Source organism: Ochotona princeps, chromosome 1, assembly GCF_030435755.1.
Source record: "Ochotona princeps isolate mOchPri1 chromosome 1, mOchPri1.hap1, whole genome shotgun sequence".
NCBI lineage: Eukaryota > Metazoa > Chordata > Mammalia > Lagomorpha > Ochotonidae > Ochotona > Ochotona princeps.
In genome coordinates, this window is record NC_080832.1 from 164,020,545 (window position 1) to 164,307,371 (window position 286,827).

At 51.4% G+C, this 286,827-nt stretch overlaps 2 protein-coding genes across 3 annotated transcripts; one reads left to right on the plus strand and one right to left on the minus strand.

Moving 5' to 3' along the window:
* Nucleotides 1–6,412: 6,412 nt before the first annotated feature.
* Nucleotides 6,413–18,823, plus strand: PSMG4 (proteasome assembly chaperone 4). The gene is made up of 3 exons (XM_004596483.3): nt 6,413–6,652; nt 11,774–11,849; nt 18,684–18,823. Exons 1-3 carry the CDS (start codon nt 6,488–6,490, stop codon nt 18,803–18,805), a joined length of 363 nt encoding a protein of 120 aa, XP_004596540.1. The 5' UTR covers nt 6,413–6,487; the 3' UTR covers nt 18,806–18,823.
* A 5,476-nt stretch (nt 18,824–24,299) lies between these two features.
* Nucleotides 24,300–172,373, minus strand: SLC22A23 (solute carrier family 22 member 23). 2 transcript variants are annotated; one of them, XM_058668357.1, is made up of 10 exons: nt 171,601–172,373; nt 136,452–136,555; nt 130,920–131,074; nt 62,010–62,178; nt 45,291–45,418; nt 37,037–37,139; nt 35,345–35,577; nt 34,282–34,314; nt 33,244–33,367; nt 24,300–24,808 (listed from the first exon to the last, which is right to left on the minus strand). In XM_058668357.1, the coding sequence occupies exons 1-10, from the start codon at nt 172,264–172,266 to the stop codon at nt 24,451–24,453; spliced, it is 2,073 nt and encodes a 690-aa protein (XP_058524340.1). In that variant the 5' UTR covers nt 172,267–172,373; the 3' UTR covers nt 24,300–24,450. The 2 variants fall into 2 exon arrangements, with proteins under 2 accessions (XP_058524340.1, XP_058524343.1); XM_058668360.1 differs by lacking the exon at nt 136,452–136,555 and having other exon boundaries at nt 171,601–171,734.
* Between the last annotated feature and the right edge of the window lie 114,454 nt (nt 172,374–286,827).

The window sequence follows — 286,827 nt, forward strand, 5'->3', positions numbered from 1 at the left end:
GTGGCCTGCTGCAGAATTACACCCACCTGCTGAGGGCAGGGCGGAACCGGAAGGATAGTGTTACCATGGTGCCTCCATAACTGATGGACGGGGTCGTTTAGCTTAGCAAGGCTGCTGAGAACGGATCCCAGCCAGTCTTCTCCGGTTACAGCTCAGGTAACAGGGACCAAGAATAGAGCCAGCGAGTTAATTAGTATAGGAGCCAGGACTAGAGTCTCAGGCTGGGACTGGGGCCCCCTGGGGGTTCTCCAGCTCTCTCCAACCACTACTCAACATTTGCTTTCTGCCCAGCGCCCGCAGGTCCCAGGTAGTGTACTGCGCCGAGGAGACCAGCTGTTGCTACCCTTGAAGCTTCCTGAGCTGGGAAGGTGGTTGGAAAGCTGCAATGAGCCTGCTTGGAGCTGGGAGGGCTTCCCTAAGGCATGGTGTTGGAGTTATTTTGCAACCAGAAGGTTTTCAGACAGGTGTGAAGAGGGCAGGGGCAGACACAGGGGTCTGTATGGTGAATGGGGACGCCGGGCTACCTAGCAGAGGTCAGTGTCATTTGTATGTAGTCTGGAGGTGTGGACGTGAAGTAGGCAGGTGCTAGGTGAGGGGTCTTGCATTGTCTCCCAGGGCATTTATTTAGGCCAAAAGTTGCTGAAGAATGTTTTAATACAATAAGCATGTTGCATGCCGAGGTTTACTGGTTCGACAGATCGGAAGCCAGACCAGCAGTCCAGCCAGAGATGGACAAGGTCTGGGCCAGGACAGTGACATAACAGTGGTTGGTGCTGCTGCAGTGTGGGGTGGGCGCTGTGCAGCCCATGCCTCTGCCCCACCACCTCCTTTGCCGACTCCAGCTGGCTCATGCGATGTCATGTGGAACCCCAGGTGGGAGCTCTGGGAGGATGGAGGTGTCTGAAGCCAGGGATGCGAGTCTGCTTCCTTCAGAGCCAAGTTCTAAGCCCAGCAACACTGGCGTGTGGTCATTTCTCCTCTTCAGGAATGTTGCCCTGCGTGGGCCATGTCCCAGCTTCTGCTGCCATGGCACAGGGAGTCTGCTGGGCACAGCAGCATGACCCATTGGGCTGAGCGCCTACCTGCATGTCTGCCTTCACAGGCTCCTGTGCCAGCCCCGGGGTAGTGGGAGCCAGAGAGCGCCATGAGCTGGCCAAGTCCATCTCTCCATCCACACAAGAGGGGTCTTTACAGCCACCTGCAAAATGGGTGTCAAGCAAACACAGTGCATGGGCCTCAGCTTTTTTTTTTTGTCACTGAAGTAAACTCCTTTTTAAATTGCGTTTTTCCCCACAAACATTTTGAAGGTCACTTGTAGCAGCTTAATTCCTCTTCGGGGGCGACCCACTTTGCCAGGAGATCATTTGGGGGCAGTTAATCGTCTTCATGCTTTCAAGACAATTTTTGGCGCAGGTGTCTTTCCTAACAACTCCTTGTGTCTCACAGTCCGTCTTCCTGGAGGACGCAGAGCAGCCATACTCCCGCCTGTGAGAGTCTGTATTCACTCCTGACATTTCCACGGCTCAGATGACCCGGCCGCTGCCCGGGCCAGGCTGCGCTACGCCTGCTTGGCTTGGGCAGGCTTCCTTTCTTCCTCAGCTACTCCCTGGAGGTTCTCGCCCTGGGCTGTTGGCGTGAACTGAAAATAGAGCACTGGGAAGCAGAGGCGACAGCGAGCCTTGCACTCCTGGGACAAGCTACTGATCTTGCCGGCCTACATGTTTCATAAGGCAGAAGGCACAGGCTCGGAGAGCCCTGGGAAAATGTGTGGGTGAATGCGTTACTCCTCCCACACATTCACCACACACTTTCTGCAGGGCTGCTTAGATTGGAAAAGGAAAAAAATGTGTGTGGGGTGTGTAGGATCCTTGGCCATGTGCCATGCCCTGAGACCTTATCATATTACTCTAGCAAAGATGCCACATCTGAGGGTTGGGCGTGCACATGGGAATCCTCCCCCGATCAGCCTCTTCTGGCTGGTCGTTGGGGGCTGGGGAGTGTGACCTAGCCGGGCTGCTTTGGAGCGGTTGAGGCCATCTTGACTTGTGCCTGGAGGGCCTGGCGGGCTGGGCACACAAATGGGACCACTCACCCCATCAGCCACTTCTGACTGGTCGGGTGGGGGAGGCATGGCCTAGTCTGCCTGCTTCAGAGCGGCTGGAACCATCTTGGCTTGGGCAGCCAGATTGTCAAATCTGCGCCGGACTCTGCCCGCTGGCCACCTGCTGACAAGCTCTGGGAACTTAGGAGTGATGAATTACTGTCTAGAGACATGCATGGATAAGGTCACCATACGTGTAGGTGAGGAATGAATCCTGAGGGACACCCAACAACACCGTCACTGTACTGGCAGGTAAGTGAGGGGACTGAGACCTGGTGGTTTGGAGGGGAGAGATTAGAAGTTCTGTATGGGTCAGACTTTTTCACCAGCCCCCGTGGGAGTCCTGAGATGGGCTTGTTAGCACAGAGTATTGCTGACTACCCCATGCCAGCCCACGTGAAAGCTAGGGCTGGGGGCCTGTCTAGCAGGGCTAGATCCCAGTACCTGACTGAGTGTTGGAACAGGGGACAGGTCACATTAGGCAGTGCCATGACACTAACCAGTACATGCGAGAACCAGGTCCTGGGGTAGATTCCGTGGCGGATAAGTGGGCCAACCCTGTGGAAATAAAATTCCCTCTGGTTAGCACAAGTGTTGGGGTGTGGTCCCGGCACAATAGCCTAGTGGTTAAAGTCCTAGCCTTGCAGGTGCCAGGATCCCATATGGGCACTGGTTCTAATCCTGGCAGCCCTGCTTCCCATCCAGCTCCCTGTCTGTGGCCTGGGAAAGCAGTTGAGGATGGCCAAAAATGTTAGGACCCTGTACCCACATGGGAGACCCGGAAGAGGCTCCTGGCTTCAGATTGGCTCAGCTCCAGTGGCTGTGGCTGTTTGGGGGGTGAATCATTGGACAGAATATCTTCTCTGTCTCTCCTCCTCTCTGTATATCTGCCTTTCCAATAATAATAATAATAATAATAATAATAATAATAATAATTTAAGAGTTGGGCTGAACTAGATGTGAACATGGAACCCACCAACACTCATAGGAACTGGGGCCGAGAATAGGCTGGGCAGGACCAGGCTGCAGCACCTAATGTGCATCCTAAAACAGGGTGTGGGGTAGTCCGGCTCCGCAACATCCTCCAGCTCATACAAAGGTCAAGATGGAAGGCCTAGCACCTGCTGACACATGTGAGATCTGGGTCAGGGAGTGGGCCGAATGGGGGAACCTGGGAGACCCCCCTACAGGGCCAAAGCTCTCACTGGTGGGCATGTGGTCCAGACCTAGGGACTGGGCGAGCTGGGCAAGTCAGCCCCACCCATTGGCAAGTGTGTAGATTGGTTTTGGAAGGGGGCTGACCAGGGGGCTGAGCAAACCTTAGCCCACTGGCGAGTGCAGAAGCCAGGCTGGAGCGCAGGTCATGCCGGGCTAGGCTGTCATATCTACTGGTTTACATGAGCCAGGGATGGCAGACTGAGCAGGGCCAGGTTACAGCACCTGCCAGTGAGATCTGGGACTGAGGGCAGGCTAGGTTAGGTCAGCCTGCAGCATTCAAAAGCAAAGGCTAAGACAGATGAGGGGCTATGCCATGCTGGGTCAACCAGTGGCACACACAAGATTTGTGGATGAGAACAGGCCTGGTTGGGGAATAAAGGAGACGCCCTGGCCAGGGTGTGATTCCCTTTGGTGAATGTGAGAGCCAGGGTGTGGGCTGAGGTCTGGTCCGGACATGGCTGTAGGATCCCTCGGCATGGGTGTGGGCTGGGTCTGGATGTGCCTGACTGGGCTGGACTCCAGCACCCACTGGTGCTTGTGAGAACCAGGGTAGGTATAGTATGGGCTAGGCCAGGTCTCTGCCCCTGCTGAGCCAAATGCGAGCTGTGTCTGGGTGCGGACTGGCTTGGCTGGGATTTAGCACCCAACAACAAGAACCGGAATGGGTGAGGGCTGGACAGGAAAGGCCACTGTTCCTGTGGGACAGGAGGTGGACTAAGTAGGGCTGGCCCATGGACCCACCAGTGTGCATGAGATCTGGCAATGGGAGAGAACCTGATGGAGGAGCTTGGGGAACTCCTCTGTCGGGACATGCTCCCTGCAGGTGAGCGCAAGAACCAAGGCTGGAGCAGCCCAGAACAGGCCAGGAAACTGTACCCACTGGCATACATTTGGTGCAAGTCAGGGGCAGACCAGGCCTGTTGGCAAATCTGAGCACCAGAATGGAATGTGGGCCAGGCCAGGTTGGGGTGCCACACCAGCTAGTACACATTAGGGCCAGGACTGGGAGCTGGCAGAGCTGGGCTAGGCTGTAGCCCCCACCAGCGTGGGCTGGAATTGGGGTGGGCTGGGCCTGGCCAGGAGTCAGGAATTCTTACGGGTCATCTGCGTGAGTGGCAGGGAGCCACATGCTCGGGCCATCTTACACTGCTGATTAGCAAAAAACTGGATCAGAAGCAGCGGAGGGACTGGATCCCAGCACTCCCACATGGGCGTCAGGTGTCTCAAGCAGCTGTGTGACGCATTGCACGGCAACACTGCCCCGGGTTCAGTGTCTTTCCACCTGCGCGTCATTCGCTCACCTCCTGTAGAGAAGCGTCTGTTGAAATCTTTTGTCAAACTGGACAGTGCGTTTCTCGCTTTTCGTTTTCTTAGCAGTCCCTTTGGAAGAGTGGGAAAATTCATCGACATCCGGTTGGCCCACTTGTTCCGCCATGGATTGTACTTGATGTTGTAGCTGTGTAGTCGCGGCTGCACCAAAGGTCACAAAAGCTTCGTTCTTCGCTTTCTTCTGGAAGTTGTCTAGTTTTAGGTTAATGATGAGCTTACTATGCGCCATCCAAGTTTGTTTTTGTGTATGGTGTGATACGTATTGGGGCTCATTAGTCATTAACAGAATGTGCTTTAAACCAGATGGGAAAAATGAACATACTGCCTTTGCTGTGTGAGAAGGCTGTGAGGTACCCGTGATCCACACCCACTGCTGCCTGAGAGGAATGGGTGACAGTACATTCTAGAACACGGTTGGCCAGGTTCTCAGATTGTTCAAACCAGTACATGATATTGTCCTTCTAGTCCTGGGTCCATATTAGCTAAAAGAAATGAAAGTATGTTTTCACAAACTCATTCGTACACATATGTTCAAAACAGCTTTACTGCAACACTCCCAAACTGCAAACAGCCTGCATGGCAGAACAGCCATCCCAAGTACTCTCCACGACAAAAAAGAATGGACGACGGCCCCGCAGGCTGAGTAAACCCCAAAGCAAGGACAAGCAAGCAAAGAAGCTGGACAAAGCTCTATACCCTGGATGACTTACAGAAACCTCCAGAAAATGAAAACTCATCTTGAGCCATAGAGAGGACAATGATTGTGTATGTGTGTGTGGTGGTGGGAGCCAGGCAGTGATTACTGAGGAGTAGAGGGGGGATCATCATGTTCTCCAGGCTGATTTTAATGATGGTTTCATGCTTACACCCTCGTCAGAACCCCAATTAGTCCAGTTCAAGTATGGCTGGCTACTATACTTTAATATAGCTATGAAAATATTGACCTGACCGTGAACTATGATAATTAAAAAGTGGACAGGGCTATAAAAACCGTGACCCTCTTGAGTTTCAGTTTCGTCAACTGGAACCCCCTAGAGCTCGCAGAAGCCGACCCCTGGGAATTCTGACTGAAATCCTCACAGGCAGTCGGCTCACGGAATCTGACCAGATGGAACCCAGGGCTGTTTTTCTAGAACATTCTCCCTGGATCCAGGAGTGGGGGCTCAGGGAAACTGATTTCAGGGGAAGGGTGAGTCGGCCACCTCAGGGCGGGCATGAAGAGCCAGCATTTCCGGGGAGCTGAAGGCTACACTTTTCTAAGCCTGTTGTCTACTCGGAGCAGGACCTGCGCCTGCCTCCATTTTGAAGCTAACAGCCTCACAGAGGTCAGGAGGTCGAGCCGCGGAGCACGCTCGCGCCCCGGGCAGGCCAGGTGGGCGGCGGGGGCCGGCTTTCTCTCCCAGGCCACGCCCACTCCACAGTACCGCCCCTCTCCGGCTCCGCCCTCCCTCCGTTCCCGCCCCTCTACCCGGCTCCGCCCTCTCTCCAGTCCCGCTCAACACCCGGCCGCTCCATCTCTCCGACCCGCTCCCTCGGAGGCCCAGTTCCGCCCCGGTCCCGCCCACTCTGCGGCACCGCCCTCTCTCTGACCCCGCCCCTCATCTTCCTGCTCCGCCCTCTCTCCGGCCCCGCCCCTGCCGCGGCCCAGCTCCTCCCGGCCCCGCCCTCTCTCCCTAGCCCCGCCCTATCTCCGGTTCCGCCCTCTCCCCGGCCCCGCCCTCTCTCCTTCCTGTTCCGCCCTCTCTCCGGCCCTGCCCCTGCCGCGGCCGCGGGCTCGGCCGCTCGGCGCTCACTCGGACTCTCGGCGCTCGCTCGCTCGGGTCTGGCGTGGCCGGCGGCATGGAGGGAGCCGCGGCCGGCGAGGTGTCGCTGCACAACTTCAGCGCGCGGCTGTGGGAGCAGCTCGTGCACTTCCACGTCATGCGGCTGACCGACTCGCTTTTCCTGTGGGTGGGCGCCGCGCCGCACCTGCGCAACCTCGCCGTGGCCATGTGTAGCCGCTACGTGAGTGTGGGCGGGGTGGCGGGAGCCTAGGGTCTCCGTGGGCCCGAGCCCCTCTGCAGCTCCCTGTGTCCGGGGCCGAGCCCCTCTGCGGCTCCCTGTGTCCCGGGCCGAGCCCCTCTGCGGCTCCCTGCGCCCGGGCCCGAGCCCCTCTGCGGCTCCCTGTGCCCGGCCCGAGCCCCTCTGCGGCTCCCTGAGCCCCAGGCCGAGCCCCTCTGCAGCTCCCTTAGGGCCGAGCCTCTCTGCGGCTCCCTGAGCCCCAGGCCGAGCCCCTCTGCAGCTCCTTTAGGGCCGAGCCCCTCTGCAGCTCCCTGTGCCCGGGCCGAGCCCCTCTGCGGCTCCCTGAGCCCCAGGCCGAGCCCCTCTGCAGCTCCCTTAGGGCCGAGCCCCTCTGCAGCTCCCTGTGCCCGGGCCTAGCCCCTCTGCAGCTCCCTTAGGGCCGAGCCCCTCTGCAGCTCCCTTAGGGCCGAACCCCTCTGCAGCTCCCTTAGGACCGAACCCCTCTGCAGCTCCCTGTGCCCTGGCCTAGCCCCTCTGCAGCTCCCTTAGGGCCGAGCCCCTCTGCAGCTCCCTGAGCCCCGGGGCCGGGGCGCCCCAGGACCCCTTATGTCTCAGGGTCCACGTGGTGAATTGGGGCTTGGCTCACACTGGCCGAGGTTTGGGGGTGACGCGTTCTGCTCCCATTTGCCCTCCCGTCCGCTCCCCTCCCCTCTCCCAGCTGGCTTTCCCAGGACCCCCACGGCAGAGCGGTCATCTCCACGGTTCTGGAAGCCGGGGCTGGGGCTGTCCCTTGTGGAGGCCCCTGGGGACCCTGTGCCTCTGTCCTCGGGGGTCGCTGCCTCTTGGGGCTTACGTCCTTGCCTCCCATGCTGCTGTGATATTTATTTCTTGTGTGTCTGTTTCCTCTAATTTTTAAAAAAAGATTTATTTATTTTACTTGTAAGTCAGAGTTTGAGAAGGGACAGAGAGAAAGGTCTTTTGTCTGCTGGTTCAGTCCCCAAATGGCTGCAGTGGTCAGAGCTGGGCCAGTGCAAAGCTGGGGAGCCTAGAGTTCCCCAAGTGGAGGATTAGCCTGATACACCACTGCACTAGCTCCCCTGTGCTTTTTATAAGATTATTGATTTGCAAAGTTAGATCAGTCCGTCTGTCTGCCTGCCTGTTTTCCATCCGCTGGTTCACTCCCAAATGACCACAGCAGCCAGGGCTGGGCCAGGCTAAAGCCAGGAGTCCAAAACTTCCTCCTGGCTGCCCACGCGGGTGCCTGTGCCCGGGCACGTGGACCGTCTTCCACTGCCTCCCCAGGGGTGTGGATGGCCAGTGGAACAGCTAACCCAAACTGGCTCTCATCTGACTGCCCTTGTGCCGGTCCCGCTGTGCTCTGCGGACACGCGCATGTTGGATGAAGTGCTCGCTCATACGCCTTTACATCGTAGTTACTTCTTTTTTTTTAATTTATTTATTAATTACATTGTATTATGTGACACAGTTTTATAGGTACTGGGATTCCCCCCACTCCTCCCCAAACCCTCCCCCCATGGTGGATTCCTCCACCTTGTTGCATTACCACAGTTCAAGTTCAGTTGAGATTCCTTCATTGCAAGCATAAACCAAGCATAGAGTCCAGCATCTTGTTGTCCAGTTACGTAGTTACTTCTACACAGCCCTGTTTCTACACTAAGATACTGGGCCTGAGTGCCAGGTACCAGAGTTAGGACCTGGCACTGACTGCCCAGGGCTGCTGTGTGTACCAGGGTTAGGACCTGGCACTGACTGCCCAGGGCTGCTGTGCGTGAGTGCCAGGTACCAGGGTTAGGACCTGGCACTGACTGCCCAGGGCTGCTGTGTGTACCAGGGTTAGGACCTGGCACTGACTGCCCAGGGCTGCTGTGTGTACCAGGGTTAGGACCTGGCGCTGCCCAGGGCTGCTGTGTGTACCAGGTACCAGGGTTGGGCGTTGACACTGCCCAGGGCTGCTGTGCGTGAGTGCCAGGTACCAGGGTTAAGACCTGGCACTGCCCAGGGCTGCTGTAAGTACCAGGGTTAGGTGTTGGCACTGCCCAGGGCTGCTGTGTGTACCAGGGCTAGGGCCTGGCGCTGCCCAGGGCTGCTGTGTGTCCCAGGTACCAGGGTTAGGACCTGGCACTGACTACCCAGGGCTGCTGTGCGTGAGTGCCAGGTACCAGGGTTAAGACCTGGCACTGCCCAGGGCTGCTATAAGTATCAGGGTTAGGTGTTGGCACTGCCCAGGGCTGCTGTGTGTACCAGGGCTAGGACCTGGCACTGCCCAGGGCTGCTGTGTGTCCCAGGTACCAGGGTTAGGACCTGGCACTGACTACCCAGGGCTGCTATGTGTGATGCCAGGTACCAGGGTTAGGCGTTGGCACTGCCCAGGGCTGCTATGTGTGATGCCAGGTACCAGGGTTAGGCGTTGGCACTGCCCAGGGCTTTGCAGGTGTCAGCCTGAGACAGCCCTTGTCATCCCTTTCCTTGGAACCACTTGATAGATGCGCTCAGAGCAGGGTCCAGACGCAGCAGGTCTGTCGGCCCTGGCGCTGCGCCCGCCCGCTCTTTGGTGCAGCACCGGGGCTTCCTGGCTGCCTGACCCACATGTGCCCCCCTATACCCCTCAGTGTTCTGTGCTGAAGAGCTAGTGATGTTTTCTGACTGTCCTTAGTGCTGACGCCCCTCAGGGAGAACCGGTGTAAGCCGGCCAGCACTGGGGAGGGTGAGGGGCCGTGGGTCTCCCTAACCCGCTCCCAGTCTTCCTGCCCACACTCAGGTCCAGCCTGCCTTTCTCTTGGCCTGTTCTGTTCTGGGTGACTTTTTCTGGAGAGGGCAGGGGTCAGGGGTCGGTGGGGTGAATTCAGACAGGTGGTCTCTGTGGAGGCTCAGTTCCAGGTTTTCTTTCTTTGGAGGAATGGATGAGTTCTGGGATGACTGGAGTGGGAAGTGAGCTGTGTGTTTGTAGCCCTGTCCCGTTTATCCTTCCTGCTCCTGTGGCTTTGGCCATAGGCCGTGAGTAAGACAGGGGGCCGGCAAAGCATGGTGGTGGGGCCGGCAATGCCGCCAGCCCTGTGCACAGCACTGCAGGGGGCTTGGCAGCAAGTGGGCAGCTTTGGCGGGCTGAGCACACGGTACAGCTCCCGGCCGCTGTGGGTCAGGTCCCAGGGTGCCTGGAAGTTCCCGCCCTGAGCTGGCTGTGGAGGAGAGGTGCAGTGGCTCGCGGCGGGGAGCAGGGCTGCTGGGGAGCAGGGCCTGAGCTGGCTGTCTCCTTCTGCAGCAGAGCTGTGTTGGGTCGTAACTGTGTGCTCTGAAGCAGGCGGGCTCTGGTGGCTTTGACACATGGAGGACAAGTGGAGGGGTTGGTGGCCCACAAGCCATCAGCTGATTCACTTCTCAGCCCTTCCCACAAAGATTGCCAGCCCCTACGGGGTGGTATGGCACCCCAGGGTCCCTGAGGGCCACTTCCTTCCCCTCCTTAGACCTGCTCCTGTGTGACAAGCCCAAGGGAAATAGGAACAGCCGGCCTGTCATGGAGAGCAGGGCCCGCAGGGCTGGGGACACCCTGCCTGCTGGAGGGCGGCTGGCTGGGTCCCTGTTTGCTCACTGGTCTGATGGGGGAGTGAACCCATTGGGACCTTTAGACACATTGGGAGTCCAGTATCCCAGAGTGATTTTGGAGGTGGAGAGCTATTAAGAAGGGTAATAACATAGGTTTGAAGTTTCCTGTTTGTTTTTGCTTTTTTGGGGGAGGGCGGGGGTGGAAAATTCAACCTGGTAAAAATTTCTTTTTTCGGTGGTTTCACTGTAAATATTGTTTACAGTTAAACAATATTATTTAATTAATTAATTAACAATACACTTAAAGGTTGAATCTGGACTGCAAAAAGGTGCATTAACCATTCAATACTTCTGTGTCTTTTCTAGTTTAAAAGCAAGTGCAGGGCCTGGTGCGGTAACCTAGTGGCTAAAGTCCTCAGCTTGCAAATGCTGGGATCCCATATGGGCACCGGTTCTAATCCCAGCAGCTCCACTTCCCATCCAGCTCCCTGCCTGTGGCCTGGGAAAGCAGTCAAGGACAGCCCAAAGCCTTGGGACCCTGCACCCATGTGGGAGACCCGGAGGAGGCTCCTGGCTTTGGATGGGCTCAGCTCTGGCTGTTGTGGCCTCTTGGGGAGTGAATCAGCAGATGGAAGATCTTCCTCTCTGTCTCTCCTCCTCTCTATATATCTGCCTTTCCAATAAAAATAAATAAATCTTTTAAAAAAAATGCAGCCAACATTTTCCTCCCTCTTGTGGTTTTCTGTTCATTCTCTTCACAAGCAGAGCTGTCCTGTGTTGCGTGTCAGGGACCGTGTGCCCTGAGGAGACAAGGCGTTTTCTTAGGTCTGTCTCTGCCAGGCAGTGGGGGTTGGCTCTGGTCCCTGTCCCCCCTGGACAGTGGTCCTTTGTGGGCACTACACCCCAGGGCCCGGAGTCCTCTCCTTGAAGCGTGCTGTTCTGGGAAGGGGCCGTTGATGTGGGTTTTCCCCATTAAGCTAGGCCTTTGGAGTGGTTGAGGGAGCTCACTCCCTGACCTCCAGAGAGCCGTGTTTGCACATCAGAATGTCGCCTCTAACACTGCTTTGCTTGTCTTCTTGTCTGAACCGAGACTGGTTGCCCATGCTCAGGGTCCTAGGGCATTGACTGACCCGGGAGCTTTGGTGCCCCGCCTCTCAGCTGCTGTGGGCGCAGGTGCCCGAGCCAAGGTGGCCCTCCTCTTGATGAGCCCCACGATCCTCTGTGGTTGGGCTGGGCCCTTGGGCGTGCTTTGCAGTTTCCAGTGCCAGAAGCTGTGAAGTAAGAGCTGGGACACTCGGCCTGCTCCGCAGTCCCTGGCTCGGCGACTTCTCCATCTTTCCCAGCAGCGTCCGCCTCCCGGGCAGCGGGCTTGGGGTAGGCTTGGCATGTCTTCTGCTTGGTTGTTGACTGATGTCAGCCCTTTCCCTCCGTAAAGTGTGTCCTTCCGGAGCCTGCCACGGCCACCCGCGAGCAGAATCAAAGCTGCCGAAGTGTGGGTGGCTGCTCCCAGGTGGAGAAGCCGCAGCAGGTGGAGAAGCCAAGCATGCTCTGTTTTCCTTGTAGGACTCCATCCCCGTGTCTACCTCCCTGCTCGGAGACGCTTCCGACACGAGTTCCACCGGCCTTGCCCAGCGCCTAGGTACGTACCCACGCTTGGACGCCGCTGTGCCCTGTGGGGCCTTCGCATGAGATTGGTCACATCTTGCTGCTTGCAAGCACAGCGCTTAGTGTGTTGGCACTCCTGTGGGGGGCACGTCTGTGCTCCTGGGGGACATCCTGGCTGGGGGGCTGACTTAGCCCCCCCTCGAGCACCGCTGCTTCCTCTTGGGAATGCCCACAGCACCTGCAGACTCCCACTGGAGTCTGGTGGGCCTGTGGAACAGGTGTCACCCTGGGCAGGAAGGACTGGCCTTCAGCCCTGGGCTGGCAGCCTTCCGAGGTGGGCAGGGGGATCGGCTGCAGCTCACCACTGCATGGGCAGTGGGAGTTGGGCGGGTGTGAGGCTGAAGGAGCTGCCCCATCCTGTGCCCCGGGCACACACTGCCGTATGGGCCCAGGTGGTGGAGGTAAGAGGAATAGCAGCCTTGCCCAGTGTCTTGTGGACAGCGGGCACAGGCTGGCCCGTGACCACCTGCAGGAAGGCAGCTCCTGGCCTCCCCAGGCGTCAGGCTTCCCAGCCACTGCAGTTCTAGAGCGGGTCCTGGGGTCCTTCTGTGTCTCGGGGTACACACCCCCAGTTTGGAGGAGCTGTGTGAAGAGGCCACTGTCCACCTGATCCCGGACAGGCAGAGTGTCCCAGTGACCCTGGGGCCTTGCACCTGCGCAGTCCAGCACACAGCCTTGGAGGAGGCAGGAGGCCGGGCTGGTGGACGCCCACCCCGTCTGTGTGCGCCTAGGGCTGGGGCCGAGAGCCGGGAGGCTGACCCGATGAGTAACTTGCTTTCTTCTTCGATTTAGGAGAGAGGCAGAGAGACAGATGCACTCAGGGGTCACGCACCGGGGCTCCCGCCACGTGGCTGGGGTCAGAGCCAGGCACAACGCCTCGTTCTCCCCCCACGGTACAGGACCCCTGCTGCGCGAGCTGGCGCTGCCTCCTAACCCCTGCTTGGGCAGGGAGCTAGAGTCCGGAGCTCGGCACAAGAGCAACTTGGCCATTTTTCTTTTCTTTTTTTTTTTAAGATTTATTTTTTTTAACTTTTTCCATTTTTTTTATTATATGTTTACATAGCTAATTAGGGTAAAAAGGTTCAAGGGCTACAGGAAAGTGGGTAAAACTATTATTTCCATATTGTTTCCTTCATGTATCTGACGTAAAGGGGGATATTGAGGGAGAAGCCCCACCCAGTTTCCCACCCACCCCAGGTCCCTGATGGTGGGGCATGCTCTGAGATTCTTGCTCAAGTGGTTTTGATAGTTCACCAGTTATGAATTGCTGCCAATCTCGCCACTCCAAATACATTGAGGTGGTTGAAGAATCCACTGACTGACATAGTCCATCTTAGAGTCTCCGTTTGCCCAGTCTTTTGCTGCCAACATATGCCTAAGGTAGTTGATTGACTTGTTCTGTCCTCTGTCTTTTCATGGTTAGGGTTCTGAGTCCGGCAGTTCGATTGGGGACATCCCCAAACAAACTTTGTCTGAGGTGTTCCCAGACCAGCAAGTACAGGGCCCAGCACAGTCCGTCGCCCTAATCAGCTGGTGGATGCACTGCTGGTTTGGTTCTGTTTCCAGCCCTGACTTCCACACAAACCAATGGGTGTTGCAGTCCAGCCTGATTCTGCCCAGCACATACTCGGCCCTCACATCAACCAGTGGAAGCTGCAGCCTAGTCGGAGCGACCCACAATAACCCCCACCAGCCCGCCCCCTACCCTGGTTTGCCACTATGTGCAGCAGACTAGTCCAGTCTGTCCCACATCCCCTTCTGCTCTCATACATGTCAGTGGGCATTGAAGCCTAGTTCCATCTAACCAGCTCCACTGTCCAGCCCACACACATGCTGTTGGGTGCTTTTCTGTGTAGCCACCCCAGCCCCTGTCCTGGTTTTCGTGCCCACCAGTGGGAGTGGTAACCCAAGAGGGAGGAGCCCACTAGTTCCCTTCTAGGTCACTCCCACTCCCGGATTATGCACTCTCCAGGTGGTTCTGTGGTTTGACTTGACAGAATTCGTCTCCAGTGCCAGCTTCTGCCAGCTGATGCTGCGGCTAAGCCCAAACAACCCTCACCCACTCTAATTTTGTTTGCACCAGTAGGAATAATCCGTCCAGCCTGGCTTTTCGCTGATCAAGAACACGTGAGGCCCACAGGTGTTATAGCCCTGCCTAGTCTGGTCTGCCCCCATCCCAGCTCACGCTCTCCAGTGGGAGTAGCTGTCCAGCAAGGGAACCCCCCTATATTCCCCCTGCCATGCTGCCCCCTCCCTCCTGGTTCTCACATGTGCTGGTTGGGTGCTGCAGTCACATCCGGTACAGGTCAGCTCACCTTGGCATTCCGTATTGTGCATTGGTTTTTGTTGTGATCGAACCTGGCTCGACCCACATTCTGTTCTGGTGCTCAGATTCACCAGTGGATGACATGAACTGATTCAGACTGGTCTGCGCTGACCCATGCCAAATGTATGCCAGTGGGAAACTTTCCATGGCCTGTCCTGGGCTGTTTCCTATCATGCTTCTTGCGCTTACCTGCAGGGACTGTGTCCTGCCAGAGGAGTTGCCCAGGCTCCTCCATCAGAACCTCTCCCAATACCAGATTTTGCACATACCGGGGGTCCATGAACCAGCCCTACTCAGTTCACCTCCTGTCCTAGCAGGAACAGTGGCTTTTGCTGACTGGCTTTCGACCTAATCTGGTTCTTACAGTTGGATGTTTCAGCCCAGCCACGGCTCGTCCATACCCACATACAGCTCACACATGGCTCAGAAGGGGCTGAGACCTAGCCTAGTCCATCCCACATCTACCCTGGTCCTGCAGAACACCAGATGGTGTTGAAGTCTGGCCTGGTTTGGTGTGTCCAGTCCCAGTCCACACTTGTGCCAAGGGAGACTATAACCGTATCCTGATCAGGACGCAGCCCCCATTCCAGCCCACGCGCTTTGGTGGGAACCTCAACTCAGCTGGGGTGTTTCTTTATTTTTAAAGATTTATTTTTTATTGCAAAGTCAGATATACAGAGAAGAAGATCTTCCATCCGATAATTCACTCCCCAAGTGACCGCAACGTCTGGTGCTGCGCCGATCTGAAGCCAGTAGCCAGGAACTTCTTCCAGGTCTCCCACGTGGGTGCAGGGTCCCAAGGCTTTTGGGCCATCCTTGACTGCTTTCCCAGGCCACAAGCATGGAACTGGATGGGAAGTGGAGCTGCTGGAATTAGAACTGGGGTCCATATGGGACCTGGCTCGTGCAAGGCGAGGACTTTAGCCACTAGGTCACTGTGCCGGGCCTTTTTTTTTTTTAAGCTAAATCAGGACTAATGGAGACTCTCAGGTGGACTGTGTCAGCCAGTGGATTCTGGAGAGATTTCATCATGCTTGGAACGGCGAGATTGGCAGCAATTCAGAACTGTTGAACTACCTAAACTACTTGAGCAGTGCCCTTGGAGCATGTCCCATGTTGGGGACCCCGGGATGGTTGAAAGACTGGGTGGGGCTTCTCCCTTTGTCTCCCCTCTTCCCCCAGTTACAGGAAAAAAAGAGAGAGAGTGTGGAAACAATGGTCTTACCCACTTTCCTGTAGCCCTTGACCTTTTGTGCCCTAATCAACTATGTAAAGATCATCAAAAATTTTAAAAATGTTTTCCTTGGTCCCAGCGTGGTAGCCTAGTGGTTAAAGTCCTCACCTTGCACGCGCCAGAATCTCATGATGGGTGCTGGTTCTAATCCCGACACCCTGCTTCCCATCCAGCTCCCTGTCTGTAGCCTGGGAAAGCAGTCAAGGATGGCCTAAAGCCTTGGGACCCTGCACCCACGTGGGAGACCCAGAAGAGGTTCCTGGCTCCTGGCTTCAGATTGGATTGGCTCAGCTCTAGGCATTGTGGCTGCTTGGGGAGTGAGTCATCAGATGGAAGATCTTCCTCTGTCTCTCCTCCTCTGCATATCTGACTTAGCAATAAAAATAAATTAAAAAAAGAATTCTTCATTTGGAAGTGTTAGGGAGAGACGCATCTTGATCCGCCGCTGCACTCCCCTCATGGCTGTGACAGCGGGGCTGGGCCGGAAGCCAGGAGCTGCTGCTTCCAAGTCCCCCACATCGGTGTCAGGAGGCCGTCGGCAGCGAGCTGGGAAGGAAGTAGAGCAGCAGGCACTGCAGCCGGCGTCCGCGTGGGATGCCAGCTTTCTGGCTAGGGCACAGCAGCAGCCCCACCCAGCCACTCTTGATTTGGGATGTGGGAGTCTTAACTGCTGGACTAGGAACCCATTCCTGGGCAGCTGTTAGATGGTAGTTTCTAACATACAGGAAAGGTGCCAGGAATGCCTGCCGAGCGCCCACTGTCCCAGCTGTTCCGCTTCTCTGTCCGCAGGATTGTTGAGCTTTCTCTGAACCATGGTGAGGGTCCGTTAAAGACGCAGAGCCCCTTTGCTGTGAGAACTCGGCTCTGTTTTTGTCAGCTCTTGAGGGGTGACACGTGTCAGAGTGCCCACTCATGTGACGGTGAGGGGAAGTGTTCATGTGAGTAGGCACAAAAGGCTGGACGTGATTGCCACGTTAGGCCCCCTGGAGGAGGATGTTGGGAGCTTGCTCGATGTGGCTCGGATGGGAAGCTTTATATCCGCGGAGTGAAGGAGGCTCGGGTGTCCGAGGCCTGCCTGTGCAGCACGCAGCGTGTCGGCCGCGGGAGTCTGCGGCGTGCGTTGGGCACTGCTGGCATCTCCGGAGAGTCTGGCACTGCTGCTCTGCCCTTGGGTGGTCCAGTTTTCCTTGCCGTGTAGAAGAGGAAGGGGAGGCGGGAGAGCGCGGGCGCGCAGGCTGTCCTGTGGGTGATGCAGCCTGGAGGGCTGGTGCTGGCCGACAGAGCCCTGCTCCCTGGAGGAACCTTGCGAAGCAGTGAGAGCAGTGGCCTTGCAGTGGGACTTTCTGTACTTCCTGTCACTGAGCACGGGCAGGCCGAGCAGGGGGTGGCAGGTGACGGGCAGGCCTTCCCCGGCCGCCTTGCTGAGCCCTGGGGTTACTGTCTTACTCTCCTTGTTCTGTGTCTGTTAAGACTGCCTCACACGCCTGTGAAGGTCTGTGATTGGGGCAGCCCTGGAGAGGCTAAGCGGATCACTGTCCGGGCACAGGGCACCCACTCTACCTGGGGAGGCCTGCTGTGCGGGCCAGCAGCTGCTACTGCCCGCCTTTCTATGGAGCAGCAGCTGCCCAGAGATGGAGCTCAGGCAGCCATCCAGGGCACCTGCGGGCTACTTCTGCCATTGTGTGCACTCGGAAGGGCAGGAACCTTCCACTGGGGCACGGCGCCAGCAGCACCTCCCGTGTGGCCTGTCCTCACCCCCAGTGGGGACTGCAGCCCACGGAGGTAGGTGTCCAGTGTGTGGACACACTGTATCCTGCTGGTCCCACTGGTGGGGGCTGGTGGAGGGACAAGGGCCAAGAGGATGGCGTCACAGCCAGGAGAGGTGGCTATGTCTGTTCTAAAGCACCTGTGACCCCCGGTGGAGCCTGGCCCTGCTGCGTCCCTTTCTGCCCGTGACCCCCTGGTGGAGCCTGGCCCCGCCTTGTCCCTGTCTGCCCGTGACCCCCGGTGGAGCCTGGCCCCGCCTTGTCCCTGTCTGCCCGTGACCCCCGGTGGAGCCTGGCCCTGCCGTGTCCCTGTCTGCCCGTGACCCCCTGGTGGAGCCTGGCCCTGCCCCGTCCCTGTCTGCCCGTGACCCCTGGTGGAGCCTGGCCCTGCCGTGTCCCTGTCTGCCCGTGACCCCTGGTGGAGCCTGGCCCTGCCCCGTCCCTGTCTGCCCGTGACCCCCTGGTGGAGCCTGGCCCTGCTCCGTCCCTGTCTGCCCGTGACCCCCGGTGGAGCCTGGCCCCGCCTTGTCCCTGTCTGCCTGTTACCCCCAGTGGAGCCTGGCCCCGCCTTGTCCCTGTCTGCCTGTGACCCCCAGTGGAGCCTGGCCCTGTCCCGTCCCTGTCTGCCCGTGACCCCTGGTGGAGCCTGACCTTGCCGCGTCCCCTGCTGCCTTTGGGGGAGGAGGGGAGGCCGTGGTCCCTCTCTGAGTCTTACCAGTTTGGCCAGTTGATTTCAGGGTACTAGTTTGTATTTCAGATTCTGCCCATGTGATTCTGACTTTGCATTTGGATTAGTGCAATCCAACAATTATTCCATAGAAAGGGGCTTTCATTTCCATGTAACATCAGTAAAGTGTGTGTGTGCCTATGACATAGGTGTGTGTGTGCCCATGTACATAGGTGTGTGTCGCATGTAATAGGTGTGTGTGCGCCCATTTACATAGGTGTGTGTTTGTGTGGCCACGTACATAGGTTGTGTGTACATAGGTGTGTGTGTCCATGTCAGTAGGGGTGTGCCTGTGTCCGTGTGTGTGTGTGTGTGTGTGCGCGCGCCTATGGCGTACCTGTGAATGCACAGAATTGCTGGCCAACTCCATGCAGGGGAGTGGCTTTAGTGGAGGGGTGGACTTGAAGGAGAATTTTAATATTTTACATGTGTACATGTGTTCATATATAAGTATGTTTCAAAAAAAGGCTAGAAAAAAAACTTCGTCACCAGAACCCTCTTGGTTTAGCAGAGTTTCTCAAATCCAAGTGTTTGGGTGCTGTGGTTGGGCTAACACTGCTGGCCCCACCCTGACTCTGATGCAGGGGGCATGGAGGGGCCTAGGAGTCGGCCTCTAACAGGTGCCTGGGGATGCTGCTGTTTGGGGAATGAGACAGAGGGGCCCATTGGCAGCAGCCCTCTCCCCAGCTGGTTGTGGGGGGACACGGCAGCTGCTGGGTCTCTGTCATAGCTGTCACTGTTTTTTCTCTTTCTAGCCAGGAAGACCAACAAACAGGTGTTTGTCAGCTATAACCTTCAGAACACAGACAGTAACTTCGCGTTGCTTGTGGAGAACAGGATCAAGGAGGAGATGGAGGCCTTCCCGGAGAAGTTCTAGCTCCACAGCCGGAGCTCATGTATGACAACCCCGGAATAAATGGACCGCCTTTCATTGTGTATCGACTTGCTCACTGTTGGTTGTGTAAGCTCGGCCCTGCCAGGTTTCCCTCGTCACCAGTGTGGCCTGAGAAGCTCTTGTCTGCTCACCTCTGGAGCAGGGAGGACAGGATAGGCGCTAACTACTTCCTCATTTGCCCCGGGGAAAGGAAAAGGAGTGAAAGTGGGGTTTGCTTGGGCTTGAGGGGTTAGTCTGACCCCAGAATCCACACTCGTCATGACCCAGTTAGGGCACTCCCATAACGTGCTGAGGCTTCAGTCCTTCCTTCTGAGCTGGTGTAGCCCTGTCCCTTTCAGCTAAGCCTGGCAGCCATGGTCTCCCTAAACCTTCCCCAGGAGCTCCCGGTGCGCTCCCTAAACCTTCCCCAGGACCACCATGCGCTCCCTAAACCTTCCCCAGGGCCACCGTGCGCTCCCTAAACCTTCCCCAGGGCCACCGTGCGCTCCCTGAACCTTCCCCAGGGCCACCGTGCGCTCCCTGAACCCTTCCCCAGGGCCACCATGCGCTCCCTGAACCCTTCCCCAGGGCCACCGTGCGCTCCCTAAACCTTCCCCAGGGCCACCGTGCGCTCCCTGAACCCTTCCCCAGGGCCACCGTGCGCTCCCTGAACCCTTCCCCAGGGCCAAACCTTCCCCAGGACCACCATGCGCTCCCTAAACCTTCCCCAGGGCCACCGTGCGCTCCCTAAACCTTCCCCAGGGCCACCGTGCGCTCCCTAAACCCTTCCCCAGGGCCACCGTGCGCTCCCTAAACCCTTCCCCAGGGCCACCGTGCGCTCCCTGAACCTTCCCCAGGGCCACCGTGCGCTCCCTGAACCCTTCCCCAGGGCCACCGTGCGCTCCCTGAACCCTTCCCCAGGGCCACCGTGCGCTCCCTAAACCTTCCCCAGGGCCACCGTGCGCTCCCTGAACCCTTCCCCAGGGCCACCGTGCGCTCCCTGAACCCTTCCCCAGGGCCACCGTGCGCTCCCTGAACCCTTCCCCAGGGCCACCGTGCGCTCCCTGAACCCTTCCCCAGGGCCACCGTGCGCTCCCTGAACCCTTCCCCAGGGCCACCGTGCGCTCCCTGAACCTTCCCCAGGGCCACCGTGCGCTCCCTGAACCCTTCCCCAGGGCCACCGTGCGCTCCCTGAACCCTTCCCCAGGGCCACCGTGCGCTCCCTAACCCTTCCCTGGGTGCTCCCTAAACCTTCCTTAGATGCTCCCTGTGCGTTCCCTAAAGCCTTCCCCAGGTGCTTCCTTGTGCTCCCTTTTGGAACCCCCTTGGGTCTTGGAGAATCCTCCAAATTTTTTGGTCCTGTTTCCTATTTGTTAAGCGAGAATCATAACTTTCTGGTTTCTTGTTAGAATTAAGCACATGGAAATTTGTTGCAAACTAAATGTACCATGGCAGCTGTGAGTTATGGCTTGAATTGTTTGTAAGGATATAGATGTTTCCGTTCACTTAACTGTCTTTTCCTCCCGATTTCTTGCTTTGTTTTTACTTGGTGTTTTTCTTTGAAGAGATACCCGAGAGGCGGAGTGTTGGGTGGACTAAGGGTGCATGGAGATCCTCCATCTGCGATTGCCTCCCACAAAGGCCAGGGGCAGGAGCTCATGCAGGATGGCAGGGACGCCAGTGCGTCTGCCAGCGACCCCTGCCTCCTGGGGAGTTAATAGGGAGCTGGACTGGAAGTTGAGGAGCCGGGTCAAAGAAGCCCTGTGCTTCTCTGATTAGGTCAGAGTAGGACCACTGACTGAGTCTTGGCAGCCTTTGCTGCCCAGCTGGACTGGCCCCATCAGTGGATGGGTCAGGGGCCTGTGACACATGTGGAGTGGCCGGGCGCAGGTGGGGCCAGTGGGCGCCCGGACTTCCAGGTGCTGCCCTCTTGTGGCCGTTGCCACGCGGAGCTCAGGGCTGACGCCAGCGACATGCTGTCGGGCAGCACTGTGGGGCACCTCTTAGGGATGCAGCCAGAAAGTGACACAGTCAGGCCTGAGGAGTTTGGTATAAATGCTTTATTAAAGAAATATTGTTTTCTTGTTAAAAAATACTACATTAGAGCAGAGAGTTCTGGGTTGTCAGTCTTTCCTGCAGAGTCACAGTGTAAGATACCCATTTCCTGACCTCTCCAGGAATCCTCAGCCTGGAGTAGCAGGACAGAGGCAAGAGCAAAGGAATTCCTCTTCATCCCGTTCTCAGGTGGCCCGAGGGCAACTCTGGATAAACAGTTTGTGTCTAATCTGATCTCTGCCTCTGGCTGCCTTAGGCCAGACTCGGAGCAGAATGAGGTCTGCCCACCCCCAGCCCATCCCTCTCCGTGGGGTGAGGACTATGCAGCATCCGTGGGCCGTGGAAGCGGGCACGACAGGGCCCCGGGGGCCGAGTAGCACGAAGCGTGTTTATCCCTCGGCCTCAGCAGTGGCGAGACACCTGCCGTCAGACACCACAGGTGAGGTAGGGAACACATTCCAGAGGAAATCTGTTTGTGGGCAACAAATGTTTTATTTCTGTACACGTACATACAAAGTTTCCCCAAAGGTACAACAGATGGGACACCATGCAGACACACGTGGCTGCAGACCACAGCTCTGGAACGCAGTGTAAGCTTGTGCCATCAAGGGACACCGCCAGGGGCGTCCCTGTCAGCAGCCAGCCACACCTACAGGGCTGACACGACCCCACGAGGGGGGCAGGCAGGTGGGCAGGGGAGGGGAGCGTCCCCACTTAGACGGAACACACCGTACTGTTCTACAACACAGCACGTGGACATGAGGCCATGTCCGCGTGGAAGGGCCTCCCCACGCTGGGTGAAGGGACAGTCGCAAGGTTGGCTTCAATGGCACTTCTAGTTCCGGGGGTCTCGTTTGGCTCTAGGAAGTAGCAGTACTTGAGGGCAGCACTTCCCTTATGAGGTTGATATTTATATATATATATGTTTGTTTGTTTTTTTGCTTCCTCCCTCTTCTCTGGCCCAACTCATTTCCCAGGCCCTGTCTTCAGGTGCCGGTGCTCTTGGAAAGCATCAACAGCTCTGCCCTGTTCGTCTGGGGGGCTAATGATTAGAGTGTTTGACAAGAGCTGCTGTGGACATCTGGAACAGAACAAATGCGTGTGCAGCTCCGTCTTAGGTGTCCACACGAGTGGGTGACTCTTATGGAAGGCGGGCCGCGTCTGCCTGACAGGCTGGCAGCGCTGTGTGGAGGGAGTGCGGCGGGGAGTCCACTCCTTCCCGTGCCGCCCGGGCCATGACAGGTGCCAGAGGAGCGTCTCCAGTGTCGGGTGGGGGTGGGGTGGGGTGCTGGACCTGGCAGGCCGGACGCTGGCCTGGGAGCACCTGCCATCTCCACGTGGCCATGGGACTCCATGTGCGGCAGAGCTGCGAGGCTTTGGTAACGTTCCCTAAAGGTGTTCCCCAGGAGCTTCTGATGTGCCCCCCTCACTGAGACAGCTGCGGCCGGATGTGGCCCTGAGAGACCTTCACCCACCCAGAGCTGCCCCCACCGCTGGGCTAGGCTTTGGTGCAGAGAGCTGACCTCTGGTCACAGGCAGCTCAGTCCTGTTGGCTGAGCCGATCTACTGTGCGGGACCAGCACTCGTGTCAGCTAAGGTGGAGATGAGAAGTGTCGGTGCTACCTGGATGTCCCCTTCCTGGGTTGCTCCAACACGACAGCCTCCACAGGTGTCTTACAGGTGTGTATGACCAGGGTGAGGCTGCTTGTGATTTCCTGGTGTGGTGCTTCTGGGGTACAGGAAGTGGACTGCAAGGTGTCCTCACAGAGGGGCGTGAACACAGTGCACCTGCCCAGTGTGGGCTCAGGGAACTCCCTGGCGCCTTCCCACCATCCCCAGCTGCTGCGTGCTGGCCTGGGGCCTGGGTAGGTACTGTACTTAGTGGAGGTGGGCTGCCAGGTGACTTTGTGGTGAGTACCATTAAAAAAAAGGGAAAACATCTCAGGTTTGGCACGCGACGGCTGAACAAGGACTGACATGGAACACGGAACAAAAGTGAGGCTTGGGAAGACAAGGTGAGTTGCACCTGGAGCAGGCGGAGTGGGGGGCCAGGCCTTCCCAGGGCTCACGTGACCCCGGCGTCAGCGGATGGGACAGTGGCTAGCTGCTGGGAGCATGAGGCCGTGTGCTCTCACAATGGCTTACAAGGCAGCAGCATCCTGATATGATGGAGAGGTGGGTCAAACAGCAAGTGGCAAGAGGAGAAAGCTGACCTCTTTCTGGCCCTTTGGGCTCTAGCTGAAGTCACATAAAGGCCCACAGAGCCCAGAGACCACCGCGCCTTTCCCTGGCGCACACAGCCTGCGGCAGAGATGTGCCTGGCACTGGGGCCAGAAGCCAGGCTGTCCCGAAGAGCTGTGCCTGAGGAGCTGTGAAGGGCTGCCTGCCCTGCAGGGCCGGCTGGTTGTTAGCAGCCCTGGGCATCCTGCATATTTCCCCTGAAGACACTAAGGAAACCTTGACTTCACTCTTTGGGGCAAATGAGGAATGAAACCCCTTCTAGCGGGGCTCAGGCTGGGTGTGGGCGTGTTATTGCTTGCTCTTGAGTTGTCCTGCAGCTCCCAAGAGGCTGGGGTCACGGGGACTCGCTGCTGCTCTGAGTGCCTGACAGCAGCAGCAATGGGTGAGGGGCGTGTGGGCCTGCTGTGGTCCCTGGCAGGAAGTCGGTGCGAGTGACAGGATCCAGCCTGGGGTCTCCACGGTGTGTGTTGGGGACGGGCATGGCGGACCGGCGTTGGGAGGCAGCCTTCCTGCTGTGGTTGGCTGTAGTTGCCTTTTCCAGTTATTTTCCTGTTGTTCTCACAAAGTCACCATGTTTTCACGTAGTAGCTGGCCAAAACAAAAACAAACAACAAAAACTGACAGTGAAGGAACTTGCCTGCTGGAGCTGAATGCAATCCTGGCAGGCAGTCTTAGAGTCCTGTGCCTCAGACCTCGGCAGCTGTGTCCTGTGGGTGGATTCCGCCAGGCACACCCCGTGTCCTGGAGCTGGGGCCACTCCTGCTGGCCACTTCTGGCTTCCCGTGGAAGGTCTGAGTGCCTCCCCAGAGAGCTTCCAGCATCAGGTACCAAAGGGCGAACAGGGAAGGACTGAGCTGGTTTCCGGGGGATCGTGAGCCGCTCTCCCCCAGCACATGGAACAGAAGCGGAAACCTTACAGACAGAAAGGACAGAATCTTCAGAAACCGCACACGGATGCTAACAAAATCCTAACGGCTATGCATCATTCTGAAACGCAGTCCTGGACACGTTCCACAGGGGCAGCGCGTCTGTCCACAGGCAGGCAGCTTGGGGAGCGCTGGCCTCCAAGGAGGGGACTGTCTACTGTGTCGGTCACTCGGGACTGTCTTCCCTTGGAGTGGCCAGTGGGGGGGGTGGGCTTCAATTTTCTGATCAGTGAGTGGAGAGAATAAAGTGCTTCTCATTAAAAAAATGACCAAAATAAATAACAAACATTTAATGGCAGAAAAATCAAGCTTTTGAAGGGTTATCTAGTTCTTCTTGGGACTGAGCGGACAGCTCTCCCGGCCCCAGCCCTGGTCAGCGACACCCCGGGGCCTCAGCTTCCCCGGCAGGGGACACTGGTACACCGGCTACATGGACTTCATGCCATTCGCCGTGGTGCCCTCGGGCAGCCCGTCGCCCACGGCGGCTGCGTCGTGAAGGCCTGAGTAGTCCTTGAGCTCGGCGTTGGTGAGCAGGAGCGGCTGCTCGCCCTTCCTGTGCGGCAGCAGCGGCTGGCGCATGTAGTGCTCGCCGTTGGAGATGGTCTCGGGCAGGTTCTGGTCCCTGCTCTCGGGCAGCAGCAGGATGCAGATGATGCAGATGAGCGTGCAGCAGGCGAAGATGATGTGGTGCAGGAAGTAGCCCTTCTGGTTGTGCAGCTCAATGATGGGTGCCGTCAGCATGCCGAAGCCGGCGCTGGCCAGCACCAGCCCCAGCCCGCCACACCTGCAGGGGAAGGCAGAGTGCACAGGAGTTAGCAGCTGGGGCAGCCTGGGGGAGGGGATGGCTTCACTGGACCACGGGCAACACACACTGTGTCCAACAGAGCATCCCAAACTTTGGCTCATCTGGACCCTCTACGTGATCCAGAGTTTTTTTTTTTACTTATTTTTGAGTGGTATATCGATAATGCTACTATGAAAGTCAAACCACCAACAACCCACGAATGAAAATGCCTAGAAATAAATATTCAAGACTTGCATGCCTAACACAGGAAAAACATTGCTGAGAAATTTCAAAATGAGAGACATTCCATATTCTTGGGTCGGAAGGCTCAGTGCTGTGAAGATGGCAGATCCTCCCAAACACCCTCCCCAGATCCAGCCTGGGCTGGGAGCTTGGGACATTGGTGAGGGTACCTGTGGCTCCTGACGCTTCCTGCTCACACAGAGCCTGGCACGGAGCAGTGGTGGCACAGCTAACTGGGCTCCTCATTCTTGCCGGAGACCTGTGTGGACTCCCGGCCCAGCACAGCTGAGTCTCTGGGGAGTTAACCGGTGGATGGTGGCACGCGTGTGCCTACCTTGCCTCTCTGCTTCTCCAAGAAATTAGGACAAAAAATCCTGGCTTAAGAAAATTATCTATCCTAAGTGTATATAGAAATGCAAAGGACTTGGCATGACGAGAGATAATTTTGAAAAAGACTAGAATTGAAAAACTTGACTGCCCAATTTCAAAACTTACTGTAACGCTGCATGAATTAAGTCCATGCGTTTACTGCTGTGCCAACAAGCCAGCGAGACAGCACAGAGAAACCTCCACGCCTGTGCTCGGCTGCTGTTTGAGGAAGGCAAATTCAGTGGAGCCCAGGGATGGCCTTTTAACAAGTGGACAATGGCACAGTAAAATATCTAACAAAAAAGTTAAAACTTCTGGAAGAATATGTTCACAAAATGTTGGCACCAAAATCCAAACCCATGGAAATAGCTAATTGATCAGCCAGGCGTCACCACTCTCCGAAATGTGCGTCGCACATACGTGAAGAAAATGTCCACAGAGCTCCCAGGACAAGTCTAGACGACCTAAACAACTCCCAAAGAAAGCCTGTTTGAAAACTGGCAGTGCCCGCAGCAACGGCTCCATGGCTAAATCCTCACCTTGTAAGTGCTGGCATCCCATGTGGGCCCCGGCTCATGTCCCGGCAGCTCCACTTCCCATCCAGCTCCCTGCTTGTGGCCTGGGAAAGCAGTCGAGGATGGCCCAAAGCCTTGGATTCTGTACACACATGGGAGACCCAGAAGAAGCTCCTGGCTCCTGGCTTTGGATTGGCTCAGCTCTAGCCGTTGCAGTCATTTGGAAAGTGAACTAGGGATGGAAAAATTTTCTCTGTCTCTCTAAATCTGATCTGCCTTTCCAATAAAAATAAATCTTTAAAAATATATGTCATTATGTATTGTATTGGGTCACCTGAATAGCTAATTAAAAAAAAAAACCACTGGCAAAGGGTTCGAGTAGACATTTCCCCAAAAGGACTGTGCCCACTGCGGCGTCCCGTGGGGCCTGACTCCACGTCACCAGATGACCCAGCTCTCATGAGAGACACAGCTTCAATGCAGTGAGATCCACTCCACAACACCCCACGTGAGACGCACAGGGCTTCAGGGATGTCTGTCAGGGCTGGCGCAGCTTCAGGCAAACCCACGCACGAAAGAGTCCAGAAGCCAGCTCCAAATTAAACATTTCTTGCTACCCAGCTGAGAGTGGCTTGTGGCTATGAGCATGACTCAACCTGGCTCCTCCACTGGGCACAGCTTCACCTTCCAGAGCCTGAGTTGGCACCTGCCGGAAGCCCTGACTTCCCAGAGCTGGCTTGGGGATGGGTGACGGAGTGGTATTGCAGAGCGCTGAGGAAGGGGCTAGCCAGCGGCAGTGGAGTCCTGCAGAACCGTGAAGAGCAGGGAGCAGACTCAAGGACCAGAAGGCTTCAGGGCTTGATAGAGGGGGCCGCGGCCACTGTGGCTTCCCCTCCCGTGGCTTTTCCACTAGTGCGTCCCCAAGCCCTGCCATGGCAGACAGAGGCCTCTGCCTCGTGCTTCCAATGAATTTGGTGTCCATGCCTCCCACTCCCAGGTAGAAGGTTCCAGTGAGACACCTGGTACCCATGCCTGCCAGGATCTGAGTCGATGTGCTCTTCCTTTGTCGCCCAAACCCGTCAAGGGCAAGGATGCCTGCCTAGAACATCGGCTGGCACACAGTGCTTGGTGAATACTGGATGCCTGTGGGTCACGCGGGTTTTGGGGCAGGAAGGTCAGTTCAAGTTAAATATAGATGGCCAGTATAAAGAAAAGGAGATCGAAACCATCTCTCAGATGAGCAGTTCGGCTGCTAAAATAGCCGTGTGATTGTTTTCCGATGGCTCTTGTCCTCTAGGGAAGCCACAGGACATGGGAGGGACACTCCAGATGCGAGGCGAGGAGATACATCTGGGGTCTCTGAGGTCAGACTTCATTTTTCTGAAACCTCCCTGGTTTCCGCCTACCCTCCCTTTGCACTAAGTATGGAGGGCACCCCTGCTCACAGGGCTGGTGATACAGAGAGGCAGAAATTGGGCCCCCAAGGGAGGGCAAATGCTTAGCACCGGACTGAAGTCTGTATAACACGAGGTAAACCGCATCGAATGAATAACATTACATTAACAAGTTGTGCCAAAAGCAGTGAAATACATTTCTGAATCATTAAGAATACACAGGTAGGAGGCAGCGCTGTGGCCTTGTGGATAAAGACACCACTTGCGATGCCAGCATCCTATATGGGCGATGGTTTATGTCCCAGCTGCTTCATTTCTGACCAAGCTCCTTGCTTATGGCTTCGGAAAGCAGCAGAGGCTGACCAAGTACTTGGGCTCCTGTACCCAGTGGGAGACCTGGAAGAAATTCCTGGCTCCTGGTTCTGGTCTGGCCCAGTCCTGGTTCTTGTGGTCAATTAGGAAGTGAACCAGTGCATGGAAGATCTTCCTCTGTCTCTCCTTGTATCTCTACCTTTTGACACGAATAAATAAATCTTTATAAGAATGCCTGTGTGTCAATAATATGCAACATGTATATGCATATGACATGAGGGTAACACAGGCACGCACCCCATAATGACACCTAGGCCAACAGGATGGGGATCCCAGGTTACAACGGAACAGAAACACAGTGACATCCTAGCCACCAAGGCCGAGGGCACTGCATTCTCCCCGTGTCTGGTGATGCTGATCTGTGCTGGCAGCTGTGTGACAGCACACCACGGGGTCGTACTCCACGTCGCTGGACCAGTTAGCATCCTTTATCACCAGTCAGAGTGGACTTAGCAAAGGCAGCGTGCTGTGGGGCAAGCCCGGGGGCAGCTCAGGTGCCTGCCAGCTCCTGACTCAGCGGACCCCGGCAGGCACTGACGGAGGCTTGAGTGGGTCCCTGGAGTGGGACCCCTCCTCAGCTCAGCCCAGCCTCAGCCACTGAAGGCCTCTGGGCGGGGCAGGAGCGGGGCGGCAAGGAGGGTGACCCAGCAGGTGCGAGCTCATTGTGCCTTTGGGAGATCCGGAAGAAGCACCTGGCTCCTGGTTTCGGATCAGCTCAGCCCTGGCCATTGTGGCCACTTACGGAGTGACCCAGTGAAAGGGAGATCTTTCTCTCTGTGTCTCCTCCATGTAAATATGACTTTTCAATAAAAATAAATAAATCCTTAAAAAAAGATTCCATGAAATTATTCAGTATTTTTAGGATCATTTTTTGGTAGCAGTTGGCATTCAGAGTTTGATTTTGTTTCTCTCTTGAATGGGATCGTGATGTACAAGGGATAGTTCCCCCAAAATGCACTTTGCTGTTCTCCAGATCGCCACTAGAGGGCAGAACAAGCCCAGCCTCCTGTTTTAGCTGCACAAGAACTTTTGCATCCACTGGCTATCTTGATTGTGCCCACAATTAACATATAAATAACTTTAGGGATTGAAAGACTGGTTTACAGGCATACTTGTCAGAAACAGCAAGGCTGGGTGAAGAATTCCAGGATCTCGGGGCACAGACATGGAAGCCGCTCACAGACATGAGGCTGGCGTCCCACGTCAGAGTGATGGTTTGCGGCTTAGCCGCTCTGCAGCCAGCTCAGTTCCCTGCTGACACGGCTGGGAAGGCCCCGGAAGGTGACCCAGTGCTCAAACGCCGCCATCCATGTGGAAGACCCGGATAGGGTTCAAGGTTCCCGGCGTGACCTGGTGCGGACCTGGCTGCTACGGCATCTGGGCAGGGACCCGTTTCATGAAATCCCTCTGCTGCTCTGCCTCTGAAGCCAGGCATGCAGCCCAAAGTGGACGCTGCCCAAAGTGGACATCGCCATCTTTTAAGCAAGAAACAAACCTCCCATTTTCCACTTCCACTTTTGCATTGCTTCATATTTTCTTTACTTTCTGTGAAAAAAAATTAAGGATGCAGCCATATTTGTACCATTTTTTTCCCACAGAAATTAAGTGGAACCATCTAATAGGTCCAGGAAGATAATAAGGTCAACTGCCATTCACCCTGGGCCAGGTCCTGCACCACCTCGGTCACCCCTGGGTGTGCTGAGGAAGCTGGGGGCACTGTGGGCTGGGTCCTGCACCACCTTGGTCGCTCCTGGGCACGCTGAGGAGGCTGGGGTACCCCAGGCCAGGTCCTGCACTGCCTCGGTGACCCCTGGGCATGCTGAGGAGGCTGGGATAGGCGTCCCAGCAAGTTCCCTGTGTAAAACGGAGCAGTGTCCACATTTCTGGGAGCTCACACCCTCCTGTGCGCTGTAAGTCACTGTGGATGCTGAGCTCAGAGGCGCCGTGCTGTGGTGCTCACGGGGCTGGTGGGGAGCAAGCCCAGTACAGACGCAGTGTCCCCTGCCCCCAACTGATGCCCCGGCTCTGCACTGGGGGGCTCTGTTGTGCAGACCCCTCAGTGAGGCTCTGCTCATTCTCTCTGTCTTCACCACCTCCTAGCAGAGTAGGTGCCATGAGATTCAAGCCAGGGAAACTCTAACGTCCGGGACCACACAGGTACGTGAGCCCTGGGATCACAGTGGGGCCCCCCTGCAGACACAGGGCGGCATCTCTGGTCCCTGAGCTACCAAATAGCAGGGTTTTTGTATGTTTGGTAAGATACATATTGTAAAAGGCGGCCAGTGGCCAGCAGGTGGCATTTTCACGACAGGCCACCTACCCCCGGTGCCTCTGCTTGAGATGACAGGAGCACACACAGAGGTCAGGACCAGTCAGGACACCTGTCTGAAGGAACAATCTAGCGGCAAGGGCTGGGGGCTCTGCAAGGGGGCAGGGGGTGGGCAGAGCTTGGAGCCCGACTGCACAGACTTGGGGTTGGGGGAAACTGGGCCACATGGTCACCACTACCAAGTTTTCCCCAGGCCTGGCCGCTTGGTGTGCGTGAGGGCTGGGGATGGATGTGGGTCTGCCCCCTAAAAAGTCACCAGCTGCTCCAGCACCCTCAGGGCACTGCTACCCGTGCCACGGGGCTGGGGGGTTGCACCCTGCGCACTGAGCCCTGTGACGGACACCCCTGAAGGTGCCTGAGGAGACCTCGGTCTGAAAGACTTCCGCAAGGCAAGACGAGCCGTCCTGCTACTTGTCTCCAGCCAGTCCAGGCATCTTAATCTTTGCAGAAGATTTATGTATCTATTTGAAAGGCGGAGTGACCGGAGCATGGGGACAGACTTCCCACCCTGTTGGTTCACTCCGCTTTTGTCCCAGTGGGCCCCTCAGATTCCTACAGAGCAGCCAGGGCTGGGCCAGGATCCTGGGGCTCCATCCGGGTCTCCCACAGAGATGGCAGGAGCCCCAGCCAGGATGCGCCAGCAGGGAGCTGGCTCAGAAGCAGGAGGCCTGGCGGAGGAGGCCCACGTGGACACCGCCCACGGCAGGGCTGCTCTCCACCCGCACGGCAGGAGGGCCAACTCGCAGACCCCAGGCCAGCTGTCTGGCTGAGCTGGGCTGTTGTCTGTGAGGTTGGGAACGCAGTGGGTGACCCTTTCTGTGCACGGTCTGGTGGCTGGGCTGAGAAGAGCTCCAGAAGCGCCACTCCTCGCAGCGACTCCAGACAGTCCCAGCCCGGCGGGGGAGAACCCTCGGGCCTCCCTCTGCTTCCTTTCATCCTCTGCACACACAAAGACTTCAAGGTCAAATCCTTGTCCTTGCCTGTCGTGCTGGCAGGCTGAGCCTCGCAACACGTGTGTTCAACTTCCATCTCTAAATCGTCCTCCTGGGAGGAAATGGATCAGGCCCTTCCTCCGGTCCAAGCACGCTCACGGAGGAAGGGAAGGCTTGCCCACTGCCAGTGGCACCCCCAGAAACGCACACCGCCACGCAGAGGCTGTGGGAGGGGAGAACCAGGGCTTCTGCTCTAGGATTCCTCTCTGCGCCTTCTTGGACACAGAGAGGACATGGGATGAGGAAAGGGCGCCCTGGGCGAGCTGCGCCTGCCCTAGGACACGTCCCCAGTGCAGGTGGGAGACCAAGTCCCCACAGTGTCCAACGCGGCCCCAGAGGCAAGGCTTGCGCTGGAAGACTGCTTCCTCGCTGCCTGTCCACTGAAAATGTGGAGGGACAGGCCCGAGGAGCGGCCTGTGCTGGCCCCATCACGGTGTGTAGCTGGGCTGCTGACTTCCGCACTGGAACCCCCAGCTGAGTGACCGTGCAGGCTCCCAAGGGCTGACGCCTTAGAAATGCTAAAAACTTGAGGGGTGGGTGTTGTAGACAGTGGGTAAGGCATCACTGGGACGCCCACATTTCATGCTGGAGTTGCCTGCGTTTGAGCCCTGCCACTGCCCCCGACCCAGCTTCCTGCTCACGTGTGCTCCACAGCCTCAAACGTTGCAGGCATTTGGGGAGTGAACCACTGAACACAATTCTCCTTCCTTCCTTCCTCCCCGCCCTCTCTCCCTGTTTTTTCCTCTCCTGCCCTTTTTCTCAGCTTCTCCTCTCCTTCTCCCAGTCTCTCTCCTTTCTTCCCTTTTCCCCTCCCTCCTCCTGTCTTGGGCTTCCAAACATTTTACAAGTAAAACTTTCAAAAAGTTTGGTACGGGGGCAGACACTGTGGTTAAGCCACCACTGCCAGTCCACGGCTGTTCCATTTCCGGTCTGGCTCCCCGCTAACCCTCCTGGGAGATTCTGGTGGAGGTTTCTGATTCTTGGCTTCCACCAGGCTCAGCTCTGGCTATCAGGGCGATTTTGGCAAAGCAAGCCAGGGATGGAAGATCTCTCTCTCTCTCTCTCTCTTTCCTCCTTTCTGTATGTAACTCTGCCTTTCAAATGAATAAGTTAAAAAACAAGATTTGGTGTGATTTAATCCAGATACACTGTTTAGGAGGTCATACATGCTAAGTACCAGGAAAATGACTGTATTGAAACACTGGGCTGCTGGACCACAGTTCCTTCCTTAGGCTCCCACCCATCGTGGTGGCAGGACAAGACATACAGCCCCACGTGCCCAGGGATGGCACCTCACTGCGGGAACCCAAGCACACCTGTCAGCTAGGACTGTGGAAGTACAAGCCCTGAGAGCCAGGCTGCCGTCTGTGCACCTCACTAGTACCACGCACAGGACTTGGAAGGAATGTGAGGCCACTGCCAAGCATTTTTAGGACATGGAATTAAATGTTGCGCACACTGGTGCAACACTTCCTTTGGAATTCATGCACAGTTTTTTCATAAGATGCATTTCTCTTAAAGTTTTCTTTTACTTGAGAGAGAGATCTTCCACCTGTGGGTTGAGTTCCCCACAGGGCTCCCTGAGACGTGGCTGTGCCAGGCTGAAGCCGGAGGCTGGGCCTTCATCTTGGTCTTCCTAGTGGGTGGATGGCAAGGGCTTGAGCACTTGGGCATCATCCATTGCTTGCTCAGGAGAATTCGCGAGCTGGACTGGAAGCAGGGCAGCTGGCACTTGAGCCCGTACTCTGAGATGGGATGCCAGCAGCCCAAGCGAGGGCTCACCTCACTGTGCCATGACTGCTGGCCCCAATGCGCGCTCCACGAGTGTTTTGAAGCCCTGCTGTATCCAGAGATTTCAGCCTTCTAGCTCCTCTGTCTGAGGCTTTCCTTTGAGTTAGAGACATCAGTGTCTTAGGCCACCAAAGAAGAGCTCCTTCCCTTCTGCTTGTGGCTAAGGTCTTTTAACAGCGCTGCCAACACCAACTGTGGCTACAGAATGGACTCAAGTGTGCCACTCAGCCCTCCCACTTCCCAGCTACTGCCCTCAAGAGCCGTCTTCTCCCTCTGCCTCCAGCGACTGAGGGTTGAGCTCTCTCAAGGGAGTCCCTGGTACCTGGGCAGCGTGTTTGGGTGACCCAGCCAGGCTGGGTAGCTGCCATGCCACATACCTTCATTCTTTAGGAGACAGTCCCACACGCATGCGCACGGCCCCGTCACGCACCTGATCACGGTGGGGGTGATCTCGGCACAGAAGAACACGCTGAGGCTCCCCACGGCGTGTGAGGCAAACATGCCCACGATGGAGAATGCAATGGAGAACTTGTCCTTGACACTGTCGCTCATTCCTACAGGGAAACGGGAAGAACAGAGCAGTGAGCTGGGCATGCTTACAGAGGGCTGACAGAGAGGGAGGCAGGCGGGCAGCAGGGAGGCCGACGGCCACACCCGGGCACCCCACTCTTCGCCCCACCCTTCCCTGCTGCCTGCTTCACAGTGTGTAGGAGGGCTGGGGGGGGGGTGATCTCCCGAGTGTCAGCACCCTCCTGCCCCGCCTCCACAGAGCCTGGGCCATTTCACCATGAGCAACACATCCGGGGGACAGGGCAGCTCTGTCAGCAGTGACCGGAGAAGCCAACGAGCTGACAGGTGCAAGGCAGCATCAGCACGGAGCACTGCGTGCCGCTGTGGGCCCATGTGCAGCCCAAGCCAGCCCCACCCAGGGCCGCATGGGAAGCAGGTGGGCACCACCCCTGCACACCCACCCCAGGGTGGGGCACTGGCCAGGCAGGTGCAGGGATAGCACGGAAAGGTAGGGCAGTGGCTCTGCTGTCCATTGTGGTCAGACAGTGCCACGAGCACGTGACACGGTGGCTTCCCCTGGCACCACAGCCCAGCCAGGTGCCCGACTCTCCAGGAGCCTTCTGCTATTTGCTCTGGCACTGGCCATGTAGCAAACTACACCAGCGTCAGGCCAGGGTTCCTCTCCCCCACCCTGCCGTGCTGAGTGCGGAGTGCTGAGGGGCAGGAGACGGCGGACAGGCATGGGGAAGCATGCAAGCCGAAGCCACGCAAAACCAGGGAAAGCATGAGTAGCTGTTTGCAGCGACAGCAAGAGGGGCGAGGGAGACAAATGTATAGTGTCCAACCTACGGCCAACTTCAGCTGCAGCTCTTGGAGGGCAAGAGGGGGAGAAAGAGAGGCAGTGAGACCACGGGTCCGCCAGTCACGAGAACGCAGGGGCGCGCGTGTCGCGGCTCACCTGAGTCCGGGTGCTGGCTGTACTTTCCAATCACTGGGCCGGCGGGCGTTGACGGCAGAGCATGGACAAGGATGAAGGAAAGGGGAAAAGGGCAGGTTAGGGGCAGAGTTGCTGTGGCGTGTTCCCATGTGACCCGTCTCTAAGCCAACCCCCCTCCAGTGGGGTGCACGCCTGACTAAGCAAAAATCTGGAAGAAGGGGCTGCAAGTCTCGCTGGCCTCTGGGAACTGGAGCCCTTTTAGACAGAGACACTCTGGGGCCAAGGGGCAGGTGTCCTGGCTTTGTTGCTGTCTTTGGGGCGCAGCAGGTCACAGGGAGGACCTGGCCAGGCACACTGGCTGCATTTCTGCCCGCTTTCAGCTCTGTGGCTTGCCACTCAGGGCTAAGGAGGGCATCTGGAATGCTCTGGAGGCTGATGGCCCCTGCCACAGGGAGCTGGGCATAGGCAGGGGACAGGTAAGGCCCCGCTGCCAGTGAGGGCAGAATCCTAGCAAGGGACAGATGCATTAGGACCTGCTCAAGGTAGGGAGAACTCCTTGTGCATTTACAGGTCGGCTGGCATGCGCCCCACAAAGGCTGCTGGGACCTGCGTATAGGAGGGGCCTTCCCCAAGTCCAGCATCTACCCTCTGCCCTCGCAGTGCCCTGAGCCTATCCCAAGGGGACGCTGCTGGGGCATGGGACAGCAGGCGGCTCAGCAGTCTTGGTCTGAACGCTGGCAGGGCTACACACCAGTGTTGGGGTGTAGGGGTGGGGGCTGCACGGATCCTCTGGTTTTGCCTTTGCGGAGAAGATCCTGTGGCCCCAAGGAGAGCTTCATAGGGGGACGCCCTCCCCTTAAACAAGCTTATGCCCATTAGTGGAACAGCAGCCTCCAGGACTGGCAAGCCTGGGGGTGGGTCTCAGGAGGGTGGGATGACTGTACAGCTGGGGCAAAGGAGGAGGGAGGTCTAGTACTCCTTTGGAGGCAGCCTTGTCCTGCCCCAAAGCAGTTCCCTCAAGCTGCCCATCTCAGGCCCCGGCTATGCCACAAGCCTCACCCAGCCCCTTCCCCAGCGCACTCACGGTTGAGGAGCCCGAGCTGTAGGAGTGAGGCCAGGGCCGTGAGGATCATGAAGAGTAGCAGCCCTCCCCGGCGCCCCAGGAACCTGACCACCAGGCACATGGCCAGGCAGGATGCCAGCGCAATGCTGGCCATGGTGTAGTAGTCGGCGTAGAAGTTCTCCAGCAGCGGCACCTTCACCTCGTGGCCCATCATGCTCCTGGCAAAGCAGTGGTGGATGCCAAAGCCCGTGAGCCTGCGGAGAGACGCAACACCGGGAGGTGCGTGGGTGGCTGTGACGGTGCCGCCCCTGGAGCTCTCTGGCCTGGTGCAGGGATGGGGGGTTGCAAGAGAATTTCCGAGTATGCTGGCACCAAACGTGAAACTGTGATGGAACATGTACAACTCACATCATCTCGGCATGGCACCATCAGAGTCACGGCCATGCCCGTTTGCCAGATCAGAGAGGACCTCTAAGAGTGCCCGTCTGCCTGGGTGTCTGCCACTTGTTTGGGTCACTAGGGTTCTGGGATCTGGGAGATTTATCCAGAGAACTGCCCCCCCATGTCACCCAGCCCTGCCGCTCTCCACCTAATGTATTTCTGGAGAAGCTGGGCTGCAGGCAGACAGCTGGCCTGTAGGGGACTCAGTCCCAACTTAGAGTTCACGCCGAGTCGTTCCTGCATGGGGCGTAAGTGCCTGGTGGGAAAACGTGTGTCCACCCTGCTCAGCAGGCACGAACACGGGTGCTCCTGGGAACCCAGGGGGCTGAGAGAAAGGGCGGGATTCCTCATACAGAGGCCCCAGCTGGAAGGTGGTTCAGCTCAGGTGGTCTCCTGGGCTCTAGGTCTGCTGAGGGCTCAGGGCAATCTTTCACCTCTGTGATCTGGGACAGCCTAGAGGGCGGCAGAGTGGCTGTGTCCAGGGCTAACAAGGACCTCACGCAGCCCGGGCAGTGTGAGGCTGTGGGCTGAGGCTGGTCCCTTGGTGGCCCAGGTCTCAGTACTGCCATCAGCAGGGATGCGGTTTGCAACAGGCAGAGACTGTCCTATGCTGGCAGCAGAGGGAGCTGAGCCTGGCACCCTGACACAGAGAATTGATGAAGAAGAGCTCCCTGACCCTGCCCTGACACCTCGCATGAACAGGTGGAAAACCCCTGCGTGACCTCCGACCCTGAGCACTCTAGCAAAGCCAGCATGGCGACAGCAATGGCCTTCCAGATATCCACTGAGCTGAGAAGGTACAGGTGCACTGGGGCCATGGCAGGCTGTGGGTGGAGCAGCATGGGAGGGGGGCTCCTAGAAAGCATCTGGGCTCACACTGGGTCATCCCCATCACCTACAGGGTGTGTGTGTGTGTGTGTGCGTGCGTATAGGGTCAGCTGCAGGCCACCCCTTTCGTCTCAAATCTCTCTGAGACAGGACTCGGAAAGCCTCACATGTCGTCCTAGAAGGAGGCACATCGTGGGTGGACTGGTTCCCTGGCCGGGTGCTAAGGGAGCTCCCATCACAGGCTCCACCCCAACAGGGGCCAAGGCAGCATCTTCAAGCTCCTGTCATCTGTCAGACCCATTGCCAGGAGGCTCCGCTTGGGGGTGCCATGCTCCCTGAGACCCCTAAGCAGAGAGCAGGCGAGGGGCTCGGTCCGGCTTGGGCTGGGGACAAGACCCCCGCCTCTGCACTTCCTCCCACACAGCCCCCGAGGCTGGAACTCACGAGTTCACACACAGGACCACGATGTTCTTCCACAGGTTCCGGGTGCCCACCACCTTCACGATGCACACCTTCTTGGGCCTCCGGGACAGCTCCTTCTCCAGCTCTGCAAGGAAGAGATGCCGTGAGTCCTGGGACTGGGATGGGGTAGGATGTGGTTGGGAGGGGTCAGCGTGTGCACCGTGGCAGCTCCAGCCCAAGTCCGCATTTCAGCACCACGGAAAAAGGATGTGGGCAGAAAGTCATTTTATTTGCTTTAAGCCCGGGGACAGGGTGCAGGCTTTCGGGACCTTGAGTTCACAAGGCTAGAACTTTGTAGCTCACATTTCTCCGGGAGCCCGTGGGGCCAGTGTGTGCTGCCAATGGCAGTCCCCATGGCTGCTCTGGCAGGGAATCTTGGGTGCATGAGTGCCATGAGCTCGAGTGGGGCACTCAGTTCAGGATAGCACTGAGTGGTGACACTGCAGGCTCCTTGAGGCATCCAGCGGCTGTCAGACAAGTCACACCAACAGCCCTGGTCTTTCCAGGGGCTGCGCTGTCTGTGCCACCTGCAGCTGCACCTGGGAAAGCCATGTGCTCACTGGTCCCCTAACTAGGTGGGGCTTCACTGGCTGCAACCGTGGCTGCTTCCCTCACACTGCCCCAGAGCACATGGCACTATGAACAGCAGTAAAGCAACAGGAATGCACACACACACACACACACACACACACGTGTGTGCGCACTGGTGAGGGTAACAAAATGGAATGATAGGGCCGTGAGTTCACTGGAATGCACAGTACTCTGGAATCAAGGCAGAATTTTTTTCATATATCCTGAAAGAGTTTTTGCACCACAAGGAACTCACGCAAAAAAGGATTTATTTATTTGAAAGGCACAGTGGCAGAGAGAGAGATAGATATTGAACCTGTTGATTCATCCAAGTGGCTACAATGGGCCAGGGCTGGGCCGGGCTGAAGCCAAGGGCCTGGCACTCCATCTGTGTCTCCCATGTGGGTCTCAGTGGCCCAAGCACTTGGACCACGTCCTGCTGCCTTCCCAGGCACATTAGCAGGGAGCTGATTCGAAAGCAGAGCTGCCGGGACTTGAACTGGAACCCATGTAGAATGCAGGCAGTGGTTTCACTCACTGTGCTATAAGGCTGGTCCCTTTTACCGCTTTCTGAAACCTCCTCACGTGCATGCTTTACTTAATGGTCAAATATTTTCAAGTTGAGCAAGACAGACTCAAGGGATGTGACCAACAATGCCCGCTATGGCATTGACACATGACATGGGAGTGGGGAGGTCATGGAACGCACAGTTAACTGAGACACTGTTACAGGGGAGAAGTGATGGCCAGGGGCAGGCCTGGACCCTGCTTAACCACAGCCCCAAAGTGGCCGGAACACTCCAGAAACAGCTCTATACTAGCAGGGTGCCGAGGCCAGTGCCTTAATCTTGACCCTTGTACAGTGTGGAAATTAGATGTTAGCAACGGTGGAAACAGAATGTATGGATGGGAATATGGTGATTCTGTGCTGTGCTGGCCACTTCCTCTTTATTTATTTATTTTTATTTCAAAGTCAGATATACAGACAGGAGAGACAGAGAGGAAGATCTTCCGTCCGATGATTCACTCCCCAAGTGAGCGCAACATCAGGTGCTGTGCCGATCCGAAGCCGGGAACCCGGAACCTCTTCCAGGTCTCCCACACGGGTGCAGGGTCTCAAATCTTTGGGGCCCGTCCTCGACTGCTTTCCCAGGCCACATGCAGGGAGCTGGATGGGAAGTGGGGCTGCTAGGATCAGAACCGGCGCCCATATGGGATCCCGGTGTGTTCAAGGTGAGGAGTTTAGCTGCCAGGCAACCACGCTGGGCCCACATGACTGTATTTTTTAAAGAGCCTGGCCATTTTATGTGTTTCAAAGATAATCTTAGACCCAGTGAAAACATCAGAAACCAGCCACAACAGCCACACTTTCTCACCAGGGAGAGCATCTGGGAAGAAAACTGAAGTGTCTAATAGCATGATATTTCAAGTTCTTTCTGAACGTGCCCACACCTAGCTGCTAATACATTATTGAACCGTACACATGAGACTACTGTAATGACATTGTTCCCTGAATTGTTTGTCTCTGTTAAAGTATGAGACCCTGGAGCCCAGTCAGTAGAATCGGCCATCATCCACAGGCATAATCACGTTACTCCAACTGGAATTAGATAAAACTTTCCAGGCTCCTGGATATGTTGTTAGAGTTTCTGCTACTCGCACTGCCAAGCCCACCATCTGGGACAAGTGTCCACAGCCTTTCACTGTGAGGACTCTGGGCTGACTCCCTGAGGCCCTAAAGGGCAGGGTGTCTGAGCCACTGGATGACCAGTCCACCACCAGTCCCAGGCACCCTGAAGCCCGCTCGGACCTGGCTTGATACCCAACACCATCTGGCCTCTGTGTGGTCCGGACCCCAAGTTGGGATGCAGTGATGCTCTGACCAGCCTCAACAAAGGCTGTGTCCCCACGCACCTGCAGTTTCACTTTCCCTATGGTCAACCGCAGTCCACATGGGAAAGCCTAAAAATATTGTGTTAGAATATATTGCTGCAATTACTATTGTATGCATATTTTATCATGGACCTGCGTGTGCAGGGAAAAAACCTAGTATGTATGGCGTTTGAGTCTATCCATGGCTTTGTTTCTTCTGGGGTCTTGGAAAGGTTCCCCCTGGGACCCAGTTTGTCATCTGTGAAGTGAGAAAACGCGCTACTTTTGACACGAGCTATACAAATGCATGGGGTCCCTCTAGGCCTGCACTGGGCCGACGGCACACCTGTTAGCTTGTCACCACCAGTCAGGGAGGGCAAAGGGTCCTGCAGCGCCCTGAAGGAGGGCACGGCTTCCCCGTCTGGAGAGCGGGTGTGAGTGGCATCTACCCCAGGCTTCTGAGCACGGCACAGGGAGCAGGCCGTGTGGGGTGTCTGCCTCGGGAGGCACAGGGCACTTGAGCCGGCTTGGTGGGGAGCTGGACCACCTTCACTTTGATCCCCGTAGGCAGTACTAACGCGTGAGCAACAGGGAAACTGGTGACATACTCTCAGTGAGACACAAACCAAGGCCAGACAAGAGAGGAACAGGAGACAAGGTGGAGGAGAAAGAACAGAGGTGGGGAAGCCATGGCCACCAGCACAAGACTCTTCAGAAAATGGGTAAACTGGGGACCAGCACTGTGCCAGAGTGGGCTGAGCCTCTACATGTGGCACTAACTGGTTTGAGTCCCGACTGTTCCACTGACCCAGCTCCCTGCTAAAGTACTTAGGAAAGCAGCAGTGCTCGGGCCTCTGAACCCCAGTGGGAGACCTGGAAGATGCTTCCGGGTCTTGGCTTCAGCCTGGTCCAGCCGTGGCCACTGTGGTCATTTGGAGAGCGAACCAGCAGATGGAAGATCTCTCTTGTCTCTGTGTGTTCGTAACTCTGCCTTCCCAATAAAGAAATCAAAGTAGGCAAATGACAAGCCACAGCAGAGCTGGTCTGGCAGTCAGGCTGTTGCTGAATAGACACGGCTATGTCCCATGAGGCCCTCCATCAGGACCAGCTAGGTCTCCATCAGGATGGGCAGGTTCTCCAACCCTGAGTGCCTTCCCAGGACATGCACAGGATGTTGGATCAGGGTGGAGCAGCTGGGACACCACAGAGCAGTCCTTCAACTGCTGTGTCGTATACCTGCTCCTCCATCTGTGTCTTTGACCATGGATTCAGTGTGGCTCATCCCTGCCATCTGGCTCCCCAAGCCAAATGCCACAGACAAGAGCAGCAGCTGCTGGGAGATGCGAGGGCCTAGGCTGTTCTGCTGGGGCAGTTGGTTGTGATCACTGTTGAGGACTGAGCTGGTTACCTGACACCCAAATGCCTGATCCACAGGCACTGCTCTGGACAGAATGAGCGAGGGCTCTGTGGCTGCCCAGGTCTGGGAGCAGGGAGAGCTGTCTACAGAGGGGAGGGAGCACACACCATGCCTGCCTCCTGTATGCAGCTTTCTCCCAAGAGGCAGCCCATCTCTCTCTCTGTCCCTCCCCAGGGGCAGTGTGATGCTCCCGTGGGGGAACAGCAGGGGTGAGAACTCTGCTGCCCAACATTCTGACGCATGTTGTCTCAGAGTCACGGTCCCAAGGCTCTGCTAGCACAAGGGGCCTGGGGTGGGTGTTTATGTAGCCTGGAGTACCTGGGTTTGCTTCCCGGCTTCGGCTCCTGACTCCAGTCTCCTGACCCTACAGATCCGGGGCGGCAGTGGTGACGCTCCAGTTACTGGAGCCAGAGCTGGGGACTGTGTTCCTGGCTCCTGTCTCCCAGCTGTGGCCTCTCTTTGGCTAGTGTAGGCATTTGGGGAGTGGACTAGTGGACGGGGCACACTTGTGGGTGCACACACACACACACACTCCTGCAGGACAGGCCCGGGAGAAGGACGAGGACACACATCCAGGTATCTGCAGTAAGTCAGCTGCACATGCCACTGAGTACATCAGACACACTCAACGGAGAAGGATGAAGATGGTCCAGAAGGAGTTAGAGCCATGGAAAGTTTTGGAAAGCCGGGTTTCCCTCCAGCATATCCAAGGTCAGGACACAATGTCAGGGGCATGAGGATGCTTCAAATGAAGTTCATGGAAAATAGATTTTAAAGCATGAATTTGGGGCCAGCACTGTGGTTTAGTAGGCTAAGACTCTGCCTGTCGCACAGGCAACCCATATAGGTGCCTGTCCTAGGTCTGAGAAAGCAGCAGAGGATGGTCCAAGCCCTTGGGCCCCTGCACCTGTGTGGGAGACCCAGAAGAAGCTCCTGGCTCCTGGCTTGGGATCAGCCAGCTCCAGCTGTTGAGGCCATTTGGGGAGTGAAGCAGCAGTTAGAAGATCTCGCTCTCCATTTCTCTATAACTGAATTTCAAGTACAATAAATCAATAAATCACATTTGAAATCCATAGTTTATGATATACTTTCCATGACATTCCCCACATTTACAGGCAAGCCCGAGACACCTGGCCCCCATGCAGAAGTGATAGAAGGGGCAGTAGGACCCATCCTGGCCCGAGAGAGCCAGTTTTGGGGGTCCTGTAAATATTCAAGGACTGCCTATGGGGAGGAAGGCTATGATACACTCTGGGAGACCAAGGCAGGCCTGGCTGGGTGGTTGGGGTGGTGGTGGGAGGCAAGGCAGGTATCAGACGCGGCCTCTGAGGAGCGGGAGGATCTGGGGGTGTCTCTTGGGAGTCTGCAGCAATGGGGTCACCATTAGCTTGTGTCTGGTCTGGCCACCAAGGGAGAAGGGACACAGGGGATGGGCAAGGCAGATGCAGGTATTGAGCTCTGGCAGAGGGACTGAGAGAGGGATGGGTGCATGGGTCCACGCCACTAGAGACCCTGGTGTAGCTGACAGCTCCGAGGGTCACAGATGGGCAGCAGGCCCTGCACGGAGCAGCCTGGACACCTCCCTCCTTGCTAAGCCACGCACCCCGGCTACCTTGCAGCCGGCACAAATCTACATGCCAGCAAAAACTCAGCAGCAAAGACACAGAGAGAAAAGAAAGGATTTAATACCTCTTGCCAAAAATAGAAGGGAAATGAATCACTATAAGGAGGACTGAGCAAACAAGCTGCTTCTCCCTCCCAGACGCTATTTTAACCTGCCAGCAGCAGCAGTGTGATGATTTAATTAGGGAAGTGCGTTCTGCTCTGAGACTTCAGAGCATTCACCTGCTAATGAATGGGCCCTAGAGGAGCCCCGGGCAAGCTCTCCGCCTGTCCACAGTGAGCAGAGGTGGCCCGGAGGAGGAGGCCGCACGCAAAGACCCATGGCCCAGCATCTCGGTCTCCTGGGCTCCCTCCTTCCCGAGAGCAGCATGGTCTGCTGGGCTCCGTGCAGTCCCATCTCAGTTTGGCTATGGGAGACCCCAGCACACGGGGACAATCTACTGCCTGCTGCCTCTGATGCTCTTAGGACCAAACAGGAGATCTGAGTTAGTACTGGCACATCACTTCAGCAAGCGACTGACACACGGGCATGGTGTTTCCTGTCTTGGATGAGAAGGGACCTCAGGCACCTTCTGCAAGCGGCAGAATCTGACACTCCGGGCAAAGCAGACCTGTGGCTGCCGCCCTCTGGTTCCAGGCAAGCGAGAGCTTTGGGGGCATCCTGAACCCTTCTTGTGCCTGGGTTGAAGTGTAGCGGGGAGCGCATCTGGGGGAGGCTGCGCAAATCCCGCCCTGCTGTTCTTCAGCTGCAACAATGGAGGTGCTTCTGCTGATGGGAGCCCAGGTGGGGACACCCCCAGAGTTCCCTGCTCCATCCATGCCTCCCAAGTACCCCTTCACCTGCAGGGTGGGGCCTCACCCCCAGAGCGGCGCTCGCAGTGCCCGCACCCCATCTCCTTCCAGCCACGTGCCTGGCTGTTTCACCGCCCTGGGCACAGTGCACAGCTAACCCTTCTATCTGCCCTTTCTCACATGCTCCGTGCAGGGCAAGGCTTGGCTTCTCCCGCAGGTCTTTGCTTAGTGCCTGCTGGGTGAATGAACAGACCCTAACCTTGAGACTTTCTGCCCAAGGGGACAGGCATAGGTGTACATTCTGTCTAGGACAAAGGGTCACAGGTTCTTTTCCCGGACAATCTTCTAACAGCACTCCACGCCAGGTCCTGAGGTGGGGACTGGCAGTTCAGGGCTTGGGACAGGCCGACCAGCAGTCTCCGGGTTAGATCTGAATACTACTTCTCTCAGTGTCTCTTCCGGAGCATGTTAGAAATGCACACACTGGGGCCCGGCGGCATGGCCCAGTGGCCAAAGTCCTCGCCTCGAACGCGCCATAATCCCATATGGGCGCCGGTTCTAATCCCGGCTGCTCCACTTCCCATCCTGCTCCCTGCTTGTGGCCTGGGAAAGCAGTCAAGCATGGCCCAAAGCCTTGGGATCCTGCACCCGTGTGGGAGACCCAGAGGAGGTTCCAGGCTCCTGGCTTCGGATCGGCGCAGCACCTGATGTTGCGCTCATTTGGGGAGTGAATCATCGGATGGAAGATCTTCCTCTCTGTCTCTCCTCCTCTCTGTGTATCTGACTTTGAAATAAAAAATAAATGTTTTTAAACAATGCACATGCCACAGCAGCAGGTTCAGTCGCCACCTGTGACACCTATATCCCATATGAGCACCGGCTGCAGTCCTGGCTGCTCCACTTCTCAAGAATCCTTGCTAACGCACTTGGGAAAGCAGCCCAAGATGGTTTCAGTGCTTGGGCCCCTGCAGCCAAGTGGGAGAGCCCGGTGGAGTTCCAGGCTCCTGGCTTCAGCCTAGCCCTGCCTGGCTGCTGCAGTCATTCAGGGGAATGAACTGGCACATGGGCAACCTCTCTATCACTGCGCATTTCAAATTAGCCAATCGGTATTCTTCTTAAAATACGTGTGCCCAGGGTTCATCCCAAATCTCCTGGGGCAGGCATGCTGGTGCCAGCGAGGGGCCCAGAAGGCTCAGCAGCAGAAATGCTTGGTGAGACTGAGACCGTAGAGTTGTGTGGCCCTGAGCCACTATACACACATAGCTTGTCCTTCCAGTTTGCACTTGTCTCACAAATAGGGCATGGCCAGGCAGACAATGCTTGGTCAGGCCTGGGCATGGTGGCACTGTGCATGCCACTGGCACCTGTGAAGCCTCTAAGCCTGGCAGGTGCCACAAGGCCACACACATTCACGAAGATCAGATGTCGAAAAGGCCCAGGGCCCAGCCCAGGTGTGATGTTTAACTGGCTAAATGCTCACCTTGCAAGCGCCTGGATCCCACAGAGGCACTATGATGTCCCAGCTTTCCCATCCAGCTCCCTGCTTGTGGCCTGGGAGAGCAGTCGAGGACGGCCCACAGCCTTGGGACCCTGCACCCGAATGTGACAGTGACCCAGTGGGTGGAAGATCTTTCTGTCTCTCCTTTCTAAATCTGATCTACGTTTCCAATAAATAAATACTTTCATTTTTAAAAGAAAAGACCCAAGGCCTTCTTTCTGGATTTGGACAGGGTATCGGACTTGAACTTGAACAAATCCAACAGCTGGAAAGTGCTGAGCACGGTGACTTGTCCATCTTTTCGGATTTTAGCTGCCACCACCTTCTGCAGGCCAAGAGGTGACAGGTGCATGAGTAGCGAAAACACCTGTTGTTCAACACAACCACTGGCTCAGGCCTTGGGGGCCCCTGGAGGGTGGCCTGCGCCCCAGTCCTCTCCTCCCTGCCCACTACGGTCCACTTACCCGGCATCACGCCCTTGATGTCGCTCTCTGGGCTCATGGAGTTCTTCTTTGTGAAGTGCAGGATCAGCCTCTTTGCAGCCTCATACTGCTGGGTTGCCATGAGCCAGCGGAGAGACTCGGGGAATATCCTTCAAAGACACAACGGGGACCTGTGAGTGTCTCCCCACTCTACAGCCAGGGCTGTGACACGCCACATGCACCCATGGGCTCCGGAGTGCTCCGCGGGGAAAGACAGAGCGCCGGAAAACACACCCAGGCTTTATTTCTGTGTGTATGCATGTGTGTTTAAGCAAGTGTAAAGCTTACGGCTTAAAATCGTGGCAGACACGAAGCAGGCTTACAAGCAGCCGTTGTGTAAATTAGGGCGTCCCTAAAGGCTGCTGCTTTTGCTGGTTTTTTTTTTTTTTTTAAATCACAAAATAGCCGGTCATCCGGCTATTTTACATTTCCAATTTTTCTCCCTGCAGCTTCTCTGGGGGTGTGAAGGCTGGAGGGCGGGCCCGGGCGGGCCCTCCCCCGGCCTTCCCCCCGAATCCTCTGTCACTGGTGACAGCCACCCTGCCACCTCAGAAGCTTTGCTCCCTTCTCTAAGTGGCAATCTTACAAGGAGCCCCAGGAAAAGGAAAACCTCACTTACGGTTTATTCTACCTGGATTCTGTCATTTGGGTTAAGGATGGCAGGTGTGAGTCGGAGAATGGAGTGACTATTTGGAGAAGGAGTTTAGCACTCTTCCTGCCCTATAAAAGTCCTCATGGTATTTTAGTCTTTGTGGGCCTACTGGTCCCCATTGGAGTGCCTCAATTCTACCCTGCTACATGGCATGGCATGGATGTGGCCACGAGCCAATCAAGCTATCACAAAGCAGGTGACAGCAGACCCCTGAGGGGGAGGGACCCAAAGTACAAGTCCTGTGAGACAGGACAGCCCAGCCTAGTGTAGCCCTCGAGGTCCCAGGGGCACGGGTGACAGCTCCAAGGAGCTGACTATGACATCTGCAATGAAATCCAGCATCAATGATGCTATAGCATGTATAATGGTGTCCACCTCTCCTTCTGCCAGCCACACGTGGGAATCTACTGTTTGAAGAGGCAAGGCCCTTGGGAATTTATAGGAAAATGTGAATTCAGACAAGTTCATTTTGCTGCCAGAAAACCCACATAAATGCATATACACAAGGGGTTTTCACCAAGTTCATGAAAAAACACATGGAGAAATGTGCCACCTCACGGGAACAAACGCTCAGCAGCTGAACCTGCGGGGCTTTGACCTTGAACTTCCCTGCCTCCACGCCTGTGCACCATGCCCCTGCTGTCTGTGGTATGGGCTGAGCAAACGGCGACTCCATGTCTCACCATCACATCACCAGTGAGGTCTACGAGTGGCCTCTCCCTCGCCCAGCTGAACAAAGGCCGTTCTGCTCTCTGCTTGTGGCTGCACCTCTGGGGTGGTGTGACCTGAAGGCTCAGCTCACTCCAGCTGTCCCTGGCAAGCACTGCACGGGCTTGGTGACGGACAGCCGTGCGAGGAGCCCCAGGGAAGCCCACGACACCGTGGCACAGATACATATCAACTACATCAAAAGTGGGCACACATTTGACAGATTTAATATCTATTTTACTGGCTTCTAACTTTTCAGTACAATTTTTGAAAAGCACACTTGAAGCAAATGCTCAGATACAGCACCGACACCAACACCATCCGTTTCATTTGGCCACACTTGATTTGGAACTTTGTAATGAGGCTCTCATGAGGATCGTTTCAAACATCCTTCTGACGTATCTGGGCTCTGTGTCTTTTTCTAGTTTCTCGAATGGGCATTCATTCCTAAATCCTTGATTCTTTTTCTGGATGCATACACTGAAGCCTTCCAAGTTCCAGTTACACATTACTGTAGCCACAGCTGCGATTTGACTGGATTCAGATTTTTCCTTCCCTGTGAGCAGCATATATAAGGGTTTGGTTCTGACAGCATAAAGCCACATGTAAATCAATCTGACAGCACAGGTATTTTTGGGGGAAAAGATTTATTGAATTTTTATTTGAAAGGCAGAGTTATAGAAAGAAGAGACAGAGAGAGAGAAAGATCTTCCATCTGCTGATTTACTCCCCAAACAGCCACAAAGGCTGGAACTGAGCCCATCCAAAGCCAGGAGCCAAGAGTTTCTATTGGGTCTCCCACACAGGTGCAGGGGCCCAAGGGCCTGAGTCATCCTCCACTCCTTTTCCATTAGCAGGAAGCTGGATTGAAAGTGAAGCAGCCAGGACTCAAACTGGCACCCATATGGGATTCTGGCACCACACGCCTGGTGGGAGTCTTGGGTGGTGGGGGAACAGGTCTGGTGGGAGCCTTGGGTGGTTGGTGGGAGCCTTGGGTGGAAGTGACAGACCCACACCAGCTTCCCGCACAACTCGGATGGTCACCAAGCCTCGCTCCTTTCGGCTCATGACATGGCAAGATGCTGATGGCACCCTCCTTATAGATGGGCAAACTGAGGCAAAGTCATCCCACGAACACTGCCTGGGATGACTCAGCTGTGCCAAGGCCCAGGTGGGATCAGAATCCCAGCACTAGAACCAGACCTGGCCCTTACACCCTCACCCTCACAGGGCACATTGAAGCAGCAAACCTAGCTGCCCAGCAGCCCTGAGTGACTGGCACACGGGAGGTGCTGATCTACTCAGCACAGAGGGTGCTCTGGGTGCACAACTTAGATGTGTGTGATGCTCTCGTGAAGCCAAACTTCCTGCCAAATACTGAAGACTCGCTGGCCTGCTGGCCTGTGAGATGAGCCCAGCAAAGGTTTTGTTTTGGTTTGGATAATGGGCGGTGTGGCCGCAAAATGAGCTTAATGAAGTCTCCCCTGGTGAACGCATAATGCAATCATGCCACGCAAATGAAAAAGCCAGCCAACAGCACAGGTCCAAGCAGGAACAGAGCGGAGCCTGGAGAAATGGACCGTCTACCACGGGAAAATGGAAAGACTACGAGGCAGCTGCAGTCGGTGGTCCTGCGCTCCCTTCCAGTGCCGGCTTGGAAGGTGACCTTGAGACAACTTCTGCCACCAACCCCAGGGGCCTGAGGGTAGAAGCCAGAGCTGTAGTCTCGGCAGGCGGCTCTGTGGCTGGGGAGCACATGCAGGTAAAAGCAGAGTGGCAAGCCGCAGGAGGCCTTGGTGCAGGAGGCACAGGGTGGGATAGGGAGCAGGAGCTCCTTGATGTGGTGGTGGCACAGGCAGCAGCCCCTATCGGAGATGGGAAAGCGGAGGTGAAGGCTGTAGCCTGGGGTGGGGGGCTGCAGGGAGGGTACGGGGGGAGGGAGCCCCGTGTTTGGAAGACGAAGAGGTCCTAAGGCTGGCTGCCAACCATGGCCGCACTGCAGTGTGACCAGGATCACTGAGCTATGTTAAGAGCAACAGTGGGAAATGCGCTGTGTTCTGTCACAGCTGGAAAGTACGTTAGAGAAGATGAAGGCTCTCCTGGACCCCGACTGGGCTAACCCCGCAGGGCACCCTCACTGCCACACGGTGGAGACAGCTGCGTCAGCAGGGGCCGGGCCAAAGCCTCAGCACTCGTCCACTGCCCTCCCAGGTGCACTAGCAGGCAGCCGGATCAGCAGCAGCCAGGACTCAACCCAGCATCTGTAGGAGATGCTGGTGTCACAGACAGTGGCTGATCCCACGACACCACAACACTGGCAACAAGCGCTGGCTCTTACAGTGTGTGTGGACAGATACATGGGACCCTTCTTCCCCCAGGGTCAAAACATTTTCAAAATTCCTGCTGCGGTCCTCAGAAACAGAACAGTAAACTTCCTTTGGGACTCGGGAGAGGAGCTTACTCTGGTCCTTACTTAGTTCCAACTTTCGCTCCCCACCCTCTCTGGCAATGACCATCAGGGTCGCTCCGCAGCCGTTCCCCCCCTCCCCAAAAATTAGATCAGATAGATAGAGACCAATAAGGAAAGCTTAGAACAGACAGGAAACCGCTTGGAATCCCATATACCTTCCTAGGAAGGACACAAAGATTAGTTACTTCTCACTAAGGTTTTGAAGATTTCTCTGCACACCCCTCCTAAAACTGTTTTGCTCCTCAACTGTTAATATATGGCATGTTTGAGTTATAAGCCTGTTTGGACTAGCCTAAAATTCATGAAGTTCAGTAGAAATCACACTTGAACACTATAAGCTGCTAAATATAAAAATGAAAATAGACACGAGACAGCTGAATAGTACTCTATAACTATTTTAAGGTGTATAGCAGCCAGTTGTGTATAAACTATAATTGAGATGTCAATGAAGTAGTCACAGGATGTGGTTAAGAACTTGCATTTTCCAACATATTGGTCACTCAGTACCATGTCAATTAACTTCACGGTGTTGTAAATTGATGCTGAAGTTGTGTTGTGGCTTTTCATTGGAGGGGATGATATTCTACCAGCTCTACTTTCAGACCAGGGATGGTCTCCCCATTAAACTGTTGAATTTATCTGGACAATAAGATGCTGGACTTTCTGCATGGTCCATGCCTGCAATGAAGGAATCATGACTGGATATGAACCATACTACTGCAACAAGGTGGAGGAGTTCAATATGTGGGGGAGGGCTTTTTGGAGGGGTTGGGGGAATCCCAGAGCCTATAAAACTGTGTCAGAAATGAAATACAAAAAAAAAAAAAAAAAAAAAAAAGAAAGCGAGAGAAAGATCCAGTGCTAAGTAACACTGTGAGAAGAAAGTTCAGGCCTAAATCTGAGTGATAAAGAAAATCCACAGTGAACAGGTAGGTATATTTCAGAATACATCCAATAAAACTCAGATGTATAACTGAAAAAAATATTCCTGCTGCCCCCTTGCTTCGCCTCACTATTCGGTGGACACACCTAGCTTGTGCTTGCTGCTCAGGGCAGTCTTAGGACTCATGGGTAATGCTTTGCTTCCCAGCCACGGGTCACACTGCACCCTGGCTCGGCCTCATCCCCACACCTGCACTTCAGGGATGCGCTGCCCGCCCGAGGCCCTGTCACTTGGCATCACTGTGGCATATTCTGAGGTCGCTCATTTTCCTGTGATTTTACCTAGAAACAAACTCCATCTCTGGCCAATGGGAGTTGGACCCAGATAGATTCACCTTTTGCTTTCTGAAGTTTTTTTTTTTTTTTAACAATTTATTTATTTATTTATTGGAAAGTCAGATATATACAAAGAAGGAGAGACAGAAATATGTTTCATCCACTGGTTCACTCCCCAGGTGGCTGCAATGACCAGGGCTGTGCCAATTTGAAGCCAGCAGCCAGGAGCTTCTTTCAATTTTCCCATGAGGGTTTAGGGGCCCAAAGACTTGGGCCATTCTCTGCTGTTTTCCCAGGCCATCAGCAGGGAGCTGGATGGGAAGTGGATCAGTGGGACATGAACCGGTGCCCATGTGGGATCCCAGTGCTTGGAGGTGGACGATTAGCCAGTCGAATCAACATGCAGGCTCCAAAGTCTTTTGTTTTAGGGGTAGACCCTTCTGTCTGAGATTCAACATGACATCCTTTGTGGGACAAATATGGATTGAGCAGGGTGTGGAGGTAGCACCCTCCCAAATACCTGGACCCAGGAAGCTATTATTATCAGGGAGATAAACATTTACACTGTGAGATCCCAGGCAGGTAGGAGCTTCCATCAAATGAGCCAGTCAGCACAGGGTCCGAGAGGGAGGGGGAGGAGGTACAGTGGCTCCCAGGCCGAGGGTGTGAGCAGGGTTCCAACACTGAGGGTACTTCCGTCCCGCTGAGCAGTCTGGCTGCCGACACCTCAGGCTCTCGCCGAGTGAAGAGAGGGTCGGGCCGTGGTGCAGCAAGCTAAGCAGCTGCCTACAATGCCAGCTTCCCATTAGGACTACTGGTTCGAGTCCCAGCTGCTACATTGTGCTCCAGCTCCCTGATGACGTGCCTTGTGAAGCAGTGAGGGTTGGCTCAAGTGCTTGGGCCCCTGCACTTGCGTGGGAGACCAGGATGCAGTTCGTGGCTACAGCCCGGTGTAGCCCTGTCATTGTGGCCATGAGGGAGCGAATCAGCAGATGGAAGATCTGTCTTTACTTTTCTGTCATTCTGCCTTCCTAATACATAAATATTTTTTTTAGAGGAAGCAATTTTGGAAAAATTCACTAAAGAAAACATAATAATCAAAGTTTCCAGCATTGAGGTAAACACCAGCCAAGAGAAGTTTAAAACTTGCAAAGGCTCAGATCTAGTAGGTACATTCTCGTGTGGATTTTTTCCTTTTCTTTTAGCTCTGTTTGATATTAAAAGCGTCAGGTGAGAGGTTTGGGCGCTGGGGTAGAGCAAGTGGGTGAATGTGCTGATTCTTAAAAAAAAAAAAAGCTCATAGGATTGTTTCTTAATAAAAACCCAGGCGCCACTACCCCTCTGCTATCTAGCCACGTCCTGGAGGACACCCAGCTGTGCTGTGACTACAGCAGGTCTCCCTTTGTCCTCTGTATGGTGCCAACATGCTCGGCCAAGCCGCAGGGCTTCGGGCGGATCCCCGCAGGCCCTGAGACGTGTCGGCAGCCAGCCTTGCTCCCAGTAACGGATGTTCCTCCGTTCAGGTTCGAGCAGGTGCAACTTGGACTGTCTGACACAGAGCATCCAGCACCTGTAGCCTGGGTGGGGCTCGTCTCTCTCCGTCCCTTCTCTGCCTCCTGCGCCTCTGGCTATCGAGCCACGTGAGCAGCTCCCAGGACACGAAGTGTGTAAGACACACGGGAGTATCTGACAGCTGTGTCAAAAAGCCGCACGATCAACAGGAGTTTGACCCTGCATGGCCGCCTGCTGTTTCTGCTTCTCACTGGGAAGGCACTGGTACCCCTGGGTGCACAGCCTGTCCCCACGGAGCCCAGCTGACCCTGTCCGCCCTCTCCCCCGGAAGGAGCCCCTCCCAAGCAGCTGGCTCTAACCCAGGCAGTCCACTGGTGTGACACACAGAGCCGAGGGCCAGGCCCCCCTGCTGGTCCTGCCTGGCTCCGGAAGGCAGCTGTGCTATCGTTACTCACACATACACGCCTCCCAGCTCCACTGCATCAGCTGGACCCGATGAGCGAGCGATGCTATCCTGCTCCCCACTCTGGAGCTGCCTCTCCTGACTGCTGTGGGTGGGCTCTGCCAGAGCTCCTAAGGTTCTCCCCTGGGTGACTGAGCCCCCGCGCCCACCCCCGCCCAGCCTCATTCCGCACAGGGACTCCGGCCAGCTGTTGTACAGCCGTCACCCAGCTGCTGGGACCAGACACCTGTCCCCACCTTCACCCACTCTGATTTCTGCTGCTTGCCCATGGCTCAGTCCTACGACCCGCACCAAGACACACACATGTGTGTACACGTGGACACATGCAAGTACAATACACTGACACACATGTAGCACACACATATGCATAGGTACATAAATGCACAGGGAGCCGTCATGCTGACAACTAGGGCACTGATGATTTCACAACTCTGCATACTCAGAAGCTGAAACTGGGGTGGCCTCTTTCCCAGGGACTCCCTGCCTTCAGCAGATCCCAAAACATCAACTGAGAGAACATTGGGAACTCATGTTTAATTGTTCCTCCAAATTTTATTATTAAGGTATACGCTACCGGGCCCAGCGTGGTAGCCTACTGGCTAAAGTCTTCTTGAACACTCTGGAATACCATATGGGTGATAGTTCTAATCCCGGCGGCCCCGCTTCCCATCCAGCTCCCTGCTTGTGGCCTGGGAAAGCAGTCAAGGACAGCTCAAAGCCTTGGACCCTGCACCCGTGTGGGAGACCCGGAGAAAGCTCTGGACTCCTAGCTTTGGATTGCAAAGTCAGATATACAGAGAGGAGGAGAGACAGAGAGGAGGATCGTCTGATGATTCACTCCCCAAGTGACTGCAGTGGCTGGAGCTGAGCCAATCCGAAGCCACGAACCAGGAGCTTCTTCCGGGTCTCCCTTGTGGGTGCAGGATCCCAAGATCTTGGGCCGTCCTCGACTGCTTTCCCAGGGAAAGCAGGGAGCTGGATGGGAAGCGGGGCTCTCTGGATTAAAACTGGCGCCCATATGGGATCCCAGGCGTGTTCAAGGCAAGGACCTTAACCACTATACTATTGCACCGGGCCCGGCTCTGTGTTTCAAAACAGAAATAGAGGCTACCCCTTTTGTTCCTATGTGGACTCAATTTTGTTCTCAATTTGTTCCTAATCCAGATAACTTGCAGACCAATAGGATTTGCCTTAATTTTTTTTAAATCTCCTTAATTGTTGGATAACCTGTAAAAATAATTACCGCATGTGCAGCCAAGCCCCAGAGACCACACGCTCTTTCAGGATTCACCTCTGTCCCTCTCCTTTCCCGTGTGAGGAGTTCCATCTCCCCTGGCAGGTGTGGGGACTCCTACAGCCTGCAGCTCCTCTCCTCTGGCGGAGAATGCAATAGCTGGGCTCGCTCTTGAAGTTAGACTGTTTAGATGGAGGCGAGAACTATATCCCTCAAGTGTGTGACCTGGATGAACACACACACACACATTTCAATAAGTTTCCGTATAATCAAAAGACATGCTTACTTTGGGGCATTTTGAAATCCTATTCCATAGGATAGATTTTACATAAACCTTTTGAGAACTTCTCATATCCTTGGATTTCCAAATTGCTGAGAAATCCAAATTGTGAGTAAATTTATCTTCTAAAAATATTTTCTCTTGGGTCTGGCATGATAGCCTAGTGACTGAAGTCCTCACCTTGCAAACACCGGGATGTGATATGGGTGCAAGTTTATGCTGTTCCACTTCCCTTCCAGCTCCCTGCTTGTGGCCTGGGAAAGCAGTGGAGGACGGCCCAAAGCCTTGGGACCCTGCACTCATGTGGGAGACCCGGAAGAAGCTCCTGGCTCTTAGCTTCGGATCGGCTCAGCTTCAGCCGTTGTGGCCATCTGGGGAGTGAACCGGTGGATGGAAGACCTTTCTCTTTGTTTTCCCCTTCTGTTTGTAAATCTGCCTTTCCAATAAAAAGAAATAAATCTTTTAAAAATTCTTTATTTATTTGTTTTTAAATTTTTATTGGAAATACAGATTTAGAGAAGGAGGGAGAGAGACAGACATCTTCCAATTGCTGGTCCACTCCTTAAATGACCACAGTGGCTGGGGCTGAGCTGGGCCGGTCTGAAGGTGGGGGCCAGAGCTTCTTCTGGGTCTCCCACGTGGGTGCAGGGACCCACGAACTTGGGCTCGCTCAGTGCTGGCCCTCGCCATTGGCAGGGATCGGACGTGGAGCAGCTGGTACATGAATCAGTGCCCATATAGCAATCCAGCCCCACAGGCAGAAGGTTAGCTTGCTACGTCATAACGCCAGTCCCCAAAATTTTTTAGTTCAACTTTTTCGCAATTTTAAAAAATATTTATTTATTATTTGAAAGATAGATTTACAGAAAGGAGAGAGATTTTCCATTTGCTGGTTCACTCCCCAAATGGCTGCAATGGCCAGAGCTGATTTGATCCAAAGCCAGCAGCCAAGAGTTTCTTTTGGGTCTCCCATGTGGATGCAGGGACCCAAGGACCTGAGCCATCCTCTGCCACCTTCCCAGGCTACAAGCAGTGAGTTGGATGGGAATTGGAACAGCTGGGACTTGAACCGGCATCCATATGGGGTACTAGACTGTCAGGCAGAGGATTAGCCCATTAAACTACCATGCCAGTCTTAGTTTTCTGCAAATGTTGCAGTACTCATATGAGAACATGTGGATTCTTACAGGTTATTTAAAATTTTTAAGGGAATTTTAAATTAATTAGAAAAGTTATTCGAAAGGCAGACAGGCAGAGGAAGAGACAGAAAGAGATGCTCCATTGGTTGCCTTGCTCTTCAGATGCCCACAGCCAGGGCCAGGCCAGGCTCCAGTCAGGAGCCCAATCCAGGCCTGCCAGGTAAGTGGCAGCGACCCCAGGGCTGGTGCCACCATCTCTTACCTGCTGGCATGCACGTTAGCAGGAAATTCGAATTGCATGTAGAGATGGCACCGGAACACAGGCATTCCCGTGCAGGAGGTGGGTGTCCCACATGGCATCCAGGCATGGTGCCAAGCGAACACCCCTCAGGAGCCTTCTTCAGGCTTTCATCGGAAACTCAGATTTACCAGAGGAGAGACAGAAAGATCTTCTATCTGCTCATTCACTCCCCAAGTGGTCACTACAGAGTTGAACTGATCTGAAGCCAGGAACCCAGGAGCCTCTTCTGGGTCTCCCACGTGGGTGCAGGGTCCCAAGGCTTTGGGCCATCCTCCACCACTTCCCCAGACCACAAACAGGGAGCTGGATGGGAAGTGGGGCCACCAGGATACGAACTAGCACCCATATGGAATCCCAGTGTGTGCGAGGCGAAGACTTCAGCTGCTAGGCTACCGTGCCAGGCTCCCATGAAGTCTTTTAAGATTACTTCAACAATGACAAGCAGGAGAACTCATTCATTCACTGACCGGATTTTGATTAAGTCCCTATCCTGGAAGCTGATAACCCCATGGTTTTTAAGACATAGTTTAAAAACTGTGTCACATAATACAATGTAATTAATGAATTAAAAAAAAAAAGAGATAGTTTATAAATGACCAACAGTCTACTAAGGAGAAAAAGAGGACTATCCTTCCTTGGGATGGGTATCCAGTCCAGCAGTGAAACTGCTGATCCAGATGTCCACATTCCACACGGCACCCTTGGCTGTAGCTTGGGCTCCCACTCGGGCTCCCAGCTTCCTGCTGATGCAGCCCCCGAGAGGTCGTGGAGAACGACCCAAGGGACTGGGCTCCTGTCCCTTACCATGGGGACCTAGACTGAGCTCCTGGCTCCTGGCTTCAGCTGGGCCCAGTCCTTGAACCCAAACCTAAAAACCAACGCTCAAAGTTCAGGAGACGGGATTTTGAAAAACACAAGACACTTTCTTGAGCAGCATGTCCCTATGTCAAGTTCTTGCTGCTCTTAGAGACCTGGGGTCTGCCTTGCACCGGGCATTCAGACGCACGGTGGCCTGCCATGGGGCCCAGCTGGTGGCCTCCATGCTGCTCTCGGGGGATCCACCTGTTAGGACCAGATATTGGCCCCACTTGCCAGTGATGGGGATTTGTGCAATCCATCACTTCGTACAACCTGAAGGGGAATCACACCCTTGGGAAGTGTCAAAACCCAGTACTATTCTGGTCAAGATATTCACAGTGGGTCTTTTAAAAGAGCCATGAATGAGGGCCACGGTGCATCCTGGGTTCATCAGTATCCTTTCTGATCAAACTGCACCTGCATCTGACCAAAGGCCGTTTGAACAGAAATGAGAACCTGAGCAGCAGGTGCATTCCGCTCTCCCAGGTTCCCATCCCTGGCAGCCGTCCCTTTCATCCTGGCTGTAAGGGCTCCGGTTCCCAAGGGGGAGAGGACGCTGGTACTTCTCCACAAAAAACGCTTCAGCTCACCCTCCTTCCTCTTTGGGACTCCCAGTGGGGCTTCTCATCTGTGGGGGCTTCCCAGCACCCCCCACTGCAGTGCTGACTTGCCACCTTGAAGACGGAGCAGAGGTGGCTGCTCACTGCCTTCACGCGTCTCTGATGCTCCGTGGTGCATGCCACACACACACACACACACACACACACGTCAGGGGAGTTGGAGACAAGACACATTCCAAGCTTTCCATAGGGGGTGGGACAGGGACATGCTTGGGAGCAGACACTGCCATGGGGGAGGAGGATGTCTCTGCTGTCTGTGGGTTGCAAGGTGGTGAGCAAGATAAGAGTGATCCAGGAACATGGCCACCATCCAAGTCCAAAGCTTATGTCTCCAGGGAGTAGGCACAGCTCCACTTGACTCAGGACCAAGCTTTCTGTCCCTCTAGCTGTCACCTCAAGGACCTCCACCCCCAGCTGTCACATCCAGGAAACCCCCTCCACCCCCAGCTGTCACTCCAGGGACCTTCCCACCCCCAGCTGTCACTCCAGGGGCCTCCCACCCTCAGCTATCACCTCCAGGGATCCCCACCCCCAGCTGTCACTCCAGGAACCCCCACCCCCAGCTGCCACCTCCAGGGGCCTCACCCTCAGTTGCCACCTCCAGGGACCCCCACCCCAGTTGTCTCCTCCAGGGACCCTCCCATCCCCAGCTGTCTCATCCAGGGACCCTCCTACCCCCAGCTGTCACTCCAGGAAACCCCCTCCACCCCCAGCTGTCACTCCAGGAACCTCCACCCTCAGCTGCCACCTCCAGGGGCCTCCCACCCTCAGCTATCACCTCCAGGGACCCCCCCTCAGCTGTCACTCCAGGAAACCCCACCCCCAGCTGCCACCTCCGGGGCCTCACCCTCAGTTGCCACCTCCAGGGGTCTCCCACCCCCAGCTGCCACTTCCAGGGGCCTCCCACCCTCAGCTATCACCTCCGGGGACCCCCACCCCCAGCTGTCACTCCAGGGACCCCCACCCCCAGCTGTCACTCCAGGGACCCTCCCACCCCCAGTGTCACTCCAGGGACCCCCACCCCCAGCTGTCACTCCAGGGACCCTCCCACCCCCAGTGTCACTCCAGGGACCCTTCCACCCCCAGCTGTCACTCCAGGGACCCCCTCTCTCCCACCCCCCGCTGAGGTGGTCAAGGCCACATCTGTTTCACAGAGGAACCTGATCACCAAACCCTCTAGGCACCTGCTTTGAACTTTCTTTCATTCAGCCAGCAGATGGAATATCTCTCTTATTTTGACTTCCAAATAAAATATTTTTAAATAAGATTAACTCATTTTATTTGAAAGTCAGAGTTAGACAGAGTGAGTCTTTCATCTGTTAGTTCACTTCTCAAATGGCTGCAACGGCCAGACCTGGGACTGCAGGAAGCCAGGAGCCAGGAGCTTCCTCTGGGTCTCCCACATGAGTTGAGGGGTCCAAGGACTTGAGCCGCCCTTTGGTACTTTCCCAGGCCACAGGCAGTGAGCAGAGAAGTTGGGTTGTCAGGGCTAGAACTGGTGCCCACACAGGGTGTGAGCATTGCAGATGGCAGCTTTACCTAGTATGCCACAGAGCCAGTCCCCAAAAATATGTTTTGCAAAAAAGAATATGTTTGGGGCCAGTGCAGTGTCTCAATTGGCTAATCCTCTGCCTATAAGCGCCGGGATCTCATATAGGTTCATGTCTCAGCTGCTCCACTTCCAATCCAGCTCCCCGCTGATGGCCCAGGAAGGCAGCGCAGGCTGGCTCAAAGCACTGGGACCCTACAAAACTCAGAAGAGGATCCTGGCCTCTGGCTTTGCATTGGCTCAGCTTCAGCCGTTATAGACATTTGGAGAGTGAACCAACAGAAGGAACACCTCTCTGTGTCTCTCCTTCTCTACATAAACCTGCCTTTCCAAGAAAATAAATAAATCTTTAAAAAAGGTGTGTGCATTCTAAAGTGAATCAGAGGATTCTCTGTGCTTTCTTAACTTTTTTTTTTAAATTCAAAAGAGTGACAGAGAGCGCTGTCATTTGGGGAGTGAAACAACAGACAGGATCCCCCCCTCTCTTCTGCTTTTCAAAAACTTCTTAAATAACAAATTGTGGAGGGGTGGCCATGTGGCCTAGTGAGCACGGCCCCTGCCCGTGATTCCAACATCCCATGTGGGCCCCACTTTGACACCCGGCTGCTCCACTTCTGATCCAGCCCACTGCTAATGAGCCTGGGAAAAGCTTCAGAAGATACTGCAGGTGCTTGGTCCCTCACGAGGGAGGCCTGGATGAAGCTCTAGGCTGCTGGCTTCAGCTTGGCCCGATGCTGGCTGCTGTGCCCATCTGGGATGGGAAGCAACAGATCAAAGATCTCTTTTTTTCTCCCTGTTTCTTCTGTAACTCTGACTTGCAAAGAAATAAATACTCTTTAAAAAATAAACTGGCATCACAGTTGTCCACCCGCACCTGCTGACTACGGAGCAGATGTGCAAACCCCTTTGCTGCAGGTAAGGGTGTGGACTCACAGCCTGAGCCACACCGTGCTGGCCTCTGCCATCCCCTGGAGCTCCTTTAACAGCACCCACACTCCAAAGCATGCCCCTCATCCTCCACGTGGCACCTTCTCCAGGACTTCCCCTTCCAGGTGACTGTTCTGCAGTGAGTCCCACCAGCATCCTGCTCGTCCTCCCTCCAGCACAGCATGCAAGCCTGCAGTTGGACAGCAGCTTTGCCAAGCCGCACGCCTACCAGCAGGAGCTCCTGCACCCAACAGGCACGACATAAAAGGGCCAGCCCTCTCGGCCACTTTCCTCTCCGTGTACCTGTTCCTCCCAGCACTCCAACTCTCTCCCCATCCCGACACTCGCTCCACTTGCACTTGGGTCATTAGTCTTTCCTCCCTATCTGTTTCTTTGCTGAGACCCTGGAAAATTCCAGGAAAAGGACTGGATGCCATGACTTCGTCCCACACAGGCACAGAAGCCTTGCTGTGCTTTTCACGTCACCACATGTGCCCAAGCACAAGGGTCCCACGGGCATTTCTTTGTGGGTCCAGTACCCAGAGGAGCAAAGCAAGAGTTGCAGCCAGTAATGGAATCATGACCACCTTGGACAGCATTCATGGTCAGGCCCTCTCCCTCCTGCTCTTGGCTTCATGGCAGAACTGGCTTCTCCACATCCAGGGCACTACCTGGCTCAGGGTGAGCTCTTCCTGGACCACAATGCAGAGCTGTGAGCGCTGGACCAGAACTGAGGGGGCACAGTCTTCACTCACGCACAGGTGCATATACAATGTTCACATAAATATGCACACAGGTGCTCACACAGGTAAACACAGGTGCTCACACAGGTGCTCACACAGGTGAACACAGGTACCCACACAGGTGCTCACACAGGTACCCACACAGGTGCTCACACAGGTACTCACACAGGTGAACACAGGTACTCACACAGGTACTCACACAGGTGAACACAGGTGCTCACACAGGTGAACACAGGTACCCACACAGGTGAACACAGGTACTCACACAGGTGCTCACACAGGTACTCACACAGGTAAACACAGGTGCTCACACAGGTACTCACACAGGTACTCACACAGGTAAACACAGGTGCTCACACAGGTACTCACACAGGTGAACACAGGCACTCACACAGGTGAACACAGGTACTCACACAGGTGAACACAGGTACCCACACAGGTGAACACAGGTACTCACACAGGTGCTCACACAGGTGAACACAGGTACTCACACAGGTGCTCACACAGGTACTCACACAGGTACTCACACAGGTAAACACAGGTGCTCACACAGGTACTCACACAGGTACTCACACAGGTAAACACAGGTGCTCACACAGGTACTCACACAGGTGAACACAGGCACTCACACAGGTGAACACAGGTACTCACACAGGTGAACACAGGTGCTCACACAGGTGAACACAGGTGCTCACACAGGTACTCACACAGGTACTCACACAGGTGAACACAGGTACTCACACAGGTGCTCACACAGGTGCTCACACAGGTGAACACAGGTGCTCACACAGGTACTCACACAGGTGAACATAGTTACTCACACAGGTAAACACAGGTACTCACACAGGTAAACACAGGTACTCACACAAGTATGCATTTTTGTTTGTTATAGTAAATGTCAGATCATTTTCAAAGCCAATTTTATGACAATTATTTGTGTCAAAGAATTTCCCGTTACTTGTCAATAAACCCCAGTACCTTACTAAGACTCAAGTGGAAAACACGGGTCACTCTAGCCTCACAATCCAGCCTTGCAGACCTGGTGCTGCTCCCTGAAGTCCCTCCCTGCTACCTCTCTCCTGGCAGGTGTCCTACCTGGGACATGTGGGGCAGGGAGCCAGCTGTGTCTGCCCTTCCAGGTGTGCGAAGCTCCAAAAGGCTGTGTTCCCCCACCTCCCATCCCATTCCCACACTAGCAGACAGTACAAACCCCTGTGCGTAGGGTAGTCAGGGTAGGTTGGGAGGACCTATCAAGGTGGGGGTGAGGGCTGGAGGCCAAGGGGAGGCATAAGGCAAAACTCTGGAGCCAGCACTGCTCGCTTTAGGTGCAGGATGTGACATGAACCAGCCGGGTCCAGGCTGGGGAGACTCTTGGGATGTCCCCTTATGAGACATGAGTTACTTCGGGTGAGGAGCTGTTGTCTGCACTTGGTACAAGGTAAAGCAGAGAGCAGGTGCATGCTAGAAGAACCGACGCACTGAATTCCCTGTGTAGATGCAACAGGGAGGCTTCCTGGGGTTAAGGGATGGGGACAGTCAGTGGTTGACGCCTTCCTCCTGGAGGCAGAGGCTGCCAGGCTCTGGCAGCAGGGAGCTGGGGTGGGGACAGTGTTGCTTGCAGGATGGCAGAGTTTAGCATTGGTAACAGTGGCTGGTAAGGGCCTCTCTGGCAGACAGTCTCTCCCCTCTTTCCTTCTTTTTCCCCATCCATAATTTCTGGCTCCCTGCTGCTCCTGAGGCTTTCATGACACGGTAAGAAACAGGTGGATGCTTCGGAAAATGCACCTGCACCTCACACGTCGCTCTCTCTGCGGGCGCATTCACTGTGCAGGGGACCAGTGCAGCGAAGAGGTAAGGGCAGCGTGTGTGTGTGTGTGTGTGTGTGTGGTGTTTTGGTTTCTTTTTTCTTTCCTGCTGTCCAGTTAACAGCCCTCTTGGATGCAACTGACCACATTGGTCAGAACAGACTCAGACATTTCTCAAGCTAGAATCCAAGGAGTCAGGAGCAGACGCAGGAAGATACTCACGACCAGTAGAGCAGCATGAGCAGGAAGGGGCAGGTGATGAGGGCTTGCAGCACCTGCCAGTCCCGGCACAGGGCGGCCAGGCCGGGCATGAGGAACTGGCCCGCCATGGTCACGAAGCTCGCCACCATGGTGATCATGAACCGCTTTCCCGGCGGGCACAGCTCTATTCCTGCAACACAGAACCAACACGAGAGGCGTCAGGGCGCTGCTGGGGCAACTGGGGGACAGGGGATGCCGACGTTCGTCAAGGATCACAGCTCAAGGTCACGGGCGGGTCAGTGGCAGGAGGACACGGCCACTCACAGGCACCCTGCTCAGCAACTGGAAGAGGCTGCTGTTAGCAGGGGTGGGTTTCTGGGCTCTCTTGCTATCCCTACTTCCTCTGCTCCCTGCCTGCTACTGGGCCTGCTGTGCAGTGGGGTACGTCCACGCCCTGCCTTCCCCTCTTGGGGGTGGGGAAGCTGTGCCAGGGGAACCCTCTGACCTCAGGGCAGGACACCTACTCACTGTCCCACCTGCACTGCCTGCCCTCCCTCTGTTCCTCGAGTTCCACGGGGCCTGTGTGGTGATGGTGTGGGGTAAAGCCACTGCCTCCTGCCACACCGGCATCCCATATCTGCACCAGTTTCAGTCCCAGCTGCCCCAATTGCTCATCCAGTTCCTAGATCCTGGCTTTGGCCTGGCTTAGCAATGGTTGTTGCAGCCACTTGGAGAGTGGACCGCTGGATGGAAGATTCTCTCTCTGTAACTCTTTCAAATAAAGAAACACCCCCCCTTTTTTAAGGATGACTTTCTACAAGGATGCCAAGCTGGCATTCCTGCTGCTCAAAACAACACAGAGAAGAGGATTTTCTTTCTTTTTCAGGGAAGATGAGTGATTTGTCGGAGCTACTTTTCCACTTGCTAAGTGCAGGCAGGAGATGGACTGCTATGGAAAGCTCAAGTCTACACTTGTCAAACCCAGGCAAGAACTCGGAGGCTCTGCGTAGGCCAGCATCAGTTAAGGACACACAATGCTCGCCACCCAGGGGACAATGCCAGAAGGGCACGGTGGCTTTGCGCCAGTGGGGCCCCTGGCACACCTACGGTGACTGTCACTCAGCTTTTCTCTGACCACCTATGTCTACTTTGCTGACACAGTAAGTAAGAAAACATGTGTAGGTGCAGTATGCTCCTGCACCGTGTCATCACCCTTTGCCATTTTGGTTCCTTGGAGTTCACCACAGTGCACCCAAGGTCAGGGAAAGGGGTCAGAAAGGACCCCTCGCTCTGAGTGCACATCACTCTGAGCACTGGTGCCAGCCTCCCACAGCCCTGCTCCATCCTGCCCAGCTTGCCAGTCAGCCCTTTGTTCCAGGGGCCTGGCTGCAGACACGCCCCCTCCATCCCAGCCCGGCCCTGCAGCCAGTACAATCAGCTATCAGGGCTCACTGTCCTGGCACCACAGATTTCAGAACACCAAAAGGCTTCTTTTTATTTGAAAGACAGAGTTATAAAGAGAGGAAGAAAGAGAAAGAGAGATACTGAGATCCTTCACACGTTAGTTCACTTTCCAATTGGCCACAACGACCAGAGCTGGCGGATCCGAAGCCAGGAGCCTGGAGCTTCTTCTGGGTCTCTCACGTGAGTGCAGGATCCCAAGGACTTGGGCCATACTTCACTGCTTTTCCAGGCCTTTATCGGAGAGCTGGGTTGAAAACCAAGCAGCCAGGACTTGAACCTGCACCCCTATGGGATGCCGACACTACAGGTGGAGGCTTCAGGTGTTCGTCCAGGGCGCCACCCCACTGTGCATCCGTGTTCCAAGCACACAGCCCTGCTTCCTGCAGAGCTCAGGGCTCAAGCATCCTCGATTTCACCTGCTAACTCTGCCAAAGCCCCACAGCACGGATGCTGCCAATGAGAAGCTCGGCAGCAAAAATAAAACAGTGTCGAGGGGCTGCAGAAGCAGCATGCATTCCCACTTCTCTCTGCGTGAAACTTGGATTTAACTGTGTTGCTCCGTGTCTTTGTGAAGCCCCCATCGTACGCAGAGGCAAGTGCTGGCCTTGGTGTCAGGGGCAGCGCTGTGAGGGGTGTGGGGAGGTGTCGCCGCCTTCAGCCCACACACCTGTCTGACGTCAAGTGCAGGTGTATGAGGCAGCTTCCTGGCCCTGATGACACAGGAAAAGGTGACTCGGTGGTCTGGCTTCCCAGCCTGCTCCAGGCCCCTGCCACGCACACACTCTTGCGTACACGTGTGTGAGTGTGGCTGGCACAGCTCTGCATGTGGTTATTGTAATGACACTCACGAAGGCCTGCTTTTCTTCTGACGGTGCTCTCCCTCCTCTTCCCGACCCCCCAAACCTGAAGCGTGCACCTGCCATGCCAGCCTCACCTGGGAGTGAGGAGTGCCCAGTCTCATGCCCACCTAGACCGACAGGTCTATGGACACACTCATTTCAGTGTGAACGGCCCCCCTCCTGCCCCCGACTCCCCCGCTCCCAGATGACTTCTGGGAGGCCCCGGCTGCCTTCAGACCTTGCCACTCACTGGTGGGTGGAGGAGCAGGGGCACTCCAGCAGTCAGCTGGTATTTGCACATGCCGGCCAGGCCCGGGCAAACACACTGCTCGACCCAAGGATACAGGTGTGGCTGCTTGCTGATTGTGATCTGTGTTTGCTCGACTCACCAGAAGCAGCCCCGTCCAGCATGCCTGGACCCAGCTGCGTTCCAAAGGTGGCCCTAAGGAGTTTGTCAAAAAGCAATCATCACGGAACCACAGCCATTCCCGGCATGTCAGTGGTCACATGTTCTTTCTGAATTGGGGTGGCAGCAGGTGAGGCAGAAATCAGGTTTTCTGCAGTGGGAGAAGAAAGAAGCTGTGGCCTGGCCCCCATCAGCAGGGGCTGGCACTGCAGGGGACTGTTGGGGCCACCAGGGCTTGTCCCCAGTTCTGCAAGTGGCAATGGTTAGAGCAATGACTCACATACCATGGAAACACTGGCCTTGGCTTTGAAACGGATACCAGGGGATTCCCCACTCAAGTGCCCCCTTGCCACCTGGCTGGTGAACAGCACAGGCCACCCAGGCAGGACCTGACGTTAGCTGCACCTCAGGGCTTCACCGAACCCCACATTTCACTTTTTCTCCTTTCCCTTACATTTTTTAAAAAAAACTTTATTTGAAAGGGAGAGTTGCAGAATGAGTGAGTGAGAGAGAGAGACAGAGAGAGAGAGAGAGAGGGATTCCCTCTGATTACTCACTTCTCAAATGACTGCAATGGCTGGTGCTGGGCCTGACCAAAACAAAGAGCCTGGAACTCCATCTGGGTCTTCCACGCGGACTGCAGAAGTTCAAGTACATGGGTTGACTTGCACTGCTTTCCCAGGCACATTAGCAGGGAGCTGGATTGGAACTAGAGCAGCTGGGACTCCGACAGGTGTCCACACAGAATGCTGGTATCGCTTAATCTGTGCCGCCACAACACTGGCCCCTTTGTAGAGCCAATTTCTCTGCCAGCTCCAAACTACAGTATAGTTTCACTTCCAGGATGCAAGAGTGTGCCAGCACAGGGGATCAACTACCAGCAGCAAAGATCAAACATAAACCCTCAGGCATCCAGCATGCCTTGTTAGCGCTGTGCTTGAGCTCTGGCTGTGAGCTGGAGGACCAGCATTCAGATTCTGGGGCTCTGGTGATCACAGCTCAGATATTCACCTAGGGCCTCAGTCTTAGCATCTGAGAAATGAGCTATCGTGAGTATTCAATGGCACACAGTACCTGCGCGTATCAAGGGCCATGGCTTAGATCATGAATGAGAAACAGCATAGGCTTGTGCTTGAGAGAGGAAGAGAGGCCATCTCTGCTCTCACTTCTCCACGTGTTTGTACTTCATGGAGATTTTCTCAGACTGAGGAATCATCCAATCAACGACTTCAGCAAAACTGAGGGGCTGGCAACATGGCACAATGGGCAAAACCACCAACGGCGATGCCAGCAGCATCCCATCTGGGCTTTGGTCCACATCCTGGCTGCTCCGTTTCCACCCAGTTCCCTGCTAAAGGCACCTGGGAAAGCAGCGGCACACGGCCCAAGTGGCTGGGTTCCTGCGACCCCATACAGGAGACCTGGAAGAAGCTCCTGGCTTCACCCTGGCCCAGTCCCGGCTGCCGTGGCTATCTGGGGAGTGTACCAACAGATGGCTGAGCTCTCCTTCTTCTTTTCTGTAGCTCTCGACTTTCAGATAATCTCTTTTATAAAAGCAAACTTGAACACATTCAAGGAAAGCACATCACGGTTGGGGCGAGTGGTTAGCTGGCGTTTCACACGCTGGTTAACTCCTCACGCAGGAGGTCCTGGCTTCAAGGCCCAGCTCTGGCTCACAACGCCAGCTTCCTGCTAATGCAGACTGGCAGGCAGTGGTGATGGCACCGCCCACCCTACCACCCACATTGGAGACCTGGGGGGAGCTCCTGGCTCCTGGCTGGCTTTGGCTTGGCCCTGCCCTAAGCACTGCAGACTGGATCAAAGAACTCTCCTTACATGCACCGCTGGCTATGTGGCAACCCCTGGACTGACAGCCTGCTCTCAGAGGTCTGCAGACCTTGGCAATCACCCTGGAGGAAAACCGCACCTTGCCACCCAGATCAGGGACTTCAGGTGACAGAGGAGCAAGGTCTGAGCTGGTGCAGAGCCAACGGCCGGGCTCCACAGCCGTTCCCTGCGGGTGAGCTGGATGGGACGCCTGGCCAGACTGCCGATCCAGGCACTCTAACCCTGCCCCAGTTTCACTCATGCCTCTGTAAGGGAGATGGGTCCAAGTGACAGGGACTGGGCTGGGGAATGGTAACTTAGCAAGGAAGGAAGGGTCCACTTGTGGGCAGCATAGGCCAATGCCTCAGGGTTCCCACTGCACCCCCTGCTGGCTGCCCAGGAGATTCTAACACTGACCTTCCAAGGCCCCCACAATTGTAACAAGTAATTGTTTGCAGAAAATCCTGGAATACACAATTACTGCTGCTCTGATTTCTCTGCTGGACCCTGACACGGAAGCCAGACTGTTCTGCAAACCAAGACACATGGTGTCAGAAGCTGGCTACTTGCTAGCCTTTCCCAGCATCCAATAGGGCCAACTGCCACCTCCACTCCATTCCTGCAGAAGGAATAGCTGTGTCCTGAGTGAGTGTGCACAGCCTGACCATGTGCCAGTGAGCAGATCCTGACCCTGTGTGAGTGTGCACGGCTTGACCCTGTGTGAGTGTGCACGGCTTGACCCTGTGTGAGTGTGCACGGCTTGACCCTGTGTGAGTGTGTACAGCTTTTTTTTTTTTTTTAAACAATCTTCTGCAGATCTAACCAGAACAGATTTGGGCACATGACACACACAGGCAGCCCCCAGCACGAGCGGACAGTCAGAAGAAGCATGCTGCCCAACTGGATCTAAGGACTAAACCATCAGATAGGAGTAGTGAGTCCTGCAAATAAAGAGCCAACAGTCAGCTTGTCATAAACAACTTCTCTGTTTGTTTGGGAGCAGGAAGGTTGGGGAGAGCCGGCCTTGTCTCGCAGACATCCTCCGCCCTGGGAACCAGAGGCCCAGCCCTGTCCACACAGCTCCCCAAAGCCCCACCTAGCTTCCAGCTCCCCGGCGCCTAGGCAGTGGCCACTCAGAGGCTGCGTTGCTTGGCAGCTGGGCCCACTTCAAACCGTGGCCCTCTGCAACCATGACTTAGCAGCAGAACTAGTTGGAATCTGCCCTGTATGGTCAAAGAAAGGCTTGGCAGGCGGAGCTGAAGGGCAGGCCCAAGGGGCTCCATCATGTGACTCCCATCTTACAGTGACCTCTGCCCAGGGCTCGCATAGCCTGCACACCAACTGCCAGCTGCTGGGCAGGTTGCCAGTACATGCGTGGGGGGTCTCAACTAATTGGGGATGTGCTAACATGCTGTTCAGCTCTCCAGAAGAGCCAAAAATTCAGGGGACTACCACAAGGAAAACAGAGTTCTCGTTAACGACACCTGTGCGCGGGCACCGAGAACCTCAACACGCACTGGAATGTTCTCTGGCTAACAGCAAAGGTGTCGTTTTCCTATTCACGCAGTTTTGTCCGTCTATGTGCCAGGTGATGACTTTTGGAAGCCTAATTAAAAAAATGATCTGACAAACAAGAGAGTGAGAGAAGAGTTTGAGAGGAGAGAAAGATCAAGGGAGATTTTCTATGTGCTAGTTCACTCCCCAAATGCTCTTTGTGCTCAGGGCTGGGCCAGGCTGAAGCCAGGAGCCTGGAGCTTCCACATGGGAGGCAGGGACTCAAGTGCTTAACACATGCTCTGCTGTTTCCCAGGCACACCAGCCGACTGTTAGCGTGGAGCTGGAGCAGCCACACACTCCAACGTGGGATGCAGACATCCCCAGAAGTGGCTTAATTCCCTGTGCAACAATACCCTGAAGAGCAGGACTCTATAGTCTGTTCCTGTGGGTGCTTCTTGTCAAGACTTAGAAATTCCTTGCCTGTAACAGGAGTGCTTAAAAAAGGAAAAAGCATCTGAGAAAATGGAACCAAAAGATTTTGGGGACCAGTATTGTAGCAGAGTGGATAACGCCACCATCCACTGTGTCTGCACCCCATACGAGCACTGGTTCGAGTTCCAGCCGCTCCACTTCTGATCCAGCTGCTTGATAACACACCGAAGTAAAACAAAAGATGGCCCAAGCGCTTGGGCCCCTGCCACTCACGTGTGAGACCCAGAGGAAGCTCTGGTTCTTGGGCTCGGTTTAGCCGGTGCAGCTACCTGGGACACAGAGCTTCCTGGGCTTGGTTTAGCCGGTGCAGCTACCTGGGACACAGAGCTTCCTGGGCTCGGTTTGCCGGTGCAGCTACCTGGGACACAGAGCTTCCTGGGCTCGTTTAGCCGGTGCAGCTACCTGGGACACAAACCCACAGACGGGAGCTCTTGCTTTTGTCTCTCTTTTTCTGTAACTTTTTCAAATAAAGAAAAAAACTTTTTTAAAAAGAATTTTTGTGCAACATTTTTTTTTTTGGAAATTGACACATGGTGTTTTTCATAATATGCAATTCCCACCAACTTTTAAAAAGAACTCCTTGTAGAACTTAATCAGGGGAAAAAAACCCTTTCTGTTCACATCAGCCATATTCTAGGATGGCCACTGGCATTCTTGGCTCCAAGTCCTTCAGGTGACCACTGTCCTGCAGAGCAAGAACGCACCCCTCCAGGGAGCACACACTGATGAAGGTCCCGGGAACATGCTGCAGGTGAAACCCACAGCCTCAGGTGGGGCTCCGAGCCTGGGAAAAACACCAGAATGATGTTCTCACGTCCCCACACTCTGCCACCCCATACCCTGATCTCTGCATCCAGTCCCAAGAAACAGTTCAACCCTTTGCAAACAGTCTCTACGAAGCAGCCCGCACTCCTGTGATGCACCTGCTAGAGAGAGAGGGAGCAGGTGCTTAGGAATTGCTGCGTGTTTCTGGATTCTCTAGAGAACATGTCTGCTGGAATATTCTGGAATATTCTAGCAGCACATGAGGCTGATGTCTTTGGAGGGGTGAATACGTGGGAGTGGGAGGTAGTACAAGGGGCAGTGAGTATGAAGCCAGCTCTGGTTCCTGCTACTTCTGGGCTGCTCCCCTTGGCATGAAGCCCATACCCAGGCCCACCTTGGGCTTCCAGACAGAGGGCACAGCTCATAGTCTGGTGCACTGGGCAAGGGCTGAGGGTCACCATGCTCATAGGCATCCGAGCAGGAAGCCCCCAGGAGCTCCTCACCTGAGTTCCCTATGCTCCCTGTATGGGCTGGGCCAAGCAGCCTTCCTGGGCTGCCCCCTCCCCGGCTGCTCAGCCAGCAGAAGGAAACACAATCCCTGGCCTGGGCCAGTGGAAGGGGACCTCAGTCACAACAACAGGGGGCAATCCACGTGTCTCAGCCCCGTCTGTCACCCATACACAGGCTCTCTGGATTCCTGGCCTGAGAGTACTCACTGTACCCACAGGCCGGCACTCCCCATGGTCAAGTGGAGCCAATGTAGAAGGTATCACTTTGCAGAGTGCCAACATGGGTCGTGTGCCCTGTGGCCTGGACCCTGGCTTGGCCTCAGGTCAGCCAAGGTCCCACTGGGGTCTACCAGCAACTTCTACATCAGCGCCTTGTCCTGATCACCTGCCTCTGTTCACTGCCCCTCCCTCAGCACCAGGGCCGGGCTCAGGCCAGCTTGCTGCGCAGCCATGAGAGCTCCTCACCCCTTCACAGACTTTCTGCTACTCCGACAGCTGTGCCTGGCAATGAGACCACCACTCGGTAATGACCGCCACCAGCAAGGCCATGGGGCCTAGGCGGAAGCCTGGAAAACAGACTTGGGGTCATGTGACTGTGGAATTCCTGATTATAGTAAGAAGACCTGAAATTGCCGGCCACAGAGACCTGAATAGCATCACAGGCTATGATCGGAAAAGGCAACTCTGGTCCTCACTGCTCTCAGCCGGCCCTTCCCCACCGTGGACTTTCCTCCTCTGAATCTGGGCCCTGCCAACTACTCAGAATCATCAAAAGGAACCTGAAAGCGTGGTTTTCTCCATTTAGAGAAACACAGGGCTGTTAAATATTTAAAGCCACATCCCAAGGGCTTGCCTAACTCGCACACCGACACATGTACCCTGAACACACACAACACATACACACTCCCATGCACACACATACACTCACATTCACTCCCACACTCATGTCACACATGCACCCATGCAGTCACACACGCAGAAACACGCATTCTCTCTCACACATACACATGGACATTTAAATGCCAAAATGCAGAAGTATTGAGTTAAGTAAGGATGGTACTCAGTGTGCCTGAATACTGCGCTAAGTGATGGCTCCCACTGGCTGTGGGTCAAACCCTTGCAGAGGTGTAATGTGTATTTCGAGCTCACCGAGTCTGCACATTAACCAAAACACTCCATTTACCCTGCAGAGTTCCTCACAGTCAGAGGGATGAAACAACATGTCCGAGAGGCCGTGGACTGAGGGAAATGCGCGGAGTTGGCAGCAGAGCCGCTGTGGAGGACCCCGCCTCTCTGTCCCCCAGCAGAAGCCCTGCAGCAGTGCCTTCTCCCTGCGCCCCACCATGCAGGAGCTGAAGGCTTCCTCACTTTGGCTCACTGCTGCTTGGGATGTGTGCTGGGGCAGGCTCAGGTACCCACACTCCCTTTTCTGGGGCATCTGCCATAGAAGCTGCAGCGGTCACCAGGGAGGAGGGCAGTGTGGAAGCCGGCCCCACGTCCCCTCCACCTGCAGCGCAGCAGTGTCCCAGCCTGGGGCGTGGTCTGCATGACACACCAGCCACAGAGCCCAAGAGCAGCCGTGAGTCCAGCTGCCTTGCAGATCCTCCATGTCTACCGCCTCCTGTCCTTGAGGCTACCATGAGGATGACTCCGATCAGGGGCAGGGACTGAAGGCTCTGCTTCTGTTTCTCCCGAGTGACCCCGTCTACTAAAAGCAGTGACTGATGCTTTCAGCAGCACGTGCTGAATTTGAGTTAATAACACTTCTCGTCTCCTAGGACTTCATACAAGCAGAAAAAAATCTGAGAAGAGAAATGACTTCGAGCGATCAGAGAGCATCTGGCGCATCCAGTGCAATGCTTATGTCTGGTCTGTCATGAACCTGCGAGCTCAGTGAAGCAGCCTGGGTGGTTTTAGGGTCAAGACACAGTCTAGGAGCCCTGGCATAGCAGGCTAAGCCTCCCACCTGCAGCACCGGCAGCCTGAATGGGTGCTTGTTTGAATCCTAGCTGCTCCACCTCCATTCTGGCTCCTTGTTTATGGCCTGGGAAAGCAACGGAGGATGGCTTAAGTCCTGGGCCCCAGCACCTTTGTGGGAAACCTGGGGGAAGCTCCTGGTTCCTGGTTTCAGATCACCTCAATTCTAATCACTGTGACCATATGGGAAATAAACCAGTGGATGGAAGCTCTAACTCCTTCAAATTTATATACATTTTAAAAAATAAAACAAAACAAAGCTGTTATTGACCAACCAGCTTCGGGGCACTAGATGCTTACTTGTTGCTTGTATCCCATGCAGGACTTTTGCCAAGTGTTCAGAGGGCCAGGCAGCCAAAACATCAAAGACCTAGGGCTGCAGCGAAATGCAAACTTCCTCAGCATGCTTCGGATGAAAGGTGCGCCCAGTGCAGCCAGAGTTGGGAGCTGGGCAGATAAGGCACGGCTGAGATCTGCCTGGTGAGAGGCGTGGGGCCCGCGGCACCTGGCCCACAGCCTACTCATCTTAAAGGCCCTGACACTCAATTAGGAAGTGGGACACGAGGGAGGTCACAGCAGACATGGCTGGGGTCAGGGCCACTCTGCAGCCAGGGCCCTGCCCCCAGTCAAGCTGTTCATTTGAGTCAAGGGGAGAATAAGGTCACGGAGTCAGCTGGTAGCAAAAGCAAAACATGGTTTCCGAGCCCGGGGCTCTGCTGGCCTCTCTCCCTCCCCTAGCCTGGTTACTGGTTACCTTTGGAAAGTACGAGTCATCGGGCGCACTTTCCGGTTATTTTTAAAGGGACATCACAAGAGGAGCAGACAGGCAGAGAGGGACGCCCTCACTGTACCGGATTCACCCGAAGGGCCTCAGCCAAGGCCAGCAGCTGTAAAGGTGTTTGCAAGAATCAAGTCCACGATGGGTCCACCCAGGGCAAGTGCAACAGATTGCTGCCTGGTGCTGTCTTGCCACAGCTTACTCCATAATATCTGCTTTCCTGTACATGCAGACAGGATGCAAGGGCTCCTACACCTCGGACACCTGCTTTTGGCTGGGCCCTGAACCAAGGACTTGGGGACCTGGGCCCTGGACTTCCTTCCTGTACCCGTGTTGGACATGAGGTTCAGCCTCTGGGGACAGGTCAAATGTGTAAAGTGTTACAGCATGGGTTCAGCAAATAGTGATGGATGCTATACCGATGACCTGAACTAACAGCACCCTGATCTGTTCAATTTCTCAACATCCAAGTCAAATCCTGCCATGGCCAGACTCCAGTCCATCCTGCTGCAACTCTGCTGACCCCTGCGTGGCCTTGAGACGGCCATCCAGTCTTGTCCAGCTTTGACCACCACGCAGCTGAGGGTCATGCACTTCTCCCAGAAGTCGGGGTCTCTCTACCCTGTCCAGGCGGCAGTTCCATCTGTCCCTCTGGTTCTAAGATGCCAATCCAGCTCCCTGCCAATGTACCTGGGAAAGCAGCAGCAGATGACCCAGGGTTCCTGCTACCCATCTGGGAGACCAAGAAGAAGCTCCTGGCCCAATTCCTGCAGTTGCATCCATCTGGGGAGTGAACTGGTGGATGGAAGATCTCCCTCTCTGCGTCTCTCCCTTTCTCTGCGACTCTGCCTTTCCAGCAAAGAACTGAACACTTCAATAAAAATGTGCTGTCTCAAACCTGAACCAGAAGCAGCTGCTGAAAGCCTCCCACAGTGACTCACAGATGTTCGTGGCCAGCAGGGAAGCATGTCGAGAGTCTGAACAGGTGCACCCTCACCCTCTCTGAGTGGCTGGAGGGAAGAGCCAGCAACTCCTCAGCACAGACACCTTACTCTTACCTGGTCTGCCATACCTGCGCCCAGGACACTTCCTACCTCTCCTTCCAGTGCCAGCCCACTGGCAGGACCCTATTCCTAACTCTTGGATGTGCTCCACAAACACTGCCAAGGAGGCCAAGTCCCGAGCAGCCATGAGGGGTTCTCCACACCTTGCCCCAGGCCATGTGCCCAGCCCAATTCCCTCCGACTCTCACCCGTCTCCTCACTAACTACACACTCTCAGTGAGCCGGACGGTTCCATGCCTTGTCCTGCTTGCTCCCAGCCACTCCCTGCCATCCACAGAAGCCCAGCTCAGCCACCTTCCTTCATCTCTGGAGACGCCCACACCAGCTGGACCATCCTCCTTCTGGAACCCCCTCCCCGCCTCCAAGCTTTGCAAGCACCAAACAGTACTGCAGATATGTCCACTGCTCCACGTTGTGTCCGCCGCGGTCTCCCCCAGAGCAGGAGACCCACACTTGTCCAGCAATGCACTTAGATGCTCCATTAACTCTTGAATTAGAAGGCACAATTTCCAGGGGGAGCCAACAAACTGGGTAAATTAGGAAACAATTGCTGTTTTCATTAAACTCATTTACATGAGGGCACAGGGAACGCAGCCTCCATGGAACCACCCTGCCACAGATCATGGGGGATGGAGTGTCCACAATATCCCCTTCCCTGAAGCAGAGCTGCTTACTGCCACCAAGGAGGGCTTGCCCAGGCCAGGCGCTGTGCATACAGGCGGCCTCATTCTCTGGGCAGTCACACGGGAACCGGCAAGCTTATCCGCAGATGGTACTGACTTGAATCAGCATTTTAAAACGCTCAACTAAGGGGACCCTCATCGTCTATGAGCTGTCCTGACTCATTGATCTCCCAGTTAAATTACTGTAACATCTGTCCCTAGAAGCCCAAAGACTTGCCCTCTGTCTTATCATTTCGCCAGAAACGTATCACTTTTTGCTAAGATGGTAAATAAGCTCTCAGACCTAATTACTTCTTTGGAGTTTCAAGCCCTTTTGAGACTCGGCTGCACCTGTGCAGGTTAGAATAGTAACAGCTAATGAAACGAATATACATTTGTTTCCTCTTAACCTTCTCCTCTCCCCCCTTCACCACTCAGTTTAATTTTCATGATGCTGGGCACTAAACACAAGAGGGTGGAGGAACTGAGTTTCTCCTCCCCGGTCACATCTGTAAAAACTGACTGGACACAATCATGGAGTCCAGCTCCCAACTCCAATTCCTGCTAATGCAACTCTAAAAGGCAGCAGCAGTGAGGGTCCCTGCGACCCCCGTGGGGGACCTGGAATGTCTTCCCCACTCCCAGCTCTGGCCTCAGCTTTTGAGTGCATTGAAGAGTGAAGCAGCATATCTATTTGCCTAGACAATATATATTTTATAGACAGTACCCTTACCCAGCAGGACAGCCCAGGGAAGGGAGGTTTCCAGGTGGGCTGGAATTCCCACTGTCCAAGCAACACACTGAGCAAGGCGCTTAGCAGATTCGTCACTGTATTAAGAAATGATGATAAGCATGATCTGGAAAAAATTGCTTGTGAGGGTTCAAGAACATGATGGAGAACCATCTAGCACACCCACTCGGTACCTGGACATAGGACGCCGGGGGAGTGTGCATCCAGGTCGCTGCTGCACAGCCCTGCCGGCTGACCTCGGGACCCGTCCACAGCCCCGTATGGGGCTCATCAGCTCCAGCTTGTGAGACAGACGCAAACCTCTGCACAAGTTCACTCCTGCCCAAGCTGGGGACTTTTAGCCTAAGGACAGCAACTTGCACAACCGCCTGCTGAGAGGCCCTCTCTAAGTGACACTTCGTGCAAGGGCAGAAAACGACTTTCAAGGTTTCCACGTGGGAAAGCATGAGATGATGGTCATGGCAAATGGACGAAGGGCCAGAGAAAGATTCATTTCTCACAAGGATTGATATATCCCCCATTCATTTATTTGAAAGGCAAACTTAGAGAGACAGGGGGAGGAAGGGAGGGAGGGAGGAAGCAAGAAAGATAAAGAGAGAGAGAGACTGAGATTGACTTGCCACCTGTTGGTTCACTCCCCAAATGGCCGCAACAGCCAAGGCTGGACCAGGCTGAAGCCAGGAGCCTGGGGCTGCGTCTGGGTCTCCCACATGGCTGCAGGGCCCAGGCACTGAGGCCATCCCCTGCTGCCTAGCCAGGAGCCTGGGGCTGCGTCTGGGTCTCCCACATGGCTGCAGGGCCCAGGCACTGAGGCCATCCTCTGCTGCCTAGCCAGGAGCCTGGGGCTGCGTCTGGGTCTCCCACATGGCTGCAGGGCCCAGGCACTGAGGCCATCCCCTGCTGCCTAGCCAGGAGCCTGGGGCTGCGTCTGGGTCTCCCACATGGCTGCAGGGCCCAGGCACTGAGGCCATCCCCTGCTGCCTAGCCAGGAGCCTGGGGCTGGGTCTGGGTCTCCCACATGGCTGCAGGGCCCAGGCACTGAGGCCATCCCCTGCTGCCTTTCCTAGGAGCATCAGCATCAAGACCCCTGCTCTCACACTGTGCTCCTGCTGCGACAGCTTACTGGTCAGGAGCTTTTCCTATTCCATGTAAACCGGGCTGACCACACATGAGCCTGCGACGGTACCTTTTAGTCACTTTCAGACAACTAGACACAACCCACTAAGGGTTGGGATTCTGATGTAGTATTTAAGATGTTCCTGGGGATGCTTGGCTTGCCTGGCTTCAAGTCCCAGTCCCCTTCTCCAGGGCTCTGATCCTGTTAATGCATCTCAGATGTGGCAGGGGATGGCTCACGTTCTCAGGTCCCTGTCATCCACAGGGTATATTCTGGTTGTATTCCTTGCTGCTGGCTTTTGGCCTGCTCCAGCCCTGGCTGTTTTGGACAGGTCCCTGTTGAACTTAGAATATGCACCTGCAGGGCCCAGGCGGATTCTCACACACGCTCAGAGGCCCCCCAGATGCAGCAGACAGTGTCTCCGAGGACACGGCAGCTCATACACTCACAGGGACCATGTTAAAAACAAAGGACTGAGGGGCAGGCCAATCCTCCAGCTACAGCAAGAGCATCCCAAATGGACACCCGATCACGTCCAGCTGCTCCACTTCCCATCCAGCTCCCTGCTTACGGCCTGGGACAGCAACACAGGGTGGCCCCAAGTCTTTGAGGCCCTCCACCCACATGGAAGACCCGGAAGTAGCTCCTGGCTTCAGGTCCACTCAGCTCCAGCCATTGTTGCTATTTGGGGAATGAACCATTACATGGAAGACCTCTCTCCGTATCTTCTTCTAATTCTACCTTTCCAATAACAATAAATCTTAAAACACCGCAACAAGAAAAACAACCAAAACACTGAAGAACTGAAATGTTAGAAATGCTATGCCCATGAAACATGAGTTTTGTTGCGGTCTAAGATTCCAGTCCCCAAACCTCACTCTTCAGTGGCTGTATCTCTTACAAGCTTATTTTTAGGACTCTGGGCAGGCAGGCCAGAATCACCTCCTGTGGATTGCTTTTGTTGTAATGCTCCCTTTTGTGGGATGTGGGGGAAAATCCCGCTATTCCTCAGCTTGGGACAGGGCCTCTGCGGCCTCATGGTGAGTCACTTCTATGGCACAAAGTGGCATTCATATGCAAATGTCAGCAGACAAAACCGTGGGGCAGCTGTGGGGAGCTGGGTGGTTTTCCTGGGAAAAGAGCGGCAGGGACTTCAGGGGTCACTGTCAGCTGCGGGGGACCCAGCTTGGGGTGGGGGCCCAGCCAGCCTGGGAAGCTGCCAGGGAGACTTTCCAGGCTGCGGCTCAGGCTCACTGCACCTGGCTCACTGCAGTGTTGTGTGTTAGGGAACACAGTTACCCAAGGACATGTTTCGAAAAGTTAACATTAAAAAAAAAAAAAGAGCCTTCATAAGTCCTGGACTTCCACCATACAATCAAACCCAAGAGTAAGGGCCCAGGGACTCCTGTTGGATAGAGGGGACAATCTGGTGAGACAATTGAAAAGAGAACCCAAGTTTAGCAAGCTCGGCACGCAGCACATTGCTGCTCTGTATCAAGCACTAGGGGTTTCCACTGTACAGCGTCCATGTCAAAACTCACTCTCAGTTACTGTTTTAGGATGAAACCCCATGAATTTCATATTGAACCCACAATGGTCTGTTACTTTAAGGATATAGGTCTCCTATATGGAATTCTGTTCCTTGAAAGAGCTATCCCGTGCAGCTAAAAATAAACAAATACAGACCAAGATGACTGCAGAATAGAAACGAACGCCTCATTTCACACAGGCAAGCAAACTCAAGCCCGGTACTATCCATGGAGCACGGCCCTAGGAATTCAAGTGAGGCCAGCGTGGCGCAGCCCAGCCCCCAAAGCACACCATCTTTTTCCTTCCAGGAATTCCCAGGTTCCCTGCAGCAGTGCCGTGCAGAGCGGCCTTTGGGGACCCCGGACACACAGCATTTAACAGTGAGTCCCAACAGCCGATCCTACCATCTCCTCGTGTCAGCAACACGGCTGGCATTTTCTGTTCTCTTCGAGCCACCATCTGAGAAGCAACACCTTCCCGTGAGTCTCTGAGGGACAAACTTTTCCTCTACTCTCCGAAAGTGTGCTTGGAAACCTGAGAGTTAAACCCACAGAAGGCCAACTGGGAAGAGAGGAGACGATGTGTAGGCATGTCTAGAAAAGCACACTGAAAATCCGTGCCAAAGGAGCATTAAAAGGTGTCATCCCCACCCTCTAAAAAATCTCAAATCCATGCCTGGTTTCTTCATGGTATGTGTTTTTTGATAAACTTTCTCAAGTTCCCTTTGTCTGCATAGCTTTCAATTTTTTTTTTTATACCGAAGCAAACCTTCCTTATAATTACATTTTAAAGAAATATTTATTTTTTTTTTAATTGAAAATGTACATTTACAGAGAGAAGAGACAGAGAGAAAGATCTGCCATTGGCTGGTTTATTCCCAAATGGCTGTGATGGCTGGAGATAAGCCAACCTAAAGTCATGAACCAGGAGCCACCTGTGGGTATTACACGTGGGCACAGGCCCCAAGCACCTGGGCCATCCTTCACTACCTCACTGCGTGATGAGCAGAGAGCAGGCTGGGAAGTGGAACAGCCCCGGGACACAAGCAAGTGCCCATAGGGGATGCTGGCGCTGCAAGGCTGAGGATTAGCCAATTGAGCTAGCACACCATTCCCATCCCCTCCCCATTCCTTTTAATTCAGTTTTTTGCAGAATTTTTGAAGGGGCCTCATTTATCTGAGAGAAGCCTGAAGAGTGGCTCTGGGAGAGGTCAGACATTGGGGCTTTCTAGAATGTCTAAACAGGAATCTGGGGTTCCCAGAGAGATGACAGAGCGGAGGGACATGGAGGGTCACACATGCATTAGGAGTCGATATACAGTGTTTGGGCTGGCACCGACTTCTCTCTAGGGACAAGGGCTACTCTTGGGTCTCAACAGGGGACCCCTTTAAGGGAATCTTGACAGATTAATTCTTCTGGGGGCTTTGCTTTCAGTTAAAGAGAGAGCAGACCAAACCTCTTCCTAGCAATGGGTCCCTGAGGTTCCCCCCGCCCAGCACACACAGAGCCCTCCCCACTTCACCACACCCTGCTGCGCAAAGGCCAACTCCATCCTCTTCCTCTGGGGGGGCAGGGTGAGTGGCCTGAGAGGTTTGCCTTACCAGGGGCCTTGATGCCAGATGTTCTGATGAAAAAACCCAGATTTATCCATTCAGAATCAAGCACACTAACTCTCCTGTCCCCAAAGACACACACCTATCCTCACCATTTAAACATGAAGTTCTCCTTATAGACGTCTCCCTTCCCCAAGACTAAGCACAACTCTATCGCTGTGGCCATTAAAGGAGGCCAGCCCTTGCCGAGCTCAGCTTATCAATAAGGGCTCGCCCAGTGTTTGCTGAGACTTAATTAAACACTCAGCAACCAGCCCAACGTCAAAGGACCACAGGCTGCCCATCTGCTGGCAAACGACGGCGACTGATGACCTTGGGGAATTGGCTGTGAGACCTTCCAAACGCACACTGGCATGTCCTGGAGGATGGTGCACACACACACACACACACACACACACTCTCACACACGCATACAGAAAAGGAGACGCCAGAAGGCAAAGGACAGTGGAAGCAGCAGCTTACGTTCTATAAATATTCAGAATAGTATCGCCGCCAGCAAATCTAATAGTTGATTCGTTTATTCCCAAGTTAGAAACCCCGAAGAGGACTTGTGCGAAGGGTGCATGAATTAGAGAACAGACAGCGCAGGCTCTGACAGCAGTGGGGGAGCAGCCCGATTCTGTCGTAGCGTTTTCTTCCCAAAACACATGGTCCAATATGGTAGTCACATATGGCTACTTCGATGGACAAAATCTAAATGCGTGAGGATGGAATAAAATAAAGAATTCGGCTCTTCGGTTGTCCTAGATTCAAGGGTTCTATTGGAGAGCACTCGTTTAGAATTTGACAAGATTCTGTCAAAATGAACACACTGGGCTCTTAAGACTAAATAAATACTAGGCAAGGAGGGAAAGGCAACCTGAGAGAAATGTTTTAACAATGTTGTGCTCGTCTACATAAAGCAGTAAGGAGCAGTATGGAACTCCCGCACTATCTCCTCCCTGCAAACAAACGGGCGGCCCAGAGTGCTCCCCGCGGGGCTGGCTGCTGGCTGTTCCATTATGTCCGAGCCCATGTTGGAACGGGCCCCAGGTGATCAGCTTAGCTTATTAAGGGCTGGTTTTCTTCACAGTAGAGGTGATGCACTGTGCCAATTTCACCGACAAACACATGTCTACAAGGAAGAGCTTTAGGTTGGTTAAATTTTGGCTTTGGCTGTGTTTTCTTCCCTCCCCCAAGCCTCCCTGATTTTTAATAAAGACCAAGAATCAGACACGACAGGTCTCACAGATGCCCCGCTGGACTCCCTTGACGAATCTAATACATGCTCGAATGGGAGGGTCCAAGAACCAAGTGAATCTGTGTTCTATAGTTCTTTGTTAAGTCCCACGGTCAGGAGTCTGGGCTCTGCAGAACCCAGACACTGCGCTGGGTTCTAGGTTTCCTGGGAAACGGAGACCAACTCAAGCCTGTGCGGAATTCCATGTACGAAGATGCCAAGCATGCACATTTGAACATACAGCATCATGCATATAGAGCATTCCTCGGGAGGTGGCAATGGGGAGCACGCCTTGAGGGAACTGCTTCCGGACCTTAACCCACGCCTTGGGCAGACATGAATCCCTTCAGGATCAACTTCCGGCCCAACAATTGCAGAAACGAGCACCTTGCCAATGTTCCACCCTCTGCCTCCTGGAAACGCTTCTGTGCTGGAAGCAAACGTGTAAGAAACCGCTCCTCTTGGCAGTGGGGAGCCTGGATCATGGTGAACCCTGTCATAAATAAACCTCCAACGTCAGGACATAGGAGAAACTCTGTCAGTGCAGGCTTCCTTCAGCTAAAGAAAATGACTATTATTGTCCAATCTGACTAAAGACCCATGGCTAAGTTTAACAGGTGTGTTCTTTGGTCTCAATGCAAAGGACACACCTAGCTGGGTCACAATTCCTTCTGTTCTTTCCTTTTAGCATCACTCCCACTGCACTGTGGCATGCTGGCAGACTCCTGAATCGGCATGGGGGGAGTTAGCAGGCAGAGGTGTTACAACGGCGTAGTGGATTCAAGTGGTTGCCAAACTTCCCCTTATCCATGCAAATAACTTCTGGGGGCTAGCACCATGCACAGTAAAATTAAGCCTCCACCTGCAGTGCTGATACCCCATATGGGTGCCAGTTCAAGTTCTGCCTGCTCCACAGTGAACAAAGGCCCAAGTCCTTAGGTCGCTGACCCACACGGGCGGCCCAGATGAAGCCTTGGCTCCTGCCTTCTGATTGGTCCAGCTCCAGTCACTGTGGCCATTTGGGGACTGAACCAGCAGATGGAAGATTTCTGTCTCTCCTTCTCTCTTTATAAATCTGCCTTTCAAATAAAAATAAATAAATCTTAAAAGCACTGTTTGCAAGGGAAGTGTTGGAAGCACGGCAGGACGAGAGACAGAGAAGTGGCCTTTTGTTGACACAGATGTGAAATGGTGAGATCACAAGATCCCAACCCTAGTAATACACTTCAATTATCATGGAAAGACAGTTCTACGTCCAACGATCTGGCAATCAAACTGGCTTGTCGCCGTTTGTCTCTGTTTTTTATATTCAAAACCTGTTGCTCATTCACTGAGCCACCTTCTTTTTCTGTTGGTGTCTCTGCTCTCTGTGTGTCACCCATGGAGAGCTCCTCTGGTTGGCGGTATGTACCAAGCAGTGCAGCCTGTGTCACGTGTTATCCTGCTGTTGAGTAGAAATAACTTGATTTGTGAGGCAGCGAATCAGAGAGACAGATGGAACCATTCACTGGTTCACTCTTTACATGCCCACCACGGCCCAGGCTGGGTGGGAGGCTGCAGCCAGGAGCTGGATAGTCAATCCATTTCTCCCATAAGGCTGGAAGGAACCCAAGGACTTGAGCCCTCACTGCTGCCTCCTGGGATCTGCATCAGCAGGAAGCTGGAGTCAGGAGCCAGAGAGGGGAATCAATCCTAGGAACTCTGCTATTAGGCATAGGCTCATTTATTAATGTCTTCACTGCTAGGCCCAATGCCTGTTCCATTGGCAGCTCCTGGGTGATTCAGCCTGAAACTTCTCCCCACTCGAACTCAAGACAGGCTCTCTGTCTCTTGCTAGCTTCCTGCCTTCCTTCTGTAAACATGAGCTGTGCAATGTGCAGACATCAAGAACTGGAGAAAGGAGGTTAAAGGAGACGATAATGTCTCCTTCGTCCCAGAGCCTGAAACCCAGCATAGTATGGAGGCAACAGGCAAGTACACCCCACTCCCACCCCACTGGGTCAGTGCTATGAGGACCCACCGAGGTGGCTAAGGATGAGCACGTGGAGCGAGGAGTGAGCTAGGCTGAGGGAGTGGAAGGACACACAGCTCACGGGTGCAACAAGGTCCCTGTGTGGAGACGTGGGGGCACAGCCAGGGAAAGGCAGGAGACCAGCATGGGGCCAAGGCGAAGGCCACTTCCTGAGGCTGTGGAGGCCCTGGCCTCTTAACAGCAGCAAGCGGAGCCCTTGGCCACAGCCTAGAGAGGCTCAGGTATACTGTGCGAGCCCTCTGTGCCACACCGAGGATCTGGGGTCTAATGGGCGATACAGGAGTCTCAGGGGCGGGGAAGAGTTAGAAGCCTGGCGGAAAGCATCAGATTTTTAACCTTGGTTGATGACCAGCTGGGATAATTTCCTGGGATGATTTCTGGGTCTTGGGCTGAATGAGTATCTCCTGAGCTGGGTGTTGTGGGCCCTGGGAGGTGGGGAGCACAGCACTGCATGCCCAGCTCAGCATCCAAAGTAGAGCCAACCAGCCATGACTGCTGATTCCTGGACACAGGACAGCAGGTGACCGGCATCCTTCCATCATCGGGGCTGTTACAGGTGCATGGCCAGGAACCAGTGACTGGGCTGGGGGCTCCTAGAGAATGTGGAGGGAGCATGAATGTGGTGTGTACAACCCGTGCCACTCTGCTTCCCCTCCTGCCCACTCTGGGTCTCATTTACAATGCTCATCTCGTCTACTCTCCCTCCTTCCAGTTTCCCAGCTGAACCCCAGTGCCCTCCACCTGCAGGAGGATGGGTCCTGCACCTGCAAGGGTCCTGGACCACAAGGAGACAAGCCCTGCCCAGCCAGCAGGTTAGAACTGCACAGGGCAGGGCAGGGCAGGGCATGGCTAGCCTTTGGCGTGGGAAAATCTCTCTATTTCCACTAGTTTCCTAGTCTTCCTCCTCATCCTGGAGGGGGGAGCTCATTCTTCAGTGCTCCTTCTGGAGAAGTAAACAGCTCCTCCTGGGTAAACAAGTCAGCCACAGAAGCAGGACAGGGAGGCAGAAGGAAGATGCCCCTGGACCTGCCCACCTGGGCACAGCAGCCTCAGGGCTTCTTTAGCTCATCACCCTCTCCAAGGAGTCTGCCTTCAATCCCCACCGAGCACAGGATGCAGCGGGGCCTCCCGACTGGACTGGGCTGCACGTTGCTCTCTTCCCTCCCATTCATTTGTGTAGGACAGGTGCAAAGCAGACCCCTAGGGGCCAGTCCTCTCTGTCACTGAGCCAAGGACTTTTCAGCCAGTGACTGACCCCTCCACCAAAATGCAAGGCCAAACCTGCAGGACATGGCTGGGTCTCCACCTGCCGTGCCAACACGGTCCTCCTCCAGACCCTGGCTACAGCCAGCAAGGGTTGTTTCTAATCGGATTTGAGGGCATTGTTCTCCTTCCCACGCACAGTGATGCCTCTGTTGGTTGAAGAAGACTCATTGTCCCCGAGCCTGGGGAGGTAGTGTTGGTGGCACAGCAGAGGGGAGAAGTCAAAAATCCCTGGAGCTACTGAAAAATAAGGCAGACATGACAGCAGGAGACTGCTAAAGAGTGGGGAGAGTCCCAGGCACTGGTTTCTGGACGCCATGACCACCTGCGACCCCTCTCCCTGACCGGATACAGCCCGAGTCTGTGACTGGCTCATGCTGTGATAATGGCATCATCCAGCAAAATGGCAATGGTCAGCAAAACCCAAATATTTATTTCCTGGCTTTTCTAGGACAGGGGTGACTGTACTGGCTCTGCTGATCATCCAAGTCACTGGTTGCTGGAGCTGCGATATCTCATTCTCATTGTCTAAAAAACTAATTTCTACATGTATTTGAGAGGCAGAGAGATGGGGAGAGGCAGGCTGGCAGGCAGAGTGTTCCCTTCCACGGACTCACTCGCCAGACTTCTGCAAGGAGCGGGGCCCAAGCAGGGAGCCGGAACTCAACCCTGCTCTCCACCGGGGCTGGCAGGAACCCAGGGCCTCAGCTGTGTCCTGTTGCCTCCCAGCATTTGAGTTAGCAGAAAGCTGGAGTCAGGAACCAGAGATGGGGATCGAACCCAGGTCTTCAGCCGTGGGCTGCCGGTGTGGTAAGCACTGAGCTGGGTGCTTGCTTGTATCTCAGTTTTCCTTAGGTCTTTCAGCCAAGAGTGATTTTCACTACTGTAGTGGTTTCTCCACATCAGGGAGGGAACACAGAACTTCTCAGGGGGCCGTGGGGAGACGGGCTCCCTGCCCTTCTCACTGATGTAATCCAGCATCACCCATGGGCATTTTAATGTTTAATGTCCCTTCCTTATTAAAGCATTTGATTTGTGGTGGAAGAGAAAGATTTTTTTTTTTTAAAGCAAAACCCGTCTCCCCACAAGAGTGATCTGCACTGCCTTTGGAACAAATGCCATTTCAAGAAACCAGCATCACATGAAAGGGCTGTGAAGTCTGCATAGAATTACAGAGCACAAAAGCTCACAGGCTCACGGCCTGGCCTCCCCATTAGCATGCCAGGCAGGCGGCTCTTTGTCCAGGGAAACTACACAAAGAAGCAGCTGGTGGATGCCGTGGGCTACCAAGCAGCACCACAGCTTTGCCTGGGAAGGCCCTGCCACGTAAGTGAGGGGGGTGTGAGCAGAGACAGACGTGCCCTGAGCCACTGTGCTACCTGCTCCTGCCTCTCTGGAACATTCTCTCCTGCCTGCCTCTTCCTGGCTCAGTGGAAACCCACAAGCATCGGTGTTTGCCGGCTGACACCTGCTCCCTACCCAGACTGTACCCAAGGCACCCACTCCCGCTGCTCCTCAGGCACTGCCACAGGGTCCGTGCACCTCGCACGGGCAGGATGCGAGTAGACACAGTGAGGGCTATGCATGTGGAAGGCGATATCATCGGGGGGGGGGCACTCAGGGCTCCCCTCATGGCTGTGGCAGGGCTAGGGGAGGGAGGCAGGGTGTTGGGGATGACAGCGATGATGGCCTAGCAGCCATGGTTACTCCTGGCTGAAGTCAGAGCCAAGCCTGAGCACTCCTGGCCACCCCTCCCTGGGGCTGGGCTCCTGGATCCTGGAAGGGGGGCAGCGGAGACGCGGCAGACCCAGGCCTAGCAGCTCCATGGAGCAGGATGGGAGGAGGGCAGGGGATGGAGGGAGATGTGCAGGCACTATTATCCTCCTACTTCGATGGGGAAACACGCATATACACACATACCGCCATGCATACTCAGTCACACACATACACATAGATAATAACAGATACAGTCACAGAATACACACAGACACACATGCTCATACCTGCGGTCACAGATACATACAATCACACACACATACATACATGTATAGTCCTACCACACACAGTCACACACACAAGTCACAGATGTAGTCAGACACCGGGACACACTGATGCAAGGAGTCACAGATCCAGATACACAGTCAGTGGAAAAGAGAATTGAAAAACAAACTTATTTGGGTGCACACTGTAGAATCCATGCAGGGCTTGACCACCGTTTCTATTCTCCATGACCTTTCTGAGGGACTCTCGTACCCACACAGACACACACAGTCATGCTCACAGACGGAGAGAGGCAGGGAGAGTGCAGGTGGGTGCACCCCGAGGGGGAGACCCCGTGGAGACTCCTCCAGGCTCTGATGCCCTCTGCTTGAGCAGACAGCAGCCTCAAGGGTGCACCCTAAGGGGGAGAGACCCCGTGGGAACTCCTCTAGGCTCTGATGCCCTCTGCTTGAGCAGACAGCAGCCTCAACGGTGCACCCCAAGGGGGAGAGACCCCGTGGAAACTCCTCCAGGCTCTGATGCCCTCTGCTTGTTCTTTTTCCACTCAGCGTCACAGGCTTGCTGCTAGGATTCCTGGAATAGTGGAAGGTACAATGAGAGACTCTCCCAACACATTCCCGTCGTGTCGGATGGCAGCCGCTCTGGGGCAGCCTTGGAATGATTCGTAGTGCCTGCCAGCATCGCAAAACATACAATTACAATTCTGAACGGAATGATGATAGGTTGAGCCTGAGTGGAGGGGCATTTTGTCAAGAGTGACAAGCGCCAGTGACGACGGAGGTTGGACATGGGGGAGGGCTGGATGGCACCCATGAGCTTGCTGTTCCTCACATAACCCCTGGTGGTCTGCTCTGTTCCAGCAGAACTGAGGAACAGGGTGAAAAGTCTTCCCTAAGAGTAACGGGAGGTGGAAACCAAACACAGTCACTGTGCAAATATTGACAGGACCCACAATGCACCAGGGCAGGCCAGGACTCACTGGGGCGCTGTTTGATTTAAAGCAAATACAAGTGCTACTTCCCTGTTCAGGAGAACACTCTTGTATTCTTGGAATTCTTGAAGGAAACATGGCAGAGGGCCACAGAAGGTACACGCCTGAGCTCACTACCTGGCGTCCACACTGAAACACAAAAAGCAGCTCTATCCATGAGCTTTCTACACCATGGCCAGAACCCCGGCTACGAGGCAGCCTCCAAGCCTCCCAGGAGCCAGTTCCAATGTTTGAGCGACTTCCTGAATCTCAACGCCCCTCCCCCTCCAGTCCCTGCTCAGGTCACACCCGAGGGACACCAAGAAGCCCTGGTGTTGGGCTTTGCAATACCACCTGGCTCCAAGTTGTGGGTTTACTTTCCACATGCACATCATTTCAGGAAGAGTTCAACCCACAATCAGAAGGAGAGGGCTACTGGGAGTTTTGTCCCTGAATCACCAAATCAGCGGACGGCTACTTTCCTTCCTCTTCCTCTTACCAAAGCCCCGACATGCTCCTTCCGACCCATGCATTGCCACCCAAATGTACTAACGTGATTTCTGGCTTCTGACCCCAGGGGCCACTTCTATCCACCTGTTGGACCCCAGCTCTGGTCCAAAGCAGGACAGCAACACAGAAGCCATACGCAGAGGCTTTTCCCAAGTTCCTGGCCACCAACTTTTCCTGGTCTCCTATGGGTGGTTTGTTTTGCTTTTGTGGAGATGCTGGGGAAGAAAGGGCAGTTTCTGGGGCAAGTCCCTGAGTTTTCTGATGCAGGTGCCGGAGGGACCAGTAGCCAGGTAGCTGCCTTTGGGAAACAGGTGCCTCCTTTCAGCAAGTTTGCATGGCTGCTGGAAATGTGCACAAGTCATCACAGATGTTCTCTTCTTGAGGCGGGCCAGCCCCGGTCCACAGTCACATGACAGGGTCAGGGAGGGGTCTACACACAGGCCCATCCACCCCAGAGGCAGCTGGGACATGGGACTTCCCTCAAGGCCCCTTGGTGGCTAAGTCAGAGGAGTTGAACATCCCCAAGCACTCAGTAAGTCCTTGCTGCATGGTAGTTCTGCACCGGGCCCAGTTCTAGTAGAGGTGGGCCTAGAGGGCAGGGCAACATCTCTCTACCTTCACGGTTACATACTCAAGCTTGACAGACACATGGACTCCCGAGCGGAAACAAGGTCTCTGTTTTCACAGTGGGTGCCCAGACCCAGTGCTGGGGGAAGAGGAGAGGTAGGAGGGATGGTTGCCGGTTCTCTATCAGCCCTGCCAACTCTGCAGGTTCTTCTAATCAATCAAGCCATTAGTGGGGTCTGTCATGGGCAGGGTGAACTGCCAGGCCAAGTGACTGCGTAATTGGTTACTGAATCTCACACTTCAATGTCCGATGTTGCAATGCGTCTTTGAGATTCCATTTCAAGGAAGAAGGTTGCCTCATCAGCTCCCAGGGAGAGCCCAAGGCAGGATAGGACACTGATCCGGGCGGATAGAGGGGTACAGCGACAGCCCCGCCCAGGAAAGCACCTAGCATCTGCCTGTCTTTTTACTGGAACTTTTCTTCTAAACAGGCAACAGGAAAAAGCATGCAGCTCCCATCATCAAGTTTACGAAACAAAATCCAAACAAACAGAGCCTCTGCAGGGGGCACACACTGCTCCCTTGTAAACAGTCCCCACTAACCTCCAACCTAAACAACAACAACAAAATCTCCCTGGAAATCCTGAGGAGCAGCTCCTCAAATAAGGGAAACAGAGCTGCCTTTGCACACCATCGAGGATCAGGAACCAGAATGTGCCACGAAGGTTCTTACTGCGCATAGCAAAAAGACAGGGGTACTGTCCACTGCTTCCTTGTATCTTTTTTTTTTTTTGGCAACACACACACACACACACACACACACACACACACACACACACACTTCATATTTTTAAGGTTTTCCATCCTCTGATTCATTCCCAAAATGGCTGTGACAGCCAGAGCTGAACTGATTGGAAGCTGGGAGCCAGGGTCTGGCCCGTCCTCCACTGCTTTCCCAGGCCACAAGCAGGGAGCTGGATGGGAAGTGGAGCAGCCGGGACATGGACCGATTCCCTTATGGGATGCTGGTACTGAAGGCGAAGGACAAAAATGCAGACATAGCCCAATGGAAGGGGTGACCCCAGGCAAGCTGGGGTGTGGGGGACACAGTGAGAAAGAGGGCTAGATGACATTGCTAGAGCTTTGCTTTTGAGTTCCACCAGGTGACGTCATCCAAACCCCGCCCCTCACCGTATGCAGCCTGTAGACAGACTCAAAGGCTGTGACCTGGCTGCTGGACAGACTTGGATTCGAACTCGTTGTGTAACTCTGCAAGGCTGGAGCAGGGCCACCCCCTCACCCCCCACCCCTGCCTTCCAAATCTGGGACAGCAGAGACCTTGTGCAAGGCGGGGGAACCCCACGTGGAGCTAGGCTGGAAGCTTCTCCCTTTCTCCTGGGCTTCTGGAAAGAAAGCTGACCCTAGACTTAGCCACTGTACACTGCCCTGGGAGCACCTTCAGATCCAACTACATTTGTTAAATTTAGAGTTGAACCTGCTGGCTGGGACACCACATGCGTGTGTGAGCCTGGAGTTTCCTGGCAACCTCTTCCTCCTCCTCCTCCTCCTCCTCCTCAGTCCTGGAGTGAGGATGGAATGGCTTGGCCCTTGAGGGGCGCTGCCCATGTGCCTGGATCTCAGCATCTTCCTCACAGATAGGTCACAGCCAATCCCCCAGAGCACTTGCAGACGCCTCACTTCAGACCCCCTTGGTCACATCACATGAATAAAGCTATGAAGCCTGGTCCCCATGTCCCAGACGGGAAACGGCACCTTCAAAGGATGTGGCAGTGCGTGTGCTGGCCCTGGGAGAGGCGCCTGCTCTGGACCCTGACCGCACACGGCGCCTGGCAGGCAATGGTGGCAGCATTGCGCCTGTGGCAGGCCTTCGAGCTGGGAACCTTGCCGGTCAGCCTGGACAAGCAAAACACGCCAGGAAGACAAAACAAGAGACAAGGCTGGCCCCGCATTCGTGGCTCACGTCAATTCGGGAGCCCATTCCCAGAGTTTGGGAAACGGAGCTGCGTGTCAACACCATGGAAATACCCATCAATGCTTTGTCAAACAAGCCTTCCTTGACCTTCAAGCTAAGGTCAAGTGTGCTGTAATAACCTCGGGGAGAACAACCAGCTCCAAGACCCATCACAGCTGAGGGAAAGTGTTTGCTAAGAATTAATCCTCCAGGCGGCTTCCTGGAGGTTTTTTGGGGGGCTTAGTCCCCTTATCAGTTCCCAGATGAGGAAGTGACTTCAAACAGACTGTGTGCTGCTTTCTACCCCACCCCCCGCCACATTAGCCATAGATCCTAAGTGCTCAACTCCATCTGCTATGCTCCTCTCCTCGGCTAGATGCCGCCTGAGACACTGGCACGATTGCAGACTGCTCCACTTCTGACCCAGCTTCCTGCTAGTGCCCAGAGGACAATCCCAGGGTTGTCAGTGGGAAGGCCAAATGGTGCAGCTGCCACAGGAAACTGCCTCGTGGTCCCTCAAGATGCTGAAACTACAGCTTCTCTGCCACCCGGCAAGCCCAGTTCTGGGTACTTATCCTAAAGTACTGACATCCGCCTCGTATTTCCCCGTTATTCCCCCGAGGGTCCAGCGACACATGAATGGATCAACAACATGTGCTCACAACATACAATGCACTGTTGTTCAGCTTAGAAAGGAATGGAATTCTGACACCCACTGTGACACAGATGAACTGAGGACACTGTTCATGGCTACCACGGAAGGGCGGGCGCTGTCGCTCCACTGCCATGCAGAAGTACAAAGCAGGCAAACACACGGAACACAGCCCACAAAGGTGGTTTCCAGGGTCTGTCCGCGGGGAGAAAGGGAGAATTACTTACCAGCACACACAGAGCTCCAGCAGCAGGAAGGAGCTGGGAAGATCAGCTGGCCAATGCTGACCCTGAAGCTCACGGCACCACTCTGCGCATCACAAGCAGGGGCTGGCATTGTGGGGTAGCAGATAAGGCTGCCAGCCCTACCACTGGCATTCTTCATGGGTGTCTGTGCGTTCCCTGCTAATGCTCTAATAACGGTCTAAGGGTGTGGGCCCCACCCCATTTTCCCTTCCAGTCGGGAGGCCTGGAAGCAGCTCCCGACTCCTGATTTTGGCCTGGATAAAACCTGCCCATTGCAGCCATCTGGGGAGAGAACCAGCAAATGGAAGGTCTCTCTTGTACTCTGTCTCTCTCCTCTTTCTCGGTTACGCTGACTCTCAGAGAGGCCAACAAGACGGCTGCAGCCCATCTGGGAGGGCCACATCCTCTCCTGATTCCAGTTTTCTGGTAATGAATATTCTGGGAGGCAGCAGGTGACAGCTTTGTCACTTGGGCCCCTGACATCCATCCGGGGTAGCTCCTGAGTATTTCAGGAGTGAATCACTTCATGAAGACTGTCTACTATTCAAATACTTAAAAAAAAATTAAGAGGATGGAGCTCATCTTAATCATGCTACAAATGATAAGTTAAAATGTTTTAAAAGTCCCTAGAAGGCTGGGGGAAGTTAGGCTGCCACTCGCAGTACCGGCAGCCCTCCCGCACAGGCACGAGTTTGTGGCCTGGCTGCTCTACTTCTGAACCAGCTCCCTCTTAACGCCGCTGAGAAAGCAGCAGAGGGTGGGCCAGGCGTTTGTGCCCCTGCAAACATGTTGAGGATCTGAAAGCAGCCAGACTTCTGTCTGGCTCAGCCCTGGCCATTTTGGACATTTGGGGAGTCAATCAGTGGATGGAAGATCTCTCTCTGTCTCTTTCTGTCTTTCAAGTAAGCAAAGAAATTTTCTCAAACAACTCCTCAGGAGAGTTTCTGCATCACCGACCCACAAAAACACGGGAAGGAACCACGACTTCAAAGAGAAAGCAGCAAGTCAGAGTCTGCCCAGGGGAGAGGGCGGCTGTCGGAGGCTCTGACGCTTCGGACGGAAGCCCTGTGTCCCTTGGGGCACAGTGTCCTGTGCAGCCTCTGCTTTCTGTCCTCTTGTATCATCGGAGCCACTGTCAGCCGTTTCCCCATGGCAGGTGCGCTCCCACTATGTTCAAACACAGCTCGGTCACTTAGGATGGGCTGCAGACCACACGGGCTGCCTTCAGAATCATGGATCGCCTCAAGCCAGGAAGGGTGAGAAGGCAAGGCAGGAACGGAGTAGAAGCCCATTCTCCCAGGACCATGAGAGAACAAGTCATCTCCCTGAGAGTCCACAGCTCCTGGGCAGATGCTGCCCTGAGATGTTGGTGGGCGCCGGCACCTCCATCCTTCATCACCAAGGGGTCCTTCTCTGGCCCTGCATGCCGACCTCATCCAATGGAAACCCCAGAAGGCACACATACAAGAGATCAGCCTGTACATCAACAGGAAGACACCAGTTAACACTGTGAGACACTACTGCATAGCTACGAGGAGGGCCACCATGAGACCAGTCTGAGTGTAATACCAGTGAGCGGGGAGGCAGAGAAACTAGAACCTGGGTGCATTGCTGGGAAGACAGTGCAGCATCTATGGAAAACAGTACACAGGCTCCTCAGAACATGAGACGCAGAGTTAGCAGGTGCGGTGGTGCATTGGGCTCAGAACATGAGATGCAGAATTAGCAGGTGTAGCAGGCTCAAGCTTCCTGCCTGCAATGCCAGCATCCATTATGGATTCTGGTTCAAGTCCCAGCAGCTCCACTGCTAATCCAGCATCCTAATATGGTCTGGGAAAGCAGCAGAAGATGGTACAAGTCCTTCAGCCCCTGTAGTCATGTGGGAGACCTGAAAGAAAATCCTGGCTCCCAGCCTTGGGACTGACCCAGCCTTAGCAGTGGCAGACGTTTAGGGAATGAATCAATGGGTGTTAAGATCTCTCTCTCTCTCCCTCCCTCTTTCTCTCCTCTGTAATTCTTTCAAATAAAAATTAAGAAGTCTTCAGAATTGGCATGTGACGCAGCAGTCCACTTCTGGGGATTTACACACAGGAACTAAGAATCAGGACGGACAGACACAGCACCTTTAGACACTGTAGCAGCACCATTCCCCAAAGTCACAGCGGGGGGAAGTGACCCGGGGCGCACTGACACGTGAGTGGGAAAGTAAGATAAGGCACGTGCCATGGGACACTACTCAGCCTTCACAAAGGAAGGGCATCTTGACCCTGGAAATGCTGTGCTCAGCGTGATGAAGCAGCTGGGCCAGCACAGGCCCTGTCTGACTGCCCTCCATGAGCTACCCAGAGTCGCCGACTGCCTGGACATAGAGAATAGAAGGGAGGCGGAAGGCTGTTAACAAGCTTGGAACTTTAGTTTAGCAAAATGAAGGAGTTGATGGTAGTGACAGCTGTGTGACTGTGCAAAAGTCCTCATACCACGGAACATGTAACAGTGGCCACGTGGACTGTCTCCTCAAAAACAAAAACCCAGGCAAAGAACAGTGCACTTACACTGGCCTTCAAGAGTTGTGCTCCCCTACAGACAAACCCCTCACCCCAAGGGTCCCCACGGTCAGGTCAGGAGGACCAGAAAAGTGCACCCATCAGGTGGGGAGCACATCACAGCTGACCACCCTGGGGGTCACATCTCCTCTGTGGCTTAAAATTGAGAACTGCAGGCTCATGGTCAGATTCCAGGCCCTGGCGGTTGGCCCAGAGCTCTGACCATCACGTTCCATACACTGCCCCGTTTCTGGTTCCTCATCCTGCATTCCTCACTCATTCGGGTCTCACACGGTAGGTGGTGACCCAGGAACCAGAATGGCTCACTAGCTGGCTGGGGAAGAGAAGGTTAAGGGGTCCTTGGTGAGGTAGACATGGCAGATGGCCAGGTGCCTCCCCTCCACCCCACACAGGTGGGCTCCACTGAGAGACCCCAGGTGGCCTGGAGGGTCCACAAATCTGTCCTGCCACTGCACAAGAGAGCAGAGCAGAGGGCTTCCCCAGGGGGTCACTGGCAGCCCAGGCCCTGGATTTCATTTTTCTTAGGACATATTGATTTATTTGCAGGTCAGTGTTACAGAGACAGAGGGACAGGGCAGTGAGAGAGAGGTTTCCCAGCTACTGGTTCACGCCCCGAATGGCGACAATGGCCAGCACAGACAAAATCAAAGCCAGGAGCTTCATCTGGGTCCTCCATACAAGTGGCAGGGGCCCAAACACTTGGGCCATCGTCCACTGCTTTCCCAGTGCCCATATGGGATGTGGGCTCCACAGGGAGTAACTTAACCCACTGTATCCTGACACCAACCCCAGGCCATGGCATTCAATGGAGCTTGCAGACTCCTATTGAAACAGCATTCACCTACATCCCATCCTTCTCTCTCCAGAGCTCTGCCCAACTAAGGACTTGAAGTCCGACACAGGAGTCCCACACAAGAGGCCATTGGGACTACCCTCACAGGCCTGCGTCTGTCACATGAAAGGTTGAACACAAAACGCTACCCTAAAGTAGACCTACAAAGACTGCAGTGGATGTTCTAATCAGAAATGAAGCCTTGGCTGAGTTAAACAGGCAGGGCTCAATGGTACAGGAAATTCCCAGAAGCTGGACTCTGTGGTACTCTGTGGTACTGGGCCTGGTCCACGCAGGGGCTAGGATCCAGGGCAGGAGTACTGGGGGTGTTGCCTCCTGTCTGTCATGCAGAGCCTGAGGACCCGGGAGAGGACCAGGAGTGAAGTGTGGACAGGAAAGGACCATCAGACAGAGGGTGACAGGGCAAGAGGATGGGATCAGACACACCAGCGCCTGTGCCTCCCTGTGTGTGTGTGTCTGCATGTGTGCACTGCGTGCATATCCATGAATGCCTGCATGTATGTGCTGCGTAGGTGTGGATATGTGTGTGCACATGACGGGGTGCATGTGTGTGGGGATACTAATGGAACACTAAGCAGGCTCAGCCACTTAGGCTCTTTTTTTAAAGATTTATTTATTTTTATTACAAAGGCAGATCATATTTAGACAGAAACAGAGATGGAGAGAAAAATCTCCCATCCACAAGTGGTCGCTACAGACAGAGTTGAGCTGATCTGAAACCAGGAGCCAGGAGCTTCTTCTGGGCTTCCCATGTGGGTGCAGGGTCCCAAGGCTTTGGGCCGTCCTTGACTGCTTTCCCAGGATACAAGCAGGGAGCTGGATGGGAAGTGGAGCATCTGGGTCACAAACCAGCACCCATATGGGATTCTGGCACTTACAAGGCGAGGATTTAGCCCCTATTGGGCCCAGGCACTGAGGTCTTGCCATCACTCCCAGTTGGCCTGACTACTGCTCACTGGGAACGACTTAGGTCCTGTCCACAGAGCTGGGCTGAGCCAGCGCTCAAGGTGGCCAGTGCAGGCAGTCTGGTGCCTATCTGCCTTGGCCGCTCAGTGTAGCCCCTCCATCACTTCCAGCATCCTGCTTCCCTGGAACCTTCCCTGGATGAGCTGCACAGAAACCAGCTGTGCACTTGGGGATGGCTGTGACCATGCTCCACTCAGACTGCCACTGCATCCAGGCAAAATGAAATGTGCTCCAAGTCAGGCCTGGCCTCCTGCAGCCCTAGAGGTCTGGCCTCACCTGGCTTGGCAGTAAGGATGAGAGTTGGCTATGTAGCCTGAGTTTCACTGGCAGGCAAGGACTGGGCCATCAGGCAAAATGGTGAAAAATGGGTCCAGCTGGGGAGGCTGTGGCCCAGGTGGCTCTCTTCCTCTTCGGGCACCAGTGGAGCCCCAGGACCTTGGTCAAGAAAAATCAAGGAGGGAAGAAGGGAAGAGGTAGGAACGCAACTCACAGGCTCCACTCAGTGTAGCTGGGCCATGTCACCTTGATGACAGGCTGCAACCTACAGTGGGCCCCTGGCAAAGCAAGGGTGCCTGGGAAACTCACCCAGATGGAAGTGGAGCACCCTTGCACCCAAGAGCATGCCTGGACCCTCAGAAGACAACATCACCCCCACAAAGAAAAAAGCCGTAGCACTCCATTCCTGACCTTTCTTGCTCCAACCCTGCCATGCCTCCAGGAGGGAGAAGGGACACTTCCCTACCACCTGCTGCTTGACCAAAGCACAGAGGGGATGGAGATGAGCTGACTTGGAATCTGGCCCAAGGACAGTGAGAGCCGCTTCCAGGACCAGAGGTGGAGTGATGAGATAGATGGGTCTGAGGCTTGAAAGCTTAGTCTGCGAAAAAGAGGGAAGGGCTGATTCCAGAGGTCCCCAGGGCCACGTAAGACCCAGAGAAAAGGGATAATGATCAGACCACGATAGCAAGTACGGGTATCCAAAATGTAGTGGCAACCGACGCACAAACACTGCCTCCATCTCTCGGTACGACATGGGACGATGCAGGAGGCACCTACGGTGAAATCACCTTGGCACGCTGCTCTGAAAACAGAGTAGGACTTTTCCTAAAATAACGGCTGATGGAGGTGGTCCAATCATTTGTCAGGAACTGGCTGAGCTCCACCAAGGGGCCAGCTGTTGCTTGGGAAGCAGAGGAGGTGATATGAGCAGAGTCCCGGGAGCAGGTACTCTCACATCACTTGTCATCTACTCAACGGCAACCCTGGCAAAGAGTGGAGCAAAAGAACTGAGGCTGGGGACCGGCGCCGTGGCCTAGCAGCTAAAATCCTCACCTTGAACGCGGCTGGATCCCATATGGACGCCGGTTCTATTCCCGGTTGCTCCACTTCCCATCCAGCTCCCTGCTTGTAGCCTGGGAAAGCAGTCGAGGACGGCCCAATGCTTTGGGTCCCTGCACCTGCGTGGGAGTCCTGGAAGAGGTTCCTGGTTACCGGCTTCAGATCGGCACAGAACCGGCCGTTGCGGTCACTTGGGGAGTGAATCATCGGACAGAAGATCTTCCTCTCTATCTCTCCTCCTCTCTGTATATCTGACTTTGTAATAAAAAAAAAAAAAAAAAAAAAAGAACTGAGGCTGGTGTTGTGGTGTATCAGCTTAAGACACAAACACTTCACACCTGGGCATGGGTTCAAGTCCTGGCCACTCCAGCCCTGATCCAGCTCCCTACGAATGTGTCTAGGAAGCAGCCGTCCAGGAGACCGCGTGGAGTGCATGGCTCCTGGTGCCAGGCTGACCAAGACCCAGCTTCTGTGGGCATTTTTTGGAAAGAATTAGGAGATGGAAGATCTCCTTCCCATTCGTTTGTTTTCTCTCTCCCTCTCCCTCTCTCTCTTCCTGCTTCTTCTTTATCTTTTTCCCTCTGCTTCACACACACACACACACACACACACACGGCCTATAACCTTGGATACTATCCATCCTGGATTTTCCATAATAACTCCATTTAAAAAACATTCTTTTCAGTTGTTACCATAAGACAAAGGTTGGATCATGTGTTCAGTCCTTAAAAAAAAAAAGCCGTCACATTTCTAATTGAAGCATCCTTGTCTTCGCTAGGCAGGAACCATCAGAGGTGAAAAACAGGGAAATCAGGGAACTTGAAACAACGAGTTCATTTGTCACTTAAGTATGTTGGCTTTGATTCTTTTGTTCACTTAAATGTCTCTCTAGTACCCTTTAAAAAACGGTATTTATTATTTATTCTAAAGGCAGAGTTATAGACAGAGATCTTCACTGTTGGTTCACTCCTAAGATGACCCCAATGGCCAGGACCCGGCTGGGCCAAAGCCAGAAGTTTCATCTATGTCTTCTACATGGGAACAGCAGCCCAAGCACTTGGGTCATCTTCTGCTGCTTTCCCAGGTGCATTAGCAGGGATCTGGATCAGAAATGGAGCAGTCAGGACTTGAACTGGTGCTCATGTTGGACGTTAGTGTTCTAGGCGGTAGCATGTGTCGCCAAGAAGGTCTGTTATCTCTAGCTCACTTCATCAGTCCGATTCGGGTCTGCTCTGTGGTACAGAGGCTAAACCTGCTGCCTTCAGCACAGGAATCTTCTACGGGTACCAGTTCATGTCCCAGCTGTTCTATTTCTGAACCGCTCTCTGCTAATGGCCTGGGGCAAAACAGCAGAGGATGGTCCAAGTGCTTTGGAAGAAGCCTCTGGCTCCTGGCTTCTGAATGGCCCAGCTCCAGCCATGGCAGCAGGTGAATCACAGTGTTGATGGCATCCAGACACAGTGGCAGGCCCACAGGTGCCCGTGTGGCAGGGACAAGGCATCAGCTGTGACTGACCGCAGCATGCTGGGGTGGAGTGGCCTCCGCCTGCCTTCAGGACCACCCTAGGTCGCAGATGCACAGTCCTGTGTGGGAGCTGGGATACCTTGTACTTGGGGAAGAACACTGACCGTGATTCCATAAATGGTTATTTGTTAATCATTGGTTCTGCTAGTTACGTACATTCACTAACATATGCTCATTTCACTGCTCTGGCTATGTGGAGAGAGCTTTCCTACCACTTACAGCATCACTCTGACTTTGCTTATAAGCCCCAAACGATATCTGTCATGGCACAGAGCTAAGCGGTTCAGCTCCTGCCTTTAACCTTCCACAGAACCCATCCTGAACCTCACACATGCGCCAGCCCTGGCCACAGAGGGCAAGGAGTCCTGGCTCCTGGCTCCTGGATCCTGCTCTGTGCACTTGGCTGACTGTAATGCAGGGCAGAGTCACCCTCACGTCATGGACAAGTGCAGCAACGAAGGTGAGGAGTCAGTCATCCGCTCTAGCTCTTCACACTGTGTCTACGGCAGCGTCCCCGGGCTGGTGACAAAGCCAACCAAGTTCCCCCAAGCCCTTGGTGCCCAACCAGAGCTGCCCTGGATCAGTCTGGCACCCACAGGTGTGCTTTACACATATTTGTGAATTTTCCCTAAAGTCCCATAAAACTGAATTGACATATATGCATGTGTGTGCATGCATGTGGGATCCCTGTTATTCCAGGGCAAAGACCAACAGCATCCACCAAATTCAGGCACAGGTTTCTGGCCCCAGAGATTCAAAAATATTGCTTGAAAGGCATTTTCATTCCTGTCAAATTGGTCACATCTCAGTATCAAGTGTCCCGGCTTCTCCACTTAAAATCCAGCTCCCTGCTAATGTACCTGGGAAGGCAGCAGAGGGTGTCCTAGGTGCTTCAGCCCCTACCATACACATGGACAAAGCTCTTGGCTTTGACCTGGCCCAGTCTCTGTCTCTTCCACCCCTTTTTTGCTGTAATTCTGTCTTCCAAATGAAAAATAAGTCATAAAAAAAGTCAAAGATGGGCAACTGAATCTCTAAAAGTTCAGGGAAATGAATACAAAAGCCTTCTATGCAATGGATTCTGCAAAGGGATTCTAGAATGGAGGAGGGGAGGGGAGACAAGAAGAACATTCTAGAATCGGGCAGGTAGGAGGAGGAAGCCATGCCAGGGCTGAGCGGTGCTGTCCTCCCTCCACACTGTAAGTTGCTCTACATGCAGTCAATCAGGGCCGTGCACCTGTTTCAACTGTTATTTCAACCTTGGAGGGGGTGGGGAGGAGAGGGGAGAGACGTGTGTCAAGGCCAGAAGTGCCTGCATCCCCTCAGAGTGGCATCAGGCTCCAGAGCTAATTAAAGCCACACGGTCTTTCCCACGGATGACTTATTTTTAACCTAATTCTGCCTCTCCCTAGAGTTGAGGTTTACCTTTTTTCCCTTCCTAATATTCCTATGAATAACTTCGCTGGTGATTCCTTCAGTTTCCTTCGGAGACAGATGGGGACACCCTGGGAAAGGAGCCAGAGGAGGGAGAGGGTGACCCCTGTCCTCACCGCAGGTTCCTAGTTAATCCGAAAGGGTAAAGAACAAAGTGATGTGAAAAGAATCCGCTTCCTCAAAGTACCCACCTCACAAACGCCTCCATCAAGCAAGAGTTGTTTATCAGAAAGACTAGCTTACACATATGTTTAAGCCCTTGGAAGTTACATTTTAGGAGCCCTGGGCCAGCTACATCAGCAATTTAAAGTCTATTAAAACTCCTCATGTTTAAAATGGTGTGTGTGTAAAAGAGAAGCAGAGGGCAACACGGGTCAAACATTAGAGGTGGTTTTCCGCAAAGTTTTAACCACAATTTTTCCTTGTGGAAATTCTTACATATAATTACATCTCCATATTTAAAAGAAAAAAGGAAAACACATCGCTTAGAACTACCATTAACAGTTGTTTAAAAAAACTGTAGCCATGATCACCATTCGTTGAGAACTAGAATTTTCTTTCAGGAGCAGGAGGCGAATGGTACCAGACGTGATCTTACCGGGACGCCTGTTCACAGCGGCCAGCGCACACTGCCCAAGTTTGCCTTGGGAGCTGCTTCACTTGCATTTCGCAGACTTGGCTGCGAAGGTTCCGTGTTCCCCAGCCTGATTTTTTCCATGGATTTTCTGGGTGAGACTTCTGGTACTTAGCCAAATCTAGAAGGGCCAGGGATCTTCTGGGAGTTAAGCTTTCTTGGGATGGGACTCAAAGATGATTCATCCAATCCAACCAAATGCCATGCAAATGCCCAAAGCAAGCTTCGGTGACCCCTTCCGTCTTGGCGTGTAAGGGACCATGGGTGCTACTGGGACAGAGCAGGGTGGTGCCCGTGTCTCCCCTATGGGAGGTAGCCTCATTCTGGGTTCTCACTTTGTGTGACACTTTCTGTACGCAGGTGTGAAAGGCACAGTTCTCTCCCAGGGGATCCCTGAGCTCCAGACAGGCCTCTAGGTGTGTGGGAGGACAACCCAGGTTAAGACTGCTGCAGCCACGCACACACACACACAGCACCCCCTTCAGTGGCAGTTGGCTCACCAAGGGTCTAAGGTGACTCCTTTCCACCCTCAGTGGCTGGAGCCCCTGGCTCACCTCCTTGCCTCTCACCTGCCTAAGGGACACATGTGCTTGAGCCTTGCTCCCGGGGGAGCAAGTCCCCACGGCGACCTTGAGTGTGCCCACATTTGCCTGTCTTGTAAACATTTACCATTAGGGACAGCGCCAAGCCTGGTTTAGTGTCAAGCATCTGACTGATGTCTTGAAACCCAGGAAGCTTTTAAAGCCGGGGTAAGTGTCAGATTCCTGTCTCTGTAGACCCATGGAGGGGACCCTGCCAGCTAACCCCCTAGTGTCGCCTGTGTGTGGTCCTACAGTAGCAGGGCGGGCTATCCTAGGGCCAGTAAGCACCTGACTTCCTGCAAACATCTCCTGCCTGAGATTTCTTTACTCCTCCAGTGGCTCCTGGCGACAGTCCTGCTCTCCAGAAGTCACTGTGTTTGTTCTCTGAGAGATACTGCCACACAAATAACGAACTTAGTCTTACAGAGCGTCTGCTGGCTTCTCCTACTTGAGCTGATGCGCATTTTATTTTGATGTTTATCTGATGCTATGGCAACCAGCGTAACCTGAGATCTACTTCTCAGACTTAGAAGTCGTGAATTTAGGCAACACTGATTGAGCACTTCAACCAGTGCGGAAGATAAAAAGATGAATGCAAGCTTCTCTTAAAACAGCATGACCAGAGTGCCAAGGACTGCAGCCTTAACTGGGAAACCTTTCTGGAAAAGAAAGCTAAATGGCAAGAACATCAGGCATGAGAATTCTACACCTTCTTATTTTTAAGGTTTATTTATTTTTCATTTGAAAGACAAATTTCACAGAGAGAGAAGGAGAGACAGAAAGATCTTCCAAACATCTGAGCTAGGAGCCAGGAGCTTGCTTCCGGGCCTTCCACATGGGTGCAGGGGCCCAAGGACTTAGGCCATCTTCCAATGCCTTCCTAGGCCTTACACAGGGAGCCAGATCGGAAGTGAAGCAGCTGGTACATGAACCGATGCCCACATGGGATGGGTGGAGAATCAGCCTGCTCCATCACCATGCCAACCCCCAGCCTATGCATTCTATTGCCACCATTTCAATTATGCCACTGTAGCCCTAGGAACTAGGTTGACCAGCTGCCTGTTTTTAGACTGGCCCAAAGCTGGGAGGGATTTTTAGATCTCATACTGAGACAGAAAGAGGAGGATGAGAGAGAGACAGCGCCCTCTTCCATATGCTCATTCAGTCTTTATTGCATGGTAGCCGTGGTTGGAGCTAGGTCAAAGCTGAAGCTGGGACCTGGGAAGGTAGCCCTGGTCTCCAACATGCAGAGCAGGTGCACAGTAACCCCAGCCGTCCCTGCTGCCTCCCAGGACACTCACAGGAAGCCGGGATCCTGAACTGGGACTGAGCCAAGGCATTCCGACACAGGACGTACTGTCTTACCCAGCATCTTAACAGTGACATTTGCCCTGGCTCTTACAGCTTCCAAGAGTTGAAAAAGAAAAAGTCAAAAAGATTCACAGCTTCAGACATGTGAAAATGATACGGCCTTTGAATTTCACCATCCGTAGAGTTTCAGTGGAGCACAGCTCTGCCCATTCATTAACTTGCTTTTCTCTCTCCGCTACCATTTCATAATCCACGAGTTATCAAGTGCTTCAAAAACTATACCCAGTGTTGGAGGTGGAGTTTTCCCTCCTTCCTGTAACACTCCTGTTGTTGAGCAGCCTGCTCAATGGGCCCTTGCAGCACGTGTCACGGTACAAGAAACAACTCGTCTAGCAGACCTGGGGTGCACAAGGAACTTGGGTTCTGGAAGGGTCCTCACCATTTCCTAACAGTGGGGAAGGGGAGCTCCCTGGGCCCACACAGCATGACAGCGTGCCTCAATCCAGGCAACTGCTTTTCCTTCTGGGCTGGGTGCTGCGGCCACCCTAAGCAAACAACTCAGCTTGAGAGATGGTCGTGGGGCGCCTCCAACTCTGCCATCATCGGCCAGTTCTTTGGGAACACCGTCCTTCTGGAACACAGTGGACGGAAAGGTCTGGAAGGAAAGAGATCAGGCTATTTCTGACAATCATTCCTGGATCCCCAGCATGGCATGGTGCCAGGTGCCCTTTCCATTCAAAAGCTCACCAAGCACTCATTCTGTGCTCAAGGAGACACTCATGTGATCCCTCAAAGGCGAGTTCAAGGTGGTCAGAAGGGAAAGCTGGTATTCAATGAGGCGGGAGCCGGGCAGGGACAATGTAGTCACGGACTCACACTGCTCAATGGTTTTGCTCATTCTTCCCACTAGAATCTTAGGTTTAGTGCTAGACGAGACTAGGATGAAGCCCTCAGGTCCCCTCCATGCCACCTCGCCCTGGACATGCCAGGCAGGTGGATGGCAACAACCATCAGGACTGGAAGGTGAGTGCTAAGAGTGGCTGTGGGGGCCCTACACACACACACACACACACACACACAGCGCATGTCTCAAGGGCAAGTTCCTGTTGGTTTCCGAGGGCAGTTCCCAAGCAGAGCACCTGAGTCAGCACCAGCTGTGATAGGCTGAGGAGATCAGGAGGAAGTTGGTGGGAGGAATCAGCAGTGACAAGCCCTGAGTGAAGAGCTGTAGAGATGGGCAGTTGGGGGGGAAGAGAGTGGCTGTGCTACGGCGATAACGGAGGGGGGCGGATGTGGGCGGCCATGTCCAGTGTGGGGTCTGCAGCGAAGATGGAGCAATGGGGGATGCGGTGACCTCAGACGTCCCTCCCTACCCTCTGCTCTCAGGATTCCAGGAGAGTCAGCCTCGAATCAGAAGAGACAATTTTCATCTAAGAGTGAAAGAATATACATGAGAAAGAGCAATCCCACCTGCTGGCTCACTCCCTGGATGCCCACAAGGAGAGTCCAGGGCCGAAGCTCAAGTTGGGAGCTCGCTGGGGCCTTCCCAGTTGGCGGGAGGGTGGGGAGGGTGGCAGGAATCCAAACAGCTGAGCCATCAAGGCTGCTTTGCAAGGTCTGCCCTGGCAGGAAGTGGGAAACAAGAGAAAAGTCAAGGATTGAACACAGGACTTCTGATAGGGGATGCAGGAAGGCAAACAGGTCCACTCCCAAAGCACCATTTCTACAGAGAAAACAGACGGACTCCAGTATCCAACAGAGTCAGGAACCTCAAGGATGGTCGGCGATCAGAAGAGCTAGGGTCAGCAGTCAGAGGATCTAGACAGAAAAGTCTAAGAAGTTCCTTATTTTGCACACAATCATGCAAGAAGCAGAATAACCATCTCATGAGCTACAAGAAATGAAGTTATAAGCGGTAATAAACCACAGAAAACCAAAACAAGCAGAAAGCATATTTTTTAAAAAAAGCCCCAGAGGAAAATGAATCAGTGGAAAGTTGGCTCATCTAGTCTGATTCACCACGCAACCTTTTCAGTATCTTCACTTTCACAAGCCAGCCCTGACATGACACGGCTTCCACACCTGCCGCGGGGGTCTGATGAATGAGCCTGGCTCTCCCGAGCCCCTTCTGCGCTGGGAAATGAAGTGTCAGCTCCCGACCCTCAGGAAGTTAATTGCTTTTCAATACACTCTGTTGTATTGAAGCACTGTTCGACGTGTTACTAATCATTTGCTCACCATGGTGGCCACACACTATGGCGAGCTTTATGGCCAGGACCAACACGAGCCAGTGCCAGGCCTGGCATGTGGGCAGAGAGTTGAGTTTCGAGAAGAAACCGCTGAGCCTATTTTTGGCCGCTGTAATTTACTGCTTTGTGTAGTCTCTCTCTCTCTCTCTCTCCAGGGGTGGATTTCAAGACTCGCATGTGTATGTCTGTGTGGACTACACAAGGCTAGTATTAAAGAAGACAGGATACGCCAACTGCCCTTTGCCCTTCTCAGTGAATTGCCTCGCCGGGACTCAGGCTAACACTGCGCGTTTCGTGTGGCAGAAAAAAGCGATCCACACACAGACATCTATTGTCCCTATTCCTTCCTTTATTAAAGATGTATTTATTTTTACTTGAAAGGCAGAGAAGGAGAGACATGGAAAGGTCTTCCATCTGCTGGTTTACTCCCTGAGTGGCCACAATGGCCGGAGCTAGGCTGATCTGAAGCCAGGATCCAGGAGCCTCCTCTGGGTCTCTCATCTGGGTGCAGGGGTCAAGGCCTTGGGCCATCCTATGCTTCTTTCCCAGGCCATACTCAGGACTCAAACTGGTGCCCCTATGGGATGTCAGAGCCACAGATGGAGGACTAGCAGGTTACACGATGCCGGTCCCAAGTGTCCTTACTCTTGAAACAAAAGCTTTTCCCATGGAGGAAAATACAGGTTTATTCTCTCAAATTTGCCTCTTAAGTTGTGGCACATTAGCCGAAACTCATTCAATGCCCTGTGTGTTTTGGATCTGTTGCTGGCAGGCATGGAGAAGCGTTTTCTGGATTGCCTCTTTGCGTCTTTTCTACCCAGCTACACCTCACCTCTGGGGATAGCAAAGGCCCTTCAGACTGCTTTAAACACTTGCGCCAGTAAGAGCATGCCAGGAAATGCCAAGGCTGGTGTCAGGGTGCCGACCCCGCCTGCGCCACTCCTTCAGGGTGGGTCCTGGCAGTGTGACTCCAGACTGAAGACTCCACTCCCGGCCTCCTCCAATTCACCTGACCTTGGTTTAACCTTGTTCAGACGAGGCAAAGTGAAGCTCTCCCGGGACACAGGAGCCAGGTGGAGCCTCCTCCCAGCTGGAGCAGTGCAGTGACTGAGTGACCACACACACTCTCCCATTCGTAAACCACAGGAATACAAGAGCAGGTACCATCCTGGGTAGCTGGAATGCTGGTTGCCCCTACTGTTGTGGCTACATGGTCCCCGGGAGGTGAAATGGTACGCCCTCAAACTCTGTCATTAACTTGGGGGTGGTAGGGGAAGCTGCTGACAGCGCTGGGCAGAGCCCGTGCCCACAAGTTCCCGGAGAAGGAGACAACGCTGCAACCACTTTGTCTTCTCAGTGGCAGGTGCACTCATGCAGAGTGGGCCCGTCGCATGGTGCAGCTGTCATGACCACGGCGAACAGGGAGGATGCCAGCAACTGTGGCTGACCTGGGAGACCAGCAGGGAGCATATTACAACCCCCATACACACAGCCCTGGGGCATCTGCCAGCTGAGTGACATGGTAACAGGCTCTGTTATCCCTGTCACCCAACATCCCAGCCCTGCTCGGTTGACCAAGGGCAGGCGGGCTCCATTAGGTTGCAAGCCCCATCAGACCCAAGCAGCGAGCACCCTGACAGTGCTCCCAGGAATAGATGAGAAAACGAAACAGAACAAAACCAGCCAGGAGGTCAGCTAGCATTCCTGTGAAGCCTGTGGGGCAGCAAAGTTTCCTGCTAAGCCATCCCTGAGCCTGCTGCAGAGAGCCCCAGATGAGCCCTCTGTCCCTCTCATCCTGTTTTGTGTATCTCCTGACCTTCATCCCCTGAGAGGCAGGAGGCTGCTCAACTCTGATGCCGACTCAGGCACCTGCTGGCTGACGCTCAGGGACCCTGGTCAAGCTCTCAAAGTCCCTGGATTTTCAGAGCAAGGAGGAGCTGTTCTGTGGATCTAGGCTCCAGCTCACAACAACCCAAGCCGGGAAGCTGCCAGCCGGGCCCCCTTTCGGCTTTGTTTTCCTTGACCCTAATGAGCCCTTAATGAGTTCCCCAGAGATGCTCTCTGCCAGTGGCACTGCCTGGGAGACCAGCTCTGCTCTGAGTGGAGCACTGAGTCTGAAGCACACTCCTCAGCACCCAAGGGCGCCAGGGCTTCTCCCCCTCCTCCCACCCTCCCATGGACTGCCCCCTTCCCCATGACTCACATGTCATAGTCAGACCTGCTACAATGGAAATTTTGGAGGGAAAGGACCTCCTTTTTAGTGTTAATCAAAATCACCAAATGCTTCCCTAGCAAGCTCAGGGTGTGTTGCTCACTGCCCGGGCAGAGATGTGTGAAGGATATTGCCATCATGCAGCAAAGCCAAGGTGTGATGGCACCTGTCCACCTGGCGGGGGCGGGGGTGTGCAGAGGACACTAGGTGGGCAGTGACTTCCACTGAGTTCTGGGAATCTCAGGCCCAATAAAAGGGTAAGGAGTTGGTGCATAATTTTCCTTTTTCCCCCAAGTGCAAAACTGCCCACTAATTTCACCTTTGCTTCCCTGAACACACCTGGAACCCTCAGCCATCGAAGCGTGGACTGAAGTCAAATCTCCCGTGAAGCCAGGCAGCTGAGATGAACCTGGCTAACCTGCTGGCTCCTGTATGCTACCACGCCCCGCCCCTACCCCCTGCAACTGCGGTGCCAGAAGGGGTTTCCAGAGCTTTGCTCCTCAGTATGATAAGCAACAGGCTGACTGTCCCCAGACTGGGGGAGCTTAAAATAGCACCAGAATATATCTTTGGGTGTGTGCGTGTAGGAGCGAGGGGGAGAAGAAGTGGAGGAAAGAGAAGGAGGAAGGGAAATGATGAGGAGAGTATGATACAGCCAACAGAATACGGGGTACAGAAACCCAAAACGGCATTGCTTCAAGACATAATTAGGAAATGCTTTTGGCCAGGCTGTGCTTGGGATCAGAACACGGCTGACTATGCGGTGAAGGCTTTGTCCCAACTCTAGAAGCTGAACGGCTTCTGCAAATGTTTCGATGAAAACTTCAAGTGGAAAGGAGCAGCCTGGGCAAACAGGATGGACACTTGGAGCAGAACGGCCCACTAGTCCATCTTGGGATATCTGGCATGGTTGGGTGAGACGTTCATACAAGGCCTTCCTCTAAGGAACCATCTCCAACCACAAGCATGAGGAGCTGGGCAAAGGCATATGCAGGGGAATAACTCACTTGGATGCACAGTTAGTGTTTAGATGTGCGGCAGACCTCAGATCAAAAGCCACACATCTCATTCTACCGACACTTTCTTATATGCGAGACCTTGGGACAGAACAATGAGACAGAACACGCATCTACCCTTCTAGACTTTAAACTCATGTGTCAGGGTGGAATGTAAGAGAAAGGGAAGGAAGAGCGATAAATGCAAAGACAATTGCAGTGTAAATAATGGTGGCTTGTTCCAAGAGCTGGGAGGTGAACAGGTTAGAGCTCCAAAGGTTAGCAATAGCCAGCAGGGGAGACAACCCAGAGCAAAACAAGAGTGTGACTCAAGTTGTTGAAAGTTCAAAAAGTACAAAACCAAATGATACATTACCAAAAAAAAAAAAAAGAGTTGAAAACATGAGACAAAATCCAATGGTACCGGGCCCGGCGGCGTGGCCTGGCGGCATGGCCTGGTGGCATGGCCTGGTGGCATGGCCTAGCGGCTAGAGTCCTCGCCTTGGAGGCCCCAGGATCCCATATGGGCGCTGGTTCTGATCCTGGCGGCCCCGCTTCCCATCCAGCTCCCTGCTTGTGGCCTGGGAGGGCAGTCGAGGACGGCCTGGGGCTTTCAGACCCTGCACCCGCGTGGGGGGCCCGGAAGAGGTTCCTGGTCCCGGCATCGGATCGGCGCGTACCGGCCCGTTGCGGCTCACTTGGGGGAGTGAAACATCGGATGGAAGATCTTCCTCTCTGTCTCTCCTCCTCTCTGTACATCCGGCCTTCCAATAATAATAATAAAATCTTTTAATTAAAAAAAAAAATCCAATGGTACCTTGTTTATGGATGGGAACAGATGAGAAACCTAACAAAGGAAGGCAAAAGAAGGAAGAATACAGCATTAGAGCTCGTTGTTACTGACAGGGTGGGGCCTGGGAGGGGTGCACCTGCCAAAGCCAAATGGGCACCCTGTGCAAATCCTATCTGAAGCATTTCTTATTAGCAGGTTCAAGCCTATTCAAGGCTGAACACATGAGACAATGCAGAGGAAGACAGCAGGTGCTGAATGCTGTGACTCGGTCACCAGCATAGGTCTAAGTCCCAGAGGAGGGCAGATACATCCGTCTCTGAAGGACTTTTCAAATGTCACCCTGAGACAAAGTCACAAGAGAGTGTTCCAGGAGTCCAGTAAGGAGAGACATGACAGGAGGTTTTCCAGGAAGTGAAAGCAGCTCAGCAAGAACTGAGCAGAGCAGACGAGGGCAAGGGGGCTCCCCATCCCATCACTGCCATTGCCGAGGGACCCTGGGGCCACACGGTGAGCCTGGCAAGCCGCAGACCTCACCCTAAAGGCCATGGGAGCCTCCAAGAGACACTACATCAGAGCAGCCTTTACTTAACTGTTGCACTTTTGTTTAACAGGCAGAAAGGCAAAGTTCCCATCTGTTGCCTCACTCCCCCAAATGCCTGTGATGGTTTGGGTTGGGGCCAGAAACTAAAACCAGGAGCCATGACCTCAACCCAGGTCTCCCATATGGGTAGTGGCACCCAATGACTCGAGCTATCACCACTGCCTCCCTGGGTCTGTTAGTACTAGCAGGAGAACAAGGAGTCCAGGGCCAAGAATTGAACCCCCAGCACTTCAATGCTGGGGCAGGGGCATCTTCATTGGCGTCTTCACCACTAGGTAAAAGATTCCCTGGCTGTGGCAACATGTGCTTCCCCTCCTATCCTGAGGGCCCTCTTGGATCTGCTGCCTTGGGAATGCAGTTCCAGCCCCGGGGCTGCAGGCAACAGGGACATGCACCATGGCCGCCTGGCAAACACAAACAGGCAGAGGAACAAAATCACCCAGACTGCTTCCTGATCAGAGAAGATGCTCACTGACTGACCGCCCGCCAGGACTGCCACGAAACCCAAACCTGCTGCGCGTGGCCATCCATGCAGGATGACCGCCCGCCAGGACTGCCACGAAACCCAAGGGCTCCAAGGTGAAGACTCCGCCTTCCCCTAGTCTGAAATCCAAGGTTGTTCAAGTCCCTTCTGGGAAACATCATGGTGTTCCTGCTTGCTGTAAATTGGCTCCGGACAGCTTTTCACACCCAACACAAGATACCCACGTTGCAAACAGCTGCTGGGTTACACTGCTGTCCAGAAATAGTCTACACATGTGTAGAATGGAAGCATATTCCAAAAACAGTTTTGATCTGAGATGGGTTGAAGCCACAGTCGTGGAATCTGTGGAAACATCAGGCCAAAGGTGGCCTGGCTGTGTGGACACTGAGTTAGATGCTCCATCAAAGCTTGCCATGGGGAAAGGCATTCCAAGGGGAGATTGTCTCCTCTTGTACGCAACCTTACAACAATGGATTTTAACCAGACTCATTTAAAAGAGGCGATTCATTCTGTCTTTTTTTTTTTAAGATGTATTTTATTTTTACTGCAAAGTCAGACATACAGAGAGGAAGATCTTCCGTCTGATGATTCACTCCCCAAGTGACTGCAATGGCTGGAGCTGAGCCAATCCGAAGCCGGGAGCCAGGAGCTCTTCCGGTTCTCCCACGTGGGTGCAGGGTCCTAAGGTTTTGGGCCATCCTTGATGCTTTCCCAGGCCACAAGCATGGAGCTGGATGGGAAACAGGGCTGCCAGGATTAGAACTGGCACCCATATGGGATCCTGGCGCGTGCAAGGCAAGGACTTTAACCACTATGCTATTGCGCCAGGCCCAATTCATTCTGTCTTAAAAGTATACATAAGTGAACCTTAGGAAGGCCACAAATTTTTTTTAAATATATCACTGGGAAAATGAATTTTAAAACCTATTTTCTGTGAGGCAAGAACGGACTCGGTCAGCGGAACTAGAGAAGACCAGAAAGCAAACAAAATAGCCATGCTACCATCTGATTTCATCATCACACCACCTAGTTCAAACTTGAACTTTAATCTCCAAATAATGGTCATCTTTTAAAAAATTCTTTATCTATTTTTTTACATCAACACAAATGTTGACTCATTAATGCTTGCGGTATGTGGGTCCAAGATCTCAAAGGCAGTCCACAGAGCACAGAGTGACACTCAAGACCCCCAAAGCTCATTACTTCACAGGTTCACCTATGGGCTGAACACAGAGCTCGTCTAACCAAGGCCAGGAGCTCCACCAGACGAATGCGCACCCAGCGGCAGCCCTGCTCACAGCAGCTGGCGCGCCAGGACAGCCTAGAGCGCATCAAGAGTGAAGGCACGTGGGATACGACGCAGCCCTGGAAGGAAGGGATTTCTGATCTATGCTAACACCCAGCAGACATAACGCCCAATGACATAACCCGGTCACCACAGGACAAAGGCTGCGTGAACTGCAGTTACATGAGGTGCCTGGAGCAGTCAAGTTCAGACAGAAGGTTCCAGGGTCTGGGGTGGGGGAGGTGGTTAGCAAGTGCCACTTCAGCTTGGGAAGGTGACACAGGTCTGGAGACAGAGCGTGTTGCTCGCAGCTCAGGGACTACAACATGCTCAGTGCCAACGGCCCCGGGCAAGGCGGGAAAGTTTGAGGTAAGTGTACTGACCTCCATGAAACAGAAAACTCCCAGTGGAACCACACGACCGTCAAGTGCATCACAGACTAGCCTAGTCTCCCTCACCATTGGATGCAAGGACTTTCAGTTCCCTAAAGTCAGCTGGTTCCTAAGATGCCGACGCCCCTGGGGGTTCCAGGCATGGCCTACGGGCAGCAGTCACTCCCTCCTGGTTATGGGGCAGAGGGAAGACACAACCTCACCGTGAAAGAAGTCCTGTGGATGCCTGGGTGGGGGCGGGGAAATGTGGCTGCCTCCTTCTGTCCAGCCAATCTTCTGCAAAGAGCGTCCACAAACTATATGCCCATCAAACCCTATTGGTCACATCTTGTTCTGCAGGGCCCACTTCTCTATCCATCTCACTTCCCACTAAATGTTTGCCTTCAGGGACCACAGAGGAAGATCCCCAGGGGTTTAAAAACCAGCACCTTCCCATTCGCTTCATGCATTTTTTCACTTCCTTGAAGGATGGACTTATTTATCAGCCCCTGGGGGCCTCTGCTGGGACTGGACAGCAGCACAGGGAGTGGAGAGAGGAGGAAGGGAAGAGGCAGGGGCAGCAAGGGGGCTGGTGGGTGTGGATGGGAGACCAGAGGAAGGGGCCTGGGTACTGGGAGAGCAAAGGGGTAGGGGTCACCCATGTGTTCCAACGTCCTGCCAAACCTATAGCCATGAAGGGTTGGAGGGACACCAATCTCTCCTTCTCTGCCATGGGGTGCTCTGCATGGCACACAAGGGTAGGTTCCCAGAGAAGACTGGCACAGCTGGGTGACAGTCAACCCCATAGCCCAGGAGGTTCTAGGCTATTTGTTCACAGCAACTGGGCTGGACACCACTCAGGAGCTTGGCAGCCTTCAAGGACCAGTCCTCTGGGCTCAGGGATGCACAAAGCACATTCGTGGCTGCCCAAAGGTGGCTCAGCCTGGGAGGAGAGGGAGCAGCAGCCCGTCTCCCAGCCTCATGCTCCCATCACATGCCCTAGGCACAAGAAAAACACCCGGAGAGTTGGCACCCTCCGCTGCTGACCCTGTGTGTTCAGGATGCTCAAAACACACAGACCCGGCCACATGACAGGGGAACACTTACACCCACTGGGTACATCAAGACCTAAACCCCTAAACTAAGCTTTATCGAGCCTAGCGACACCAGCCTACAACTCTTCCAGTCTCACCCAGGGTTGTATCTTTGTGTTGCAAAGACGTGTAGCTTGTGTGAAATTAAGGGACACGCCTAGGGGCTGGGGTCAGGGCACAGCAAGTTAAGCCCCTGTCTGCAACACCAGCACTCCATATGGGCACTGGTCTGAGTCCTAGCTGCTCCAGCGGTTGAAGATGGCCCAAGTGCTTGAGGCTCTGCAACTATGAGAGAAACCAGGAAGAAGTTCCTGGCTCCTGGCTCTCCCTTCTTATCTCCCCCTGCCAACTCCACATTTCAAATAAATCAACTGTGTGTGTGTGTGTGTGAAAGAGAGAGAGAGAGAGCGTGCACACTAAGAGAGGAGGGAAACCAGCTGGCATTTATTTCTTGGACTCCTTTCAATGTAAACAAAGGAAGTAAGCGACTCACTCCTTAGCAGGGGCGGGTGGTGATAGAAGAGTTACTGCACATGGGAGGTGGCTGGGGAGGGGTGCCAGGTCACCCGAGGAAGGTACACTCTCACTCTGTTGTGCCAACTCAGGCCAACCTCAGACCCGGGATGACACACTCTGACTGCAGAGTGACTGAGAGAAAGCATCACAGCCAGGAGCAGTGACTTCCTCCCAAATATCAGCCTTTCAAGACCCCAGCCCGGGTCACAGGTGTCCAGTCCAGGAAAGACAAAGACATAGTAGCAGCATCACAAATCAGAGGAGAGCAGGAAATAGGATGGCCACAAGCAGCATAGGACTCCAGAAGCAAAACAGGAGGAGCTGCTCGCTGGTTGTCCAGCTGGGCTGTGGCTATGGCAATGTCCAATTGACACCTGCGGTGACTGGGGTGGTCATGTGGTGGTGATGCTGGGTGGCCCCTGGCCACTCCTCATGTCTAAGAAGTGCAGCTCAAGACAAAGCAGGTTGCTCTCATGTTCAAAGGGTTAGACGACTCTTGGCCAATGCTGGGGTTGATGAGAAAGAACACATAGGGAAAATCCAGAAGAGGGAAGTCTGGGGTGTCCTGTGCAGTCCATACCGTTGTGCTTCTTTTGGGGGGGAAAACCCAGCTACCTGCAGAGAAGGCCAACAAGCTGCCTTGGCCAAAGGTAATTTTCCTCATTAGCTGGCCCCAAATCACATCAAAACCCAGTGCTGTCTACACCCACACAGATTGATCGTCCATCCAAAGTCTGAATTTTGTGACATTTGGTCAATGACAAAAGTACCAACTGACACACTGGGAAGGCAGGTTAAGCCCCCAGGAGAAGCATCATCCAAGCACTGAACGATTGAGAGTCCTCCAACCGTTGGAGGCCAGCTCTGGCATCACAGAGCTCACACGCACATCCTGAGTGGTGAGCTATACAATACACATACCAGTCAGAGGTTAAAGGCAGACACAGGTCACAGACGCTATGACGGCTGCCACCAAGTAAAACCAAAATTACCCTGTGACCCAGGAATCCCACTTACAGGCACACACCCAAAGGCACTGAAAGCAGGGGCTTGGAGAGAGACTTGTTACCCATGCTCACAGCAGCTTTCTCACGATGGCTAACACAGGGGACCAGCGAAGTGTCCGTCCACGGGTGAAGAGATGAACGTGGTACTCACACAACAGAACCTTGTCTGGCTTCCACACAGGAAGAGAGTGGGGCCAGCACTGGGCTGCAGCTACAATGCCAGCATGCCACATGGGAGCCAGTTCATATCCCATCTATTTAACTTCTGCCGTTCTTCAGAAAGCAGCAGAAGACGGTCCAAGTCCCTGGGTCCCTTCGACCCACCGGTCCCCGGCTTTAGCCTGGCCCAACCCTGGCTGTTGCAGCCATTTGGGGAGTGAACCAGCAGATGGAAGATCTTTCTTTCCATCTCCACTTTCCTCTGGAAATGTGTATTTCCAATAAATAAATATTAAAAAAAACCCCAAACCAATACAATACAAACCCCCCCATGTGGTATTCTGTCCTGGCATGTGTGTAGGGGAAAACACAAGGGTAAGTTTGCCCTTCAGAACAGACCAAAGCATGCTTGCATGCAAACAGGCAGAGGGCGAAAGGGTGCTGGAGTTTGCATTTCAAATGGTTGTCAACCACTTGACAGCCTGTGGCTGCTGGGCTGCTTTCAAAGGTCCGTTCATCTTGCTATCTGTGCAGCCACCATCAAATGATCATCGTCCAAGAGAAGCACTGAATATAATGAGGACAGCATTGCTTCTGCCTTTTAAACAAGGACCCAGTATTGCCAGTGTTGCCAGTGTTGGCATACTGTTGGGGTCCAATTCTGATAGGATGCAACCAGACCAGTTGCAAGAAGCTGGTTATTGGCTGCTGGGGAGCAGTGACCAGCTTAAGCCACTGTTGGGACAAGGGAACAGCGACTTCTGTACAAGTTCTGTGTCTACACGGAGCTTCATAGCCAAGGACACCAGAGAAGAAAAGGTATCCGAGTAAGAAGGCAGAGGTGCCTCCAGTGGCCAAACTCAAATCACAGCATACAGAAAATCAGAAGAAGGCAGACAGCTAGAGACACACACTGTCCCAGACTTTCCTTCCCCACCACCCTTCCATACCACTTCCTCTCTGAGATCTAGCCAAGTGCAGTGCAAAGCCAGCAGGGTGCTCCCAGGGGCCCAGAGTATGGCTTGTACTTGGTGCTTGTCTTTAGGGATTACCCAACATGGAGAGGCACACCCATTCTCTCAGCATTCCTCCCTACCACTCCGACGTCTAGCACGAAGTGGAAGCCGGAGTCTGCTATAGGTGAGGCCACCCCCAAGTGAGGATACCATATATTGAAGCCCGCTTCCTTTACTTTGTAAGCATCAGCCTTAGGATCTATGGGCTTAACTAACAGGCTGCCTGCGTGCCAAGCCATCGGTTCACACCACAAAGCCCAGGAAGCTTGTGCCAAAGCTCAGAATCCGAGTCCCCCCCTCAAGGTCCACAACATGAGTGAACCAGGACCTGACTAATGCTGCCTCCATGTTCCAATGAACTGCACGCATGAAATGCAGAGAAGCCATCTCCCAACTTCAGGGCGTTGAGAAGTGCCTCAAACTTAGCAAACACAGCCCTGTTTAGATGCTCCACCCCTCTTCATCTTCCGGTGCTATATTACTCACTTGTCAACAATTCTTATTTGAGCCTCTCCTTGGGTCGGCACTGGGTTACACACAGAGGACACAGATCAGCTGTCACCCCTCCTGGAGTCATGGTGGTAATAACAGCGATGACTCATGGGTGCCTGGGTTAACTGGCTCAGATGAGCAAAGCGTGAGCATATGCTGATGCACTGTTGGCCACTCCCCTCCTGGGCACTCATGCAGACACAGCACGCAAGTGTGCACATACACGCACACACACATTCTCGCCAAGCCACTGAGGCTGTTCCGATAGGTTTCATTTATCAAGGGTCATGGGATGTGGTGAAGCAATCTTTGTGCATCAGACCATTTTATCACCTACCACAAACTCATCTAGGTCATGAAGCTTCCGTAAGAAATCTACGCAAATTACCTCCATCATTCAAAGCGGTTGGGCTAATCCGACGATAAGCAGCAGCCCTGCCGCAGCGCCTGCCTGCCCCGCGCATGCCGCTTCTATTCTGTAACACCGCTGCACGGATTCTCACTACGTTCTGTGAACGCGTGCGTTCATCTAACTAGTGTTTAGCTAAGCATTTGTCTCCTTGACTTGAAAGACAGAGACAAACATGGAGAGAGAGAGAGAACATGGAGAGAGAGAGAGAGAGAGAGAGAGAGACTGATCTTTGCTCTTCTGGTTCAATCCCCAGATGGCTGCAATAAATTGGCCAGGCCATGTAAGTCCATCTGGGTCTCCCACATGCGCAGTAGGGGACCCAAGCACGTGGGCTATCTTCTGCTGTTTTCCCAGGCACATTAGCAAGGAGCTGGATGAACAAGTGGAGTAGGACTAAACTGGCACTCCGAAGTAGGATGCAAACCGCAGCTTAACCTATTGGGCCACAACATTGGCCTGACCAACTGGTATTGTAACTCTTTCTGTGCCATGGACAGACCTGGGCAAAGGGAGTTCTGCTTTCAAATGTCCGCACCAGAGCAGGGAGGCCAGCGCACATGAAGACACAGAAATGCAAACAAGTCGAGGCAAGGGCACTCTGAAGCAATGATCTGGAGTACTGGTTCTACCAGATGGCCTGAGGAATGTCCTCAGGTGTCCATCTGCGCAGAGACCCAAGCAGCAACACACGGCCAGCCCACAGGAACTTGGGGTAGAGCATTTCCAGCAGATAAACCCCAGGGGCAAGTGAGGGCTGGAAGATGGATCATGAGGATCCCTTGGGTCAAGGCAGCAGTTGGCGAAGCCTAGGGCGAGCTGGTGGGGGTATGGTCCATACCACTGGCCATCGCCAAAACCTCCTGTCCCCTTCTTCCTGCCAGGCTCTAGGCTGAACAAAAGCAGACTGCCTTCTCCAGTGGCCCTGGCAGTGGTATGGGCACACTGCTGGGTCCTGGCCGAGGGGATGCAAGAGCAAGCACTGGAACTGCTGAGCCGCGACTTGGATGGCAAGCAGCGTGGCTTCTTCCTCTTGCGCACCACCACGCTAAGCAGGACAGGTGAGGCCCGTCAACAAGTTCACAGACAGTGGAACTGAGCCATCATTACGGCACGGCAGGTTCAAGCTGCCCTACAGCACCAGCATCCCGATGAACACCAGCACAGGTCCTGGCTGCTCCACTTCCACTCTAGCTCCCCACTGATGTGCCTGGGAAAGCAGCTGATGATGACCCAAGCGCTTGGGCCCCTGTCATCCACATGGGAGACACGGATGAAGCTCCTGGCTCCTGGCTTCGGCCTGGCTCAGCTCTGGTTGTTACAGCCATTTAGGGGAGTGAATCAGTGGATAGGTTAATTCTCTCTCTCTCCCCATTTCTCCATCTTTGCCTTTCAAAAGAAATAAATACATTATATACATATATATACTATATATATATGTATACATATATATACATATACATATATACATATACATATATATATATTTGGAGAGAGAGAGAGAGAGAGAGAGAGAGAGAGAGAGGGAGACAGCTTCTGCCCGGCAACAGGGGCCTGGGCACAAGGCAATGGCCACTGAGGACTGCCTTTCCCTCTGTACTTTCCCCTCCTATCCCCTGGGGACAGAGAAGCCAACTGTGCAAACAGTTACTTCCACTGTCACGAGGCACAAAGGCACAATGCCAAAGAGAGCCTGGAAAAACAGCCAACAAGCACTCACCGCTGCCCAAGAGAGCAGAGACTCCACACCAGACATAGAAAACAGGATCCAACCAGAAAAGGCCCAGGGAGTACCGCTGCACGGTGGGGCCACAGGCGCCAAGGAGGAGAGGGCCACAGGCGGCGTGGCAGCCCAGGCCTGCGGCTCAGACACACACCGGGTGGCATATGGCATGATTCAGCTCCAGCACCTCCAGGAGTCCCCAGAGCTCCAGGCTCTCAGCGGCATTCCCAGACAGGAGGTTCAGGAAGCCCAGGGGAAGCACGGGAGACCTGAAGGAGGATATCATGGAAGACCAACTGATTGGCAGAGTTTACTGATGGAAAAAACAGCCTTGGATGCCAAGTTCCTGTTTAGCTTTCATAAGAGAACCCGTGGCACTGAGCTTGGCAATCTGTACAAACGATGACTGCCTCACAGCGGCCCACGGGGCAGAAGAGCAGGACCCCCAACCCACATCCTCAAACACAGAACAGTGCCAATCCGTGCCTCTACAATGGTTCACTGCCCAAGGAGTAGAGATTCGACAACTACGCACACCCATGTCCCTCCAGGGTCTGGGCCCCCTTGTTCCCTGTCACTCCCCACCCCCATGTCACAGCTCCTGTGTCACCTGACCTTGAAGGAGACAGGAAAGTAGGGTTTTTGCTGTTGTTAAAGATGTATTTCATTTTTACTTGAAAGGCAGGTTTTTACAGAGAGAGGAGAGACAGAGAGGGAAAGCTCTTCCATCTGCTGGTTCACTCCCCAAAGGGCTGCAATGGCCAGAGCTGAGCTGATCCAATCCCAGGAGCCAGGAGCTTCCTCCAGGTGTCCTGCATGGGTGCATGGCTCAAGGACTTGGGCCACCCAATACTAACATAAACATTTTCTAGATTGGATGAGCGGCCCAGTACCCAGTGTGGACATAGAGTCTGGCTTATGTTTGCCTCTAGATTTACATGCATCCAGAGTCAATGTCATCAGGGAACTACACAGAGGCACTTGAACAGCCGTGGGAACGAAGCAGCAGGAAGGCCATGCCCAGCAGCTGCCAGGGAGCCTGGGAGGTCTGTGCTGTGCTGCGCCTGACTGGGTAAAGGTCAACTTCATTAGCAATGGCAGGAACAGCAAGCAGGCAGTAATGAAGGTGAGCCGTCTCCATTACAGCCAGGGACAGATTAATTGCTTGTTTAACGAACACCTTGGTAATATCACAAATCTAACATGATCTTCAGGGACGGGGACAAATTGGGCTAACCGTTGAGAGAGCCCGTTGTAAGCAGCCGAGCAGTGGTGTGGTGACACACAGGGTCTTTGTGCTCCGGTAACACGGCAGTACCCAAGAATCAGGTGGAAAGGCATCAAGCACACTGCAATACTCAAGTCACACAGGAGATTAAATACAGAGATGGGTCTGAACTCAGCCTTTCTTTTATTGCACCCAACCCGGTTTTAAGGGAGAGTCACACACCTGAATTGCATTGGTTTTGAAATCTGAGGCTGATACTGTGGTGCAGTGGGTTAAGCCTCTACCTGTAACACTGGCATGCCACATGGGTGCTGGTTTGAGTCCTGGATGCTCCATTTCCAATTTAGTTCCCTGCCAATGGCCTAGGAAAGCAGTAGAAGAGGGCCCAAATGCTGTTCATAAGATCTACCTCATCATAATATCAAAACATACATTTGTGTCAGGGAGAATGAGAGCATAGTATTTGCACAGAAAAGATGCTCCGTAAACAGCTCACTATCAAACCACTAGCACCAGGAGACTCGTAGTTCCTCTGACGCCATAACATCAAAACAGCGGCACAGCACCATGCCCTGTCGCACACACGCTGCCGCGCATACAGAGGAGGAGCAACCAAGACTCGGACACCGTGCACAGATCCAACGATGAGGTCTTCAGCAAAACACCAAGATCAACACCGTGCTTGAAGCCCTGTGGCTGGCGGGCCAGCGAAACAAGGGAAGCGAGGCTGCAGGCTTCCCCACAAGCACTCAGTGCAGCAAGGATTACTGGAGGCCAGAGCAGATAACACCCACGCATGCACAGCCATTTTCTGGGGGATCACTACAGCCCTGTCCACCCTGCAGGCCATGTACCCTGAAGGCCAGGACCTCATATCCTCAGGCAAGAGAACCAACAGTGAGAAATTCTGAGTCATACTGAATCTTTAGCCACATTTCTCTGTTACATAAGGCAGGTGAGGCTGGGCAATGAGAACAGCAGTAAAGACAACGCAAAGGTCTCTTCTGCCCCTACCTGCCACTCTTTGGCTGGGAGATGGCCTGAGCCCTCCCCACAAAGCACACAAAATAAGCACCCACTAGGGCACACTTGAAAAAAGCACAGTGAAGACGGACATAGGATCACTCATCTGTCAGCCTGGAGCAGGAGGAGCTGACTGTGGTTGGGATAACACAGTATCCCATTGGTACTAGAATCATCAGAGGCCCCCTGGAAGGCAGGTAAAGGGGAAGGGACATCCCAGGCTGGATTAGAGACCTGAAACTTTCCCATCTCTGTGTTCTTGCGCCTCTGAGCAGTCCTCCTCACCTGGGGCTTTAGGTGGCTTCCTCTGCCACCTGCAGTAGCCACCCTGACAGTATCATGCCACAGCTGCCAGCCTTCCCTCACTCCTCAGACTTCTGCAGGTTGCTCTCTATGAAGTTGGAAGGAAAACACCTGTCCAGAGTCCTACTTCCTACAACCTAGAGAACCGGCAGAACCTCAGCCAGTGGGAGTTGCGAACACCACTGAGGGCTGAGTGCACCCACCTGCTTATGAGCTAGGACAACTCTAGGGTGACGAGCCCAACCCAGACAGGCACGTGATCGGCCTCCATGCTCGGCCCCAGCGGCTGTGGCACTACCTGGCCAGGATGTTACATCTGGGGGCTTGTTCACATACAGGGGGCAGCCAGGTCTCAAACACACACACAACAAGGTACAACCAATCATTCCACTGCAAGCATTCACCAGGCTTATGTGTTCTTGGACATCAATGGGCAGGTGCAGCTTGAGCAGCTCTGTGGCTTTTGATAATTCCATTCCAAGTCGCATCCGTCTTGAGCCACCCACTGGGGGAGGGGACATTCCCAAACTGACCGCGTCATACACAAGGAAGTGCCATGCACGCTCAACTTGAGGAGGAAGACACGTGACATTCTATGGCAGACACGGCCAAACAATAGGACCAGGACAGCAGCTTCCTTGGTGGGACCTCACAAGTGTGTGAGTTAACACTTGCAGACACATCTAGGCATTATTGTGGGACAGAGGGAAGGATCCTATAGGGAAGGAAATGGAGAATTTCTATAAGTGTAAGAGAGGGTGTTCAAAAAAGGCCACGGAGAATGCATACTAAGAGAAAAACGCATGGATTTCAACATTTTTTATATAAAAATAAACTTTTATAAAAATTCTACTTTTTCTATGAATCATTAGATACTCTTGTACGCATGATAAATCTTGAAAATGTTAAGGGGCTGGCACCATGGTGTAACAGGCTAAGCCTTCTCCAGTTATGCCAACATCCCACATGGACATCAGTTCGAGTCTCAGCAGCTCCACTTCCTATCCAGTTGCTCCCTGTTAATGACATGGGAAGGCAGCAGAGGATGGCCCAAGTCCTTGGGAACCTGCACCCACATGGGAGACCCAGAAGAAGCTCCTGCTTTGGACCAGTGTAGCTTTGGTCATTGAGACCATTTGGGGAGCGAACCAGCAGATGGAAATCTCTCTGTTCCACTCTTTCTCTCTGTAACTCTGCCTTGCAAATAAAAATAAATGCATCTTTTAAGAAAAAAAAAAACCGACTATCAGGATTTCATCTCTTTCGCTCTTGTTAGTTTTCGTTATTTCATTGGCGATACCTGACAGCAGCTTCTTGAGAAGGAAGAGGATTTTTACCGGGTTTCGCTTTGGGGTGCACTAAATAGGGCAGCCCCGCTAGTCTGACCTCTGGTAGAGGCTGGCATGGGTGAAAAAAACCATGTGCACCGAACACTCACGTGGCAAGCCAGAAGGGTTCTACGACCAACCCCTTCCTTCCTTCCAACAACCAGCCCGTGGTCACCTGAAGACCTACCAGATCCACCTGCCAGAGATCAGAATTAGATCATGTCTCTAACCTGAACACACCAACCATGACATAAGAGTGGTTGCATGAATTGTGGGAGCACATCTTGCTGCACCCGTAACAGTGCCTTTTCTTAAGCAACTGGAGTGATGGCTATTCTGGTAGTTTGACAGAAATGAAGTCCATACGGAGGCCCCGTCCTGCGAGTTGTTCTGAGGTTTACTGCCTTTTCAGATTCCCCCAAGGGGTTATAACTTGGGAAATTGGCAGCAGTGGGTGTTTGGTGAGGTGGCTCAGCTGCCACTTGTGGCCCTGGCTGGGGTTCTGACGGCACCTCCCTGTTCGTGTGGGGGAGACCTGAAGTTCCTGGCTTCCACTTGGGGCGGCCCCAGCTGTCGCCCACACTTGTGGGGAGTGGCCAAGCAGACTGAAGATTTCTGTCTCTTTACTTATCATGTGAATATAGTGACTATGTAGGAACCAGAATGCACTTAATGGATCTCTGAACAGATACTCAAGGAGAAGTAATTTATTAACTTGGCCACTGGAAAAACAATTATGAAGCAAATTCTTGCCCTCACTTCAACTCTGCCTCAGTCATTCACCCATGTGACCCTAAGCACATAGGCACCTCCAGACCAAAGTTCCTCCTTGAGTAAGACTTTCAAGTTTGCCGGGAGCCCAGAGGGTGCCTTGCTGAAGCAGGCCCTGGCGGAAGGGGCGAGGGTTGACGATCGCAGAGCAGGGCACAAGCCCACGGCTGCTGCCATCCCACTCGAGAACTAAGCAGTCTACAGGGAGTAGTTCGCTCATCCTCTGAGCCACCTGCGTGACCTCTCACGGTGGAGAAAGCAGATTTACAGCAGCGATACTCCACGTTGGATATCACAGCTGCAAAGGGCAGGGATTGGGCTGGGAATCCAACACTGGAAGCTAGCTACCCAGCATCTGCCTGCTGTGTGGCCACGCACAGGCACACCTGCTTACACGTGTGTGGACCAGCCAGCGTGGCTGTCATGGACAGCAGCTCTACCTCAGCTGGGTTCAAAGTCTGCAATCCCAGTAACTGAAATACATGGAAAGCCAAGGTTTCAAGTGACTTCAGGAAAAGCGGTCATTATCAACTTGCCTTTCCAATTCAGTTTCTTGTATACAATAATAATGAACACCCCCAACTCCTCAAGATTATTTTCTTGCATAAAAATGTGAATATATTTCATTATCACTAAACTGGGTACACTGCAAAATGGCAGGAGGGATGACGAATTTTATACTGTGCTCATTTTCCCACCAAGAAATAAGTAACTTTCGAAGGCATCTGCTGTTTGAAGAAAACAGTGCCTCCTCCAGAGCCACAAATCAAAACCTCAGTTCCAAATAATTCCGGGGAGGGGGGCAGAACGATTGCTCAATTGGCCAATCCTTCCCTTGCAATGCTGGGATCTCATACGAGCACTGGTTCACGTCCTGGCTGCTCCACTTCCCATCCAGCTCCCCACCTGGGGCACGGGAAAGCAATGAAGAATGGCCCAAAAGCCTTGAGAGACCCAGAGGAGACCCTTGACTCCTGGCTTTAGACCAGCTCAGCTCTAGCCATTGCAGCCATCTGGGGAGTGAACCTGCAAGTGGAAGATCTCTGTCTTTCCTTCTCTCTGTAAACCTGCCTTTCCAAGAGATAAACCTTAAAAATTAATAATTTCTATTACATTACTCATTAAATTGAATGAAACTTCCCCTGCACGGTTAGCTCTGGCCTGGTGGACATTCTGTGCACCTGGTGTCAGTGGGCCCTGCTGTCGGGCCCTGCCTCATCCCCCGGCTACCAGCCTAGCCTGACTGTTCCCTGGGCACTCCAACTCAGCATTCCTTATCGTCTCCCTCAACTGGTTCTTCTGCCTCCGCCCAGTTGTTGCTCTCTCATGCTCCACAGCCCCTGGGTGAGCTCAGCAGTTCAACAGCCTTGAGCTGTCGTTACATGGCGGACACCCAAACCCCGAAGGCACCACCACCAGCCTGCCATGTCTTATTCGTTGTCTGGCCCTGCTAAACCGGCAGAGCAGAAGTGTGGTTGGCAGCGTCCCCATGTACATTTAGAACTAAAACACCTGGGCCAAACTTCACACTGCCCCATGCAGAAGAAAAATGACATCTATCTGGGGGCTCCGGTTAGTCACCAGTGGTGCCTGGATATTCTTCTCCTTCTTTAGTCACCCTGGGCTGTGGGTCCCACCTACTGGGAGTCTCTCCTTCCCCACAGCCTGTGGCTTCCCCTTAAGATCTGGCAACAGTCTTCCCGCCCTGAGCTTGTTCACCCCTCATGCCTCAGCTACACCTCTGAAATACACGGCTAAAGGTTTCCCTTGGTTTTCTCAGACCCTCTGAGGGCCTGCTACTATCCTGAGGTCACGGAGGACAGAATCTACACTCCCACCAAGCTTCAACTAGCTACAGATTCCTGCCAAGCCCTAACCAGCCACAGTACCCAGAGTGCACTGGGCTCCAACCAAGTCCTGATCATGCACAGTACCTGGAATGCACTAGCTTTGTCCAAGCTCTATTCATGCAGAGTAGTTCCCAGAATGCTTTAAGCTCCTCCAGCCCTAAATACCCACTGCAAATCGTGAGTGGGCACTTACTCCCCCTGGCCTCACAGAGCTCACAGTTCAGGGGTCTCTTTCGGGCCCCTTAGTGCAATCAGGGCTGGACCCTGCATCCTTCCCCACTAAAGCCTGAGGATCCTGGAGGGCAGGAAGTTGTGTCTGTCTCCATATCCCTCAGCCAGTCCCCGACAGCACCCAGCACTCAGTAGACATTAAATGACAAAGTGCCTGTGCCCCTGGGGGGCCGTCCAAGGTCTGCTGGGCAAATGAGTGAAGGGGAATGCCTGTGTTCCCATCCATGTGGGCACCACACACCGAGCAACCCAGTCACTAACCGAAAAGCCTCACGGCTCTGCACACGCCCAGTCACATCTCTCTCTGCCCATTCAGCCGAGGTCATGCCGCATTACTCCCAGGGAGCCTGGGCAAAGCAGTAACAACTCGGTAGACACATCTGGGTGTTGCCAGGAAACCTCATGTTCTCTCCTTGCGTCCCAGGTGGCTGATGGATTTCCTCCATCCTCTTTGAAGACTGAGAAAACAAGGTTGGCCCCACACCACTCTCTCGCATTCCTGAACATTCCTGAACTTCTTGTCTGCCCAGCTCCACCCTGCTTTTCCAGGTGGGAACAGAAAATGCCATGGGATTCCTTGGGTTGTCCTGACAGCCCAAGAGGCGACCATGTGAGAGAAGCAGAGGCAGTGAGCACGGAGGGTTCCCAGCGGGGGAGAGCAGGGGCAGGGTCTGGGACCCTGAGCAAAGAGGCACTCTTCACCTTTAACCCTGCCTGATCACTCCACCTCTCTCCAAACAGCCCCCGTCGGCACTTGATGCATGGTGGCAGACCAACAACTCCCCTGTGAGTGTGGGCCTGAGAGTCTGGACTGGGGGGCCCAGCGCCTCTGGCTTCACTGCTCCTCTCCACACACCCACACCTTGAGAAATCTTCAACATGCAAAGAGGCTAGTAACTGAGCTTAGAATTTAAAAGTTGCAAAATTTTCAGATTGGAAGGAACAAGAGGAGCCAGCCAGCTTCCACCTGTAGTTGGCGTCTGTCCCCTTTTCTTCACGTGATATTCCAGCAAGGATCCACAGGACATTGTTCTCCATCCCTTGACCTTCTAGAGAGAAGATGGGAGCTACAGTCTCCTGTAGAGTCCACACTCCCTGCTCAAATCTCATGATTTCCGGTTCTTTCCACAACAACCTGGTATTGTGGTGACCAGTTTTGTTTCCAATAAGCTGCACAGGCTACACCAACATTCCAGCCTGGGAAGACCCTGGTCCATGTGGGATACGCAGAGTGAGAAAGCATCCTTCATGGCATGGAGAAGGCATCCCAACACTTGAATTTTAAAATGCCCAGTTATGGGGCCAGTACAATGGCTCAACGAGCTAATTCTCCGCCTCCAAGTGCCAGCATCTCATATGGATACCAGTTCATATCCCAGCTGCTCCACTTCCCATCTAGCTCCCTGCTTGTATCCCAGGAAAGCAGCAGAGGATGGCCCAAAACCTTAGGTCCCGCATCCACATGGGAGACCTGGATGAAGCTCCTGACTTCAGATTGGTCCAGCTTTGCTGTTGCGACCATTTGGGGAGTGAGCCAGCAGATGGAAGATTTTTCTTTCTGTCTCTCCTCTGCGTAAATCTGTCTTGTCAATAAAATAAAATTTTAAATCTTTTTTAAAATGCCCAATTACTTGTACTTGCTACCTTTTCCCTCTGATTTTGAGACAGGCTTATTATAACCAAACTCACGGAAATGCACATTCTGAAGCCTCCCTAACACACATTCAGGCAAAGTATGCCTACTTTCTTGCAGCAGGATACAGGGACAGAAGCTTGGGCATGTGGGTCTCTGTGGTCCCATCTGCCACTTATTCTTACTCCATCCTTGTAATTCCATTTTTAACACACAGGTGCATCAACATATCCTTATGTGCCCCATAGACATATGGACATCTGCACTTTTTAAAAGACAAAAGTCTAACTAAAAAGTTTGTCCAAATTTTGGCCAAAGGAAAAAAATATTCAGTCCTCAGAGAGCGTCTGCTGGGGAGGGGGAGGCTGAGAAGAAGCAGGACAGAGCAGTCCCCCAAGTGCATATTCAAGGGAACCTTCCCTTGGTCCCAGAACACGAGTATCTGCAGCTCCAAAGACAACCAGGAAGCAGCTGAAGTCACTCGACTCAACCTGCAATGTGTTCAGTTCACGCTGGACGAACTCCCTATCTAAAGTCTTGTGGTTCGTGTTATAGCACAGTGCTGGCACTTAATAATCTTGCTATGAAATACACGCCAAGGAATATGACTTCAGGAAAAGATTCAATCTATAAAACATCCAGGGAGACTAGGAAAGATAAGCCATTATACAGCAGCAGCACAGGAATGACTCAACCACTCAAAACAAGAACGCAACCCACTCAAGCATCATGTGAGACAAATTCAACCCACCAGAGTGCCACATGAGCGAGAGAACAGCACCTGGAGCCAACACAAGACGTTCCAAGTCTCTGCCAGGGAAGTCGAGACATGGTTCCTAGCGGCACAAAGTAATTGCTGACTTAGTAACCTGTGAAATTTCAGGTCGCTCCTTGATAAGGTACCAAATTCATCCCATTATTAAGGCCGCCTGGGTTTCAGGAAGCTTATTATTCTGAGAACCTCTTGGAAAGAGTTTTCTAAAACAATGGTTCTTTGTCATCAGGCAAGAATGAAAAATGTTGCAAAGGGTGGTGCTGGCTTGCCCACTCTGCCAGCCAAAGGCATCAGTGACTGTTTCAAATCGGGAAAGAGGGAGTGGAGGTGGGGAGGGAGGTTGTTAAGGACAGGGATGGAGACAGAAGACACAACGCAGAGCGAAAACAGTATTCATGCAGGATGTTTTCCCATAGGACTACCTACATCCAAACCCACTGAATAAACAGCAGCTCTCGGTGGCTTCTTCTGAAGAAAGGTATATCTTTTTATATTTTAAAGATTTATTTTAAAGGCAGAGTGACAGAGCAAGAGGCCTTCTATCTGCTGGTTTGCTGCTACAGTCAGGGCTAGACCAGGCCAAACTAGGAGTCAAGTACTCCGTTGAGGTCTCCCCTGGGGGTGGCACGGGTCCAAGTGCTTGGGCCATCTCCTGTTGCCTTTCCTAGGTCACTAGCAGGGAGCTGGATTGGAAACAGAGCAGCCAAGGACTCTAATATGGGATGCCAGTGTCACAGACAACATGACCACAATGCTGGCCCCCAAAACAGATCTTACACAACTCTGGGTTACAGTACATATGGGATATTATGAACCCTAGCAAAAATGTGTTGGATATGGAGTGGATGATGTCTTTAGTCTCTGTTCAGATTTTATTTTCATGAACAAACAGGGAGCTGTGGCTTCTTCCTCTGGGTCTGTGCCTCTGGCCTGGCTAAGTCCCACACTCCCCTGCACGTGTGTGGGTCTAGAGCTTCAAAACAAAAGGAAGGCAACAACAATGCCCAAGTGTATTGAACCTGTTTCTCCAGGTGGCTCTGGGCGGCCAGGCAGCAGCTGGTGTCACAGCCCTGCCTGAGCCCATTCATGCAGTCTAGTTGGCTCTGTCCCGTCCCTGCAGCACATACTCGTAGGCTTCCGCAGAGAGACTCCTTGGAAAGATGCCAGTAATCTTCATTTTATGTCCTCATTACACAACCCCCTCTCCCTCTGGCCACTTAAAGGAAACCAAAGTTGAAAAGGCACAGAACATTCACCCAAAATGCAACTTGGAAAAAAAAAAAAAAAAGCTTTAGCAGCCTTGCAAGGAAAGCAGAAAAGTTTCACAAGTCAGCAGCATTTCTCGAAACGAAGAGTCCACCCGCGTGGCCAGCCACACTAGAAACTAAAACTGCAAAAAATCATTACTTTCCCTACTTCTGTTGCCAAGCACTTGCAGGGCTAAAAAAAGAAGAACGCCGTGCAGTTCTGTTCTGAGAAAGGACACGCCCTCTTAGCGGATGCATTAAGTGAGCTTAAAGAGCCAAGAGTCGGGACCATTAAAGAATGAAACTCCTGACAAATCAATGGCCAAAAGTTTGGAACTGGTCTTAAAAGTCAAGGACTGACTCTAGTCCTGTAACCCAGCCTAGCAACACTTGCTTCAAGCAATACTAACTCCCAGGTGTTACCTAAGCACTTCAGCCATGTGTGCAGAGAATGCCAGCAACACGCTTAGACAGTCACACTGCACTGCTCACTCAGAACATCTTTCTTCATTCCTTGCTAACCAGCCTCTCTCTTCTCCCAAGACTAGCAGGTTGTTGCAGGGAGCTGGGCCTGACCTCACCCAAGTTCACCTGAATGCCACCCCACTCCCACTGAACCATGATAATTTTCTTTCCTATTTCTAACTCTCTTGCCAAACTTGGTTCAATCAAATGCCCCTGCTTCTCCCTGTAGAGATACCATTTTAATGAACTCCAACGCATCATTCACGTCCACTCACTTTATTGTAACTATGTTAGCCTGGACCCTTTGCTGGCTCAGCCAGTGGGCCACTGTTTGACACCTGGACACTCTGATAGTAAGAGTAATTGTCATGATGTTTCATTTGCAGCCCCCATCTAAGTAGTGGCATGCATTTGCTTATATGTTGATTTACTGCAGGAAAATTTCAGGCTGCTTACCCAGAAATATATACCATAAGTTAGGTAGCTAGAAAAAAAAAAAAGAGAGACAAAGCAGACATGAAAGCAGGGAAAGGACGATGAAAACAGGAGTGAGGTCAGAATCGCAAGCTCAGTGTTGGTGCCAATCGCATCGGTGCCCAACAGCTCTGGTCTGAGGACTCCGATGGGGCCCAACAGCTGCCTCTGGGAACAAAGGTTTGACTGAACACAGCCACAACTCTCCTTACATGTTCCTTAGGGCTGCCTGTGTGGAGTGGCTGCAACAGTGACCATCTGGTACGTGGAGCCCAAAATGTCTCCTACCTGATCTTTTAGAGAGAAATTTCGCAAGCACTGGGGTTACGTGATTCCTCATGGAGAGAGCAAAGCCAAGCGATTCCCTAGGCTCAGCATCCTCTCTGGTTGCTCCTGAGGCAGTGGAGAGTGGTCTATAACAACGAGCTTACTCTGTACTATAACCAAAACCATCTTCATGCCATTTCCTACTGTAAACACAGCGGTAGTGTTCCTACGGCTGATGATATGACTTCAGGACACGGGACAGTAGAGCAATTCTGTCTGAATGGATGTAGAAACGGTGCAGTTCAGGGGCAATCTGCTCTGGGTCTGATGCAATTTGAGAGTTTCCAGAGACGGTCAATGCCAGTCCTGCCTTTCCCTTCGTTAAGAGGGCATGGCGGTGCAGGTATTGTCTTTTGCCACATCCACCAGCGACCTCAGTAATCTCCCAGGCCTCCAGCAGCTTTGACTCAGCAGCAGCTGCAGCAGCAGCAGCAATGGCCATGGAAGAAAAAACCCAACGTGTCATCCTGGCTACAAGGCTGTCTCCATGAGTTAACAAGCAGGGAAAACCAAGGTCCCACCCTCTGCTGAGAATCATGACTCTGCATCCCCCTGATGGGCTGTCTGCGTGGAAGACAGCGGCGCCAGCCACTGGGGAGGACCCGGGCCTGGCAAGGGCATTGACCCGCCACAAGGCTGAACCCACATTGGGGAGCAAAAGCAAGCAGGGCTTTCTCAGCACAAGAGCTGAGAACCTGTGGGACTGTGTTCACACAGAAATCTAGCTGCAGACGCATGGATTTCAAAGTGTTTTTGTACCAAAATAAACTTTTCTTCTACTTCCTTTCCCATGTACTTTTGAATGTATCCTTGTATGTTCCTAAAGAACTCTCCAAGCAACAAGGGTTCCAAGGCAAGTAGGGGGAAAGATGGTATGTAAGAAAATCTGCAATTCTGGTAAACGTGGGAAGAGGCGGACAAAGCTGCCAACCCTGCTGTCCAGAGCACACACCTGTCGTCTTTCTCCAGCCCCTTTCCTCCCCTGTGGCTGAACCATGGCTCCATGTCCAGGGAGAAAAAAGACTCGGATGCACTCATTTGTAATGACTGGAATGTTCCTATTGTATTACACCAGCAGTTGCTACCTAATCCATGCCCTATTCTCAACCACATCTTCAAAGGGTAAAACACGTTGTAACCTCTCTCACAATAGATCTTTCCCGAGACAATTACAAAGTATAAAATTGGACAAAAATGTGCTGAAGGGTATGTGTTTGCCTTCTAGAAAACACCAATGACAGACTCGCGAAGCGCAGCTACGAGCAGATCAATGGAAGAAAACGTTCCTCCTTCCAACAGCAAACACTACAAAATCTTTCCATGGACTCGCCAATAGCAGCGCTGATGGCTCCGTTCCAGAGCATGTGCGATCTAGAACACGTGGGAAAATTGCACCCTTATGCCTTGGAGGGAAATTTTAAAAAGGAAGGAAGGAAGGAAGGAAGGAAGGAAGGAAGGAAGGAAGGAAGGAAGGGAGGAAGGAAGGAAGGAAAGAAGGAATAAAGAAAAAGAAAGACTGACTCATGAGTCATCAATGACAAGGCTAAACTGAGACATCATGCTAACAGGTATTCACTAGGCTCTTCTGCAACCAGGTAACAGGGGTACCCAAACTGGGCACCGGGTTTGGAAGCAGGCAGAATTGTCAACACAGAACACTCCGGAGGAAAGCAGAAGGCATTCCAAACCAGCTACGGACTGATCCCTACTTTCCCAAGCAATTGTCTGAAGCACACTTGAGCCTAAAGCAGAGGTGAGGATTGAACAAACACTGCACATCTTTCTCCCAATGATCAAAGCCTCACAAGGTGTGATCTAGAATAAAACATTTCCATCCCAGGCAATGAGCATGCAGTCTCTTTCCCAGCACCTCAGAGGCAGTTATGCGTTTGTTTGTTTGTTTGTTTGTTTGTTGCAAGACTGGTTATGCAGGTCCTACTTACGTAATGCATACAAGGTGAGAATTATTCCAGCCAGGCAAAATCCTTCGAAGAACCTGAGTGTGCTGAACATTGTCACATTCACCGACAGGGCCACCGTCAGTCCAAAAATCAGAATGAAGATGATGGAAAACAGTAGTACAGGCCGCCGGCCAACCCTGCATGTGCAGAAAGAAAAAGTCGGGCGTTTCGGTTAGACCAACATAGGGCAAATGGGATGAGACTAGACCCACTTTCTGGGGAAAAAAAGTTAAATCCAATACCTCTTTCTGCACATAAGAGATCAACTGACCACTGGATGAGAGAATTGAGACAAGAACTCAATTCCCATGGCTGGGTCTGAGGTTCTGTCCATTTGGGCATAACTCAAACCAACAGGAACAAAATCAAGGGTAACGCCCCAAACGTAAACCTGGACACACCCCACAGAAAACATGCCAAGCAAGCACCATCCTGTGGCACTAGCTCAAAAGTCAACAAGGGCGTGAGTGATGGTCTTCACTTCCTTTCCCCAGACTGTGACCCGAACTCACACAGCACAGCAGAGCCTGGGCTAAGCCGACTACCAATTTGCTTCAGTCACATGTCAAAGGATCACTTCTTTAAGGAATCATAAACGAGCTTGAACTTCGAGTAACTGGGTTGGGCTTCATGGTGCTTAAACACTGAAGCCCCTGGAATGGGCACCAGCTGTCCCCCAGCCATCACGGACAGGGAGCCCAGCCTGGTGGTCATTAGGGGAGATGGTCATGTGCTCTCCACCACAGGCCCTATGCTAACCCTCCATGTTTCCTTTTATTCACCTGCAAGAAAGAAAATTCAACAAAGAACTCCAAAGAAGGCAACGCAACATGACCCACCGGGACCACACAGAGTTGACAAGAAAGCTGGAACTCGGAGGCTATGATCTACTAGGAGGAAAAAAAGAGGGGGTGGAGAATAGGGAGCAAAAAATGCAGGCCTGGGACACCTAAACACCACATCCTGGATGGCCCTAGACATATTTATGGCAGACAAGGCAGATACAGAGAAACTCGAAGTCGATGTGTGTTGCCCAGGGCTGGGGTTGGGGATAAGGAGTGGCTGTAAATGGACACGCCTTTGCATGATCCTCCAGGGGGATAGAAATGCCTGAAGCTTAGAGCGTACTGATGTTTTTCTAACTCTGTCCATGTGCTAAAACCCACTGACTTGTACTTAAAAAAAAAAAAGAGTGAATTTTAGGATATGCAAATTGTCTTGCCACAAAGCTGTTTAAATGAAAGATGACTCAGCAGGACCGCGCCCTACGCTGCTGCATGCAATGTTAAAAAATTCAGAGAAAGGAACAAAAGAATAAAATTTGGTTCAGAACTTTTGAAGTCGCTGTGACTTGGGGGGCTGGGTGAGGTGAAGGCCAGGAACTTGAGGGTCTGGCCTGGAGACTGTAGCCACTACTTCCTGTGACCGGTGCTGGAGTCCACAGGATTTAAGGTAAACCACTGCTGCATAGAATCCATTGAAATTATGGCTTAGTTGTTCTAAAACAGGACTGGGAACGTCCGGCCCACAGGACAGTGTGGCCAAGGCAACCCCAGGTGGGTCCTGCAATTCCACAGAGAGCAGGCGAACTTTTGTAGGCCCCAAAGTGATGTTATATATATGCAAAGGGCCCTTGATAGCAAGAAAAAAAAAAAAGGCTCCCCGCCTCTGTTCTAAGAGGCAAGAAAACAAACAAAATCTAACATATGCATTTATTTCCTTGACTTTGCAGTCTTTCTCAGAGCCATTGGGGCTGCCAAGGGAGATGGTGGAAGGAGACGAGCACTCAACATGCAGGCAAACACTTCAGTTTCTGCTCCCTCAGGACCTCCCTGACCCCTGCCCTCTGACCCCTGCCCTCTGAGCCTGGTTTTTTCCCTGACCTGAGACCTTTGCAAAGAGGCTTTACGTGGTCTGTGTGTGTGTACATGTGCGTCTGGGCACACACAAGTGTGCACACATACATGCATATTTTGACCTCGTTAGTAAAAATAGCTGTTGAAATCAGAAAGGAAAGTGTATCATCAGGAACTTTATGGCCAATGCCATCTTTGAAGTCAGCTCACCCTGTGTGGGAATCTTAGGCTGTTCACAGTCCAACTTGGCCAGCTTGGCAAAGGCCAAGCTGGCCCGCCGGATGGATCCCTGACTATGCCACGGTCTGGCATCTGGGGAGTCAGGGAACATTCCAGCCTTGCTCCTTGGAATCTGCAGAGTTCCAGCGTGAGCTGGCTGTCCCAAACAGAATCCCTCGGAGAAACTCATGAGGTGGTTCTGAGACCCTGGGATCCACAGCTGGCAGAATAATGGCCCTGCCAGAGGCTCATGTCCTGCATATTTTACCTTCTGGGGTAACCAAGATTCTATGGGTGTGGTGAAGGTTGGGGACTTCAATCTAAGCAGCTCGATCTAATTACAGGAGGGCCTGCCCCATGGGTCGCAGGGAACTGGAGAAGAAGCAGTGGGTAAGACGGCTTTGGTCTGCCATGACTGGCCCCAGGAAGAGACCATGAGCCACCGACCGCAGGTGGCCCTCTGCAGCCAGCAGTGCCACAAGCCCAGAAAGGCAGGCAGCTCTGCTCCTATAGCCCTGAGTCCCAAGCTGCACATGTGAGCTGAGTGCTATGAGCCTACACATGTGTTGGCAAAGGCAGTGAGTGTGTGGTCATTGGGTACACCAGCCACAAGGCAGTCCATGCAGTGTCCAAACGGGAGACAGCCCATCACAACCAAGTACTAGAGAATGTGTGTGTGTGTGTGTGTGTGCGCGCACACATGCGCGCATGCGTGCATTTATCTATTTTAAAAGCAGGAGAATCTGCCACTTGGCTCACTCCGCCACACAGCCACAACAGTCCAGGGCCAGGCCAGGCTGGAGGAGATTTTTAACAAAGGGAACATTTATAAAGTGTGGGCCAGCTGTGGGAGAGCTCACAAGCGACAGTGTGCAACCTCACAGCTCCTAATACTGTCTGATGTGGGGGGCAGGGAGGAGGTCAAGCAAGAGGGAGAGAAAGAGGGAGGCTCATTGTATGGCGTGTCCCCAACAGGACGCGTGACCCTTGGCAGTCCTGCAGTGACCAGCTGGGGACAGTAACGCCCGACCTCACTCTCCTCTCCCTGCAGCCCCACAGCGGCTGCTTCCCCTGGCTATGCTTGCCTGGATGCTCCAGGGAAGCCCAGAATGACAGCACAGAGAAGGGGAAGGACCACACAGCCCAGGAACTCCTGCTTGTCCCACACGCCTGAACTCCCAGACCTGACAACACCCCACGCACCTACACCCAAGCACCATCCGTGTTGAACACGGCCACTTTTCAGAGCAGTTTTCATGATACGCTCAGTGCAGCCTACCAGAGCTCTGTCAGACCAGCTGCTTCGGGCAGTCTCGTGGTACCCAGGCCGCCAGCTGTGAGCTCTGGACTTCCCCTCATCCTCGTGAGCTTGATTTCCATTTGAGTGAGGCTCAAGCAAGGAGCAAAATGCCACACACACAAAAAAGGAGGGTGAATGGGGTGGAAAACACCAAACTTTCAAGCTAAGACAGAGCCTCAGTTAGAACGTCCAGGAAGCCACAACCACAGGATCCTGCCCCTCTCGCCACCGCACCAGTTGGCGTGGACCCTGGGGAAAGCAACTGCGGGCCATCAGCCTGCTGGGCACCCATGTCCGAGCCAAATGCTGGGGTTTCTCGTCCCCTGGCCTGGTGTGTGAGTGAGTGGGGAGGCTACACTGCAAAGGCATGTGAGAAGAAATCACACACAAAAAAACAAAAACCGTTTTCCAACAGCTCCAGCCTTCACGGGCTGGGGAATGGAAGTCCCCCTCTCCTCTGCTATCCATCCACTACCACCCACGCTGGCAAGCCTGCACTTTGCAGAGCAGAGGGGGCACGGCTTGTCTGAGTACATCCTCTGAACCTAGCTCAGTGCGCACATCAGGGAAGCAGCCCGGGGGAGAAGGGAATGGAATGAGGATGTGCACTTTGTAAAAGCCCCTCCTGTATTTCAGACTCAAGTGGCAAACCTGTACTTGGTTCAAGAAACCAACCAAATGAACAAACAGCGCTATCTCTGCTTTACCAAAGTTTAAAATTCAAAGCATAACCAAAGAGGCCCCGGGCCCGGGTTTCCAGGGGCTGCCAGTGTCCATGAGAGGGTGACTAAGCGGAGTCTGAGCCCCCGTGGGATGCGCTGCTATATGGCAGGCAGGACACAAAGAGCTCACAATCCACATGCGCTTTAGGCAGGAAATGGCCAGAGCTTGGAAGTGGTATCAGCATGCGCCTGCTGCTGCCGCCTGTCACCTCACCCGGGCCCCAGGGCCAGCCTCTCAGTCAAGCAGGGTTCAGAGGGCACCGCAAAAACCTGCACAGCGTGTGCCTTTTCTCCCTCCTGGCCCTTAACCATGTCTCTGGGCGCACGATGTGCTGGTTCACATCACTACCCCCACCAAAAAAAAAAAGAGAGAGAGAAATCTTTCAAAATAGCGGGCCGGGAGCAGGGCCTACAGCCGCACAGCTGTCCTTGAAGAGTTCCAGTACACTGTGCAATTGCTTCCTTGCTCTGCCCAGCCCTGCTGTGTCCTCGTGACCACAGGATGCCTTAAATAAAAGTGTTGCGGCACGCTGGCAGGCAGGAGGGCTCCGGAGCCACGTGGCTGGGTGTCAAGCTCGGCTCTCTGGCCTAAAGCGCCGTGAACCTGGGGATTTTGCTTCGGGGCTGAATCGGAGGGCGGAATAACCGGAGAGGGGTGACGTGAGGATGGAACTGGTTTTGTTTTGTGTCTGTGGCCTGGCACAGCATCATCCTGCTGCCGTGGCTAGCATCACCATTACAGTCATGCTCTGCTCTGCCCACACCCCCATCATCCCACTGCTGTCTGAACCAATACCACACAGTTTGCTGCAGGCGGCCTGGGGTCCTCACCACCCCACCCCACCCTGCACCCCAGTAAGGCACACCAAGCCTCGCCTCTGGGCACCGCCCTGCCCACTGCCACCCTACCCTACCTGCACCCCCATCCATGGCTCAGACTGCTGCTGTTGGCCATGCTGCGGCTTCCCACAGGGCCATGCCGTGCCACATACCACGCTCTTGTCCAATTTCATCAGCGTGGTGCTTGAGGTGCTGATTACAACTGCCTAGCCACTCAGTCCATGGCAACAAAGGGTCTCCTGCAGCCCCCCTGCTCGACGCACCTGCAGCAGCTTCCCCCTTAGAGGCCAGCCCTTGTGCACAGGCCTTCAGGCTCTGCCAGCACTGAGTGTCAGCTGTAGCTGTGGGGGTGCAGGCTGGCTGTGCTCTAGATTCCAGCAGGAATGCAGAGTCCGATATGCCCTGGGCCAGCTCTTGCAGCCCTGCGCCCTCCAGGCTGCTGCTCTGGCTGGGCTGCACACTTCGGGACCAGGAAAAAGACTCAGAACCAAGCAGGTAACACTGCCCACTACTCTCTAGCCAGTAAAGGGGTGCCAGGGCTTCCAGAGGTTCAGGTGGCGGGCATCTGGGTACTCACCAGTCAGCAATGCATCCAGTTATTAGGTAGCCAAAGATTAATCCAACCAGTAAGGAGAACTTAGCGATATGGACCTTCCAGGCATTATCACACACAAGATCCCACTAGAGGGGGCAAATAGAAAATAAATCAGAGAGAGGCACACACAGCGCTATTCGTCGTACTCAATCACGCGGGCAGTGCAATGACCTGGTGCCGCATCGCAGGCACCTCTAGGAGGAGTCTGTTCAACAGTTTAAAAACCATGAGAAACAGCACTGGCCCATGAAGGGGCCGCTTTTTAACGGGACACACGTCAGAGTCCAGGGAGAGGGAATGGCGTAGCGCTGGGGATGTCCATGTCCTTGTGTCCCAGTGGCTGCAGGGGATGTGAATCGAGGGAGGGCAAGCTGGGGGGCGGCAAGCTGGGAGACCCTGGCCACAGGCCACCCCTCACGAGCCACAGAGAGAGGCAGGGGCCCCGCTAACCTTCCACCTTGAGTATGGCCATGACATAAGAAAATGAACCCCAACTTCTCCATTTCCACCCCCAGAACACTGCCCAAGCTGGGTCACGTCATCCCAAAGCTAGAGCTGAGTGTTCCTAGCTGACACTGAACTTTGTAAACATTTCTTATTGCTTTTTTCCCCCCTTCATAAACAGTCCTGACATGTTCCCTCAGCATACCATAAAGCTGGCACTTCATGAAGAGAAAGCCAATCAGTGAACAAATACAACATTTGGAGGATTCTTTTTTCTTCTGCAACTAAGTTTTATTGTTTAATAAGAAAAATAAAAAGTTTTCTCATTTTTCCTTTCAGTTTGCATTTGCAGAAGCTGCGTGAAGGCCCACGTTTGTTCCCTATACATGATGAACATCCAGTTGTGGACAGTGGACCTGAGGGGCTGAGGGAGCCTGCAGGGCCAGCCCACTCTCACACATCTGTGTTCTCGGCCACCCTCAGCAGCACAGGCATCCACCTGCTGGGAGAGGAGCAGCTGAGACTCACACATCGGGACCCTCAAGTCCAGGTCAAGTGGGGCCAGAAGCTCCCAGGGCAATGCACACAGCTGGAGACTGGGCGCTAGGGAAGGCCATAACCCGAGACCTCCCGCCAGTGACAGGAGATGGGCGGGGTTTAGGGGGTGTGGGCGGCGTCTAGCTGAGCTCTGATCCTCCCTCTGCCATCTTAGAGGTCTCACCTGAACCCCACCTCCACCCTGTCCATCTTGAGGCCCAGAGTGTACCCCAAGGATCCTTCTAGGGTGTTTCATGTTTAGCTCAGTCTCTGCCCCTTGCTTGCAGACTTCAGGCAAGCCCGTGAGTCTCCCAGAGTTCAGAGTGACAGGGCTTGGTTCACAGGGTAGCTGAGTAAAAGCTGAGCTCTGCTCGGTGGCTGCAGACAGCAGGAGGACATAGCCTGCCATGCCAGTCCCCATCTGCCCTGGTCTCCTCGGGATCCCTGTCTGCTGGCTGCCTGGCTGGCAGGCTCTCTGTGTGACCTTACTCTTGTGCCCTGTGTGCTCGCAGTGACTGGCAGCACCAGGCTGGAGCACAAAGGGAACGCAGGAACTGCGCTCATTCTTGTATCTGTGGAGGAGGGTGCTGTTGGCCACAGAATCTGACTCAACATTCAGATGCGGGAGTTCGGTTGATGGCCAACATCCTCCCACTGTCCCAACAACACGGGCAGCGGCACCTCGACAGCCACTTCAGAACCTGAAAGGCAGATCCGTGGGTCCCAGTCCAAATGAGGTAAGACCGCCTGAGGGGGCGCAGCCGAAGGATTCTGAGGACCACTGCTCCCCCCTTGTCCTTCCCCTGCCAGTGCTGCACTGTGGTTTGATCAACCCTCTCCAGAGCAGGGAGAAGCACACGCGTTCCGTGAAACATGTCTGTGGCTCTGGCTCCGGCTCTGGCTCTTCTTCCAGACCACGCAGGCCACACTGTGAAGTCCCCTGTTTTAATAACAAGTGCCTTTCAGCATACAAGCGACTTTTTTTTTTCTTTCATTTCACTCGCAAGGCAAGGAAGACACAATGAGATCTGGGAGCCAGGAAGTTCATTTGTCAGCTGTCCACAGTGGTCAAAGTCACAGGCAAGACTCAGGACCTCAAGCCAGGTCTCCCTCGTGGCCTGGCAGGGACCCAAACCCTGGTGCCATCATCTGCTACTGCCTCAGATGTGTCTTAGCAGGAAGCCGGCTCCTAAGCAGAGGAGCCAGGAGTCCAGCCAGGAGCTCTGGTAGGAGAGACAGGAATCCCAAGCAGTGTGGTAACTCCTGTGCCACCTGCCTGCCCCACACAACTTACTTTTGACTACAGAAACACAACTGTAGCCTGCTCATGAACACATGTGTGCATTCTGTAGCCACAGCTGGGTTCATACACACTGGGGGAGGCAAGGCTCCCAACACTTGGGACTGCCCCCTCCCCATCCCCACGCACCTGTGTGTGCCTCAGTCTAACACCCTGGTAAGGGACGGGCAGCCCTGAGGTCCCCATGGCTTCCAGTGGGGAGAGCACCAGCTCCTATCTCGCTCCCTTTGCTTTTAAACTCTCCCATGCCTGTCACAAGACTTCCCACCAATGTGCTTATTGGAGGCTCAATAGTGCAAAAGAATGTATTACATTATCAGTTGATGGCCAAGAGATGAGAATCTTTTTTTAAAAAAGATTTATTTATGTTTATTTGAAGTAGGAGTTAGAGAGAGAGAGAGATCTTTTATCCACTGGTCCACTTCCCAGATGGCTGCAATGGCCAAAGCTGGGACAGTCTGAAGCCAAGAGCGTCTTCCGGGTTTCTGAGCGCAAGAACCCAAGCACTTGATCATCAGAGTAGGCAGGACTCAAACTGCTACCTATATGAGATGTCGGGTGCTGCGGGTAGAGGTTTAGCCTACCACACCATGATGCTGGAGACTGAACGAGAAGAAATGGCCCACAACGCTGTGAGCTCAGCCACTTGAACAATGAGACCTGCAGCCTGCACAGTCTAAGAGGCATGCTCAATGGAACAACACTAGAGGAATATTTCAATAGGAGACAGAAGACCACGTGATTGCAGGGGCTGACCCAAAAGGGAAAGCAAACCTGGAAGGCATCAGCTGATCTCTTACACTCCATGGGAAAGGCTGCGGCATCCAGGGTAAGGCAGCCCTCTGGTACCTGGCCCCTCCTTCACTGGGCACAAGGACAGACAGAGATCTGCCACAGCAAGCACACAGAGGCAGACTGGCCCGGATAACGGTCACTCACGCCTAGGGATCCAGCACAAACTGCTCTGCACCCTCCCTGGCAATCTGGCACGTTCCACTCAGGCAGCTGGGGTGGGGTGGGGTGGGGTAGGGCTGGGGGAAGCCATTGAGCTGAATGGCCAGTTTGACTTTTGACTTCTAGTATTTGATCAAAATGGGCCTGAGTGGAAAATGTGCTTGGAAAGAGGACGGCCCAAAGAATCCTCGTGAAGAATTTCCCAAATACAAGAAAGCGCTGGGACCAGTGCTGACCTCCAGCCGTGCTCACACTCGGACATCTCATCGGGCAAGGGTGCAGGGGCTCTTTCGGGCAAGGGTGCAGGGGCTCTTTAAGATAAAAACAAAACAAACCAGTATGAGAGCAAAAGCTCTAAGAGCTCCAAAGCAGGACATTGGCCCTCCTCCACTACCCACTCCCCGCCGCCCGTTCCAGCAGATTCCACCTTCCTAACACAGCATGGACTTGGCATCTCCGCTTTGTGGACACTCAGAGCCCCTATTCCCCAGGCGACTGGTGGGGGGCACTCAGTCCCTGTTGGTGGTGCCAGCCCCCTGGTGTGTGTGTGTTAGGCCACCTCCCAGCTAAGCTTTCAAATATGACTCGAGCTCTGCCAGCAGGGTGCATACCCCAAAATAACATTTCCAGTGCAAACCAGCTCTTGTTTCTGGGCTGGCTTGACCCAGGAGCAGTATGAGGAGTGAGCAAGCTAGACATCCATTTTAACCGGTCAGAGCTGCCAGCGACTGTGGGAGATCCAGGAGCCAAGAGTTGTGGCACTGGCTAAGGAGGAGAGATTGTGAAGCCACTGGTCACGACAGTGACTTCTGAGATGTGGCCCGCCTAGGGCTAGGGCATTGTGCCAGGGGTCAGGGCCCTGGCTCACAGCTGCTGCCAGCAACAGAGCAAGCACTGTCTCTGTCTGTTCAAGCCCGAGCCCCTGACACACCAGGGAGGCCTCTGTCACTGTGTGCCTTGGCATGGAGTTGGCAAAGAGCAAGAGGGCCAAAGCCTCAGGTGACGTCAGCTGCCGACCTCTCCTGAGCTCGCTCACGCCCACCAGAGTCCCTCTCCAATCCATTCCCCGGAGAACAATGGGAACGCGGCTCCCTCATGAAGCACACTCAGGCTGTATCAGCAGATTTCACAAGCTCGTAAATGCGTCCCAGGGAAGCAGGCTCTATTTTGCAATGGAAGGCCTGCTGGCTTCACCAGGGACGTGCGGGGAACGCCAAAGGTCGAAGCCAGTGTCCACGCCAAGACTCACCGAGTGTGGCTCTGCTTTACACAACTTCTGTTCAACACACAGAACCAAGGCCGAGGTCAGAGAACTATCGAGTAGAATGTGACTGTGCCTATGGATGTTAAGGAGCAACTGAAAGACACATGATTTATAATCATTGAAAAAGGGCTGATCTAATTGTGACTTGCCAGAGTGGAGAAATACATATCAATGATACTAATGAAATTTCTTAAGAGGGAAATAAATGGCAGTTAAGAGAAACAATCCTATTTTAAACAGGAATGAAGCTTGTGATAAAAGGTAAGGGCTAGAGCTGTGGCACAGCAGCTTAAACTGCACCACGCACCACAAACGTCCCAGAGGAGACTGCCAATCTGAGGCCCAACTGCCCTGCTTCCTACTCAGCTCTCTGCTAACACGCCTGGGAAGGCAGCAGAAAACGGTCCAAATTCTTGGGCCCCTGCCATCCACGGGGGAAGCCAGTGCCACAGGGTAAAGGATTGGAAAATAGTTAGAAAATGCTTAGGAATATGTCCGATTCTTTTGATGAATATGAAAATGTAATGTTTTGTTTATGGGCCTGGCAGCGTGGCCTAGCGGCTAACGTCCTCGCCTTGAAAGCCCCAGGATCCCATATGGGCGCCGGTTCTAATCCCGGCAGCTCCACTTCCCATCCAGCTCCCTGCTTGTGGCCTGGGAAAGCAGTCGAGGACGGCCCAATGCATTGGGACACTGCACCCGCGTGGGAGACCTGGAAGAGGTTCCTGGTTCCCGGCTTCGGATCGGCGCGCATCGGCCCGTTGCGGCTCACTTGGGAAGTGAATCATCGGACGGAAGATCTTCCTCTCTGTCTCTCCTCCTCTGTGTATATCTGGCTGTAATAAAATGAATAAATCTTTAAAAAAAAAAAAGAAAACGTAATATTTTGTTTAAAGAATTCTTTTAATTTTCTACAAACGCAAGTGCAAGAATTACAAGTCTATATAAGGGGAAGTGGGCACTGATTTTCTGGAAGCCAATTTTGCAACATGCAGTGCATGCTTTATATAATGTCCACCCTGCATCCCAGCAACTCCTTTTCTTGGCACTTTTTCCCAAGAAAATCATCAGAGAGACCCATAGAAATCCCTAAGCCATGTTCCCCGGTTATAATTTAAGATTTATTTATTTTTTATTGGAAAGTATGATCTATAGAGAGGAGGAGAGACAGAGAGGAAGATCTTCTGTCCACTAATTCACTCCCCAAGTGGTTGCAATGACCAGAGCTGAGCTGATCTGAAGCCAGTATCCAGGAGCTTCTTCCAGGTCTTCCACGTGGGTGCAGGATCCCAAGGCTTTGGGTTGTCCTCGACTGCTTTCCCAGGCTACAAGCAGGGAGCTGGATGAGAAGTGGGGCCGTCGGAACACGAACCAGTGGCCATACGGAATCCCAGTGAGTGAAAGGTGAGGACTTTAGGTGCTAGGCTACCATGCTGGGCCCCGACTATAAGTTTTTCTTTTAAAGGTTTAATTTATTTTACTGGAAAGTTAGAGATGGCAGCAATGGCCAGAGCTGAACTGATTAAAAGCCAGAAGCCAGGAGCTTCTTCTAGGGTTTGCATGTGAGTGCATGGGGCCCCAGAATTTGAGCCATCCTAAGCTCTTTCCCCAGGCCATAAACAGGGAGCTGGATAAGAACTGGAGCAGCTGGGGCTCCAACCGGTGTCCAGATGTGACGCCAGTGCTACATGTAGAAGATGAACCACCACACTGCTTCTTACACTGTTTATGATTTACAAGAACAAAAGATGAGACCTCAGGTAAGTCTCTACAAGCACAGACAGCCATTCCAAACCTTGCTTTAAAAAAAATACTCCTGACATAATGGTACAATCAAGTCTCAGCAGGTGAAAACAGCAAACGGATGCTTGTACGCGAAGGGGAAGTCAGACGGCCTTTCCAAAACATTCCAGATGATTGTTTCTACAAAGATGTGGAATGGAGGCTGTGTTTATTTTTAGTTACACAAATTTTCTCTTTCTCAAACATTTTACAATTAGATATTTTTAAAGTTTTATTTATTTTTAATTGAAAGGCAGATTCAGAGAGATAGGGAGAGACAGAAAAAGATCTCCCATCTGCTGGCTCATGATCCGGGTCAGCTGAAGCTGAGCTGGTCTGAAACCAGGAGCTTCTTCAGGGTCTCCTACACGGGTGCAGGGGCCGAAGGGCTCAAGCCGTCTTCGGCTGCTTCCCCAGGACCTAAGCAGGCAGCTGGATGGGAAGTAGAGCAGCCGGGACACAAACTGGCATCCATATGGGATGCTGGCGCTGCAAGGTAGAGGATTAACCTGTTGAGCTACATACAGCACTGGTCCCTTCCTCTCTCCCCCATCTTTTAAATAAATATTTAAAAATCTTAAAAATGTTGAATTCCCTGAAGATTTTTCATAGTACATATTCCATGAGTGTTTTCGATCAGGCGTAATAGACACGTGAACTCTCACAATGGTGAGGATAGCACACAATCCTTAACAGGCAAATCCACAGAGGAATAACTTTTTTAAGGAGTATTTTTGGTTTTGCTTTAAACACAACCTAGACCAATGAGGCCCAGAGAAATCTTTTTTTTTTTCTAAAACAGCTTAAACATCCTTGTCCTCACAGCCTGAAATGAGTAAGAACTGTGTAGGAAAGTGAGTGAGAAGCTTTCTCAGGTCCCCACTGGATGCAGCTCCCCCAGCCACCAGGAGGACCAGTCCTGCAATGCGGGCTCCCGATCGGAGCGGGGCTGGGATAAGAGCAAGCACTTCTGCTCCCACTGCCGCATCTCTCAAAGGCTTCAGGAAAACAGAGTTCCTGACTGTGAGGCAGAAATTCAGCAGCTCATGGGATCTGCCTCTGTCCCCACCCCTCAGTCACACTTCAGCCACTTCATGGTGTTCACACTGTGGATCCGCTGTGACGACAGGAGGGACGCACACAGCACACATACACACATGCACCATCCACTGTGCAGGAGGAGTCACAGGCGGACAGCAGAGTCAGCCCAGCACACAGCAGCAATGTTAGCTACAAAGGGATCCCCGGTGTTTGGGCAGGTTTTGTTCCTGCAGAGCTTTCGATTTAATCTAGCCCCACACACACTTCCCGTTTTCCTAAAAGAGGCCATCAAAATTTAAGATCTACCACACGACTTAAAATCTTCCAAGTGCTCTGCCTTTTCTTTTCCTAAGCTGGGAGGCTACTATATCCCAGAGCCAGTCCAGCTGCCAACTGGGGCTGGCATGCTTTCTGGCTTCCTCCAACAACCTAAGAAGCTTCCTTGTTGGGTATTCTGGGGTGGGAGCAGGGGTTTGGTTGTTTTGAGTTTTGTTTCTCTCAGTTTCCCTCACTTTTGTGCAAATGGCTGCTTCACTTTGTTTCTGTGTTTGTTTTTCCTCTCTAACTTTGGGCCAAAATTACAATCATGACCCTTGGTAAAGACTGATTGACAGCCTGACTGTGTGAGACGCCTGATGGGGCCTGACTTAAAAATCCATGTTCTCCTCCCAGGAGACCCACTCCTAGGCAGGCAGGCAGACACATACACACACACCCCTCCCATCTGCTGGTTCGCCCTCCGAATGTCCACGATGGCTGTGGCTGTGCCGGACCTGGTCTCCCATGTGGCTGGCAGGAGCCCAACCACCTGAGCCATCACAGCTAACCCCCAGGCTCTGCACGGGTAGGCAGTAAGATAAGGCATGAGAGGCAAGCACGAAACCCAGGCATCTTCACTGCTGCATGGAACACCTACTCCCTGGGACTCCCTCTGGAGAACTCTTTCATTCATTTCAGCATCATTCTAACTCTTAAGGTAAGCTATGATTTTTTTTGCTTTGTCTTGTTTTGTCTGGATGCAGTGCAACCTTCCTGGTGACGGAACAGTGGAAACTACAACACCTGTTAAGAAAGGCTTTCCTGGTTCTCACTGGGCTTGACCCTTCTGGAAAAGGGTCAGAAGGAATAGAATCTCCTTCCATGAGAATCTAGCAGAGGACCAAAAACCACCACCACCTGCACACACCCTCAGGAGAGCAGGCACGGGCGGGGATCCCTGGGAAAACAGCACTGGGGGTCACTTACCCTGGGCTTCTGTTTCTTTCACTGCTTCTGGAATGAAGCAAAGATGTGCAGGTGTCTAACCACAGCTGTGCACTGCTCAACACTCACATTCATTTGGACTGGCACTCTGGGGCATCTGGGGAGGCCGCCTAGGTGCCTGCAGACAGCAGGGTTTGGGAATAGCAGTGGTGGCTGTCTACTGAAACAGGTCTTACAGAGCTTTTTTTCCAAATACCCTTTGTTAAGTACTTCCAAGAAACAAAACTGAGTAAGCCCTATGCGTTAAAGAGGGTGGAGAGAGACAGAGAGGGACAAGGAGGGACGGAGGGTGGGGGCGTGGAGAGGGAGGGAAGGAAAGAGAAGGGGTAGAGGAGCGAGAGAAGGAGGGGGGGAGAAGAGGGAGGGAGAGGAAGAGGAAGATAGAGTGGGGAAGAATGGCAAAAGGAAGAGGGGGAGAGAGGGTGGGAGAAAGAGCGAGGATGAGAGGGACAGGGACAAGGCGGGACGGAGGGAGAGAGGGAGGGAGAGAAACCAAGGAAAGCGAGAAAGGTTGGCAGAGAGGAAGAGGTAGAAAGAGAAAGGAGGGGCAGAGCCTGCAGCTTCCAATCGCAATCCACCCCCAAGTTCAGTCTCACTCATTTGTGTGAGGGGCTTAAGACTGTACCCTTGAGAGACTGAGAAATTATCCGCATGCCCCTAACATTCAAGAGACCCCACCCAACTTGTGAGAGGGGCCCACCGTGGGAAGTGTATGCAAATTTCAAGGACTCATTGGAAGAGGAAGAATCCCACGCCCAGGTGACTGGTCCAGTATCTAGACAACTCAGAGGCAGAAGGAATAGTCTCCACCTTCTGAAAACTGATGCAGCAGCCACTTGGCCTCACTAGGCCCAGCCCTGTCATCCCCCTCACTGCCTGAGTCATCACCACCTCCTAGGGACAAGCCCGCTCCTCACCCACTTGGCCACCACCAGCTGCTGCTGCCAAACCCAGCCAGCACCCAGCCATGCCTAAGCACCGAGGGGCTCTGGGCCCCCTGCCCACCATGCTCTTCTGTGTTCCATGCCCACAACCCTTACACGTCCCCAACCCTGACTTTGCCGGCCCCATGGCTACATCAAAGGCCCAGACTCCCTGTCACCCAAATTATTCAACAGTGTTACCTGCTGGCTGAATGCGGGCAGACACTCTGCTAATCGACCGTGGCCAGCACAGGAGCAGATGGAAAGGGAAGGGGTAAGAAATGACCCATGTGAAGAGGAATAAGGTTTCACAGGCTGCATGCGGGGGCTCTCTCCCCCCAGGTCAGATCAGGAAGCTTCTCTTTGGGTTTCCGCTGTATCCTATACTCATGACACAGACCCAGGCGAATTGTCAGGACAGATTACAATCGGCCTGCTGCCTCAGTCAGGAAGACTGTACTGGTACACAGCCATGCTGCTTCGCGGTTTTATCACCCATGGTTGCTGTGGTGCTGCGGTGGAGGGCCACGACACAGCCGAAGATCACGTGGAACCGACAGTACCAAGACGTTCTCTGTGGCCTTACAGAAGGCCAGCTTGCCGACCCTCCACCAGCTTCTTGAAGAAGGAGAGCACGTCTTGTTTCTATCTGCCTGGGACTGAGGTGGGCGCCAGGGAACGTGGCCAGGAGCCACCTGCTCAGGCGCCCAAAGGCTCTCTGAGTGTGTTGTGTACACTGTGCCATGCAAGGGGTCTCCTGGCCCCCCTCTTCCTGCTGATTCTTCAAATAACATTTAAACAACGGACCCTGAATCAGCGCATAATGTTTGCACAGGTGAGCTGGGTTTTAAACATTTCCATCAAACTTTTCACTATTTGTCATTTTCCAGAGAAACATCTTTCTTCTAGCTTGATTACAAAAGTCACGAAGAAACTGGATATGGGAGAAATCTATTTAAAAGAACAAAGAAACTGACCAAATCCAGTGCATCCATCAGGCACTATTCTAGAAGAAAGGAAGCCAAGGTAAGTGTCTCCTCATATGTGCTTAGGCCCACAGCGCCGCACACTAAGCTTTCGCATTCATCGCTGCAAACTCATCATGGAAGCATCATCACTACCAGTATATGCACTTTACAGCTGGGCGAACCAAAGGGTGAGGTAGCTAGCTCAAGATCAAATGGCCCTTCAGTAGATGATAAATCCACATATTCGGCCCTCTTGCCTCCAGGAAAACAAAAGTTCAAAGTAACATATCTAGTTCATGCAAGTAAAAACAATTTTCTGGCTTCCGCTGTCACAGGCAATCGCATTGTCTGGCCACGTACGCACGTGACTTCCTGTACACGGCAGTGAAGCACGACTGTTGCTGGTATTCCACTGTTACGGCCACTAAGCGAAGAGAACTCGCCCAGGAGCTGTGAAGAGCAGCGCTTCACTGAAGGCCGGCTCTCACGGGGTCACCAACCAGGTGCAGATCTTCCACCGCAAGCATCTAAATCGCAAAGATTCTCTACACTTGATCTCACGTGACTGGTCACAATCAGAATCCAGGTATATAACAAACACGGTGGACAAGTGTCTTAGGGCTGAGTGTAGGAATCTTCCACGCAGGTTTGAAACCCAGGCCCTAGGGAGCTCATTCTGTACATGCAGGTTTTTCAAAATTCAAAACATGTCTGGTTCCAAACATTTTGGCAAAGAGATAACTCACCCATATCTCACTTTTTTTTTTCCCATGGAGTAACAAAATGCTGTGGCCAGATGGGCGAGTGGGCTGGGGAGGAAAGGTGGAAGAGATAAACCTCACGGTAAAGAGAACCTGCAGCCAAGACCAGTACAGGCGAAGTCCAGGCTCCCGTGGCCAGCTCCACCAGACTGGTCCGGACAGCATCCTCTTGCACAGGGCAACCCGACACACAGGCGTGCGGGACACTCCCAGGAAAGCCTGACATGTCAATTCCTGCTGAGCGAGCACAACTCCCGACCCAACACTCTGGATCAACACTCCTTCACTCTCAGCCCCAGCCCCTACCACATGAAAACTTGCAAGAAACAAACAGTATTTTAATTGAGACCAACGTGGACACTTCCTGCCTAATAAGATAGCAATTACAGTCCTGAATTACATTGGATCATCTCAGCCAGTTTTTCTCTCCTGGCCATCTTGAAAAGGACATGGAGGAATCAGTACTGCGGCCTAGTGGGTTAAGCCACCAGCAATGCCAGCATCCCATATGAGCACTGGTTCGTGTTCTGGCTGTTCCACATCTCATCCAGCTCCCTGCTTGTGGCCTGGGAAAGCAGAGGAGGGAGACCCAAAGCCTAGAGATCCTGCACCTGTATGGAAGACCTGAAGGAGGTGGCTTCGGATCAGCTCAGTTCCAGTCATAATAGCTAACTGGGGAGTAAAACAATGTGTGGAAGATCTTTGTCTCTGCAAATCTGCCTTCCCAATAAAACGCACAGGTCTTTTACCAAGAAAGGTTTTCAGGGAGGAGAACGGCATTGTGGCATAGTAAGTTAAGCTGACACCTACAATGCCACCAGTTCTGAATCCTGGCTGCTCCATTTTTAAAAAAGTTTATGTATGTACGTATTTTTACTTGAGGATCAGAATTACAGAGAGAGGAGAGAGATCCATTTGCTGGCTCGCTCCCCAAATGGTCGTCATGACCTGTCTGAAGTATCCCGCATGGGTTCAGGGGCCCAAAGTCCTTGGGACCTCCCTGCTGCTTCCCCGGGCCATCACTGTGGAGCTGGTTAGGAAGTGGAGCAGCTGGTACATGAACTGGCACCCATACAAGATGCCAGAGCCACATGTGGAGCATTCATTAGCCTGATAGGCCACCACACCAAACCCATGTTCCACTTCTGATCCAGTGCCTTGCTAATGACCTCAGAGAGCAGTGGAGGACGGCCCAAGTCCTTGAACGCCTGAACTCACGTGAGAGACCCAGCAGCAGATCCTGGCTTCAGTTTGGTCCAACTCTGGATATTACAGCCATTTGGGGAGTAATCCAGCAAATGGAAGATCTCTCTGTCATTCTGCCTTTCAAATAAATAAATTAGAGAGAGAGAGATTGATTGCAGAGACACTCAAACGTCCTGCTGGTGTTTTCTTTCTGGGACTTCTCAAGGCCTTTAATACACACATTAAAGTACAACAGGAATCCTAAAGACAGGGCTCCTCACTACACAAAGTTCAAAGCCACATTTCTGTGGGATGAACATTTTCAAGGTCAAATCTCTCTGTACCAGAACACGAAGATGTTACCATGTGTCTCTTGTTGGCTCTGGCTACAGGAACACAAAGTGAATTTTATGGAGTGGCAATGCCTCCCCTGACAATGCCAATGAAGCCAGTGACCAGGGGCGGTCCCACGTATCTGCTCAGAGTGACCAGAGAAAACACAAAGGACAGCTCTCCTCCTCCCTCTTCCAGGAGATGACAGTCGCTCATTGGTAGGAGAGGGACACACAAGCTTACTCGCAGGAAATGACCAACTACAGCGACAAGTGAGCAACTGTGCCAAAACATGCTTCCCTGGGATGTTACCACCCTGTAGTCCCCCTGGCTGCTTCTCCCCTGGGATGTCACCACCCTGTAGTCCCCCTGGCTGCTTCTCCCCTGGGATGTCACCACCCTGTAGTCCCCCTACCTGCTTCCCTGGGATGTCACCACCCCACACGCCCTCACGACTCTTGAGGACAACTGGACAGTGTGCCCAAGTGTGGCCTCCTGCTATGCACACGCCACTGCATGCTGTAATGAGTACCTGTGCAACCGCTGCTGCAGCAGCAACGGCCTGAGACGCTATCAGCCCACCGTGTTCAGAGAGGCCCAGCTCATACCTGCCAAACTGTGGACACAATCCCAGTGTTCGTAAGAACATGAGGGGATAACCCGAATGTGGGTTACACATGCAATGGGAGATTATTAGCCTCTAAAAGGAAGCAAACTCCTTTCTTTTTTTAAGATTGATTTATTCAGAAGGCAAGAGAGAATCTTCCATTGCCATGTTTATTCCCCAAACGGCCACAATGGCTAAAGGTGGGGTCCAAGAGTTTCTTCAAAGCTTCCCGTACAGGTTGTAGGAGCCCAAGCACTTAAGACATCTTCTGTTATTTTCCCAGGCATATTAGCAGGGAACTGGATCGAAAGTGGAGAAGCTGGGACTCCAACCAGTGCCCCCATGGGATGCCAGTACTGCAGGTGGTGACTTTAACACAATACAACGCCCATACTGAAAGGAAATCCAACCCATGCCCAGCGTGGGTGAAAACCCGAGCAGACTACATCCAGGATCTCAGGTGGTCACAGTGGGACAAACACTGCGCTCCCAGGAGTGCAGTCATACACACTGGAAAAGAAGTCTGACTCACTGCCGTGGAGTGCTCAAACTGCAGGACCGAGAGCAGCGGGGGACGGCCAGGAGGCAACAGGGAGGTCGGGAGTCACCGTTTAAGGAGAATCTCAGTACGAGAAGTTTGGCAGCAACTGTACAACACCCTCCCTGTCACCACACCAAGCAACAGTGAAGACAGTAAATTTCATTTCCTATGTATTTAACTGTCATTTAAAAAAAAAAAAGCATGAATTCAGGAAATGGGTTAGTCAGTGGCCTGATTAACTTACACACAAACACAGAGCACGTGGGGGGTTGAAGCTTCCTCAAGGCATGAGCCAAGGGTTCTGGGACAACTGCTACCCTCTCACTGACCCTGGCTCTTCAGCACAGCTCTCGGAAGAAGCTTCTCTGAGCTCCAGATGACCCCACGGAGCGTATTCCCCAAGTCCGACACATCACCTCCTCTTCCTCGCATGGAGGCCAGCCCTGGCAGGCACGTGTGCCTCTCCTCCTGCTCGTCCATGGCCGGAGGCACCAAGGACACCACACCAGCAAGCAGGGACTAGACAACGCTTCCCCCTGCCCACCGTCAGCTCCTCATGACTCCCCAGGCAGGTCACCTCTGCTAGTGCTGTGGCTCTGGCCTCTTGGTAACAGCTTTTCCCCATCTACGGTGGTGCTGTCCAGTACAGAGTCGGGACACAGGCTGCATACCGATGACATATGGGGGCACCTGCTGAGTGTGACACCCCAAGGCCACAACCCTGCAGCAAGTGTCATGCTTGCTCTTACAGGACACAGCCTGGGGAGGAGAGTGGGGCACCAGCCTCAGAGAGCTGTGATAGGAGAATGTGTCCTGAACACTTTCCAGAGGGGACCTGTTCAAACTTGAGAGGGTTCAAACAGGAAGGGAAGTTGGGTAGGTAAGGACAGCTCTTTGCAAAGCACAGTGTGTGTGAAGATTTAGAAGTGCAGGGTTGAGGGGGGAGCAGTGCTGTGGCATAGAAGGAAAAGCCCACACATGCAATGCCAGCTTCTCATATGGGTGCTGGTTCGAGTCCCAGCTGCTCCACTTCTGATTCAGCTCCCTGCTAATGCATCTTGGAAAGATGCTTGGAATACTTCTATCCACTTAGGAGACTTGAAGCAGTTCCTGGCTCCTGGCTTCAGACTGGAACAGCCCTGGCTACTGCAGTCATCTGGCAAGTGAACGCGGAGATGGAAGACCTCTGTTGGTCTCTCCCTCTAACACTTTCAAATAGAGAAATCTTAACAAAACAAAACAAAACAAAACAGTGGTGTAGGATGGCACAAGGGAGGCTTTGAGGAAGGAGGCCCATTCCAGGGCTGCACACCGAGTTAGTACAGGGGCGGGGAGCAGCCGGGAACAAAGCCTGGGCCAGGGGCATACCTGGCACACAGTGAGACGAAGCTGGCCCTTTCAGAAGACAGGGAGGAAGTGAGTGACTGGGCGGCCCTTGCGGTAAATGTTCAGGCTCTCCAGACACACCATCCATGGCTGGGCAGGGGCTCTGCAGACTGTGACCACTGGGAAACACACGTGGCCATGTGGCACAGCACGCTCAGCTAGCCTCTGTGATGCTGCTATCTCCTATTGGACTGCCACTTCGAGTCCTGGCTTTTCCACTTCTACTCGGGATTCCTGCTGCTGTGCCTGGGAAGGCAGTAACAGACAGCTCAAGCACTTGGGCCCCGCCACCTATCAAGCAGACCTGGCTTCTGGCCTTAGCTTCATATAAGGCCCAGCCGTTGTGGCCATATGGACAATGAACCAGTGGATGGAAGATCTCTCTCTCCCCTACCCTTCCCAACACTTCGCCTTTTGAATAAGCAAATAAATTGCACCTTTTTTTCCGAAAGATATGAATAAGTCCAGAAAGGAACAGGATCTACCTATTGATTTTAAGGTAATCTCTTAGCTAAGATTAATTGTGTTTTTGTTTTGAAAAGTAGGAATAAAGAAGAAAATGTCTAAAGGAAGCCATTTAAGGGGACCCAGGAAACCTTCCTAAATGAACTGCTGAATTAGCTTGGGACAACAGGCAGAGAGGGTTCCGGAAGTGAGGACACATGGCAGCCAAGCGTGTCCATTACTCGGGGTGGCCATGAGCCCAGAGACCATCCTTCACTAGGGCCCATCTCAGAGTTCTGTCCTGTAACCTTCTCATTCTAGAGGAATCAGTTCAGAGGTCAGGAGGCGGGGCTTCCCGAGGTAAGGTTCTCTTCTCTAAGATGTCTGGGGTAAATCCAGCTCCCTGCTAATGCCCTTAGGAAGGCAGTGGAGGGAGATCCAAGTACTTGGTCCTCTGCACCCACACAGGAGACCTGGACGGAGTTCCCGGCTCCAGGCTTCAGCCCTGCCCGGCCCTAGCTACTGTGGCCACTTGGGGAGTAAACTGGCAGATGGAAGACTTCTCCATCTCTCCCTCTCTCTGTAACTCTTTCAAATAAATTAATAGACTCTTTTAAAAAAAGAAAGGTAAAAATAAAAACCCACCATCGGATGTCTAGCCTGCTTCCTGGGGAGACAACGGTGTATAAGCATAAACAGGCTTCGTAGCACAGGAACCCTGGGGAAGCTGCTGGGATGCCAGCCTGCATTTCACTGCTCCCCGAGAGGGACTTCGACGGCAAGGAACTGGAAGGCGCTGACTCTTGCCCGTGCAGAAACTGTTCCCAGATCCCCTTGAGCCATGGGAACACCAGGATCCCCCAAGGGAGGTATCTGGCACAAGGGAGGAACCCCCTTGTTTGGCTCCCCACACACTGGAGTTTGAGGCTTTTAGCACCCGGCTACTGGCTGGGCTGACGGCAGAGATACCGTGTCTGTTTGTCCTGGGGTTTGTTCCAAGGTGCCTGAGCTGTGTGCCCTTCCAAGGCTGGTCCAGCTGTCTCAATGCAAGCATGACTGTGACATACAGAGGGCAGCAAGTCTGGCTTCCCAGAGTTGCTCTCCCGTGCCGCAGGGACGGAATGAAACACCATCGGAACAGCTGCTGGGTCACCCTGCGGTCACACACAGTGGCAGCTGACCAACACAGCCACCTCCAACCCGATCCTCCCCGCCCACATGGCAGCTACAGCCCTCCCCAGGGACAACTCGCCCAACAGGGCGACTTGAGAGCCATGAGACCACTACCCTGCCTCCCTCCCTTCTTCTCTCCCTCTCCATATCCCCTGTTCCTTCCCCCTAACCTCCACAAGATTAGCCAGAAGAGAAGAGCTGCCTGGCTTCCAAACAAGCTCAGGCTTTGCAATGGTGCTCTGATTCAGTCATTCAACTGTCTTTTAGATGACAGGCAGAGTGACATGAGCTGGAGAGTGAGACAATTGATCTCTCATCTCCTGGTTCACAGGCAGAAGCCAGAAGCCAGACGCTCCATCCAGGCCTCGTCACTGCCTGCCGCCCAGGGTGCACCCAGTGGGCATCTGGATGGGAAGCGAAGCTCGGCCTCCGTCCCAGGCACGCTGATTCAGGGTGTGGGCATCCCAAGCAGCAGCCCAGCCTTCCATGCTGCAGGACCTGCCCTCCTGTTCCACTTCCAGTGTGTAGGCCTGAGGGTGATGAGCAGCAGGCAGGGCACAGGAAATTCATGAAAACATCCACGGCAGTCCACGCAGCAGCTGCCAGCTGAGACCACCCAGAGTCTGTGCAGGCATGCCCACCCACCCCACACAGGAAGTACTGTAAACAAAAAAGGTTTCCTGTCATTATCCCTTGAGCAACATGCAGTCACAACTAGGTAGCAGGTGCTGACATTGTAACAGGTGTTTTAAGTCATCTAGATTTGACTGAAGCACATGTACAGGCTAAGCATTGCAGACTCGATATCCTGAAGGGCTGCTGGACCAGGGATGCTGCGTTCTTCAGAAGCAAGCAGAGGAAGCATCAATGACATTCAGAGATACTACGAATCTCAACGATGGTACAGCCCAAGAGACCACATACTGCGAGATCTCTGCAAGATCCATTAGGCTAAACAAAGCTGTCCAGACGGGAATTAGAACAGCAGCTGGCTAAGCAGCTGACTCAAGCTGGTTAGGAGAGAGCTTGCTAGGGGAAGAGGAGTACTTACATGTGGGTGAGAATTAAAGGGCACGGATATGGGCATTATGGTGCCATGGGTTAAGCCATAACCTCTGATGCAGCATCCCATGTGACTGCTCCACTTCCAGTCCAGCTCCCTGCTAACGCACCTGGGAAAGCTGCAGAAGACGGCCCAAGTGCTTGCACCCTGCCACCCGTGTGGGAGACCCAGACGGAGTTCTGGGTTCCTGGCCTTGGCATGGCCCAGCCTGGACTGTTGTGGCTGTCTGGGGAGTGAACCAACAGGTAGAAGATCTCTATGTCTCTTCCTGTAACCTCTTCTTTCAAGTAAATAAACTTTTAAAATCTCCAGTAAACTTCATATTTATAATCTACCATACGTAAATGATATCTCCATTTTTAAAAAATTCAGGAAATCACTGTAAATGAGCTCCTTTTTTAAAAAAAGATTTATCCTTATTTGAAACAGAGACAGAGTGAGAGCGAGCAATCGTCCACCTGCTGGTTCACTCCGCAAATGGCTGCAATGGCCGGAGCTGGGCCAATCCTAAGCCAGGAGCTTAGGACACAGGGGTCCAAGCACTTGGGCCGTTATCTGGTATTCTCCCAGGTGCATTAGCAGAGAGCTGGATTGGAAGTGGAGCCGCTGGGACATGAACAAGTGCCCATGTGGGAAGCCAGCACAGCAGGCTTTACTTGCTATGCCAGAGTGCCTGCCCTGGGCTCCCAGTTTTTAAGACTAGCTATAGGGTCTGGCATGGTAGCCTAGCAGCTAAAGTCCTCACCTTGTACGTGCTGGGATCCCATATGGGCATTGGTTCTAATCCCAGCAACCCTGCTTCCCATCTAGCTCCTTGCTTGTGGCCTGGGAAAGCAGCCGAGGACAGCCCAAAGCCTTGGGACCCTGCACCTGCGTGGGAGGCCCAGAAGAAGCTCCTGGGTTTGGGTCGGCCCAGCTCCGGCCATTGCAACCACTTGGGGAGTGAATTATCAGGTGGAAGATCTTCCTCTCTGTCTCTCCTCCTTTCTGTGTATCTGACTTTGCAATAAAAACAAAATAAATCTTTAAAAACAGACTAGAGCATCACAATATCTTTTTCCTCACTCCAATAGCAATGTGGGAGACATCAGTGCTTGACTGGCAGGATAATGTCAATTCCACGCACTACCACCACATCAAGGAAGGAGGCACCTGCCGCTTGCTGCCCACTGTTCACAGGAGGACAGCTCCAGGGCAGCAGGGCAGCACAGACCAGGGAAGAATTCCTACAGCTGCTATCTCAACGCTGGAGATTCTGAACTGGCATGGTTGGGAACCATGAGTCTGCCCCAAACAAGAGCAGGCTGAGAGGCACTCTGGGGAGTGTATGCCCTCATTACAACTCGCTGCCCACAGAGGCGGGGTGCACGGCCCTGGTGCCCTGGCCATCGCTTCTACTGCCGCCACTCTTCTGCACAGCAGGTTCTCCACGGGCAAAGCCTCACAGGGGTCTAGTTTTGAGTGAGCTGGTGTGAGGGTCAGCAGTGACACAAAGAAACGACCCAGTCCAGCAAGCCTGCCACAGCCTCCCCCACTGCCCAGGCACAGAGAGCCCTTTGCTGAGTCCTCCCAGACTCTGCCCCGTCACCCCCAGCCTGGGGCTCCACCCCAGGAGCCCACTCCTCTCTGCAGCCAACTCCTATTCCAGGCTCCACTTGCACATGGACAATCTTCTAACAGACACAAGGATAGAACTCACTCATGTGCCAGGAAATAAATCCTCTCCTTTGTCCCTCAAGGGACCATGATGGGTCAGACCATTCTCGCCCCTCACACCAAAAAGATATACCAAAGTTTGAACTGTCGAGACTGGAACATATGACTTCATCTGGTTGACAGGGTCTATGAAAAGCAACAGAGTTAGTGACATCCCAAGAGCAAGGTTCTAACCCAGCCTGGTCGGTATCCGTTATATGGTCAATGTATCCCAACTGACCCCTAGGAATTAAGTCCTGTAAGGCTATGATGGCACTGTCCCCTCCAATGTGACCCACACACCTTCCTCTCTCCTTTCACCTCAGGATTCACATCCCAGGTATTTTCAGCTCAAACTTCCTCTTCTCTCTCCCCATCCTTCTGCACCGGGCTTCCCTCTGCCCCACTTGTGCCCGCCAAGATCACCCTTTCCAAGAGACACACACACAGAACAGTCCTCCTCACGTCCCCCGCCCCCGTAGCTTTTGCGCACAGCAGCTGCTCAGGAGTCTCTATGTCCTGGCACAGGTTTGTCTCCTGTGTGCTATTCCCTGGGTACTGACTTAGTCTTTACATACTTATTTGAAAGGTAGAGAGATCAATGGAGTAAGCCCGGCAGCACCCATCCACTGGTCCCCTCCCCAAATGCCCACAACAGCTAAGCCGGAAGCCGGTAACGCAATCAGGGCCTCCCAGGTGGAGCAAAGGGCCCGGCACTTGAGTCAGCATCAGCGCCAGTTGCCTCCCAGGGTGTGTGCTGCAGGAAGCTGGAGTTGGGAATGGGACAGGGACGAGAACCCAGGCGCTCCCACATGGGATGCTGACAGCCCAAGTGGCCTCTAACTACAACACCAAACAGGTGCCCCTGGGGAGATCCCTAGCTATGCCATTAGGTCACTGTGTTTGCTGTTAGACACAAACAAATCATGAAAGGAAGATAGCTGTGTGTCGCCACCTCCCTGCATCAGGGTGATAAAGGATGATCTTCAAACTCCCTGCCCAGCCTGTGCTTCTCGGAGGACATCTCCGCTCCCCTCAACGCTGCTATTAGCAAGGAACGTGATCACCAAGGTGCAGGTCTGCTGTCTGCCCTGATCTGAGAGTATCCAGGAAGAGCTAGGACCAAGGTCAGGGAAAACAACAAGGCAAAGGGAAATGAACTAAGTTAGATCTTCTTTTTCCTGGGCCTCACAGCATATTATCAGCAAATATAGAAGACTAAGAGGAAAACAAGAAACAAACCCTTGATGACAGCCATTAAAAAATGGATTTTATTCATCGGAAAGTCAGGGTGATAGAGACAGAGAGACGGACCTTCTATTGCTGGTTCGCTCCTCCAGTGGCCACAATACCTGTGGCTGGGCCAGGAAAAAGTTAGGAGCTCCAGTCAGCTCCTATGCAGGTGCAGGGACCCAAGCACCTGGGTCGTCCTCTGTTACCTTCCCAGGCACATCAGCAGGAAGCAGCACACTGGAACTAGCACCCTGATGAACTTAACCCATCACACTGCAAGGTCAGCTTCAACGACAGCCATTTTTAACACGTGCCTCTTACTAAAAAATGACTAAAAATGAATCTTTTACTAAAATGATGTCATGCCTTCTCTGGGATTCAGAAAAATAGATGATTCACAGCATAATGAAGCCCCAGAACCTACTGAATGAGTGCCCTGTACCACTGCCTCCTTGATAAGCATTTGGCACTCAGATACTGGACACTCGGCTAAGTCTTACCTTCCATGGCTACTGATGGCCTCTAGCTGGAGACACCATGGATGCCAAGTGCACACTCACAGATGGCAAGGCTGCCAGGGCCAGCCTCACCTTCCATGGCTACTGATGGCCTCTGGCTGGAGACACCATGGGTGCCACGCGCACACTCACAAATAGCAAGGCTGCCAGGGCCAAGCATGCTGTACAGACAGTGCTTTGAGCCACTAAGGACAGAGTTTGCTGGGGAAACACGGGGAGAGTACTGGGGCTGCCTGGGCTCTGTGGGTTGGCTGTGAAGGGGGTCCTGCCCCCTGGCAGTAGTCCCAGCTGATGTCCAGTCCACTGACCTGCAGAGGTGACAGCACTGTGGAGCATTGCCTCAGCACGAGTCACTCCGAGGGGCGGTTATCACCAACACCTGCCTTCACAGAGCCCCACAAACAAACCAGGCTGCCTGGTGCTAGCTCCTGGCAGCAGAAGCCCTAGTTCTGTGCCTCAGCCTGAACAGCCAGGCTGCTCTGCAAGTTTGAGCCAAGTCCAGGTGTAGACTCCTCTGGCTCTGGCCACCTGCTGGGTGTGGTTAAGAAACAGGGCAGCCAGCACTTGTATTTGCCTAATCCAGGGTTCTGCCTACTTGGGGCATTTGGGGTCTGGGTGTTTCCTGGTTATTTTACAGCATCTGTCTATCAGATAACCAAAATACCTCACAGCCCACCTCCCCAGGAATGGCAGGCCCCCCTGACTAGCATGGCTCCAACATCCCCTGGGACAAAATGACACCATACACAAACACACAGAGAAAATATCTTCAAACTTGGTACCAAGATCCCACTTCCCAAAAGTTCTGCAGGTGGCTCTCAGTGTTGGGGACCCTGACTTTGCTGGATCACCTCCCAGGCAAGGATGGGTTTCTATGATGTAGTTTGGAGAAGACCCCACTGATAGCACAGCCCAGGCTGAGTCCGTGGCCCATCAGAGGCCCTGCTGACAGCACAGCTCAGGCTGAGTCCGTGGCCCATTAGAGGCCCCGCTGACAGCACAGCCCAGGCTGAGTCCGTGGCCCATCAGAGACCCCGCTGACAGCACAGCCCAGGCTGAGTCCGTGGCCCATCAGAGGCTATTTCAGACAAAGGCCATCGCTCTTCTAGTCCTTCTTGAGCTCCCTGAGATCGGTCTCCAGGCCTGAGCACCCTGCAGAGCAGTCCACTTTCTTCTATTCTCATCTTCCTTGGATTACACGCCTGCCCTCACCAGACTTGGCAAGTGACCATGTCTTCCACCTCTGTAGGAACAACTGCAGGCCACGGTCACCAAGCACCTGTGAAGGCTGGGAGCTGAGGGTCTTTTTTAGAACAGAACCCTGAGGGTGGAGGATGGGGATGAAGGAGGAAGGAAGCAGGCTTGCGGGAGGCTCTGGGCAAAAACAGGGTTGTCTGGGAGACAAACCAACCCTATGTTGCTGGAACAGAGGATCCCTGTATAGGAGGATGGGGACTAGGGCTGGAGAGGCAGGGAGAGACCTCAAAAGCTCACCAACCAGGTCCACCATCCTCTCATGGAAGGGAGCTGGATCTGTGTCACGATGGACTGGACTACCACCTGCCATGCCAGCATCCCACACGGGAGCATCTGGCTGATACACGTGGGAACGCAGCAGCAGGTGACCCAGTGCTTGAGCCCATGTGAGACCCAGATGGAGGTCCAGGCTCTGGCCTTTGGCCTGGCCCAGTCCTGGATGTTGGGTTACTGGGAACTGGGTGGGGGAGGAGGGGAGTCAGCGGGTGGAACACCCTAAAGGATTTTGTTTTGGATGATCCATGAGGTCAAGCAGCATGGAGAGACTGGGAACTTTGTCGTGTCTGAAGGCATTGTTCTGGAAGGGACGGAACTGGTTCACTTCTCTGGCTAGAGAAACAATTGGCTGAGTCACAGGGCTGTGTGGTAAAGACTGTTGAGCGACAGGGATGGTGGTTAAAGGTTTATCAGGCTTCTGCTGCTGTGTCAGTGCAGAGAAGTACAGCCAGTCCTCCCCATAATGTGACCTTACTAGTTGATTCTTTTGGGGGGCTGGCATTATGTCATAGCAAGTTAAGCCCCTGCCTGCACCTGCAGCACCAGCATCCCATATGGGCTCAGGTTCGGATCCCAGCTGTTCCATGCAGCTCCCTGCTAACATGCCTGGGAAAGCAGCAGAGGATGGTTCAAGTCCTTGGGCCCCTGCACCCACATGGGAGACCTGGAACAAACTCCTGCCTTCAGACTCGTTTTAGCCTTTGTGGTCATTTGAGAAGTGAACCAGCAGATCGAAGATCTCTCTTTCTCTGTTTCTCCTTCTTCCTCTGTAGCTCTTTCAAATAAAAATCACTCTATAAAAAAATTCTTTAAAAAAAAACACTTAAAAAATTAAGTGCCAAGGTTATAATACTGCTGAAGTATCCGCAGGCAGGATCCCAAGGGGTCACGCCCAATTATGGGTGAGCCCTGCCCACAGCCTTGTACCTCTCAGTGCAAAGTGTCTTCCCAAATTGGGTGGGCAGGCCCTCCCCAGGTGTGTGTAAAGGACACACGGAGGGTGGCTGCACACCGAGGAGCCTGCTCCTGTCGTGGTGATGTGTGAATGGTCAGGCTCACTTGATTAAAGCCAAGAATGCTGAATTGTGCCAAGATTCACAGCCCAGGGAATTAACCCTCCTAACTCCTGTCCAGCAGGCAGCTGGGTAGCTTTAAGTTGTTCACCCTGTCAGGCAGCCATCGCCACCGCGCATTTCCAGAACTTTCTCATCTCCCCAAGGTGAAACGGAGATGTTCATCACAAACTTGGCATCACCCTCCCTCTGCCCCCTTTGCCCTCTGACACTACGAATGGGACTCCTCCCGGGACGTTGCTTGTTTGACAATGACGGCTTCTGTCGCTTAATCAGGGTTCATTCACGCTGTGGTGTGTGCCGGATGTCTCTTCCTGGTGTGAGGGCTGTGTGTGTGCTGTATTTTGTCCACCTATCATCTATCAGGGGACACTCCTGGGTTCTTATGGGTATGCCACCGTGAATGTTTGAAAGGCAGAGTTACAGAGAAGGAAAGACGGAGAAATGCCTTCTATCTGCTGGTTCACTCCCCAAATGGTTGCAACAGCCGGAGCTGAGCCTAACCAAAGCCAGGAGCCAGCAGCTTCCTCTGGGTCTTCCACATGGGTGCAGGGACACAAGCACTTGGGCCATCCTCTGCTGCTTTCCCAGGCCATCAGCAGGGAGCTGGACCAGAAGTGAGCAGCTGAACTTGAAACAGCACCCATTTGGGATGCCGGTGTAGCCACGTGTACGGTGCCTGATCCTGGTCCTTCTCTCAGAACATCTGTCTAGTGAGGGCTACATAGATGAACAGACCCCAGATTGGGCCCTGGTATAGCTAGCGACAACAGGCAAACCCAGGATCCCAGATACTGGACCGGGCCCAGGTGCCAAGGATATAGGGTCCTCTGGTGGGCAGGGAAGCCTTAGCTGTTGTGGCATTTGAGACCCCTGGCCTCCTCAAGGAGGGCCCAGATTTGTCAGGTGGGAGGGAACAAGAAGGGCCAGCTTGCAGAGGAACTGATGAAGGTCCGAGAGGGCACATGAACAGATGGGGTACTGGGCCGCACAAAGCCCCGGCTGACGGGGGATTGGGTTGCACACGACCCTGGCTGACAGGGGACTGGGCCGCACATGGCCCCAGTTGGGGAGTCCAGCCACAGCCCCCTCAGACCAGCCCCTGACACGCATTCCTCTGCATCTCCAGGAAACTCCTCAACAAGCTCTCATCACAAGGTGGTGGCCATGACCCTGCCCACTAGCCAATGCCCTCTTGGGGTGTCCAAGCTCCTTAAGAAGGTCTGACTCTGCCCAGTATCCCTTTTAGCCAGCACACCACCCCTGCTACAGGGACCAAGCAGGCTAGCCTGATCCCTGATTCCACGGGGACTTCCAAGGACTTTGTCCCTCGAGATCTTAGGGCCACCATGTCTAACTCCATGCACTGGGCAGCAGTGAGGCACAAGCATGTGTTGCCAACCAGTTATGGAGGCCTGAGGCAGCATGAGCCAGAAGGGCAAGGTCTCTGCAGTGGCCTCTCTCCCTGGCTGGCTGAACCTGCCTGCTCCCAATGTCTTCCCCTGGCCTCTCCCACTATGTGTGTCCCCATCTGTTCTAAGGACACCAGTGGGATTACATCAGGACCCACCCAGCAGCCTCATTTTAGCTCATGACCTCTTTAACGATCCTGTCTGCAGCTGCACTCTCGTGCTGAGTTGCCGGGGGTTAGGGCTTCAGGATACATGTTTTGGGGGGCAATGAGGCCCACAACCCCAGAGTTCCAGGGCACACCTGAGTAAGGCAGTCCCAATCTGTACTGACAACCTTGAGACATCCTCCAAGTCCTGCACCTGTGTGTTTGATCACCTGCTAGCCTGGGCTCGGGTCTGGACTCTGATGTTACCCACGGTCCTTATCTCAGGTTTGGGTCCCAACCTACGACTTAGTGATTCTTACAAGGCTTTAACCCGATTGTGACATTTCCTAGCCTACCTCCCTGCCTGCCTGAAGATTTATTTACTTGAAAAAGTGATATGAAAGGCAGAGACAAAGGCATCTTCCATCTGCTAGTTCACTTCCCAGAAATCTGCAACAACAGAGGCTGGGACAGACCGGAATGAGGGCCTCCATCCAGGTCTCTCACGGATGGCAAGGACCGGCGCACTTGGGCCCTCCTCGACGGCTCTCCCAGGCACATCAGCAGGGAGTATCAGGCACGGACGGCAGCCTCACCTGCCACACAACAGCGCTGGTCCCTTAGTGTGCTTTAAATAGGGGATGTGTGTTCTCACTTTGCTCTGGGCAGCAGAAATTGTGTAACTGGTCTTGTCCCAACAAAGGTTTGGGCAGTATGACCTTCACCCTCTGTAGGTGACCTTGCCTTCTGAGCTCCCTTGGAGATCTGGAGTGAACACCTGGGACCCTCTCTAACTCTAAAAAAGCAGCTGCAGGACGTTGACCCCGGCCCCAGGCCCACCTGGCCCAGCCCCAGGCCCTGATGAGAGCAAAAGGCCAGGGAGAGATCTCAGTCCGAGGCTGCTGGGGCGCACAACGCTTAAGTGGTTAATACTCCAATAAATCAATAAATCTCCATAAATCATCCAGTCACTCCTTCCCGACAGAAGCAGAGTCAGTACCACCCCCCGCCCACCCCCCAGGGGGAGCGACACCCTTGCTCCCACTCTGTCTGAGCCGGGCCTCCCACTGGCACTTGGGAATTGCAGCTGGACCAAACGAACAGGAGCAGGAGACAAGGCCAGAGCAACCAGCTTTCAGACAGGCCAGAGGCTTCTGACTCCGGGGAGGACAAGGACAGGGACGGGGCCACCACGACGGTGGCAGCCAGGCTCCCGTATCTCTTTTCTCTTTCTTTATGGAATCTGAACCTTGATTTGTGACTTGTCCCTGAGAGTCACAAGCAGGTTTTAGTGGCATGTGCTAACATGGAAATGAATGGGCTATGGCCCTCCAAAAGGGAAGGGGTTGCTGCCTACCGCAGGGCAGATCTAGGTGGGACTAACAATGACACAGACCCTTGGAAATCTCCAAGTCACTTGTTTGGAGATCCACCTACTGATAAGGACCAGAGACAACCTTGAACAAAAGACAAAGGACTGAACCCAGTGCACAGATGGAGGTCTTTGGGATGACTGGGACCAAAGCCATGGGCCTCAATAAAAAGGCGTGGCCGGGAGAACAATCCAAGAGTTCTCCTTTGTCACTGCTCTTTGAGCCCTGCCCACGCAGCTCAAGGTCCCTGCCAGCTCCTGGGAAACCCTCCTGTTTTCTAAGATCCTCGCCTTCCCTGTGCACACCAGAGCCTCGCCCTGAGCACCTTTAAGCACGCTTGCCTGATGTTCAGGTTTCTGAGCCGGGCAGAGCCCCCACCGCCTCTTCGGATCCTGGCTGCCTCATCTGGGACCTGTGGCTAGGGATCTGTTTGGCTTTCAGATCAGAATGACACCAAACTAACCCAGCCACCAGCCACAAGGCCCCCCTTTCTGGTCCACCTCCTCTCAGATGGAAGGCACACCTGCTTCACAGGGACACGGACATCCAGGCACTCCCAAGGGTCACAGGCTGAGGTCTATCAGCTCCTCCCACCTCCACACCCCTCAGATAACTGGGCCGGAGGTTTCCCAGGTGTGTCTGCAGTGGGCGGGGCAGGCATTCCCAGGTGTTCTTTGGCCTCATAACCTCCCTGGAGGTGAGGCAGCATTAACCCCACCCGCCCACGCAGAAAAGAGGTGATGAAACCCATCTCTGAAGACAAGGTTGCAACCATCAGCCGGAGCTGGTGCTGCAGCCCCCACCTGCTGAAGTCACTGAAAGGCACCTGTTGGCATAGTGTCCCGTGCAGGGGAGACAGACAGACACTGTCCTCAGAGACACAGACGGTGCTGGGTGCTGTCCCGTACAGCAGCACTGATGGCAGGGAGCGATGGGAGCCAGCGGGCTAAAGGAAGGAGGGGCACACGTTCGAGGCAAGGGAACAGCATGAACAAGCTAGGCAGGCAGTGAGAGGCGCCAGGCTGGACAAGGGAGGCGGCCAGGGATGGGAGGCAGACGGGTGTGTGTTGTATTTCCTGTGTGGCTGGGGCTCTGTGTTTTTTTTCAGAGCAGCACAGTGAGGCGGGGGCCAGAGACAGCAGAGGTTCACAGAGCCCCCCAGAGGCACAGGACAACACCCCTCGGATGCACAGCAATGAGCAGACATGTGGTCACCACGACAGGGCCATCCGGATAGGCCAGCCAAGGAGAACGGCCTGGGCCCTAGCAGGGCCTTCCTGGCACCTCCCAGACAGTGGCTGCCAGCTAAGCCTTGTCGCCCGCAGCCTGAACACTTTAGACTTTACAGACTATGGTAGCAACAGGGCCCTGGCAGGCAGGGGGGTGGGGGAGGAGGGCTGCCTTTTCCCTGGATCTGATATTTGAGAAAGAAGCAGCTGGCACTGCCCCTCCCTGTCCATCAGCTTCCCTAAGGACAGGGTGACATCCAGCTGCCACCCCATGTCCTTCTCAGAATCGCTCCCCCGCTCCGTGGGCCAGCACAAACAAGGTCCGCTCCCCCTCCATCTCCAAAACCTTGCACTCAGGCTGCCTCTCCCCTTCAAATGCCCTCCTCCCTCCCCGTCGGCCGAGGCGGCAGAGCCCCAAGTCTCCACGGCAGGTGCAAAGCTTGGCCAAGACCTTTTTCTCACCCCACACGAACTCCCTCCCTAAGTTGTCTCCTCGGTTGATCAGGCTCATCTTCCAGGTGTCTCTGAAGAGCACCTGCCATGACAGAAGCCCCAGGATAAGTCGCCCTGTGGGCCTCATCAGCCCTGGTCCACTCAGCAACCCTCTCCACTGCTCTCCCCTGGTCATATCCTGTACTCCACTCAAAGCTCTTATGTTAAAAAATATATGTATTTGAAAGGCAGAGTTTAAAGAGAGAGAGAAAGGGAGATACACAGAGAGATTTTCCATCTGCTGGTTCATTCCCCAAATGACTGCAATGGCTATGGCTGGACCAGGCTGAAGCCAGGAGGCAGGAGCTTCTTCTGGGTCTCCCAAGTGAGTGGCAAGGGCTGCTTTACTGCCTCCCCAGGCAGTGGCTCAGCCCTCTGTGCCACCATGCTGGCCCCAAACCTGAGACTCTCGTATAGTTTAGTCCTGCTATGGAGTTGCATAACTCCTTCCCACGGAAGACACTTCTGTCTCCTTTCTGTATCCCCTGCTGACCACAGCAGGCTCCTGCGTGCCAGGTTAGGGTCAGGGTCAGGCTCAGGGCCCTGGCAGCTGCCGCCTGCCCTGCTGGGACACATACTCCAACATCTCCCATCTAGGTGTCGGTTTCTCACACAGACCAGTCAGTCTCGGTCAGGGTGTGAGTGTGCGTGTGCACGTACTGCTCTCTCATTCCCCTTGATTTCCACACATTTCACTCAGCCTGTAATTAAAAGATTATGATTTGGTCGGACAGGGTGTGTCTCCGTTGTCACGAGTTCCGTGTATCCCTGACATAGAGCCCAGCACTCAGCTCACAGCAGGTTCCTACAACAGGAGGGAGCCAGGGGAGGAGAGACGGGGAGATTCAAAAGAAAAAAAAAGATCACCCTCAGCAAATGCTTAACAAGATCACCAGTCAAACCCTGATCCGCAGAGCCTGCCACTTCCGTGTGTCAATACAGCTGATTCCAAACTGCTTTAGTGGCCCCACGGCAGGCGGGGGGCGGGAGGGGCAGGGGCACCCACGCTGCCAGGCACAGCACACCCCTCCACGCCTGGCAGGGCAGATCTGACAGTCACACAGCCAACCTAGTCTGAAACAACCTCGATGGACTTGTGATCGAAATTCTGCTAAAGACCACAATGAATGTACAACACCACACGGGAGAGGAGAGGTTGTACGGCCGGTTCCTGAGGAGAGCCTGGAGAAGGGCAGGCAGGCCCAAGGCGCTGGGAGAGCTCCGACTCCCCAGCGGGGTGGGAAGTGTGGTTCAGAGACGGGCTTCCCATTCACAAAGGGCCAAGGTCGGAAAAGGGTTCAGGAGTCAGATCTGTGAGAGAAGCTGGTTATCTCTGACCTGTTTCCCTGTCCGGCAATGTTTACCAAGCGCTACATGAAAGCAGACCAGGTACTGCAATACCTCACAGAAAGAGGTAATACGATAAAAGTGGCCAAAACCAAAACGAAAACAAGCAAACCAAAAAACCACGGGATTCCCCTCGTCTAATACAACAAGAGCACAGAAATTCTAAATGCAGCATAAAACCTGAAAACTACAACAGATGAACAAGCCTGAACCAAAAGTCCCTGAGCAGCAGAAATGCCACGCACAACACGTGAAGACAGATCAGCAAGTGGGAGGAAGCCATTTACAAGCCAGTAAAAGGGTCAATTTACACATCAAGTGATCCTATAAACACTTCAGAAAAGCATGCTCTGCAGGTCGGCCTCGTGGCACGGCCAGGAAAACTGCCACCCGGGACGCTGGCATCCCAGGTGGGCACTGGTTTGAGTCCCAGCTGCGACACTTCTGACCCAACTCCCTGTTCACACACGTGCGGCAGCAGAAGGTGGCACAGGTGTTGGGCCTCAGACCCAAAACATGGGAGGTCTAGCTGGAGCTCCTGGCTCCTGGCTGTAGCCTGGCCCATTCCTGGCCCTTGCTGCCTTTAGAGGAGTAAACCAGCAGATGGAAGATCTCTCTCACTCTCTCACCATCTCTCTCTCTATAATATACAAGTAAATCTTTAAAGAAAAACAAATGTTCTCTGCCACATATATACACCGCCTAGGACACGGACAGTTCAAAGGAAGGGAAATACAAATGGCTCAAAAAGATTCAGAAAGACATCGAGGCCCTCCTGGAAAGTACAATGACCAAATACAAACCGGACACATCCGACCAGGAAAAAGGCCGAAGGCTTGTCTCCCTGGCCAGGAGGGGTGGCTCAATAGCTATGCTCTTTCCAGAAAACACTTCGGCAATATCTATCCCAATAGAAATGCAGCTTATCTTCACCCTCCCATTTCCAAGAATTCCCTGCCCATGTGCAAACAGTGGAACATGCTGGGGGTTGCCTGCCTGCCTGCCTGCTGGGCCCCATCTCAGCAAAGGCTACAGGACAGCCTCCAAGCCTTCCCGACAGGGACAATGGAGATCACAGCCCAGCCAGACATCGGGGAGGAGGGCATCTCTCCACCGATGCACACCTCCCGCGTGAGCGAAAACAAGCCGATAGTAGATTCGACCCACTACTAGTAGAGACAATATGTCAACGGAAATCGAATTCAGGTTCATGGAGCATATGTAGCATACAAAAGCTACACGGGGATTTCATTTGCTCTTGTACCAATTTTTATTTTTTTAATTTCTACTTTTGGTGAACTTTTTGAGCTTCTTATGCCTAACAAACTGGTACTTGTGGCTTGCTTCCAAAGAGGCAAACTGAAAAAAAGACACCAAGAAATGTCACACTGGCTGTATGCTTTCCATAGCATGTATGTAGCTCTTCTGTCGCAATTCCCAAAGAGGGACACATGAAATGTGTTGCATACCCTAGACTAAAGCCACCAGTGGGATGACTCAATGGTCGTCAGGCCAGTATTAAGAGCCCATGGAGTTTTGGAACATCATATATTTAAAATGCTTCTGAAGATTTGGGGACAATGCTTTTGATATAGAATCAAAAACAAACAGCAGATGCAACGGACTATGGAATGACCACTTTGATTAAAATCGTAGAAGTATATAAATTCGCATGTGTAAAGTACTTCAAAAGCAAAAGCTAGGGCCCAGCGTGGTAGCCTGGCAGCTAAAGTCCTCACCTTGAAGATGCTAGGATCGCATATGGGCACCAGTTCTAATCCCGGCAGTCCTGTTTCTCATCCAGGTCCCTGCTTGTGGCCTGGGAAAGCAGTCAAGAACAGCCCAAGACCTTGGGACCCTGCACTGGCCTGGGAGACCTAGAAGAAGCTTCTGGGTTTGAATTGGCTCAGCTTTGACCATTGTGGAGACTTGGGGAGCGAATCATCGGATGGAAAATCTTCTTCTCTGTCTCTCCTCCTCTCTGTATAGCTGACTTTCCAATAAAAACAAATCTTAAAAAAAAATCAATAAATTAAGGAGGAAATAAGAAGGCTTTACCATTAAAACAAAAAAAAAAGCAAAAACTAATTGTTGGGCTAAGATAACAGAAGCGCGGGCTTGTTTTAAAATATTACTATGGCAATGACAGTGGAACTATTTTTAGTCTTCATTAAACTGTACTGAAGTCAATTTAAGTAACTTCTAGCAAAAAAATACAAATTGCTTCCTGAGGTATCTCAATCATTTTCAAGTCAAAGGGTCAAAAATCTTGGTGAACACAAGAGACTATCAGAGAACTTTAAAAAGTTCATGAAAAATAGAATTTAGGCATAAGAGTATGTAAACGTAAAAAAACCAAAACCTTTAAATCCATTCATACTGTTTTCGTCCTACACACATACCCTGTGAACTTTCTCAAGACCCCAAGACCCCCCTTGCGGAAGAAACGTCAGGAGATAGGAAAAGGAACAAAGATCCCACACTTCAGACACGGAGCACGGTGGGCTTGGAGGGCCAGCTGCTGGGGCTTTGGGACAGGGCGCTGTGGGCCATTCGACACAACCGGCGAGTGTTTGGAACCCCCAAGATTCACAGAGAATGAGGCAGGATAAACTGCAAATTAGCGACCGCAATATTTTTTTTTTTGATGTGTGGAGTTGTAGGTTTTTCTCTCTCTTTTTTTTTTTTTGCTTTTGTTTTGTTTTCACTTTTCATGCTCTGAACTTTGTGGCTGAAACCTCAGAAGTCTGTGAGAACTGGGGCCGCACGGGGTGGGGGCGAGGGGACGGCAGGTGACTCGGCTGCAGGAGGTTTCATTCTTAGTTCCTCAAAATCCACACTGCGCTTGATGTGCCTTTCAACAGGAATAAAACGGGCGCTAAAACACAGACGACACAAGTCTGCAGGAGCCTGGAGATCCGGCTCGTGAGACCAAGCACCTGCCCTCCCCAAAGGCGTGTTTATGACAGGGGTTGACAGGGGTTAGCAGTTGTCCCTTGAGGAACTCATGCATGTGCAAATGTTATGCCAACCACGCAGGGTGGCAGAACAGCAGGGAGGGGGCATTAGGACAACTCTGAAGGCATCATAGACTGGGTGAGGCACATACCCAGAGCTCCACGGAGCTTGGAAAAATCCAGAATGATGAAGATAAAGCCTGCCCAAAGTGGGGCTGGGGAGGTCCTGACACCACCAAGCATGGAGATGCTGGCAGGGTGCACTGCCTGGACAGGTTCAAGTACGCCGCACATCGGCTGCCAGCTCTGCCCTTGGAACTCCTCTTTAGGTTAGCGCGCACACACATAGGGCCCCCTGGATGGTTGTGTTGGGGGGCTGAGTTTAGGAGACACCAAGGCGGAGGCATGGACAGGCCTGATTCTGTCACAGACGGCAGCACTTGGAAGTAGATGAATAAGCCTCCCAGGGTACGGGAGAGCCTGGGCCTTATTCAGTTCTCGACAAGGAAGAACAGCTTTGGGATGGGCTGCATGATAAAGACAACAGCACCCAAGGCCTATTTGCCAGGAGCGAGACCTGGACATCATGTCGGACGGAGGGGACAAAAGGTGGTTTTTCTCAGAGCCTTGGACCTGGATGCACCAGCATAAGGGGACACAAAGCTGACAGGTACCTGGCCCCTAACTCCTGCACCTGCCACAGCACTCACTCCATATACGGGCATCTGATATAGCATGCAACAGACACAGCCCGCAGGGAAAGAAGTCTGCCTTAGTCCTGGCCAAAACGGAGCCTGCAGAGCTCTTTTAAAGCCTGCCAGGGAACAGATCACAGGCAGGAAGGACAATCCTCCTTGGACCTTTCTTGTCCGTCAAAGTCAATATGTCCTTTCTAGCCTTCATTGTACATGAACAACAAACAACTTCCTGCAATTCTTGTCCTCAGGCCTTCAACCCTTAAGACTGACCCTGTCCCAGCCATGCAACCTCATCAAGTCCCCCTCCCCCTTACCCGACAGGAGCTGAGTCTGACACTTCTTCCCACGGGACACAGACCCTTGCCGGCCAGGTCAGAACAAGACTGAAACAGTGGTGAAGATGATGATGTAAGAATTTCATCTTACAGCTCCCTGAGCCCCGGCTGTTGACTGTGTGTGGGAGAGGGATCCACACACAGGAAGGACGACCACGAACCGCCCCAGGTCACGCTCACGGAGTAGGGAGACCTCCGCCAAGGAGAGTACAAAGACTTCGGGATCCAAACTAATCACTGACAACCAGAAACAGAGGACTAATGACGGTAGAGAAAGAGATAGACCATCCCTGCTACTTCCATTCGTAGGTGGGTCGCTCCAGCTGCTTTTCACCCAGGCAAGGAGAGTTATTTGGCCTGGGGCTGTTGAGAGGGAGGCTCAGCTCTCAGCACTGCGCCCCCCTCCCCACTTCCCCACGCCAGGGCCTTCCAGGGTCTCCCTGCCTCAGACCCAAGCAACACCATTGCAAAGGCAGTGACCATCAAACCCCCTTTCCTGCCCCCAGCTAAGTCCCGAGGAGTCCTCTAAGTGACACTTGGTTGACAGGCCACATCTAAGTTCAGCTGGCTTTGGAGGGGGCGGTGGCCTTGGGAGGAGGCAAAGGATTTTCAGCAGCTCTGCCGGTAACTTCTTCAGGTCTGCGTCCAAAGAAGTGGATGGTGCTGGCCAGCGGCCAGCGAGGGGGTTGTCAGCGGGACCCGATCAAACCAGGCTCCAGCCCCTGGGCCCTGATCCAGGACCGTGTCCTCTGGGGTCAGCTGGCCACAGGACAGCGGTCTCACCTTCCCTGCGCATGGGTTACCCAGGGGTCCCATTTTTTTTTAAGGGGGAAGAAACGCACTTTCCACACACATGGGATGGGAGTCTGGGTGCAAAGCTGGAGAGGCTAAGGTGCCTCCTTCACACCGGGGCTTCCGCAGCGTCACGGCCGAGAGCGGTAAAAAGTGCTCCGTACACCCCAAGTAGCACGGCTCACACGCGGGCCGCAACGAGCAGCCCTGACTGGCGGGGGCGGGGGGTGGCGTGGAGAGTGTCTCAACCGCTCGCGGAACCCCGGGGGCTTGGTCTGCAGGGACAGGGAAGGGAACAGTGGCCAAGGGCAGCGACAAGGTGGCCTTACCTTGCTGACTACGTTCTGGACGAGGCCCGTGCGGATACCATAGTCCCACGCGCGACAGTCGCAGTTGGAGGCGTTGTCCCCCTTGTCCGGGGGAGATGGCAGGGGCGGCGTGTCGCCCTCCTCCGCGCCGCCGCCGTGACCGCTTGCGTTGCGCGTAGCCCCCCAGGTCGTAGCAGAGAAAGGGGTGGGCGCGGGGCTGGTCCAGTTGCCCGGCTCGCCCCAGGGGCCGCCGAGCGTGGTCCCCGCCAGCTCCGAGCCTTTGCCGGCCCCGCGGCACCAGAAGTTAGGCTGGTCCAAGAGGAAGGAGTCCGAGAACTGGGTGAAGCCGATGAACAGCGCGGGGATCCAAGTGAGCAGCACGAGGGTCCTCTGGTAGCCGCCGCCTAGGCCCCCGAGGAAGGGCAGCACCGACCCGTCGTAGTCCAGCAGCAGCAGGCTCGGGGCCGCCGCCGCCGAGCAGCAGCCCGGGTGTGGGCCGCCGCCGCCGCCGGGAGGCAGCGCGGGCAGTGGCTGGATCTCACCGCTGCCTCCGCCGGAGCCCGCGCGCCCCCCGAGGGGCGCCGAGGCCGCTGCGTCCCCGGGCGGCAGGGAGCCATTCTCCTCGGTCGGGGGCAGCTGCCGCCCGGGCCCGCCGCCCGCCGCGTCGCGCCGCCGGTCTATCGCCATGGCCCGGGCCCGCGGCGCCCGCAGTGGAGGCGCATAGACGCGCGGCGGAGGTTCCCGGGGAGCCCGGGGCAGAAGGCGCCGGGCCGGGCGCTCGCCGCCGCCGCCGCCGCCGCCGCCGAGGAGGGCCCGTGCGGCTTGGGAAGACAGAGCTCCGCGGCACCACGGCGCGTCAGGCCACCCCCATGTCGCCTCCTCGCCGGAGCCCGCGCCCCGGGCGCTGCGGCCCCGCTTGGGCGCGCCGGGCAGAGGCGGGAAGAAGCCGGCCGGGCCCTCAGCCGCCGCCGCTCATCCGCCCCGCGGCCCCGGGCGCCCGCGGCCGAGCCCGCCGCAGCTCTCCGCTGCTCCGCGCCGGCCGCCGAGAGAAGGAGGTGGAGGAGGAGGAGCCCGCGCCGCGCCTACCGCGCGCCCTTGCCAGTGACTCGGGGCCCTGCGGCCCCTGGTGCGGGAGGTGGTGGCTTCTGCTCCCCGGCGCCCGGGATGTATTTATCGGACTTCGGCTGCCTCCCGGAAGCCGCGAGCTCAGGACCCAGCCAGCCCGGCCGACCGAGCTCTCAGGCTCCACTGAGCCTCCCTCCTCCTCCTCCTCTTCTCCTGGCTCGCGGCCCGCCCCCTCTCCCCCCGCCGAGGTGGAGGTAACCGCGGCACCTGCTGCGCCCGGCTCCTGCGCGCGAGCGCCCTCTCCAGCCGGGACGCGCCGCCGCGAGGCGAGCGAGGGAGGCGGGGGAACCGGGATAGCCCGGGCCCGCCCCGGCCGCAGAGGATCCCCCCTGCCCGTGCCCGTGGCGCTGGGCTGGCGCTGGAGGAGGAGGAAGAGGAAGAGGCAGGCGCGCGAGGGGCAGGGGCGTGAGCCAGCCGGGGATCTGGCGGTGTGGACGCGAGCGAGGTTGTGGGGCTTCCACCCCCGCCCCCAATCCTGAGCGCGCGGGTCTCAGTGACCTCGGTTCTCTTCAGGGGCGCCCAGCTCCCTGCTGAACCGCCACGCGCTCCCAAGTCGCGAGCCTGCAGGGGGGGGTGAGGGTCCCCCGGGACTTGGCGAACGACCCCTCTGCTTTTTCCAGTCGCGGAGGTGGCTTCCCGAGGGCGCCTGAGGTCGGCCGCAGCGCCCACTCCCAAATCGCCATGTCTCTTCCCTGCACCCCACCTCCGTTCCAAAATGCCACGTTCCGGCAGGCGCGACGCTAGAAGAAGGATTCGTGGCTAACGCCGTGTTATGTATGCACATGGCGAACGCGGTCGGCGATGGCTTCTCCGCGGCCGGACCCAGCGGCTCAGGTTCGCGTTCGGTCACCCGCCGGGGACACGGGCGCGCACGTCCGCGTTGTCGCGCTGGAAACCCGCACCGCTGCTCGGCGCCAGCCCTTCCCAGCTCGCGCTGTTCGCTGTGCCGCCAGCCAGCCCTGCGGCAAACGGGCGGCGTGAGCGTTATTTTTCTTTTTTTCTCCTGCACCCAAGGGCCGGGCCCCCCGTGGGAATTGCGCTGCACGCTTTGCCCCAGCTTGCCCACCCACACGTTCGTTTTCAGAGAAGTTTATTTATGGAGATATGAAGCGGAGCCATCCGTTTTTCATCTTAAAAAAAAAAAAACGTGAAAACAATACTGAAGTGTTTTTGCTTTTTGTGAAACTATGCTGAGAGGTTTTTACTTTCCAGAGCACACTCTAAGCTACAGAGGCCTAATGCGTTCCTTCGCCGTGGTGTGTCTGGCTCAGCTACACGGGCAGGAGAGGAATGGGTTTGTCCAACCTGTGGTTCCATGTTCCCCGGCCAGGTGTGCTTTCGGCGCCAAATACCCGCAGCTGGGAGAGACCAGTTTGTGAAGGCTGCCGGCTGCCAGAGGGCTGGGCCTAAGAGGGTGAGGAGAGATGGTGGACCTCGCCGCTGGCTGGGGAGGAGAGATTAGATAAAAATAGGCAGTAGGGGCCCCCGAGGGTTTGTAGAAGATCCCTAACACCTGAGAAATGAGTCCCTAAAAGAGCTGCTGCTGCTGGTGGCACGCAAGCACATAGGTGGCTGGTCCTGGCTTTCTTTCCCAGCTTCACCTGCAGGAGATGCCCCTCTCCCTCTGCGCCCTTTCCTCCTTGGAGAAGGCATTGCCAAGGGCTGGCTTCCAAGCGTGGGGCACAGGAATGCTGGCCCTTTGACCTCCCTCCACCGCTCTGTGCTCTGTCGTCGACAAGCTGCAGGGCTGTTTCTGAACTTGAATGCAACCTTGATTTTTCATTTCTTTCCCTAGAGGTCTTGTGTGTGTGTGTGTGTGTGTGTGTACGCGCGCGCGCGCACGCACCTCTTCTTTCCATGGTCACCCAGACCTGTTTGTTTTCTCCCAGCTCATTGCAAAACAGGTACTGATCTTGACTTTCAGGGTCCTCCGAAGCTAAACAGGCCTGGTTGGGAGTTGTTCAGAGCCGACATTCAGAGAACCCGCTAGAGATTTTCTGTTTTCACCACGCGGGGGGAGGGAGAGAGATTACAAAAGATCTTTGTCCGTGGGTGTTTGTCCCTGACTTCATTCCATCGCTGTTTTTAATTAGTCCACGTTCAAAACAAACAACATAAAAGATGCGGAAAACAATGCTTGGAGCTCACTGCCCACACAGCACCAGCCCAAGAGTTGTCACCTATGTTGGGGCACACCCCCTAACGTTCTGTGCCACATAGGCGCACATGTTCGAGACCCAGCTGCTCCGCTTCTGATTCGCCTCCCTGCTAATGCACCTAGAAAAGCAGTAGAGGATGGCCTACGCGTTTGGATTCCTGCTACCCACCAAGGAGACCTGGATGGAGTTCCAGGCCCCGGGCTCTAGCCTGGCCAACCTCAGCCATGCAACTGCTTGGGGAGTGAACCAACAGATGGACGATCTCCACCCCTTTCTTCCTTTCTCTCTCTAACTCTTTCAAATAGATAAGTACGCCTCTAAATATACATATAGACACATATATGTTACCGATTGGAGGTTTCCCTAAATCTCTCTTATATCAACATCTCCCCCTAAATCTACTAAAGAAAGTGAAAATTTAATTAATTTAAAACAAAATGGCCTTTGATGTATGAAGACACACCACAAGAGTTCTCACGGTAGACCCTAGACAACAGGATGAGGAGGAAGAACTGGTCACTCTGGCCACCTCTGGTGAGGATTTGGGTCCCAGTGCGAGAGCAGGAAAGCAGGCAGACACCCGTCACCATTGTGGTTATCATCGCCTGCTATCTTTCTTGTTTGCTCACTGGTTTACTTCCTCTGCATTCTAGAGTGTAGGCGCGTCAAGGACTGGGTGCCTATACACAGTTCTATCCCTGGTCAGAAAAAGTGTCTGACACGTGTAAGATGCCAGAATGTGTTCCCTGAGTGATTGTCACTGCACTGGTTATTGCGATCATGCAACTCTGAGTACTTTGGTTCTGAAGCCACCCAGATGCCCCCTCCCATTTGTTCGGTCTCTTTTATCTGTTCATGTGAGAATTCAAACCCACTTTTCTTATTGTCAGCTCCAGTGAAGGGGTTCCCAGCAGGAAGTTTTCCTGAGAAGTTCCGACTTGGGGGCCAGATGCAGTTTACAGAGTACACACAATGTTTCAGAACAAGATGACCCCAATGTTAAACATGGGGCTGGGAGGGTGGAATCCGGGACTCCTGACAACCCTGGTTTGTTATTCCCTGTATTCCCCGCCTCCTTCTCACACGGCACAGGCAGGTTTCCCAGCCCGACCCTGTGCCTCAGGCAGGTTTCCCAGCCCAACCCTGTGCTTAGGCAGGTCGTTATCCCTAAAGATATGCTAGGATCCCAAATGTACTGCATGAAGAACCCTTCTTCCTTTGATGTATCTCTTAATCACCAGTACATTGGGTCCAAGTTCATTCTCTTGGAAATAACAGGTGTGTGGGGGGCGGAGGGGAGAACTTTTGGGGGTTGATCTCTCAAATTGATGGAAATCTCATTTTAAACCCCCTTCACACTTCTGCAGAAGTTAATTCCAAGGAATTGGTGTCAGGGTTAACTAACTTGAAACATACAATATGTCATGCCAAGTGGATTTCACATGGCTTTGCTTGTGCGCTCAGACGCTGGAATCTTGGATGATCGCAAACGCTTTTGACTGTGCTGTGTCCAACTCTGTTCTTACTTCGGCCTGATTTCTCTGCTTCAGATCATATTTGGTGAAGTCGATTACTTTGATTTTTTGGAGGGTGGAAGAAAGTGAGATAAAGGACTTGTGACGCCCATTGTGTGCACTTGAATATGATTTGTATCACCTTTGGCAACGAGGGTGAGGACATTACAGAATTCATCATAAATGAAAAAGCCACTTGGGTTCAGTGACAGAAGTAACAGAAATGTCACCTAGTCTAAGCAAAGCTGCAGGTGATACCGGTCTGGTACAATTTCTCTTTCCTGATGACAAGGCCGAGTGCAGATAAACAAAGACAGGCCTTCCCTGCAAAAAGCGACTCCACAGCAGGTGTGATTGGCAGCCTCTAATTACTTTCACAGCTTCGTTACAATTTAATTTTCAACTCTTTTATTGAATTAAGAAACAATTAAAGGGTGAGTCGCCTAGCACTTACCGCACCTGCATCCCACATCTCAGTGCCCGGCTTCCATTCCTGGCTCCAGCTTCCTGCGGGTGACCGTCCTGGAGGTCAGGTAGCGCGGGGTCCTTGCCTCCCACCCAGCCAGCACAGGAGCCCTGGACTCAGTCCCTGCTCCCAGCCATGGCCATTGCAGGCACTTGGAGGGTGCAGGAGGAGCTGGGGACTCAGTGCTGCCTCTCTATAGATAAAAATTAAACGGTAAGAGGGAAAAAAACACAATTAATGTGACAAATCGATCTAGAGTTTGGTGTTTTTTGTTTGTAAAAATCAAAGATGTCACTTTTGTCTTAGCAGGTTAAAGAATGTTTTTGAGGGCCCAACGTGTTGGCCTAGCAGCTAAAGACCTCGCATTGAAGGCATCAGGATCCCATATGGTCACCAGTTCTAATCCTGGTAACCCTACTTCCCATCCAGCTCCCTGTCTGTGGCCTAGGAAAGCAGTGGAGGACAGCGCAAAACCTTGGGACCCAGCACCCACGTGGGAGACCCAGAAGAGGCTCTTGCCTCCTGGCTTCGGATCGGCGCAGCACCGGCCATTGCGGTTACTTGGGGAGTGAATCATCTTCCTGTCTCTCCTCTCTGTATATCTGATCTTCTAATAAAAAATAAATAAATCTTGAAAAAATAAAAAAGAATGTTTTTGAAGTGTGTTCTCTCTGTCTCACGCACACACACACACACACAGTCACACACGGAATGTCAGAATTTAGAAGCAGACCCTCCATGCTCCAAGCCCACAGCCTCTAGGATGTGCTGAAAGCCACCCCTAAATGTGCAGAATTTCAGGTCCCGAGGGAGATGAAACCAGGTTCTCCCACCAGCCCCTGGCCCTCAGGCTCTCCCTGCAGAGTCTACGGCAGGTGAAGAAAGCAGGCAGCCTGGGATTTCCTGGAAGGACGAGGAGAGCTAAAACAGGACAGGGCAGAACCTGCTCCGGAGGGCAGCCCGGGGAGGAGATGTCCCAATGAAGACGTCTCTTTATCTGCACAGTTGCTGGGACAAGGCTGATATGCATTTTTTGCCGTTAGGTGCACTCTGTGCGTTAAAAGCTGATGGTGTCTAGTTAGTGCACTAGCCCAGAGGAATTCCAGTGAAAGCTTGCCATTCTTATGACCAGAGATACTATCGCATGGATAAAAGAACCTCAGATTCTTGCTTTCTTTCTTTCTTTCTTTCTTTTTTTTTTTTTTTTTTGACGTGATTGGTATCCTAGTGTCCAGGAAAACCCAGATCTTTGATTCTTTTTCTAAATTTTTACTAGTGGGAGTGTTCCTATTTAAAAAAAAAAAAAAAGACCTCACACCTGTTTTGTTTGTTTGTTTCATACCAGTGGGAGTGGGGAGTGGGAGAGGGCGTGCAGGGCAAGGGACAGGCACTCCGCTTTATTCAGCAAAGAGAGCTCCACACCCTCCCATCAGGGATCCATCAGGGATTCCATATTTGCCCAGAAGCCTATGCTGCTTAAAATCGTGTCCCACTTATTTAAAAAAAAATGTTTATTTTATTTGTTTGAGGGCAGAATTTTTTTTTAAGATGTATTTTATTTTAATTGTAAAGTCAGATATACACAGAGGAGGAGAGACAGAGAGGAAGATCTTCCATCCGATGTTTCACTCCCCAAGCAGCTGCCATGGTCGGAGCTGAGCCAATCCAAAGCCAGGAGCCTGGAGCCAGGTTTCCCACACAGATGCAGAGTTCCAAGGCTGTGGGTCATCCTCGACTGCTTTCCCAGGCCACAAGCAGGGAGCTGGATGGGAAGTGGGGCTGCTGGAATTAGAACTGGCGCCCATATGGGATGCTGGTGCATGCAAGGCGAGGACTTTAGCCACTAGGCTACCGTGCTAGGCCCAAAGGGCAGAGTTTTATACACACACACACAAGCAGGGAAGAGTAGGGAGGACAGAGTGAGGGGGAGAGAGAGAGAGAAAGAGAGAGAGAGAGAGATCTTTTACCTGCTATTTCATTCCCCAAATGGCTCCAAGGGCCCAGGATATGGCAGACTGAAGCCAGGAGCTTCTTCCAGGTTTTCCACATGACTGCGGAGGTCAAAGCCTCAGGTGATCCTCTGCTGCTTCCCCACATGGAAGTGGAGCAGCCGGGACTTGAACCAGTGCCCATATGGGATGCCTCACCCACTGCATAGAACATCAGTCAGTCTTGTGTCCCTCTTCCTAAGAGCAGGTGTGTTCCATTGGATGCTTAAAAAAATGCTTGCTTGCTTAATTGATTATTCTTTCTTTCTTTGAAGATTTATTATTATTGGAAAGGCAGATTTACAGAGAGGAGGAGAGACAGAGAGAAAGATCCTCCATCCATTGATTTACTTCTCAAATGGCTGCAACAGCCATTTGGAGCCAATCCAAAGTCAGGAGCCATGAGCGTTTTCCTGATGGGTGTGGGGTCCCAAGGCTTTGGGTCATTCGCCACTGTTTTTTCAGGCCACAAGCAGGGAGGTGGAGGGGAAGTGGAGCAGGAAGGACACAAACCAGTGCCCTGATGGGATGGTAGCTTTGGAAGGGGCAGGATTAGCTAATTGAGCCACTGCATTTGCCCTGCAGCCAGGTTCTTAAAAAGTCCCCAATGGCAACATGGTGTTGCATTTTACGGAGACTTACTTCTTCAGACAGTCCTGGCAAATACATAAACTGTGTCTACCTGGCTGGGGCTTTGCTCACATGAGTCGTATGTTTTCCCAACCTCTTGGCTCCAGCACCATCCCCACCCCGGATTCCAGATCCTGGCTCGTAATTCCCTTCTCCTGGGAACAATGGCCCATCCTAGAATGTTCTGCAATCTCTTCATAAATTTTTATAACATGCAATTTCATAAACTTTCAGAAGCCACTTCATATGCATGGATTTGTACAAAGTTTTCTGCACCAAAGTTAACTTGTCTTTAGATCCCGTTTTCTGTGAGTTTTTGAAGCACCTGGAGCATCTTACAGGGTCGGACTTTTGAGGAAACGCTGAAAACTGATCACACACACACAGAGGTCAGAGAAACAGGAGTTGGGCTGCTGTTGTATGGCAAGTTAAGCGCCTTCCTGTAGCACCAGCTTTCCATGTGGGCATATGTTTGAGTCCTAGCTGCTCCACTTGGGATGCACCCGGGAAGGGAATGGGAGACGCCTGAGTGCGAGGTGCTCTACACCCACACGGTGACCTGGAGCTGCTGCCTTCAGCCTGGCCAGCCCATGCTCCAGATAGCGCAGCTATTCTGGTGGATAAACCAGCAGATGGAGGATCTCTCCCTCTCTCTGAGTCTCTTCTCCTCTCTCTAACTGCCTTTCAAATACGTAAACATAAATACATAAAAAGAAACCTTAAAGAAATGTAGAGCCGAAAAAAATAAGAACCAACTGCAAAACTAGGACAGTTAGAGGAACAACATGAAGTAGCACTGCATGACAACCCAAATGAAGAAGAAAGTGAATCCGTCTTGATAAAAGTGAATCAATGAGTAAAGAAGAGAAGACAAGTGTTTCCGGCATAAGAGTTTGAAATTATGGCCAGGTGTGGTAGCTTAGTGGCTAAAGTCCTTGCCTCGCACATGCCAGGATCCCATATGGGTGTCGGTTCTAGTCCCAGCAGCCCCACTACCCATCCAGCTCCCTGCTTGTGGTCTAGGAAAGCAGTTGAAGACGGCTCAAAGCTTTGGGACCCCGTACCCATGTGGGAGACCCGGAAGAGGTTCTGGGCTCCTGGCTTCAGATTGGCGCAGCTCAGGGCCACTGCAGCCACTTGGGGAGTGAATCAATGGATGGAAGATCTTCCTTGCTGTCTCTCCTCCTCTCTGTATATCTAACTTTCCAATACAAATTTGAAAAATAAATATTAAAAAATAATTTGAAATTATTTATGCTTTATTCTTCCATGAAGGAGGGAGGGGTCACTTCCTACTTGGCGAGGGTAAGGCTGTACAAAGAGCAGACTGTGGGAAGCAGCAGAAGAACACGGTTGCAGCACAAAGCCCTGATGAACACGCCCTAGACCAGCGGTCAAGGTCAACAGCACAGTGATGCACTTGATGGGACCAGCACCCTGCATCAGCTCTTCCTTCCCAAAACTCAACTCCACTTGTTCCACTTAAGCAATGAGGAAGACATCAACCCGATCCCAACTGGGGGGACCATCTTGTGGGTCACCTGGAAACGGAACAAGTCTAAGCAATGGTTATAGCCAAGAGCAACCCACTGAGACCAGGAGAGCCAACTACCGTGTGGCGACCTGGCACAGGAAAAGGATATCGGGTAAATACTAAGGAAATCTGGACAAATTGTTAGCTTCAAAGACTGTCATGCATCAATATTGCTTGGTTCATTAGTTGTGACACAAGTAGCAGATCCATTTAAGATGTGAATAGCTAAGGAAATCAGATGGGATCTTTCTGTACCATCTTTACAATATTTTCCATATATTCACAAATACTCTGTAGCTAAAAGTTTTTTAAAGGTGATTCAACATTCTCAAACATTAATGTTTTTTGTTAAACTCTAAACCAGCAATTTCCCTGCTTAGAGATTCTGTGAGATAGCTCTTTAATCAAGAGTTCATGATTTTGAACTCCAAGTTGACAGAGAAAGAAGGAAAATTGAAGTCATTGAAAACTGAACCTTACTAAAAGCTTGTTACAGTAATTAATTTTGCAGATTATTCCCAAGGTTCAAGGAGCCAAATAGGGGGCTGGCATTTGGGCGCCACACGTTAGATCACTGCTTATGGTGCTGGCATCCTGTCCCTTCTCTGTTTCTGATCCAGCTCCCTGGGAATGCACCTCAGAAAGCAGTGGAAGATGGCCTTGGGAGGGATCTGGACGAAGTTCTTGGCTCCTGACTTCAGCGTGCCCCAGCCCCGGCTCTTATGGCCATCTGGGGAGGGGACTGACGCACAGCAGATATCTGGTTCCCCCTCTGCCTCTCTGCCACTCTAGAAATCAATAACCCTTTAAAGGAAAATGAGATCCACAGAGGCAAAGTATGTGGGCTGTGACCCAGGTGCTGGCATAAAAAATGAAAGTTTAAATTTCTTTTTTCCACGTGTATTTGCATTTTCATATGCAATCGCATTTTTTGCCACAGACCTCCAGATGGATTGAAACCAAGTCTTCCTTTCTTGCTCCAAGCATTTTCTTGTGCCATGTTAACCTCCTAACTGGTTCCGATTCTTCAAAGTTAATGCTGAACCTTCAGGGAGGCTGTACAACACATCGGCACAGAATGACTGGCTCACTCTTAGGTAATGGAACAGAGCGTGCTGGACCCTCCAGGCTAATGGTTTTTGACAGAGTCTTTTTATCAACCACAAAATGTTGGGGATATAAATATAAGGGCATTCAAGTTAAACTGCATTTTCTGGTATACACCCCTAAAGGACAGGACTCCTGATTTATATGTCCCTGCAGTCCCACTGCCTGTTACAGGCCATGGCATTCAATAAATATATACTGAATGAATGAATGAACGAATGAATGAATGAATGAAGTGATCAAGAGATGGTCCATAGGATTTTGCCAGGGAGAGAAGCAGGGACGATATGTTCCAAATCCTGTGAACACAGGAATGAAAACCAAGCCAGGAATGAGCAGCACTGGATTGAGAAAGTGTGGCGGTCCTTGAGCTGAATGGTGCATGGCATTTTACTTACATGGTACAATTTTTAGGAAACAGAATGAGCTTTCAAAAGAAGTCAAGAAAACCCTGGGGAAAGGCTACTTCTTGAAGCAATGTTTAAGTATTTTTAAGGTGTAATTTTTATACATTTCATTTTAAATGTTATTGATTTATGTGAGAAGAGGAAACAGAGAGCTCCCACCCACTGGCTCACTTCCCAAGGGTCTTCCGAGACTGAAGCAGTCAGGCGCAGTGAGCTCACGCCCGGCGTACCACGTGGATGGCTGGAACCCACTTGAGCCGTCACTGCTGTCTCCCAGGGGCCGCATCAGCTGGAACTGGAGCAGTCCGGTTCCCAGGTACTGTGACGTGGGTCGTCTGGCAGCTCCACGGAATCCCTTGCCTACACACACATTCTACACAGTGTGATGACACATCTACCTATGGCATCATCATCCCAGTCAAGGGAGAAAACATCTTACCCAGGGTTTTGGCTTCTTTCTGTTACCCCGCCCCCTGCCCACCCTGGACAACTCGCTGACCTGCCGTTTCTCAGGACACATTCATCTTTCCTGGTCTAGAACTTGAGCTACACGGAACTAGGCAGGGCATGCTCTTGTGTTGACGTCTTTGGGAACAGCACTCGTGAGACTTTGCCCACATCATGCCTTCTTTTGGATGTTTTTAAAATTGTAATGTTCCGGTGCATGAATACCCCATGAGTTAGCCATCCTCCTACTAATGATACTAATGACCAATTTGATTACTCCTGGTTCGAGCCACGATGAATAACGCTGCTGCGAGCCTTTCTTTGTGCAGATGTTTTCATTTCTCTTGCATAAACACCTAGGAGTAGACCTGGTAGCTGGAATTGGGAAATACATCTCACTCTGTGAGAATGAGACCTTGAGAGTCACAGCTCCACAAAACAGAACAGAACCAGAAACGTACTTACAGCTGCCATTAAAACCCAAGGCTGGGATGGAATATTCAGCCTAGTGGTTAACATACCTTTAAAAAAAAGAAGAAAGAGAAAAAAAGATTTATTTGTTTGAAAGGCAGCAGGAGGAAGAGAGGGAGGGAGACAGAGCTTTCCCATCCCATAGTTCACCCCCCAAATGGCCATGAACACTGAGGCTGGGTCTCTTACATGGGTGACAGGGATCCAAGCATACAGGCCGTTGTCTGTGGCCTTCCCCGGGGGCATTAGCAGGAAACTGGATTGGGAGCAGAACTGGCACTCTGCTATGGCATGGTGCTGTCGCGGTAGTAGCAGCATAAGTAGCTGCAGCACAGAGGCGGCTCCAAGATGCCTGCTGAGACACTCATTTAAAACCCAACCTCAGAGTAACTGGGCTGGAGTTCTGGCTCTGACTCCGGACTCTGCAGACCCGGGAGTGGAGGCAGCAATCCTGGCTCGCGTCCTCAGGTTTCTGCTGCTCACAGGGGAGATCTGGATTGTGTCCAGCTCCAGCTCTGCTCCTGCCATCGGGAGGCCTGCCTCTCTCTCAGCCTCTACAACAACAGCAATAAATACAGACCCCAGGGCTGAATGGAACAGCATTGCAGCTGGCCTGGAACAGCTACATTCTTAGGAAATTAGAACAACGCTTCTATTCTTTGAGGGCATGTGTGACAAGAGGGAGCACAAATAGTGAGTCTAGAATGAACATGGAAGCTTCACACGTTAGTGCTGAAAATGAAAACAGTCTGGGGGTGGTTCTCACATTTGCTCACATTGCCCCACTGGAAGATCTTTTACATGCATGTTGTGGGAAAGCCAAGGCAAGCTTGGCCTGTGCCACAGGAGGATTTGATCAGTCCTAGACATGCATGGCTTTAGACACGGCTCAGTCCTCGTCCTTTCCCAAAGTTAGATCTGCCTTCTTCTGTCACCTGGACACTCCTGCTCAGCGCTGACGGCTCCAGCAGACAGAGGGTGTGTCCCTGCTGAGTGCAGCAGCCACATTGCAGCTTTGAATCTTACTGGCTCTGATTGTGGCTGGCTGGGTCAGGTGTCAGTTTGGAATCAATTGTATGGTTCTGATGCTGTCTGATTGGATGGGCTAGGTCACATGGCACAAAGATGTCTTCGGTCTAACCTGCACCACAGTGACTGACAGTAACGGAGAATTCTCTTACAGGTGCTACAGAAACAAAAGGAGAAAGAGTCCCTATACCCATCTCAGTCGTACCTATTTGAAATCATGTGCAAATTATAGATTTTTTTTTCAGCATGAAAATGCCATGCAGTACCCTCAACCTCAAACAGGAAACAGATGAAGCTCCAGCTGGAAACTTTGTCAGAAAAGAATTCTCCACCTTTCAGGACAGCTCAGCAAATTAGTGAGAGGGGTCTAAAACTGCCTACAGAAACACAGGTGGCTGAGTTACTTCCGCTTGGGTGGGGGGAGTGCAGCAGCCACGCCCAGTGTCACATGACCCACATGTCTGAAAAGGAGGGGTGCAGGTTGTGTTCTCCCCAGACTGGGTGCTTTTGCTTGGGAGGTCTGGGTGCTGTGGGAAAGGAGGCCAGCTTCTGAAGACCCCTAGGGAAGACTTGGTGTTAAAACCTTGTTTCTTCAAGCCACTCAAGAAATGGGCACTGGAAATGGGCAGATACTTCACAAAGGAACAATCCCAAATGGCAAATAAACATATGAAAAAATGCTCAGGTTCCCTGGCAATAAGGGAAATCCAAATTAAAACATCAATGAGGTACCACCTAACGCCAGTAAGACTGGCCCACACGAATAAAAGCACCAACAACACTTGTTGGCGAGGTTGCGGGGAAAAGGGAACCCTACTCCACTGCTGGTGGGGCTGCAGGCTGGTACAGCCTCTATGGAAATCAGTATGGAGAATATTCAAACAACTCAAAATCAACATACCGTATGATCCAGCAATAGCACTCCTAGGAATATATCCAGAACACTTGTTTTATGAGAAACCTACATGCACTCCTATGTTCATAGCAGCACAATCAGTAATTGCAAAAACATGGAAGCAGCCAAAATGCCCATCAGCAGAGGATTGGATAAGAAAGCTATGGTTCATCTACTCCATGGAATACTACTCAGCTATTAAAAAAAACAAAATGCAGTTCTTTGTGGCCAAATGGGCCAAACTGGAAACCATCATGCTAAGGGAAATGAGCCAATCCCAAAAGGTTAAATACCACATGTTTGCCTTAATTTAAGATGATATGATGTTATGTATAACATGTTATGTTTTGAATGTTATATGTTGTGTATAAACTAAAATTGAAATGTCAATGAGGTGGTCACAGAAGGTGGTTAAGAACTCACATTTACTTTTACCATATTGGTTACTCATTAATATGTCAATTAATTCCATAATGATGTAAATTTTTGCTGATGGTATGTTGGAGCTTTTAATTGATCGGGATGATACTCAGCTGGTTCTGTCTTCAGACCAGAGAGGGTATACCTAAGAAGCCGTTGAACTTGACTGGACAATAAGATGATGGACTCTATGTTTGGTATACGCTTGCAATGGGGGAATCACAACTGAACTTGAACTGTGGTTATGCAACAAGGTGGAGGAATCCACCATGGTGGGAGGGTTTGGGGAGGGGTGGGGGGAATCCCAGTACCTATGAAACTGTGTCACATAATACAATATAATTAATGAATTAAAAATAATAAATAAATTTAAAAAAACCAACCTTGTTTCTGGATTTTTGGAGCTGATTTGCCAAGAGACCAGGAAATATCTGGGAGTTGATTTCTCCTTCACTTGGGATAGGTGAGTGGGGCAACCCTATTTCCAACTCATTGCTTGCTTAGAAAATCCCAATCCAGGGACTGATTCTATGGGTCTAGAATTGTCAATGAGGATGGCTTCTTTTCTTTCTTAAAGGTTTATTTATTTGTTTGGAGGAGTTACAGAAGAGAGGGAAAGCCAGAGAGAGAGAGAGAGAGAGAGAGAGCGCAATGTCTCACCTGCTGGTTTACTGCCCAGAGAGTCACAATGACTGCACTAGACCAGAGCTGAATCTAGGAGCCAGAAACTTCTGGATCTCCCACAAAAGTAGCAGTGGCCCATTTTCTGATGGTTTTGCCAGACAAGTAGAGAGCTGGATGGGAAGTGGCGCAGCTGGGACATGACCGGTGACCACATGAGATGCTGGCATTGCAGGAGGTGGCAACAAACAGAACTTGGGGCTGTAAACAGTTACAAGCTCAGTCCCCCTTCCCTACAGCAGGATCGGGAGTACCATGGATTTATATTTATATTTATATTTTTCTGTTTGGGATGACTCACATGCATAGGATGAGCTATCCTGAGAAGACCATCCCAGTTGAAATGTGAAATATATGTATGCTTCTTACGCACTTTACACACACAGCCTACAGATAACTTTGTAGAATACTTTTACTAACAGGTTACTGGTGACAAAATGCTGGCATTCAGACGTTTTCAAATTTTGAATAATTTCTGATTTTGGAATTTTTTTCCCATTTGGAGTTGTTCCACCTGTATGCAAAATATGCAATTATGGAAGCCCACCGCCCCGCCTCACTGACTCCCACTGTGCATCGTGGACCTTGTGTGACACCGCACCCCACTGCCATCATCACACCGTGCTGGGGTCGGAGTCCGATAGCTGTCACGTACGAGGAGGAGGCTGGGATCCCCAGTGGACATCTGCTGCCATTAGCTCTGCTAAATAATTCTGCAGGACAGTCGATGGATCCAGAGCCTGAGTTTGCTGCCTGCGGTCAGAGTTCCCAGTAGAGATCATTTACTGCGCCAGATCTCTCTGTCCTACCCTGCCGCCTGCTTGGGGGCCAGGGATCTGGCATCAAGTGTGTGTAGGATGGCCACCCCACTGGGCCCCCCCAGGGAGCAGCCCTCATTCCCGGTTCCGTTCCTGTCCCACCGTGAACATGTTCCTCTGCCTCTCTGCCAGAGCCGGGAGCATCCCTGCTCCTCCCAGTAGTCTGCACAGCTACCACTCCCTGGACATTCCACCCATGGCCTCCCCAACGAAGCAAGCACCGTGCACTGGCCAGAAGACAAGGACTCCGTGCTGAGAAAGGACTCAGCAAGTTGTTCCAGGGCCCGTGGATCACAGTCAGCAGACGGTCAGCTCGGTGTCACGTGGTTGTGGGGCAGCCAACAGCCACCGCAGGGGATGCCTGCTGGGTCTTTGTCACGGGATTGGGTCAGAGTCTAGATCGAAGAGGACTCACCTCTGGCCTGCTGGATGGCTGCTGCCCCTTCCTCTGCCTGCCTGGCAGCATAACGGGGCTTCCTTCACGCCACCCCACCCCTCTCTGTCTCCGCACTGGTGGCAATGGGGAATCCCAAATTACTTCCCTCTGGGAACATGTCTGCTCACGGCTCCCCAGGCCAGCCTTGTCGCTCGCTGTGCCTTCCCATCTGACCTCCCTGACCCCATCCGCTACCCAGTCCACATTAACTCTTGTGCAGTGCGCAGAGATCTCGACAATGAGGGATTCTTAGGGAGTCACACGCCTCCTCTCTGGTTTGGGTCCAGACAGAGGCTCGGATGTTGTCCTCCATCCCTCACTTTGCATTTGTGTCTCATCAGAATGGAACTCTCTTAGGGTTGCCCCATCTGGTGCCATCAATCAGGACAGGAACAGCCCTGGCGACCCTGGGAGGAGCTCTGCGGAGAGAATCCAGTCCAGCAGAAAGCCAGCTCTGATCAGATGGGTCTCCTTCACCGTTCTCTTCCTACATCTGAATGGCTCACATCAGGTGACACTTTCCGCATCAAGAAATGGGTGTTTTCAACACAAGGCCCCGAACTTTGACACGTTTCTCTCCTAGTCAGCTGAGGTCCCTTTGCGTCGCAATACATTTGGGGTCCACAGAATATGTGCCTTTGAACCTTCTCAACTGTGTGCTGTTGGCTACAAGGGGGGTGACTAGAAGTCAATTGGAGCCAGCTTTAGTGATTCGGCAAAGAGACGCCATCTGAGAGCTAAAATGCCATGTGGCTCTGAAATAAAGAGGGAGAGTGGGGTTTTTATTTTTGTTGTGGTTTTGTTTTCCTAAAGTGCCTTCGATTGTACTAGGGCACAAGACGGCATCTGGGAGGCAGCCTCATTGTGGCGCTGGCCTGGGCTTTGGCCGACAGGAGCTTCATGCTTCTCTCTCCGAATGTTCAAATGCCTCACCCCCTTTTGATCTTGGCTGAGCATTCATCCTTCTCATGCTCACTTAATGAGACCGACAATACATCCAACCCCAAGAGAAACTAGTGGAGAATTTCAATCACCCCTGGCCCATGCGTCCTCTCTGGAGAGTTGTGTATTCATGTTTGCTTGACGTTGCTGGGGCAAGGCTTGCTCAGGGTGCTGATAAACAGCGTTCTGGAGCAAAGTCCAAACAGTGCCCGATTTCTCTGCCCCTCTCTTTTGCCTTTCCTCTCTGCGCCACTTCAAAGGAGCAGGCGGGTGACCTGCTTTAGGTTCCTCCCTAATTAGTTCCCACGGTAAGCAGTCCTGTTGCTCCCTATTTGGCAAGATTCAGCACACAAACGTGCTGCTCTCTGGGTGGTTCCATAGGGATCTTTCGTGGCCTCCAGGAACTTGTGAATCAGTCACTTAGGGGCGGGATGCTAGGCCCCGCTTCTTCCCCTAATTACTGAGCCCCTTCCCACCAATCTCCTGCTTCCATGCTCGCCCAGCCTGCACTGGACTTCAGCCCTCTGTTGCTAAGAGAGGTTGTTTTGTATGAGATGGAGTGTGAATGCCCTCTAACGAAGGCCTTTCCTGTAGCTTTGCAAGTAGCCACTTGTCCTTGGGCCTGGGGCAAGTAGGGACTTTCCCTGGGTTTGAATGGCTCTCTTAAGGTCCAGTGGTCAAGCAAAATATAAGGGGTGGGGGTTGGGTGGGGGCAGGGTGGGGGTGGGGTGGGGGAGAGGGGAAAGTCATTGTTCTGCCTTGAACTTGCTCCTCTTGATTTGGTGCTTCCTGACTGATTCCTTCCCAAGATATCAAAAAATTATTAGTAATAGCTCTTTCCCTTTGAAGTGTGTTTTAAGAGTGACAGCATATAATGACACTATATGGACCCTCTACCCATCTACTACTAGACTCTAATTATCTGGGAGAAGAAACTGAGGCTCCGTGGGAAATGGAATCCTTTGACCCAAAGCCCAGAATTCATCAGAGGCCAACTTGTGTCCAGAGTTCAAGTCCCCCTTCCCATTGCTTAGTGCTGCCTCCTCGGGAGCTGAGTTTGTATGAGACAACTTTGTGATCCGTGATGAGACTATTGATACCCGAACTATAGGTCTCTCTCTCTCTGGAAACAAACAGCTTCCATGGATTGAAATGGGCTCTAAGTCCCTCCGTGGAATGTTCAAGATGGCTTGGAATGCCCACCTAGGACAGGGGTCATTGTGTGGGCCAGACAGGCTGCTAGTCAGAGCAGGGAGGCCTTTTCAGTACCGCTGCCTTTTGGGGAGGTCATCCAATCACAGCCCTGGTGCAGGCAGAGTTCAATGAATGTTTTATGAATGAGGGAGAATCCACATTTCTTTAGAGACGTGGAAGACTTACCCAAGCCAAAAGTATATATGTGGTTTCCGACTCTGGAGCACTTTAATACAGAAAATTCATGTCTTAGCATCGTTTTAAAGTTCTAAATTCTAAAATAAATTCATTTTAAAACCATCAACATCTCTTAAAATACACAGATTTAAAAATTTTGTAGCCAAGTGCAACTTTTTCTTTTAATGACACCTCGTAGAAAACTGATATTTAAACAAAGACTCCACTTGAGGAATTCATTGTTTGTTTTAAAGATTTATTTATTTTTATTGGAAAGGCAGATTTACGGAAAGAAGGAGAAACAGAGAGAAAGATCTTTTGTCTGCTGGTTCACTCCCCAAGTGGCCACAATAGCCAGGGCTGTGCTGATCTGAAGCCAGGGTTCGGGAGCTTCTTCTGGGTCTCCCACACGGGTGCAGGGTCCCCAGGCTTTGGGCCGTCCTCTGCTGCTTTCCCAGGTGACAAGCAGAGAGCCGGATGGGAAGTGGAGCGGCAGGACATGAAATGGCACCTACATCGGATCCAGTGCATGCAAGGCAAAGATTTAACCCTCGGGCCATTGCACTGGGCCTTACTTAAGGAATTCTTTATCTTGCAAGAGGTTTTGGCCCATTGGGTAGCCTAAGGAGAGCAGTGGGGCTTGTCCCCCAGACGAATGGGACTACCTAGGTTATTGAAACACCCTAAGCAAAATGCTTCTATTCTAAGGTCAGCAGTTACAGCGAAGGCCTGCAGGAGAACCTCACCTGGACTTGTCCAGGGATTTCCATGGTGTCCTATGTTGTCAGACATCCCTGCCCTGTGACATTTAACGGTGGAATTTCTTTCCTTTGGCTGGGACAGCAATTGTGGGAAACATGAGCATCTTTAAAACCCTGTGGGGAGGCTCCAAAGTGTTGGTTTGTAAAAGTGGTCTCTGTAGTCGTTAAAGTGGTGGGCATCTTTTATTCTGTTTATAAGCACACCAAGCTACCACAGGGTTTTATGTATAATAAACAAGTACCAACAAATGTCTATATTTTAGTAGTAAATCATTACAGTTTAGTTTAACTTTTTTTTTTTTAAACAAAAAGGCTTGTTTATTTAAAAGGCACAGTTATCGGGGGCAGGTGGGACACCAGACCTTTTGTCTGCTGGTTCATTTTCAGATGGCCTCAGCTGACGGTCACAGTCAAGAGCCAGGAACTCTAGCTAGGTCTCCCGTGTCGGGAGCAGAGGCTCAAACACTTGGGCCACGTGGTGTTGGTTTCCCAGACACATGACCAGGAAGATGAAACAGTGCTCCTACGGGCTCCTGGTGTTGCAGACGGAGGCTGAGCCTGTGTCACAACTCCAGCGCCTTAACAACTGTGATTGCTTCTGTTTCCGGTTCTAGAATCAGGTAGCCCTCATTCCATGAAACAGAGGAAGAATTCCGTTGAGCCTGAAAGAAGAGGCTGGCTTTAAAAACAGGCAGGGGCTAAAGGAAGCAAAAACAAAGCAGAAATCCAAGACACGTGGATCGGTCATTTGAAGGTTATTTTCCGTATGAAGGCAGAAGCGGGGAGATAGAATGTTAGAGAAACACTGGCTGGCTAACACCAGGTTACCTATCCCGTGGCAGGATTAAAGCAGAGAACTCATTATCCTAGCAGTGAATACCGGAGGCTGCGGAGATTTGGCTGTTCTCTCTGTCATCCTCATTTGTTGGAAGGTTAGATAAACAGCTTTCTTTCAGCTTCCTGTCGGAAACTTCATCCCAGGGAAGGCCTCTGAGTTGATTTTAGCCTGGTCTGTGCGGGAGGCGATTAGTTCAAACAATCACTTTCTGTCTTTGCTAGTCAATGCAAGTCAGTCCTCTCCCCGCCCTCATCTCCCTCTCTGCTGCAGAGATGGGAGAAGCCATCTGCAGCAGCCTCTGTCAGGAACCCTGGGCTTGACTTCAAAAACCACCAACTTCACTCCTATAGACACCAGTTTATTTCCCAGCTGCCCACTTCCCATCCAGCTCCCTGCTTACGGCTGGGAGAGAAATGGAGCATGGCTCATGTCTTTGGGATCCTGCCTTCCATGGGGAGACCCAGAAGAAGCTCCTGGCTCTGGGTAGCTCAGCTCCGGCCATGGCGGCCGTTTGGGGAGTGAACCTGAGGATGGAAGATCTCTCTGTTATTCCTTCCCCTGTTGTAAACTTTGCATTTCAGATTAAAATAAATATGTATTTTTGAAAAGCACCCAGCATCCACACCTCCCAACCTCTGTAGGGAAAGGCCACTGGCAGTAGTCACTTCCTCCCTCTCCTGTTGGCCTTTCAACTCTGAAACTGTAAGTCCTTCCACGTCGCGATGACACTAACGGATATTTGCACCATTTGTAACTTGGCCAACCCCTTTCAGTCTGTGTTGGTCCAATGATTCAATTCCCTTGCCAGACAGAGAAGAGCCAGATGGGATGTCTTCGCCTGTCAGCAGCCCCTCCACCCAGGGACCTCTACCCCACCCCCACAGACATGGAGGAGTCATGCTTACTCATGTGTCTGGATTAGAGCTGAGTCACAGGAACCTGCCTGTCTATTGCCTTGTTTGTGTGCAATGCTCAGGTGTTTGTGAACTGACCCCTGGGGGATTCAAGGAAGTTCTTTCCAGACTCCTGAGTGCTGAGGCCACTGCTTGAAGACGTTGACAGACAGTCCACTTGGTCCATGCTTTGCTCTTGTGGTTTCTGCTTCTTCACATCACGTTATGAAGAAATCACCAAGAAATGCCTTGCAACCCTGGATTTTGCGAATAATGGGGATCGGTTGAGAAGAAGTAATTCGACACTGTAGGTGAAGGAACCGCATAAGGCAGTTTTGTCAACCATCACCTAACACAGATGTGGTCTTGTCTCCCCCGCATGTCTTTAACGGACTGATCAGTTCTCCTAGTCAAAAACTCTTTTATTTCGGAACCTTCTGATTCGTACTTACGCTGCCCAGTTCTGGGGTCTCTGGTTCTCACAGTGGTGGGAAAATTTACAAAATTCCTTCTAATTTTGACTGGAGACAGAGTAACAGCTCATGGGGACTCAGTCCCTGCAGCAAACACCTTGCACTTGGCACAGCATTGGTGGCCAGTCATGACCCCATCTCTGCACACCTTGTAGCTGCTCTGCCTGCTACCCAGAACCCCTGGAGCCCCTTGCGACTCCCTCACCCACACCAGCTTGGGCAGCTTCTCTTTCCCGCTACTTTCTGTTCCTTGCGTGAGTCATGGCCTGTCCTTTCACATCTGTGAGCAGTTTGGCTTTTGATAGCAAGTGTTAGTGTAGAGAACATAATTTTTGAGTTAGTAGGGTTTCTGGAATGCCTCCTGTTCTATGGCTTTGTTCACCTCCTGTTCTCTTGTGCACGTGACTCCTGGGGTCCTGGAACCTGTATTTTTCTTTCCTCCATCTGTGGAGGACATTGCTGTTCCCAGTGGGGGAGCACATCCGATCCCTCTCAAGTTCTGTCTTCTGGGTCCCAGTGCGATGACTTAGCAGCTTAAGTCCTTGCCTTGCACATGCTTGGATCTCATATGGTCATCAATTTGTGTCTTGGCTGCTCTACTTCCCACCCAGCTCCGTGCTTGTGGCCTGGGAAAGCAGTAGAGGATGGCCCAAAGCCTTGGGACCCTGCGCTCATGTGGGAGACTCAGAATAAGTTTGTGGCTTCTGGCTTCTATAGCCTCAGCTCCAGTCATTGCGGCCACTTAGGGAGTGAACCAGTGTATGAAAGATCTTTCTCTGTCTCTTTTTCTCTCTGAAAAATCTGCCTTTCCAATAAAAACACATGTCTTTTTTTTTTTTTAAGTTGTCTTCTAACACTTGCTGGATGGTTCCCACTGTTTATGCTTATGCCTTTTGGTCCATTGTCCTTACCACCAAGTCCTACCATGGTTCTGGTACGTTTGCTGTTTATGTATCTGACTCGGAGGAATATTCTCACATCTCAGTTCCTGGATGTTCTCAACTCCAGGGAACTATCCTCCACTGCATGGGTCACCTTGGGTGGGCATAATGAAACACTGCATTGGCTTGACAAGAAGTAGCTTCTTACCTGTTCTGGAGGTTGGATCAGGGACTGTCATGGCTGGGTTCTTATGAGACATTTCTCCTTATTTTAACGATGCCTGCTTCCTCTCAGTGTCCTTTCGTGTTGAGAAAGACTCTTTTCTTTCTGTCATAAGGAACAATGCTATCAGAGCCACGCTTTATGATCCCATTTAATCTTAATTACCCCAAAGACCTTGTATCCAGATCCAATCGTGTTGGAGGTTCAGACTTGAACACATAGATTTTGGTGGGACACAGTTCAGGATCTAGCACTCTGTCTCAGCCATCTGCTCTCCATTCACAACTTTAGCCTAGGCAACATACATTCATTTTCACCAAAGATTTCAGCATCAGTTCAAGTCCTGATTCCAACATCAGCGCTAAGACCTGAGGTTCGAAGTCTCATCTAATTTAAACACAGCTGGGATTTGAGCTACAGTTTGTTTTGAGGCAGAATTCCCCTACAATTGTGATCCTGCGAAACCAAGCGAGTTACATATTTCCAGAACACAATGCTAGGATGGGCCCAGGATAAACATTCCCATCCCAAAAGCGATAAATCGGAAAAAGACAAACACAACGGAATCAATGTGAGCCCCCAAACCCAGCTAGGCAAATTCCATTGGATTTTTTATTAAAAAGTTGTAAAAATTTGAGAGGCAGTTACTGAGAGATAGAGAGGGAGGTAGAGACGAAGAGAGAAGGAGAGATTTTCCATCTGCTGCACACCCTCCAAATAGCCAGGGCTGAGCCAGGCTGACATCAGGAGCCTGGAACTCCATGTGGTTCTCCCGTGTGGGTGGCGGGGGTCCAAGCACTTGCGCCATTTCCTGCTGCACACCAGCAGAGAGCTGGATGGGAAGTAGAACAGCCTGGACTCCACGTGGCACTCCTATGGGGTGTCAGTGCTTAGCTGCTGGCGCCACAGTACTAGTTCTTCATTAAAGCTTAGGATTCTAGAATAATCCTCTTTAGTTAGTGCCCTGCCTTTCAGATCTACTGGGGCAATGGCTGGCAGAGGCAACTTTAAAATGAACATACTTGAGAATTGTTCAGATCTTCAAATTCTTTTTGCTTAATACTATGTTCAATTTATCGCTGTTCTTACATTTACTCTACTATACTCACTGAAGAGAAACTAAATTTCTCCTTCAACACACTGCTTGGAGGTCTCGGTTAAATATCCCTTCATTGTTGGCAGGTTCTGCTTCTACAAAACAGTAGAACACAGTTCGGTTCAGTTGACACTGTATAGCAAGAGCTGCCTTTCCTACAGCTTCCAGCCCATTTTTTCCATCGGAAGCCTCACCACATTGCCCTCAACCACTATGGTCAAGTTGAGTGGGGTCCCTTCCTGCTCTTTTCACTTAGTCCTCCACCTTAGGAAGAGAGGATGGGAGTGTGGAGGAGAGGAGAGAGAAATAATGAGAGACAGAGACAGAGAGAGAGAGAAAGAGAAGGAAAGGGAAGGAGAGGGAGATTAATTTTGATAAGCCACATTGCTATCCTATCAGGAAATTAATAACGTCACAGACACTTCATCACCTTGAGTCTTAAAGTTTCAACATAGATCAATCTTTGGAAGGCACAGTTCCCCCCACACCTGGCAGCAGGTACACACCTGATAGCAATGAGCCCACCTCCTTGCCTTCATTTCCGAATGCCAGCTTCTTCTTTCTGGAAAATCCAAGTAGTTACTCCCACAAGATCAGTCTTGATCTTTCCTGTGGTTTGAGTCATGCAACTCCTTTATGTACCTCCATTTTCCTTTTTTTCCACCTCGCCCCACTGGCTTCATTTCTTTCATCTGTGAGTTAAACTTTGTGTCTCACTAGTTTCACTAAATCTGGCTAACACCCATCTGGTTCAATCTCATAGTCTTGCAATTCTAAACCTGGGCTTCTAAGCTCTGCTGGACAAAACTATGCCAGGCAGGTGCTGCACTAAGTTCATGGTCAGCTGGCCAACTTGGGTATTCCCAAAGTCAGCGCCCACTTCAGTGCTGCACAGCATCAGATGGAAGTCTTTTCTTCTCATCTCCACCATGTACACCTTCTCTCCAAGCACTGTGAACACGGTTTCAGTGAACTGGTTGGTGGAATCTCTGCTGTGCTGTCTCCTTCATGCAGCAGCAGAAGCCGCAGATCAGCTTGGGCTAAGGTTTGGCCGTGAGTCAAGTTCTGTTGTGATTGAGTGCAGGAGCCTCCAGCGGGCTATCTCACACTTTCTGGTCTTCCTGGTCTCCTATGTCCCTGCCCTGATCCTCCCCACTAGCAGGGGTACCAGCTTCCCGCTGTGGTCATGCTCTGGGTTCCTTAACCTTCTAGTGTTCTTCTAGCAATTCTCTGCTTCTTGGACACCAACGGTTCAGTTCAATCCTGATACTGCTCAGTGTAGACCGCATTATTTAAGGGGCTGACCCTACCTTGAGACAACAGCCACAAGCCCCAGGCTGCCACCAGATGACTCACACTTCTGTCTCACTTTGCTGCAAGTTCAGGTTCCCATAACATCCCTCAGATTCTGTAATTCACTGTGGTGACTCAATGGACTCTGCTGAACATTGCCCATGTGTTTACAATGGTAATTTAATAAAAGTACTTGTAAGATATCTGATAGGAAAGGATACAAGTCAGGACCCATCAAATGGAGCCCTGCAGGAAACCAGGTCTGCAGAGGTCCTGAGTGCAAGGTGCTCCAATCCCTGGGGCCTGGACGTAATCCCCAGCCAGGATGCCCCCTAGCCTCACTATTCAGATTCTCATGGAGGTTTTATACAGCACACACGACAGATTACATCATTGACTACTGATGAAAGAACAGGGGTGGGTCTGACAACTTCACCCTTCTAGCCTTCCTGCTGGTTTGCTCTGACTAGTGCCTTCCTGAAGTCATATAAAAACCTTCATCATCCTCCACTCAGGTGTGGCCAAAAGGGGCTTGCTATGAATAATGACACTCTCACATCACTTAGGAAATCCCAGGAGTGTTAGAAGCGCTGTGCCAGGAGCTGGGGACAAAGGTCAGATATGATTTTTTAAAGTTATGCCATGACTCTGCTTGCCTTAACCCTGCCCACACCTCCTCAGGTGAGTCATGCAAGTGGGATATTGATAGACAAGAGGGAGCTCTCCTGTGCTCTGTGTATACCTGCTGTGCTCTCAGCAATCACTAGGCAAGTCGCATCTTCGTGTGCACCTGTGTTGTCCACTAAACAGATGCACGTTCTGTCCAGCCCTCTGTCCCCATTCTAATGCAATGTCTGGGGGTTGAGGACACTTTAAAAACTGGTTAATTGAACATAGCTTGTCCCCATCCACACTCATGCTAAGACTTGCTCCTCAATACATCATGGGGACCTCTGGACCTCCTTTTTTGAACCCATGGAGCAATGGTTTGTTTGGTTTGCAGGGTAGAGAGATATTAGAGATATTGCCCTCTTGGAAAAACAAGTTATCTGTAGATTTTTTCCCCTTTGCTTGACAGGCAAAAAGAGTGGAGCCTGGGCACCAGCTCTGCCTGCTTCCAGTCCTGCCTCCAATCTCTCCTGGGCGAGTTGTTTGACTCACTTCAGCCTTGTCTTACTTTCTGCATCTATAAAACAGGATGTTAATATATCTGAGAACTGACGTGAGGATTGAATAAACACTCCGAGCACACTGTAAGTGCTTGATTAATTGGAGGTGATGTTAGCATTCCTCTTTTATAACCTCCCTTTATGGAGGAGTGCTGGAGAGATACACCAGGCACTGAAACACAGGAAGTACAAGGCTTTGCGACGTACAGACTCTCACTCAGACGCTTGCGCTTGTTACGAGTTTGGTATCATGTGCCCAGCATTTCTATCTTCCAAAAACTCTTTTCTATTTATTGTATGCAACAGATTTGGGAATTCTCTCCTATGGATACTATGACTCTTTGTCTCTCTCTCTCTACACACACACACACACACACACAAGCACTCTCACCATCCTCTACCTCCATTCCTCCTCACTGCAAGTGGATTTCAATAAACATTCCCAAGACCTTATCTTGCAACTTCATCGCTGCTGGGTGTGCAGCTGGAGTCAGGCCGGAACACATCCACGGTGGCATTGCCCTACTTTAGGTGAACTTGTATTTCCATCCATGGCAGCCATGCAAAACAAATGTCAAAGCAAGGCTTGCATTGAAAACGTTTTGAATACATTATAACACATTAATTCCATAGAGGCTTTCAAACCAGACTGATCCGGCCTTTGAAAATCATTTATCTTAAATGGGTTTCCATCATGTACGAGGGCATTAAAAATGACAATAAGTTCTGTTGACTTCATGTCTCACATTAAAAAAAAAAAAAGGGAAGCATCACAGTGCTTATTTGGGGTGAGGGCATTTTTTTTCTAATCCCATAATTGGCTCTCCAAGGATGCAAAGCACAACTCATTCCAGTCTTGGTAATAGCCACCTCTTTGTCAAAGCCGGCTAATGTATGCATTTGCAGACACAAAGACCAAAATAAATTAAGCCCTGCCTGCTCCAGTACGCTCTAGGTGGTGAGATATGGGGGAAAAGAAAGGAAACAAAGAAGACATCTCCGACAGCTCCGGCTTGGGCAGCCTCAGTGCATTCCCTCCTTGTTCATCCGTTGAGTCAGCCCCCACAGCTCTACCTCCGTGGGAAATTCTGTGCCAGGCTTTGGCAGCCCAAGAAGCCCATGGTGAGGGCTGCTTGTCCTCAGGGAGCTCCTTGTCAAGTGAGAGCCTGTACAGTCATGTGGGAAGGAGTGGTGAGGACAGGCAGAATTCACTCCTTGAGCCCGCTGAAGTGGCCACCTCAGGGTGGGCATGGACCTGTTAGCAACTGTCCACTGCTTTTCTGCTGTCTGAAGCATCTGCCAGTTTGAGATGAGGTGTGTGTTTCTTGTTCTGTCTGCCTTTGTTATTCGAGGTTTGATGCCCGGGATGTGGTGCCCAGTGATGCTTCCTTGACAATGTGCTGATGTGTGGGGTGTAGCCATTCACTCACCAGACATCCAGTTAGTGTGGGGCACTGTGTACATGTGAACAGTGGCAACCACCACCTATGTTTTCTTTAAAGAAGATTTATTAATTTTTATTGGAAAGGCAGATTTACAGAGAGAAGGAAAGAGAGAAAGATCTTCCATCCACTGGTGTACTCCCCATGTGGCTGCAACGGCCAGAGCTGAGCCAATCTGAACCCTGGAGCTAAGAACTTCTGGGTATCCCATGTGGATGCAGGGTCTGAGGCTTTGGGCCATCCCCTGCTGCTTCTCCAGGACAGAAAGAGGCAGCTGGATGAGAAGTGTAACAGCCAGGACATGAACCAGCACCTGCATGGAATCCAAGTGCTTGAAGCAGGAAGGATCAGCCAACTTAGCCACTGTCTCTCCCCTCCCCCACTCCTCCCTGTCCCCTCCACTCTTCCACCCCAAACTCATGATTCTGTTTTGTTGAATGGCAAAATGCCATGTTGGAGAGCGGTGGTAGGGCTTCTGAAAACCTAGGAGAAAATCGAGACCTTTGTGGCTGAATGCCAGGACCCCAAGTAAGCTGGGCTAAGCACTGCACATTGTTATACTCCTGCTGGGTCCTCTGCAGAGCCCACAGCAGACACTGCCTGCCAGTGAGACACCTGTCTTGCAATGGTAGGGCACAGCCGCGAGTTCTTCCCAACTCAGCCTTTGCCGGCCTTAGTCCTGGGAGAAGCAGAATGCTGTCCCCACCATCCTTCCCAGCTGGCCAGGGAGCAGTGTGCAGGGATGGGGAGAGAGTGGGCAGGCCTCTTGTTAGCTCACATCCTGGGTCTGGAGGGCTGTGACTAGGAATTCCTTCAGAGTCCAGGGCACTGAGATGCCTCCGCAGTCTTGACTTAGCCCTTTATACAACCCTGCAGCAGCTTATGCTTCCTTGCACATACAACACCAAAACACAGGGTGGTCAATATAGAATCCCAAGGAGACACGGCTAGACCGGAGACTAAGTGGACATGTCTGTGATCGGTCGCCATTCCATGATGTCACAACTGCCCAATCAGAGGGACACAGGGTAGGGGGTGGGGCATGCTCTGAATATGCTGTGCCGAGGTCTGTAGGTAAGAGTCATGCTAGTTCTTCTTGGGCTTACTCATAGAAACTGGACCTGGGGGAGGGTTAGCATTGTAGTGCAGCAAGCCAAGCCTCTCGTTGCAATGCCAACATCCCATATTGGATACTGACTCAAGTCCCAGCCCTTCCATTTCCAATCCAGCACCCTGCTAATGAACCTGGAAGGGCAGTGGGAGATGGCCCAAGGAATGGCCTCCTGACACTCTCGTGGGAGACCTGGATGGAATTTCAGGCTCCTGGCTTCAGCTTATTGCAGATTTGGCCAGTGTGGGCAGTTGGGCAGTGAATCAGTAGATGCATCGGGTTTTTGTATGTTGCTTTGATTGTGTTATAGGATGTTCCTTCTCTGCCTGTCTTGCTTAAGGACTTTAGCAGGAAGTGGTCTTGAATTTCATCATATGCCTTCTCTGCATCTATTGGGATGATCATATGATTTTTATTTTTCAATTTGTTTATTGGTGAATCACATTTACTGATTTGCAAATGTTCAGCTATTTCTCCATGTCAAGGATAAATCCCACCTGGTCCAGACATCTGCCGGATGTACTGTTGGATCCTGTTGGCTAGGATTTTGTTGATGTTCTTTGTGTCTATGTTCACTAGAGATATTGCTTTGTAGTTGTCTTTGGTGTTGTGTGTCTATCTGGCTTTGGTATTAAAGTGATACTGCCTTTATAGAAAGAGTTTGGGAGGACTGACTCCCCTTCTAGTGTCTGGAATAGCTTGTGTAGGATTGGGGTAAGTTTTTGAAACCTTTGGTAGGATTCTGCAGTGAAGCCATCTGGTCTTGGGCTTTTCTTGGTTGGGGAAATAATATCTTTTAAGGAACAAAGAAAAAAAAGCTCTACAGCTAATTCTTCATCCATTTTTCCTTCTCTGCGAGGGCCCTAAATCCCCCTGTCTTTCCTTCTTCAAGCTGGTCATGCCGCAGTACCCTAGCTGCATCACCTGCCGCCTGGACTATCTCATGGCTCCCTGCTTACCTCCGGCTCATGACCCCCCCAAGCCTTGTTCTCGCTGCTTCGTCAAGGATCCTGTGCTGCCAATCAATGGCTCCCACAGCAGCCAATTAGCTCAGTTGACCGGTACTACCAACATACACTTACAATATACAACATACACTGGTTCCCTTGTGGCCTTTTCTTATCTCTATGCCTCTGTCCCCTCAGTCACGCTCCTGTCAAAGCTTCCACCTTTCTCTACTTGCCACAGTTCAAGTCCAACCACAACTTCCCCACGCATTTGTGGCTTTAGCTGTCCTTTAACTAATCCTAATAACTGCTTTTACCTTCTGCATCTAAGTCACAGTTTGGAGCCGGCAGGAAGGAGAGAACTGCTCCCAGCACAGACCATTTGTTGATTCTTTCGTCTGTCTTGCAGCAGGACCCAGTAGATTCCTAGACGCCGAGTGGACGTTTAACAGCTACTAACTGATTAATATGCACAGGGTTGTACTTAGTTGAGCCAACACCAAGCTACCAAGCAGTTGTCAAAGCATTCACCAGACTTTTTCAAATCTCTTCAGGGCATGCAGCCCTGCAGGTATGAAGAGTGCCTACCCATGTGGTGTGAAGGGTGCCTACTGTGTGATGTGAAGGGTGCCTGCTGTGTGATGTGAAGGGTGCCTACTCATGTGGTGTGAAGGGTGCCTACTGTGTGATGTGAAGGGTGCCTGCTGTGTGATGTAAAGGGTGCCTACTCATGTGGTGTGAAGGGTGCCTACTGTGTGGTGTACATGGCTCAAGTGTGCTGGGTCTCCTCATTTGGAAAAAACATGATTTCAGAGTCATCCAAGGACAAGGTGGAAACATGAGGTTGATGATGGAGGGAGGAGCAGGGTGTGGGGAACAGCTGAACCGTGTGAGACAAAGGCAGGGTGGAGGGTGAGGGCATGGCAGGTGTCTCTGTTGCCTAATGAAGAAACACTGCCCTCTGAAAGGGCAGCTTGGATTTCGAGACTTTCAGCTCGTGGGTGGCCCTGGATGCAGGTGGGTGGTTTCAGGGAAAGACAAAGGCCAAGGTCAAAGACACCTCCCGCCTCCTTGCCCTTCATGGCCAAGAGCTCTCACTTCTGCTAAAAAGCTGCCCAGATCTCTGCACTGGAAACCTGGAAATCACTCACCACCCTCAACTCCCATCCATGGTCATTCCCATAGGTGCTGTTTGATGACTTGGTCTTGGGAGTGGCCTCTTGAGTCACATGTCCTGGAGAGCGGGAGGCAGAAGGCCCTGTTGACACCCAGAGCCCGTTGCTCTGTTTCTTGCCAACCTCTTAAGGAGAACAGGGATCCCATAGGGCAGAGCATGTTCTTGCTCAGCATGTTCGCTGGCCTCAGTAGGGGAAGTTGGACCGTAGCCTGTGACTCCAAGCCTTGGTGCTTTCAGGCAAGGCTGATCTTACAAAGCCCTAAAAATGACCTAATCCTGTTGTTATTTGAGGAACAAAAGACTTGTCCATTTATAAATATTTTCCCACCATTGAAACTGCTGCTGAACCACCCCCAGCTAGGAGTACTTGTTCGCTTTCAGGTAAAAAGGGAATGTGACCAGAAGGAAGGGTCCGTGGATACAATGGCAGGATCACCTAGGAAGCTCTAAAAATGCCAGCATCGAGGGCTGGTGCTGAGGCATTGCAGGCTAGCAATCCTCTGCCTGTAGCACCAGGATCCCATATGGGTGCCAATTCTTGTCCTGGTTGCCCCACTTCCCATCCAGCTCCCTGCTTGTGGCCTGGGAAAAATAGTCAAAGATGGTCCAAAGCCTTGGGACCATGCAACTGTGTGGGAGACCCGGAAGAGCTCCTGGCTCCTGGCTTTGGATCTACTCAGCTTCAACCATTGCAGCCATTTGCAATGGAGTGAACCATTAGACGAAAGATCTCTTTCTGTAAATCTGCTTTTCTTTTTAAAAATAATGCTGATGTCCACCTCTGAACAGTGAGATTTGGGTTTCTAGGAGTTAAGGCCGTTTTGTGACTCTATGCCTTTGAACTTTGAGGCGAGGAAGATCTCACAAAGCCCTAAAGCAACCTAATCCTGTTGTCATCTGAAGATGACTTTCGCAAGCTCCCAAGTTTCCAAGCAGTGCGAGTGTCGAGAACAACAGCTGTCAGTTCATGGAGCCCAAGGAACCTCGGAGAATGGGTCAGTCTCTCCAGTGGGCATGTCCAGTTCAAGGGCACAGCAGGGATCCCAGGAGAGATCCTTCTTCCTGGCTGTTCAGGGTGGAGCGAGGGCCTGCAGCACCAGGTCCTGTGCCCCCTGGCTGTTTGAGGAATACAGAGTCCGAGAGCCCACCCCAGAATCAGGTCTGCATTGGACAAGTTCCCCAGATGAGTCACCAGCACATTAAACGTGGAATGGGCTGCTCAGGAGAGTATCTTTCAGTACCTGCCTTGGGTACCTGCTGATCACGCTTCAGTATGGGTTGAATTGGATTGTATCCCTCTAGATGGTTAGGTTGAATTCCTACTTCTAGTCTCCTCCTGTGACCAACATTGGAGGCAGGGCCTTTTTAAAAAAAAAATTATTTTATTTATTTGAAAGACAGAGAGTGAGAGAGAATCTTTTGTTCATTGGTTCACTTCCCAATTGAGCACAACTGGGCCAGGATGAAGACAGGGGTCCGGGACTGGATTTCTCACATCGAGGGCAGCGCCAAGGTAAATTAGGCTTCTTCCTTTGTCTTCCCAGGCTCATTTGCAGGAAGCTGAATCACAAATGGGACAGCTGGAACTTGATGCTGCTGTTGCAGCTGGAAGCTTAGCCTACTGTGTCACCTTGCTGGTCACAGGAAGCAGGGTCTTCACAGAGCTGATCAGGTGACAGAGGGCATTAGAAGGGCTCTCATCACACATAACAGGCATTCTCATGAAAGTGGGGGATTTGGACTCCTTTATGGGAGCATGAGCCAGCAAGTTACTAGCCTAGGAGAGAGGCTTAGAATAGATGTATCCTTCCAAGTCCCTAGGAGAAACTGACCTCAATCCATACTTTCACTTCACACTTCTGTGGTCCAAGGCGGAGAGACAACACGCCACTATTTAAACACCGCAGTTGTGATGGCTGGTTACAGCAGCCCCAGGAAGCGGACAGGAAAGCCAGAGTTGGGAGAGTAGCCCTGCTTGGGGGAGGGGCAGGCTGGGTTTGTCACTGAATATGGTGAGAGAGGATGCCAGAGGGTACCTCTGTAGTTAGAAGCAAGGACCTCTTGCAGGATTTGGGAGCAGCCTCTAGCTGCCAGGGGCTGCCCTCTGTCCCGGTTCTCAGCACTCCTCTGGGTTTCAGCCAGTCCCACTGGCCTGGTGTTTTTGCAGTTCCGTTCCAGGCAAGGGTGAAGGGCCCCGGTTTATCTCATAGAGACAGTGAGGGGCAGAAGGACTTCATTCGAGAGTCGTCAGGACTCTGTGTACCGGGGTCAGGCCAACATCTGGTTATTGAAAGCCTCGCAAGTATTGGGGATGATTCTGGGTCTGTGGAGTTGCAACACCTGCTGGGATATGGCGTTGGCTGGTTTTGTATGGGTGGGGTGTGTGTGTGTTTGGCAGAGTCCCAAGGCCAATACCATATCCCAGACGGTGTTGGCTGGGTTGGTGTGGGTGGGGAAGGGTATGGTGTGTCTGTGTCGTCATATAAAGAAATACTCATTCTAAAGGCAGAGCGAGACATTGCTGGTGGGAATGTAAACCAGTGTGATGGGAGTCAGTGTGGAGATTCCTTAGAGATCTGAAAATAGAAGTACCCTATAACCTGGCCATCCCACTCCTGAAAATTCACCCAAGCAAAATGAGATAGGCGTAACAGAACATTATCTTACCCCCAAGGGTATTGCAGCCTACTTCATAATAGCTAGGATATGGGATCAACCTAGACGCCCATCAACAGATAAAGAAAATGTGGCACACACACATTATGGAATATTACTCAGCTGTGAAAAAGAATGGAATTTTGTCTTTTGCAATGAAACAGGCACAAACTGAGAGCAGTTATGCTTAATGAAACAAGCGAGCCTCAGAAAGATATATACCATATGTTTTCCTTGATTTGTGATAAATAACATCCATAATACAAAAATGTAAGTGCTTAGATGAAATTGACATTTAGATTTGTTTATTGATTGCTTACAGCCCTTGGTTATATTCTCGAGGAGCTGTGGTTTTGATACTTAATACTTGCTGAATTCTCTATTTACAGGGGGGAGGGCTTCGGCCTGTGATCATAGACACTGGAGAGCAAATCATTGTGAGAAGTAAAAGAAAAAGAAGAGAAAAGAAGAGAAGAAGGAGGAGGATATAGTGAAAAACATCATGCTATTTTTAAAGAAAAGATTTATTTTCTTTTTATTTGAAAGGCAGAGTTACATAGAGGAGAGAGAGAGAGAGAGAGAGAGAGAGAGAGAGAGAGAGAGATTGAGAGAGAGACTGAGAGAGAGAGATCTTTTGTCTGCTGGTTCACTTCCCAAATGCCCCAAACAGCTAGAACTGAGCCGATCCAAAGCTGGGAGCCAGGAGCTTCTGGGTGTTCCTCTGAGTGCAGGGTTCCAAGAACTTAGGCCAGTCGCTGCTGCTTTCCTGAGCTGTAACAAGGAGCTGGAGAGGAGAGGAGCAGCCAGAGCATGAGCCTGCAGTGCTATGGGATGCTGGCACCGCACACAGAGGCTTAGTTTACTACACCATGGTGCTGACCCCGTATCATTATGCTCTTAAAAGTGTACTTATGAAATTTGTCTTCTTTATATAAATGAAAATATTTATTTATTTCAAGGCGTGGTGACAGAGAGGGAGAGACACAGAAAGAGATCTTCCATCTGCTGACTCACTTTCCAGATGGCTGCAGTGGCCAGGGCTGGGCCAGGCCAAAGAGCCAGCAGCTTCTTCTAGGTTTCTGCATGGGTACAGGAACCCAAGCACTCAGACTGTTGTCTGCTGTATCTTCAGGTGAATTAGCAGGGAGCTGGATCAGAAGTGGAGCAGCCGGGACTTGAATTAACATGGAATGCTGGCATTACAGGTGGTTTAAGCCATGATACCACAGTGCTGTCCCCTTCATCTCCTCTTATGAGGATGCAATCATACTGAATTAGGATTCGGTCTAATGATCTCACCAAGACTTGAAGCCTCTTGTGCAGGGTGGGCTTCAACCCATAGGTTTGAACAGAGATTCCACTTAGCTCCTAATGGGACCATGCGAGAAGGAAGGAAAGAGTGTTTTATGGTGTCCTGGAGGCTGAAGTAAAAACGTCCAAGGTGCTTGGCAGGTGTAGGATTGAGGAACTGCCACTGCTTAACAAGTTGCAGGTCTCAGAGGCCCCTTGGTGTGCAAACAGTGGCCAGCCACGCCTTCCCAGAGGAGGGGTGACTCTCGTGTGCATGGGCACGCTCAGTGCAGGGAGGGGAGAAACTTCTGGGACAAAAGAAGGGGGTGGCTGGTGCTTCCTGTGTCCCTGCAGAGGCCAGAGACAGAGAGAAGAGGTGGCTAGCAGAGGGCATGTGGACGAGGGGCCTCTTGCTTTTGTCCCTGGGAAGCCAGGCCCGAGAGATGAGGGGATTACAAAGGACTCTCAAAGCCCCAGGCCCTGTTTCCCCATGGGAGCTGCCTGTCATGCCTACTCTCCCTACCAAGTCCAGACAAGCAAGAAAACATGGATCGATGGCTCTCCTGGGAGGAAGGGGCTGTGAGGATGTGTGCTGGCAGCTGTCCGGGCACAAGCCAGTTGGCCTTCGCTGTACCCCCAACTTCAGGGATGCTCTGATCCTACGTGTTTGCATCGTCCCTTGGCACCCTTCCTGGGGTTCAGCCCTCAGCTTCAGGTGTACCTGTTGCTGCCTGTGAGTGGGTGTCTCAGGCTGGCTTGTGTTCAATTTCCCCGTCTGAAAAATGGAAACCAGGACACCTGCTCTAGAGGGCTGCCCTGGGCATGCGTGAGGGTTTGTGCCGAGTGCTTGGCCGTGTCCCCTTCCTTCCCCTCCCGCCTCCACAGCCCAGGCTGAGGCAGAGAATACAGCTGATGGAGAGAAGGGTTGCCCAGGAACAAGCTCACAGGCAGGCATCTCTACCATGCTCTGCAAATGGTGCGGGACGCCAAAGCTCATCCCCCTTGGCAATTGCAAAAAGCAGCAGCCACCAGGTGTGGTTTATCGCCCAGGAATGTTGCCAGGCCTTTCAGGACTAACCAGCAGAATCCACTTTGTACTTGCTGTAAAAAGTCACCTTGAAAGTCAAGTAGTCAACCCTCTCATTTTATGGATGAGCAAACTGAGGTTCAGGCATGAGCCAACCTGCCACTGAGCTAAGAGAAGAATGTGTCTTCCCATTGAAGGCATTTGGCAGGACAGGCTTGCTTCCTGTGGGCCATGCAGGAGTCATGAAACAAATGGAAAAAGGGATGAGGAATACATGTGATACTTGCACAGGATCTTCACCATGCACCAGACGTCATTCCCAGCATGTCATCTGAGTGAGCTCACTCGATTCTGCTCCCAGTTCTGTGAAGGAGGTGGTGCACTGAGATGCTGCCAGGATGGCTATCTTGGCGATGAGGAGACTGAGGTCGCCGAGTGGGAGGCAGCTCAGCGTTCCCAGTGAGTTTTCTGCACCATCGTAGTTTCCTGCATTGTGTGTGGTGGGGTGGTCCTCCCAGAAAATCACCCAGTGCTGTGGTTTGAAGAATGCTGCTGCTCCATTGCTATAAGATGCATGCAGCAGCTTACCCTCAGTGCAACAATAGGTGTGGTCTTTGGGTAGTGGCTAAACCTGAGGGCTCAAGATTGAAGGGAGCTCCTGCTTGCCCATCATGCTGGGGACCTCCCTCACTCCCTCCTTCTCTCCCTCTCTTCCTGCTGGGGACCTCCCTCCTTTCCCTTCCTTCCTTCCTTCCTTTCTTCCTTCCTTTCTTCCTTCCTTCCAGAGGGGCAGCACAGCGCACCACCTTGGAGACTGAGAGCAGCCCTCAGCAGACACCAATCCTTCAGGGCTTTGAACTTATGCTTGTCAGCCTCCAGGACCCACTGCTTATACATCATCTGCATATGAGGGATTTTGCAACAATGACAAAATGGACTGAGACCCCTGGGAATGTATAAAAAAATCCCAATGATTGAGGTGCCTCTGGGACTGGGGTAGGACCTGCCGGACTGCGGTAGGCTCTCCCAGTGGTTCTGGCGAGAGAGAGCCCTTGTCTTCAGGGTGGGCCTTCTTCTCCATGTTTCCTTGGAGACTGCTGGAGACAGGGCTGATTTACCGGTGAGTTTCTAAGAAGTTCTTTCCAGGACGTGCTCGGGTCGCTGCTTGTGAGTTTGAACGACAGCCAGGAATGATCTGTCCTGGGAAACTGCCATGTTGGTGTTTGGTCCATTTCCTTTTACAGAAGCGAATTTGGGGCTGATTTTCTGGTTTTCCCTTTGTCCACTTGCCCTGGAAAATCAATAAGCTTTTAGGGTGTCCTTTAGTGGCTTGCTTTCCTCACCAAGCCAACCTGAAAGCAATAGATCGACCTCTTGGATGGAGACCGTGCTTGTGGGAGAGAAAAGAAAAATGTCTCTAGTGGGATGAGCCAGCCAGACACACAAAACTGGAACTCCTTAGTGCAGGCTTTCTAGTCGATTTTCTGTATATCTTTGTATACAAGCAATATTCCAATTCGATCATTATTAAACAACTTAAATAGGACACTGGGCACTAATTTGGGGCTCATCCTCTAGAGCAGAGATGAAAACTACCATCAGAGAAGAGAGAACAGGCAGAGAGCAGACCATGTGTTTGCGGATTGGCTTATCAAGGACTTGGCTTCACAGGGTGCCACGCCCGTTGCATCTTAGTAAACCAAGGTGACCCTGGGAAGACTGAAACCTAGAATGAAGCTTGAGTGACCAGCTGAGGGCTTGTGGTGGAGGTGGATTCACAGCTAAGCCAAGGAAGCTGCTTTGGGGAGTCTTTGAGTGTTTGCTGGGAGGCACCAGTGAGATAAGGGAGTGACAAACAGGGGGTCCCTATGCCAGGCTTGCAGGTACAGTCTGGACACGGCAATAGGGTGAACAGAGTTGCCCTTGACCGCGCTTCATGTCTCCCTTCCTAAAAGCTCCAGAGATCCTTTTAGAACATCTGATAGTCACTGTGGAATCGTGACGAAGCTGCTTCTAAGATAGTTAAAGCAATAAGGCTATTTTTTTCATGTCTGCGGTGAAGTGGGGGATGGGTTGGAATTGTTGGCATTCTTACCCTCCTGCTGTGGGAAGTCTCAGCCTTTGTCCCTGCCCAAGGATGCAGCATTCTGGGGTGCGATCTTGGGAGAGTCACCCTCACCAGACACAGCACTTGTCAGCACCTTGGCTTTTGTTGTTTTAAAGATGTTATCAATATTTATTTTTGTCTATCTGAAAGGCAGACACACACATGTGCATGCACACAAATTTTCCACATGCTGGTTCATGCCCCAAATACCAGAAATAGTCAAGTCAGGGCAAGGCTAAAATTGAGCCAGGAACTCCAGCCAGGTCTCCTATATGGACAGCTAGAAGTACTTGAGTCACTATCCACTGTCTCCCAAAGTGTGCATTAGCAGGAGGCTGGATCAGAAGAGGAGGGGCTGGGATTTGAACCCAGGCACTTTGACATGGAATGTTGGCACACTGAGAGGTGGCTTAACCTGTTGTACCACAGTTTCCGCTCTCTGGCACTTCAATCTTCAACTTGTTGGCCTCCATGACTCTAAGCGATGAGTCGATGCTGTTGCATCTTAGTAAGATGCAAGAAGTGATCCAGTTTAGGGGGTTTTGTTCCAGCAGCACCAACAAACCAAGGTACTCTACACAGTGGAATGGGGGAGAAGTTGGAGTTTCTGGCAAAAAAAAAAAAAAAAGAAAAGAAAAACGAAAAGGGAATATGGTGACAAATTGGGAGCAAAGAGGGAGATGGGCTGGGTGAACAGCTGTGGGAATCTGGGGCACACTGGGCAATGTGCAGAGCTGGCTAGCAGGGTCTGGACTGGGAGAACAGGGGGACTCTGAGGACGCTGCTGTCACTCTGGCAGAAATTCCTGCCCTCTCTGCCGGTCTCTAGGAAAGGTGCTCAGGGCACAAAGCTTTTCCATGACTGGCATTTCTTCCATCACATCAAGGAAGGAGACACACAGCCCTGAGAAGGATCGGTGGGTGGGCCACGCTAGGGTGCCTGCGCCAGGCGGAGACCACCTGTAGACTGAGCTTAGCTGGGTAGTACCTGTGCTCAGAGACCCTGGGTAAGGCACTGCCTGAGAAATTTCTGGAGTAGACACTGGGACGGTGGTTAGGGTGGTGACACCAGCTGGCATGAGTTACAAATGAGTGAGAAAGGTAATGGCAGCAGCGTTCCTCACAGTCTTGGTCCTGTCACGCTGGGGCCATACGAGTGGAATGGTATCTAGAAGGTTCCACCTTCTGCTGTGGGTGTGAATGACTGACGTGTTGAATGCAAACGTACCCCAGGTCGTAACTCCTCTGCAAGATCTCTAGCAAGTTTTTTAAATTTCCCAAGTCTTAATTTTTTCAAGTGAGGACTAATACTAAGGCAAGAGCCCGTTTACCTCTAAGAATGATCTGAGACATGCACGCTGACAGAGACGAGAGGCCAGCATAATGGGTAATGATGGGTAAGGCTGCCACCTACAATGCCAGCATCCTGTGTGGGCACCAGTTTGAGTCTCAGGTTCTCTACTTCCAATCCAACTCTCTGCTCACGGCCTGGGAAGGTGACCTAAAAACCAAAGTAACGAAGCACCACTCACCCTCTTTCATAGCGGAGACAAGTTCTCCTTCTTCTTTCAATATTTATTTATTTTTATTAGAGAGTCAAATCTATGGAGAGAATGAGAGACAGAGAAAGATGTTCCATCTGCTGATTTACTCCCTAAGTGGCTGCAAGGCCGGAGCTGAGCTGAACTGAAGCCAGGAGCCAGGAGCCAGGTTCTTCTTCTGGGTCTCCCATGCAGGTGCAGGGTCCCAAGGCTTTGGGCCATCCTCGACTACTTTCCCAGGCCACAAGCAGGGAGCTGGATGGGAAGTGGAGCAGCAGGGACACGAATTGGTGTCCATATGGGATACTGGTGGATGCAAGGCTAGGACGTTAGTCACCGACCTACCACACTGGGCCCAGGAAACCAGTTCTTATGACAACAGCCAGAGCAGGAGGCAGGACAGGTTTCTTAGCTCTGTCTGTTTGTCTGTCTCTACCCGCTCCTAGGTGGCATCAGGCCAGGCGTGCTTGAGAACTGCCTGGAGGGTGAGCAATAACAGGACTTGAACACCAAGAGCAGGGATCAGGCCAGGCAGCAACTCTGGGCAGTGGATTGCAGAGAGTCCTGCCTGCTCTCTCCTCAGCAGCTGGGCTGGGCTACATATGGGCAAACTGGGATTGGAGAAGGTGGCCGGTTATATTGGGACGATGGCCAGAGGACCGGCTCCAGGAGAGCAGAGGCACGGCCAAAATCTGGGAATGAGCAGTGGGGGCCAGTGCCAAGGCAGGAAGCTATTTGTATCACCTCCAAATTCCACCACCTCCGCACTGCCTGATGCACCCACTGTGAGGGAAGCTGGGAAGCAGCTGAAACCAAAATGGAATGACACCGAAGACTTCGTTAGATCCAGTGAGACCCACAGACAACATTACTCTCACTGAAAAGAGAGTTGATGACCCATGCATGGAGAGGGGACATACACGCTCTCAGGGTCCCACAGAGAATGACTGGGCTGTCAGGGAAGGAGTGAACGGGTTAGAGCTCTTAGCCTTCAAGAGAAGAGGCAAGCAGGCTGGAGGTTGGCCTGGGGGCGCAGGGGCTCCTCCTGCTTGTTGGGTCCATGGCCTGGAGCGATTAGGGCAGGTGGATTAGGCCTGGAGTATTAAAGCTTCCAAACACCTAGGGGGCAGGGAGAATGCTCCATTCATTGGTCTACAGGTGAGAGGCAAGTTCAGAGGAGCTGGACCCACCTCCAGCAGGTAGGGTGATGAGGCAGGTGCGTCCTTGGGTGGCCCAGCGCTAGGCATGTCCAGCGCATGTGTGCAGGGGCAGGTTACAGCATCCCCCGCAATCTTTGGCCACGAGGGATCGACATGTGTTGTTTTCTTGCTTTCCAGCCACTGTAAATCAGGGAGAAGAGATGGGAACTGAAGCTGGGCAAAGCAGTCCACTGTTAGACATGCGCAAACCACACAGTCCACTAACAGGTATGGATGCAGAAGTTAAAGGTCACCATTCTAGGCGTTCTGATTTGTTTTCTTCCTGCGGGTCCACAGATGCAGTCATGAGGAGCCACACGACAGTGCTTGGTGTTCAGACCACTTTGCATGCTGCACAGGCTTTGGCACCTGGCCCCTAATAGTGAGTTGTTCCACATGGGTGAGCCCACATATTCCCCTACATTCTACCTGCAGACCTGATTCACTCATGAATTTGTTAACTTCATGCCCAGCCTCACAGAACCTGTTCCCTTTCTGATGCTCTTTGGTGGGTTCCATGCTGTAGCCCTTCAAGTAGAGTGGCCTTGTCCATGGAAATTCCAGAGAAGTCATTCCTCACCTGGACTTGAACCCTAAGGTCCTTGCTAATTCCCACCTGTGCCAACTCTCAGACTCCCTGTAAGCCCACGCCCCTAAGATATCAGAGTGCATCGCTGGGAGGCATGCAGGCTCGTCCCGGCACCAATGATGTCCGGGCCACCCTGCTCAGATTCTCCCAGCAGCAGCCACGTGGCTAGGAGAGTCCAGCACCCATGCCTCCAGCTTCAAACTCACCTGGGCTCCTCCCACCAAGATGGCAGTGGTGGGCAGAGCCAGGGACCCACTCCTGTTCAGAGCTGCCCAAAATTCACCCACAGTGTGCTTACTGTGGAAGGAGAAATCTCTCGGGGCCTAGACAAGCCCAGGATTTGCCCACTGCCTGGCAACGGTGGCCGGGGCTAGAATCCCATGCATTGAGCCTATCCAGCTTGAATTCCCCCAGCAGCAGCCATCCAGCTGGGCGAGCCAAGCACCTGTGCCTCCACTCACCTGGGCTCCCCTGTTCTTTCCTTTTTTAAAGACTTACTTGTTTGAAAATCAGAGAGAGATCGAAGAGATCTTATATTTGCTAGTTCATTCTCCCAGATGGCTATAAGAGCCAGAGCTGGGCCAAGGGGAAGCCAGGAGCAGAAATCTTCCATGAGCATCAGGGAACCAAGCACTTGAGTCATCTTCCACCCTTTTTCCAGGTCATTAGCAGAAAACTGAATCTGAAATGGAGCCGTGGACTGGAAATGTGCCACAACACCAGCTCCCTTGGCAACCCATTCTTGATGACTTTGTTTAACCTATAGGTTTTAGATGAGTGTCTGTGTTACCCAGTGGACAAGATGACAGCTACAACCAAGATGGCTGCAGTCATATCAAGTTGAATCTCTACACTCACGTAAAATAGTAATGGAATTGTGTCTGATCATCGAGTATTGTATACTGTGAATCATTGCGCGTGCTCTATGTTAGGGTGACTGGTGGTGCAGTATGTGTGTTTATACCAACATTATCATAACCACATGGGTAGTGTATGGGGCTATGATGTTGTTTGTCACTAGAAGAGACAAATTTTTCAGTTCCCTGATCATCTTAAGGGGTCATCATCCTACCACCATCTTAAGGGTGATCTGGCCTTGGCAAAACATCATGATGTGGCACGGGACTTATAGATCAGGGTGCAAAAGCTGAGTAAGTGTGTGTAAGGAGTAATTCTCTTAAACTTCAGAAAAAATAGCATCTAACGCTGCAGTGTGCCAGTAACGCTGCAGTGTGCCAGGCGTGGCTCTGAACAATCATTGAAGGCACAGGCATTTCCCCGCCGCCCTATCTGGCCGTCTCGCTTTTCTGAGGACAGGCATGAGGGGGTGGCGGGCAGACCACTCCTGATTTCTGATGCAAGCAACCACAGCGACTACCACCTACCTACTGAGAGCTGTGAAACATGCTGGGGATGGAAGCCGAGTGTCTCTTACATCATACAAGCAGATGGTGAAACAGAAAACAGAACAGGTTATATCTGTGCTTGGGGAGCCTCTTTCTAAACAAGTCATGTGGTTTGGATTAAAAAAAAAAAATACCCAACAACCGCAACAACTCTCTGGAGCTGAAAGAGACCCCGAGGGAATGAGGTGACTCAGACTGCAGACAAAGACATTATAGCTTCAATTGAGTCTGATTCTGTGTGGGCACCGCTAAAAAAAAAATACATGCACACACATGTGAGGAGCCATTTAGACTTTAATTGGCTTAATGCATTAATCACCGTGTTGCAAAACCACGATACCACACTTGCACATTTTCCTGTGGAGAATCCAATTGAAGATTCATTCCGTTTGTTGGGGAAACCTTTGCTTTCTCCAGATTTCTGTCACCACCGTGCAGTGGTCTTGCTTCACAGAGACTGCAGTACCGCTAGAGAGATCACCACGCTTGGTTTGCTGTTTGCAGCATCAACTGGACCTGGAAATGACATGCAAGAGTCCGAAGTAACCCACTGGGGAAAACGCATAGGGTCCAGCAGGCTGCCTTTCCTGCTTCAGGTGCATGTGCTGGACTCCCAGATAACCAGCACAGGAAATATAAAAAAGTTTTTAAAAGGCAGAACGAGAGAGAGAGAAAGAGAGAGAGAGAGAGATCTTTCATTTGCTGCTTCCCTCCCCAGATGACCCCTCAATAACCAGGAAGGGGCCAGGCTGAAGCTAGGAGCAAGAAACTCCATGTTGGTGTCCCACACAGGTGGTAGGGCCATCATTTGAAGCTTTCCCAGATGCATTAGCAGAGATCCAGGTGGGAAGTGGAGCAACCAGGACTCAAACTGCTGCCCACATGGAATGCTGCCTTTGCGGGTGCCACAGTGATAACCCTGAGAAATTTTTCTTAAGGGAAAGGAACCCAACAGGAGAGTACCTGTTTACTTCTGAGGTCATGGAGATGTGGTGGGTGGCTGCTTACAACAGACTCTAGCATTTCACGGGCGCATAGAGTAAGATCCCACTTGGCCAATGAAAACTAGCTTACAGATTCCCTAATGCTTGCTGACATCCATGGAACTTATACTATACATCTCTACTTATCTCTGGTCTTAGATTTTCTTCTGAGCCTAGTAGGAAGACTCAACATCCTTCTGAAGAAGGCAGAATGAGAATATAAAAAGCAAATTATTTTGGGTCTGGGTTTTCGACATGTGTTATATGTGGACTTTCCTGTTGGGCAGCTGGGGGCTTAGCTTTTGTTTCCCCTTGAAGCCTCCATGTATGGTTCCAAGAGAGGCACTTTCACAGTGCGGCCAAGAACTTGAGCTGTAATAGGGACACAGGGGTGGGCCTTTGACTTGGTGATGTGATGTCCACCTCTCATACTGGAGTACCTGGGATTGAGTCTCAGCTTTGCTCCGGTTGCAGCTTGCTGTTAAGGTAGTTGAGTCCCTGTCACATAGGTGGGAGGCTCGGATGAAGTTCCCAGCTCTTGGATTTAGCTTGGCCAGTCACAGCCATTGTAGGCAGTGGGGGAGTGAATTAGTAGATGGAGACCTCTCTCTCTGACCTTCAAATTAAATCAAGTAAATAAAAGACAATATATATTAGCAAGAACTGTCATTCCATTGTTCTCTGGCTTGTTCCTTTCTGATGGTCTCTGTTGACTGCTGTCTTTTGGTGGCCTCTCCTTTTACTACCTGGATCATTTAAAAATATTCCTGTCCCTGGGGTCAGCGCCATGACATACCTGTGGCACTGGTATCCCTTATGGGCACTGATTTGTGTCCTGGCTACTCCACCTCCAATCCAGCTTCCTGATAACACACCTTGGAAATCAGTGAAGGAGGGCTTGAGTCCTTGGGCGTCTGAACTCATGTGGGAGACCTGGAGGAAACTCCTGGCTCCTGGCTTTGGATTAGTACAGCTCAGGCTCTTCTGGCTATGTAACTAGTGGATAGAATCTTTCTGTCTTTCCTCTCTATGCAGCTCTACCTTCCAAATAAAAATACAATGAATTTGAAGAATATTCCTGCCCCTGGTTTCTGAAGTGTGACTGGTAAGGTTTCCTGTATGTTTCACATTCTTGCTGATAATGTGCTGTCTTTGAGCTGTGAATGCATGTTTATACATATGCATATATGTACATATAAAACTAAAATTTTGAACATATGTAGGGGAAAAAGTGGAATTTGGGGATCAACTAGTCTAAATCAGGTTCAGGCGTGAGTTAACTGCTTGCATCCTGATTCTTGATTTCCCTCTTGGTGCAATAGGAATAACGATGTCCACCTTTGAGGGCAACAGTGAAGCCAAGAGCAAGTGAGAGGACGTTCCGAGCTGAGACTGGCATTGTGACCTCTTCCTATGATGCCTGCTCACTGCCATAGGCACCAACTGACATTTCAACTGCTCCACTTCCAGCCCAACTCCCCGCTTAATCAAAGGCGATCAAGGATGGCTCTAGCACTGTGCCCCTGCATCCGGTTGAAGACCTAGATGGAGCTCTGAGTTCCTGGCTACAACCTGGCCAAGCCTTGGGGAGTGAGCTGGGGCGTGGAAGGTTCTGATTGTCTCTCTTTTTCTCCTGCTTGCCACCCCTTTTCTGTCTTCTCTGTTTTTCACATAAACAGAATCTAAAAACATTTGTGGACTAATGCCATGCTTTCCCCTTCCATGTGTTCCTGGCTACACACCATTCCTCATCATCATTGCCCCTTTTGTCTGGATGTCTGAGCTGCCCCAGGAAAGAATACAGATGCCCAGGAGCTGGCATCTTGGCTTTTGAACCCCAAAGAGGCTCCTTCCTAGCACACATGTCTTAATTGTGCAACTTTGTCGCTGTCCCGCAACGATGGACTTGGTGCACGGAGCCGATAATAACACACGTGGACCCTGACTGATGGTCAAAAGCCGTAGTTTATTAGTAGCATCAGACTTTATACACTGAGGGCCATGTAGGATAAAGGAGGAAATATTGAGCTTATCAACAAAACCATCAATGCTTTTGTTTGGAACTCCTTTTGTCTTGTATATTCTACCAGGTGTTCTCATATACATACTGTCTACTCAACTGTTCTTATGCAAATGATATCCAATAAGGTATACAAAAGGTAGCCATTTGGTTGTTCTCCAAATATTATCCAACCAACTGTAATCCTGTGCTCCCTGACCTTCTACGGTCACAATGTCCTCCTACACAGCTTGACTGTGAAATACATGAATTTTGGAGCAGAGAGACCCCCAAAATGCCAAGCACCGTGGATGAAGAAGGCCCTCATGCAGGCCCATCGCTTAAACAGCAGCCACTGGAGACCCAAGAGGCTTCCAGAGGAGGTCAAAGGTCAAAAAGAGCATCACACAGATTTCACTGGAGCCTCCTCAAATCTCCAGTGGAAGGTAGAGATCCAGGGCTGCCACGGCTTGAGCATGATTTTATTCAAGACTTTAACCTGCGGAGTCAAAAGTGCATCGTATGAAGAGGGCCTAAAGTTAATTCAGTTTTGGTGTCCAGTTGGTGAGTCGGCACCAGGAGGTCTGAAGGCACATGCCCTCAGAAGGCAGAGACTGGCTATCAAGGTTGAGGTGGAGGTAGGCCCACCCCCTGTACCTCCCAGCTCGCTGTGTGACGGGTCTCCTGCACCCACTCTGTTATCAGAATCCTTGCCGTCATCAGGGGCTGAGCTAAGGGGGCACTTGAACTTGGCCTCAAACTTCCAATACTGTGAACTAACTCTACCTCTCTTTCCTTCCTAGGTGGTATTTTGCTGTGGCAATAACACAATCATTTTCATAAAAGGAGAAATGACTCTGAAGTTACTAATTATTTAAATAGGATGGAGCAAAATAATTTTGAGTCATGCTTGATTTGAAAATACTAGATGTATTCACCCTTTCTTGTAAGCTGTGAGGCTGTGAGACCAAAATAAAGGGGTACACCAGGAAGGACACAGATGGGGCTCAGGGAACAGGCATCCCAAACCAGGTAGGAGCAAAGAGCTCTCATGCCAAGGCTGTGAGGTAGACTCAGCGTCCTCTTAGTGGGAAGATAAAGGGTTTAGGAGATATAGATTCTGGGAGAAAAATGAAATCAATTAGTTAGTCAACTGCTGTTTTGTGAGGTGGGTAAGCAGTCACATTTAGAAGGTTCCTGTAATGCTGGCGAAGACATTAGGAAAGATTAACAAGCAAACCAACCAAATGAAAATGATAGCTTATTAGAATGAGGGGGAAAACATAAAAGGATGCTTAAGGAGTGAATGAAATCACAGTTACAGGTTAGAATATGGAAGGAACTGGAAGCCGAGGGGCCCAAGTGATGCCCAATGCTGAATACCATTTTCCATTACCAGCCATCAATGGATAATGTCTACAGCTGATGACTCAAGAAATAACGATTCTCTTTAGAGCCAGGCTGTAGTTACTGAAATAGCAAGAAGGGTCAGAGTGCCATTTTTTTTTGTCACAAGGCTTGCAGTTCTTTCTGATTTTCATTTGGACTTGGATTTCTTGAATAATTATACAAAACAGCTTGCAGGGAGGGAATTTCAACTGAACTTGAACTATGGTTATGCAGCGGGGTGGAGGAACCCACCATGGGGGGAGGGTGGGGGGGAGAATCCCAGATTCTATGTAATTACAACACAATGTAATTAATGAATAAATTTAATAATAATAATAAAAAACAGCTTACAACAGCAAAGGGAATGGAGAGGTGACAGGGCTCTCGGCTTGCAAAGAAGAGGGTGATGACCGTGAGGATGTAAGCAGGTCACGTGCTGAGAGTGTGGTCATGAACAAGGCTTTAGCCAGGGAGCTGACGGGGAGCAGCCCGTCAAGGCCTTTGGAACTGGGTCGATGGCAGAGAGAAAGGCATTGCAGCAGAGGACCAGAGGAGCGGCCCCGTGTGGAAAGACTGTCCCTTGTCCATTTACCGTTTCCCTCTTTGTGGACCCAGCCTCTGGTGGGAAGCGGTGACAGAAGCCCTCACACATATTTGGGAATGTGTGGGTCCCAGCAACATGAGCCTCCCTGCCTCAGAGAAGTCTGAGATCTTTGCAAGCCTTGTGAGAAGACCCCCCCTCCACGGAGGGGTGGGAGTACCGGCAGGCAGATGGTGGCATGTTGCCTAGGAATGGAAGGCCCCAGAATCCTCCACGGGAGTCAGCTTTTGTTACTACAAAGTCAAACTACTTATGAAGGAGAGAGAGGCTGATTCTAGCTCTTGCCCCAAGGATGGGCCTCGGGTCATGGTGTTCTTGCTGAGTTCCCAGACCACTCTGAGCAGCAAATGCAAAGGGAAGTGTCCCTGTGATGTCTTAGGGAGCCATGTGCATCTAACCGCAAGGTGCACGCTCACCACCCAAACCTCTCAAAGGCCCCCCTTCAGATACCAGAATCAGGTAATTCCTACTTAGTTCCAATAACATAAAAGTTAAACACACAAGTTTTAAATACTTCAACACAAAAGTCCTTGGGGGGATATTCATCATCTAAATTAATACTAAATTATAGCACCCAGAAAAACATTCTAAAACTTCATTTTCCTGCTATGCCAGGTGGTACCAAACAACTCCCAATTCTTCTTCTTTTTTAGAGATATATTCATTTATTTGAAAGTCAGAGTTTCAGAGAGAGGGAAAGACGGATCCTCCATCTCCTGGTTCATTTTCCAAATGACTGTAACAGCAGGGTAAGGCAGGGCAAAGCCAGGAGGCAGGGGCTTTATCCAGGTCTCCCACATAGGTGAAGGAGGCCCAAGCACTTGGGCCATCCTCTGCTGCTTTTCATAGGCCATCAGTGGGGGATGGATCAAAAGTGGAGCAGCCAGAATTCAAAGCATATGCAATGCCAGCATCTCAGCATCTCAGGTGATGGCATTTCCTGCTATGCCACGATGCCTGCCCCAGTTCCCAATCTTCAATGGCTTGAGACAGCAGCATTTTACTTCATACGCCTGCTACAGGTGCAGCTGTGGTTGTCTTGCAATGTTCTCCTCCAAGGGCCCAGGGAATGTCATTGGTGGCTGAGAGAAGGGAGGTGTTTCTGAGCTGCCTCTGGGCTGTTAAAGCTTTCTGGCTAGCAGTGACAGATCCACCAATAGCCTTCTGTTGAAGGTCTGTATGGGAATGGGGCCTTATACAGCCCTTCAATGTAGCAGGGACACATCCACTCACTGTGTTCTGTTGAAGGTCTCATTGGGAATGGGGCCTTATCCAGACCTTCTGTGGTACACGGTGTTTATTGCTTATGACTTGGCTGGGTGTGCAGGGAGCAGAATGGAAATAGAAAGTGGAGATGAAACCGAGTTCAAAAAGAATGGCAATGGGTTCTGTCTTGCCCTATGACATATGCACCTGCTGTGCTTTGCAGCATGCAAACATCTAACAGGTGGTTCAGTCACTATCTTTTACTCCCTTTTCTACTTTGATAGTTGGTTCTTGTCTTCCATATTCAGGCTGAAGATTCAAGATACGGGAGCCAGAACTTCATGCGGGGGAGACAAGGCCCGGAAGAACCCGCTTCTGTTGATTGAGTCAGGAATCTGGAAGGTCCTAGCAGGCCAGTGTCACCCACACGCTCAGGGCACAAAGATGGGGTCTCGCCAGCACCATCCTGTGGTGTGTTTCTTCCACTGATGCTCCCAGTCGGCCACGCGTTGCATGTCACCTAAACTCCTTGGTGAAGACATGGATGCTGCTTTCCTGGTTTTTTAGATACAGAAGGAAAATGGAGAAATGAAGTTTCCTTTGGCCACAGGGCTTGGGAGGCACTGACCACAGATGACCTCTAGGAGCTGACGGGGAAAGGCCAGATGGTATGTCCTGTCTGCTGTCACTTACGGAGTGGCTTCTAGGGAAACTTCGCTCTCTCTGGACCTTCACTTCTTACCTGCAACTTAAGTAGATGGAATGGATAGTACTTTGAGATCACTTCTGATTTTCACATTCAAATCACTTATGATTGCAAAGACCAAGGTAGGTGTGGGCAGGGGAAGGCAAATTAGACCCAGAAAAAGAAAGAAGAGGAAGAGTAGAAAATGACCACAGAGAGAGGACAAGGAGGAGGGAAAGTCCAATCTGGTGTTCTTGGGAATCAAGTGCGCAGCTTGAAATCTAGTATGCTTAATGGAGGCTTATTAAATGACAGAGCCAGAGCTCAGCAGTGAGCCCTTGATGCTGCGTCTTGAAATAGAAGTCTCGGGATTTATTAGGAAGACAATAATTCCAGTTTCCAGGTAGAATTTCCCATAAAAGGAATCCTACACGAGCCATTAAATTCTTACCTTCCCTCCTCTCTGCTTAAAATCTGTGCAAACATAAGAGCAGGTTGAATGTTTGAGGCAGCACTTCCTTGGGGCACATGTGTGACCCCTTTCAAGTCCTGACCGTGATATGGTGATATGGTGCTGCTTCAGCACCTATTGTGGATAACATAGTAAGGCCTTCACCCAGCAAAGAAGCAGGCCTGCGTAGGTGCTCACCTAGGTCAACTTAACCCAGGGTGGGCCATCCTAGCCTCAAACCATGTGACCCACTGATGGCAGGAATTGCCAAGTCCTGCAGCCCAAGCCACATGGGCCACCTCACCTCCTCTGCTGTCTGCATTGGCTTATCTGATTTCTCCGTAATGTTCTTTCTTCTAAAACAAGATTATCTATTTGAAAGTCAGAATTATAGAGGCAGAGATCTTCCATCCATTGATTCCGATGACAAGGGCTGGACCAGACTGAAACCCGGAGCCAGGAGCTTCTTCCAGGTCTCCCACATGGGTGCAGGGAGCCAAATGCTTAAGCCATCTTCTGTTGCTTTCCCAAGCCCACTAGCTGGGAGCTGCATTAGAACTGGACCTGCTGAGACATGAATCGCTGCCCCACGGGAGGCTGGCGTTGTAGGCATCAGCTTTGCACAGCTCAAGGCTGGCCAATTACTTAGCATGCGCTCTGCTTTCGTCAGATCTGTACCCGTCTTTCCCCCTTTCATCATCTTCACATTTTGGAATAGGTGCAGGCAGGTTGGGCCTTTTCTCATCTGAAATGCTAGGGATCGGAAATGTGTCGTATTTCAGATTTTTTTTTCCTTTTGGCAGGCAGTGGGGGAGAACATTTGCATACACATGAGGAGAGATCTTGGTGAGGGGACTTTCGATCCTAAGCATGAAATTCTTCTGTTTTCCACCTACATCTCATGCATGTAGCCCAGAAGTCATTTTATACAACTTGTGTTTCGGTTGTGACTCATGATGTGAGGTCAGGTGGGGAGTTTTGCACTTGTAGCATCATGTCAGCTCTCAGATGGTTTCGAGTTGGGGAGCACTTTGGCTTCCAGCCTGCTCTCTGTTCCTGTTGTTCAGAACGATGGAGAAAGCTACGTGTGGCCCAACTCCAAAACAGCAGAGAAGGCACACATTGAAGAATCATTTGGTTCCCCCGTGGACCTACTCCTGCCTCTGACCCTAGTATTTTCTTTGGCCTCTCTCCAGAGTTCCTTTATACACACACCACTAGAAGCTTGTCATCACAGCCCCCACTTCCCTACTTCAACACCGGAACACCCAGCTCTTTCACACTCTGCAGCTGTCTGCTTTAACCCAGCGACACTTCCTCTTTCTTCCCAATAGTTCCACCCGCTGAGTGGGTCAGAGGTTCACACAGACAGTTCCGTAGATTCGGGCACTTGAGTGGTCTCTGGGTTCTGTCTATCCCAAACAGCGCGGTGAGCGATCTGGACATACGTCAGTTCACACCTGCTCAGGTTTGGTCCCAGGAACAGGTTGCCTGGGCATCAGATGGAGTATCCTGGGAAGTCTGGGGACTGCTACCCTAGCCAGCAGTTGTCCTGAAAGAGAAGGACAGTGCCTGCTTCCCTGGTGCCCAGCCAAGAAAGTATTTTATTACACTTTTGGAATTTTACCAATGTGTTCTTTTAGTTTTCATGTCATCGATTGTGGGTGTAAGCCTTATAGATTGTTTGTGTTGGTGCTCGGTGGACTACCCCAGCTGCTGCATGCTTTTCTGTTGATGTTGCAGGATTTACGTTTTGCACCTGTGGGGACCAGTACTGTGCTGTAGCTGGCTTAAGCCCTTGCTTGTGATCATTCCATGTTAGAGCACTTGTTTGAGTGCCGGCTGCTCCGCTTCCGATCCAGCTCCCTGCTAATGTTCCTGGAGAAGCAGCAGATGATGGTCCATGTCCCTGGGCCCCTGCACCCACGTGGGAGATCCAGATGGAGCTTTTAGTTCCTGGCTTCAGCCTGGTCCACCCTTGAACCACTGCAGCCACTGGGGGAGAGTACCAGCACACGAAGGCCTCTTTCTGTGTCTCCTCTTCTGTCTCACTGACTTCCAAATCAACAAAAATAAACAAGTCTTAATACATTTTAAAAAATGTATCTTAGAAAGACACAAAGTTCATACAGTCTGAAAAAAAGTACTTTTCTGTGCTGTATGCCACCCCTGCTTCCTCTAGCTTGTGTGTGTTTTGTCTTTGTGTTGTGCTTTGCTTTTGTTTTCTGCGCAGGCTTTGTAAAAACTGCCTTTCCATTTAGTCCTTTAGATTAGAGAGAGATGACAATGTATTCCAAGGTTGTTGTATCAATCAGAATCCCAACAGGAAGCAAATGCATACTCAGAATAATTTGAGTGGGGTTGATATATGAAAGGGCTGACGACGTGGACGCCACAGCATTTATGCTCAGCACATGGGCAAGCTTTATGTGACACCTACGTCTGGGAAATAAATCCGCTGGCCTCTTTGTCCCTGTTCCCTCTGTGCCTTGTTGTGGCTCTGCTGGTGCTCACGAAGGGTGACTGTGCAGTGTTGAAGTCAGGGGCAGTAGAAAGGGGCAGCTTGAAGAGTTCCAAACCTGCTGGCAGTATTGGCATGGATTTCCTCTTTCGCATTTACAACTTTAATCCAGGAGTTGGTACACGTGGCACATCATGTTAAACTTCCATCTGTGGTGCTGATATTCCGTATGGGTGCCCATTTGTGTTCCATCTGCTCCACTTCCCATCCAAAGCTTACGTCCTGGGAACGCGACAGAAGATGGCTTAAAGCCTTGGAGCCCTATACCTGCATGGGAGTCTCAGAAGAAGCTCATGGCTTTGGACCAGCTCAGCTCCAGCCATCATGGCCAAAGGAGTGGACCGGTGGATGAAAGATCTTTCTTTCTGTTTTTCCTGCTCTCTGTAAAGATGCCTTTCCAATAAAAATAAACACATTTTTTTTCCTTAAAAAAGGCTTTGACTATCAGCCGTTCCAGCTCTGCATGTTCATAACAGTCACACACACATTCAAGTGCTGCCGCTACAAAGTCCATCTTTGAGGCTGGCAGTGTTGTGTAGTGCGTTAAGCTGTTGTCTGTCATACTGGAATCCCGTATTGTCTTCGGCCTGCTGGTTCACTCTCCAGGTGATTTCAGTGAAGGCTGAAGCCAGTAGCATGGAACTCTGTCTGGGTCTCCCAGCTAGGTGGCAGAGATTCAAATACTTGGACCATCTTTCATTGCTTACCAGGCACAATAGTAGGGAGCTTGATTGGGAGCAAAGCAGCTGGGACTAGAACTGGAGCTCCATGAGATGTCAGTGTGGCAGATGCTGGCTTGCTCTGCTGTGCCTCTGCGCCGGCCCCTTCCATGCGACTCTTGAGGACATCTACAATGACTTGTTTTTCTCTTCTACTGGGCTGGCTCTTCACGCACCAATCTGTGTGAATTGCCAGGAGCTAGCATGGGACTGAGTGCCTTCAGAGGTGGGTCCCTCTGCATTTTCTTTTCTTACAGTTTCCTTGGGCTACTGGTTTTTTTTTTTTTTTTTTTTTTTGATGTTAATTGTAACTGCTCATCAACTTCTGAAGGAAGGAAACATGCCAGGAAACTCAGGGAAGCATTTTAGATTTATACTTTTATTTATGGAAGCTTTAGATCTTCAGAAGAGAGTGGATTTCTTTTTTAGAACAATGGACTGTGGAGAGTCTGGGTAGGTCATGTCATGCTATGTGAGAAAAGTTATCACTCACAATAAGGGGGACTGACAGACATTACGTGTCATTGATGGGACGTCTGGGGACCACAACCCTCAACCAAAAATGTGTCATCAGGCACAATCATTTAGGGAGTGAGCTAGCAAATGGAAGATTTCTTTCCCTCTTCCTCTGTAACCCTGCCTTTCAAGTAAACAGAATAAATCCTTTTTTAAAATGCCTGTCTTTGAGCTGGAAACAGAACTGACCCAGCAAGTGCAATGACCAGCATGAGCATAAGCTGATTGGGGCAATGGATGGTGCCAGACCCTGTACTGGCAAACTCACACAAGAATCAGGTTTGGGATCATGTCACATGAAGTTTCTTTGGAGATCTCTCCAACTGAACTATTGATCTCAGAACCCCAACCATGAAGAGACTGTCAGCCAGTGGATTCTGAATAGGTTTCGTCGCGATTGGAACGGCGAGATTGGCAGCAATTCAGATCTGTTGAACTATCAAAACTGCTTGAGCAGGACCTTCGGAGCGTGCCTCACATCAGGGACCTGGGATGGGTGGGAGGCTGGTTGGGGCTTTTCCCTTTGTTTCTCCCCTGACCCCAGATACAGGGGAAAAATGATGATATTAGTGTGGAAACAATGGTATTACCCACTTTCCTGTATGACCCTTTGCAACCTAATCAACTAAGTCAGATTATTTAAAAAAAATGCATGTCTTTAAGGACAACAAAAGGCTAGAGACCTATTCTGGACTAAATAAAGAGATCTATTTTAGACTAAATAACCTGAAAAGCACAATGACATACACACTGTGGTCCTGTTTGACTTCTTAATCTAATTTAAAAATGCATATACATGCAGGACGCAACAGAGCAATTGTTTAAAAGGAAATGCGCACAATGGATGAGACCCCGTGGTACCAATGTCACATGACCTGAATCCAATCACGACAGGGTGACTATGTAAGAGAAGGTTCTTGTGAGCACAATATTCATGTGAAAACGTTTGGGAGTAAGAGACATAGCCTCCATGATGAACTTTACAATACTTCAGAAAAGCATGGTAATGTGCATTATGTATTGAGAAAGGGGGTGCTGTGCCCAGATTTTGAGATCCCCAGAAATCACCAGGCGTCTGAAGTCGATCCAAGCGCACAAGGATGGTTTATTGAAGCTCAGCACATCCTAGTCTGTGTTCTTGGTTGAGAGCAGGCAACTGGCTGTCCGACCTGCCAGCCGGCCGGCTGGGACCAACATCCCTTACTGGGAGAGTGGTCCTGAAAAGATCATTCATAGGGTCTTTATAGGGGCAGTCCACAATAACTTGAAAACGGGCAATTCACAATAGCCTGCAAGGTGAGGGGAAATACCACACATTCCCTACCTATCTTGGCTGGACAGCCTATGCCTTCAGCTACTAAGTGAAGCACCCACTTAATTACTTGGAGGCACCTGTGAGATAATCAGACTTAGGTGGGCCTTGATTCATAAGAATTGGGGTCCATCAGTGATAAAGGTTACATAGGCTGTTTAGCCTGCAAGCTCATATAGCCATGAGCCATGAACAAATGGTTGGGATTTTGATACTGTGGTTCTTCAGGGTCATAAAGCAAAGGTGGGTGGAGAATGCATGGGAATTAGTCATGATAGTCTTACAACTTCAAAAATTACTCAAAAAGTAAAGAAGTGAAAATAAAAAGAAAGCTCGGGTCTGTGGAGAGTGAGAAGAGAGTGTTCAAAGAGGTGAGCTGCTAGATAAGCCTCCACCTACTGTGTTGGCATCATATATGGTTGCCAGTTCGTGTCCCAACTGTTTCACTTCTGGTCCAGCTCCCTACTAACGACCAGGGAAGGCAGAGGACGATGACCCACGTGCTTGGGCCACTGCACTCACATAGAAGATGTGAGACGAGCTCTTGGCTCCTGACTTCACATCAGCTCAGCTTTTTCTGTGATGGCCATTTGGAGAGTAGAGCAGTGGCTGGACAATCTCTGTCCTTATTTCCTTCCTTCTGTAACTGAGCCTTTCAAATTAAAAATTTTAGGGCCTGGTGCAATGGCTCAATTGGCTGATCCTCCCCTTGCAAGCACTGGGATCCCGTATGGACATCAGTTCATGTCCCAGCTTCTCCACTTCCCATCTAGCTCGCTGTTTATGGCTTGGGAAAGCAATCGAGGATGGCCCAAAGCCTTGGGACTCCGCACCCACGTGGGAGACCTGAAAGAATTGGCTTTACATAAGCTTAGTTCTGGCTGTTTGGGCCATTTCTGGAGTGAACCAGTTGGTGGAACATCTTTCTTTTTGTCTCTCATCTCTGTAAATCTGCCTTTCCGATAAAAACAAATAAATCTTCAAAAATAATCTTTTAAAAAAAGAGGTGAACTCCATCATGCTTTTTACCAATTTGGGCTTATTTGTGCCTATAAAATTTTTTTACAATTTTCTTATTTATTGCTTTGAGAGAGAGGACAACCGAAAGGGAGACAGAGAGAGAGGGAAATCCCACTTTTTGTTTGCTTCCTCTAGGCCTGCAATGTCTGGGTCTGGGCTGAGGCTGACTGAGCTGGGCACTCAGTACAAGTCTCCTTTATGGGTTACAGGAAACCCATGGCTTGAACCAACACTGCTGCTTCACACTCCCCCTCCCACCAGGGTGCCCATTAGCAGGAAGCTGGAGTTAGGAGACAGAACCGCTGGGTATTGAACCCAGGACTCCAATGTGGGCTGCAGCTGTCTTAGCTACTAAGCTAAACTCCTGCTACTTGATTCTGCCTTTGAACACATTGAACAAACTCCTGGACCAGTTTCAACAGATGAATCCTTGTTAGTCAATCTGATTCAACTCTTTAGTTTATTGTCACAACTTTCATTACAGTGGCCATGGTAACCCTCTCATCCCCCAGAAGGACCCGTTTTTCATGGAGCATCGGCCATTCGCTGAGCCGAAAGCCAGAGACCAGGCAACAGAGCACAGCTTTGCATTGGAATTTTCCTAGTGTTGGTGATCATAACATGACACTTTGATCTCCAAAATCAAGGAGAATCTCAGCCCTGAAATTCTTCTCTACTCGGTCCATCCAACGATAAGGAGATAAGCAGCCACTGCCCACCTCTTTGTCCCCCTTACAACATGCCAGGATGGCACCATGCTATGCATTCTCAGGCAAGCTCTTGCCTTCTCAGGGCAATCTGGTGTGTGGAGGCTCTTATTATCCCCATTTGACAGATGTGCAAAGTGAGATAGCTATTCCCCAGCAAATGGATGAGGAATCTATCTCAGTGGGTCTAGAGCCTGGCCTCTTCTCCAAGCTCTCGTGTATCTTAAGGCTGGGGACCTCCGGCATGGCCTCCTGCTGGGCGTCTGGCTTTCAGCCATGGTAAGGTCATGGAGAACCACTGACAATGCTAGGGGTGCAGTGCTCTTCTTGCAAAGCATCCATCCAGGCTGCAGCAAGCTGGCGTGCTTGGTGGGCAGGAGCCCAGCTGCCGGGAGCCTGGGGGACAGACAGGCTTGTGCCCACAGCTTGTGTTCCAGGGAAGGCTTCCTGGGGAAGGCCATTGCGTGCAGGGGGCAGACACAGGGTCGGCGCTGAGAGGAAACAGATGTTCATTTCCCAACAAACACGGGGCCACTCAGAGGTGGGGCCAGGAAGGTGCAGCAGGGCAGGAAGGCAGCCGTGTGGCAGGACCATCTGGATCCACAGTGGGCAGACAGGAAGCCGACTCCCGCCTGGGCGAGCCATCTCCTTGATAAGCGGGAGCCGGTTTCCTGAGCTGTCTTCAGTTGAGCTCTGAGCTGCACACACACACACACACACACACACACACACACACACACAGAGATTAAGATGGAGGCTCATTTCTGGTTACCTAATTGCCCCAGAATGTTACTAGGCTATTCATCCCCAACTCTTGACCAGCAGGAGTGGGCCAGCTGGGCATGTGTGCCCATGGTGCCACTCACCTAGATCCCTGGGACTCCTTCCTCTAGGCCCTAAGTGCTCAGGCTCTGCATGCTACTGTCAGTTTCTGATAGCCAGTGCCTATGCCCCGACTGCCCTCAGGTCAGAGGCGTCCTGCTGGCTCTGCATGCAGGAGCCACCGAGTGTCTGGGAGTGACATCTTTTTGAGGTAGCCATTTGCACTGAATGTGGAAGGGAGGGATTCACTTAGACACAGACCGAAGCCCGAGGAGGTCTAAATCTCACTGCAGCTCCCTCTGCAGGCTGCCTTGTCAGCTCCCTTTCCTATTTTATTGTCTCCACTCTTTGCTCAGTTTCCCCAACAGAGCTGACTGCATACATTACTCATTCACAAGCTCTGTTCTTGGGACCTGCTTCTGGACACTCTAACCTAAGACCTAGGAGGAAGTGGGTGCTTGGAATGTCTGCATCCCACATCAGAGTACTTGGGTTGCAGCCCCAGCTCCACCCTTGCTGACATGTACACAAGGAGGCAGCAGGAGGAGGCTTGAGTACTTGGTCCTCGCCACCGTGTGGGAGATCCTGAATGAGTTACCAGCTCCTGGCTCCAGCCTGGCCCAACTCCAGCTGCTGTAGACATTTGGGGGCTGACTCAGTGGAGGAAGAGTTCTCTATCTGTGACTCTGTCTCAAATAAAATTTTGAAAATGTAGCTAGGAATGGGTCTGGTGTTATGGCCCAGTAGCTAAATCCTAGCCTTGCATGCACCGGGATCGCATATGAGCACTGGTTCATGTCCCAGCTGCTCTGTTTCCTATCCAGCTCTCTGCCTGTGGCCTGGGAGAACAGTAGAGGATGGCCCAAAGACTTGGGACTCTCCACCCACATGGGAAACCTAGAAGAAGCTCCAGGCTTTTGACCAGCTGAGCTCCAGCTGTTGCGGCCACTTGGGGAGTGAACCAATAGACAGATAATCTTACTCTCTGTCTTTTCTTTCTGCAAACCTGCCTTTCCAATAAAAGAGTAAATAAATCTTTTTTAAAAAAAGTTCCAAAATTAAAAGGAAAATATAGGTAGGAAGAGAAAGTTAAACTTGGCTCTGGGAGAATCCCTGACATGGCTGGAAAAATCCTGGGGTGTTTATTGGGTTAGAGGTGTGGCACCTTCATGCTCTAGCAGGCTGACCACGTGACTTCTAGGGAAGGCAGGTGCACTCACTTGAGGGTTTTTGGCTCTCTGGTCTAGATGCATAAACTGGGAACCTGAAGGGAACTGTTCAGGGCAAGGGTGCAGAGTGGGAGCCATGAAGGGAGGGCTGGCGAGCAGAGCTGGAGATAGCACTCAGCTCAGATCCTCAAGGGGACTGTGAGGCGCAGGAGCAGCTGCCCAGGGTCACGCCTCCTGCAGGATGAGGAGGGGTTTTGTTGGGTGCTGTGCAGGGAAGAGGGAAAGGCATGGGCTCCTGGGAGTGGGGGTGGCCTCCAAGGACATTGCAAGGTCCTGGAAGGAGGAGACACTGCAGCAACTAAGAGTTCTTTGTCCCGTGACCCAAGTGAGAAGCAGATGGAAGATGCAGAGGTGACCTCCAGGAGCTGTGTGGGACAAGCAGAGTCAGGTGGCTCTGGCAGCAGTGTCCTTCTGAAAACTGAAGTCACTTCCAAAGCGGAATCCAGCCCCAGCCACAGGCCATCAGCAGGCCAGTCCTCTAAGGTTGTGCTTTGGTGGAATTTGTAAGTCGCACGCCGATCAATAGGACTGATCATGTTCAGCAACTGGGGCCATCAAAGATTTGTTGATTGTATAGGGTATGGTTGGGCTAATTCCATGGTGGAAAACGGCAACCAGATCGACAAATCAAGTACATGTGTGGTCAGCTGTGATGACCTCGGGGCCAGATGTGGCCAGACCTAACAAGGCCTATCCCAGCCTTCCTTGAGCTACTCCTAGCATGAGGAACTGTGTGTTGTATCCTAATAGCTATGCAAGAAGACAGTCTCTGGGACCTGCTCGTTGTCAGAGGTGGCAGACATAGGGGTGCCGGGTGCAGAGGCAGGACAGAATCCATCTGTCCTAAGTGGTGGGGGGTGGGCAAGGTGACCTTCCATTGGAGCTCGGATGAGGGGGAGGCTGACTGGCAGAGTGATTTTGCAGATTGGGATAGAGACAGTAATCGTGTCATAAGGACGTTCTAAAACCAATGAGATCACGCATGGAAAATGCAAGATAAGCTGGCCCTCATGAAGATACTGTGTCTTGTATATACACACACACTTTTGCCTGTCACTTTAACGATGCATTACATATTAGTAATGATGAATAATATAGTATTAGATGGGAAATCACAATAAGAAACATCATATATAGGCGGGTCAGGCACGTGGAGCAGACCTCCACTTCATCGGCCAATCTTGGTTGATGAGCGGAGGAAGCAGCCCACCCCCTGGCTGCTTTTAAGCAGCTGGCACCATCTTTATTCCGTAGAAGGCCAGTGTGCCCATTGGCGTCGGACTTTGCCCGCTGGCCATCCGCCAATGAGCTCTGGGGACTTGGGGATGATGAAATACTGCCTAGGGACATCCATGGATATGGCCACCATATGTGAAAGTGAGGAATGAATCCTGAGGGACACCTAAAAAACAGGGCCACTGTACTGGCTTGTAAGTGAGGGGACTGAGATCGGGTGAGACTGAGACTCCCCTACTGGGCCATGGTGGTATGGAGGGGAGAGATTGGGAGATCGGTATGGTTCAGACTGATTCATCAGTCCATATGAAAGTCCTGAGATGGGCTTGTTAGTGCAGAGCATCACTGACCACCACACGCCATACCACATGAAAGCTATGGCTGGGGGCCTGTCTAGCAGGCCTAGATCTTAGTACCTGATTGAGTGTTGAAACAGGGGACAGGTCATATTAGGCAGGGCCATGACACTAACCAGCACGCAAGAGAGCCAGGCCTGGTGTAGATTCTGTGGCGGATAAGTGGGCCCAACCCTATGGAAATACAAATTCTGCAGGTTAGGTCAATTGTTGGATTGGTGATGGGATGAACTACGTGTGAACATGGAACCCACCAATACTCATGGGTACTGGGGCTGGAAATATGCTGGGCAGGTCTAAGCTGCAGCACCTGAATGTGCACCCTAAAACAGGTGTAGTGAGGGCCGGCCTGCAACATCTACCAACTCATACAAAGGCCAAGATGGAAGGGCAAGCTATGCCGGGCAAGGGCCTAGCACCTGCTGGAGCACGTGAGATTTGGGTCTGGGAGCGGACTGAGTGGGAAAACTAGGAGACTCCCCTGCTGGGCCATAATGCCCACTGGTGAGCATGTGGTCCAGACCTAGGGATTGGGCAAGCTGGACAAGGTAGCCCTACCCGCTGGCAAGTGTGTGGGTTGGTTTTGGAAAGTGGGCAGATCAGGCAGGGCAGAGCAGATCTTAGTCCACTGGCGAGTGCAGAAACTAGGCTGGAGTGCAGGTCATGCCAGCCTAGGTCATACCTACTGGCTCACATATGCCGGGATGAGAACAGACTGAGCAGGTCCAGGTTGCAGCACCTGCCAGCTAGAGTTGGGACTAGGGGCTGATTAGGTCAGGCCAGGCTACAGCATCCAAAGGCAAAGGCTAAGACAGATGGGGGCTATACCAGGCCAGATCAGAGCAACCACTGGCACACGTGAAATCTGTGGAGCAGAGTAGGCCTGGCTGGGGAGCAAAGGGGATGCCCTGGCTGGGTTGTGATCCCCATTGTAGAGTGCGAGGGCCAGGGTGGGGGCTGAGGTCTGGTCTGGATATAGCTGTAGAATCCCTTGGCATGTGGGTGGGCTTTGTCTGGGATTTGTCGGACTGGGCTAGACTCCAGCACCCACTGGTATTTGTGAGAACCAGGGTAGGTATAGGACGGGCTAAGCCAGGTCTCTGCCCCCACTGAGCCATGGGTGAGTTTTGTCTGGGTATGGTTCAGGCTTGGGCTGGGCTGTAGTGCCCAACAACAAGAACCGGAATGGGTGAGGGCCAGTCAGGAAAGGTCACTGCTCCTGCTAGGACAGGAGGTGGACTAAGTAGGGCTGGCTCATGGACCCACCGGTGTGCGTGAGATCTGGCATTGGGAGAGATCCGGATGGAGGAGCCTGGGTATCTCTGTCAGGAGACGCTCCCTGCAGGTGAGTACAAGAACCAACACAGGGAGCAGTCTAGACCAGGCCAAAATATGGTACCCACCAACATACATTTGGTGCAGGTCGGGGGCAGGCCAGACTGGGTCAGTCCATATTACCAACTGGGTGAATCTGAGTGCCAGAATGGAGAGTGGGTCTGGCTGGGTCAGGGTGCAATACCAGCCAGTCCACATGAAGGCCAGGATTAGGGGCTGGCAGGGCTGGCCTAGGCTATATTCCCCACCAGCATGAGTTGGAATTGGGGGTGGGCCTGGCCTGGCCAGGCTACAGTACCCACTGGCAAATGCCAAGGTGAGGGGGCTATGCCAGACTGGCCTGCAGCACCCAACCAGCACATGTGAAACACGGGGGGTCGGGGGTATGGCCCCAGTGAGAGAGCTGTGAAGGCCCTCCCTGTTGGGCCACTACTCCCAGTGGTGAGCATGAGAGCTGGGATGGGGGCAGACCAGGCCAGGCAGGGCCACATCCGATGGCCTACATGTGAGCTGGATCAGGGAAAAGCCAGGCTGGGCTGACTGTACCTTCTGTTTCATGCATAAGCCATTGTTGGTGTGGACTGATTGGGCTTTGCTGCAGCATCAGCTGGCAGATACTGGCACAGGGACCAAATTCTGTCAGGTGCAGGCATGGCTTAGAGAGATGGTGGTACCTGCTGGCACCAGTGTGAACTGGATAGTGGGGCTGGTTGGGATGAACTGAGCTTCAATACCCATCAACATGTACGGGAGTTGAATGGGATGTGGGACAGACAGGACCAGTCAGCTGTACATACTGGCAAGCACAGGAACCGGGGCAGGGGCGGGCCTGGTGGGGGTTTTTGTGGGTCGTTCTGACTAGGCTGCACCTCCCACTGGTTTACGTGAAGGCCAAGTATAGGCTCCAACATCCATCTGGTTTTGTAAAACATGGGCTGGAGACAGAACTGACCCAGCAGTTGCAACTACCAGTGTGTGTGTAGGCTGATTTGGGTGACAGACTCTGCCGGACCCTCTATTGGCAACACACACAAGAATCAGGCCTGGGATGGCCTCAGATGAGGTTTCTTGGGCAATCCCCTACCAACTGAATTGCTGGACTCAGAACCCTAACCATGGAGAGAATTGCAGGTTCCATGGGCTGACTGGGGAGTGTATGTGTCAGAGCTGGCCTCGTGAGTGGCTCAGACAGAGCAGAGGACAGCATATCCAAATGTACATGGAGGATAGGGCAGTACATCTGAGCCTTTAGGGATACCTGGTATGACGGCAGAGGATGGAGGACAGAACAAATTGATCAACTACCCCAGCCAATTGGTGGCAGTGAAGATCTGGGCAGATGGAGACACTAAGGTGGACTATAGCAGCCAATAGATTCAAAAGAGATTTCATCGTGATTGGAGTGATAGGATTGCCAGCAATTGAGGACTGTTGAACTATCAAAATCTCTTGAGAAATTCATGGCATTGCAAATTTCTATTTTTCTTCCTGTTGTTGATTTTGTGTTGTGGCTTTTCATTTAAGAGGGATGTGTGGTGACTGTGTAATGGAGACTGTCATGTCCAGATGAGAGGATACAGTGCAGTGTGCATCTCTACTTCCAGAACAAAGACGGACTCCCAGTGAAACTATATCTTGACAATGAGATGCTGGACTTTCTGCCATTGTCCATGCCCGCAATGATGAACATGTGACTGTTTATGAACAGCTATGCTCTAGTAATAATATAGGGGAATTTGGTGGTAGGGAGGGGATTTAGGGACCAGGCAGGGGAAATAAAAATTAATCAATTAATAATTAATTAATAAATTAATTAAAACACAAATACATAAATAAATCTCAAAACAAGAAAAAAAACCATGCGGCCCTTTAACATATGATGAAGTTTATTAAATCCTTCTCTGAATGATGTTTTAAAATGTGTAAAATAAGTGAATTAGAATTACTGAGGAAACCAATTATACTGAGACAATTATCAGAATACTTAAAATTAGTAATATAGATAGTATGTTTATTAATATTACAAAAATCGGACCCATAGGGGATATTTAAAGTGTCATAGCTTCAATCAAATGATATTGTTTGAGATGTTTGTGATTAAAAATGTGATATGAAAATATATTTTACTTCTGCGGATAAAAAAGTAGCATATACAGCGAGTGCTAGTACTTTGTTGCCTATAGTTGTGCTTGAAGGAAATGACTAAATTTTATTTAATTTTTTGTGAAAATAAAATTGTGATTTGCCCCCAGAATAAACGTCATATATAAGAAATATGCTATTTGTATAAAATCAACATATCTAAAATTTATTTGTATTAAATATTAAACTCCACTAGCTACATATTTTATTAAACTTATTAAACTAATAATGACATATTAATATATTAGGTTCTTATAATTTTTCTGAAAAACGCCTATTGTGAAGAAATTATGGGTGGGTTTCAACATTTTTTGAACCAACTTAAGCTTACATTTTATGTTTTTTAATGTAAAGATTTATTTTATTATTTCTGCTTCAAAGAGTCACAGAGATAAGAAAGAGAAACCTTGCATGCATTGGACCACTCCCCAAATAGTTACAACTGTCGGGGCTGGGATGGTCCAAAGCCAGGATCCAGGAGCTTCGTCCAGATCTCTCACATGGGTTCAGGGGTGCAGGGGAAAGCTGTGTTCACTGGGTGAGCTGGGAGTGAGCCAGCCAGCCGGGCCCCGTGGAGCAGGGATGGAGTGAGGGATGTGAGGAGGCCGGGTAGCAGTCTTTGCACCAAGTTCAAGCGCACCGAGGGAGGAGGAAGCCCAGCAATAAGCTGCATGGTGAAGGTCAGAGCTGCAGTGCCCGCTGGAATCCGCAGCTCTGAGCTGCGCCCGCACAGCAGGAGCGTGGCTCTCTGCAGCATCCTCTCACCGGAAGCCTTGCAGAATGCGAAGCGTGCTGGCAAAGTGCATCCAAAATCAAACAAAGGCACAAACAGGCCATGCTTTGGAGGTAAGAGAAGGCTTCCACCTGCCAAATGTCCGCTTATCACCTCTGCCTTAGAATGGATGATTGGCGGGGTCCAGCCTGGAAAGAATTAGATTGTGCGTGTATCTTCCTCACTCCCCTTCGTTCTTCTGAGTAAGTTAGACTCCAGAATCAGGCCATTAAACCAAACGCAGACCTGGAAGGTGCCATGTCAGGGGTCAGCTACTTTTGCTGGGTTTTTTGGCTTCAGACTTGCCCCTTTGGCAGTGGCTCCTTGGCGTTCAGTGCGGACAGTGCGATGCTGTGTCCCCTTCCACCAGAAGCCTGCAGATCTCCACGGCTTGTTTGTGCCAAGGCTCTCTGTGGCTCCCAGGCTGACAGGATAGAGTTCCTGTGTAGCATTTCTGGCCAGAGAGCGAGTTTGGCTCTGAGCTGGGCTCTGGGCATGAGTCAGCAGAGGAGCTGCAGGCCCGGCCTGTGGCAGGTGCTGCATCCGAGATGGATCGCACCGGGGTGCAAATGAGAGTGAGAGACAGAGACTGGCACGCCAGATGGATGCAGAACAAGAGGCGAGAGGCAACTGGCCTTGGCTTCCTCCCTTCCTGCCCCAGAGTCTGCAGTGATAAGAGCAATGGACAGTTTTCCTGGGTGCACTTTTTTTTAAAAATGCTAATCTCTGAGTCACTACTGCTGCCTTCCAAATAGGTTGGAGTGAGCTCGCGCGGGAGGGGCAGGGAGGTGTGGGAGGTGCCAAGCTGATGATGGGCTGTGGCCTACTGCCCACACGATGAGCACCTGTCAGCAGCAGTTGCTCACTTGTGAGCCAAACCGGCTGAACCGGGAGTTCAGGCAGCTGTCACCCTGGCTTTCTACCAGCAGGTTCCAAGGGTGACGTTGCTCTTTGGCAGCAAGGGATAAAATGTTGAAGTGGGGAGGGCACTAAATAACATTCCAGACAGGAAGAAGGGTCTTTGATCTTCCCCTTTCTCGTGGGGGCAGCTCATCGGGGGCAGCTCATCAGGACAATTGTGGCCTGTCTTCCATGGCTGCGTCTGGAGTGCGCAGAAGCGGGACGGCCCTGCAGCCTTTGCATCTTGAACGATGCTGAACTCAGTGGGCACACGCTTCTGGGGGCAGGAATGGACGTGCCTGTGCTGGTTTTGCTGTGCACCCTCTGATGCAACATGCTGCTTACTTAGCAGCCAGCTAATCCGAGGCAGCCAACACTGACGCGGGAGCAGCTGCTGGCTGCCAGAGCTCTGTGTGTGACTGACACTCTGGGGTGCCCATGCGTCCCCCGGATCTTGATGACTGTCAGGGAGGAAGCCAGTGTGACAAGCGCTTAATGGAACAACCTGAAAAGTAGGATCTAAAATTAATACGCATCACTCCACTTACACTCTACTTATCTGATACAAGGACAAAAAGAAACCGAAGCTTTTGAATCTTTCTTAAACAAATGTTCTTTATCACAAAGGCGATTATTTCTCTAAGGATCAGAGATCTGATACCAGCATAAGGAATCTCGCATGCATAGGTCTCTAATTTACAATGTGCCAACTGAGGGCACACGGATTGTGGTTGATCGTGATGCCAACATTTTGAGCTGGAGCACTGGTTTGAGATTGATTGTTCCACTTCTGATCCAGCTCCCTGCGAATGCACCTAGGAAAGCAGCAGAAGATGACCCAAGTGTGTGGGGCCCTTATACCCCCTGTGGAGATCAGAATGGAGTTCCTGGCTCCTGGATTCTGCCTGGCCGATTTCCAGCTGTAGTAGCAATTTGAGGAGTAAGCCAGCAGTTGGATGATCTCTCTCCTCCTTCTTGCGAAGAATGGTGAGGCTGGGAACTCAGAGAGAGTAAGAAGTCCATGGGATGACTTCTGCTTGAGATCTAGTCCCTTAGCCAGCACCCTGCAAAGAAACACAGACTGTGAGAGAGGGAGAGAGAGATGGAAACAGATTCCTTGTGCCTCATGGGCTCATGAGGTCAGAGGCCAAGGAGTCCTAGAGATCACCACCTACCAGCCAGAGAGCCGGCAGTCAGGGCTGTCCCCTGGCTGAAGCTGACACCACAGCCTCAGCCCTGAGTCCCAGGGCTTGGGGATACCAGCTGGCTGAGGGTCACCCACACTGGGGAGTGCCAACTGCCAGTCTGCCAGCTCCAATGCCGGTCTCTTCCAGAACATTCTCATGGAAGCATCCAGAATAATGCTGAAGCAGGCATGTGGGTCTCTCACGGTCCAATGAAAATGACACATAGAGTTACCTGTTAGAGTCAAGATTCGGTGTGAAGAGTTCAGATCTTGATGTGTAAAATGGGCAGATTTGAAATTTGGCTCTTTTATTTACACGTTTGGTGTGGGCTCAATACAAGTCCTGTCACCTCTTTGTGAAAAGAGAAAGACCGCAGAGCCAGTGGTGAGGTTCGGTAGTGATGGTGCGGGACAGCTGAGAGCTTTTAGGATGTTTGAGTTAGGTGAGGTCTTACCCTCACTCTGTTCCTTCTTTTGCTTTGTTTGGGAACCATGGAAACCATCTCTGAGTCAGCGTGAGCCTCAGGTCCAGCCCCTCCCACTGCAGACAGTATCGCCTCAGGTCAGCACATCACGGCTCATGCCAAGTCAGGCGATGAGACTTCTTGGGCATAGGATAGAATATCTAACATATGTAATTCCCATGGCCAGGACAGCTGTGACTCTTGTATCTGACATTGTCCAAGGAAAGTTTTGTGACCTAAAACTAAGGTCCCTTCCTAGTCCCTTGCTCTCTTCGTAGGTCACGTCTTAGATGTACTCAGGGGCAGAAATGTTGTATGCACTACACTGTAAGCTCAAGAAGGGTGGGGACGAAGCTTGGTGTCTCTCCCAGGCCCCATGATTCTATCTTATGACAGATGTGTTTAAACACATCAGCTGCTTCATACAAGTTCGTAGAACTGGCTTGGATCCATCCGTTCATATTCAGAGGATAATGGTTTGACATGGAGTGTATGCCAGGTAGATTTCAAAGGTCGTGGCACAAGAAGTAATGTGACTGGATGATGGCTCACAGTACAGTTACGTTGGGGTCCAGTGTGGGTTTAGGGCAGCCCTCCAACAGTGACTTGGATTCTGGCAGGGCAGCTTTTGTTACTGCACCACCCACAGGCACGCTCGCTTGGAGATCATTTCCCAAGTCAGCTCCAGATTGGGTGAGTTCTCCGTTCAACTGAGTTCCACACCTGAAAGTTAGACTGACGATGGAAACTTGGCTTTGCAAAGTCACCCTGAGGTTGGACCTCCACGCTCTCACATTCTGCACCCTTTGGATTCGGTCAGCTGAGGGGTTTAAAATATTCAAAAACCAAAAGTTTGCATCTGTCTTGAGCAGGTGCAGATTTTTCTTCTTGGCTCTTATCCCTGGACAATAAAGCATGACCGCCATTTACATAGCATTTACACGGAACTAGGAATTATAGCTAAGGTATAGTTGATCTAAAGTGGATTTAAAGGATATACATGGGTTAAATGCAGATATTATGTCATTTTATGTAAGGACCCTGAGCACACATGACCTTTGGTATCAGTGGGGCCTGGGGATCCCTCCCCAGGATGAGTGCATGCATACCAGCAATGAGGGTAGCACAATGAAACAGTGTGACTGTACTTCCAACAATCCTTATCAGGTCACTGAGCTGCTTTTTGAATCTTTTTGTTTTTAAAAGGTTGATTTGAGAGCTTCTCTGTCATACACACACACACACACACACACACATACACACACACACAAGAGAGAGAGAGGAGAGCTGCTTGAAGCCTCCTCCAGGTCCCCGACATGAGTGCAGGGGCCCAAGGACTTGAGTATTCCTCCGCTTCTTTCCAAGGTGCATCAACAGGGAGCTGTATTGGAACCAAGCAGCTGAGACCTGCACCGGTACTCTAATACGGATGCCTGCGTCACAAGTAGCAGCTTAGCTTGCTGCGCCACAACATGGATCCAAAGTCACTTATTTATTTATTTTTAAGATCTATTAAAATTTTTTTTGAAAACGATGCATTATGAACAAATTATGCATAGATTTCAGACGTTTTTGCACCCAAGTGAACTTGTCTTCCAGTTACATTTCTCACAAATGTGATATTTGTTGTGAGTAAAAGCGATAACCCCAGCAGGGCGTGCGGGGTAGAGGTTCCCTTAGGGACCCAGAGGGGGGACGTGTGTGTGATTAGGAAACTCCCAGAGGCTGCCAGTACACTGGGAACTTTCCAGACAGAGCAGGCTGGAGAAAGCTGTCGGGCGAGGGGCACAGGAGAGGGTCCTAAGGCAGAAGCCTGGCAGATTTTGAAGTCTGCACAGAAGCTAATTGTGGCTTGAAGAGCGTTTCTGTGGGGACAGTCTGGCAAGCGGATAGGCAGGTGTGGAGCCCTCAAGGACTTGAGAGCAGGGTCTGGATTTATCCTGTCTCTGCTATGTCCTGCGGTCGTCTCTGTTCACCAGCTTCTCATCATTATGAGGAAATGCCTGAAAAAGCTAGAGAGAAAGAAAACAGGCTGATTTGGCTCACAGTGTTTGGAGACTACAGACCCAGGTGGCACAAACAGGCTGTGCAGTGACTGTCACCCCATGGCCGCATCCCCTCATGGCGGGTGGACGGAGAATACGGGAGACATCTCCATCCAGGAGTAGATGCGGAGCAGGAAGGGGGCGGGCTTGCTGTGCTAACTACCTTCAAGGAGCACATCCCCAACGGCCCAAGCATGTCCCTCTTCCAGGTTCCGACACCTCCCAACAGCACCACCCGCAGGAAAGAGTCTGCGGTCGCAACCGATACTCGCTGGGGAGAGGTACGCAAAGGGCCGGGGCACGCTGACTAAAGCCAAGTCAGAACAGCACTGTTGTGTTCTCTCTCCAGCACAGGGACTTTGAAGTGCCAGCCTCGTCCTTGACTACTTGCCAGGTACAAACCTGGTCAGTCAACCCCACCCCCACGGGAAGGAGTTAGCAGACAGATGTGCTAAGACGCCGCTGTGTCATGAGGGAACAGATGAAAACAAGCCAGCTGATGAAGGGCCACTGTCCATCAAGGGAGTAACAGAGGAAGTAGGAACAGCGTGGAGTTGTTCCACAGATGCAGACACATGAGTAGCCCGTGCCCATGAGATAATCACCCTGGTGCGTAATCAGGAAAATGGACAGCCATCCGTGGGCTCAGGGCCCCTTTTCTTCCCAGCTTTGTGGATGTATACAAAGAGAGGTTGGCAAACAACAGATCTCATGACACCAAGGTGTGGCGCTTGCGGGTGTCTGCGTCAGATTGGTAAAGGAGATACTTGGGGTGGAGTCCCTTGCTTTTCAAATCATATAAGGTGAGCATTGCTACCTGTGTGCAGTGGAGAGACAGAGGCTCTGTGCTTGGTTAATGCAACACTTGGTTTGGTTGGATCCTGGTCTCTGTGTAACCAACCAGCTGTTCTCTCTAGAAACTACCACTGTGGTGGGGACTCACCCACCTTCCAGACTCAACCCACGTAACCTACTGTCATCGCTCGCCCGCTGTCTCTTGTGCCCCAGCCTGTAGCCACAGACCATTATTTCAGCCGCAATGCTGAAGATGTGTGGCCATGCAGGGGCTTTACTCCTTGGGGCAGGCTTTGGCATCTTGGTTGATGCCAAACAAAGCCAGCTGGTTGACTGGGTGGGAGGCTGGCAGGCCTGGGGGGCTCAGTGGCAGCAGGGATGGGAGTCAGGCAGGGCACCCCTCCCCCACCTCCTTGGCAGCTCCCGAATGTCCCCTGTGCACACACAATTGTTTCCTCGTCCATGACCAGAATGCTGATGAAGTGTTTCTTTTCAGGACACACCTGGCTCTACCAGAGCCCCCCGGGGGCTGCCGCCCACTGGCTGGCTGACGCCTGAGCTTCTGCTTCGCTGTTACCGGACAAATAGAAATCGCATCAATCGATGGCATACAGCATGGTGACTTGATGTGTCTGTGTTTATCATGTTCATTAACATGCGCACTGCTGTGTCACGTACTCTTTGGACTGTTTTCAAGTGTGCCATGTGGTGGTGTTCAGCACAGAACAGCTGGACCATCTATCTCTTGGACTTACTTTTCCTGGTGTAATTTTGAACCCTTTAGGGGCAGGCTTTTGGCAAGAAACTAAGACAACCTTTCAGATATCCACATCCTATGTTACAGTCTTGGGTCCAAGCCCTGGTTCTGCTCCTGGTTCTCCTGGGCCTGGTGTGATGGCCTAGTGGCTTAGAGTCCTCACCTTGCATGCAACAGGATCCCATATGGTTGCCGGTTCTAATCCCGGAGGCCCTGCTTCCCATCCAGCTCCCTGCTTGTGGCCTGGAAAAGCAGTCAAGGATGGCCAATAGCCTTGGGACCATGCACCTGCATGGGAGACCTGAAAGAGGCTCCAGGCTTCTGGTTTCGGATCAGCTCAGCTCTGGCCGTTGCGGTCACTTCGGGAGTGAATCATCAGATGGAAGATCTTTCTCTCTGTCTCTCCTGTTCTCTGTATATCTGACTTGCCAATAAAAATAAACAAATTTTTTAAAAAATTTAAAAATTTTAATAGAAGATTCATAAAATTAACTTTATGCCCTTTCATTAACATTGTCCTAATACTCTGCCCCCAAACATCTCGTAACTACTTTTTGCTTTTCTAAATTCCCATATCTTTAGATTCCATATACAAATGAGACCATGCAATGGGTCTTAATGCAACATGGCTTGCTTTTTTGGAAATTATTTTGAGAGACACATGGAAAAACACAGAAAAGGAGAGAGTCCCTATCTCCGGATCAGTTGGCCAAAGCAGGGCTAAAACGGGGAGCCAGGGAACTCGAGCTGGCATCCCGAGTGAACGGCAGAAACCCACCCACCTGAGCCGTCTGCTGCCTCCCGCTGCACCAGGGGAAGCCAGGCAGGAGCCACAGTCGGGACCGCACTCCGGAACTAAGGTGGTAGATGCCGGATTCTTAGCTGCTGCCCGGCTAGTGCACACCCACAATGCAACTGCTCTCCGTGACACTAACTCGGGGCTCCTCAGGACAAACCTTCTGGTTGCTGTTCGTGCCGAGACTGAGTTGAGTGAACGGCCCTTTCGTTTTGCCATATAGATTTCCCTTCCTCCACTAACTTCTTCTTCTGTCAAAAGGCTAGGTTCCCAAGCAGCAGCTCAGTGCCAGGAGCTGGGCAGGACTCACAGTGTCCAGGAGCCACAGCGTCCATCGAGCAGAACTGGAACAGAGTAGAGAGAGAGAGCTATCTTACTACCTGCTGGTTCTCAGATCACAAACTAGAGAGGTTGGGTTTGTTTGTGGGGCTGGTTTTGCACACACACACACACACACACACACACACACACACACACACACACTGCTACTTTCCATCCTTCGGGCCTCATGTTGTCACTGGCAGATGAGCAGTGGTATTTCCACAGTCAGCTAGTACTTGCACTTTGGTATTACCTTGCTACAATTGCTCTAACAATGAGCATGGACTGGGTGCCTCAGACACACCTTCAACTTGTGGCTTGGAAATTGTTTCCTTACACATCTGCCCACTCAATGCTCACAGACTGCTTTCCACAAAGCAGCCCAGATATGACTTAGCCAACTCCACACCACTTCATGACCAGACCCTGCTTGCCTCTGGTTTCCAGCCTTTTACTCATTTCCAGTTGAACCCTTACCAAAAACTTCTGGAGCCACGGTTCTAGCAACATTCTGCTCATGACAATATTTGTGTTGTCAGAGATTAGAAAGGTTTTTCTACGGCTCTCTTCTTTTGGACCCCTCATCAGAACCATCTCCAAAGTTCGTATTTTCACTGATTTCAAGGCCAGCTGGCTCGTTCTCCCAGCATGGGTTTCTAGATCTCAACTCTTCAAACTTCTTATTTGTCCAACTCCAAAGCCATTGCTACAGTTTTAAGTAATTTTTTTTCCTATTAGCACTCTGCCTTAGAGTAGCTTGCATTCGCTGGGCTGCCCCAGGAGATAGCACTCAGGTGGGGGAATTAGACGGTAGACATGGAAATCCAAGTTCAAGGTGTTGTTGGCAGGGTTGAGTCCTTCCGGGACTGCCCTCTTTGTGGACAGCTGTCTGCTCCCTCTGCATCTATGTTTGTTCTTCCGTCTATGCTTCTGTTCCTAACTCCTTGTTACAACAATAGCAGTCACGTTGGATGTGATCTGTCTCTCTTAATCACCTCGGTAAAGACCCTGTCTCCCAGGACAGTCATGTTCTGAGGTGTGGGGTGTCAGGTCTTTCCGTGTGATGGGACTGGTCCTGCCCCAACTGCCACTTCACAGGCAGTGGTCTGTGCCACACTTCTTGTCACTAGCTGGTCAGGAGCTGGGGCCATCCAAACGTACAATCCTGAAGTCAGTTGGATCCTTAGCTAGCCCAGTCCCAGGGAGAGCTATGCTTAAGCTGGGACAGACTCATCCCTCCAGAACATCAAAGACAAAAGTCCCACAGAGATGTTGCCCCAGTTAACCACAGGATCCTGGGCTGAGACATGATGGGGTTTTAAGTCAATTGCTTTGAGTTCTCGGCTCTGCCTCTTTTGAGACTAGCTAAACCATTGGCATCTCAAAGACTCAGTCTCAGCAATAGTCTTGTGTATCAACTGGCCTGGCCACAGGGCGCCAGACACTTGGTCAAACATGTTGCACGTGTCTGTGTGAGCTCCATATTGGAATCAGTAGCACAGATCCCGCCTCCCCTCCAACACTTGTAAATGGATCTAATCTACTGATGCCCGAATAGAAACAAATGGCTGACCCTCTGAGTGACAGGGAGTTCTTCCTGTTTTGCTGCCTATGACCTGGACTGGCAGCTGACTGCCGCCTTTGGCCTTGAATTAAAATAGTTGGTTCTTCCTGAGTCTCGAGTTTGGTGCCACTCTCTCTAGCTCACCGCTGTCATTACATCATTGCTTCTTCCACCCTCAGGCCTGCAGGCCCAGACTGGAAGCACACCCATACCCTCCTGGGTCTCCAACTTGCCGAGTCACCTGCGGGGATTGGATTTATCTGCCTCTACAATTGCATGAGCTAATACCTTATGATAAGCAAGTAAATACATATGCATCCTATTGGTTTTGCTTCTCTGGAGAGAACTCTAACACACATCCATGTAAGTGACATAAGATGCCTACCCCATCCATTCCTGATGGGTGGTAGGGCTCAGTGAGCATATACTGCAAGTTGTAAAGTGGTACTCTAGATATGGTTACTAACCTCCTTATCATCACCATCATGGTCAACGACCATCTCTGAACTTCTGAACTTTAAGGTCAAAGTTCAGCCTTTGTTTCTACTGATCAGCAACATCTGGCGTCATGCACTTCAGCAAATGTCCCTGGACACCTTACTCTTCCAGTGCACCACCTTGCCCTCTAACCTCTGACCTTGACCTCTTGGATTTGTTCTCATTTTCCCCATCCCTAAACTGTGGAGCTTTCTAAGTCCTGCCCTTGGAGTTCCTGCTTTCAACATTCGTTCTCAGACACTGGATGCTGCCAGCGAGGCTCTTGGATTTGGGCACGGTGTTCCCCAGTGAGATTTGGATGCAGGAAGTTCACGAGGGCAGGGGTGTTGTTGGGATTGCCACCTGCTGAACAGATGGAACCAGGGCTGGAGATTCTTTGGGCTCAAGCCATTGGAACAAAGCCATTCACTTCCAAGAGGAGCCCTAGGGCTGGGATGGCCCCTTATGCCCTTCCATTTGGAGGTAAAGCCCTGGGGTGATCCAGCAGGGTGTGGGCTCCAGTGGGGAGGCGTGACCTCAGGTCAGTTGGCTGTCTTTGGCAGGGAGCCAGTCCAGGGGAGGTCTCAGCCATGAGTTATCAGCTGTGACATTCCCGCAGGCAGGAAGATGAGTTGTCTGTTCCCGAGAGGGATCCGGCTGAGAAAGGTTAGGAATCCAAAGCATGGGAAATCGATTTTCGCTGTCAGCTGGGAGATGCGAGCGTAGCTCGGGCTGCAAGACCCGAGCGGCTGGAGAGGCTGTAAGAGGCCTACATTTCACTGCAGAGGTTTCTGGGGATGGGATTCGGAGGAAAGCAGAGAAGCAGAATCTTGGAGCAGCCTCTCAGAGACTAAGCACATGCCTCTCTGCCCTCGCTTCATTCTGCAGACACCACACTTACCTATGAACAATTGATGGTGTGCGTTTTGTTTTCTTTACAAAGAATCAGGCCTTGGTCACATCAGCTCTAGGTTTCAGAAGGATGTTAGTGAATACAGTGCTATACTTACTTATTTTTTAAAAAAAGATTTCTTTTTATTTGGATGGCACACTTACAGAAAGGAGAGACACATATAGAGAAGGAGAGAGAGAGAGTGAGTACTTCCACTTGCTGCTTCAGTTTCCACATGGCCACAGTAGCCAGAGCTAAGCTGATCTGAAGCCAGGCACGAGGAGCTTCATCCAGGTCTCCCATGTGGGAGCAGGGGTGCAAGGACTTGGGCCATGCTCTGCTTTCCCAGGCATGTTATCAGGGAACTAGACTGGAAGTGAAGCATTTGGAACTCAAACAGGCACCCATTGCTGCTGGCATTGCAGGTGGTAGTTTAAGGTGCTGTGCCACAACACTGTCCATGCACTTCCTTTCTGAATGGCTGATCTTAGCCAAGGTCAAGGGGTTTCTATGGCAGCATCATGCTCCGGTACTCTCAGCAAAGCTCTCCTCTGCACGTGTCCTGATCTCATGGATTAGCTGTGGGACTCACTGTGAGCTTCTTTCTGAGCATGCGTTAAGGGCAGACAAGTGTCCTCTTTGCTCTGCTTTCCTGGGATGAAGCACAGAGTTGCGCTGAACAATCTCTTCAGTGAGTCTCTCAATTCTGGAAAGACATGAAAACCACATGTAGAAAGCATCCAGCTTTGAACTCCATTTCCCCCCACTTGGCCCGCAAGTCCTCAGTGTGCTGGGAAGCTACACTTGCTGGATTTGAGAACTGAATGCTGGGATCACTGTGTATTCCACAGGGCACAGAGAGGGTGCCTGTGGCAGCCACGTGGGGGCTCCTCTCTCTCTCTCCCTTCCTCCCTCCCCTTCTCCATGTAGACCCAAGCACTTGGGCCATCCCCTACTGCTTTCCCAAGCCATCAGCAGGAATCTAGATTGGAAACAGACCAGCCAACCAGGGCTTGACTTAGAATTCAGATGGGAGGCCAGTGCTGCAGATAGCAGCTTTATCTGCTGTGTCATAATGCCAGCCTAAGACTCTGTATTTCTAACCTGGTATTTCTAACTGGTGGCTTCAGACTTGATGGGCTGTTTACGGGAGTTATGGGCTCTGAATCCTTGGGGGCTGGTAGACAATAAGGGTGACATTTGCTGTTAACGCTATTTCCCTCTTATTATCCCACAGCAATTGGCTCAGGATTGGGGCTAAGACATCAATACCTGATTCAGACAACAGTGCTAGAATAAGACCCTACCCCAGAGCTGGTTGTTCTAAATACATTTCCACATTTTCAATGTAGTACACAGTTTTTAAGGATTTATCTCTATTTTAATTTGAAACGCAGAGTTACAGAGAGAGGAGGAGAGACAAAGAAAATGTTGCACCTGCTGGTTTATTCCCCAGGTGGCTACCACAATGCTGGAGCTGGTCTGGTTCAAAGCCAAGAGCCTGGAGTTTCTTTTGGGCCTTCCACATGCGTGTAGGTGCCCAAGCATTTGGGCCATTGTTTGTTGATTTCCCAGGTAGAGTAGCAAGGATTGGGATCAGAAGTGGAGCAGTCAGGACTGGAATCAGCACCCATACGGAATGCCGGCAAATGAAGATGGAAGCTTAGCCTGCTGCACCACAGCACCAGCCCCAAGGATATTGTTTTTACAACTATTGCTAAACATAGACCTACTGACATTGTAACTATGCTAGCGGGCAGGGGATGCTGATGCCCTGCTTCCACAGTGCCTCAGACGTGGGGCTTGTGAGAGCGTTTCAGGGGTGCACCTGTGTGCTTAGGCATCCAGGACCATGACCTGCTCTCTTGGGATGCGCTTGATCTGCTCTGGACATCGGGGGCTGGCCTGGAAGATCTCGCTCCCACCTTTACGTCTGGGTCTGCATTTCTACCTCGGTTGACTTCAAAGACAGAAGCAAAGTGTTCACCCTTAGCCTGAGCTTGGGCGTGAGCTGCATCTGGCCTCTCTCTGACCGTATTGCATTTCTCCCACACCTGCATTCCTAATGGCTCACCCTTGGCTTTGGAACTGCATCAAGGGCAGTATCTAGAGTGGTACCCACAAGAGTGTCCTGGTTTATCATAGAAGCTCAATAAATCGGTGTCAGGTGACTACAGTGCCCAAAGTGCTAAGTGTGAGTAAATGAATAACAGGCGTTTTACGCTGGAATCCCCCCTAAGGACCCTGGAAACAGCTGGTTGGCTTCTACCTGGGAGTGCACAGAAGGTACCAAACCCCAGGGGCAGGTGAGGATTCTGCAAGGCTGGGAAGTGAAGGCACACTTGGGGTTCATCATGTTCACCTACAATAAACAGGACACCCAGTCCCGTTAGAATGTGTTTCGTTGTCTCCTGGCAATAGGCAGCCAGGGGCCTAGTGGCCTTGGCTTTGTGCTCCCTTGAATGGTGGCCGCTGCTCCTTTCCACTCTGCTTGAGGTGTGACCCACAGAAGCAGCAGCCCCTCTGCTCTTAGGGTGCATGCTTTTTCTGAGGGGATAGGGCTATACTCCCAATGCCCAGGTTCAGTGGCCATTCTCAGAAGCCGGACTAACCACAGGAGAGTAGGAACAGGCATTACCTTCAACTCAAGACACGGTCCTCAAACTGGGGTGCCAAGGGCAGTCAGCTGGGAGCCATGCCCTTCTATTGTGCATGCACAGACTGGGCATGGAGAATGCTTCTTTCCACCCTAGGGCAGCCCAAGGTGCCAAAGAAACTGCTCAAATGATGGGCGAAGGTGTAGATGTATGGTTAGGAGGCAGGGAAGGGAGGCTCTCCCAGACCCGGAAGGGAAGTCACAGAGATGAACAGGGTATTAGATAAAGCAGGCACAATGTACCTGCTCCCTTCCTGTTACTCAGAAGCGAAAGGAGCTCACTGAGCAGTACTCATTTCCTTTCTCCTTTGGTGGCACAGACAGCAGATACAGTGAGAGAAGAAGCTTGGAGACTCACACCTCTGCCCTCCAACTCGGCATCGTTCCTAAGGGCTGTGTGCTGGCCGGGAAACTGCTCCATGCCTCTGAACTTCATGTTTCCATTTGCAGCAAGTACTTCGCAGGAGATATCTCCTGCAAATAAACACTTGCTGAGACCTCAGCACAGCTGTTAAGATACCTAAATTAAAATCCACCTTCAGTGGCTGGCATGGCAGTGCAATGGACTAAACCACTGTAACACTGGCATCCCATATGGGCACTGGTTCAAGTCCTGCCTGCTCCACTTCCAATATAGCTCCCTGCTGATGCACCTGGGAGGGCAGGCGATGACCCAAGTGCTTGGGCCTCTGTAGCTACGTGGAGGCCCAGAAGGAATTCCAGGCTCCTGGTTTTGTTCTGGTCCAAGCCCCTAACTGGTGCAGCCATTTAGCAAGTGCATAAAGAAATATGCATTTTTTAAAAAGAAAAACCTCATTTAAAAAAATCAAAGTGTATATCGTGCAAACTGCCTTTTCTTCCTTCCCGTTTGCTCCCTCTGCGTTCCTTCCCTGAAGGAAGCTAGGGTGTGGGTGACCCCTCGGAGGGGCAGGTGAAGCACCCTCGCTGTCACATGCGCCATCCTGGGAGGGGCCTCCCCACAGCCCTGGGAAGAGTCACAGTTGAAAGGAAGACTTGCATAAGTCAAAACCAACATGCTGATGGGAAGGGTGAGGTGAGCCTTGTGGAATGTCCTGCATTCCAAATATCTTCTAAGTGAGGCTTGTCCCTCCGGGGAATGGTTGCCAGGAGCAAGGAAACCAGAGGCTCAGATGCACAGCGGTGTGGTCGCGCTGCCTTTTACAGGCTTTAGGCGGCGATCCGGGAGAAGTGTGCTGTTTACAGGATAGTGGCCATCAAATATTGATTTGAAATGCTGTGCCCAGTTCCAACGAAACTGTATCACATAATACAATGTAATCAATGAATTAAAAAAAATAGCTAATAATAAAAAAAAAAGAATGCTGTGACTTTCGCCAAAATAAAATGACCGCCCTGCTCTAGAAAATTCTTTCATGGATACATTTTGTCTATTACATAGTCAGTTACGCACATACCGTCTTGTTCAGTTAAGCATTTAGTAAAAGTAACTAGTAATAAGGTTTTTGCTATTTGTGCAATGAATTTAAAGATATTGTCACAAACTTGAATCAAATACTTGCTATTTATCTTGAAAGGATAGACCTCGACAAACGTGTATGTCCAGTTTTCCATTTTGGTATATTACTGCTCAGTTTAAGCTTGTATAGATGCCCTGGGTATAGGACGCAGAGACACAATGAGTCTATTACCTCTGACTCCAGTAAGATGGTCAGGACTTCGATATCTGCAGGTGCAGGTGAGGGTGGGACAGCATGAGTGATCCCAGTCCCCACCCTGCCTCCTTTCCACCTCCGCGGGTCTCCTTCAGTTTTCATAACACCTACCCTAACTATTTACCTACGTGGAAACTTGGAGGCTAGGTCATCACGCCAAGGACACACCAGTTAAGTGTGAGAGTTGACATTTGAGCCCCACAACCGGACTCTAAAGGTAGGTTACCCTCCCAGAATTTCTTCACTAGTTTTGTGCTCTTTGGGGGGGATAAGTGATTTAAGTACATTCTATAGAGTTAGAATTCTTTTTTGATGTTGATTTCAAATGAATGAATGTTATAATTAGTTAACCTGTCCTTTTGTTTTTTAATTGGAAAGGCAGATTTACACAGAGAGAAGGAGACACACAGATAAATGTTCTGTTTGTTCATTTGAGGCCACGGTGGCTGGAACTGAGCAGATACAAAGCCAGGAGCCAGATGTCAGGAGCTTCATCTGAGTCTTCCACACGGATACAGGATCCCAAGGCCTTGGGCCATCTTTTGCTGCTTTCCCAGGCCTTAAGCAGGGAGCTGGATGGGAAGTGGAGCAGCTGGGACACAAACTGATGTCCATATGGGATGCGGGCACTATAGGCAGAAGCTTAGCCTGATATACCACCATACCAGCCCCTAATTATCTCATTACTAATTTAAGTTATCTGTGAGTGCATTTACATCTCCAGATTATGAGGGGCTGTATAGTGATATTTTATTTTCATTTTGTGCTTGGAGAATGGGCTTTGCTCAGTTGTGATCTATCTACTTATCTAAATTTGTCAAGATTTTCTTTATGGTAAAGTCTGTGAAGAATTTTTGCAAATCAACCAATGAGCCCTTTAAAAAGATTTTCTGTTTAATATAAAAGCAATGTATTCTATTAGCAAAGTTTAGTGTGCAATTCAAATGCCTTAATTATATTAATTTTTATCTATTAGATTTGCTAAATTTTGGTATAGGCTTTTAAAAACTCATTGTGATCTTGTTAAAATAACTTTGAGTTCCCTTTCTTTCCCTTTAAATTCAGCCATAGGTTGCATTTTGGTGTGTGAATGCCAATTGCTGTAACGATTTCTTGGGACATGATTTTGTGAGTGAAACTCCTCCTCCTCATTTGATGCTTTGACCTTAAAATGTACTTTGTGTGATGTTAGCATTTTTGTCTCCTTGCATATATTAGCATTTTCCTGATGTATCCATTTCATTTTCTACTGAAAAAAATCCTTATGCTTTAGTTGGATGCCTTAAAAACAAAAACTTTGCCAAGTTTCACTTTTTTTGGTGTTCTTTTATCATTGGATATAAGACACAGCAGAGGAATAATTTGATCCACACCTCTTATTATTGAGTGTGATGAATGTAAATTTAATCTTTCTCTTGCCGTTTTGTTTTATGTTTTCAGTATTTGTTATTGTTTTCCTTTAAAAAATCATTCCAGTGGATTTATTATTTGATCTAGTTTGTCCTTTTCTCCTGTCCTAGAGTACTATGAAATATTACTTCTCCATGTTCTGATAATAGCTGCTTTTACGTCATGAATGGGGTGCGGCAGTGAAGTTCTCTCCTGGTACACTGCATCCTATAGCAGAATGTCGGCTCCTCCGCTTCCATGCTGGCCTCCTGCTGGTGTGCTCCATGGGAGGCCCTGTGCCCAAGCACTGGGCTCCCTGCTGCCCACGGGAGAGAGCCATGGTGAGTTTCTGGCTTCTGACTCCAGCTTGGCCCAACTCTGGTTGTGGCAGGCATTTGGGATAGCAGACCAGTGGAGGAAAGATCTTTCTATCTCTCAAATAAAATGAAAATAGTAAATGGCATTTTTTTAGAGTCCTGCAAACATATTTAACATTCTCCTAATCAAGTTCAGCAATTCATTATCGCTGATGACCGTAATCCCCACATGCACTTTGAATTTTCAGTTACATTTATTTCATTTTCTTTTATCCGTTGAGTTTTATTGAATAATCTATAATGTTATTAATATGTGTTCTGCCATCACACATTCCTTTAAGAAATGGTTTAGAAGTTATTAATTTTCAATATTACATAAAATGATTGCATGCGTTTTTCATATTTAGATTAATGGCCAGAGTTCTCCAGAGAGCCATCACCTACCTGTCCATCTGGATGTTAGGTTCGGGGGAAGTTTAAGCCACAGTTCACACACCTTCCTGGTCTCACGGAGACCTAAACCAAGTTCCTTGTAGGTGGTTCCTGGCACCTGCCCAGGGAGGAGGCTCTTCCAGCTCCCCCACCTGCCCCGCAGCCCAAGCACACTGTGCACCAGGCTCCGGGAATCCTCAAGCAAGGTGCTACTTCTGGCATCTTAGAGTGCACCCCCGTACAAGGGAGGGGGTGGGCCCAAGTATAAGGTGGCGGCAGAGCCTGCTAGCCCTATCTGTCAGAGTTCTGTTGCACTTAGTCTGAAAATCCCATAGCGCCCAGCCCTTCCCCGCAGCTGCGGAACAGCCTGCATGTGAGCACCCTGTCCTGCGGGCCCACCAGCCTGGCTGTGGTGCCATCACCGGGAGGCAGGCGGCTGCCCCACTTCTACCCCAACTCTCTGCTAATTCACCTGAGAAAGCAGGGGAAGATGGCCCAACTACTTACTCTACTGCCACCCACTTGGGAGACACAGAGAGAGTTCTGGCTCCTGGATCCAGCCTACTGAGCCTTGGCTAATAAGACGCTTTGAGGAGTGAACCAGCAGATGACACACTCTCTCTCTCTCTGTAACCTGACCTTTCAAATAAGTAAATCAATTTTTGGAAAAAAAAAAGCCTCCTTTTATGCTGTATGAATTTGCCCTGTCCAAAACAAACAAACAACAACAGCAAAACAAAACAAGAACGCTAAGCAACTCATAGCCCCAGTATACTCAGGAGAAAAACATCAAGCTTCAATTCTGCAAAACACCCGATCAGGACTCCTCAAAACTGACAGCCATAAAAAAAGCAAGGAAAGCTCCAGACGAGGTCACAGCCAAGACCAACAAGAACAGAAAAAAAAGCAGGCAAAACCCGAGGAAATGTGGGTAAGCTACGAACTGCAGCTCAGAACAGCGTGTCAGAATTGATTCATGAATGTTGACAAATGTCAACAACAGTAAGGCAAATTGGGTGCAGGATGTAGGGGAACTCTCTGTTCTAAAAAACGGTTTATTTTTAAAGACCCTCTGGTTAGTGTTGACCTTTTTCTTGCCTTTTTTTGTGGGAAAACTGGCTGGATTTAGACTGCACCTTCTGATTCATCTTCAGTGGCTGTTGGTTTTTGTGTCAACTCAGATTTAAAACACTCACTGTGCTTGGAGCCTGCCACAGGCTCAGGGGTTATTCCTAACGTTGTTGGGCTGTGATTAAGATCATAAGCCAGTCTTCAACCTTCATAAAATGCTTTTCTGGTTCTACCCCATGCCACGTACAGTTAGCGGTGAGTGTGGGACTTCACATCAATCCATTCACAGAAGCAGGCGATTTAAAGGGTGTGTGTGTGTGTGTGTGTGTGTGTGTGTGTGTGTGTGTGTGTTTGGGAGGAGACATTATTATGGCATAGTGGGTAAAACTGGTGCTTGCAACAGCCGTGTCCTAGCTGTTCCATTTCCAATCCAGCTTCCTGCTAATGGCTTGGGATAAAGAGTAGAGGATGGCGCAGGCGTTCCGGCCCTTGCCACCCACATGGAAGACCTGGATGCCTTCCTGACTTCTGGATTCCACCTGGTTCATCCTGCCTGTTGTGGCCACCTACAGGATGAACCAGCAGGTGGAAGATCTCTTTGTCTCTGCCCCTCTCTAACTTAAATAAAACAAATGAGCAAATAGATAACATCAAATTGAATGCAAAATTAAGAAATGACATTAAAATAAATAAACATAAGATTAAGTTTAAAATAGTATAAAATAGTTAGGGGATATCTGTTTCTAACTCCCTACCACCAGGATGGCCATCATACTCTATTCAGCATGAACACCTTTCCCTGGTTCCTCTGACCAGAAAAAATGAGGTTTTTTTTTTTTTAAGGATTTTAGGTGCCTGTGCTATGAAGATAGGAACAGTCCTGCCCCGTGGCTGATGCCAGCCTTGGTTGGAGCAGTGTCAGAAAAGAAAGAAGAGGAAAAAAGCAGAGAAAAGACAGGGATGACTGCCACGCCCTCAGACACCCAGAGATTCCTTTTCTTGGTTGTCTGGAAACAGTGGGCTGCCCATGGACTTCTTGCAGTTCTGAGTCCTTCATCTACCCTTGGGTCGAAGCTATGAGACTCATCCTCATAGCGATCATCCTTCCAATTTCCGCTTCTCTTGTTTATCTTTTGCAGTCCTCTGATGGTTGTGGCTACGGTGTATGTCCTGTCCTGAGCTTTTAGTTCGTGAGACACAGGGCTCCAGGGGCTCCTTGCATCTCAGCAGGCACCTGTGATTCAAGGCTTGCTTTGGAGTCAACCTTCAACTCTTCTGTTCTTCCTCTTACTCTGTGCCTCCACTAGCCCTCTTCTCTACTGTTTAGCTTCCAGTGTGATCAACCACTACATCTTGACTGTTCTGTGTACTTTCTTGGAATTTCACAGCCTCGTCCCTTCTATGGTGATGGTTCTTCCATATGATTCCCCAGGGAACAGATCCTTCTGTCTGTCCCTTGAACCAATCACATCTGTGAAAGGTATAGAGAAAGCCAAGTGGGGGCATGGCTGTGCTCTGTAGATGGATGCTGACTCTTGCACCTGGCCAGGTCTACTGAAGTCCACACTTTCTTGAACTATTGTTATGTCACACATGTAGCTGGATTGAGTCATACTAAGAGATCTCCCAAGGCAGGTTAGATCAGAGCTCAGGAAACTAACTCGGATGTAGAGGTGGGTTTAAAACAGGCCAGGTGGAGATCAACTGCCAATGTTGACTGAGGTGGGCCAAGGGACAGAGGTTTATAGGGGCAGCTGTGGTTGTTCAGGGAGCTTTCCTCCAACAATGTCACCTACATTATAATCCTGTTGGAGAGGACTCTGGGGGACCTAGACTCAAGGCTCCATGTCATTGCGTTTCCCTCAGCAGTGATAAAGTTCATGCTCAGAAGGAAGATCTCACCTTTTGAAGTAGTCTGAAGTCACTTGGAAAAGAGCCGTCTCTGTTCACAGAGGTCAGTTACCACGTTGGTAACTGTGTAGTGGTTGACGCACATTGATTCAAGGTGGAAAAGGACACTGGACAGCTACAGCATATAGATTATCTCAGAAACCTTCAACAACAAGATCCAAATAAGTTTTGAAGAGTGGTAGCCACTTTGAATGTGACAGTTTACTCAAAGCTCACTTCCTGCCAGTTTTGCAAGAAGCTAGAACCAGCTCCTGTGGTCCTAGGCACTTGATTTACTGCTTAGCTTCCCACATGACTAGAATTCTTCTTGCTGTTAAGGAATCTCTACAGAATGGCTGCCGCACTTGTCAGGGGTGTCGGTGAGGAAATGGGGTTTGGCAGAGAGCAGCAAAGCTCTGAGAAACAGTGTCTGAAACCAGTCAAGGGTTTATTTTTCTGCACCTACTTGAACATACACAGCAGCAAAGGTTGTTGGGAAATCTATTTTCAGCTGTGTCCCCATAGTCTTCAGCTCCAAATGAAGACTATGAAGTTTTTTTGTTTGTTTTTTTGCTTGTTGTCTAAGTAAGAAAGAAGAGGACAATGGATCTTGAACTAGCAGACTGCTGGCATCTCTCGCATCTGATTAAAATTGGATGTGGATTTCTATTTCTGCAGAATCGTAGAGGCAAAGATCTATCCATACTCTAAGATCATTGATTCCTAAGATCCTAGGAAACGATGGAATGCTGGAACATTCCTGCTGCTGTTTCCTGGCTCCTGGTTACCGTTGTACGTGGAGCCGGCTCAAACTGGATTCATGATTTTGTTGTCCTTGGCCATCAGTGCAAATTTGAAATTCAGCTCCATTGACCTAAGTCATTAAAATTCACTGGCGTACATGTTGTTTGAAAACTTGGATAACTGTGTGCTTTTAAAAGGTCCTCATGGGGATGATGGAAAGCTACGACTGTCCAACAGCCATTGGTTACTTGCAATGGACTGTTTATGCCAACATCATCTTGGAGGAAAATATCTATTCTTCTACCCACCTGTCTCTTGGTACCTACTGTGAACCAGGTCGGATGCTAGAACTAGGAACTCACAAGTGAGAATGGTGTGGATTTATTTATGCAGATCTCACAATCCATGATATCACACAAGATCTTTGCTTGGTACCAAGAGAGTCCACGAGGAAGCGGATTTGTGTGCACGTACATTTTCATGTCTCTTCCCTTTCAAGTTAAACATTTTGGCTCATGAGTTCTGCTCCATCTTTATTTGTTGAGAGAGTGAGGGAGAGAACCCTTACATCCAAGTTGAAATTTTCATTCTCTCTGTGCTGAGAATAACCACAGGGAAAGAAAACATCTAGTCTCCAAGCTCCTTGTTTGGATGATGCTTGGGTTTTGTTTTGGCTTTGCATTTTCCTTTGTTCTCTCCCCAGCTTCTCTGCTGTTTTCTCAGTTGCTCTCGGCTCAGCATGTTGGAATTTGTATCCAAATAGCCTCACTTGGTGGACAAGGACTCCTACAGGGCCATAAGGAACATGTTCAAGGCCTGTATTTCCCTATGAAGATTGTTTATTTAACTCATTATTACACTTTTGTGTGTTGTTCTCTGCATAACAAGTTGAGAAAAATCTGTAGTGCACATTTTGCACACTTGTTCTTTTAGGCAAATTTCTGGACATGTAATCTGCGATTACATTGTGTATGTATTTTTAAAACATGCTGTTGGGTCTGGTGTGGTGGTGGCAGGTATTGGAGTTTTTGCTGGAGTCCTGGCTGTCCTTCTTCTAATCCAGCTTCCTGTGAGTGAACCTGGAAGCCAATGGATGATAGATGGCCTGAGTTCTTGGGATTCTGTCACCATGCTCTCGCGAGACCCTGATGCAGTTCTGGCTCCCGGCTTTGGCCTGGCCAGACCTTGGTAGTCACAGCCATTTGGGGGAGAGAATTAGTCCCATTTTTCTCTCGGTCCCTTCTTGTTTCTATCACTTTGCTTTTCAAATAAATAACTCTTTTAAAAGGTGATGTGCCAGTTTCCTCTTAGGAAGGTTATATGGAACCCACACTTTCACCATACCCAGCCACACCCTAACTATTTAGCTTTTTTTTCACAGCTTTGGTCCTTGCGGCTGCTTGGGGAGTGAATCAATGGACAGAAGATCTTTCTGTCTCTCCTCCTCTCCGTATATCTGATTTTCCAACACAAAAATCAATTTAAAAATTTTTTATTTTGAAAACAGAGTTTTAAGAGGGATTGAGAGACAGGTCTTCCATCTACTGGTTCACTTCCTAGACAGTCTTGACGGCTAAGGCTGGACCAGGCTCAAACTAGGAGCCAGGAGCTTCTTCCAGGTCACTTATGCGGGTGGTACTAGGGCCATCCTGTTGTTTTCTCAGGCATATTAGCAGGAAGCTGGTTTGGAAATGGAGCAGCCAGGACTTGAACTGGCACTCACAGGGGAAGCTGGCACTGCAGATGGCAACCTAACCTTCCACATCACAGTGCTAGCTCCTACCCTGTGTATTTCTATCTTCATTGTTTGTCAATCTCATGCTGATTCTGACCCCAGATGCCCCCCGCCCCCGTATCTTGATTCAACTCCAATTTATTTGATTATTAACTAAATTTTGGTTGTTCTTAAATCGCCTTGGTTATTTTTATTTCTCCTTTTATATATTGCTGATTTATTTTCATTGCCCTTTTTGTGATGAATTGTCTTTTTTGCTCATGTGTAATCATCCTTGCTAGCCAAAGGTGGTTGTTTCCAGGATCTTTTGTGGGCTGGAATCTTCTGACATTCAAATGCCTTATATACACTGATATTGTATTGGAAACTGGCTCTGTGGTGTAGCACGCTAAGCCTCTACCTGTGATGCCGGCATCTTGTATGGGTGCTGGTGTCATTCCAGCTCCTTGCTTGTGGTCTTGGAAAGCAGTAGAGGATGGATCAACTGCTTGGGCCCTGGCATCCACATGGAAGACCTGGAAGAAGCTCCTGGTTTTAGATTGATCCAGCTCCAGCCATTGTGACCATCTGGGGAGTGAAGCAGTGGATGGAAAATCTCTCTCTCTCCTTGCTTCCATAACTTTGCCTTTCAAAATAAAAATGAATTAAAAATGATGCTGTGTGTAAAGCGTATTAGAGGATGTGTGTTAACAACTGGTACATATCCTCTTTTACACCTTAAATCACCTCTTGATGACATAACTCCATGCAAGCACTATGTGAATCTGTGGTGTGATATAGTTACACAATACAGTCCAAGGTCCTCACCTGGTGACATGTTCCTCACCTGGGTGATCCAAGGTCCTCACCTGGGTGATCCAAGGTCCTCACCTGGAGTAAGGTCCTCACCTGGAGACAAGGTCGTCACCCAGCTGATCCAAGGTCCTCACCTGAGTGATCCAAAGTCCACGCTCATGACAGTGTGTACTACAGGGGTGGAAAACTGGGAAGTCTATATGGGAAATGGTGCCCCTAGATTGAAGAAACTAATGGAAATTTTTAGATGATGTTTCCTGCAAGGCATTCCTGCTTGACCTGCTCAGTTCCTTCTGCGGTCACACTGAGGGGTAAACCATTTCCTGAGGCAGAATAGAGAGAGATCCTACTGTTTCCTGTCTGGGTGCTATATGGTAACAACATACAAAGAGGAAGTGAACAAGGATGGCTAACAAGTGCTAGCTGGCCTCCTGGGGAACTCAGCTGTACCCATGTGCCCACCTGTGTTCCTGAAACTCCCCGAAGTCACCTCTGTGGTCAGTCTGATTTATGGACCACCAGGTGCTGGGATTAGATGGGATGAATGAAACCTTGGATACCACTGGCCCTCACTGTCTGATGGCTGTTCTAAGAAGTTCATGAATTCCACAAAAGAACCAAAAGCTTTTATGTAGTCATCACTGACTCTGTAAGAGGCAGAGCAGGGGGAGCCACCAAGTACAGGGGCCAGGGAGGAGATGAATGGGTTGCCACTTAGTAGCAATGCTCCAGTTTCCTGAAAAGATGCAGCCACCTGCCACCTGCCACCAGAGGATGAAACCAATGCTACTCTTGAAAAACCTGGAAGTAAGCCCAGGAAACAGCAAGTGAGCAACACACATCAGTGCTGTTTACCCACATGGCCAGGTACACGTCTCCTCATTGTCACCACTCTGTGAGTGAGGGAGTGTTAGGATTCCGGCTTGTCGATGGCGGAGCTACGTTGCGTTGCAGGCCAGTTCCCTGTGGCAAAGGCGGGGGAGACGAGGGACTCGAATCCAAGGCTACCGGACTCCAGAGGCAAAGCTCTTAGTGTAATGTGTGACTGTATTGAAGGTACTAAGAGGACGCACGGATACACGGAAGAAACCAAGCAGTGCTAACCTACAGCTCGAAGGAGCTTTGTTCATTCATGTACCCACCCACTTAACACCTGCCATGTACCAGCTTTTATATTGAACACTGGGGGGATGAATGTTGGTGGAGGGTGGAATGTTTTTCTGAACTGGTAAGAAATCCTGAGGTTGAAGATGAAGCAGGAAGCTCTTCATGAAAATAAAAGAAAAAACCCATGAGGGCCGCTCACCTATGGGATTCTAGACCGCGGTGATGAGGGTCGTACGGGGTGGCAGAAGGGACAAGCTCGTGTGTGTTCACAGAGCAGTAGGAAGTAGGGGTGACGCTTGTGCTTCCAGGGGTTAATCCCCAGGCACACTGCTGGCCTCCCAGCCTTTCAGCCAGGCTTGGGATAACACTTAAACACCACGTTTCTTCCTGGTAAGAAAGAAATGTGAACGTCATATTTGGTCTATAAATACCTATTAAATGTTGTCTTTACTAATTGCTCCCCTACAAAATTATATGTACTTCCTCTCATTTTATATTTGTCATGAATTCCATATTATGTGATACTCTGTTTTGAAAAAACAATAGTATGTGGATATGACAAAATGTTAAAAACTGTTACCTCTATGTGTGCACAGTAACTTTTTCTGCTTTTCTGTATTATTTTGAAATATTTTAAAATTTAAAAAAGCAGAAATAAAGACAGTGAGGTCTGGCTTTGTGGTGAAGAGGACAAAGCCATTACCTGTGGCGTCAGCACCCCATGAGAGTGCTGGTTCAAGTCCCTGCTGCGTTGCTTCTGACTCGGCTCCCTGCTCATGGCCTGGGAAAGCAGTGGGGATGGTCCCAGTGTTTGGGCTCTGCACCCTCTTGGGTGACTAAGGTGGAGCTCCTGGCTTCGGCCTGGCTCAGCGTTGGCTGCTGTGATCGTGTGGGGAATGAACACTCTGTGTAACTCCTTTTACATAAATGAATAAATCTGTTAGAGAACCATGGGAATATGTGAATATATATGTTCATATTTCTGATATATTTTTATCAAGAAGGTGCCAGAACAGGCTTTCCTGGGAGGAGGTGCTTGGGCTGAGACTTGGATGGGGAATGAGGAGAGCGTCTGAACTCATTTAGAGACAGGTTCCCTCCGAGGCTTTCTGGTTCCGCTTCACAGGCAGTAACTCCCCAGAAGTGAGGGTCCTTGTTCACGGAGGCATCTAGAAGCCCCCCTGCCTTCCTGGCAGCCTTTGTGGGTTCTGTGGGTACTGCATGGGTTTGCGTCAGCGAGCCGCACCCAGGGATGACATTGGACGGCCGTGTTGTGTGATGGCCTCACGCTGCTCTCCAGGAGTGCAGAGCAGGCTCCATGCTTGTGTCAGGGTCTGACAAAACCTGGATGACCAGAGCGCAAGTGGAGTCCTTGACTCACATGATTCAGAACTTGCCACACCCCAGAGATGCTGGAGTGATTGACACGAAGGAGAAGGGCAGCTCAGCACGTGGGATAGTCAGTGTGCACAGCACCCAGAGAAGCCAGGAGCTGTCCTGTCAAGTTCTAATTACCACGGTCTTTAATGTCACTACAGGTGGAAAAAATGGAGCCTGGTGGCTGCACTCTCTATTGTTTCTCACTTGAAAGACACATGGTGTCAAGGAATCCTGCAGGGAAGAACTCTGCAATGCCGGTTGGCGCCCATCTTCCCCTTAGAATAATGGTCTTCCCCTGCCCCGCTTAGGAATACTTCCAAACATCCTGGTGGTGCGTGAGATGGGACAGGACAGGCAGCTCCCACCAAAGACATCCAAAGCGCAGTGGAGGCCCCTTCCCTTTTTGATATTCAATTCCAAGTACAATGACTGCCCAGAACTTATAGAACATTTCTGGGTCTATTTCATTGGCTGCTTGAGCTGCAACACGGAGTCAGTGCCAGTCTTTGATCTCAGGCAGCATAACCCTGCTTCTGCCATGCCCAGGAGCAGCAGGGCTACCCATGTGCCGCACCCCCGAGGCTGGGTGGAAATCCAGTGTGGGCACACAGTCTTCATTTCTGCCTTTGGGTGTAGCCTCCATGCCAATGCTCCTGTTCCCTAGACAGCAGGGCAGGTCAGGGTTGACCAGATGTCGCAGCCCTCTGGTCCCTGGACAGTTGCCTGGTTAGTGCGTTATTCTATTCAGGAGGGTCACATCCCCCACTCCCTATAGAACCTGTGCATTCAGAACGGTGCTAGGTGATCCACATTCTCTATAGACAGGGACCCCACAGACAAAAACAAGAAAATAACAGCAACAGAAAGAAAAGAAACAGCTGCTGCCTCTACTCCTCTCTCATGGGCTGTCCTCGACTGCTTTCCCAGGCTCCCTCTCTCATGGGAGGTGTATATCCAGTACAATTCCCACAAGCTGGGCCCAGTGCCATGATGTAACAGGCTAAGCCTCTACCTGCAGTGCTTGTACCCCATATGGGCACCAGTTCATGTCCTGGCTGATCCACTTCTCATCCACCTCCCTGCTAATGTACATGAGAAATTAGCATAGGATGGCCCAAGTGCTTGGGCCCCTGTTACCCATGTGGGAGACCTGGAAGAAGCTCCTGGCTCCAGACCAGCCCAACTCTGGCCACTGTGGCCATTTGAAAAAGTGAACCAGTGGATGGAAGGTCTTTATCTCTCCTCGTCTCTCTGTAACTGCCTTTCCAATAAAAATAAATAAATCTTAAGAAAAACCTCCACAAACTAAATTTCTGCTCATTTGTCCAGGAAGTGTTCTGACATTTTCCTTTTTGATTGTTCCATAAGAAAACAGCTTGGTAAGCAAGCTGAACATGTGCCTTCAAAGAGAGGTGAAACTGGTGAAGACATTTAAGAGAAACCACTTTGAAGTTTCTTTTTATGAACGCTTGGTACGTTTTCACGTGCTCTTGTGAAGGAATTAAGCACTGGTTTAATATTTATAGGTCCACCATAGGGGCCTCTCTGCTGTAAACAGAAACACAACTAAGTTAAAATCAAAGCAGCATCCTGTTTTATGAGAGTAGCCTCCCCGTGAGAACGCACATGCCATGAGGATCTCTAAGAGTAGTCGAAGACTTGGAAGTGGTGAGGGACTCTTAAAGGCTAAAATGATGAAGACTATATGTTTGGGTCCCAAGGATCTGTAACAAGGGTGACACTAACCCGAGACCAAGCACACAGTTGCTGGCCAGTGCTTTCTGTAGGCGGTTGCAATGATCATGGTCTTGGCAGAGTCTTTGGTGATCTTTGCTGTCAGTTAATCACACAGAAGAACCCTGTCAGTATAGTGTGCCAGCTTTCTGTGTCCTCTGAGTGGACCCACGTGATTCCAGGTTGGTTGGTTTTGACAGCTCTCACAGCACGCGGCACATCCCTCTGTGTTGTACCACGAGCTAGCTGTGTGGTGACCGATGGAACATGCTTGCAGGGCGGCTGCATTTGATGAAGCCATTATGCTGCGCCTTGGGACATGCACACAGCCAATATCAGGGTGCCTGGGTCTTGCTCTCCATCTCAGTCTAGTGTTCAGCTGCACCCTGAGAAGCAGCAGGTGATGGCTCAAGTACCTGGGACCCTGAGCTGATGTGGGAAACCTGGCTGGAGCTCCTGGCTTCTGGCTGCAACCTGGCCTTGCCGGTGGCTGCTGTGTGCCTTTGGGGAATGAACCAGCAGGTGGAAGGTCTCTCTCTCTCTCTCTTACAGACTTTTAAATCTTTTTGTTTTTTAAAGAGGTATGCTTGTGTAATTTTTGGTAGAACATGTAGTCTGTGAAAGATGACATTCCAGTGAATGAAATGGCAATCACGCTGGGAACAGACATAACAAAGGAACCTAAGCTTGAAACTAAGGGAGTGCAGAGGCCACAGGACCTGTGCACATTGAAGGGTGTGGGACAGCACAGAAGAACTCTCCAGTTCCACATGCCCCAAGCCTATCAGATTGGAGAAGGTCTCAGATCTTCACCTGGCTCCTAAGGGCCCAGCTGAAGCAGGTGCAGAGACGCAGACGTGAGAAGCCCAGCTCCCCACAGGCTGTCCCTTACTGGTGCTGGAGATGAAGGCGAGTGGAGAACCGATCAGCTCTGGTTGTGTATCAGTGAGGGCCTAGGCTAGGGAAGGCTCCAGGGTTCTCTGTATGAGGAGGCTGGGCTTCAGAGAGCTCGAAAGAGCAACCAACAGGGCAATGAAAAGCAATCAGACTCAATCCTCCATAGTCTATATTATCATTGTTATATTGCAAAACTGAGAGCTCAGCAGTGTGTGAGACACAGCCAGAGGGTGACACACACATTGCTTATTTCATTAGAAACATCTCATGTTATTAGACTAGGGAAAGGAGAGGTGCCTGCCTGCTCATCACCCAGGTCAGTCACAACCTCAAGCTCCGATCTCTTCTTGGTCTCTATCCTGACTCCGCAGGAGCCCACGTGACAATCTGACCTGGGCCTCTGCCAAGGACGCTGAGCACCCGTTCTTTTCCACACAAGGTTCTCACCCTCTGACAACATGCTGCTGGGACTGGCAGCGTGTTGTGTTGCAGCAAGGGAAGCTGCCGCTGGCTACTCAGGCATCCCTTATTGGAGCGCTGCTTTGAGAGCTGGCTGTTCCGCTTCTGGTCCAGTACTGGTGTGTTTGCTTGAGAAAGTAAAGGACAATAGTCCAAGCACAGTCGTGTGGGAGACCCAGGTAGAGTTTCACTTCAAACTGGCAGAGCCTCTGCCATTGTAGCCATTTGCAGAAGTGAAGCGATGGATGGAAGATCTCTCTGGAACTCTGCCTTTCAAACACATACAAATCTTTTAAAAAGAAAGCTCTGGGCCTGGCAGTGTGGCCTAGCAGCTAAAGTCCTCGCCTTGAACGTGTCAGGATCCCATACGTGTCGGCAGCTCCACTTCCCATCCAGCTCTCTGCTTGTGGCCTGGGAAAGCAGTTGAAGGTGGCCCAAAGCGTTGGGACCCTGCACCCATGTGGGAGACCTGGAGGAAGTTCCTGGCTCCTGGCTCCAGATGGGTGCAGCGGCCCGTTGCGTTCACTTGGGGAGTGAATCATTGGATGGAAGATCTTCCTCTCTGTCTCTCCTCCTCTCTGTATATCTGACTTGGTAGTAAAAATAAATAAATCTTTTAAAAAAAAGAAAGCTCTGAGGCCTTCTCTGTAGCTCCTACCTTCCCACACCATGGCTAGTACACACTGTCTACATGTACAAAGTGTCATGCCATATCCTACAACACATAGGATGATGCATCCCTCAGAAATAAAACAGACGCGTTCCTAAGGCAGCATGCCGGAGTGTGCTGTGCGTGGGGCGTTTCAGGTCAGCATCTCGTCCCTGCATCTGGATGGAAACACCCCCAAGGGTCGAAGTGTTTTGAATGTCTGCTAATGATGTCCACCATGAGTTCTCAGGCATTTACGGGCCTTCCCCATCTGCCCAGAAAAATCTTTCTTAAATAAAATAGACTTGCTTGGTTTCAAACTGTCTTTGCTAGGGTTCTTTCTACATGGAGTGTTCGTAGATACCACACTGTAAACAAAACATACTGAAGGATGATACCTGAAAAACAAATTAGGAGTCTTAATCCAAAATAATGAATACGTAAATCCTTTAAAAATATAACAGAAGTATCTTAATTTTTAGTCACTTATTCCACAGAACAGTTTTTCTTCATGATACTTTGCTTACCCTTGAGTCGGCTATTGCGCTGCTTTGGTATGAGTTCTCCCTTAAGGATTCTTGAATGCTTAATTTTCTAGTATTTTTTTAAATGATTTTTTTCCATCTACTTGCACGACGCAGTGACAGAGAGTCAAGCACACCTGGAGATCTTCCATCCACTGGTTCCATTCCCCAGATGCCCGTGTCAGCCGGGACCAGGCCAGGCCAAGGCAGCAGGCCAGGCCAGCAGGCCAGAATCCCAGCGCCAAGCTGTGTGCTGCAAACAGCTACTGAGCGGTACGAGCAACTTCAGTTTTTGCTGCCATAAACAGGTACAGGGAGCACCATGACAATACATGAAATGGAATATTATAATCCTGTTTAATATTTCCGAGATGATATTTCACAAAGTACTGAAGATACAGATGATTTTAATGGGTGTTTGGATTTCTTCCTAGGAAGAAATTGCCTGTCAAAATCTTCAGACTTGAAATTCTTGTTCTCTTCTTCATTTATAAGAACTCTTTGCGGGGTAGGGGACATGGTTTTTGCTGCCTGTAGACTCAGATGCTGTGGGATTAGAACCAGCACCCACATGGGATTCCGGCATGTTCAAGGCGAGGATTTTAACCACTACGCTATCACGCCGGGCCCTTAACCATTTATTTTTAAACATGTATTTGTTTTCATTTTACTTGAGAGATGCGTGAAGAGAGGTCATCCATATGCTAGTTTGCTCTCCAAATGTCTGTAAGAGCCAGCTCTGAGCCGAGCTCAATCCAGGAGCCTGAAATTCCACCCCACGTGGGTGGCAGCGATCCAAGCACTCTAACCATCATGTTCTGCCTTACTGAATGTTCATTAGAAGCAAGCTGGGACAGGGGAGCCCGAAGTGGAACCCACAGTCCTGTGTGGAAGACAGCATCCCACGTGGCACCAAGCAGCTGCCTCTTAATGTTCCATTTTCCAAGTATTAATTAATAAACCAAGTTGAAGCAAAGATCACAAACCACCCTCAATGCATTCAGTTATGTATACATTTTTGGAATATCTGAGAGTAAAAATAAAAGCAATTGTAGCTCTGATGATATTAATCAGTGCATTTGTAGCACCGCCTGTCCAAAACTGTACAGGTGTACAGCACACTAATCCTTCCTCTACAGAAACAACTCCCAGTCTGAGGTTTTTTTTTTTTATAAAAGATTTATTGTTATTGGAAAGCCGGATATACAGAGAGGAGGAGAGACAGAGAGGAAGATCTTCCGTCCGATGATTCACTCCCCAAGTGAGTCGCAACGGCCGGTGCGCGCCGATCTGATGCCGGGAACCAGGAACCTCTTCCAGGTCTCCCACACTGGTGCAGGGTCCTAAAGCTTTGGGCCGTCCTCGACTGCTTTCCCAGGCCACAAGCCCCAGTCTGAGTTTTAAAATCCCTGTCCTATATGAAAAGTAGGGAATTCGAAGTCTCACACTGTCTGTGCTGAAACTGCATTGGTTTAGTCAATGTGAGAGCACAGAAGCTAGAGAACAGATTTTCCCACACTGAAGAACACGGTGTTGAAATACAAAGCAGATGAGCTTGGTTTCGTTCACAGCCCTGGGGCCGTCAAGGTCACACCGCCGCATGTATGCAAATACATTATTGCTAACAAGTTTTGCTCCATTAAATAAGCCTTTTGCATTGCAGTTAATGGAGCAACAGGCTGATGAATGAGATTTGCAACCCCCTTTTCATGTGTTTTTGTATCAAGGTAGCATATGAGAGGGAAGAGGCCAGGCAACCAGCTGGTCGTGAGTTACACCATATGTCAGGTACTGTACACTCCATGACTTCCCAGCTGCACGTTCTGCTTTGAATGCCCCTGAAACAGCTTGCATAGGCTGTTGGTGGTCCAGGCTGGGAGGATCCTACAAGATTCCAGTAGACTGATGGTGGCTCTAACTTTACTTCCTGCTTTGCTTTCTTTCTGCTGCCACGAGGCTAACTGAGATGCTGGGAAGGCTGGGCTCCAGGACTAGGCACTGGTGTGCCAGTACCTGTATTGGTCCAGATGATGTGTCTTGTCTAAAAAGTATGACAGGGCCAATAACTGGCTGCAAGTGGGAGGTCATGGTTGGGTTCTGGTGAGGTTCCCTTCCCTGGAAGGTGGCCCAAGTAAGGAATCTCTCAGGAGTCTCTCTTATAAAGATCCCAATCCCATTTCCAAGGGCTCCACCCTCAGGAGCTCATGGCCACCTAAAGGCCCCGGTCCAAAGCTGTCCCATTGGGAAATAGGATCTTAACATGTGAACTCTGAAGGCATCCATTCAGTCCATTGCAATAGCCAACGTTAGGATCAGCAAAGTTATCAACCGTGTAGAGATGGCAATTACACCTTGGGTGAAATTATGTCATTTTGGGAAAGTTCACAGTTTAAAAATTGTATTTACTGCTTTTTGTCTCCTCATCTTAGTTTCTCTCAGTAAAAAATACACATATATATGATCTTCACGTGGTGGTGCCAAGGTGCAGCAGGCTGAGTGTCAGCTGTGTGCCCTGCATCCCATACGGAGTCCTGGCTGCTCCACTTAAAATCCACTCCCTGATTAGGTCACGGGAAAGCAGCAGACATGGCTCAAGTCCTCAGGCCTCTGAACTCACGGGACAGGCTGGAGGAGGTTCCTGGCTCCTGGCTTCGGATCAGCTGAACTGAGCCATTGTGGCCATTTGGGGAGTGAACCAGCAGATTGAAGGTTCACAGTTTCTCTCTACAATCCTTTCAAGTAAAAATAAAATAATAATGGCTACCTGTCAACTGAACACTTGCAATGATAATGTTCCTTTTAATTCAGCTGAGGGATGGGAGACGTGGCTTCCAATTTGAGCTGGGAGGCTCCTGGAACAGGTCACTACACTTCCCTCTCTGGTCCAGGAGCCTAGAACTCAGTCCAGTTCCCCCACATGGGCAGACGTGTCTGCAGACACTCATTTGTGAAGTGAAGTCTGGGCCAAGAGCCCAGGAGATTCCATGAGGGTCCCACACTCGGTGTCTCCCGAGCTGTCCTTGAAAAGCAGGGATTGCGCAGCTATGTAAGCCTGTGCGTTCCTCACACCATATCTTCGTTTGTCTGAGCAGTCCTGTGCCACAGGAGCACAGGTGGCTCACACCTGGTAGTCCATGGAATCTTTCATTCAGGTGACTTCATTAAACATGTCACAAAAAAAGTGTTCTGTAGTAAGAGACTTCTGGGATGTGACCCTACGGCACCAGCCACACAGTTGATCCAAATCAGGAGGAATCACTGGCTTTGATCCCGTGTCTGAATACTAGAACACCAGGACTTCTCTGTCTTCCAGACCTACCAATTGCTTTCCAGCTGGTTCCGGAAGGGGGACAGAAGATACGATTGCCAAGCAGGACCATGATGGAGTGAAACAGCAGTACGGTGGGTGCATCCACTATCCAGGCCATGCTTGAGGGCACAAGGAGGCCACAGACCATAGCAAACTGGGTCGGCAGAGGGAGACTCAGCCAAGACGCAGTCCCTTCCAAAGGGTCACCTACCAACGTCCTTAGCAGAAACTGGTAGGGTTCACATGCAGCAAGACTGCCTAGTCTTGCATTGGAAACTGGATGCAGGTAAGAAAGGGGAGGGGTGATAGGTGAGAACGGAAAAAGGGATTGTGCTCTGGAAATGAGCATGGGGGTGTCAGGAACTACCCCGTGGCGTGGATATAGAGCTCCTGGGAGAAGGAACCTACGAGGATAGATCCCACTGTTCAGGTCCTCAGTTGATGGAGGGAGTCTTGGAGGCCAGTGGGGGCCAACTCTCTCCTGGCCACCAAGTCTGTGACAAGGGCTCGAGGCTCGGATGCCCACCCCATCCTATCAAGCGTCCTTCTGGAGTCAATCCCAGCTGACAGTTGCACACCTGAGGGCATGTGTCCAGGGCTAAGGAGACACGGGCACCTACCCACAGGTAGCTCTTCATGGTGTCACTTCGGCTTCCCCTTACTCTTTTACATTATTTTTTTTTTTAACAAAAAAGATTTTTAGAATTCATTGCAAGTCAGATTTACAGAGACAAGGAGAGACAGAAAGAAATATCTTCTGTCCATTGATTCACTCCCAAATGAGCCACAATGGCTGGATCTGAGCTGACCTGAAGCCAGAAGCCAGAAGACTCTTCTGGTTGTCCCACATGGGTGCAGGATCCAAAGGTTTTGGGCTGTCCTCTACTGCTTTCCCAGGCCACAAGCAGGGAGCTGGATGGGAAGCGGAGCAGCTGGGATATGACCCAGTTCCCATGTGGGATTATGGTGCATGCAAGGTGAGAACTTTAGCCACTAGGCTACTGTGCCGGGTCTGGCTTCTCCTTTTTTACACAGGGATCTTCAAAAAGATTGCGGGAAAATGAGATACACAATAAGTTTGTTTTGATGTTAAATAAAGTGAATTTCACTCAAACTATTCACAGTATGCATCTTGCACAATGTTTTGGAAGACCTCTGCTCATTTCTAGTCTTAGGTGCTTATTTCATATTTTTCTCCCATATGTGCTTTATTCTTTAGCTGGACTCTTTTTGAGTAAATCAGTGTTTTTTAGTGCCCAGAAGAAATGAATGAAGCTTCATTTCCTTACTGCTCTCTGTCCAGACTTGAGTTCAAGATTTCAGTCACCAGCTCCTCTGGGTAACGTGGAAAAACTCCGTTGGATGGGCCAACATCCACTTTATCTGACAAATATATGCCAGGTACAGCTTGAGCCTCTGGAATTCATCATGAACAAAACAGAGCACAGTGTCTAACCGGGTGGAACTAATGGCACAGGGCAGGGGGTGAGGACAGTAAACAGTAAGTGGAAGGTGTAAATGCTGTTGTGTGCCAGCACACTGCTTCTCAAGCTTTCAGGGATTCCTCGCCTGCCTGGGAGCTTGGGGAAAGCGCAGATCCTGGCTGATGCAGGAGTCCTGGGGCAGGCCAAGGTCCTATCTCTCTAATACAGCCATGGCTCATGGTTGATGTCACCTGCTGACCCTGCCACCACAATCCCAATAACGGAAGGTTGGAAGGTAGGGGTCCTGGGTGCAGGGCATGGCAAGGGATGGGAAGAGCAGACTCACCCTAAATGGAGTTGCTGGATTCAGGCCTTCTTGAGAAAGCACCTTTGAGCAAAGACCAGGAGGAGCTGAGCTAAGAGGGGAGCCTGTTTGCAGTTGGAAACACAATCGGGACACGCACCGCAGAGGAGAATGGTGCCATAAAGGCAATGGCAGGGAGGTTCAGGGCAGGCGTGGTGGGTGCCTGAAGCAGCAAGTAGGAGGCCAGTCAGGGGCTGCGACGACAGGTGCCAGCCCGGGTAGAGGTTGGAGACCTAGCACAAGCTGCGATCTTACTCAGGACATGAGGACCTGATGACGCCCGTAACAACTAACCCAGGACTCGAGCAGCTGTTTATCAACTGATGACCAACGACTCATGCATGGTTCATCCATGTCCTAGGTAATGCGGGAGACAGTCTTAATCAGCAACAAAAGAAGAATAAATTATTCATGCATGCTGCACATTGGAGAAACCTCACAAATATTCAAGCATAAAAAATCCCACAACCCCAAGTGTGCTTCAAATGGGTCACAGAGAATTAGGATCGGAAGATTAGTTCATCTTGGTGCAAGAAGTTTTAAAATCTGTGGGATGTTGTCACAATATGCATTTTCCATGAATTTTAAAGAACAGAATCCTCTGGGAATTATCCAGAAAAGTAGAATTCATAGACGTGATCTAGTTGTCAAGGGGTGGAGGATGAGCATGAAGTATTGGTTCCACAGAAGCACCGGGTTGGGGTGACAGAACCTAAAATAGTGTTGTAGCTTGGAGACACCTGCTGGGCACTTGAACTGACTCAAAACCATTACTCATGTGTGCGTCCTGAGTGCATGGATGCTATGTAAAGGACCTGTACACATTTGTCTTCAAAAAGAGAATTTTCCAAAACCAAGCAGAGCAACGGCATGGCCTGGCTTCCATTCTGCCAAGAGGCACTTCCCTGAAAAATAGAACCATTTTGGCAAGGATGGGAGGGAGACTGGTTAGCAGGCCGACCTCAGATGGCAACAACCATTCTATTTTTTTGCCTCTGTCCTCAAATAATAGTTTATCTAGTATAGAATCATGGGTTACTTTGTTTTTAGCACTTCCCCCCCCCCCCCCCCGTTAATTTCTACCACCTTGTATTGATCTAGTTTTCATCGCTCTGACAAAGTACCTGAAGATGGGTATTTTTTAATCAAGAAAACAAAATGATCTGGCTTACAGTTTTAGAGGCTGAAGCCCATGCTTAGGTGGCCCCATGAATTCAGTTATGGGGAAGGCCTAATGTGGGATGTTACAACAGGAGCGCAGATGAGAGAGCATGAGGGAGGAAGGAAAGACAGAGAGAGAGAGGGTCAGAGAGAGAGAGGGTCAGAGAGAGAGAGGGTCAGAGAGAGAGAGGGTCAGAGAGAGAGAGGGTCAGAGAGAGAGAGAGGAGAATGCGGCTGCGACAGGAAGCCAAGGTGGGAGTGGGGGCCAGACTGGCTCTATTTTAAGAACTCACACTTGCAGGAACTGACTCATTCCTCAGGAGGGACATTCATCCCTTAATCCCTTCCTATAACTGTGTTCTCAAAGATCTAATTGCTGCGCACTGAGTCCACCTGTTAGAGGTCCTGCCATCTCAGTAATTCACCCCGAGCCACAGGCTTCCAACACATGAGCTCCTGAAAGACGTATTCAAACCATTTCTCCACCACAGCATACCTATCGATTCCAATGACATTCCTGCTGTCAAACCGGCATTCTTTTGTTTCTGTGTGTGTGTGTTTTTAAAAACTTTTATATATTTAATTTATTTTTTCAGTTGGAAAGTCAGATATACAGAGAGGAGGGGAGACAGAGAGGAAATTCTTCCATCTGATGATAGACTCCCTAAGTGGCTGCAACGGCTGGAGCTGAGCCAATCCAAAGCCGGAGCCTCTGCTGGGTCTCCCACGCAGGTGCAGGGACTCAAAGTTTTGGGCCGTCCTCAACTGCTTTCCCAGGTCCCAAGCAGGGAGCTGGATGGGAAGCGGTGCCACTGGGATTAGAACAGGTGCCATACAGCATCCCCGGGGCCTACAAGGTGAGGACTTTAGCCTAGGCTACTTTATACTAGGCTACTGCACCAGGCCCTCATTCTTTTGTTAATACCTTTCTTTTCCTTGTATTACTAAGAGCATTTTAAAAATTTGTGTCAAAAATTGAGAAAAAAAAAAACCCGGAGAAAGTGTTTTTAGGCCATTTCTGTGTTAAACGGATGATTTATCTAAAATATCAGGAATGCCCAGAAAAAAAGAAAAAAATAAGACCAGCCCACTAGAAAAATGGGAAAATGACATTTTTGGAGAATTATTTCAAATGTTCCTTAAGCATGCAAAAAGATGCTCAATATCAGAAAAAAGCTGAAAACCATGATGCAGCATGTTAGCCTGCCACTTAATTTGCCAGCATCCCTTTTTGGAGCTCTGGTTTGAGTCCTTGCTGCTCTGTTTCCAGATAAGCTCCTTGCAAAAGCACCTGGGAAAGTTGTGGACAATGGCTCAGGTAGCTGTGCCCCCACCACCAATGCTGGAGACCATCGTGGAATTCTGGCATCCTGGCTTTAGCCTGGCCTGGCTCCAGCTTTCTGCCGCCACTTGGCTTCAGTTTGAGTCCCGGCTGCTCCACTTGTGATCCAGCGCCCTGCTGATGCACCCGGGACAAGCAGCAGAAAACGGCCCAAGTGCTCGGGCACTGCCGCCTGGGCAGAAGACCAGGGTAGAACTCCTGGCTTTGGTCTGGCCCAATTCCTGCCATGGAGGCTGTATGGGGAGTGAACAAGTAGATGGAAGATTTCTCTTTCTCTCCCTTTTTCTTCACTCTGCCTTTTAAGCAAGTAGGCAAATCTTTAAAACCAAGACAAAGCCCAAACAAGCGAGTGGGTTGCTCTGAAAGGAGCCGCTCTAGCTTCCAGTCTCAGCAGGAGACCTCTTACTCTTGATCACAACTCCTTGTGGCTCCCTCTGACACCGTGTGACACAGGCAGAGGGGTCCTGGCCAGAGCCAACACTGCTGCTTGGGCCTGAAGCCTCCTGAGCCTGAGCTGAGTGAGCCTGGCTCAGGCTCAGGGAGCTTCGGTGTTGTGGCAACAAAAGAACCGACCGAGACAGTGAGGAAAAAGACACCTAGGGCTTGGCAGTCTGTGTTGAATTTCTGAATGGTGGCTTTCAAGACTCCAGGGGCACCTCCAGAGGCTGGCAGGCCTTCCCAGGGTCCCCAGTGTGTGCTCCCCCCCACCCCAAGCAAACATCCGCACGGTTGTGGCTTGGTCCGCCACTGCTGAGTGTCTCCGGGGCACTCATGGTGCCTTCTGGACCAGCCTACGTTTAGACGGATCTGGTTTTCCAAACACGCTGGTGTGTTTATTTGACTGACAGTGATGGCTCTGCGGTTTCCACCCATCGACTGTGCTAGAGCTGTTGTAAACATTTTGAAAAGTTGCTGAAGTGAAATATGAATATAATTTGTGCTAGTTTGGATCATAGATCTTAAAGCTCATCTGTTTATAAAACTCATTTCGTCAACGAGGCCTGAGAAGGGGAAAGTCACTCTTCTGAGGCCACAGCGTTAGCGGCCAGACTGGGACAGCAGCCCCATTCCACTGCCTCGCACACTGTACTGTATGACCTCTGAGTGCTGCCCGGGCGGTGTTGGTGGGCAGGGGGAGGGAGGACAGTTGTTGATGCTAGTGACAGTGCGAACGAAAGGCACGTGACCCACAGAATGTGCCTCATGACCGTGACCCAGTTTCTCTAGCATTATTTTAAAAAATATATTTATTTATTTGGAAGGCAGAGTGACCCAGTAAGTGAAGAGGAGAGAGAGTCAGACAGACAGAAATTTTTTAACCTGCTGTTTCAGTACCCACAAAGTTACAATAGGGACCAGCTTAGGCTGGAGCCAGGAGCCAGGAGCCAGGAGCCAGGACCTCCACCCTGGTCTCCCACGTGTACGGACGGACTCCAGCACCTGCACAGTCATCGCTGCCTTCCTGCCTTAGTGTGGAGCTGGATTTCCAGCAGAGTAATTTGGACTTGAACCTCCACTTGGATATGGCTTAACTCACTGTGCCACAACACTACTCCCATTCTAGCATTTGAAAACACGTCACTTTTTCCATTGTTTAAATTATCATTATTTTATGACAGAGTTCCATAGGCTCTGGTATTTCCCTAACCTCCTCCTGCCACCCCCATGTATCCCCTATGCTACTACATAGTATAGTTCTTTATCAACAGTCATATGCCCATTATTGCAGGCATGGACAATGGCAGAGTTCAGCATCCTACTGTCAAGACACATCCCACAGTGTCATTGGGAGTCCATCTTTGTCTGGAAGTAGAGATGCATACTGCATTGCATCTTCACATCTGGATATGATAGTCTCCATTACACAGTTACTGTACATCCCCAAAAATGAAAATCCACAAAACAAAATTAGCAACAGAGAAAAATAGAAATATACAATGCCATGAAGTTAAATAACATGCTACTGGATGACTTATGTGTTGCTGAAGAAACAAAAAGAAAATGAAGGACCTTTTTGAAAAGCAGGATGTGATTGCATGACCTATGAGTTTATAAAAAATTTGATATGAGGGCCTGGCAGGGTGGCCTAGCACCTAAAGTCCTCACCTTGACGTACTGGGATCCCATATGGGCGCCGGTTCTAATCCTGTCAGCTCCACTTCCCATCCAGCTCTCTGCTTGTGGCCTGGGAAGGCAGTCGAGGACGGCCCAAAGCCTTGGGTTCCTGCACCCACATGGAAGACCTGGAGGAAGTTCCTGCCTCCTGGCTTTGGATCGGCACAGCACTGGCCGTTGTGAATCATCAGACGGAAGATCTTCCTCTCTGTCTCTTCTCCTCTCCGTATATATGACTTTGCAATAAAAACAAATAAATCTTTGAAATATTTGATATGAGAAAAAATAAAAGCAAAAATATAAAAATCCGTGAGACAGTTTCTGCTGATCTTTGTTGGTGAGATGTGTCTCCTGTAGGCAACAAATAGATGGGCTTTGTTTTTCCATCCAGTCTACTAATGTATGGAGTTTGACGGATGAGTTTAAGCCACTTTCATGCAGAGTTAATATAAGTGGTAATTTGGTCCAGTCATTTTAGCAATGAGTTGTCCATTATTTGATTTAGTCTTGTTGTTATCTTACTGGGATGTTCTTCGCATTTGCCTTTGGTTTTGGTGGGTGTTGTTCCTCTTCTCTGTCAAGAGAACATCTTGAAGTATCATTTGTAGGGGAGGTTTGGTGGGAGTGTATTCTTTCAGGTTTTCTTTACTCTGCAAGAATTTTATTTCATTTTAAAAGACAAAGGAAAGTTTTGCTGGGTATGTTATCCTGGACCGACAAGTTTTTCATTTTAGAATCTGGAATATGTCACTCATTCCCTTCTGGCCTGCAGAGTTTTCCTGTGAGAGGCCAACTGTGAATTTGATTGTCATTGTTCTATATGTCAATTATTTTTTGTCATTGTTCTATATGTCAATTATTTTTTGTCACGTGCACATTTAAGGATCTTTTCCTTATGTTCAATTGAAGAGAGCTTGACTATCATGTGTTGTGGTGAAGATCACTTTGGGTCAATTCTGTTGGGAGTCCTCTGCCCCTCCTGGATATTGTTTCCCAATTCTTTCTCCAGATTAGGCAAGTTTTCCTTTATTATTTCATTAAATACAGTTTTAAACCCAGCTTCTCTTTCTGGGCCTTCTGGAACTCTCATAACTCTTAGATTTGGCCTTTTAATAGTGTCTTTCAATTCTTGAATACTTTTCTTAGTTTGACTCAATTCCTCTTTCAACTTTTTGATTGTCTCATCATTGTGGCAAGAAGTATCTTCCAATTCTGAGATTCTTTCTTCTGCCTCCTTCATTCTGTTATGGAGACTTTCCCCTGAATGTTGAATTTGCTCTGTTGTGTCCTTCATTTCTAATAATTCAGCTTGATTTAGTTTCAGTGTTGCTATTTCCTGTGTGACATATTCTTTAAATTCCTTGAACTCCTGTATTACGTGCTTCTTGTTGTTGATAAGAAGCTTTATAACCAGTGTTTTGAATTCTGTATCCTCCATTTTCTCGATGTCTTCCTCAGTTAACACTGAGGTTGGCAAAGGGTTTTGCTCCTTTGCAGGGGAGTCTTCAGTAATATTCATTGTGCCTCTGTCTCTTCTTTTGATCTTGGTCATTGTATTTCTGGTTATTAGATTCTTCTCCTTGGGGCAGGTTTCTAAGCTGTGTCACCCACAGGTCTGCAATTTGATTTTACTTATTGTAGTTGTATCTGGATCTTAGTTTGCAGTTACTTGTGCCACTCCCTTCAGTTAGTTTCAGGTCTGGACTCTTGTGTTAGGGTTCTTCCGTGGTGTCTATGGCCCCAGCTCCTGGCTCACCACTCTGCCTCCTATGATCCCATGCTGTGGTTGCACCATTGTCTGTACAACCTTTCTTTGATTTCTGGTTTGTGCAGTTCCCAGGATTAGGGAGACACCAGGTTTTCTAAACAACTAGATTGTTGTTGATGCTGATCTTGCTTGAACTTGCTGCCATTAGGTCTGAGAGCCACATGGACCTATTTTGACCTGTAGGATGCCAAAGTCAGCGTTGTTTTCTCTGTGAAACCAGAGTATCATTTGTAATTGGTTTTTCCTCTATGGAATGTTTTCAGGGAAAAAAAAGTCTTAAAAGAAAATTGGAACTTTGCTTAGAAATTAACTCACATATTACTATTTGGAAGATTTTAATTAGGAAGCATGTGCTAATATATTATTCTTTCTGTTGGATGAAACAAATCGGAATATATTTATCAATGTGTTGTTTGTTTCCAAAGAATAGATATATGTGAATTTGTCTCAGAATGGAGCAAAGACTAACATTTATGTCTCACATTCGTCTGTCACATTGAAGTTTTGGGGTCATTTTTAACTACTGATTATGTATCCTTTATATGAAATGCTTGGTACCAGAAGTATTAAAGATTTTACAATTTTTTGAATTCTGAAATATCTGTGTGTATATGATGTGGTACCTTGAGGGGTGGGGTCCAATTATAACTCAAAAAAATTCATTTATGCTTCAAGGGTACCACACAGTACATGTAGCCTGCAGGGAACTTTACACACTATTTGTAGTGTGTTTTGACTGGGACTTGTCCTGGGAGATCTGGTGCAGAATTTTCCACTTGCAGCAATTACATTGATGTTGAAAAAATTATAGTTCTTGGGACATTTCAGATATGAGAATGCTCTTCAGGCCATACTTTTTACAGTTCTTTAACCTTTTAAAATCCTCTGGGATAGGTGGTATTTGTTTCATCATCTCTGAAAGATGGGAGGAATTCAGGCCTCAAGATAATGTCTGACTCATCAAAGACTATCGACCATGGTGGTGGCAAAGCCAGTTCAAGCTCTCATGTGTCCTAACTCCTACAGTTGCCATGCTTTCTGAAGACTCAGGTTACACAGGATCAGGTTTTTCCCACCTGTCTCTGTGTTGTCACTTGGAAATGTTGTAAATTGCCCTACTGCTAGCTCGCTTGGCAGTTATGACTTGATTATCAGTAAGCATACAACTTTTCTATTCATCATGGTGGATTGCTCATTTTTCCTTCTCATTTTCCCCCTCTGGAGGCTTAACTCAGGATGAGCAATGCACGGAGCAGATCGCTTTAACAGCCCACGCTAGTCTTTCCTCTGGGCAGCCAACTGAGCATGCTCTGGCACTAGGCGAGCCATATTCTTTGTCTGGAAAGTAAAATAGATAATGACAGAATCTTCTCTGTTTTCCTCCCAAGTACATTCTGAAATTGTTCCAATCCAAAGAAAACTTTAAAGCACAAAATGCATTTGCACTTCTCAAGGTGAGGAATACACGCCTCTCCTTCATAGGCACAATATTTCTGCTTCCAAAACAAAACCCACACTGCACCAGCCCTGAAGGAGGTGCAGGTAGCTGGACTGCTCCCGAGTGTCCTCATGGCACACACATCTGCATGTGCATGGACCATGCCACAGGGTTAGTTTGCTTCCTCTTTCTGGACTGCACTGTTTTTTAGTCTGATTATGTGGCCCTTTTTCAGGGCTTTCATGAGGATAATCATGCAAAGAGGCTTTCACGTAGACAAAGGACTTTTTAGAGTCCACGCAATCGGTGCATGGATCCATCTGCTGCTATTTCTGAGCATGCATGTTTCTGTCACGTTTATGACTACAATGTGTGTCTGGGCTGAGCTTTCAGCCACTTGTTCTCTCCTAATGGGCTCAAAGGACAGTCTCACCAGGTGGTTCCTGGTGTGGCCAGTATCAGAGAAGCATAAAGAATCAGCCTGTGTTCTTTCAGCTTCCTGCATCAGCTCTCTCAACCTGGCAGTGTGGTGTGAACTGACCGCAGGTGCCAAGCTGTAAGGGGTCCTATGACCAGCAGCGGCTCCTCTTGCACTTCTCTTGAGCTCCTGGTGGTTCTCCCTCTCTTTAAGAAACTGGAAAGGCAGATTTACAGAGAGAAGGAGAGACAGACAGAAAGATCTTCTATCTGCTGGCTAACCCCACAAGTGGCTGCAACGGCCGGAGCTCACCCAATCCGAAGCCAGGAGCCTCTTTCTGGGCCTCCCATGGGGGTACAGGGTCCCATCATCCTGTTTGCTTTCCCTGGCCACAAGCAGGGAGCTGTGTCAAGTGGAGCAGCAGGACATGAACTGGTGTCCATATGGGATCCTGGTGCATGTGAGGTGAGGATTTAGCTGCTGAGCCATTGTGCTGGGCCCTTTCCTGAGCTCTTAAAAATGTGTGTGGACATTTTCATAGGAGATTCTAACCCACATCAGATGTTGTAAGTCACTGAGCCAGGTCAGAAGCCAGAAGTATTAACTTGATCCTACATGTGAAAGCAGAGAGAGTGAAAATGGTGCCAGGAATCTCTGGAAAATGTGTATTTCCTGCAACAAAACTCCCTCACTAACATTGAGGCATGATGCAACAAAGTAGGAATGTTCTAGAGCTAGAGCCTTTTATATATCCAGCAATTTTATATACAATAAGCTGCACATATTTGATGCATGAAATAGGAGAATTTTTTGGTCTGCGAATGTGCTCATCAATTATTCAAGACAACGGACCTATTCATCACTCCAAAAAGTTGCCTCATTTCCAGAATTTGATAAAATGGGATCATATGGTGCGTGATTTGTGCGGGGAGGGGAAAGGTCCGCTCCTTTCATTCTGACTGTATCCACATGGCTGTGCAGATCAGTGCTTCATTTCCTTTTGTTGCTGGGTGTATTTTATTACACACCCAAAATTGTTTATTTCAAAAAAGCCTCTGTGGATGCTTGGGCACAAGTCTTTTGTTGGGACTTGTGATTTCATTTTTCTGGGGGAAATGAGTGGTCATAAGTATGTAGGTTCACACTAACTTTCTTTTATGTAATTGATAAATTGTTTTCTCAAGTGGCTGTGACATTTTACATCTCCACCAGCAGTGCACAAGATTTCCAATTGCTACATGTCTTGCTTTTTTTTAATGATTATTTTTTTTAAATTTGAAAGGTAAAATTACAGAGGGAAGGAGAGAGGAAGAGACACAGAGAGATGGAGATCTTCCATCCAGTGGTTCACTTCCCAGTCAGTCGCTACAGCCAGAGTTGAGCTGATCTGAAGTCAAGACCCAGGAGCCTCCTCCAAGTCTGCCACGTGAGTGCAGGGGCCCAAGGGCTTGGGCCATTTTCCACTGCTCTCCCAGGCCATAAGCAAAGAGCTGGATCAGAAGTGGTGCAGCTGGCACATGGACCAGAATCTGTATGGGGTCCTGGCACTGCAGGTACAAGTTTAGACTGCTGCGCTGGTACCTCTCCATGTCTTCTACGTTTGGCATGATCGCTCTTTGATTTTGGCCATCCTAGTAGGTGTATAGCAGTATGTACACAATTGTTTTATTTTGTATGTGGGGCCAAGTCTTAGAAAACAAATTCTAGCATCAGCAACATCTGTATATCTCCAACCAGCTCACACACTGCTTCACAATTCAGTTTTGTGTTCTAAGACTTAAAGTGATGAATACCCTATTTTGATTATGAACAGTTATGATCGGTAGTCAGCTGGCCCTTGCTTCACCTGCTCTCCCACCCCTCCCCCGCAGCCCCCTCCAGGTGACTGTTGTGCCTGATGTAACACACTGCTCCTGCAACTTCTCCTTTGTACTGCCGCCCTCTCTGATGTCCTGTGGTGTGGTCCCTCCAGCCTTTCTCCCTTGAAGATTCACTCTTGGTAGTCCTCTTGGGGTGAAACCCAAGGTCCAGACTGCTTTGGAAATTTGCCTTCGTTCATCTCTTGCCAAGATGGAAGAGACGGGAAGTGGACACACATCTTGCTTAAGGACGTGGACACACAATGAAAAATGGGATGTTGCACTTGTGCAAACAGGCCAGATGGCACCAACGCTCGCCTAATAATGGAGTCCATCAGAGTGGCCTCTTTGTGCACTCAAGAAACTCAGTGACCCCGAGGTGGACAAGGTTGCTGCAGCTGCCACACAGTCAACTCTTGTTGTATGCAGGAGTTTCCTTCACCACGATGATTTCAAGTGCTGTAGTCACTTGTTATCATGATCAAATATCCGGTGCTGCCTGTATCATGTGGTACCAGGTTTGATTCCCCCTACAGTACCACAGATGTCCCAGCAGAGTTATGTGCCGTGACTTACAATTGACGCAACAGCTCTAGTGGTTGGGAGCTTCTCAGCTGCATCATAACCATGCAGGACCACTGCTGTAAATCGTGCTTCACCAACAGAAATATTGTGACTGCAAGTCTGCCATGACACTCACTCTACTGACCAGCACTGCTTCTGTTGTGTGTTGGTATAGGGATGTGAATAGATCCACGTGTGTCTGTAGAACTTGTGTCAAAGTTAAGGCGTTATTGCCTGGAGCAGGTGGAGCTCTTGGAACACACTCAGCATAAGGTGGTGAAGGTAATTGTAATGTCACGAGGTGGTTTAATAAAGGATTCAGTTTCATGGGGTTGATGAGCAATAAATTGTAGGAGCTGCTGAATACAAACTGGAGAAGAAAATAAACATTTACTCAGCACTGGTATCAAAGGTTAAAAAGCAATTAATATTAAACACAAACAGTAAAGGATACTGCTCTTTTATTTTGTAATACCACACTGAAAGGTTATTAGCTATTTTTTCCTTTCTGGGAAAACGAATATTCTTTTAAGAAATAATACTCAACACTATCTGTGCCTACTCCAAATGTTGGAAATAAAAAGTCTTGTTTGTATTGTTGGGCAATCCAAAGTGTAATAATACTATTGAGAGCTTAGGGAGCAGTTTTTAAATTTTTAAAACATTTTGGTGGAGGAAATTAGCTGAAACTGTAAATAAAATAATTACATGCCTCACAGAGTTCCGATTTTTCTGTAACAAAAGGGACTGTTGAAGAGAACCTCAATTTCCCAATGCTAAAAAGGACAGTTTTACTGGAGGATTAGATGCCCAGCTCAGCCTTATCCTCGTGTGGAATCATCAGTAGATTGGAAGAGAGGATGCATCCTTGAAAAGAAGGCGTAAAATCAAGAAAGACGATGCTTCCCTTCTCACACGTGGAACCCTGGTGGAATTCAACGAAGAGAGTTTCCACTGTGCAACCCACAAACCTTCTAGTTCCGAATCCTGGGGACAACTTGAGAATTCAGATTCTCAGCTCACAGGGCTTTTAGGTAAGTCTCTGGTACAGCCAGGCATCCTTACTGCAAATGTCACAAAAGCCAGAGTGAGACGTAGCCAACAGCTGGAAGACATTGCAGACGCTACCAAATAATCCATGTTTACCTGATGTCGAGCTTCGTGTTTCACTACCATGCAGTGGTTTGCAATACTGTATCAGCACTTATTGTTGTTGTTATTATTTAAGGTGTGGGCATTTGGCTTAACACATAAGGTGCCGCTTGTAGCAGAGTGGGTTTGATTCCCACCTTTGCTCCAGATCTGCCTACCTGCTAATGTGTGGGAGGCACAGCAAAGGATGACTCAGGATTGGGTCCCTAGAAGGCCTGGCTTGAGCTCCTGGTTCCTGGCTCTGGGCTTCAGCTTGCCCTAGTCCTGGCTGTTGCTAGCATTTGGAGAATGAGAACCGCAGACAGGAGACCTCTGAACTTGTCTCTTTGTCTATCTCTCTGCATCTTAAATAAAGGTAAATAAGTTTCAAAAAATTTCTTTCCGGTATCAGGGACCCAGTTATTTGGACCACCACCTGCTACCTCCCAGGGGGCCCATTTGCAGGAGGCTGGAGTCAGGAATCAGAAAGTGTACCCAGACTCCAGACCCCCTGATCTGTGATGTAGGCATCTTTACTCTTTAACTAAATGCTCACTCCCAGGGTATCATGATTATTATTTACTAAAATAATAAAATTTCCATCTGGAAACTAAAGCTGTAGACACACAAGTAACACAATTTTTAAAGATTAATTTTATTTATCTGAAAGGCTATAGCATGCATGTAATCTGTTTTGTAATAAGAAGAAATGTTATATGAAACTTCATTTTAAAAACCAGTCAGCATCATGCCTGGTGTGCTGGCTCACTGGCTAAATCCTCACCTTGTATGTGCCAGCATCCATATGGGCGCCAGTTCGTGTCCGGCTGCTCCACTTCCCATTCAGATCCCTGCTTGTATCCTGGGAAAGCAGTGGAGGATGACTCAAAACCTTGGGACCCTGCACCTGCATGGGAGACCCAGAAGAAGTCCTGGCACCTGGGTTTAAACTGGCTCAGCTCTGGCTGTTGTGGCTACTTGGAGAGTAAACCAGCGGTTGGGAAGATTTTTCTGTCTGTCTCCTCTTCTCTCTTCAAATCTGCCTTTCCAGTATAAATAAGTAAATAAATAGATAAAGCCCTCACACATAACAACACTCAGCATTTCCTGGTTTCAGCATCATCTGCAGTGGGAGACACACACTTGGGTTGAAAAGAAAAGTAGGCCACGCCTCTGTGTCCCAATGGCCTGGACCTTGAAGAGCTGGGTCATGGAACGTTGTGTGAAATCTCATTCTAACAAATAAGTTAATCCTTTGTGACAAAATGAAAACATCAACGTAGGGGACACTGGATTTGAAGTTGGAGGAAGAGTTTAGATGTGACCTAAGAGAGAGAGGCTTTTGACTTCCAGAGACAGCTCGAATGAGGACAGGCATGTCTCGATTCCCGAGGTAGCAGGTGGGGACTGGGAAAGCAGGGCTGTAGAGGATGTACTTTGTAAGGAAGATCAGCTTTCTGCTTTAGCTGTCTAGCACTTCAGATGCCTGTCTTTTTAAATTTAGCTTGTACTGTTGGCATATTTTGTCCTCTTTCAAAGAAAGTTCCTAACTGTAATAAATCTTGACTGACTGCCAAATGGTTCCCATGAGCATCTTTGAGTCAACCGAGGTGAATTTTAAAACAATGAGCAGTTGACACTGAAGGTCAAAAACATTGGCCTTCTATGAATTTTAGTGGAGATCAGCACCACCTGGATCACGCAAAGACAATAAAAACAAATGACTTCAGGGTTGTGGTGCAGCATGGTAAGCTGCTGTTTGCCATACCACATTCCGAATGAGCACTGGTTCAAGTCCTGCTGCTCCTCTTCCCATCCAGCTCCCCGTTAACGCGCCTGGGAAAGCAGCAGGTGATCAGGTGATGGCCCAAGTGTTGGGCCCCCGCACCCATGTGGCAAGGCCCAGATGGAGTTCCAGACTCCTGACTGCAGCCTGATCCAGTCCTAGTCAATGTAGTCATTTAGGGAATAAATCTGCATAAGGAAGCTCTCTCTTTCTCTCTAATACTGCTTTCAATTAAATCTTTAAAAGGAAAAGTCAAAATTACTTTCACTGAGTGAGATTTGGTTTCCAGGAAAGACGTCTACACTCAATTGCAAAAAAAGAAGAGGGGAAGGGAAGACAGTCAGCAAGGTGAAGGCAGGATTCCCTGGTCCCTCCTCTGGTTCCTCTAATGAGGTATCTGGGTGGGCACAGTCCTATTGTGACTATGTGCAACCCTCCGTGCCATGAGAGTGTGGGGATAAGCGACGCTTTGGAGCATCCTGCGGTGTCCTAGTGCCAAGAACAACATTTTCAAGGTTGACCTTAGAGAAAGAAAGTTGCACAGGGCAGTTGAACTTCTGGAAGAGTAAGGTGCTGTGTAGCAGGGTTGTGTTGTCCCATCTTCTATTGAATTTCTGCTCCCTCGCTGCTGGGTAAGGGGAGCGTTCCCCAACACCTCTAGCTTCAGCCTCACCTTGAAACTGAGCACACAGTACCCTGTCCTGATAATGAGGATCTCTTCTTCCAGCAACCACTTCTCCAGGAGGGCTTCTTCCTGCCAGGGACCAGAATGCGGAGAGGATGAGGAGAGCTCCCCAGTGCAGAACACCAGCATCCACTAGCCACCCAGCTGCTCTCGGGACAGGAGCTCCCCTGGAGCAGCCACACCGCACTATGAACCTCTGGCTCAGCTGAGCTTCCCCCTGTAGGATGAGCTTGCTGATGAGCTGGGCATTTCCCAGGCAGGAGGGAATGTAGCTAGCATGGGCGGAGCTTAGAAGATGCCAGGGTCCAGCCAGCGAAGGCTTCTCTTGTCCACAGTAGCTTAAAAGGCCAAGTGAGCAGGCACCATGAATTTAGCATCCAAAGGGCAGTCGGCTAGGATACTAGTGGAGTCCATGTACATCGGACACTGGGTGTTGAGCTGCATCAGGCATTCTACTTTGCAATAAATTTATCCTCCCACTGGGAGACATCCCCCAGTCTACTGATGGGCGGACAGAGTCTGAAGTGTCCACTAGCCTTCCCAAGGTCATGCAGCTAGCCAAGATTCAGTTTGATGTGTTTAACCTAACAAGCTCATGCTTGCTAATATGGTTTTATAGAAGAAAAGGCACTTCTGAGGTTTAGTACGATGAGCTGGAACTCCCTGGACACCCATGAGAAATGAGCTTCCCTGACCCAGCTGCAGCTTGGCTCAGTTCCTTCTGTTTGGGAAGTCAGTGTGATGGTTAATTAATTACACGTGCCACCTTGGTGCTGGACCCAGTTGTTTGGTCAAAGCCAGCCTACCCGTTGGGTTCCAAGTCGCATTGAAGTCAACGTGAAGAAATATCATCTCAGAACTGTTACTAAACTGCTCTAACCATTTAGGGAATAATAGTAGGGGGATGATGGGGAGGAGGCAGTGGCGGGCAAGGGAAAGCTGCTACACCTACAAAACCGTACTGTGGTATATTAAAAATTTTTGAAAAGAGAGAAATATACACACACATAATGGAGAGAGAGGGACAGAGAGAGAGAGATACACATTCGTGCAGGAAGTATTTCGGACCCCGGCTTTGGGGATGTTTGTATAGATGTTAAAATGCAACATCCACGAGCTGAAACTCGAAAGCTCCAAGCCCTATTGGTCAAGGGTCAGAGCCCTGAGCTCAGGGAGCTTTAGGTTTTGAAATGCCTAGGATTTCTGATGTTCGAATGAGATGTATCCAGGGCCTGACGCAATGGCTCAGTGGCTAATTCTTGCCTTGAATGTGCCGGGATCCCACATGGGCGTGTCCTGGCTGCCCCACTTCCCTTCCAGCTCACTGCTTGTGGCTTGGGAAAGCAGTAGAGGGTGGCCCAAGATCTTGTTTCTCTCTGTAACTCTTTCAATTAGAAAAATGCACATTTTTCAAAAAAGGGCAGAATTAGTTTTTAAGTTCCTTTCAGCTCCAACCATGGGCACACACCTTACTCATGGATTGTCCAAAATAAAGTGGGTGGGAACCAAGAGCCAGGAAGGATCTTGCCCTTGGCAGGTAGGGTTAGGTCTCTGGGGTAACTGAATTGAGTCTGTAAGTGACCACACATGGGTCTTGTGATGCATAACTCCCCAGGGTCAGTGGTCACCAACAAGTTATCAGCTGAGACAACACG

What these genes read in the sequence shown, in the direction of transcription:
- PSMG4 (XM_004596483.3), top strand. Translation starts at nt 6,488, where the DNA reads ATGGAGGGAGCCGCGGCCGGCGAGGTGTCGCTGCACAACTTCAGCGCG. An exon ending in TGGCCATGTGTAGCCGCTAC is followed by an intron (nt 6,653 to 11,773) that starts GTGAGTGTGGGC and finishes TTTTCCTTGTAG; the next exon opens with GACTCCATCCCCGTGTCTAC. An exon ending in CGGCCTTGCCCAGCGCCTAG is followed by an intron (nt 11,850 to 18,683) that starts GTACGTACCCAC and finishes TTCTCTTTCTAG; the next exon opens with CCAGGAAGACCAACAAACAG.
- SLC22A23 (XM_058668357.1), bottom strand. Translation starts at nt 172,266, where the DNA reads ATGGCGATAGACCGGCGGCGCGACGCGGCGGGCGGCGGGCCCGGGCGG. An exon ending in TCCAGAACGTAGTCAGCAAG is followed by an intron (nt 136,556 to 171,600) that starts GTAAGGCCACCT and finishes TGCCCCCTCTAG; the next exon opens with TGGGATCTTGTGTGTGATAA. An exon ending in ATCACCCCCACCGTGATCAG is followed by an intron (nt 24,809 to 33,243) that starts GTGCGTGACGGG and finishes CTTCCCCTGCAG; the next exon opens with GTGTGGCGGGCTGGGGCTGG.